The sequence below is a fragment of the Siphateles boraxobius genome, unplaced genomic scaffold (assembly GCF_051911475.1).
Source record: "Siphateles boraxobius isolate OS27281-9 unplaced genomic scaffold, OSU_SipBor_1 8, whole genome shotgun sequence".
Taxonomy (NCBI): Eukaryota; Metazoa; Chordata; class Actinopteri; order Cypriniformes; family Leuciscidae; genus Siphateles; species Siphateles boraxobius.
In genome coordinates this window covers 36,405,914-36,692,264 of record NW_027509208.1, presented here as the reverse complement: position 1 = coordinate 36,692,264, position 286,351 = coordinate 36,405,914, and the positions used below count along the sequence as shown (strand labels likewise).

The 286,351-nt window shown below is 40.7% G+C and overlaps 3 protein-coding genes and 1 long non-coding RNA gene across 9 annotated transcripts; 2 read left to right on the top strand and 2 right to left on the bottom strand.

The window, feature by feature from the left end:
• Positions 1–29,770: 29,770 nt before the first annotated feature.
• Positions 29,771–47,475, bottom strand: opn8b (opsin 8, group member b). Its single transcript, XM_077221228.1, has 4 exons — positions 47,172–47,475; positions 42,971–43,264; positions 33,192–33,517; positions 29,771–30,287 (listed from the first exon to the last, which is right to left on the bottom strand). Exons 1-4 carry the CDS (start codon positions 47,239–47,241, stop codon positions 29,916–29,918), a joined length of 1,062 nt encoding a protein of 353 aa, XP_077077343.1. The 5' UTR covers positions 47,242–47,475; the 3' UTR covers positions 29,771–29,915.
• A 24,551-nt stretch (positions 47,476–72,026) lies between these two features.
• Positions 72,027–91,206, bottom strand: opn8a (opsin 8, group member a). The gene is made up of 4 exons (XM_077220818.1): positions 90,879–91,206; positions 76,398–76,691; positions 73,828–74,159; positions 72,027–72,864 (listed from the first exon to the last, which is right to left on the bottom strand). Exons 1-4 carry the CDS (start codon positions 90,946–90,948, stop codon positions 72,553–72,555), a joined length of 1,008 nt encoding a protein of 335 aa, XP_077076933.1. The 5' UTR covers positions 90,949–91,206; the 3' UTR covers positions 72,027–72,552.
• Positions 91,207–116,175: 24,969 nt separating this feature from the next.
• Positions 116,176–218,658, top strand: LOC143729806 (uncharacterized). Its single transcript, XR_013200077.1, has 5 exons — positions 116,176–116,372; positions 156,286–156,379; positions 156,472–156,662; positions 218,239–218,296; positions 218,398–218,658. It is a non-coding gene; the product is annotated as an uncharacterized LOC143729806 (long non-coding RNA).
• An 860-nt stretch (positions 218,659–219,518) lies between these two features.
• On the top strand, positions 219,519–277,122 carry runx2b (RUNX family transcription factor 2b). Of its 6 annotated transcripts, XM_077221223.1 has the most exons (9): positions 219,520–220,052; positions 220,265–220,382; positions 239,964–240,214; positions 241,761–241,917; positions 244,678–244,782; positions 258,430–258,501; positions 259,271–259,444; positions 263,094–263,255; positions 273,791–277,122. In XM_077221223.1, the coding sequence occupies exons 2-9, from the start codon at positions 220,325–220,327 to the stop codon at positions 274,276–274,278; spliced, it is 1,467 nt and encodes a 488-aa protein (XP_077077338.1). In that variant the 5' UTR covers positions 219,520–220,052; positions 220,265–220,324; the 3' UTR covers positions 274,279–277,122. The 6 variants fall into 6 exon arrangements, with proteins under 6 accessions (XP_077077341.1, XP_077077338.1, XP_077077337.1 ...); XM_077221226.1 differs by having other exon boundaries at positions 219,519–220,382; positions 263,094–263,283; positions 273,791–273,954; XM_077221222.1 differs by having other exon boundaries at positions 219,520–220,382.
• The last annotated feature ends 9,229 nt before the right edge of the window (positions 277,123–286,351 follow it).

Sequence of the window (286,351 nt, the reverse complement as noted above, 5' to 3'; positions counted from 1 at the left end):
ATATTTTTTTTTTCTTCCTAAAGTGAAAGGAATAGAGGGTATGTGTGTGATGTCATTGTCGGCCGGAGTGACTGACGTCATGCCCAAGTGGTCGAAGTGGTAGAAAGACTGAGCGGCATCATTTGTTTTCGGCGTGAATGCCGCGAAAAACACAAATAAAACGGGAAAGAGCTTTGCGGTTGACTGTACATCTAGATTAGACAAGAAGTCTAAGGTATATTTTTACACACTGCCGAAAGCTACAGAACAGACTCAAATGGATAACTGAAATTTATAGAAACAACTGGACTCCCAGGCAGCGAAAGGTGGATTTGCAGTTATCGTTTTGTGTCAATATGCTGAATTTGGTGTAAAATCATACCATATATATTTTATTTTCAACTCCTCAATGAAATTATCATCGTATTCTGCATAATTGGTTGTTTTTAATTAAACACTGTAAAAAAAAAAAAACTACACGTTTTAGGGGCTTGACGATATAGATATAATCTTGATATAAGTGATCACCCTGATTTAGACCTACCTATATTGTATTTATAAAAAGTGTTCACAGGCAAATTTTCTTTATTTCCCCAGCATCGAAATCAGGCACATATAAATGTCAGGAAACACGATTCCTGGCTGCATGTCAATATTCATGGATCACTGGATCTTTGGTAAGTTGTAAGGAACACTATATAGAATCCAATCTTTAGTTTGAACTGATAATACTTAGTTTTACTTGTGTTTTCGCAGTTTTCACCTATTAAATCCAGCCATGCAGCATCTCTTTTGCCACTCAGTCCGGTTGAGGGGGCGTATTCTGGCGGGAAAGTGATGTCAATGCATACCCTCTATTCACTTTATTCCGCCCACTTTTATTACTTTGCTCTTCCGCATTTTGTCATCCGACTTCCGTTAAACTGACACGGCACATCCGGGAGCTAGTTCAGTAGTTAGAAGATTGTATAGCTATCCAAAACTTGACAAATGACAAATAACGTTAATACCGTAAATGTTTTAAATTGGGAGCAGGGAGAAAACTCCGTACGACGATCAGATGGTCTCATATTGTCCCATCCATCATCATTGTTAACGTGGGTTGACGATATGAAGAAGTGGCATGAGGTAACCTATGGGGACATATTTAACTACTTCGTCCTGTCAGAAGGAGTTGATGGAGCAGCAATGAAAAATTATAAAAGTACTGAGGCCTATCAATATTTACATAGTGGGAAAGTGTCAATATCAATATCTGAATGAGAGATGTAGCTAACTGGCCTGCTAGTTAACTTACAGGAATAATGAGCTATTGTAAGACTGTTATGTACCATAATATCTTGTACTATCGTGAATATTCATTCATTCGTTCTTTATTTCAGAACCTTAGGTCCATATCACAAAGTATAAGAAATATGACACATATATAGGTGGGCAATGGTAATCATGCAAGATTTGTTGTATTTTGTTAACGGCTCGTAACTGATCTTAAATGTATTCATAGAACGGATTTCACAAATCTAACATTAGGCTAACAAGCACATAGCTAACAGTTAGGTAAGTTAGCTTACCTGAATCTGACAACCTGTTCAGCACCCGGCGTGACTTCTTTACCGGAACATCGTAGTCGAGTCATTTCTCGGGTAAGGGTGTTCGTCAGTCGGCTACCCGTCCATGAAATGGTACGAACAAACATAAGGCCGCTTGGATGGGCGATTCAAGTTTAGCACCTTCCGCTATTGCCTCAGGTGCTCCTCTTCTTTCGGTTAAATCGTAAAGTGCACCACAACAATCTGGCCGCTTCACATTGTGTTCGTAACACCGTTGGTTCAATTGTTCTCTCCTTTTAATTAGATTGTTATGGTAGCACCTAACTGAGCATATAATACGTGACATTTTTTACAGTAACAGCTATAGAATTACGTTTAGCAACTAGCGTAGGTCCCTCTCAGCCAGAAGTTGAAGTCCCTCTCAGCCGGAAGATGACAAAACGAACGCAATGGCGTCACCCTTGTTGTCATGGATTAATAAGGTCCTCTATACATTCTCAAAACAGTTCGAACCAGTGGCCATTCTCCTCTGAACTCTGGCATCAACGAGATCACTGGATATTTTCTCTTTTTTGCACCATTCTCTGTAAACCCTACACATGGTTGTGCATGAAAATCCCAGTAGATCAGCAGTTTCTGAAATACTCAGACCAGCCTGTCTGGCACCAACAACCATACCACATGTAAAGTCGCTTGAATCACATTTCTTCAACATTCTGATGCTCCGTTTAAACATCAGTAGATCTTCTTGATCATTGGCAAATTCCAATCGGAAGTGAGGCTCCCAATCCCTACTTATGCAAAAGGGCAGAGCCCTTGAAGTGGGGATTTTGGAGGGAGCAGGACACTTGAGCGTAATTATGAAGCCGTTTGGAACACACTTGATGAATGGAGCAATTTGTTATCAAAACAAAGCTAGGCAAATAAATGTGCATTTATAATGAAGCTTTTAAAATATGCTGTGTGTGTTCCCGATCTGCAGTGGGCCTTAAAAGTCAAGTAACCTAGCAGTGGGCCTTAAAAGTCAAGTAACCTAACCTAATGAATCTTTAGAGAGCATTACATAAAAGCTCTGAGTTGATCATTCTGAAGTTTCAGCCTTTTGGCTGACTGGGAAGATGACATAGAGTTCAAAGCACCTGCACTGCTAGTGCAAATTTTTTTTTTCATGTACTTTGAATGTATTTATCTCATAGCATTCCTCTGAGACTCCTGGAATGTTCCTTCATCTCACTGACACCCAGTAGATTTCAGTCTACTATCTTGGAATGGCTCCTTAAGAAATAAATAGAGTATGTACAGTAGACCATGTACATGTTCTCAAGTATATGTACAGTACTTCATATTTGAATATAACAGTGATGCGGCATTGAAAATCAAGTGGCAAGTTTGGTCCCACTAGGTGTTAGGTGTCTAAGTACTATGCACTTGTATCAAAAAAAAAAAATTATTTTGTTTGTTACAATGTACATATTGTGTTCGTGTTGTATTGCAAAACACTTTTGCTTCAATTGAGGTGGAACATGGGTAAGGTTAGGGACAGGTTTGGTGGTATGATTAGATTTAAGGGTGGGTTAAGATATAATTACATGCCGGTTTTTAAGTAAAAAATTATGATTATCTCCACAAAACAAAAGCATGCTTGTGGTGCCCTTGGTCAAATGTTAAATTGTAGTTATACTGCATATTCTACAATGCAAAATGTATAAAAAAATGATAATCACACCATTCAAAGTCATTGCTTGGTATTCTCAGAGGGATATTGAATTGTTAAACCTAAAAGTTGTTAAGCCAGCCCAGTTTTAAAATTCCGCTTCAAAGAAAATCTCTTTTCTAGGAATGGAGCCTTTGAAAAGCTTTCATAGGGGATGTTGAGCGCGGTCAATACTGGCCATTACTCACATCTTAAGTGGTGTGTAATTTTATCTGGTTAAACTGTTATCTGAGGAAAAGTGGTGGCTTGAGGTGAGCAAATGCAAGTGATGTTAATTTTCACTAGCGTAAGCTCTGATTGTAATGGTAATGCAGATGTCACGGGGAGATGGGCTCTGCAGCACAGGTTAAACATTCAAATTATCTGCAGATCTTTGTTGAAATGTTCAACGTGCCGTATAAATGGGATTAATGGGGTATTGATTGGCGACCCCTACATTTCCCTGTATATTTCGTTATCATACATTTTCAATGAACTTCTTGATGTTCAATGGCTTGTTGCTTTATTACCATTTCTGCTTTTGAGCCAAAAAGCTGCATGTGCCATTTTTTGACAGAGTTCCCAGAATCCCTGCACCCATATGATAAACACTGAACCATGTAGATGCTAACCATGAAGAGGTAAGTAGTTTGTTTTAATCTGTTGTTTTAATATATAGTTTTGTTTGACCATATCTTTTTTTCTTCCTTCCTTCTTTTCTGTTAATAGTAGTAGTCATGAACAGCATTTTTACTGCATTTATTAAAGGGGACCTATTATGCAAAATTCACTTTTGCATGGTGTTTGGACATAAATGTGTGAAGGCAGTGTGTGTACACAACCACCCAGCAGTGATAAGAATCCAACCACTCCTTTTTTTTTAAATCCCCATAAATCATTAGCAGTGTCTCCCAACGACCTGTTTTCAGAATGTGGCTTTTGTGACGTCACTAAAGCCCCAGGCCCCACCCACGAGTGTTGACAGACACTGCCATTCTAACATAGAACCGCCCTGATCGACTCCACAGCGAGTTGAGAGTTGTACACATCCGCCATTGCTGCACTGTGGAGAATGTCTCCCGAGCGTTGTCGGTGTTGTGTAGCTGGATGTATTAATCCACTTAGCTCTGTTTATTTACTGGAGCGATAGGCCTAACGTTACTGATCATGGCAGTAATGAAAGTGAGAGCGTGCACTTTATTACAGTTCATAGTTGTTTTACGGATATACAGTTTACCAATTTATTAAGCACCCCCTGAAAAGGTGTGTATAATATTTGTTTACTGTTAGTTGTAACTAGTGTTTTTTGTACTTCGCTGTGTATGTTGATAATAATGCTGTCTGAACAAAATGGCGCCGTCCTATGGCGACATAGTGCTGCTCTGTTTGTCGATATGTCTGTTAGTGTTATGTTTTCGAGTCACATACGAGACAATATGTTAGACTTTCAACTAAAGTTGGACTCTTATGTTGAAGATGTTTTGGTCGGGTCTACAGACACCAGGGTTAGGCGGACGTACGCAACCACAAATCTCAGCAGAAGCCCAGGAAACGGGGCAAAAGAGCTGGCGCTCTGGTCCGGCTCAAACGGTGGAGGCATCGATCTCCACTACCGAGCATTCTACTCTCCAATGTCCTCTCATTAGTTAACAAATGCGATGAGCTTGCCATCCTCATCAATAGAAGACGGGTTATAGCAGACTGCTCCATCTTGTGTCTCACCGAAACCTGGCTTAGCGCTGGCATTCCTGACTCGGCAGTTAACCAGGACGGCTTCATCCTGCACCGCGCCGACCGCACCGAAGCTTCTCAGAAGGCAAAAGGCGGCGGGGTATGTTTTTGTGAACGAGAGGTGGTGCACGGACACAACAGTGATCGCACAGGCCTGCTCCCCAGTTCTCGAGATGCTCACCATAAAATGCAGACCGTTTTACCTACCAAGGGACTTTACCTCTATTATACTGGTCGCTGTGTATATACCTCCTCAAGCTACTGAGTCTGAGGCAGCCCAACAACTTTTTGCTCACATCATAGGCATCGAAAACTCTTATCCGGATTCTACGGTGTTGATTCTAGGGGACTTTAACCACGTCAACTTGAAGCGGTCGCTGCCCAGGTTTAAACAGCAGATTCGGGTGCCTACCAGGTATGATAAAGTATTGGATCAGTGTTATTGTACTATTGCTAATGCCTTTCATGCAGTAGCTTGGGCTCCCTTGGGACAATCAGACCATAACATTGTCTTTCTGATCCCTGGCTATCGTCAGAAATTAAAAACTGTAAAAAAAAAAAATGAAGGTAGTAAAACAATGGTCTTCTCAAACAATTGGCGCACTTAAGGACTGTTTTGATAACACAAAGAGGCTAATGACAATAGAGGGGTATGGGAGGGCCTGAGGCAGATCACCAACTCTACTAATACAGCGCCAGTGGTCAGTGATCTTACACTGCCTGACAGTCTCAATGAGTTTTACTGTCGCTTCGACAGAAACCATGTTGATGACATCACACAATCGATGAACATCAACACCCCCAACCCTCCTTTTGTGATAGAGGAGGATGAGGTTAGGCTTTTACTACGAAAACAGAACTGCAGGAAAGCCGCAGGTCCTGACCTCGTATCCTCTGCTACTATTAAACACTGTGCAGATGAACTGGCTCCAGTTCTCACAGATATATTTAACTGGTCCTTGAGGGAATGCACTGTCCCTCAATGTTTTAAGTCCGCTGTTATAATTCCTGTGGCCAAAAAAAATAATATAAGCTGCCTAAACGACTACCGACCTGTAGCTCTAACATCTGTTATAATGAAAATCTTTGAAAAAATAGTATCTAAATATCTGTCCAGTGTGGTCAGGCTCGACCCCTTTCAATTTGCCTATAGGGCAAACAGGTCTGTTGAGGACGCTGTAGCCCTATGTCTCCATTCCATTCTACAGCACCTGGAGGCCCCAGGGAACTATGCAAAGATTATTTTTATAGACTACAGCTCCGCTTTTAACACAATCCTCCCCAGCAAACTTTTTCTGAAACTTCAACAAATGGGGGTTCATAATTCCATATGTTACTGGATTTGGGACTTTCTGGTGCAGAGAACACAAGTGGTCAAAATAGGGAATAACATCTCCAATGTCAAGCACATTAGTACTGGAGCACCCCAGGGGTGTGTTTTGTCACCTCTTTTATATTCGTTGTATAGCCTACAGATGAGTGTACATCACACACTGATTCTGTTAAATTGTATAAATTTGCAGATGATACAACAGTAGTGGGGCTCATTTCTGGGGATGATGATGTTGCCCATAGAAAGGAGGTCCTCTCACTGACTGAACGGTGTTCCAAATACAATTTAGAGTTAAATGTCTCCAAAACTAAGGAGCTAGTGGTTGACTTCCGTAGAAGGGGGAAGTTGTCCCAGCCCCTGTACATTAATGGGGAGGTGGTGGAGAGGGTGGACAGTTTTAGGTTATTAGGCACTACGATATCATCATCTTTAAAATGGGATGATAACATACTTAACATTACGAAAAAAGCCCATCAGCGGCTTTTTTTTCCTTCGCCAGTTGAGGAAATTTGGGGTGGCCTGTAAGGGTATGCTGCAGTTCTACCAAGCTGCCATCGAGAGTATCCTCACTTTTTCTATTACTGTCTGGTATGGCAACTCTACTGTCCAGCAGAGGTTGCAGCTAGACAGGATAGTCCACACAGCCTCAAAAATCATTGGCTTTAAACTCAACTCCATCTGTGAGAATTACGAAGCCCGTATTCGTAAAAAAGGCATACAAATCTTACAAGATGATACTCACCCGGCCAACTCTCTTTTCTCTATACTCCCATCAAGAAGGTTGAGAGCTATTAAGACAAAAACCTCCCGCTTCCTTAACAGCACATACTGCAGAGCCATTAAATCTTTAAACAGCTCTCAGCTTCTGAACCAGTACCATATGAAAAAAGGTTCTCTTAATAAGTCTGCATAATTTGAACTTTTTTAGAAGTGTTTTATTATTATATCATTTATATATATATATATATATATATATATATATATATATTATACCAATCATATTAGTGTTATATATTTATTCATTGTAAAGTTGAGGAGCTGTGCTCTGTATCTTTATGCAAATTTTTACTTCTACCTGAGATCAGCCACTATAGTCTCCTGGACTGTCATCCAGGTACATGATGAGTGGCGTGTTCTCTTTATCTTTATCTTTTCTCAAGTGTCATCCCATGTGGGATATTGTTTGTGTACAGTTGATTTATGTTTTTTGTTGAACGAGCACACTGAAGCCAGAGGTGTCAAGTAAGGAAGTACAAATACTTCGTTACATTACTTAAGTAGAAATTTTGGGTATCTATACTTTACTTTAGTAATTATTTTTCAGCCGACTTTTTACTTCTACTCCTTACATTTTCACGCAATTATCTGTACTTTCTACTCCTTACATTTTATAAATTGCCTCGTTACTCCTATTTCATTTCGGCTTGTTTTCATTTCGGGTTGTCATCGTTCAAAAAATGGCCAATTACACAAACGTTTAATAGATCTGAGTCCCACCTCCTGAACATCGCTAAACTGATTGGCTCTGTGTTTTCTTTCTAACTTGTGAGAGGCTGTTACATTTGGTTGTGTGAAGCGGCAAAACTCATCCGAAGGAATTAGGAAACCTAGGTGCGGTAAGTGACGGAGAAATCAACAGTTTTCTGCTCAAGAATACGGGGCAAATCGCGTCAAATATTGATTTGGGGACAGACGTTTTTACAATATAGTACTGTAAGACAATCGTGGGATAAGTGGCAAACATAATCGAGAGTGTGTGTGTGAGAGAGAAAGAGAGAGAGAGAGAGAGAGAGAGAGAGAGTCTGTGTGTGTGTGTGTGTGTGTGAGAAGAGAGAGAGAGAGAGAGAGAGAGAGAGAGAGAGAGAGAGAGAGTGTAACCCTACATTATAGGATCAAAATATCCCCATAAAGATAGAAATATCCGAAATCCTTGTCGGGATTTTTATATTATTTTATTTGAAAACGTACTCGGTTACTAACGTAACCTCGGTTCTCTCTAGAGAGGGAACGAGTACTGCGTAATATCTTACGCTATGGGGAAAACGTACTCGGTTACTAACGTAACCTCGGTTCTCTCTAGAGAGGGAACGAGTACTGCGTAATATCTTACGCTATGGGGAAAACCTCTTTTCCATGAGATATTGAAGCCAAAAATTATCCTTTAATTTTGATTAATGTAAAACGCTGTGCGGCAGCGTGCAGACATAGGCAAGACGGCTCGCGCGCCTATTGGCTGCCCTGCGGCCACAGCAGCAAGCCTATCGAGAGAGGCCCTGCGTGACGTGACATCCAATGGGGGCGCTTCGCGCCCATTTCGTCGCGTCCCGCCAGAATAGGCGTGGCCTTGGCCTATAAATACGCTCGACAGGCTGATACAAACTGGTTTTCAACGCTGAAGCGAACCAGCGCTGTTGTATGCACGGCAAGATACGCAGTACTCGTTCCCTCTCTAGAGAGAACCGAGGTTACGTTAGTAACCGAGTACGTTCTCTTACGAGAGTATCTCTCGTACTGCGTAATATCTTACGCTATGGGGAACACAATGTAAGACGCCGTGCGTACTGGGATCCGACACCAAAGTCCCAAGGGCAGTAGCCCGGGGCTCATATAGTGCATAATCACCGTAGACTCACAGAGAGTCGGAGAAGAGAGGCTACCAGCATCATTCCCCACGTAATAGCATCCCATAGGAGCTAGTTATGTCAACAGTATATCCCGCAGTCAGGGTGAACGCGTTCAGCCTGAACTGGGCAAAAATACGGGCTATTCAACACCCATGAGGCTGTTCCATCGATCAGTGAGCGATACTCAATCAAAACTCAGCATCCTGCGCCGGCGCAGCGGGACAGATAGTACTGAATTCTAGACCGACAGCAGCTTGGCCTGTAAGGCGGGAACTTCTAGGTTATAGAACCTTATAAATGTAGACGGCGAGGCCCAGCCTGCCGCCATACAGATATCATGCAAGGAAATCCCACTAGACCACGCCCACGAAGAGGCCACGCCTCTCGTGGAGTGCGCTCTGACACCCAAAGGACACTGCAGGCCCTTAGAAGTGTAAGCCAGCGCTATGGCATCGACTATCCATCTGGATAGGCTCTGTTTTGATGCGGCCAGTCCCTTGGAGCGTCCGCCAAACAAAACAAAGAGCTGCTCGGTCTGCCTGAAGACAGACGAGCGGGACACATAAGCTCTCAGCACCCTGACGGGGCAAAGGAGATTAGCATCCGCTTCCTCATTGTTCACCGGGAGGGCGCACAGGGAAATAACCTGGGCCCTGAACGGTGTGTTGAGGGATTTTGGCACGTACCCGTGCCTTGGTTTGAGTATGACTTTTGAGTCATTAGGCCCAAACTCAATACAGGACGCGCTTACTGACAGCGCTTGCAAGTCCCCCACGCGCTTCATTGAAGCAAGAGCCACAAGAAATACCGTTTTGAAAGACAGGTGCTTCATGTCTGACAAATGGATTGGCTCGAATGGGGCACCTTTCAGGGCTTCCAGAACCGTAGAAAGGTCCCACATAGGGACTGAGGGAGGTCTGGAAGGATTCAGCCTCCGCGCTCCCCTGAGGAATCGCACGACGAGGTCGTTCTTCCCCAGTGACTGGCCAGACGTCGGTTTTGCAAACGCCGCTATGGCCGCCACGTATACTTTGAGCGTGGACGGGGTTCTACCCTTATCCAGCAGCTCCTGAAGGAAGGAGAGCACTTCCGTAACCCCGCAGTCTACGGGTGAAAAGCCCTGAGCTTGACACCAGGTAGAGAACACTGACCATTTCGAGGAGTAGAGCCGTCTAGTAGACGGGGCCCTAGCCTGCGTGATCGTGTTTAACACTCCCTCCGGGAGGTTAGCGGGTACCCGTTGATGGCCCACACATGTAGGGACCATAACTCCGGGCGAGGATGCCAAATCGAGCCCTTTGCCTGAGAGAGGAGGTCTCTCCTCACCGGTATCGGCCACGGGGCAGTGCTGGCCAGCTGCATCAGGACTGGGAACCAGGTTTGGTTCGTCCATAGCGGAGCCACGAGCAGCACTGGGCATCCATTTTCCCTGATTCGTTCCAGCACTTGGGGCAGGAGCGAGACGGGGGGAAAAGCATAGAGGGGGCGTCGGGGCCATACGTGGGCCAGCGCGTCCCTGCTCTTGGAGAAAAAGTTCGGACAGTGAGCGTTTTCCTGGGACGCGAACAGGTCCACCTGCGCTCTGCCGAATGTCTCCCACAGCAGTTGGATCGTCTGCGGGTGCAGCGACCATTCCCCTGCTGGGACATTGTTTCTGGACAGTCTGTCTGGTCCCAGATTCAGGTGACCAGGCACATGCGCTGCTTTCAGTGAAAGCAGGTTGTGCTGAGCCCAGCCCAGGAGGCGTTTCGTCAGCCTGTAAAGGCTTCGGGACCTGGTGCCGCCCTGGTGATTTATGTACGCCACCACTGACATGTTGTCCGACCGGACTAAGACGTGGCGGCCTTTTATCTGGGGACAAAAACGCCTTAGCGCGTTGTCTACTGCCAGCATTTCTAGACAGTTTATGTGTAGGAGCTTCTCCCGTTCTGACCACTGGCCAAAGAACGGTCTGCCCTCGAGCAGCGCTCCCCACCCCGAGGTGGAGGCGTCCGTGGACACCACCATCACACTCGAGGGAGTCCCCAGACTCACGCCTGACTGGTACCAGTCGGCTTTTTTCCAAGGTTTCAGAGCCGAGACGCATTTCCTGTCGACCCTGAGGCGAAACAGACCAGCGGCCCAAGCCCCGGGCGGAACTCGTGCTTTCAGCCATAACTGCAGTGGGCGCATGCGAAGCAGGCCCAGCTGAAGTACTGAAGATGCTGAGGCCATGAGGCCCAGCATTTTCTGAAACCGTTTGAGCTGGACTATAGAGCCGCGACGGAAGGATTTCACGGCGCGCTGAATGTTCAGTCCTCGCTCCGGCGACAGACGTGCTGTCATAGACAGGGAGTCCATCACTGTTCCCAGGAAGGAGATTTCCTGGCTGGGAGACAGCGAACTCTTCGCCCAATTGACTGTGAGACCCAAATTCTCGAGATGCTCGAGTAATGCGGTCTTGTGTTCTATGAGCTCTGATCGTGATCGAGCTAGAATCAACCAGTCGTCCAAGTAGTTCAAAATTCGCATGCCCTGAAGTCTCAGGGGTGCGAGAGCCGCGTCCATGCACTTCGTGAATATACGGGGTGCTGGAGACAGGCCGAACGGTAGGACTGTGTATTGATATGCCTGGCCCTCGAAGGCGAATCTCAAGAATCGCCTGTGACGTGACGCAATCTGTATTTGGAAATAGGCGTCTTTCAGATCTATTGACATGAACCAGTCTCCCTGGCGCACGTGCGCGAGGATTTTGCTGGTTGTCAGCATTTTGAACTTGCGTTTCAGAAGCGCTTTGTTCAATTGTCGCAGATCTAGAATGGGTCTGAGACCCCCGTCTTTTTTCGGTACCAGAAAATATCTGCTGTATACACCCCCTTCGCTCTGAGCCTGAGATAAAGGTTCTATGGCCCCTTTGCTCAGTAGTTTCGCTATTTCGGTTCGAAGTAGATGAGATACTTCGTTGTCCACCGTGGTTTCGACACGCGCCGTGCAACGGCGGGGACGTCGAGCGAACTGTAGCGAATAGCCTCTCTTTATAGTGTTCAACACCCATTCTAATACCCCGGGAAGCATTGCCCATGCATTCGCGTGGATAGCTAGAGGCAGAATGATATCCGGGCTCTGGCCGCGGCACAGCGGCGGCTGCAGAGCTTCGGTGTGCTGAGACATGAACACTGTGTTTAGAGTGCGCGAGGCGGGGGGCGCGCCGATCACGGCGGGCAGGCTGTTCGCACTCGCTTTCTCTATGACACATTGTGGAGAGAGAACGAGCGGGACAAGCCCCGTAGGGTTCAGCGTGTCTGTGAGTGAATGTGGGCGCGGGACAGCGGGCACATTTACTGCACTGAAAACACCGTCGGCTTGCGCTGACTGAATATGTGTTGGTTTTGTTTTTACAGAAACCGTGGGACACGCACTGTGTAGTGTTTGTGGGCACTGTGTCGTGGGCACATTCACTACGTTTGCACAATCGACATGAGTCTATTTTATTTGTGCTGGCCCTGAACTGTGGCGGGCTGTGTCTGTGTGTGGGAATGGGCACTGTGACGTGGGCATTCTTACAACACTCATAACACCATCGGCTATGGCCGGGACACCAGAAAATACACTCTTTATTGGATTTATCTGGGTAGCCGTAAAAACGGCTGTTGTGTGCAGGCAAGCGGGCAAATGAACCGACTTGTTGACTGCTAAATACACTGGAACAGTCACATCGCATGGAACTGGACGAGCGAAATGTTTCGGTGAAAATCCGGCCGCAGCGAGATTTGAACACCGTCGCTTTCCTAGGATGGCTAGGAAGGCTTTGAGACCTTGGGCTTGATCTCAATCCTCGGCCGGGGCCCGCGCTGAGGGGGGCGGCGTCCAGCAGAGCGAGAGCGCGGTCTCTGTTCTCGGGCCTGGCGGCGCTGAGAAGCGGCGGCGGGTGGTGCAGGCTGTGGCTGTGAGCTACGGGCAGACGGCTGTTTCGAGCGACCTGCTGCGGAGCTAGAGCGCTTCGGGAGGAAGTGCTTCATAGCCTGCGATGTCTTCTGAACCTCCTGGAATCTGTCCGCGAAATCTTTGACGGCAGATCCGAAGAGGCCCACTGGCGAAATGGGCGCGTCGAGAAACACAGAGCGCTCCGAATCCGTCATTTCAGACAGCGTTAGCCATAGGTGTCTCTCAGCCACGGTGAGAGAGGCCATGTTCCGGCACACTCAGCAGTGAAAAGGATATGAACGCCGGAAAGCGTAGCAGGTACGGCGGCTGAAGGCGGCGAGGTGCAGGCCAGCGACTTCAGGCTCGAAGGCTCGTCCCGCAGAAGGCTTACAATCAGACGGCGCGGCTTCTCACTCCGGATCCAGCGATGCAGTAGTGCTTCGCTGAAGAGTTGAAAATCAGTTTGTATCAGCCTGTCGAGCGTATTTATAGGCCAAGGCCACGCCTATTCTGGCGGGACGCGACGAAATGGGCGCGAAGCACCCCCATTGGATGTCACGTCACGCAGGGCCTCTCTCGATAGGCTTGCTGCTGTGGCCGCAGGGCAGCCAATAGGCGCGCGAGCCGTCTTGCCTATGTCTGCACGCTGCCGCACAGCGTTTTACATTAATCAAAATAAAAGGATAATTTTTGGCTTCAATATCTCGTGGAAAAGAGGTTTTCCCCATAGCGTAAGATATTACGCAGTACGAGAGATACTCTCGTAAGAGAACGTATTATAAATCAGACTAAGTGATGTTTTTTTTTAAATGCAGAAAGTTATCTGTGATAGGGTTAGTGTAGGGGGGTAGAATACACAGCTTGTACAGTATAAAAATCATTGTCTATGGAAAGTCCCTATAGAACATGAAAAAATAACATTGCTTGGTCTGTTGAAATGAGAGGCCTGTTTGATCAAGTTGAACCCTTGTCATCCCAGTCTCATCAGCTGGACTGAAAGAAGTTTCAGTGCACTTAGGACGCTGAAAACATGTCTCAGAGCAATGGTCAAAATGACACTTGACAGTATTGCTGTGTGTCGTGTCCAACATGACAGTATTGATGCAAAACATATATGCCAACAGTTAATTTCTGTTAAAGGGATAAGTTCACTTATTTAAAAATGAAAATTCTGTCATCATTTACTCACTCCCAAGTTGTTTCAAACCAGATTCTTTCTTCTGCTGAACACAAAAGAAGATATTTTGAAGAATGTCGATAACCAAACAGTTGATGATAGCCATTGACTTCCATAGTATTTTTTTTTTTCTACAATGGAAGTCAATGGATACCATCAACTGTTTGGTTATCGACATTCTTCAAAATATCTTCTTTTGTGTTCAGCAGAGGAAAGAAACTGGTTTGAAACAACTTGAGAGTGAGTAGCCTGAATGATTTTTGTTTTTGGGTAAACTATATCCTTTTAATGAAAGATGCCGACGTGTTTGGCTTCTTTAGAAAGCAAGGAACAAGACAGTATTGCACTATTGCATTGCACTATGAACGGAGTAAAGTTAAGTTTCTGTTAAACTGCCTCCTTGTCTTTATTAGTTACCTTTAACATTACAGAATTAATGAATTAACGTATTTGTTAAGGTCAGTATAGACTAAAAACCTTAATACATTATCCTATTAATTTCCTGATTCCTCCACTTCTGTGGATGTCCCCAGCACTTAAAGAGAAGTATAAACATATACCATTTCGACGATAATATGCCTCTGAAGTTTGACTTTTTGCACCATTACAATACTTATAGGCAACTAGTCATCATATCTTCCTCTCCATGAAACACGTTAATGCTCAGTAGTACACACATATGGTTCTTTAATGTATTTGCATTTTACTAAAATGGAAATTGGACTGAAATTCATTTTCTATGGGCATATATGTGGCTGAAACAGGTAGTGCATCCCAAATTTTTCAACATTAACATTTTTATATACCGTTATAGTCATGGCCTTTAGAAACATGTTGTTTTGAGGAGGTGGTAGTGCCCCTGTGGAGCGGCCTAAGCTTTTGTCCTTAATGGCATTTTTTTCTTTGCATTACTTTTACTTTTATACTTTAAGTAGTTTTGAAACCAGTTACTTTTACACTTTTACTTGAGTTAAAAGGTTGAGTTGATACTTTAACTTCTACAGAACTTCTGAACTACTTGTACAGATTAACAGGAAATATTTTCCCTCAGCAATGAATGTTAAAAGCTCTAGTCGCAGAACAAATAATTAAGTTTGATTTATTGTAATTGTAATTTTGTGGAACATGACTCCCAGAATTACTTTAGTAAATCTTTAGAAGAAAAAAAAAACAATTTTAGGTGGACATTTGTTATATATATATATATATATATATATATATATATATATATATATATATATATATATATATATGAACAAAATGTATGCAGGGTTGAGGAGTGAGTTAACTGTAATGAAATTGTTATTGAATTACAAAATGAATGTAGTTGTATTTAGTTGTATTACTGAGGTAAAATGTGTAATTTAATTAGTTACTAATCAAATTTAAAGGAAATTGATTTACATTGATAAAGTAATCCAAATAAAATAATCCAAACCACATTTATAATTGGTAACTTATAAAAGTAAGCAATTACATTTCCAAAGTAACCTTCCTAACGCTGAATGTATGTGAGATTCAACATTCTTTCTGTTGTGTGAGTAGGGTGAGCAGTGAGCACCCGTCACGCTTTGTGTTGTACCGCACAGCATTTTCACCCCTTGTCCCCCACGTCGCATATTGAGAAAATGTCCCGCATTTTTATCAGTCTGTTTGTTTTTAATTATCATATTAAGAAAATGTGCATGCTTTCTTTTGCCTTTTTAAGAAAGCATTTTATTTATTCTTTTTGCGCCGTAGTTTTTCACCTATATTTAACAGCGTTTTGTCAGAAGTACAAATACAACAGCCGTTTTTTAAATCATATCCAATGGTTGAAAAGAAAGGAGTAAACAAGGTCACTAGTAGGTTGTCAATCAAAATCTTGAGCGGTGATTCATGCATTATGCCTGCTGCCTTGCTCAGTGATGTTGAATTTAAATGGCAAGTAAAATAAAGACATGTTATGTTACATTGTGATGTAATTGTGTTGTCTGGAAGGGACTAAATAACAAAGTATTTTTATCAGCTGAAATGCAGTATACAAATGTTTTTATTAAGTTAAATGGACATTATATAACAGTTTCAGGTTATGTTTTAGTGTTGGTAACGTCCCACACAAACTTAGTAATCGTCCCACATTTGGTTTGTTTGATGGTGGTCACCCTATGTGTGACTGTGTGGAATTTCTTTGAATTGCCATGAATTTAATTCCACTTCCTGTCATTCCAATTCAAATTCAACTTCCTGTGGGGCGGAGTCAATTCAATTCAAATTCCAATTCATGAATTGAATGGAGGCCAATTCTGAAATTCTGAATTTTGCACAAGCCTGGACAGCACAGCACCCCGAATGTACCGAGAAGGCCAAGAGCTTGTGTAGATGCAATTCAAAGCCTGAGAAAGGTCCCACCTCTCAGGGTTAGCTAGGCCAATAAGAAAGGTTGAATTTCCAAGTGGGACAATTTGATTTATGGATCTTTTGATTCAAGCGTGCTCATTTGCATGTGATAGTTGCAAAACTGTAATTGCAAAAATATATAATAGTATTAAAAGTCACTACACAAGACAGTAAATTATCACACACAGTGTCCTAAGATGCATGTTCATTTATAGATCAGTTCGTCTATAAATTAATGCAGGACGTCTTTCCTATGGCTTCCGTCATGACCACACTTTTCACAGCAATAAAGCCAACTTATCTGATTGTAGTCATGGTAACCAAGACCCTTCTTGCCCTTGTTGGGGGGATGGAACCATAGATCCCAGAGTGAGCTTTAGAGATTATTGTCTGATTTGTCTCAGTCGTTACATGTCTGTGTCCGTGTGTTCTTGTATATACAAAAACTAGGCCAAAAATGGAGAAGCCATGTGTGACAATCTAAGTGAACCCTTACTGCTTCCATAGGAATTAAGAGGGTAAGTAGCAGTCAGGCGCTGCTAATCAAATTAATCATCAGCAAGCATGATCACCTCTAAAAGCAGGCAGTGTGCTGGTCTAGAGTATCCATGTGTGTGTTAACACAATGCCAAGTAGGAAAGACATCAGCAATGATCTTAGAGAAGCAATTGTTGCTGCCCATCCATCTATGAATGGTTACAAGGCCATTTCCAAGTCCAACATTTTGAAGTCCATCATTTTACATTGAGAAAGATTAGGCTTTTTCAGTGGAAAAGTGGCTAACATTCTAGACAATTGCCAATCTTACTAGGAGTGGACATCCCAGCATATTCACTCCAAGGTAAGACAGTGTACTGCTCAGAGAAACTGCAAAAAACCCAAGAGCTACATCACCGACTCTACAGGCATCAGCTGGCATGTTAAATGTGAAAGTTCATGACAGTACAATTAGAAAAGACTGAACAAGTATAGGATGTTTGGAAGGGTTGCCCAGAGAAAGCCTCTTCTATCTATAAAGAACATGGCAGCATGGTTTAGGTTTGCAAAGTTGCATCTGAACCAACCTCACTTGACATTAAGACTTCTGGAACAATCTCCTATGGACGGACAAGACCAAAGTGGAGAAGTCTGGCTATAATGCACAGCACCCCATTTGGCGAAAACCAAATACAGCAGATATCAGCACAAACACCTCAACTGTCCTTTCCGGTGGTGGAGGGGTGATGATTTGGGCTTGTTTTGCAGCCACATGATCTGAGCACCTTGCAGTCATTGAGTCGACCATGAACTCCTCTGTATACCAAAGTATTCTAGTGTCCAATGTGAGGCCACCTGTCCGACAGATAAAGCTTGGCCGATACTGGGTCATGTAACAGGATAATGATCCCAAGCACACCAGCAAATCTACAAAAGAATGGCTGAAAAAGAAAATAATTAAGGTGTTGCACTGGGCTAGTCAAAGTTCAGACCTCAACCCCACTGAAATGCTGTGGCAGGACCTTATAGGTGCTCTAAGCGATGTCATACATTTTTTAGGCCAAAACATTTTTTGTCACATACAGCAAACATCTCCTCACTATCTGCTAGCTGCCTGTCCCCTGACCACACTGTAAAAAACGCAGTCTCTGCAGACACCCCAGGCTCCAAAAATGGCAACAAAATAAACTGGGCTATCCCGCACCACGAAACATAACAAACTGTTCCAGCCAATAAACGTCAAGAAGGATTTGGGGGGTTAGATCGCGGATGAGGAGGAGGAAGGGTCTAGCTAGCCTCCGTTTTGTTTGACAATACTTCGAACGTCAACAAAAAGCGACGTCACCCAACATCGCTTAGAGAAACTTTAAGAGAGCTGTGCATAAAAAAATGCCCAAAAACCTAAATGAACTGAAGTTCTAATTTTTTTATGATGTCCTGACAATACACTTCTCCGTTTTAAAAGCACTTGATTGAAATGTAAGTCAGGAAAGGAAATGTCTAGCATATTGGACACGGGACATATTTAAAGCACTGGGTCCCCTCAGAAGAAATGTGGTGGGTGTGTTGGAGCCCAGTGGTTAATATTAAAGAGAGTGCAATCAAAACATCATGCGACGTGAGAAGGGTGAGAATTAGTGGTGTGAAACTCTGTCGGAGAATTGCACAGACAGATCCAGGTCACTATAAAATGAAAAATCTTATCTGCCATGCTATAGCTATGTTTTTTCCTCATATTTCCTCTTACATGCTGTGACTGAAATTACTGAGACCGAAAGACAAACACTAGCTGGACTGGACTCATCCAGACGTGACTGAAGGTTTCTGTATTCCACATAATAGTCTTGCATGTGTTATTTACATGCAGCAGAGGCTCAGTGACACTTAATTGTTTTTTGATAACACTTTACAATAAGGTCTCATTTGATAAAAAGAGTTAATGCATTAACTTCCGATTTATAAGCCACTATATAGGGAGATAACAAGAAGAATATATCAAAGTTCAGTAAACTGTAAAATTGTTTTGCGCTACAAGCCAGCTTGTTAATAATTACGACAATACATTCCAATAATAGGGTAAGAAACTCCAGGTTACAATCTCAAGCAGCATAACAAGTTGTTTTGTACTGCAAAAAATAACTGGAAGCGCATGACATCGGAAGCCAGACACATTATTACAACTGGCCACGCTCACTCTTATGTGAAAAATAAAGTGGATAGGGTGAGCGTGAGAGTACATGTGTCAGGTTTCCACTTTGTCATGTAAACACAAACTGGTCACACAAGATTGAGATCGAAAAAGATCATCAAAGTTTGCCCACCTCTTACTTTGATAAGCTTCAGATCTTGATTTAGATTTCATTTTGATCATAATGCCTAAAAAGTAAAAACAGAGATGCAGATTCGAATCTGACCTGCATTGTGGCCCGTGTACCTTTGGATGATTTGTTTTCTCGTTCTTGTCTTCAAAACTTGCTTGGCATTTCTCCTGTGCTTTTCTTAGCAAAAAGAATCACTCATTATGAAACAAAAGCTTAAAGGTGTGATTGTTTCAGGTACTTTGTCACAAGTCCTTTTTTTGAGTTTCCTGTGTTATTTTGCTACATTTTATTAATTTGCTACATCATCCACCAAAGCATTTTGAGAGCTGGTTCGGAGCCAGTGCCTGCGCGCGAACCAGTTCTTTGTGTTTCGACAGCCAAAGAACCGGTTCTTGGCCAGGAAAACTGGGTCCAAAGCGGTACCAACTCTTTGCTGGACTAGCACCGTTCTTTACCCACGTCATGCTTACGTCAGGGGCTGGGGGCTTAGATGTGTTCTAAACATTTTTCTGTAAAGCCAGGAGAAACATTTGCAGAAACACGATGTAGTCCGCCATTGTATTTGTTATGCTTGAAGTTGGCGCAAGCGTTTCTAGTTTTTTTTAATAAATTTTTTTATTGAAAACATTATGTAAGCAAAGAAGAAAATAGTCACAATATAGCACAAATAAATGGAAAGAAAAAAAAGACACAAGGGTATATAACTAATCAGACAAGATTATCACATATCAAAGGGAAATATTAAAAGGCTTACATTATTTCAATTGTTTTTGAGTTCGAGATAATCCCAAAGTAATGTTGTACTTGCAAGCGTTTCTAGCGAAGACGTATAGACGTACACAGTGACGTAACGACATCGTTCGCTGGGCGCTCTAGTCAGTGGAAAAACAAACAGGTTCGCAAGTGGAACCAACTCCGAACCAACTTTGAACCAGCACCAGTTCCGAACCAGTTCTTTTTTGGTGGAAAAGGGGTAAGAGAGTCAGGACCTTGGTTTAACGCCTCATCTCAGGACGGACGGACGGACAGACATTTCACACTTAAAACATTACTTTGCAAATCCTCTTATTCAATTGTCATATTTTTTGCAAAGAAGAAAGTCTTCTAGCTGAGTCTTCTCCCCTACATTGTTTCATTGTTGTCAGCATTAAGTTTGAGATTGAATGGGCTTTATATCATGGGGCCGGTTTCACAAAGATAGACTTTGACTATCGCTTAGATCAGAGTTTCCGCTAGAAAAAAATGGTGCCGGTCAAAGTGAGGCAGAGGTTTCGTTTTACGGACATTTTGATGATATGCCGGTCAAATATCGCCTCTTAATTAGTCAAGTTGAGGAAAACTGGAGGCAGTCTATGTAACTTAAAAAATGAAATAATAAGGCTGCATAGAATGCAACATGTTATTATTAGCTTAACTTTCAAATAGACGGAAAAAAACATGAACGTCCGATTGGCGTCACACACACGTTTCATAAACATTCACTTTTTGAAACATTGAGGTACGGATGTACCTAATACAATTAAATAGAGCATATCCAGTTAACTAGCAGATCATTCATTTAGTTCGCTATTAAATAAGAGATCTAGCGCTAAAATCGGTTGTTTTTAAATCAAGCTGAGCGCTCGTGTCCGCTGCTATCAGTTGCATGGACGACGCGCTGCGCGAGTTGCGCAATCTTCACTCGGACGCGCGTTTCAATCTATCGCCGTTGCGGAGATCCCAGCTAACAATTTTATGTTCTGGGAACGTTAGTTTTTGGTTCCCAGAACGTTCTGGGAGCGCTCCCAAGAACGTTCCCTGTTGGTTCTCCAGGAAAGTTTTCTTAACGTAAATAGAACGTCCCCTTAGGCCGTGTGTCCACCAAAGCGTTTTTTCATGCAGCTGGCGTAAAATTCCAATTGTTTTCAATGGGAGCGCCGCGTTTTTTAAACGCCATGAGCGTAACGAGGCGCTGAGCGTGTATTTAACGCTCAAGCGCTGAGCGCCCGGCGTTTTTTACTGGTCGCCGAGAGTTGAAAAATGTTCAACTTTGGGTAAAACGCTGCGCTCATCACTGTCACTTTTTACACAGCCGTCCAATCACAGTGGAGGAGGGGCGGGACAAATACCACACGACCAACTGTCACAACAATCTTTCTGTATAACGACGTCAACCAGCAGAGCTAACCGAACAAAATGGATGAAAAATAAATTTTTAGTATGAAACAAAATTATCTGCGAAATCAGTTACAAGTAAACTGTGCTGTGGATATTCTGTATCATAGTAACGAATCGTCTCAACTGAAAAAACGCAGCGCTGCCAAAACGCTCTCAAGCGCCCACAGCTAGGCGTTTTCAGCAGAGCGTCCAGCGTTTTCAGCCGGCTAAAAACGCTTTGGTGGACACACGGCCTTAAGGTTAGGGCAACGTTCCGGGAACCTATTCGGAAAATGAAACCTATAAAAACCTACAGGGAACGTTCTGGGAATGTTCCCTTTAGGTTATAAAAATAGAACCTAAAAAGAACCTACAGGGAACGTTCCTAGAACATTCTCGTTTGGTTCCCAAAAAATAACCAAAAAAAAAAAACCTACAGGGAACGTTCTGAACGGTCCTAAGGTCTATTAGGTCTGTTTAGGTCCTTTAGGTTATAAAAATAGAACCTAAAAAGAAATCACAAAATAAAATGCACACAAAGGTGTCCCTGCTTGATATAGACTGTAACCATGCACTGATGAACATATAGGCTATACAGTTTTGATGAGAGAAAAAGAAACTGTAGGCCTATGAGTGCGCGGATTAGAACCACTGATCTATAGGCTATAATGAGATGTTCCTGATTCACCATCGTCTGGCCTCTGAAAAAAGCTTTTAAGGCTAGTCTGCCTGGGCCTGGCCATATTTGAAACGTCTCACTCAATCGTTCGCTGTTTAGGTCTATATTACAGCCTTTTTAGGCGTGTGCTTTATTTGAAATGCACCATGCGATGTTGTTTCATAACTTTCAAACAGTAGAGCCTGTTCCTTTATATTTATAACATAGCCAAAGGTCGGTGTATTTTTGCTTTATACATTTTAGGCTTATTCTCAAATTCAGATTGTGTTAGGGGGCGGGATTATTAGGCAATTTTAATCTGACAATTTGACTGGAGAGATTTAATTTTGTCGGACATTTAATTTTTTTCCCGGCCAATGTCCGGTAATTACCGGACAACGGAAACCCTGGCTTAGATATAGTAGATAGTCAGACTTCAAATAGACATCTAAATCAGACCGTTGCACAAAGCACTTAACACTCTGACTATCTTAATTAGGACTACACTGCAATACATTCTGGGTAAAATAAGACGCTTTTCAAAACAAAAAAACATGGCGGATCGAGTAAGCGCATTCAACCGCTCAGTGCAGTTTACCCCAGCGGAAAATATGTGTTTGTTGGAGGAGTATAACAGTTAAAAGGACATTTTACTTGGGAAATTTAGCAGAGAAGAAATGTTTAATTTGGATAGAGATTGCTAGGACAGTTAAAGCTGCAGTAGGGAGTTTTGAGAAAAATGTTGATTTAGCCTGAAAATTTAAACAAGCACAACTTACAGGTCCAACCCCCTTGCTCTCTGCTGCGCTACAGCCCTCCCTCCACAGCTCCTCCCCCACAGCGAAGCCTGCCGTGAACGCGCAGGCTAGTAAGCAGGACCACCGATGACGGCGGATTATAAACAGTTATGGAACATTCACTTATAGGGACGAAACATCAACAATATGCTTTACATTGACTATGGCCTGCCCATACTTTGACTACAAACTTGGTCCTCAAATCATTATGTATTTTGCAATACATGTAACTTTATAATGCTGCACTCTTTCTATAAGTTATAAATAGCTAGTAAGATAACGTTCCAGGCTTTTTCTCCATATAATGGACTTCAATAGGACACAAACGTTTCAAGGACCAAATGACAGTTTCAGTGCAGCTTCAAAGGGCTTTAAACGATACCAGACGATGAATAAGGGTCTTATCTAGCGAAACGATCGGTCATTTAAAAAGTAAATAAAAAACTAAGTTTTATAAGCACAAATGCTCGCCTTGCTCTGTTCTGTGATGCAACTCTGGACTCTCCTGTGCGAACTCGTTCATCAAAATGAACAAATCTTTTTTCGAGTCATTTCGTTCGTTGAATGAACGAAATTACTCGAAAAAAGATTTGTTCATTTGGATGAACGAGTTCGAACAGGAGAGTCATGAACGACTGTACGCGCTCGTGCTGTGCAAGAGAGGGATGATCAGCGTACACGAGCGTGATTGACACTGCTAAGACATTCCTCCTGGCTCTGATTGGTTGTTTCTGACTGGGAGCGGTGTATTTCTGCAAATGGCAATAGGACCACTGGGAGGTGCCAGAGGAGCTTGATTTTTTTCACAGATTATCTGTCTCATATTCTACTGTCAGGACATAATGACAGTTTTAACAAATATTTGTTTACAAAAGTTACCTACTGCAGCTTTAACAGCGTTAATCCGACCATTGAGCGGAGCGTTAAAGACGTACGGAAAAGAAAAGTCCTCATTATTATATATTTCCAGTAGGTTACTGCGGTCCCTAAAAACCCTTTCCCTTCTCATAGCTCTCTCCATAACATCGTCAGCAAACCACAAATTATGAGCCATTTTCCCTTTTCTTTTGGCTGTTTGTAATGTAGGATTGTTACTGCTGGTTGCCAAGGTAACAGAGTCTTTGACCTGAGTTAGCCTGGGGGTAAGGTGTCTAATTTCTTTGGTCTAAATTAAGTCAGTCTTTATTTTTGTGAAACAGTCTAACTTGCATTAGACTAGTCTATGAGCAAATTTTAGACTTGTCTAACATTATAGACTGGTCTAAAATAGCTTTGTGAAACCGCCCCATAGTCTATCTGAATACTCAATTCTGAATGGTTGGAAAGTGTGCAATAAAACTGTTTAATGCACAGTTCCAAATCAGTTTAATCACTGTTCTATATTAATATGTGGTTTTCATTGCCGCACACACACACACATCGCAGCATTAATTGATTTTGATGCACTTTGCAGAGACAACCACCCTCCACTTTGCACTTTGCCTCTGTGCATTAAAATAATTTAATACACAGCTAGCGTTGGATTATCCCTTACATCTAACACTTTTAATTGTCGAGAAAAAACTCTTTTTTATATGTTTTGGTTCAACATATCAACTGTTTATCAAAAATTGCCCTTAACTTGCACCAGAATCTTTTTTTATTTTGTAATTTTCAGGAGAGTGCACTAATTTTTGCAACACAACATTTTAGCACTTTGCTGATATAATCCTGAGTATTTTTCCGGAGTAATATTAACATGCTTCTTTGGTAATTGATCAAGCATACATTATGTCTTCTACATAAAGAGTAATTGCTGGATTTGTTAACTTTCAGAGGGGGTATTGTACAATAAAAATGATTATAAAATAATAATAAAAACAAGCATTAGCTTGAAGTATGTTTTTAATGAATTCTTTTTCACACCTGTAATATTTTAAAGGTACATTCACATTCATTTTCTGATGGCATTTTAGCCAAAATACTTCTGAACCATATTTGTTTATTATTCATTTGCCCGTTTATTCTCACCAGAGGAATAAACACATTTTCATGTGCACTATCTGCATTTATTCACACAAACTGCAGTAAGCCACAGAAACACAGTGCTTTCGAACAAACCAAGTTTGTCCTCAGTAAATACAAAAATAAAAAACATTGGCTGTAGTGACATGAACACAAAGAGGTCTTTTTTGGTTTGAATATTGTGATAAAATGGTACGATTCCAAGGGTCATTCCTGTTATGCAGCACATTTTCATTGGCCATGATGTATGGGATAACAATTTATTAAATTTCTTTAATCAATTTACTATTTTGGTTTGAGTGGATGTTGCCATTTTTTGCATCTTTAAATTTGCTCAGCATTTTATTAAAATGTTTCATGTTATTGTTTAATTTGTAACCTGTCAATTTAGGGTTTTTATTACTTTCCATCCTTTAAGTCTTGTGTACAATCCTTCCAAAAAAAAAAAAAAAAGTTAATTTATGATATATTTCTACAGGAAGTGACATCATTTTTGCAGGAGAACAACAGCACATGCCTCAAGGTGTATTAGCAATAGACTTGAAATTTGATGTTTTGTGGTATTCGTTGGTGTGTCACTCTCAAATATTTTATCCTGTTTAATAAAATTACTGAAATTGGTTTGATAATATCAACATTTCAAAAGAGAATCCTGATTCATTGAGCAGTGGCTTATTTGAGGTATTTTGTAATCATTCTGTTTGGCACCCTGTTCACTTTGACATTGTGTAAATAATCAATTTGTAATTACATTTTTGAAATTGCTATACTTAAACTACAGCATAATCATATAATTTCATAATTCAGGTATTTCATAACAGGATTGATTTTTTTCCAAAAAAGTAAAAAAGAAAAGAAAAAAAGATTTACAACAATAAATATGATCCTAAATGGAACAGTGACCTAAACAGCATTCCATCAGTCCATTGATATCACGCATAATACCATCAATAATAAAATAATAATTTCACGGTCACAGTCTTTCTCTTGATCCTGATCCTCTGATGTCTCTTTCTGTCACTCTAAGTAAAGAATAAAGTTTAAAGGCAAGTACAACATCAGAATGAATCCCTGAAAGCGCTTGAAAAGTTTAGACAGAAGTGAAAAAAAGACCAAATGAAAATGGACAGTGACTTTGTTTTTTAGTCTGAAACTACATTTGCAGTCATTGAATTATGTACACCACCATTCAAATGTATCAGGCAAAACTGGAAGTGTCAGATGATCATTCAGAAATCATTCTAATATGCTGATTTTCTGCTCGAGAAACATTTATTATTTTTATCATCAGTGTTGAAAACATTTGTGCGGCTTAATATTTTTGTGGAAACCTTTTTATAAGGATGATTTTTTTGTTTGTTTTGATGATGAATAGAAAGTTCAAAAGAGCTAAATATATTTTAAATAGCATATATTTTTACACTGGTACAAAATATTTCTGACACATTTGGTGAATTTAATAACTTAATGCATCTTCTGAATAAAAGTCTTAATTTGCATTATTGACCCCAAATTATTGAACAGTAGTCTGTATGTAGAGAAACACAAGTTCATTCCCGCTTTGTTCATTTAACAACTCTCCTTCATTATTACTTCCTGAGTATTACAAAGGAAGAAAGGTTTGGTCTTTGTAAGCTTTGCACTTAAAGCACTTCTACTTTCTTGCCCTCCCGATTTTGCTAAATTCAAGCATTGTTATCTCTGTTTTGAGGCAATGAGGAATTTGAAGTTCTTCCCACAATTCCACTAAACACAACTTCTGGTCAATCCATCTGTGCCTGAATCCATTTGAAATAAATAAGATTCAATTGCTTTTCTGGGCGAATTTATTATTGTTTTATCAGGGAGTAACTAATATTCCATCATGTACTGTTTTATTAGGAAAGGATTTGGTGAACATATTTAGTGCAGTGAGTTTACACACAAAGACTTGATGTAACAGAACAAGTGGTGCTCCAACTGGGACGTTTCATTGGATTTTAACACCATTATCAAATATGCATGTTCATCTCAAATCTGAAATCTGAAATAGAAACAGTCTGTGAAACAGCAAGATTAAAAGCATGTGTTGGTTTGTGTCTGACGTAACAAATCAAATATTTATGTTAAGCTCTAGATGCTGATATTAACCCTAAAAGGTACACCATTCAAAATTAACAATTTAAATTACTTAATATCATCAGTCCTTCTTCCAAAACATGTATTTTTTTTTATCTTACCCTGCTTAACTAAGCATATAAGTGTTTTTATTTTAGACCTGTCAGGATGTTTTTTGCTGGAAATTGCGTACATTCGTCACTCGCCCTTGTGTGTCACGTCATATCCGTAAATAGAGAAAAGTTGCTCCGGCTACTCTGATGCGTGTATGGTGTGTAAGTGGAAAACGAGTGGAAAAAGCTCAGGAATCACCCTTTTTAAACAAATGCCGAACAGAGGAGAGTCTGCTGGCAAAAAAAGAACGCAACAGAGCTCGTAATAGAGCAAGAATCAACATTAGCTTGGCTTTTCGGAGATGGCGAGAGGGATTTTAAATGTTGTCAAAGCGACGTGGAGATTTTATTATTTTTATTAGTCAGCTGGTGAGTAATGTTTTTTATTGAACAGGTAAACTGCCATATGTAGCTCTCTAAGAGATCATTGTAAAGAATGATCTAAAAATGTCTATTAATAGGTATAGTAACGTCTTCAGTTTGAGATCCTTTCCATCTAAACTGGTTATGTCTCTTAAGCCTATAGTGAATGTTTTATGAGGTGCAGAATAACCGTATTCATCCGCAGTCACACAGAGCTGAAGTACAACAAAATAATGTTCTTCCACAAAAATCATGCAGTTTTTTTTTGTTTAACTGCTAGAGGTTACATAGTGTACCTTTCAATATTGAAAACGGGGTCCCTGCAACTACTCTGGCATCAACATCCATTTTTTAAGGTTACTATTCATATTTTATTCAAATGTTGAAAACAGTTGTGTTGCTTCATGTGCAAACCATATTTTTTTTCAGGTTTCATTCATTAGTAAAAAGTTTAAAAGAACATGTTTTACCTGAAATAGTCATCTTTACGTTGTAGATGTCCTTATAGTCACTTTTGATCAATTAAGTCCCTCATTGCTGAATATAAGTATTCATTTCTTTAGAAAAAATCTATATACAAGTATATATGCAGGTAGTTTCCCACCATTGATGAGAGTGTCTGTACTGGTTCACACAGCAGGCTAAAGCACATGATATCCTCTTATGAAACAACATTTTTATTACGTGGGGAGAAACATAAAAGTATTTATATATAATATAATATAATACATATTTTTATGTTTCTCCCCAAGTGTTAAACATAATGAAAATGTTGTTTCATAAGAGGATATCATGTGCTTTAGCCTGCTGTGTGAACCAGTACAGACACTCTCATCAATGGTGGGAAACTACCTGCATAACAGCAAAGTGCCTGTTCTTTCCCACTGATGAGATAAGTGACCATAGTCTTTTACAACACCTCAAGATACAAACAACCCGGTTCTGGCCACAGTAGAGTCATTCAAGCACTGTTCATCAAAGCATCCACATGTTCTATGGCTCAATGTTTTTTTTTCTTTTTTTTTTTTCTGAGGACGGTTTAGTTGTGCTGGGTTTCGGCAGCTTTCAAAACTAACCACCAAAATCAATCAAACATTTAACAGTTTTCATTTTACATGAAAATGAGGAGGATGCAGATACACTGAAAATAATTATGGACCACTATATGACTTGGAATTGGATTACCCGAAAATGAAGATTCTGTCATCATTTACTCACCTTCATATTGTTCCAAAACCTGTGACTTGAAACTCTGAAAACTGAATAAGACACTTATGTGATCTTCAAATGGAGAAGGAAATATTGTTCTTAGGAGTTATTTATTTTAATTTTAAATGCTGTATTTCAATCATTTTAAAGGTGTTGTGATGCACAAAACAACTGAGGCCCTGTTTACTCCTGGTATTAAGATGTGTTTTGGTCGATCCGATCACAAGTGGATGACTCTAAATACAGGTATATACGGGTCTAAAATGTTCGACCACTTCCAGAGATAGTTGAAAACACATTAGATCGGATTGTTTTGATTGTTTAAATGCTCATGTGGTCGAGTGTTTGAACAGCCACAAAAGTCCTCCAACCCTCCACCTACTGACCTAATGCGTAAACATTATGAGAAGTGCGCTAGCCAGACGGGATTTAAACTTTGTCGGCTGAAGACCCAAGTTTGGTTTGAAGACAAAGAACATAAAAAGCACAATGTTCTCTTAACATTCCCGATTCTAACACGCACTCGGCGTTCAGTGTTGTCTTGCAGCTGTCAGAGCAGAAACGAAAGTTGATGCTCTCTGTATGTTTTTCCGTCGTCTTCGAGTCCGTTTATATGTAAATTGAAAAAGGCGTGGAATATTGCGCACAAGGTCATATTATGACTAGTTTTATGATACTTTGTGAGTGCTTTTTTTTCCGTTATGGAGTTTGGCGTTTAGATCCACAGAAGAGAGAAAGACATTACAGGTTTGGAACAGAAAAATGGTGAGTAAATAATGACTGGTCTTGAAATCTATTTGTAGTACTTAGAGTACTTAGCATGCTGAAACAATAGACTATATATGATATATATATATATATATATATATATATATATATATATATATATATATATATATGATCACATAACACCTAAACCCCTTGATAATACAGTGTCACACAGCAATGTGCTATGCCATACGTTGTGATATGGATCCATATTACATGTTGATAGTCTTTTTGTCCCTAATGTGACGTATATCTGAGTTAAACGGCTTCTCAAACAAGAAAAATTTAGGGCAGGACTTGATTTTTTTTAACAATGGGAATTGATTGTTGGATCTCATGTGAGTGACAGGTTGTCCCGCCCTCATGCCGACTCACACGTCACCAGAGAAGAGAAGAATTGTTGTTGCAATTGGGAGGGGAAGTTATTTTGATTAAAGATTGTGAGTGCACATGAATTAAAAAATGAATCATTTATAATAAATATTGCAATATTACATAAAAAAAACAAGTACATTTTGATTTCATGGTGACTTTAACCAGGCAAAAGTTCCCGTAAACTAATATTCTGTACATATTCATTCATAAGAGCGCAAGTCACAGATCCTACTGACTCGGAATAAGTTGAGTCTCATTCTCCTTGTTCTTCTCTAATGACTGTTCCCCTGTTCCAGGTTTGGACTTGTTTGGGTCACACACCAGGAAGATGGTATTCTCTGGGTCGATTTTGGCATCGGATGTGCGGCAGATGTTGGCTCTCCCACAGAGGCAGCTCAACTGGTTGACTTCTCGTTTGAAGTTCTTGCTGAAAACATAGTAGATGATCGGGTTGTATGTAGTGGATGTCTTGGCGAACAGACACGGTAGCATGCTGACCTCCGGAGGGATTGAATCATCAGGCCGGTAGATGGACCACAGGCTAATGATGCCATACGGCGCCCAGCAGCCGACAAACCCAATGCTGATCAAAACAGCAATCTGTAAAAGCAAAGAATAACAAGCTGAGATCTGTTTTGATGTTTGTTTGAACAAACATTGAACCCATTGATAAACCAATTTAGGGCCCATACTGGGGCTATTTCAGATAGGGCCATCATAGAACTCATTGACAAATCCATTTAGGGCCTATATTGGGGCTATTTCTGATAGGGCCAACATAGAACCCATTGATAAACCCATTTAGGGCCCATACTGGGGCTATTTCTGATAGGGCCATCATAGAACTCATTGACAAATCCATTTAGGGCCCATATTGGGGCTATTTCTGATAGGGCCAACATAGAACCCATTGATAAACCCATTTAGGGCCCATACTGGGGCTATTTCAGATAGGGCCATCATAAAACTCATTGATAAATCTATTTAGGACCCAAACTGGGGCTATTTCAGATAGGGCCATCATATAACTCATTGGCAAATCCATTTAGGGCCCATATTGGGGCTATTTTAGATAGGGCCAACATAGAACCCATTTAGGGCCCATACTGGGGCTATTTCAGATAGGGCCACCATAGAACTCATTGGCAAATCCATTTAGGGCCCATATTGGGGCTATTGCAGATAGGGCCAACATAGAACCCATTGATAAACCCATTTAGGGCCCATATTGGGGCTATTTCAGATAGGGCCATCATAGAACTCATTGACAAATCCATTTAGGGCCCATATTGGGGCTATTTCAGATAGGGCCCACATAGAACTAATTGACAAACCCATTTAGGGCCCTTACTGGGGCTAATTCAGATAGGGACGAAATAAGAACCATTGACGAACCCATTTAGGACCCATACTTGGGCTATTTCGGATAGGGCCGACATGGAACCCATTGGCCAACAGATCATTATAAATAGCACAGCCTATTTAGTGTCTTGCAATGCTATGTGTAGGGATTGGCACCTCTTTCTAAATACATTCCATGCTATAAAAATATGAATGCTGAATGTGTCTGTAAACAACCTTCAGGTGATGTGAAGCTTCAGCAAACAGCAGCTTTGAAATGGTCTCATGTGGGAAGAACAATCACAGATAAGAACATGGGAAAAGAAAGCTAGTGATAATTTAATCATTTACAGTAGTTTGGAATAACTGTTGAAAACAGTTTAAGCTCAAGGGCGTTAGGGATGAATAGAGCTCAGTTTTGAACGAGTTATGTTTACAAATCCAATTCATACTACAGGGAGACATATCCCTCAGCATCATTACACTAGGAATAAAAATGTCCAGGTTGAGATTGCTGAAAGAATCAGAGTCTGAGTGAGATGTAAGGATTGGTAACTAAAGGTTGAACCCAATGTATTATTTTTTCTTTCGCTTGTCAAGGCTTTCATTTTCCACATACTGACAGCAGACAAGGGAAACAGTCAAACTCTTTAAAGTAGTCTATACAACTGTTTCACTGTTCTAACTCTTCTGAAGCCATACAACAGCATTGAGAGCGGAAACAATCTGAAATTATTTTTCACATTGTTCACAGGAACTCTCATTAGTATGTGCACAACAGTCTTATTTTACTATCATTGATATACTGTACTATTACAGTTTTTGTTAATACAAACCCCATTTCCAGAAAAGTTGGGACATTTTGTAAAATGCAATAAAATCCACAATCTATGATTTGTTAATTCTCTTGAACCTTTTTTTAACTGGCAAAAGTACAATGAAAAGTTTTCCAATGTTTTGACAACATAATTGTATTTTGTAAACATAAACAAATTTTTGATTTTGACGGCTGCAACACACTACAATCATGAGAGAATTGTCAAACAATTCAAAAATAACAATTCTCAATGCAAGATTGCAAAGAATTTATGTATTTCACCATCTTCCATACATTATATTGTGAAAAGATTCAGGGAATCTAGAGAAATCTCAGTCTTTGTATAGGGCAAGACAGGAGACCTCCGCTGAATGTACGTGACCTTTGAGCCCTCAGGTGACACTGCATGAGAAACCATCATGCTACTGTGTTAAATATAGCCACATGTGCTCGGGAGTACTTTGGAAAACCATTGTCACTTAACACAGTCTGACGCTGCATCAAGAAATGCAAGGGAAAAGCTATACATCTGTTCGATTCAGAAATGCTGCCGAGTTCTCTGGGCCTGAGCTCATCTCAGATGGTCTAGAAGACAGTGGAAATGTGTGCTGTGGTCAGATGAGTCCATGTTTCAGGACATCAAGTTCTCAGTCCTATAGATGAAAGGGACCATACAGACATTCATCAGCGACAGCAGCAAAAGCAAACATTTGTCTTGGAATGGGGGTGCATCAGTGCAACCGGCATTGGTGAGTTGCAAACGTGTGAAGGTACCATTAATGTGAAGGCTAATATATGGATTGTGCAGAGACATGTACTGCCATCAAGATGATCTTTTTCCTGGGAAGCAAGACCATCCTGCACATGCTACAACAGAATGGGTTCTAGACACTGCCTTTCTGCAATCCAGATCGGTCTCTTATTGAAAATGTATGGCCCATCATGAAAAGGAGAATCAGACAACGATTACCACAAACGGTTAAAGCAGATGTCTTATATCAGGCGAGATAGGGTAAAAATTCCACTTGCAAAAATGTAACAATTAGGATCCTCAATTCCCAAATAATTGAAAAGTGTAATTAAAAGGAAAGGTGATGTGACACAGTGGTAAACATGCCTCTGTCCCAACTTTTTTTGGAGAGTGTTGCAGCCATCAAAATCAAAATTAGTTTATATATACAATTGATTTCTGGCCATTGTGACTTAAATAACTGGACTAAAGATAAAAGTTAGAAAGCCTGACGTTCTTGGGTTTCATTTCACATTCAGATGAAAGCTTAATGTGCAGATCTTATGTTTCATATTAGCAGTGTAGATGGTACACACTGTAAATCAAACACACTCACCACCATGAGCCGCCGCTGCATCTTTATCATGTTGGGTATGTGGTTGCTGTCGTCCATAGACTTGTAGGTGACGTATAGTTTCAGAGCGATACCAGAGTAGCACGACATGATGATGATGGCTGGGAGGATGAGGTTCATGAGAAAGATGGTAATGACAAAAGACTGGCTTTGTTCCTTCATGTCCCTCCAGGCCAGAGTACAGGACAGGCCGAAGGACTCTGGGCCGTATTTCCCCCATCCAATCAGAGGGAAAAGAGCCCAGAGTAGCGCGTACAGCCATGTCGTTGCCACAAGTATCTTTGCGTTCCTTTTGGTGATTTTCTCTTCTATGGACAGAGACAGACATTTCTAGGTATGAAAAGGGCATTAAAATGAAAAAAGTATGTATCATTAAGTTCTATGACCATTTTTCATGCTATGATTTTTAAGCTGCTTTTTCACTGTCGCCATTGCCTGCCGCCCCTGTAATGAACTTGCAATTAGCTTGTGAAGTGGCAATGATTTTGCATTCATCTAAAGGATTTATTGAATGAACCCATATGGGTTTGTTGTTATGTGAATATACATAGAATAGAATGTAAATAATTAATTAATAATTCTAATTTTATTCAAATCCCTCTATTTTACAAAACTATAAAGTTAGACCAACAAATAATATAATTATAATAATTATGAAATCATTTTTGTGCTCATGCATATATTTTAAATATGTTTCATATATTTAATAATTTATTTGATTTGGTCCACATTGAATTCATTTCATTTTTTGAAAGAACCAAAAAAAAAATCCTGTTTTCTATTTAGTATGTTCCGCTTATCTTATTTTATTGGTAGATACTCAGACATTTATCTTTGTAATGGAATCATTTCAAGACAAGTGGGGCCTGAAGGCCTCAGTCTCTGTAGCACATTTAGCCTACTGTAAGTGGTTGAATACTAATATAAGGGGAATTGTTCAAGCTGACCTGTATAACTGCATTCATATTAAGCTTAGTTCACACTAAATGCCACAAAATTATGGGCAACTGTATCTCTAGTGTAGATGTGCCTGAACTTGGCTGAGAGAGCGGTTTGAAACCACTGCCATGTGTTTGTATGCTTCATTAAGACAGAGACAGAGCTGGAAACATACTGTGCATACTGAGTCTTTTCCTAGAAAACTGGGGAATGTGTGTTTTCCAGATTCCAGATACAAATATATAAGGTTCTGCCAGTAAACTAACACAAACAAGAGTCTAGATCCTTTAATTTACTGGGCACTGGGGAGTGTTGTAACATGGGGTCAGAAAAGAGCTATGGTGATGTCATCAATATCATACACTCCCATGAGCTTTTTGAGCTCACAGGAGAAGGGGCATGTGACTGTGAGCAACATTGTAGGTTTTGTGACCAAAAAAACGATTTTCAGGAATTAAAGATTTTTTTTTTTAAATCAAGACACATACTTTTTTTTGCCTATCAATCATTGTATTTTAGGCCCTGTACCCCTGGTATTAAGATGTGTTTTGGTCGATCGGATCACAAGTAGACGAGGGAGACACATACCCGTTTGCACCCGTTTGTCTCTTTTTGTCCACTTTCAACCACTTCTGTCCTGATTTCTTCGAGGGGAGGGTAAATGTATGTGTTTCAGATCTTTCGATCTAATGGATAAAACAAGCTCGCGCAATTTACACATGAACGTCGTCCGGAGACGGCGGAAAAACATACGGAAAGCAGCAGCTTTAGTTTCTGCTCTCATAGCCGCAAGACCACCCCGAACGCTGTGAGTGTGTGTTAGAATACAGGAATACTAAGAGAACGTTTTTCGTCTTCAAATCAAACTTTGGTCTCCAGACAAAGTTTAAATCCTGTCTTGCTAGCACTTTTGCGACAGTTCAAATGCATTCGACCATATGGATGTTTACACTACGAAAGCAATCCGGTTCGTTCAACTACCTCTGGAAGTGGTCGAAAGTGGACAAGCTCAAAACATTTAAGGCCCTGTTTACACCTGTATTTAGCGTTGTTTACTTGTGATCCAATCAACCAAAACTCATACCTATACGCCAAAAACAACAACAACATAAAACGGCACCATGGAGGGGTTTGCAATAGAGATGTTGTCTTATTTACAGCATGACAATGTGTAGCCGCCGTGCTGGACTACTGCATCTTATGAGGCAGCGCTCGGCATTTTGCAACAACACAACCTTGTTTCTTTAAGCATGTTCCCTATTCATCTGACGTTTACATTTTACGTGGCATGAAAAAGTCACATAAACCACGCAAAATTTGATCAGAGCAGTCAGACTGAAACGGATTTCCAGAAATTATTTTTGAATAGGATTTCAGACCACATGAATGTAGCTCGAAACAGAATTTCATGTGATTTTTTTGCCACTTCATTTAAACTTGCTAAATCTGATCTGATTTCAATTGGATAAATTTGGAATGACAGTCTGAATGTTCCAGGACGGATCACAGCAATATTTCTAGGTCCCAATCCCGGGATTGATGTTAGGGTGATGTTAGTTTCTAGTATGTTCTGGATGGTTGCTAGGGTGGTCTGAGTTGTTACCATAGTGTAGGTGGTTGCTGGGAAGTTCAGGTTGGTTGTTAGGGCATTGCTATAAAATTGTTAGGGTGTTCTGGGTGGTTGCTTAGGAGTTGCCAGGGCATTGCTATATGGTTGCTAGGTTGGGTGGTTTCTTAACTCAACACTGCCTACTGAATGAGCTCTTCTGGTGTCGTATCTCTTTTAGCTCTTTTATCAGGATTTGTCTGGCAACGAGAACAAACAAGAGATCCATTTATTTCTGTACACGGCAGTTTTTCCCATGCCAAGTTTCATTTCAATAATTCAGTGTTTATCTCCCAGGCATGAGACAGCCAAAAACTCTATTAAGTTAGCTTTCTGAACTGTCATGTTGAGTTTGTGTGTAAATGACAACTATGTGCTGTACCAGAGCTCCCCAGCAGCTCTCAGCATGAACACGACCCCTTACAGAGATGAAACCGGATCGCTCCGTCTGTCAAACTATTCCTGGATATCGAAACCTTGTTTTGCTATTATAGTGGAAAAAATCAGAAATGATTGGCTGTTTGCACAATTGGAGGATGTCGGATGTGAGATATTACTTTATGTAAGACTGAAGAAAAAACACTCTTGGTGGTGATCTCATTTGCTTTCTTTGCTGGACTGTTGAATTTGTAGGAGGGAAGTAAATTTTTCAACATTTAAATGACAAGTTATCATCATTTAAATAAATATTTCTTATTTGAATATGTTTGAGACTTATCAAAATGTATATATATTTTAATTTGTATTGGCTTACTAAATATTCCTCCCCGCTCTTTAAAAAAAAAAAAATCCCTTCTTTTTACCCTCAAGACTGATATTGTATTATTTGATGTATAAATTAACTCTCATGTTCTGTTTGAGGTCTTAGAGACCTCAAGGCTAATCTTAATAGCTTGAAAATGATGGTCAAGGGTATATTCCAGGTTTGGTACAAGTTAAGCTCATTCGACAGCATTTGTGGCATAATGTTGATTAGGATACCACAAAAAAAAAAAAAAAGAAAAAAAGATTTGAACTCATGTTCTGTTAAAAATAATAATATTCAGAGGCATTTACAACAAAAGTGAACGGAGTCAATTTCTGGAGGATTTAAAAGCAGAAATTTGAAGCTTCTAACTTTATTGTTCAGTGTCCGAAATCGTCTATGTTCAGTGTGTGTTGCTATCCGTTTACCTTCCTGTTAGATCTTTAGAGAATAAAACTTTTGAATTAAATCGTACACGTCTTCCTCCTCTGTCTGCCAGAAACCATACATGACATTAATTAAAGCACTTGACTTTGTTCTTCTGTGAATTATTTGAGTAGTAAAGTTGTTTAAATCCTTTTTACATTTGTTTTAGGGTTTTAGAGTTTACAGTGTTGCTGTAGTAAAGGTTCAGTGTTGGTGTGATGGAAGAAGACAGGGGTCGGCGTGACTGGGACTCGTACACTTTTATTTAGTTAAGAAGAAATGCGCTGTGCGCGCTCTAACATAAATCAGGTTCACGTTCAAAATATCACTCTTTCCACTATATCCAATATCACTCTTTCCAACATCAAACATCACTCTTCAGCGTCCAGCTCACGTCTCGTGCACGAGTCCCCAGTCCTTCTCTCTCCCGCTCTCTTGCAGCAGCCAGCTTTTATGCGATCTCCCCACGCCAATTACTGCAATCAGAGACAGGTGTTCGTCATTTTGCACTTGACCTACTTACTCACCGCTCGGCTCCGTCGTTGCTCTCGCGCTACAGACTTCGCTGAACCACGCCCCCCTCGCCACATACCCCCACCGCCCGACTCAGGCCGGGGAGCCGTCCGGCCTGCAGCCTCCCCCCTCTCCCCCCTCCTCCTGGAGAGGAAGTCAGCCACAACCATCTGTGCACCCGGCCTGTGGATCACCTTGAACTTAAAAGGCTGTAAGGCCAGATACCAACGGGTGATCCGCGCGTTGGCATCCTTCATGCGGTGGAGCCACTGCAGGGGAGCGTGGTCCGAACAGAGGGTGAACTCTCGACCCAGGAGGTAGTAGCGGAGGGTGAGAACGGCCCACTTGATGGCTAAAGCTTCCTTTTCAATGGTGCTGTACATAGTCTCTCTCTTCGAGAGCTTCCGACTAATGTACAGCACCGGCCTTTCTTCGCCCTCTATCTCCTGGGACAAGACTGCGCCCAGCCCCCTGTCCGACGCGTCAGTCTGTAGGGAAAAAGGGAGAGAAAAGTTAGGAGCCTGTAGGAGCGGTCCGCCACATAGAGCAGCCTTTATCTGGGTAAAGGCCTGCTGACACCGCTCCGTCCACTGGACAGTATCTGGTGCTTCCTTTTTAGTCAGATCAGTCAGCGGGCTAGCCAGGTCCGAATAATTAGGCACAAACCTCCTGTAATATCCAGCTAGCCCCAGGAACTGTCTAACCTCCTTTTTGGTCTTAGGTCTTGGACAGGTCGCAACTGCTGCGGTTTTATCAATTTGGGGACGCACCTGTCCATGACCCAAGTGGAAGCCCAGATACCTAACTTCCACGCGCCCAATTGCACACTTCTTTGGGTTGGCGGTGAGCCCCGCCCCTCGCAGCGTCCTGAGGACAGCTCGCAAATGCTGCATATGCCGCTGCCAGTCGTTACTATAGATGATAATGTCATCCAAGTAAGCAGCAGCATATGCAGTATGCGGCCGGAGAATTCTGTCCATCAGGCGCTGGAAGGTCGCGGGAGCCCCGAACAAGCCGAAAGGAAGAGTAACAAATTGGTGTAATCCAAACGGCGTCGTGAAAGCAGTTTTTTCTTTAGATATTGGAGATAAGGGGATCTGCCAATACCCTTTTGTCAAATCCAGTGTCGAATAAAAACGAGCGGTACCGAGCCGATCAAGCAATTCGTCAACCCGCGGCATTGGATACGCATCGAATTTCGACACAGCATTCACCTTGCGATAATCCACACAGAACCGGACGGAGCCGTCGGTTTTAGGCACTAAAACTATCGGGCTTGCCCAGTCACTGTTGGATTCTTCTATTACCCCCATGTCCAGCATAGCTTCTAATTCATCCTGAACTACTTTCTTTTTATGTTCAGGTAAACGATACGGCCGGCTGCGTACTATTACGCCCGGTTCGGTCTCAACGTGGTGCTGAATGAGATTTGTCCGACCAGGTAGGGGCGAAAACACATCAGCAAACTCTGCTTGTAAATTACGTATGTCAGTGATCTGGGACGGTGAGAGGTGGTCTCCGCCAAATGCCAGAGCGAGAGATTGGGATTTTGAGCTCGCTTCTGGACCGAGATCCTCCTCCCCACTTACCACCGTCGCCAGCATCACTGACTCCGCCTCATTCCATTTTTTAAGGAGGTTAAGGTGGTAAATTTGATGTGCCCCGTCCCTATCTGATCGGACAACCTCATAGTCGAGGTCCCCGACTCGCCGTGTGACCACAAACGGCCCTTGCCACTTCGCGAGTAATTTAGAGCTGGATGTGGGAAGCAATACAAGGACTTTATCTCCCGGTGCAAATTTGCGTAGTCTAGTCCCCCTGTTGTACAGCCGACTTTGCTTGTCCTGAGCCTGTAACAAATTCTCCATAGAGAGCCGCCCCAAAGTGTGGAGTTTTGTTCTCAGGTCCAAGACATACTGAATTTCGTTTTTGCTATTCGAAGGTCCGTCCTCCCAAGCTTCTCTAAGCACGTCCAGCACCCCGCGGGGCTGACGCCCATAGAGAAGCTCGAAGGGGGAAAACCCCGTGGAGGCTTGGGGGACCTCGCGTACAGCGAACAAGAGGGGTTCTAGCCACTTATCCCAATTTTTGGCGTCTTCCCGTACGAACTTACGAATCATGGATTTTAACGTGCGGTTAAAACGTTCCACCAAGCCGTCTGTTTGTGGGTGATAGACGCTGGTGCGAATCGATTTAATGCCCAATAATTCGTACAGTTCGCGAATAGTGCGTGACATAAACGCCGTGCCTTGATCGGTGAGAATCTCTTTCGGGATTCCTACCCGGGAGATTAATTGAAACAGTGCGCTCGCCACGCTTTTAGCGGAAATATTGCGAAGCGGCACTGCTTCTGGGTATCGCGTTGCATAATCCACCAGGACTAATGCAAAGCGATGCCCCCGTGCAGATCGTTCTAATGGCCCGATGAGGTCCATTCCAATTCTTTCGAAGGGGACCTCCATTAAGGGAAGAGGGCACAAAGGTGCTTTTGGGTTGGCCGGTGGATTCACCAACTGACATTCACGACAAGACGCGCACCACTTGCGCACGTTCTCGTGAATGCCCGGCCAGAAAAATCGGGTCATTAAACGATTTAGTGTAGCTGCCTGCCCTAAATGACCAGCCATCGGATTACAGTGAGCCGCCTGGAAAAGCATTTCCCGACGGCTCTTTGGAACTAATAACTGAGTTGTATCTTGCTTTGACTGGGTGTCTTGGGTCACCCGATACAACTTATCTTTTATGATAGCAAAATAAGGATATGAGGGCGGTCGGTCGGGGTGGAGGGGCTGCCCGTCGATCGTACGGACCTGGTCAAACGCATTTTTAAGCGTCTCATCTCGGGACTGTTCCAGAGGAAAGTCATCACGCTCTGAAAGAATCCTTCTTTCAACCGCGTTCCGAACCTCTGGGACAGATACCGAGGGCCCCGGCACAGCCTCTCCAACCTGAGCGACCGCTCCCCTCTTCTGCTTCCTTTTTGTCCCAGAAGCACCCGCACACAAATAACCCAATAGTGTTTTAAACCCCGGCCAATTGGTCCCCAAAATTAACGGGTGCCGGAGGTGTTGGCTAACGGCCACCTCCACACTATGCTTTTGGCCCCGAAATTGGATAATGACTGGCATTAAAGGGTAATCCATCACCTCCCCGTGCACACACCGAACCCTAACCGTGCGGCTCTTATCCAATGCCTCTGGTTGTATCAGATTTTGATGGATGGAGGTTTGGTTACAGCCTGAATCCACCAAAGCCTGATAGGTACCCCCCTTAATACTCACAGGTATTTGGTACAACCCAGCTTGATCGGGGGCAGCCTGCGGTGTGTCAGGGACCCTGACCAGTGTCCCCACCTCCATTACGGGGCACCGATCGATAAAATGTCCAGGGTCCCCGCAACGCCAACAGGCCGGCCCAGTCCTTCCCGCCGCCCCAATGGCGGGAAGTGGGTCAAGCGATTGGCGTGGGGAGAGCGGGGGTGCAGGAGGCGCAGTGGCAGAGGCTGTTCCCCTGGACGGCGTTCTGGGTGCGGGAACAGGCTCAGCCGTAGGTCCGGTCCTCCAGCGGGGCGCTGGCCTGGGCAGGAATCCTCCACGGGACCTGGGTAGAGGGACAGGGCGAGAAGAGAGAGAGAGAGAGAGAGAAGCTGCTGGAAGGGGTTCGCCGACCCCTGGGCACGCCACCATCTGGTCCTCCGCCAACTGGATGGCCTGGTTCAGCGACGTCGGGCGGTGGCACTGGACCCACTGCGCGGTCTTCCGGGGGAGCCGCGCGACGAATTGCTCCAGTACCACGTGGTCTATAATTCCCTCGACGTCGCGTCCGTCGGCCATCAACCACTTGCGGCACGCGTCCCGGAGCTGCTGCGCAAAGGCGAAGGGTCGGCCGGATTCCCCGAGCTCCAGTGACCGGAACCGCTGTCTGCTCTGCTCCGGGGTCCGGCCAACCCGCTGCAGAATGGCGCGCTTGAGGTCTTCATAGACCAGGAGGTTCTGGACTGGCAGCTGTTGTGCGGCGATCTGGGCTTCTCCGGCCAGCAGCGGGATCAGCCGCATCGGCCAGTCCGTGGACGGCCAGCCCCAGGCCTCGGCCGACCTCTCGAACAGCTCGAGGAAGGCTTCGGGATCGTCTCCTGGACCCATTTTGTGGAGGTGCATGGGCTGGGCCGAGGCTGGAGCTGGCGATGATGGTGTGGCCCGAACCTCCTGGTCCATCCAGCTCCGGAACTGCTCACGGTCCTCCTGCTGGGCCCGGAGGAGTGTCTCGAACCGACGCTCCTGGTGCTCCTCCATGGCCAGCAGGGCCCGATGTTGTTGCTGGTGGAGTCCCGCGAGCGCGTGGATGATGTCCGCAAGTGGGGACGGGGGCTGTGTGGCGGCGGCCTCTTCTTCCATCCCGGGTTTCGGCACCAGTGTAGTAAAGGTTCAGTGTTGGTGTGATGGAAGAAGACAGGGGTCGGCGTGACTGGGACTCGTACACTTTTATTTAGTTAAGAAGAAATGCGCTGTGCGCGCTCTAACATAAATCAGGTTCACGTTCAAAATATCACTCTTTCCACTATATCCAATATCACTCTTTCCAACATCAAACATCACTCTTCAGCGTCCAGCTCACGTCTCGTGCACGAGTCCCCAGTCCTTCTCTCTCCCGCTCTCTTGCAGCAGCCAGCTTTTATGCGATCTCCCCACGCCAATTACTGCAATCAGAGACAGGTGTTCGTCATTTTGCACTTGACCTACTTACTCACCGCTCGGCTCCGTCGTTGCTCTCGCGCTACAGACTTCGCTGAACCACGCCCCCCTCGCCACAGTTGCGTTTTCATGGCGACTATATTGTATAGAACTCTTCACAGAAAATTTTAGTATTCGATGATTGATTCATAATAAATTCACATAATGTTTGTCTTGTTGTACTGTTGAAACAGTGATCGTTTTAACATTTACATTTTATTGTAAGCACAGCACTGAAACTCAGAATCTCAAATGCTGTTGATTAACCTTAAATTGTACTGAACTTGGAATATTAATTTAATACCTACAGATATTTACAGGATTTTTTAAAAAACAATCTTATGAGAACAGATTTAAAAAAGAAAAAGCAGATAACTCGCATCAACCATCTTCCATTAAAATTTGGGATATGTATTGGGTCTTATGGAAACCTGCAATAAATTCTAGGATTCTTTGATTTCTTTTATTGTGTTAATCTGCAATGTGCTTTAGCTGGGGTCAAACTGACTCCAAACAGAAATAAGTTACTAAGGATATGGGTTACATTTCTGAAAGTGGCACGTGTGCATGTATAATATCTGTAAACTGAGTGTCATTAGCTCAGATTAATGTATTAGAAAAATGTGAACTACTACCATTCTGAAACATACATCATTGTCTTTCTGAACAGAACATTTAAATGGTAAGAAAAGGCAATTCAACTTTATCTCTGCCAGTAGCCTTGAGGTTGTATCACTCATTAGGAATCCAGGCTGAATTCAGAATAGAAATAGGTCTAAGGATAGACCCCTGAGGAACTCACTGGGTGATTGAAGCGTTAAAGACACGATGAAGCGAACAATAGCCATAATTGTCAGGGTCATCATGCTAGCTGCTCCAAAGAAAAATCCCATCAGGCCGTAGTACACACAGGTGACGTCACCTCCTATCCAATGGTGGTTCCAAGCTGAGGCAACAGCCAGCGGGTACATTGTGACGGCTGCTCCCAGATCTGTCACAGCAAGATTCACGCTAAGAAGCTCTGGGGGCTTCATGTGGTTTGACCGCTTGTACGCCATCACAAGAACCATCAAGTTCCCCACAATGGAAAGAATTGCTGCATATGAAAGAAAACAAGGAGAAATATACATAAAAAGAATTAGGTGTTTAGTGTACATATAGCAACATGTTATTCAATCCGTTTTACTCATTTAAAACAACCTCTTTAATTTACTAAGAATCATATTTATAGTGCTTTGTTGGCAAAATTGGATATGGTAAAACATTTATTTTTCACTTAAAAGAAATATTTCTGCAAGCCTGCATTTATTTTATTAAAAAAATACAGTGTAATCCTGGGAAATATTGTTACAATTTAATATACTTTTTTCCATTTAATATATTGTCATTTGCTACTGTGATGCAAAGCTGAGTTTTCAACATCATAACTCTAGTCTTCAGTGTCACATGATCCTTCAGAAATCATTCTAATATGCTGATTTGCTGCTCAAGAAACATTTTAGTTTTATTATCAATTGTAAACAAATATTTTTGTGAATACTGTTATGCATTTTTTCAGGATACTTTGATGAATAGAAAGTTCAAAAGACAGCATACATTTTACCCCAAACGTTTGAACAGTAGTGTGTGTGTGCATATTATTAATATCATTATTAACGATCCCATTTTGTTTAACACTAATTATACCTGTAATTCTTGATTCTGATTGGTCAATTGCTGAATTCTGTTCTCAAATATTTGTGTATACCATTGTCCGTGGCAAGAATTATCTAACGTACCTGTAGTGGCAGTTGTGTCTTAGAATCACTTCATTCTCTAAAGTGACATGTATTAAATCAATATTTCATGTCCATTTATTTACTATTATTTTGATACAAACTGAATGACATACTGCATCTGGGTTTTTATTTTGAGATAATGACTAGCTGACTGTACATATCCCTCTTTATTACTTACAGGATTTTCCTCCATAAACTTGCTGAGTAAACCGATGCTGTATCTACAAAATATTAGTTCTATCTATGCATTTGGCTTTTATCCAAAGGGACATGCATTGCCTTTAAGTTTCATTTGATCAGTTAGTCCATTTTCCATGTTCTTGGCACTGCTTGGCTCTCCTCTACAGTTTAAACCACAGGGGAGTATTGTATATTGTGTTTTGTTTAATGTTAAGGGCAAATCCCAGACGAATTCTTCTGCAGTCTTATGTAACCCCATCTTCAAACAGTCTTTTGTGTCCTTTTTGTGTCTTCGCCTCTCTTTAATCTCAGCAACCAACAGTATGTCATCTTGACTCTTTGATAACCTTCCTGTTGTGCCCTTCAGCCATGTACAGTTTCACACCGAGATGTCGAGGTGCTTTATCGCCAAATTATACAGGTCTGTTCCATTCATAATCAAACTGGAGCTTCAGACTGCATTATAATATTGTGGGACTTACATTTACTGTGTGCACTTGGCAGATACTTTTATCCAACGCAACTTTTATTGCATTCAAGGCATATATTGTAAAAGCGTCATGCATTCCCTGGGAATCAAACCCATGACCAACTCCACTCCACAACAACACTCTTTTAGTTTGTTGAATGTTACATTTTACAAGCATTATCAGGATTGATCTGTGCTGTGCTGGTGAAATCTTTCATCCAGTAGGTTGACCGCTGAGTATGTGAATTACATTAAATACGAGCCATCTGTAGTCATACTTTTAAAAGAATCGCACGCAAGATTCCAGGATAAACTAATAGATCTCCCTGCGGCGAAAAAAAAACTGAATACCTACATCTGCTCCAGCAAAATTAACAACAGCTTCCTTTGCAAGGAACAAACTTGTTTAGGGAACAGAGGACCTTTATTCTACAGAGCCTTATGGGTAAAGTGTGTATACAGTAAGTTATAAGCCATCAGCTTTACCCCTTTTCCTCAGCTTGTCAATAGGTTCAATGCTCCCAAGGATTTGCCAAACACCTGCAGTTTGATGTGACATGTATTGAGGAGATTAAATGTCCCCAGTTGCAAAGACCTGAAGAATGAAGTGGGGTATAAACTACTGCTTCAACATCCACAGGCATTTCTCAAAGCAGCCGAAGGAGAAGCAACAGCCAAATCAGTTTGAGTTTATATTTATGACGTCTCAATATGTGATTTACCACACAATTTTCTAAAGTGTGTGGACTTTGAGGCATTAAAAACTCAAGACTTGAAATGTCATCTGCTTTGGTGACCTGGAGGTCAAATCTGAAAATCTTGTAATTAAATTAACCTTGAACTAAATTGAGCTGAACAATTGCCCACTGTAGAGCTGCTTTATAGCTGAATTGAGTTAATTTCATAATTGATTCATTTTCTCTCGCCTCTCGGAATTCATGACACGACTCTCAGTTTTTCTATATAAATAGTAAATGAGTGAATTAAATGACTGACTGACGAAGGATGGGAGAGAAGGAGAGGATGCAGGCATTTATCGGTTCACAAATAGGGGGGACTGGGGATAGTTACACTTTTAATAGCAAATCAATTTCTGGGTAAAATCATACTTTAAAGCAATTGAACAACCCTTACAGCTCAGAAAAAAGGCAAGTACAAAAATATATTTTAGTTAATTAAAAATTGCATAAATTTAGATTATTACTTAAATGTGACCGCTTCAATTTGACATTTTTGAAAAAAACACCCAAATAAATCCACCTTTGTCATATTGGCTATAGTCGATTCCATGATTTTTAATTGTTTGTTTACTTCTATAGCCCAAAAAACATAATGCTAATTTCCAGTGTTCTTTAGACACTCATATCATTCCTGAAATGTCTATAATAACTCTTCCAAAGAGACTTCCAAAGTAGGGGCGGAGAAATTACTGTAAGTGATTAATTACCAGCCTGTAAACGTAGCTCCTATTGTTATGAAAACTCTAGAGAAAATTATGGTAAAACAGCTTTTAAAGTCAGAGGGTAAATTAGATTATTATTAGTTTGCATATAAGCAAAATCGCAGTACAGAGGATGCAGTGGTAACACTAATACTGAAGCATCTGGATAAGGCTTAAACTATAGCTCTGGCTCTCTTTGTGGACTTTACCTCTGCATTTAATGAAAGTTAATCCTTACCTGATTGATTGGTAATACTCATTTTTAACAGGTAGAAAACAGATAGTTAGAACCAATCAGAAAAATTAAACTTGTTTCTTATTCAGGATATAGACAACTGTAAAACTGATATCATAAACACATATATATATTGAAGTTTTCAGATGATAATGTGTTTGTGTCTTTATTAGGGATTGAAGATAATTAGTATTCATCAGTGTTGTATGGATAGATTAGAGGAGTGGTGTGAAAGGAATTCACTTATTATAAATGAAAGAAGACAGGAAATGGTTTTTGGTCCTCCAGTGAATATCTATAAAACACAAGTGACTGTACATAACATACAGATTGAACAAGTGTCTTATAAATACTTGGGTATGTGGATGCTGCTTAATCATGCAATGAAAAATATGAGAAGGGTCGAACATAATCCAATCGAGCACATAACCAATGCACATATAGATTGTGCTTGATGTAATGTACAACAACGTAACTATTTTCTTAGGATAAACAGTCATTTGGATACTACAGTCATTTTCAATTGAAAGGGAAAATTTCACAAACATGAAGCTAATTCAATAATTGTTTGTCAACAAAGCCATTACTAGAGAAAAAAGCAATTGTGTAGTTGAGCTAGTTTTGTTGTTGTTTAAAAGCCTTTTAGTTGCTGAGATAGGCTATATTTAGCCATCATGAGAACTTCTCGTGTGTGACAACTAACCCCAGTTTCTCCTAAATGAAAGTAGGCTACCAAAGCATCGATTGATAATCTTCTCTATAAAACTCGTTTTCGGAATAACACATCCCTTTTGAGTCTATGTAAGAAGTGAATTTCAGTAATCCGTCTGGAAACAAGCAGACTCGTTATTACGCACCAGAATCGGTTACCAAAAAAGTTGGAGAACCACTCAATCTTACCAATGAGCAGCAGGAACGCCCCAACTCCATAATCCACAGCGGGTGATAGTTTAGAGGAATAAATATCCATGAGGACAAGTGATGTGTGCTCTTCAGCGGGAAGAGGAGATGATAATTAATTCCCAGAAATGAACGTGCTCGACATGGATCAGTGCAATTGGGACAAAAGTTACAAAAAATATACGCGCCGCGTAATGATCCACAATGCTGTCATGTGTCAGAAACATCTGTTGTCCAAGAGAGATAAAGGACGCGAATAAATGAAGCTCCGACAACACCAACAGACCGAGAGAATGAAACGATGCCGTTGTCTTTGCTCAGTAAGGAGTAAAACAGAAGAACACACCATGAGCAGTAAGTGGTGCGCGTTGGACACACTCACTCCAGTGTGCAGCGACTGTACTGCAGCATCTGATATATATATATATATATATATATATATATATATATATATATATATATATATATATATATATATAACATCTGTACAACAGTCAGCTTCAGTCAAGTCCTTAACAGACAACAGGAGGGGCTTCATAATCACTGGACCACTCTTGCGATAGATAGATAGATAGATAGATAGATAGATAGATAGATAGATAGATAGATAGATAGATAGATAGATAGATAGATCTGCTCCAACAAACTTGTTTAGGGAACAGAGATAGATATATCTTTTTAAATAAATAAACAGACAGTCAGACAAATACACACATATACCTACAGCTGTTATACAGTATATATATATATATATATATATATATATATATATATATATATATATATATATATACTAAAGCTGTAAATTGCAATCATGCAATCCTCACAAAACACACTTGATTACAGAAACACAGTAAACACTGTATGAAAGAAACAAGTGGATTCTTCTTACACATATAGAGGAAATTAAATCAAATCAAATCAACAAGCTTCAGTTGTAATTTTTTTTCAAGAGTTGGATTCCCGAAACAAACTGGGACTTCATCCCATAAAATACGAATAATTTACTATACTGCATTATCAAAACTGGAGCCATTTTAAAGTGCACTAAGACAATTATGTTCTGCTTTCTTTGATGTCTCTGAATGAAAATGAAAACTTAAATCCATCATGAATAGTGAAACTGTGAGATTGAGCACATTAGCAGATAAGGTTTGGGTGCAGAGCAGAAATTAGTCAAATTATGCCATTAAAGCACAATGCCATGAGGAATTTGTTTGGGCACAATTCACAATTAAAGCCATATTTCCATCTGCAATCTCATTTTGATTTCTTCAGCTGGTTGTTTTTCAGCAGAAAACGTCTCAGGTTACGTGTGTAACCCTGGTTCCCTGAGAGGGAACGAGACGCTGCGTTTGAGACGCGGTGGGAACGCTCTGCGTGATTACGTCGTGAAGCACGTGTAAAATCAGTCCAATGGAAGCCCGCTAAGACATAGGTGACATCATAGACCAGGAAACTATAAAGCCACCCTAAAATCAGACCGCGACAGCTTCTGAAAAACCTGAAGCAAGTCGATCAGGGCATGCAGGAAGTATGGCAGGCAAACGCAGCGTCTCGTTCCCTCTCAGGGAACCAGGGTTACATACGTAACCTGAGACGTTCCCTTTCAAGGAAACTCGAGCTGCGTTTGATACGCGGTGGGAACCCCATACCCACTAGTGACAAAAAAATCCATAGTGACAAATGCCCGTTCTGTGTGAAAGTCCTGCGCACACTAAGAAGCAAGCAACATCGCCCCAGGAGTGGAGAGGTCAAGGTCATAAAACCTGACAAATGTATGCGGAGAGGACCATCCTGCCGCATTACACACGTCAAGAAGGGAAACTCCCGAAATTAATATTCTCCGAGTAGAATGGGCCCGCACAGCCATAGGTGAAGGCTGTCCGTCCGCTTCATAAGCCAATTAAATAGCCTCAACTATCCATTTACTCATAACCTGTTTAGATGCAGGGCATCCTCTCTTGAGTGACCCAAAATAAACAAATAGTTGCTAAGATTTACGCCAGAGGGCAGCTCTGTGAACGTAGGCATCTAAAGCCCGGACTGGACATAACAGGTTAAGCTGTTCCTGGTCTGGGGTATTAAAGGGTGGAGGATAAAAGGCCAGCAGCACTATTGGGCCCCCAACATTCAGTGGGACCTTAGGAATATAACCCGACCTGGGGTAGAGAAATGCCTTCACCATACCAGGTGCAAATTCCAGACATGAAGGAACAACCGACAGAGCATGTAAATCACCAATTCTCTTGATAGATGAAATAGCAAGGAGAAATAAAGTTTTTAGGGCGAGGAATTTTTCTGAAACCTCCTCGATGTGCTCGAAGGGAGCTAAAGCCAGACCCTCAAGTACAATGGCCAAGTCCCACGCTGGTGCTCTAGAGTGCAGTGCAGGTCTCCACCTCAATGTACCACGGAGAAAGCGAGTAATTAAAGGGTTTTTCCTGATTGAAGTTCACCCCAGAGGGGTGTGGTAGGCAGATATAGCCGCCACGTAAACCTTTAGGGTAGAAGGAGATAGCCTGGCAGAGAAACGGTCTTGCAGAAAATCAAGAACTGAACCAACAGGGCAGTTAATAGGATCTAACTGACGTTCAACACACCAAGTGGTGAAAAGTTTCCATTTGAGCGCATACAGCCTTCTCGTTGAAGGAGCTCTGGATTGAAGAATGGTTTCTACAACATCGGTCGAGAGACCCGTTTCCCTGAGCCGGGCCCCCTCAGAGGCCAGCCCCACAGTTTCCACAACTCCGTGCCGAGGGTGAAATATCGTGCCCCCGGCCTGGGACAGGAGGTCCACCCTGAGTGGGATCTCCAAGGGAGGGCCGTCTAGCGGAGATACCAAGTCCGAGAACCATACTCGGGTCGGCCAATAAGGGGCTACTAGAAGCAGACGAGCCCCTTCTCGGTGAACCCTCTCCAGAACCCCCAGAAGCATAGAAATAGGGGGAAAGGCGTACAGGTGCAACCTCGGCCACACCTGCACCATCGCATCCAGGCCGAGAGGAGCTGGGTGCGTTAGAGAGAACCACATGGGACAATGGGTTGAGTCTGATGATGCGAAAAGGTCTACCTGAGCACGACCAAACTCTTCCCACAGGAGCTCCACCACTTCGGGGTGAAGTCTCCACTCCCCAGGCCTCAGCCCCTGTCTCAACAGAATATCTGCTCCCACATTCTGACGCCCCGGGATATATACCGCCTTGAGCGACAACAACGTCCCCTGGGCCCATAGGAGGATCTGATGGGCCAATTTGCAAAGATGACGTGACCTCAGACCCCCCTGATGGTTGATATTGGAGACCACCGAAGTGTTGTCTGTGCGGACCAACACATGATGGCCTCTCAGGTCTGGCAGGAAATATTTGAGAACTCGAAATACCGCCATCAACTCCAGACGATTTATGTGCCAGGAACATTAATGGTCCTGCCAAAGACCTTGCGCAGAGCGGCCACTCATGACCGCCCCCTATCCTGTGAGGGAAGCATCCGTCGAAAGCGTGAGGCGTCGACAAGGAGCCCCCAACACTGGGCCCTGGGCAAGGAACCAAGGTTTCTTCCACATGACCAAGGCAAGAAGGCATAGCCGCGTGACCTTGATCTTGCGGAAAGGATTTCCCCTCAGAGAAAACCCCTTGGTCCTGAGCCACCACGGCAGGGGTCTCATGTACAGAAGGCCAAAAGTAATAACGTTGGACGCAGCTGCCATGAGACCCAACAGTCCCTGAAACTGTTTCACAGTGAGTGACTGGCCTAGTTTCACATTCTTTGCGGCTGTGAGAATCGCATAAATACGAGCAGGAGACAGGCGTGCCTGCATTGTGGTCTAATCCCAAATTACACCTAGAAAAGTGGTCCTCTGAGCAGGAAGGAGCACACTCTTTTTGGTGTTGAGCCGCAACCCCAAACTCTTTATATGGGACAGAACAACATCTCGATGCTGAACTGCCAACTGCTCTGACTGAGCTAAAATCAACCAATCGTTGATGTAATTTAATACGCGTATGCCCTGGAGTCTCAACGGAGCCAGAGCTGCATCTACACATTTTGTAAAGGTGCGGGGAGATAAACCTAGGCCAAATGGAAGAACCCGATATTGGTATCTTTCGCCCCCGAAAGCGAACCTCAGAAACCTCCTGTGATGAGGATGGATAGATACATGGAAGTACACGTCCTTCAAGTCTATTGTGACAAACCAGTCCTCGGACTGAATCTGTGATACAATCTGTTTGAGTGTAAGCATTCTGAACTTGAGTTTCTGAACTCTGCTATTTAGCTGGCGCAGATCTAGAATAGGACGCAACCCTCCATCCTTCTTTGGAAGAACGTAGTAACGGCTGTAAAACCCTAACTCTCTGCTGGGAGGCGAAACCCTTTCTATAGCTCCTTTTTGAAGCAGTGTCAGTACTTCCTGCTCCATAACCAGAGCCTGCTGTGAGTCCACTACCGTGGGGAGGACCCCTTGAAATCTGGGCGGACGAGAACCGAACTGAATTCTGTAACCCTTTTCTATTATGTGCAGGACCCATAGAGAAATATTTGGCAGAAGTTTCCACGCTGCCAGAAATTCCGATAAGGGAACCAGTCTCTCGAGACTGGCCTCTGGATTTGATTGAACAATCATTTCGGCGCCCTGAAGCGGCGAACCGGCAGGGAACAACTGAACTCACCCTTTCTACAACCCTCCTCAGAGGATTGCACGGGGACGCTGACACCTCGGCGCACTAAAGCGGCGAACCGGCAGGGAACAACCGAAGTGGCAACGCTGCGGCTCTCCTCGGAGAGTCGCCCCCGGAGGGTGCCAAGGATGGACGGTTCCTCGGAATCGATCCTCCCTGGAGGGGACCACCCTCAGAAGCCTGATAGCCTTGGCGTCAGGACTTCTTCTTAGACCAAGCTCTCCTAGAGATAACAGTCCTCAGATCTTGTCTACCTCTAACAGGCTTGGACTGCGACCGCCACTCAGGAACCTCAGATTGAGGAGGTGCCCGAGCGGCGACGCTCTGTTTTTGCTGGACTCTGTGAGCTTAGCTCGTAGACGGGCGAGGCTGCTCAGACTTTATACCACGAGCAGCCTCGGGGACACTAGACCGGCGAGGAAGAAACCTCTGAAACGTAGCCTTTTGTTTCTTATTTTCTTGAAACCTATCGACAACACAATTTATAGCGTCACCGAACAGACTTGTAGGTGACAGCGGTGCATCCAGAAGAACAGATCTATCTTTATCCTTTATTTCTGATAAATTCAACCACAAATCTATTTTTTAAGAGGAGAAGATGACTCGGGGGAAAGATAACTCGCTAGTGTGTCCTCCGCGCGAGGCATAGATAAATAACCATAGTGCTCAATACCTTGAATTTTACTATAATTACTGGTCTGAGGGTTATGTACTGGTCCGAAAGATGCCGGTTTGATCCATGATCTCGACACCTCAGTGTGGAGATCGGGAAAGAACGGGAGTTCCCGACTAGGAGGTCGTGATCTAGATGGTAGATAACGTTCATCTAACAGACTCTTTCTAAATACCACATCAACATCATCGGCTGGCCACTCAATATCTAATTTAGCTACAGCACGAGATAAAACCTCCATAAGCTCCTCATCAGCAGGGGTATGGGCTGGCGAACACTCAAAATCCCCCATACTCGTGACATCCAGATCCTCAAACCCTGCTACTAGATCCATCTGCGAACCCCAAGATGAAAGTCGACGCTGAGCCTCAGCAGCAGCGGGACCCGCACCCCGGGGAACACAAACCGAACCATCCTCCTCGAAGAACGATCGGTGAGAGCGGAGCGTCTTCATAGATAGACTCATACAATGCTCACAATCAGCCCCCTTGAGGACTGACTCGGCATGCTCCACTCCCAAACAAGCAACACAAAGCTGATTTGTGTCCCCACCCGTAATATAACAAGGGCAGGGAACAACACACCGTCTATAATCTTGCTTGCTCGCCATAATGATATATATATATATATATATATATATATATATATATATATATATATATATATATATATATATTGGGCTTGACAGACAACAATAAATAGACAAGGACAGATATCACAGAGAGCGCTTGCTGAAGGTACAGAAGCTATCGCGGTCTGATTTCAGGGTTGCTTTATAGTTTCCTGGTCTATGACGTCACCTATGTCGTAGCAGGCTTCCATTGGACTGATTTTACACGTGCTTCACAACGTAATCACACAGAGCGTTCCCACCGCGTCTCAAACGCAGCTCGAGTTCCCTTGAAAGGGAACTTTGAGTGTACTGTGGTTAAAGAAGGTTCTGTGCTGTTTCCGAATTGTGCTTATTTGCATGGAAAATATGTGCCTGTACTTTTCGGGGCGTGTTCATGCACATATCAAAAATCCACCAGAATAACATACTTACACCTTTGTCTCATTGTTTTTTAATTTACTTTGATTAAGGACACACTAATTCTGTTCTAATATACTATTTAGGATATTTATAATGGCAAAAAAATCAGGACTGATTCATTTCCTATGGAAAGCATTAACTGATAAAATGTACATTCAATGCACTGTTAGTTGCTTTAGATAAAAACATCTGCACACATGTAATGGATGCTAACAAATAGCTTTCTCCAGCTATAGACCTCCTTGGCTAAGACAAGAAGATGTAGGAAAGACAAAGCATGAATGCTAGTGGGTTGACCATGGCATCTTTGATAGTTCCCTTTCCATGGAACACTTTGTTGTTGTCCTTTCTCATCCGCTCTTTTTACATTCGCTCCTGCAACACTTGTCTCTTGTAGCTCTCTAGTTAATGTTATACCATGACATCTTCCCAGCAAAAGAAAAGTTCTCTGAACTTTGGCCAACTTCTGGCAAGGTTTTCTCAGTGATGAAGAAAGGAAAGGGGAGCCAGCTGAGGTGGCTCGGGCATCTGTTCCGGATGCCTCCAGGACGCCTTCCTGGGGAGGTGTTCCGGGCGCGTCCCACTGGGAGGAGACCCCAGGGAAGACCTAGGACACCTGGAGGGATTATGTGTCCAGGCTGGCCTGGGAAAGCCTCAGTAGAGCTGGAGGAAGTGTCTATGGAGAGGCAAGTCTGGGCGTCTCTGCTTAGACTGCTGCCCCCGCGACCCGGCCCCGGATAAGCGGAAGAAGATGGATGGAATATTACTGTTTTTTCTGTATTTTTGATCAAATAAATGCAGGCTTCAAAACATAGTAAACGTTAAAAATAGTAATGTTTCCAAACCGTATACTGTATAAAGACATCTAGTAATGTATAGTTTTGTTTTGTTTTGGGTTCATGTTTCATGTTACAGTCATGTATCCTGTCTTGTCATGTGATTACCTTGCCCTCATGTGATTCTGCCTTGTGCTTACCTAAAGACTTGTTCGGCTTGAACCAGCGCTGCACATACCGATCGGTGAATGACATCAAAGTACCGTGAGAGCGATTAGAGAGCAGACGGCTGCGTATGCTTTTGAATCGCTCTTGCAGTACTTTGATGTCCTAAACCGATCGGTCTGTGCAGCGCCCGTTCAAGACGAACAAGCCTCTAGTCTCTTGTGTCATGTTGCCATTGGTTTTTTGTCAGGTTGTTGGTTATTGTTCACAGGTGTGTCTTGTTTAGTCACTAGCCCTCATGTATTTAAGCCCTCATGTTTGCCATGCGTCTTTGTCTAGTATTTTCCCTGTAACTGCTGTGTGGTAAATTGTTTCCACGTTTGTAATGGATCATGACAAGTCTTTGTTTTGTATTTTGCTCATGTTTGGATTTAAATAAACTGCGCTTGGGTTTATCTGCAACTCTCCTACATTGGACAACATTACACTATATTGCCAAAAGTTTTGATATATCTGCCTTTACAAGCACATTAACTTTAATCTGCTCTAATTCATCCCAAAGGTGTTCTATTGGGTTGAGGTCAGGACTCTGTGTAGTCCAGTCAAGTTCCTCCACACCAAATTCGCTCATCTATGTCTTTATGGACATTGCTTTGTGCACTGGTGCACCCCAAAGTTGGGAGAATGAAATTGTTCAAAATGTCTTGGTATACTGAAGCATTAGGAGTTCCTTTCACTGGAACTAAGGGGCCAAGCCCAACCTCTGAAAAACAACCCCACAACATAATTCCCCCTCCACAAAACTTTACACTTGGCACAATGCAGTCAGGCAAGTACCGTTCTCTTGGCAACTGCCGAACCCAGACTCCATCGGATTGCCAGTAAGAGAAGCGTGATTCGTACTCCAGAGAACAAGTCTCCACTGCTCTAGAGTCCAGTGGCGGCGTGCTTTACACCACTCCATCCGACGCTTTGCATTGCACTTGGTGATTTAAGGCTTGGATGCAGCTGCTTCGCCTTATAGCACCATTCCATGAAGCTCTCTACGCAATGTTCTTGAGCTAATCTGAAAGCCACACGAAGTTTGGAGGTCTGCATTGACTCGCATGCGCTGACCCCGCACTGTGGTTTTACGTGGCCTACCGCTTTGTGGCTGAGTTGCTGTTGTTCCACTGTTGCCTCCACTAACAGTTGACCGTGGAATATTTAGTAGTGTGGAAATTTCGCGAATGGACTTCATGCACAGGTGGCAACCTATCACGGTACCATACTTGAATTCACTTAGCTCCTGAGAGCGACCCATTCTTTCACAAATGTTTGTAGAAGCAGTCTGCATGCCTGATCCCTTGATTTTATACAACTGTGGCCCTGGAAGTGATTGGAACACCTGAATTCAATGATTTGGGGTTTTCCCAATACTTTTGGCAATATTGTGTATAAATAAAGACATTGCAATTACATAACCGGCAGCACATATTCACTGAACACTCATAAACTCTATTTGCTAGTAATTAACCTGTGATTTATTCTTAATGAAGTGCTCACAGCCTCATTCACTGTAGCACAATGCTTCCCTGTACGTGGCATCGTTTTTCTGATGGCACGAGAGTTTAGCCCTGGGGTTCCAGTGACCTTGACTGATGCGGTCAACAACCATCAGATCTCATGCCTCACTGACCATCTTTACGTAGAAATCAGTCTGTTCAGGTTAGTTTGGCTGTGAACGTTTCAAGCTGCAAAGAATTGAGTCTCAGATATGATTGGCCTTTTAAAAACCATTTGCATATAAGGTAATGCTGAATGTAAATTCAAAAGAGAGCACATCAAGTCACATATTATTTTGTAAACTGAATTCTCATATCTTTTGCTGTTCAAGGTGTTGTAAGATCTCTTGACAAGATCAGCATGTTTAAACCTTTCTGTCATATATGCAGTCACTACCCCCTGAAAGGACACTTAAAAATCACCCTTTGCCTGTGATGTTGTTGTTTTGCCTTTTAATAACACATTTGCATTGCTTATCTCATATGATATTTGATATTATATATATATATATATATATATATATATATATATATATATATATATATATATATGCTGTGTTTTGGAGGATATGAAGTACTTTTTTACCTATTTACTGCAAAATTCCTCAACTACAACATTATCATTCATATGAAATATTAATTTTTTTTGGAAAAAAACACATTAATGATGATCAAATTTAAATTTGAGTTGTTTCTGGATATTGATCTTGGTGTTAGATGCATAATTCTGCCATCTGCTGGTAAGATTTTTTTGTAGATAATATAGTTTTAGCCAGAAAGTGTAATTACCATACACTTCCAGGCCCCATAGAGATCCATTCATTTTTCTGGATGTGACTTACTGCTCCTATAACAGCTTTTGTTATGTTTTAGAATTATTAATTATTTTAGGTCTTTTGAAGTGTCTTGTTATTGCAATAATGCTATATAAATTTGCAGTAATGCCAAATAAATTTGCAATAATGACACAAGTTTCCAATAAAAGAAAAGACTTGATTGCAATTACACATTTCAATAATCAAAACGTATAAAATTATTAATTTTAGAATAAAATAAATAAATTTTAAAAAGTAAATAAAAACAATAAACCAAACAGCTACAGTATAGGTGGATAGAAACAGGAGTGAACGGGAGTAAACGCTGTGTGTGTGTGTGTGTGTGTGTGTGTGTGTGTGTGTGTAATCATGCTCATTCTAAATTGTTTTTTGCTCTAGTATCAGGCCTTCATTTATGTGTGAACATTTTTAGATGTATGCTGGAATTATTGATTTTTTTATTTGCCGATTTCAATAAAATGCTCTTTTGCAGTCACACCTGTTTGTTTGTTTGTTTGTGTGTGTCTCTCTGTGTGTATGTGATCTGTGTGTAGTCATGTTCTTTCCATATTGCATTTGTGCTCTCATACCTATACCTTCTAAAAAATTTCACATAAATGATTTATGCTGGAATTTATCGTTCCCTTTCGTTGTCACTCCGAGTTACGTCGGATGACGACGAATGGGGTTTCGCTTAGAAAGCCTATCAACTTCGAGTATTACAAAACGAGCCAATGGCAAAGAAATGCCATGGGTCTGCGGAATTTGCATGGCGTAACTCCGCCCCACCTCGTGGGTATAAAAGGAGGAAGCCGGCAGCAAGCAGATATGTTTTCGCTTCGGAGCCAAGTGTATTCTTCTCTCCACAAGCCATCTCTGAATTGTCAGCTTTACAAACGAGTACCTCGAGTGTTGGTGTGACGGCGATCTACGGCGAGAGCGTGCTTCCTGCTGATCTGTTGCAGTGGTCTGCCAGTCGGTGCGTTTCTCCCCGGGTGCTTCAACACTTGAGTTTTCTCTCACTAAAAGAGCTTACACGTGGCACGTCTTTTTAAAGATGTCTCGCCCGTGTACTTCTGGTTGCGGCAGATTGGTATCGGACTCTGATGGGCACGAGCGTTGCATAGTATGTTTGGGCATTGATCATGCTAGAGCAGCGCTCGTGGATGACTCATGTTCTCTCTTTGGGAACATGACCATCGCGTCATTACGGTCGAGACTCCGTGAACTCGCAAGAGTGAGAGTCCCCTCATCCACCCCCCGTCCTGCGGCTGGTGGCCAGGGTGATCTGAGGGTTACGGTCTGGAACAAGGCGCCGACTATGTGTCCGCGACCCCAGCCCCCCTCTTCAATGACGGTGCCCACTAGTGAACTGCTGATTCCCGCGGGTCTACCCTCTGGTGGCCCGCGTGCTTCAGTTGAAGCTACAGAGGAAGATGCCATGTCTGTTGCAGCATCACTAGGCGGGTTTGACTCTTCTGGAAGTGAGGGCTCGTCACAGCTGCCACCTTCCGGTGTGCATACGGCTGTGCTCGAGTCTGATCCGGAGATGACGGCCATGCTTTCCCGGGCAGCCGCGAGCATCGGACTTGAGTGGAGGCCTCCACCCTGTCCTGAGCGCTCGCGGCTGGACGATTGGTTTTTGGGTAAGGCCGCCGACCCTCGTCCTCGGCAAACCCCAATACCTTTCTTCCCGGATGTGCATGATGAGATCTCGAAGTCCTGGAAGACCCCCCTGTCTTCTCGGGACCGCTCGCTGGTCTCATCCGCCTTTCCTCCCCTCGATGAGGGGACAAACCCAGGGCTCTTTGATGAGCTGCGCGCCGCGACCGACCTTGCTCTCCGGGCGACGAAGGTTACCGCGCGCTCCCTGGGTTTGGTGATGTCCACAGCTGTGGTCCAGGAGCGACATCTGTGGCTGAACCTGGCTGACATGCGGGACGCTGAGCGGACCCGTCTGCTTAACGCCCCCTTGTCCCAGGCCGGCCTCTTCGGCGGTGCAGTTGAAGACTTTGCCCAACAGTTTTCAACTGCCCAGAAACAGACCGAGGCCATCAGACACATTCTGCCCCGCCGGCCCGCTGCTGCCTCCACCTTGCCGGCCGGGCAGACGCCTCGACCTGTTTCCCGCCGAGGGCGCCCTCCTGCGGCTCCCGCCCCTCCCGCCCGGACCACGCAGCAGCCTCCACCCAGGGCCGGTCGCGGAGGAAGCCGTAAGAAGGCGCCACAGCCCTCTCCTGCCCCGCCCCCCGCTAAACGCCGGGCCAAGCGGCGCTCCTGAGACGGGCTGCTCAGGGATGATGATTGTTTCGCAGGAGGTGGTAGCAGGACCACTCCTTCCCCCGGTGGAGGGCCGGGGGAGAATCTTTTGTTCTCCACTCCCCGCTGCTCACCCACGGGTGGGCAGCACCCTAATGTGGTTAAAGTCAGAAACAATCCCCTCTTCCCTGAGCTCACAGAGTTCTCGGGCGACACAGAGCGCCGCCCACAAGCCGTGCTCTCCTCGCCCCCCTCTGTCCCAGAGGCGGTTGACACGGCGTGCCGTCCACGGACCGCTTCGCCCCTGTCCCCCTCTGTCGCCAGACCCCTGGCAGAGCAGGCCCCCGCGGGACGACCAGCCTGGTCCTCCCCTGGCCCCCTCTGCCAGGGCGCGGTTGCTAACTGTGCCCCCTCTCCGGGCCGCTATGCCGTCCACATCTGGGCCAGTTACTCCGCTTCGCTGCCCCTCCGGGGGGACGCCTGTGGCTCGCATGATCCCGTTGGTTCAGTTCCTGGGAGCCTGGCTAGAGCTTCCCCTTCTGTCCCACTGGATCGCGCGTACCGTCAGGCTCGGCTATGCGATTCAGTTCGCACGGTCTCCTCCCCGCTTCAGGGGAGTCCGCTCCACTTTGGTCGGTGGCAATGCCCCTATCATGAGAGCAGAGATTGCCACCCTGCTGGCGAAGGGTGCAATCGAGACTGTCCCTCCAGCCGAGATGAGGTCCGGCTTCTACAGCCCCTACTTCATTGTCCCCAAGAAAACCGGTGGGTTACGGCCAATCCTGGACTTGCGCGTGCTGAACCGCTCCCTTCACCGGATGCCGTTCAAGATGCTCACCGCCAAACGCGTTTTCGAATGCATACGGCCCCAGGATTGGTTTGCAGCGATCGACCTGAAGGACGCCTACTTTCATGTCTCCATTCTTCCTCGACACAGACAGTTCCTCCGGTTTGCTTTCGAGGGGCAGGCATACCAGTACGCGGTTCTCCCTTTCGGGCTAGCCCTGTCTCCTCGCATCTTCACGAAGGTCGTCGAGGCGGCCCTTGTTCCCCTTCGAGAACAAGGGGTTCGCATCCTGAGTTATATCGACGACTGGCTGATCCTAGCTCACTCTCGAGATCAGGTTTGCGAACACAGGGACCTAGTGCTTCGGCACCTAGCCCGTCTGGGCCTTCGGGTCAACTGGGAGAAGAGCAAACTTTGCCCCATGCAGAGGATCTCTTTTCTCGGTATGGACATCGACTCGGTCGCCATGTCCGCGCAGCTTACGAGCGAGCGCGCGCAGTCACTGCTGACTTGCCTAAGACAATTCGAGGGCAAGAGTGCGGTTCCACTGAAACTTTTTCAGAGGCTCCTGGGGCATATGGCATCTGCAGCCGCGGTCACGCCGCTCGGATTGCTTCATATGAGACCGCTTCAGCTTTGGCTTCGCGACCGAGTCCCGAGGTGGGCATGGCAACACGGCACGTTCCGAGTACCAGTTACTCCGACCTGCCGTCAGTTCTTCACCCCGTGGGCGAACCTCGGTTTTCTCAGGGCCGGTGTCCCCCTGGCACGAGCTTCCCGGCATGTTGTTGTCTCAACAGATGCCTCCACCACGGGCTGGGGCGCCATGTGCAATGGACATGCTGCTGCGGGCTCCTGGACAGGACCCCAGCGGCTGTGGCATGTCAATTGCCTCGAGTTGCTGGCGGTACGCCTTGCCCTGCACCGCTTCCGGGCGTTGCTCAGGGGTCAACACGTACTAGTCCGCTCAGACAATACCGCCACTGTAGCGTACATCAACCATCAAGGTGGTCTACGCTCCCGCCGTATGTCACAACTCGCTCGCCACCTCCTCCTATGGAGTCAGAAGCATCTGAGGTCGCTTCGAGCCATCTTCATTCCCGGAGCGCTGAACTGTGCAGCCGACGAGCTCTCACGGCTTCAGCCCCTCCCTGGAGAATGGCGACTCCATCCCCAGTCGGTTCAGCTGATTTGGGACCAGTTCGGGGACGCGCAGATAGATCTGTTTGCCTCTCACGACTCGACCCATTGCGCCCAGTTCTATTCCCTGACCGAGGGCACGCTCGGCACCGATGCTCTGGCGCACAGCTGGCCGCAGGGCTGCAAGTATGCGTTTCCCCCAGTGAGCCTTCTTGCGCACACTTTGCGCAAGGTCAGGGAGGACGAGGAGCAGGTCATTCTGGTTGCCCCTTACTGGCCCAACCGGACCTGGTTCCCCGAACTAGTACACCTTGCGACAGCACCTCCCTGGCCGATCCCTCTGAGGAAGAACATTCTTTCTCAGGGACGGGGCACCCTATGGCACCCTCGTCCCGATCTTTGGAACCTCCACGTGTGGCTCCTGGATGGGACGAGGCAGGTTTGAGTACCCTACCACCAGCGGTGGTGGCTACCATCACGTCCGCTAGAGCGTCGTCCACGAGACACGTCTATGCGTTGAAGTGGAACCTCTTCGTCAACTGGTGCTCTTCTCACCGAGAATACCCCCGGAGATGCTCGATGAGTGTTTTGCTTTCCTTCCTTCAACAGGGGCTGGAGCGAAGGCTGTCTCCCTCCACCCTGAAGGTCTATGTTGCCGCCATTGCCGCACATCATGACCTCATCGAAGGTAAGTCGGTGGGGAAGCACGACCTGATCATCAGGTTCCTGAGAGGAGTGAGGAGACTAAATCCTCCTCGTCCTCCTCTCGTTCCCTCTTGGGACCTCTCAGTGGTTCTAACTGCCCTGAAGAGTGCTCCCTTTGAGCCCCTGCAATCAGTCGAGCTTAAGTTCCTGTCTATGAAGACAGCGCTCCTGGTTGCACTGGCCTCCATCAAGAGGGTTGGGGACCTGCACGCATTCTCCGTTGACGAAGCGTGCCTGGAATTTGGGCCGGCTTCCTCTCACGTGATCCTGAGACCCCGGCCTGGATATGTGCCCAAGGTTCCTACCACTCCCTTTCGGGACCAGGTGGTGAACCTGCAAGCGCTGCCCTCGGAGGAGGCAGACCCAGCCTTGGCACTGCTCTGTCCAGTACGCGCTCTCCGCGCCTATGTAGACAGAACGCAGTGTTTCAGGACCTCAGACCAGCTCTTTGTCTGTTATGGTGGGAAGCTGAAGGGAAAGGCTCTCTCCAAGCAAAGGTTGTCTCACTGGATAGTGGACACCATTGCTTTGGCTTACCAGCAGCAAGGTCGACCGTGCCCCCTTGGTGTGACTGCCCACTCCACCCGGAGTGTGGCGTCCTCTTGGGCTCTAGCGCGTGGCGCCTCGCTAACAGACATCTGCAGAGCTGCAGGCTGGGCGACACCTAACACATTCGCCAGATTCTATAATCTCCGAGTGGAGCCTGTGTCCTCTCGTGTACTCGCTTCAACCAGCTAGTACCGGACCCGCTCAGGTGTCTTCGCTTGCTCGCCATTCCACTCCACGGACTGGATACGTGCGATATTTTCCTCAGGTGAGCTTCTCCGAAAGCCCTGAGCTCCTCCAGCACTCCTGACGTCGGCGCCAGTGTCTATTGCCTGTGCGTCGGCTAGGTGCCTCCCGTGTGCATGGTCCCTCCTCTGAGTGACCCCCACATGTGTATTTCCACTGTAAGCCTCTCTGAGCGTGTGTCTTTCCCTTGGCAAGCCACCTTGCCACCCCTGGGGTTGAAATATTCCACCTGCGGCTGGACACCCCAGTGTTTTCCATATGCTTCCTTCGGGTCATACGTGTATTCTCTAAGTCCCCCCCCTCCGGGTTGGCATTAATTGCATACTTCCCCTAAGCTTGGGATATGCTTCCCAGTGTACCTTGGTATTCCTGTGTTATATGGAGTCCTTTGTCCAGGCTACAGGGATCTCGATTTACGCAGGGCACTGGAAGACAGCTGAGAAAGTGGCGTGATTAGACTGGTAACCCCATTCGTCGTCATCCGACGTAACTCGGAGTGACAACGAAAGGGAACGTCTACGGTTACGTATGTAACCCTCGTTCCCTGAGTAGGGAACGGAGACTATACGTCTGCCTGCCACTTTCCGCTGTACCGCGGGGATCGCCTGAGCTCAGTCTTGGCTCCTCAGCGAAGAAACATATCTGCTTGCTGCCGGCTTCCTCCTTTTATACCCACGAGGTGGGGCGGAGTTACGCCATGCAAATTCCGCAGACCCATGGCATTTCTTTGCCATTGGCTCGTTTTGTAATACTCGAAGTTGATAGGCTTTCTAAGCGAAACCCCATTCGTCGTCATCCGACGTAACGTCTCCGTTCCCTACTCAGGGAACGAGGGTTACATACGTAACCGTAGACGTTTTTTATTTGTCAATTTCTATAAAAATGCTTTCTATTGGACTCACACCGTGTGTGTGTGTGTGTGTGTGTGTGTGTGTGTGTGTGTGTGTGTGTGTGTGTGTGTGTGTGCGTACGTGTGTGCAAGTGATCATGTTCGTTCCACATTGCATTTGTGCTCTAGGACCAGGACTTCATTATGGTATGGAAATTTTCAGATAATTCTGGATATATTGATTTTTCTTTTTTTGACAAATGAAAAATAAACACTTTCTTTTTTTTATTTTTTTTTTCATTCATTTCAATGTGGGGTCATATTGACCCCAAATATCATGTTACTTTTTTTTTTTTTTTTTTTTTTACATCTAGAAGGACTAGAAGTCAAGTCCAGTTTTTTGTGTGTGTGTGTATATATAGCTAGATGTAGAAAAAGTGCCAATTTTATGCAACTGAGATGAAGGGAACCATGAACCATTTATTTACTACGGAAAAATCGATTGAGGTCATAGACCCCAAAGATAAATGAAGGTTAAAGTTGTCTATACCTTTTGAATTATCTATAACTCTTATCTCTATAATTAATTTTTAATAGTTGAAACAGTTCTAATTAGTAGGATTTTTCTTTCTGCTTGTTTCTTTAAGAAAGTCACTAAACTTAAGTCTTAACATTTTTGAAAATAGGTTTGGACATGCTGCATCTAATGTGCCATTAAAAAGATATTTCGTTTTTGAAACGTAATGGGAATGTTAGCAAACTGTTGGATGGATAATCAATGTTTAATTGTGCATTTGTGATTGTCTGGAGAATGATGGAAAATATAGTTTGGTCCCAAAAGCATGTTTCATCATGGACAAGATCAATGACTATTACTTTCTGTCTAGCTTAATGTTCATTTTTGTCGGTCAGGTTTCAACAAACCGTCATTGATCCAAAGAGCTAATAATAACTGTTCACAGTTTACAGTCTGACTTTAATTAAATACAGAATATTGAAAGCATTGGTGTTATTTAGGCCTACTGTATGATTCATAGCATAGGCCTATTTTTATGTATGAAAATTAATTTTGGGACATTTCACATTGATCAAAATTAGCTGATTTTCAGTAAAGACATCTGTTCACTTGTCTCTGAAATTTGTCTCAGTTACAAAAAAACCCTGAGAGCTCAGGCTTTAACCAGTTAACCAATTGCCATCAAAATCTTAAGATAGGGTATTATAAAAGCATAGATGTTTACTCCCCATTGATCCACATCAGTTCTAGTCTCAATATAGTCTATATTAAGTGATGTCAATTTAGACACCAATGTTGTCAGAATCAACTGTTTTTGCCGTATTCCGCCAAGGAAAATAGTTCCAAAAAGAGCGGAACCATGTCCTGAATGATTCAGCATATTTGAACGAATCTGGTGGGTCAATGATTCAATGTCCCATTCATAAAGACAGCAACTTGCTTCCTTCCTGAATGAATCAGCCGTTTTAAACGAATTGTTTGAATGAATGAATGAATGAATGAATGGATCAATTACTCATTCATTAAGCCAGTGATTTGCCGCCACCTAGTTTCCTAGTTAGTGGTTTTAGTTTCTTAATTAAAAGATGGATTTTACGAGTTCACACTTACATACAATTAGAGGGAGTAAAGTTCTTGCTGTTCGCGGGGAGGGCTCTTTATTGCCCTAGTACTTCAAAAAGCCTTTTAAAAGGCATACATGTAAATCAAACGTGGCACAATGGCCTTCCTCATCACAGAATGCTAATGCATATCTAGTGCAAGGGATTACATCAATATGCTGATAGAGGACTGATGGGATACTCCAGGCACAGGATGGTTCTGTCGGGAGAGACAGAGTCATTTGCACATCAATGACACTTCTGTACCATTTGCTTCACAGGAAATCTGCTTTCAACTACATACTGTTAATTTAGTGTATTCTAAAATGTAACTATGCAATGTTTGGTCTCATCTGACAGCTTATAAACTGAAATGAATGCTGGTGAACTTAATAGAGATATTTAAGTATCCTAATGTACAATCTAGGTACTATTGGTTAAACATGCATTGAGGAGAATATGTTAATGTTCTTCTCCCCCTCTTGATCACTACCCATTTGCCTCATCTTTAGGTTTCCTGCTGGTCGCGGTTTCGGTGTTGGTATTCCACTCATGTTTAACAATGCTTGCATTTACATTTGCTCAGGGTATAAGAAGGAAAGGTAACTGTTGATCTAGGAGAAGCTTTAACCTTATACCCCACCAATCCCGCACACCGCTGTGTAACCTCATACTACAAGAGAGGCTTTTATAGCATCTTCTGCACAACAGTGCATTATTTGTTACAACTCATAATGTCTATATAGTATGTTGTTCCATTCTACAGTCTATATATTTAAACATGTAACTTCATAAATAACTTTGCCTGCTTTAAAGGCTTTGAGAGTCTTTCCTTTTATCACTGATTATGTTGAAAGCTAAAGTGATTATAACTTTCGTTATGTAAACGTTCAGGTTAAATCCTACGTTTTCCTATCAGTTCTTAGAAAGACCTTTACCTTTAAAGAATAGGAGGTTAAAGAATAACAACAACTTTAATGGAGTCAGATTAATTATAATAGAGTCAGAGAAAAATTTGAATTATACATGTCATCCTTCAACTGCTTTTTGTTCCGATTATTGGTTCAAAATAGCAGCGTAAGTTTCCAGCCTTATAATTCCATCTGAATTAATACTTCATCATAATGATGCCCATCCCACTCATCATAGTTTCCAAATTTCTGAAAGTACTTGTCACTTTAGCCTGAAAGCACATAATGGCCAGACGGTCTCTCTTATTCTGATGTAGCTCTCTGAGAAAGTTGTATTTAACCATGAATCTCTCCCTTCCTTCCATAAATGTAATTTACAGCTCTGAAAGTTTCACAAGGCTCAACTTAATGTATTCAGGGACTGTATTGTTTATTTGAGCTGTCCAATGTGTCCAATTCTGGCTCAACTAATGGCATTCGTGGGTTGAGTTTTTTTGTCATTTATTATTCCTACAATTCTGTTTGGTGACACTAGTGTCACAGACATGCCACACTTTGCCTTTAACTTTTAAGTCTCTGATAGATGCAACTTATCATCAATGCTGGGTTCTGAAGGAAGAAGGTCTTTCTATTGTCTTTGAACCATCTATAGAAGATACAGCTCTCTTCTGAATACTGAATATAATGTTCACTTTTCTCCTTTGGTGAGTCACGCATCTGGTTAAGCTACATGGAACACTTTTAGGAGCACACCAGCATACTGATTGCCAGGATTGGAGGAGGTAACGCATTATAAGTAATGTGTCACGGTCACCAGTTGGAGGGCCCAGGATATCCTCCACAGACCATTGTCACTCCAGCATGAACTACATTTCCCAGAATCCTTTACCCGGATTAATTATCCCTGATTAGTTTCAGCTGTTTCTGATTTACCCTTGTTAACTCTATCTATATAAACCTAGACTGCATTCCAGTCCAAAATTGACATGCCCTTCACTCGCTAACTGCCCTCTGTCTCGTTCACTCGGATGTGCATCATTGCTTACGTTGCACAAGTGTCCACTTCTGGCGGAAACTGCAATGGGCTGAACTGGAACGTCCTAAGCCCTTGATCACTTGGAATCAGCTATGGAGTTGATTTATTATTAAATTTTTTTTTCCCTTTAAGAATTTGTTTAATGCAGCATCCAAATATATATAGGCGTGTTTGGGTTGTTTTATATAAAAAAAAATCTAATTAATATATCATAGAGTTGTTTGTGGTGGTGGTGATTAGACGAGATCGGCGGTGACGTCCCAATCGTGTTGCATTGTGGTATATGGAACTGCCTGAAGTGTACATATGAAGTAGACTCCCTCCCTCTGTCAAAATTGCGGGAACGAGTGTCTGTCCATATAAACTTCCCTCGTCCACTTCACGAAGTGGAACGCACTTCAAAATGTCGTCAGGGATTCCCCCGAGAGGAAGTGCTTAGGGAAGTTCGCAAGTGCATGTCTAAAAGTGGACTGGAACGCAGCACTGGTTAACTCAGTCACTCGCGTGATTTTTTTCCCCAAACCACTTCAGCGGAAATCCCGCCCTGCAGCCGATTTCAATTGTTTAGGTTACAGTGACGGGTAGGTTTAGGGATCAGTGTTTGGTGTAGGCAATCAGTACAGTGATCGACATGACCAATGAAGTCTTTTATGTGTTAAACTGCTTTTCTGAGTGCTCTTCTTGTTTCCCGTTCCATGGTTTTACCGTTTGCATGTTTTCTGGATTGCCCTGTTTGCATGAATTTCCTTCCTGATGTTTGTTCTGGATCGTTTTCATGTGTTTATAACCTCTTCCCCGTTTATTGGATAACATCTTTGGAATACTCTTTTAAATGCTGTATTTGGATCCTCAAACTTGTTTCTCAGAGTAGTTATGTAACAATGTGTATTTGTAATGATGGGGCTGAGGCAGTCGGATCCATCTGCAGTACTTTATTGAAGCAGGTAATGAAACAAGGAATCACTGACATGAAACACCAAAGGAACACGTATAGCAACATGCAGTGTGGCAAAACAAGACTTCACAAAGGAACTAAGAACAGAGGAGTCCAGATAAGGGGTTGATAATGATTAACAGGTGGAGGTGATGAAACTGATCACGGAGAAACCAGGCAGGGATGGATCCTAATGATAGCAGAGGGGAGTGATGGGAATTGCAGTTCTAGAACTCAGGTGACAAGGAGCGAGTAACCCCTAAAATCCACTGGATCCGTCTACGGTGCGGAACGTCAGCGACACGTTTTTGATGCGTTCCTAGCTTGGCGTCAAAGTCCACTGGAAGCGTCTCAGAAGCGTTTCAGCAGCGGAGCGTTCGTGAATTCTTCACTTTTCCTCAGAATCGGAGCGTTGTTTATTTGTTGTTCATTTGTCCTCTTTTGGCTCAGGAGTGGACAGTTGTGATACCTTATTAATTTTTTTTTTCAATTTTCCTCTTTTGCTGCTTTTCCACTGCATGGTACGGTACGGCTCGGCTCGGTACGGCTCACTTGTGACGCTTTTCCACTGCATGGTACGGTACGGTACGACTAGCTTTAAATGGTACCACCTCTGTTGAGGTTCCAAGCGTACCGTACCGATACTAAAATGTGACGTGGAAGCACTGTAGATCACTGATTGGTCGGACATACAGAATCTTCACTACCAGCGTCATTGTATTTGGGAGACATCAAACCCGCTAGATTTAAATAGCCAGTAACAGCCACCGCTGTAGCATCTGTTTTAAAACTACTTGCTTGACTTGCTTGAAGAAAAAAAACTTCCAAAAAAGAAATGGCTGAATCGTGGTCAGTGGACGAGAAGCGCAGACGTTCCTCTTGTTGGTTGCCGAGGAGCGGATAAACTATAACGATCAGTCATAATCCCACCCACTTTGAAGCGGTACTAACTGCAGTGGAAAAGCAACCGAGCTAAAGTGAACCGAGCCGTGCCGCGCCGAGCCAAGTCGTACCACGCAGTGGAAAAGCGAAGCGAGCCGAACCGTGCTGCGCCGAGCCGAACCGTACTGAGCCGTACCGAGCCGTACCATGCAGTGGAAAAGCGAAGCAAGCCGAACTGTGCTGCGCCGAGCCGAACCGTACTGAGCCGTAACGAGCCGTACCATGCAGTGGAAAAGCGCCATAAGTGCTTCTACAATGGGTAAGTGGATTACTTAATTAAGTGAATTCTCTCTATTTGTTTTTTCTGTTGTTATTTCCTACTTGGTAGGTATAACCTAAATTTCACACAATTAAAAAGAAAAAAATTACACAATTACACGTTCAGTTCACCACCCACTGCCTCTGATACGCTGCCCAAGCCTAACAGCGAATGCAACGTGTAATATCCAATCAGAGGCATTGTTGTCCAAACTGTAGGGATGCGGAGCCTCCACAGGGTGTTTTATTTTGAAAATCGACCGGATCCTCTATGCTGTTCTGTGTCTGACTTCCTGCCCGGTACGATGTGCTCTGTGCTGCTTGATGCGGCAAGCGGCGAAAATAGACCTGCTACCCATATGCTGCTCTGCGGAGCGGAGAGACGCTCCTGGGACGCTTCTGAGACGCACTGCGTCCGCAGCTGGTAGACTTAAGAGCATTGACTATAATGGCCGCGATTAGCTCCGGCATCCGCGACGCTGACGTTCCGCGCCGTAGACGGATCCAGTGGATTTAGGGGTGAGACCGGAGAGAGGTGAAGCAAGGGGGTAATCCATCAGCCGGAAGTTGAAGCCTCGCGGGAGCCGCCATTGTAGCAGAACTTCACCTGCTGTTAGCATTCCATTGACTCCCATTCATTTTGGCGTCACTTTGACAGTGAATAACTTTACATCTGAGGCGTCCAAAGACTTCATTTGTCCATTATATATTTCTAAATAAACACGACAATGTATAAAAGGCTCCATTACTTTGTATCTAACGTTATGGCCCCGTAGAAGCCGTTTTTGTTAAAAACAGGCTAACGATTGCGTCATAACCACGCGACTTTTTGTCGCACAATAGAGACATTACCGTATAGACAGGAGGAGAAGCTCGCAGGCAATCGGGGGGACGTCCCGTCAAGGGAGAAGCCCATAGATAATGAGTCCATAAAAGCAACGGGACAAAATATTTCAACAACGTTTTTGGGGAATTGGAAATAATTCGGAATGTGGCAAGTGAATACATATGAAGTGATTAACGTTGGCAATTTTCACGCACAGCTACTAGAAGATTTACGTCTGTCAGACAGCTTGCTCACATCATCAAGCTTAGTTTGAGTCGGTTTGAGTCTGCGCGTCAGGAACGGAAGTGCTAAAAAATCGCTAAAAATGGGCTTCAACTGTCTCAACTGAGTTCCAATGAGATGGCTCTGTCCACTTCTTATACTGTCTATGAGGTGAAGGCGCGTGTTCAGTGACAGCCGCGCACTCCGTGACAGTATTATGCAATCAGACTTTTTTTATTTTTTATTTTATTTTTTACTTTTTTGACGTAACGAGTAAAGTAACACATTACTTTATAAATTTACGCATAAATATTTGAGTTACTTTTTAAGTAATGCACGTTACTTATAAGTTAAATTAATTTGCACTGGTGATTTCATGTTTCACTTTGTCTAGTAATTAGAAATTTTGATTTTTATATATATATATATATATATATATATTATAAAACACATACATTTGTGATGATGGTGTTTTAGGAAGGATTAATGTATTGCTTTGACACACCATGCAATCAAAGACTCTGCACAGCATAATTATATGTTCAGACATATAACGAACATTATCCTACATGTAATGTTGACTACTTGTACCCATTTGCACTTCTCTGATATTAGTAAAATAATGATGGGAATGGAAAGCTGCTGGGACATGTGTCCTATGTGTCGTGGTCAGCCCTCTTCACTTTGATCTGCTCCCTGATTCATTAAAACACTGCCGACAAATCAGAAATCCCACATACCCCTTTTCCACCAAAAAAGAACTGGTTCGGAACTGGTGCTGGTTCAAAGTTAGTTCGGAGTTGGTTCAACTTGCGAACCTTCTCAGAACCGGTTTGTTTTCCCACTGACTAGAGCGCCCAGCGAACGACGTCGTTACGTCACTGTGTACGTCGCCATACAGAAACACTAGCAAGTACATTATTTTGGGATTATCTCTAACTTGTGTACCATGAAGGCTTTAAAAACAATTGAAATAAGTAAGTCTTTTAATCTTTTCCTTTGATATGTAATCATTTCTGATTAGTTATGTACCTCTGTCTTGTGTCTTTTTTTCTTTCCGTTTATTTGTTCTATATGTTGACTGTTTTCTTCTTTGCTTACATAATGTTTTCAATAAAAAAATAAAATTTAAAAAAAGCTAGAAACGCTTGCGCCAACTTCAAGCATAATAATTACAATGGTGGACAACATCGTGTTTCTGCAAATGTTTCTCCTGGCTTTGCGGTTATAAAATATGTTTAGGACACATCTAAACCCGCCTCCAGCCCCGCCGTAAGCATGACACGGTGGTAAAAGAACGGTTCTCTGGTTCTAGTCCAGCAAAGAGTTGGTGCCGCTTTGGAACCAGTTTTCCTGGCCGAGAACCGGTTCTTTGGCTGTCGAAACACAAAGAACCGGTTCGCGAGTAGGCACCGGCTCCGAACCGGCTCTCAAAATGCTTTGGTGGAAAAGGGGTAACAGAGAGTTGATCTGCAGTGAAGCTAGTGTCATGAAAAGCCATGGTCGGGGGAGAACCAAAAAGATTTTTTCATAGGGTAAAAAATGTGACCAGCTGAAGAAAGCACCTATTGCAGCTTTTAAAGGAGCTGACACACATCAGATGACTCTGATTGGAAACACGATTCCTGTAAATAATTTTCAATGATTCTATTCAACAGTAAGAGACCATCTGTGCCTTATAGCTTGACATGGTGAGTGTGACTTTTTTTAAAATCAAGTCTCAATGGAGTTTTTGTATTGAAGGAGTCATGCAAACAGCCTTCAACAGGATCCTTCTTTCAATCTTTGTCACCCAATGATCAGCCCCTTTCACTGGTAATTGCAGTTTTGGATGCATTAATCTGGCACTAATAAATAAAAAATCACATTGATTGTTGAAGAACAAAGAACACAGGAGGGAAATACACAGAACCAGAGTGTGACAAAATGGTTTTAATGAAAAACAGGTTCAATGGAAAGCATTTATCATAAAGGACTTCAATAGCTTTTATCTCACAACGATCTGACGAAAGCAAAAAGGTTCGACAGCGATAAAAGATTATATAAAAGGACAAAAGAATAAGACATTGCTCAAACAGATAAACATGGGATTGTCAGTGAACAGAGAACAGTGTGTTGAATTCATGCTGGATCTCAAATCACCAACAGTCTTTGAAAGAGAATATCCTAAGAATATCTGGAATGGAACTATATTTCCAATAGTTTAAAATAAAATTTTCTCAGTCAATTGCTTCATTTTGTGTCCTACATTCATGCAGTGCTCTATTGTGGTCTGTAGACACAGACTTGATACTGTTGAAGATGCATTAGCACACCAAGACCAAGTGTTTCTAGGCTTCAAACCATTCGGCAACCTTTCTTTCCTTTGATTTATTCATTGGAGCTTATCTCCTCACCTCTCCAATATATTATTAGAGGTGACCTCTACCATTGTGCGGTCACTCTTCTCCTGTCTTTTGTGCCCCGCTATTTTCCTCTGAGCGTTCTCCTCCTGTGATTTTGATCACAGCATCCCAACAGCCTTGGTAACAACACATCCGGATTTGTCGTAGCTCTCTGCGGAAAGATTTGCGGAAAATATAGTAGACAAAAGGGTTGTACACCGTTGAGCATTTTGCGAAGAGGCAGGGTAGCAAGCTGACAATGGGCGCCATGCTGTCTTTGCCCTCGGAGTGAAACATGGTCCAGAGACTGATGAACACATAGGGCGTCCAGGACACAATAAAGCCAGCGCTGATCAGGATACCCATCTGAAACACAGGAGGGAAACTTGAATTGACAACAGAAAGCAGTTCTGAGTGATTCATGTTGGACAGGCTGCCGCTCTTGTCTGGAGGAAAGGGCACTCATGCATTAATTCAGAATGATGGTTCCACATGCACCATTTAATAATTAAGGTTTATGAACAACATTGTGCTTAAAGATCATAGCTGGCAGGTACAGGGAAAAGTGTTCAGAAATAGATGATTGCCATTTTGCCCTTACCTCCAGGAGGGACAGCCCTAACAATACACTTACAAAACACTTTAAATGCAAGTTCCTGGCAAGCACACATGGGACTATTTCTTGGAATCTGTTTACTTCCATTAGTGACCTTTAAAGAGGAACTGGATCTTGACCTTTACCCACTTCTATAATTTGGGAAACAAACAGCAAAATATTTCCTCTTAGGTTTTTGATTTTAGATTGGAAACCAGCTGAGCAAAACATTTTTGTTGTGGCAGAAGATGGAGCAGGGGTGTGAATCGGCGTCTGTCACTTACAGCAGGAAAAACTGTTAAGCTTCCAGATGTGTGAACGCTCCAGGGTTTGCACGTACTGTGACCCTGCATGTTGTTAAACACTTAAAAGGACAAAAGTTTGCAGGTTTTTAACAAGCTTTGTGTTGTTACAACGGAGAAAGAGTAGCCTATACATTGTTCATTTATATACAGACACTGTAACAATGCAAGGCAGGTTGAAAAACTGCAAACGTGTCCTTTAAGTGTTTAACAGCATGCAGTGTCACTGTACGTCCAAACCCTGGAGCGTTCACACATCACACATCAGAAATCAAAAAGACAAGCTTTCAAAGTAAATGGCTCTTTAAAGGAAAAAAAAAACCCCTACCCTTAATTAATCTTTTCATAAGGAAATTTGAAAAGTAATAATGGAGCCTTCCAATTTTGAGAAAGCACTTAATATTTTAGTGCGCAATATTGGATGGCCCTTACCAGGGTGACTTTTCTCTCAACGGCCCCTGAGTTGGGCAGGATATCATTGCTCTGGATGGACTGATAAGCCTTGTGGAGCTTCCAGGCGATGCCAGCGTAGGTGAACAGGATGACTCCACATGGGATCAGGGTGCACAGGATGGCCAAAGACATAATGAACGAAGAGCCGTTTAAGGAGTGCTGGTACTCGGCCCAGTCCACAGAACAGGCCAAACCGTAGGGTTCCGGCCCATATCCTCCCCATCCCAGAAGAGGAAACACTGCCCAAAGCAGTGAATAAAGCCAGATGACACCAATCCATATACTTATAGTTTTTCTTCGAAACTTGCTTCCTGTAACAGATTTGAAATAAAAATTTTAGCCATGCCTATGAATAAAATTCAAGACTTCTCAGGTAACAAATACCATTGCCAATAACCTATTTTTCCTTCAGGTTTCTTTGTAAATGCAGAGGAGCTTTGAAGTTAATTAGCAGGTTGGTAAATTTGAAAAGAAAAACAAAAACTGTCTAATTAGGAAATCACAGATTAACCATCAGTCTGTCTATATTACCCAATAACCTTTTGATGCATTGTTCAGGATTTCAAGCATAATTTCTGTGCTTGTGTTTCACGTTGGTACAAAATAATTAAAAAGTACATAAAGTTAAGAGTCTACATATTCAATTCAATTCACATTTATTTGTATAACGCTTACACATCGCTTCTTACAGAAAATGCATGCGTCTAATTTAAATTTAAAGTGATCTAAAGTTGGTTTCCAGAAATTTACATATACAAATCACGCAGTTAGCTAACAATGTACACATAGTACATACAGAACATTTTAAAAGCTCATTTTGGATGATGAATCATATGTCATATATAAAAATGGGTCATACAATTGGCTGAGCGTGTCCACAAAATGACAGAATTAAGTTTACATAGAGTGTTGTTAATATGAATATATTAAACTATCGTCTAAAAATAACAATTTATTACAAGAACATATATTTCTTGGAATTAAAAACAGGGCCAAAAGTGTTAATATAAAGGAAATTTCAGCATTGATTTTTCACAGGTTTTTTTACCCATATTTTGAATTATGGACTGCATTGTGTTTTAGGGTTAAAGGAAATGTCTGTTAATGGATAATGGATCCTGGCAGAAAATAACATTTTTACAGATTTTTTCTTACGGTGTATTTTCAAAATGCATAAATGTCATAACTCAATCTTCCGGTGAAACAATACACTTCAGTCATTAGTCTTAATATTGACTGCAAGCTCAAATTTAGATCTGCATACAATCAACAACCGGTGGAAAGAAGCAAGTCTTTCCACCTACATATTTTCAATTATCTGTTTCACTTAGATATAGATGAAAATATTGTTTCTTGTTTTTTCTAAATCTTTGCCCACATTTCTTTTTTCACCAACCATTGAACACTTTAATTTAACAAAGCACATAATGGAACCCTTTATATCCCGCGACTTCATTCCATTCGTGGTGACAATGTATTATTTGTGGCTTCCTGCTGTTTATAATCTCGTATTCTAAGTGATCTAAAGTTATGTTTCCAGAAATGTAGATATACAAATCACGCAGTTAGCTAACAATGTACACATAGTACATACAGAACATTTTAAAAGCTCATTTTGGATGATGAATCATATGTCATATATAAAAATGGGTCATACAATTGGCTGAGCGTTTCCACAAAATGACAGAATTAAGTTTAGGCCTACATAGAATGTTGTTAAAGGGGTCATATAATGCCATTTTTGTACAAGTTAATTCGAATCTTAGCGTCTAAATGGAAACTTTGTATTATACTTTTATTAAAAATTCTCATTAGTATTTTAAGAAAACACAAATTTTACATGGTCAAAAACAGCTCTGTTTTCAGCACGCCGTTTCAGTGTATATGCCTTTAAATGATAATGAGCTTGCTGACACCGCTCCTCTGTTCTTTGGGGCGTTTTTGACACAACGCACATGGAGTGTTGCCTTGACAACAGTTGATGGTATATCTTGGCGAAAGAATGGCAGCGGGAGTCTCTGAGGACACATCTGTAGTGTTGCATTGAACACTTTAATTTAACAAAGCACATAATGGAACCCTTTATATCCCGCGACTTCATGCCATTTGTGGTGACAATGTATTATTTGTGGCTTCCTGCTGTTTATAATCTCGTTTTATCATCAGACAATAGAAACACAGTGATGTGTCATCTATTTATTCTTATTTTACTGTGATTACATTGTATGTAATTTGCTAGTACAAATGGAGTTTTCAATCTCTGCTGTGTAAAACCATACGTGTTATAGGGGAGACCAGGGCTAGTTGTCACACTTTTTACAGTGAATATTTCTCAGTGTTTAGTTTTGACAAATCTTAAAATTTTTACTATAAAAGCTATTGAACATTTCCACTGTTATTGCCCAGGATATATAAAAACACAGTTCATTAAACACACATTGACCTTTTGTGCTTGGATGCAGCAAAATTAAATGAAATATTGAATCAATAAAGCAATCAATGTTTCTAAATCTCACTTTGGGACCTAATGCGATCAGCACAGTAGCTACCTGATTTCGGAGGGTTTCCTGTCACCAGATATCTCACTAACCCCATGACGGCCAGAGTCATGATGCTGGCCACGCTGAAGATCATACCCATCAGGCCATAGTACAGGCAGGAAGGGTCACCTCCAATCCAGGCGTGATTGAAGGCCGAGGCGATTGAGAGTGGGTACATGCTGAGAGCCATACCAATGTCAGTCACGGCCAGATTGACCGTGAGGAGCTCAGGAGCTTTGAGAACACTGTGACGCCAAGCGGCTGCTACCAGGACGGCTGCGTTGCCCAGGATGGAGAGGAAGGCTGGAGAAATATTTGGGGTAAACAAAGAATAAATCAAATTTCAGATCAATCAACTAACTAAGATTGTGTCTGATTTATGACAGTCACTTTTAAGAAAAGTCTGTTCACTCGGCGACCATATTTGCAACACCTCAGGGCAGCTATTTGGGCATCAGAGACCAAGTCCTATGTGACTGAAACTGAAATCACATTTAACTAACATATTTCAAATCAGCAACAAAAATCTGACATAAACTGTCCCATAAACGTTGTTACTTGCTCAAATATTGTTAAAACATTTTTCAAAGTTGCACTTTCTCCCATTCATGGTAATATGAGTGCATTGTCTTGATATTTTTAAAGTCTTTGTTTATGATACGGGCTTGATTATCTCCACCTGTACTGTATGCTATATAACATTACATTCATCCACCACCAGTGCCAAAGAATTTATTTAAACCCTTTCACGCATAGAGGTCACTGCAGTGGACAGCTATTCAAAAAGCATTATCTTATGCATGATTTTGATGGCATAGTTGCACATCAACCTCTACAGTGGACACTAGTGCTGCATCATCCTATACATTGCCACCAAGTGGCAAGCCGTTGTATTTTTTTTTCTCAAAACCAAGATGGCCAACAGCCAGTCAGAAATGCCAAATTGCTCCAGAATATTAATCCATTCCTTCTATCCTGGGAGACTCTTGCAGGTTAAAAAAAATGTCGTAGCATCAAGTAACATCTAAGAAGTCATATCACTGTTAAATTTTAAAAGTATTGATTTTAGATTAGGAGGAAATTCTGATTTATTATATTGTTACAATAATTGAAGCGGTGACTGTGTGTGTTATATATATATTTTTATGGTTTTCACATGATTTTGTATCATTTAATCATTAGTTTGTTAAATACGCACAGTATAGCTGTGTTATTTCTGTTTTATGTATAACACAGTAGCTCTAAAAAACGCACAATGTCTACTCAAGTGGACATCTGAAAATCTCTTTTAAAAAAATATGTGTAAAAGATCAAATAAAAGTTCATATCTTGTTTTTCATGTCGTAAGAGCAATAAAACGGGGGGAAAAAATCCTGACTGGGGTTGTCAATTCATGCATGAAAGCATTAAGATAAATATAATTGTATCAATAATTATCAAAAAAATTGAATTAGAAATTATTTGAATTAACTTTAAAATGAACAAATTATTATTAATAATAATTATAATAATTAAAATGTTAGCAGAAATCAAAAAAGCTAATTTCATCATGCGGTCACAACGTGCCATCGTGATGACGTTAAGGACGCACGTGCACTCTGTCTGTAGGCCAGAACAGGACATCACAACATGAAAATCATCTCTCAAAAACGATGTTCAAAATGATGTATATAAATTATAAGTGCATAAAAGTATACTCGCATTTATTCTGTTTGTTAATTAAGGGGATTTCACGTGATCTATGAAGAGACTGTCACAGTTATGTAGAAGTAAAAAACCCCAAGAGAATGAAAGGCCCGTTTGTAATGATTATTTTCGTTTAATTCGTTCATTTCATGGTTTTAAAGCAACCTACTCAAAGTTTGACAATGTTTATGCTTATGTTAATTAGACTTCATATATTCGACAGATCGATCGCAGCTTGGATTAGGGTTTTGGATTATTTTTGGATGTATGTTTACATTCCATCAAGAACATTTTAAGGTAAGGTTTGTATTCACTCACATCAGCGTTTTATAATCTGTGCTGGGGTTTTTGACTGAGCTGTAGGTTATGTGAAGCATTTTACTCATTCTCTCATCTGTATCGCGACGCTTTTGTCGTCGACCCTGGAACTTTACAGGTAAGTTCTTGAAGACGTTTTAAATCTAAAATAAATCTGTATTAATAAATTTGATAAATAATTACGGTACGTATGTCTTGTCGATGTACTTTTTAGCCACTTGTCTTGACCACTTTTTTGCAATTCTTATCTAACTGTTGTTTGAAGATGCTGTGAAAGGTGTACTGTATAGTAGGTCTACATGCGAATACATAATTTTAAAAACGTAAAAAAATAATATATAGCCTATTTTACATATTATTTTGCTTTTTTTTGTCGGGGTTCAACCCTTAACTAGGGTCAGACTCTTGAACAATTTTTAAGAAGCAAAGGTTGTAAAGCAATTGGCGATACAATCTCAACTCTGTATGACAAGCTCATCTCTGTTTACAGTAGTCCTATATGCATGTCAATTTTATTTATTTTTTGTTTATAAAAAAAGGAAGACCACTAGCCTATTTGAAAAATATAAATGTCACTAAGCAATCATGGTGACTCTTCAACTGAAAAGATATGTTCTACATCATCTATGCTGGGATGAAAATCCACCCAAAGATCAATTTTTGGGTTGAACAGGGTTGAACAGTAACGCATTTCATGGCAATCTAGCCAACGGCAGTAAAAAAGCAGGGCCAAAATCTGACTGATTTTCTTGTGTGGTCAACAGTGTTCTTAGAAATGGTCTTAAAGGCCCCCTGAAAATTTTTTTTTTTTGGCTTTTAGTATGAATATGTTAGCCGTACTGTTATCTATAGTAGTGTGCTCCAAAACAATGGCAAAATTCACATTTAGAAGATCTAAGCATTTGAAACGTACAGTCTCTTACTTCTGTCAATATGGATCAATGATTTTGATGACATCACTCTGCACTTCAGCTTCTCATCAGGTTTTCTGTCCAATCAAATGCTGTCTAGAATCTACAGCACCAACCCCCCCCCCCCCCCCCCAATTTATAAATATACGCTGACGCTGTGGCTAAAATCGTTCACTTGTTCACAAAGACACACACACACACACACACACACACACACACACACACACACGAACAAACAAACACATGGCACATAGTGCACTATATAGGGGATAGTGAACGATTCAGACAGTGTAGATATGCTTTTCATTGGGGCGAATGAAGTCTGGATTCACTTTAGTGTCACGCGAACTGCAAGCTGATTGATGTTATCCAGAACGCTGATGTTCCATTTGGAGAATTACCGGCCTTGTGTCCTCCCGTCCTTGGAAGTTTGTACTCCTGAATTGAACTTTCCATGTCCGAACTAGCAAGGACACAAGTCCAAACGTTGCCTACTTGGTATTGAGAAATGCCTACAGTAGCCCAGAGCGGCGCCAGATCATATGCGCAAGTCGGCGCAGACCACAAAACTTATCGGACCCATTTGAATTCTGCACAGAATGCTATATTTGAAAGCGATATGGGGAAGATTAGGAGGAGAAACGGTTAGAGATTAGGAGGAAACTGCGGCTTTACCGAGCTCAAGGGCTCTGGCCGAGCTGTGACATAAACGAGACGCTATTGGCTATTTAAAAAAGGGGAGGAGCTGTTCGATATGTCCCGCCCTGTCTTCCTGTTACAGTGGAAATGACGTCAACACATTGAATAATGCTGTGCATTTCAAGGCACTTCAGTGGGCCTTTAAGAAAATGTGTCTTTTGAAAGATGGCATCTGCTCTTGCAGATCAGCAGTATGTAATATTATATTTAATGTTATTTGGTTCCCAGCAGCTCCAGTCATAGTGCCTGAGGCGTAAAAAAAAAAAAGGTAAACGTTGCAGGTCATACCACACTGTAGTATTTTGCAAAGAACTGTGCGAAAATAAGTCAATAATCTGCTAATTGTGAAAATAAGTCAATAATCTGCTAATTGTACAGGTATGCCAGGGGAGTTTTGCATAAATGTAGGCAGAGGCACAATTGATTATGGGTTGCAGCCCATTATGTAATGCAAATTAAAAAATTCTCAATTCGTTGAGCTAGTTACACAGTCAATAGCTTGCCCAATATTAAAATTCTATTGAGGGAAATTTCTAATTAAATTATGACTTATCGTTAACTCATGGCTGATGTGTGACGAAAGCAGGCTTTCGAGATTGTGCTTTGTCTATAGTTTGTTGGAAGCAGGACTTTTCACATTAGCACACTTAATGTCACATCACTGACATTTACCTATGTCAACATCTGTTTATGTCGTGTTCATAAATAGATGTATAAAAACAGGCAGGGACATTAACCTAATGACAGGGTTAAAACAGATTCTCAGAAAAGCCTAACAGGTATTCTTTGAAGCTGTCGCATGACAACAGATGCACTCTGACATGAATATGATTCATTTAAAAGATCTTGCATAAAAAAAACGCAGGCAACTGCTAATTGGAAAAATAATTACAGCATGATTTTTTCTGCAGTCTGATTTCTTTAGACGCTCAGTCTCCATTGAGGTGCCAAAAAGTAATTAAGCAAAAGAACAATATTGTTTCCTATCCTCTGTTTAATCTCACTCTAATCAGACAAAAGCGCTGACATGCTATTGCATCTTTGGCAGAAAAGCATTAAATTAGTATTTAATAGTGTACTGAGCAGTTAAACTGTTTACATAACTAGATTTAATGCTATTTCTAAAGCTCTGCATGTTCTGTTGCACTCCTGCAACTGCATGTCAGACAGAAATGGGAAAAAAATCATAAATCACTGTGAGATATTTCTTGGTGCATTCTTAGGGATTTGCATGGATCTGGTGTAAACGGTAAACAAAGTCAAGTGAGCTGTCTCTGAGAGCATTACAAAGACGTTCATCAACTCTGTGATTTCCTTTGTACAGTTCAGTGGAGCGCTGTCACATTCTCTTGAGCACATCAGGAAACGCTGGTCTGTCCTCCGCTCTGCTCGCAACGGTGTTCGAAAGCTGAAAAATGCTGCCTTCTACATGCTGTTTATATTATATCCTATTAAAATGCCACAATGTTCAGTTTTTAAGTATCTTCTTTACCTAGATGTACACTGTAAAAAAAAGATTTTTCAAAGTTAAATACAACAACAGATTATTCGAGTACATTTTACAAGAAAATGCCAGTTCAGTCTTTCTACTTGCTGTTTCTTTGTAATTATTTGCGAAATTGAACAATTTCTGAGTAAAAATATTCAAAATAAATCTTAGTCCCTTTTTTTTAGTGTACCAACAAATTATTAATATTTTTTTTTTCAGTTTATTTCTAGAAATGTACATTCACTGAAATTGAATTTGCTCTAGATCTTTTCAACCAAAGGTCCATGAAAGTGATATCTATATATAATATTCATTACATTTCGATAAGGATGCATGCTACTGTAATACTTTTAATGTCACTGCTGATAAATGAGTGCACAAGTGTCTAACTAAAACACTAAAAACTAAAATCAAATGTTTTAAATGCTACTACAAGTAAATGTAGGCATCATGCACAGTATGAAAAATGCATTTTGAGATTAGCCACATTTAATAGTGTTCTTAAATTATTAGGGAACTTTCAAAGTGAACTTTCAAAGATGAACTATAAGTGAGCATTATAGGTGATCGCAAAGGTAATCTAAATGTAAAAATGGAGGAAATGAGAATGCATTGCACAATAAATATCATTGACAGATAATGATTTAAAAAACACTAATATCACCAGATAATTGATAAGGTACTGCTATATCATGCATCCCTAACATTAACTAATAATCTAACAAAGATTATGTAATAATGATATAAATTAAATTTTTTAGGTGAACTGTACTTTGAAAAAGTAGGCTACTGTTGAAACTTGTTTGAGACCTGAAGCCGTGCCTGTTTTTACTCAATTACTGCATATTAAGTTGTTGTCTGAATGAGCAGCGATGCAGCTCATAAGTTTCGGACACAGCCGTGTTCTCTCGTTCTTACCACCATCATAAATGCAAAGCCACATGCAGTGATTGCGTGGACTGCTAGAGATCTAATGTAAATGCACTGCAGTGACACTTACCTATACTGTAGATAGAAACAATTGAAGTTGTTACATTTGTCAAACAGGGACATACAGAGAGCACATACTGTAATACTCCTATTGTGTCGACAGAAGACTATTTTGTGTGCATGTGTACTGTACGTCTGACCCTCCCTGAGGGAATAGGAGAAACATGTTCAATGACCTTATTCCTCTGACCTTCAAAAGAGATAGAAAGACCCTTTCTTCAGCTTCACTATATGATCTAATGCATAACACTTTCATTTTACTCTGGTATGGAAATATTAAAAAAAATCCAGAGTTGTACATGTATCTGCAGGTATTACACATGAATTGACTCTCAGAGTAAAAATGTAAGATTTTTTTTTTCATGTTTGTGCAATGCATAACCTGAGACAGTGAAACTGCAGATAAATATCAAAACAGATATCCAGAGTTAGCACTTAACTTCTGGACTTATAGAGGTGTGTAATTCTAATTATTATTTGTAATTCTTTTTCAGCTATTTCTTTTTCAGGTTGCTTGCTGCGGTAAATTACCATGAAATCAGTGCAAATACAAATTGTGTTGCCCAATTCGCTTTGATTGATATTTTTAAGATCTCTTCTGAAGACTTCTGTATACTTTTTCCTCAGAAGAAACATCTTAAAAGAAAGTGTCAGCATTTAAAGGGTTAGTTCACCCAAAAATGAAAATTTTGTCAGTATTTACTCACCCTCATGTTGTTCCAACCCCGTAAGACCTTCTTTCACGTTCGGAACATGAATTAAGATATTTTTGATGAAATCTGAGCGCTGGATCACTCCTCCATAGGCTTCTTGAGGGATTGAACTTGCAGGCCCCGAAAAGTTATTACAGACATCGTTAAAATAGTCCAAGTGACTACAGTGGCAGAATCTTAAGTTTATCAAGCGACGAGAATACTTTTTGTGCGCAAAAACAAACAAAAATAACGACTTTATTTCAACTCTTCATTTCCTTCTCTGTGGGCCTCGAGTCAGTTCACTAGTGTAATAGCGTAAGCTTCTGTTGTTGTACATCACACACATGACCAGCGTCGGGCAATAGTGAGCCTACGTGTGACGTAGCTCTACGCAATCACACTAAGTTAACTGACTAGAGGCCAACAGAGAAGGAAATGAATAGTTGAAATAAAGTCGTTATTTTTGTTTGTTTTTGCGCACAAAAAGTATTCTCGTCGCTTGATAAACTTAATATTGAGCCACTGTAGTCACTTGGACTATTTTAACGATGTCTTTAATAACTTTTCGGGGTCGGCAAGTTCAATCCCTCAAGAAGCCTATGGAGGAGTGATCCAGCTCTCAGATTTAATCAAAAATATCTTAATTCGTGTTCCGAAGATGAAAGAAGGTCTTACGGGGTTGGAACAACATGAGGGTGAGTAAATACTGACAGAATTTTCATTTTTGGGTGAACTATCCCTTTAATGTTATTGCGGTGTAGGAGAAACATTTGAGATTACAGAGATGTTTTGTGATTTTTCTTACAGTTATTAGTATGTTGTGGAGAGGAGAGTATTTTATGTTGTAAAGAGCATTAAACTGGTCCTATTCATATCTGTTATTGAGCTGGTGATCGTGAATGTACTCTTTTGGATGAAACATTTCTCATTATTATCAATGTTGATAACAGTTGTGTACCATTTTTTTAGGATTCTAAAAAACAACTAAGAAACAACAGCATTTATTTGAAATAGAATCTTTTGTAACATTATTAATGTCTTTACTGTCACTTTTGATCAATTTAATTCCTCCTTGATGAATAAAAGTATTGACCCCCCCCCCCCCAAAATAAATAAATAAATAAATTTTTTTACTGACCCCAAAGTTTTGAACGGTAGTGTATAATGTTACAAAAGAAAATATTCTATTTCAGATAAATGCTGTTCTTTTGAACTTTCTATTCATCAAAGAATCCTGAAATAAAAATGTAAATAACTGTTTTCAAAATTGATAATAATGAGAAATGTTTCTTGAGCACCAAATCAGCATATTAGAATGATTTCTGAAGGATCATGTGACACTGAAGACTGGAGTAATGATGCTGAAAATTCAGCTTTGATCACAGGAATAAATTACACTTTACTATATATTCACATAGAAAACAGCTGTTTTACATTGAAATAATATTGCACAATATTACTGGGTTTGTTTTGTATTTTTAATCAAATAAATGCAGCCTTGGTGAGCAGAAGAGACTTCTTTTAAAAACATTACAAATCTTACCGACCCCAAACTTTTGAACGGCAGTGTATGCCGAGGGAAGATTTGAAGATGAGAAGCATGTTGCGAGTGTATTTGGATGCAGTAGTGCTGGTTGCTGTCTGAGTTAATCTCTGATTATTCAAGTGATTGATTAACCCACTTGCATAGTGGTTTCCAACACCTGCTACATATAAATGCCTGGGAATGTATGTGACTTGTCCACAATAAGCCATGGGTCTATAAAAATAGACTTAGGTTTCCATGGCTCTCTGACTTTGACATTTATCTCTGTACATTGTGGCTAAAAATAGTGAATGATTTAATATACCAATTACATATTCTCCATCTAGATATAATGAATAAAAAATTATCTGAATGCGACCTGAAAGGGATTGAACAATGATCATTTCACAGCTCAATGAGTGATCAATCTGTGCTTGAGGCTTATACCGATCTAAGAATGAAATCATGGCTAATCAAATTCAGAATTGAATTTGAATTCTTCATCTAGTTGGTCTGAGATCTAGTTTGAATTCTAATTAATTGCAGCTTGTTAAGCATCAAATCCAGTCACCATATACTCTGTGCCAAATTTACAAGCAATATTGTGTAATAATATCATAAATAACATTTAAATTAGTAAGTTCAGTATGCATGGATGTTTTGGATCAAACTGGTTTTGTTGTTGCATATGATGGTCATTAGCTGGTCCAAGCAGGTAGGGCTGTGCGATTTAAGGAAAATATCTGATTGATATTGCGATTTGATTTGCGATTTAATTTGGTAAAGTCAAACTTCAGCTCAATATTCTCAATAGTGTGGCGCACTCACTCAAAATTAGAGTACAACATGCCTTTAATTTTAGACCCCTCTCCACTACCTTATTTTAGACCCCTCTCCACTACCTTGTTGTCTAGCAGATGCAGTGTCCCTTATTATTAGTGTTCATTTTTTCAGCTATTTTTCTTTTTATCTAGTCTTAGTCCTGTGTCAAATGTACTTTTTAGTTGTTGTTATATTTCGTCAACCATGTCCTGTATTTGTGTCACGGATGGAACAGGAGTCAGACTGGTGCTAAGTGAATAGGTTTATTTCACAGGTTTTGCAGCAGCAGACAGTGATATGGTGAATATGAAGACAGATGATACTTTGTATGGTAACTTAGCTGAGGAATTTACAAGTGTCTCTTTTGCAGATGCAGGCGAAGGGTCCCAGGAACGGATGCAGATGAAAGGCAGAAGACTGATGATGATGGTTGAAGGCAAGGCTTGTATAATGTCCAAAGGAAGGCAGGTAAGTAGCGGGTAAGTATAGCAGGAGAGTCTGTGGGTCGTGTGTAGACGAGACCAGACAATGAGTGTGTGAAAGGGAGCTGAATATAAAGGGAGGTGAGATGATGGTGATCAGTATTCAGGGGATAGTGAACGAGAGGGAGGAGTGAGTGAATGAGTGGGAGGAGTGAGTGAAGATGGTGGAAACCTGACAGTACCCCCCTCCTCCGAGACGGCTCTTGACGACTGAGAAGAGGGATGAGGGCGGTGACGAGGTCTACCCTGGGGCCTGGGAGCTGGACGGTTTTTAACAGGGAAACATGAAAAGGTGATATCTGGTACTGTGGAGGAAGGTTGAGTCTGTATGTGACGTCGTTCAGCTGCCTCTGTATGGTGAATGGACCGATGTATCGAGGACTCAGCTTACAGCAAGGCAGGCTGAGGTGAATGTCTCGAGTTGATAGCCACACCTTCTGTCCTGGCTGATACTGAGGAGTTTCCAATTGCCGACGATCAGCTTGGTCCTTATGCCTCCGCACTGCCTGCTGGAGATGCACGTGAGCCGAGTCCCATACCCTCTGGCTCTGATGGAACCAGAAATCGACAGCTGGAACCTGGGAGGGATCACCCGACCAAGGGAAGAGAGGAGGTTGATAGCCCAGGACACACTGAAAGGGGGTGAGCCCAGTGGTTGACTGCCGAAGGGAGTTCTGGGCGTATTCCGCCCTGGGAAGGAACTGGCTCCAGCTGTCCTGGTACTGGTGGCAGTAGGTCCTGAGGTAACGTCCGATCTCCTGGATCTTCAGCTCAGTCTGGCCGTTAGTCTGAGGGTGGTATCCAGAAGACAAGCTAAGCGTAGCCCCGAGGCGTTTGAAGAATGCCTGCCACACTCTAGAAATGAACTGCGGACCTCTGTCCGAGACGATGTCTTCGGGAATTACGAAGTTCCGAAATACATTATTGAAGAGGGCCTCTGCGGCCTCGAAAGCAGTAGGAAGTCCTGGCAGGGGAATTAGTTTGCAGGCTTTAGAGAAGCGATCCACAACTACGAAAACACATGTGTGGTTGTCGGATCGGGGCAGGTCAGTCATGAAGTCCACTCCAATATGGGACCATGGACGCTGGGGAATAGGCAATGGCACGAGCTTGCCTTCCGGGAGTTTTCTGGGGATGTTGGTAACTCTTTGTTAGGACTCCACAAAGACTGGGCCCATTGGAGCGCTCGACCGGATAACAGGGAGATAATAAAGGCCACACGGGCTGAATCGTTTGAAAACTGGTGAACTTGCATCTGGAAGTAAAGGGAGGTTTGAAGAAGGAAACCGCTGCAGTCCTCCGCCTCTCCGGTGAATGTCGCTGGTCGGGCCATGGTACTCGCAGAGGCAGCTGATGAAGTAGCGGATGTTTGCGGAAGTAAGTGTTGGCGTGCCGAGTGGATGAGATCTTCGGAGACGGCGGGTGGATCGGTAGGTGGTGAAGAAAGGAGCGTTTGGCGAACTGCCTGGACGAGTTCACCAAACGGATCGCGAGATGAGTTCTCCACGGGCTCCGCTGGATTCTGCATGTTTGGTCTGGTCTTCTGTCACGGATGGAACAGGAGTCAGACTGGTGGTAAGTGAATAGGTTTATTTGACGGGTTTTGCAGAAGCAGACAGTGATATGGTGAGTATGAAGACAGATGATACTTTGTATGGTAACTTAGCTGAGGAATTAACAAGTGTCTCTTTTGCAGATGCAGGCGAAGGGTCCCAGGAACGGATTCAGATGAAAGGCAGAAGACTGATGATGATGGCTGAAGGCAAGGCTTGTATAATGTCGAACGGAAGGCAGGTAAGTGGCAGGTAAGTATAGCAGGAGAGTCTGTGGGTCATGTGTAGACGAGACCAGACAATGAGTGTGTGAAAGGGAGCTGAATATAAAGGGAGGTGAGATGATGATGTGCCGGTGATGGTGATCAGTATTCAGGGGATAGTGAACGAGAGGGAGGAGTGAGTGAATGAGTGGGAGGAGTGAGTGAAGCTGGTGGAATCCTGACAATTTGTTTAGTTTAGTTTTCATCAATGAAAAAGTAGTCACATTTTCGTCCTGCTGCATAATGGTTAAAATGATGATCCCAATTATTTTGCTCAAAATTATAATCATAGTGATTTATTGTCATTTGAGGAATAAAGCTCATCAGAATTGTTGCACTTTAACCTATAAGCATAAATCAAGAGAATGTCAACCCATACACATGGTTTATTTGACCTCATCTAGTTTCCTGATATACTATAGGCTATTTATCATAGGGCCTACTGGTAAAACAAGGAAGCTCTCTTAAAAATTAAAAAAGGTGAATTCTTAGTAATCAAATAAATCCAATTTACTTTAATGTTTTTCTATTAAAACAACAGCAAAAAAGACGTATTGTCATACAGAGCTGGATAAGTGCAGTTATTCAGCAATCACAATAGGCTATAGTCGAGATTTATTTGGATTTTTCTTGTTTGGATTTTATTTTTTGTCGCATCAAGCAGCTCGTGACAGAACACAGAACGACCGAATGACACTTTGATTTGAGCAGAATATCTCAAATCTCAAATGGAGATCGCTAAACTGGACTTGACAAGATTCACATTGATTTACATAATAATCATTTTTGTTTAATATGGCCATGAGGTGATCAGTGTTTGTTCCATCTAAGACTAAAATGCTGTAGTAAATTTGTGTTATGATTACTATCAAGTCAGACAGTCAAACAGTAGGTTGTGATTTGCTGGTATGCGCTCTCAATGTTAATGTGAATGTAATGCCAATGCCCTCCTGACTAAATCGTGAACAAGGAAATTACTGGAGTCCAGTGATAACAGTGGCATCACATTGTGGCTCTGGGGTAAACCAAATGAAACGTGATGTGTGAGCCAATCCCTTGCATATAAAAATCAACATACCTGACAGCATTTATGTACATAGTCAAATGTAAGATAAAAAAAGTACATAGTAAATGAAACAACTACAAAAATGGAATAATTGCATATTTTTCGGATCCTTATATAATATAATTTTCCACCAGTGACAATCATTAATATTTTAAAAAGAACTTGGAAGAAGGTTGTGAAACTTTTTTTCACCCACTTTCTTCATACATTAAAGCTACAATATGTCATTTATTTCGCTGCTAGGGGTCGCTAACCTCTTACAATAAGAAAGGCGTAGATTGATGACGCATAAGCGGAATTATGGAACATGTCGTCATACTGATGGATCTAATAATGTTTATGGATGAGTGAATACATTGATGTTTTTAACAGGACTGTGGTATGAAGCAGGGCATGATTGCAAAAGAGAGACAGATGTCACCGCTAGGGGTGCACGATATATCGAATCAAAATATCACGTTGCCTGATATCATTATATAAAGTCTCGCGATAATTATACGTTATTTTTTTATGCGTCCCGTTCGACATGCAAACGGAGTACTGAAGGAAAATGAAAATTGAGCGGAAGTACGTTGGAGGACAGAGCCAGGCTAGCGTGGAGCCTCCGCGGGAACATAAATCAGTGAAGAAATAGACCGAGACAACAAAACGAAGCAAAAGAAAAGAAAGGACCTAAAGAGAGAGCAAAGGGAGCAAAAGAAAGAACACAAAAGTAAGAAAATTACTGTTGCTCAGGGAGAAGATCGAAGAGGAAACTTTATATCCAGACGAAACTGGACAAGTGTAAATGCATCTGGTTGTTGAAACAACATATGTAAATTTAACTTTTCCCAAAAATGCTAAAAAATAAACATGTGAGAGCGTGTTATAGGCTATATGTAATATTTTAGCCAGATATGACGGCACTACTGCAACACGCATTACCGCAGATGAGAAGCTCTATTTATCAAGCCAACGAGCAAATTAAAGTGAAAGTAAGTCGCAGACGCTTAACACACAATTATCTTCATTAAAAGTAAAACGAAATGATCTTACCAGTGCTTTTGCTGCTCTCTCTTATTGTAGTCTTTGATTTCGATTTTAGCTGATGATCAATAAAATGCAGCTCATTTCTGTTGCTTTCGGTGACGTGAACTCCATTAAATCTGCATATAGCGAAGATCGGATTTATATCCGTTTTGCGAAAACACATTATGTGACCAGGTGTTAATTCAATCGTTTTGATAAATCAGTTAGCTATCCGATCTGAGAAGACGCATGCAGTGGCCAGGTGCCGGGGAAAGTTCAAATTGCCTTCTAAAGGTGGTTGCACGGTTGTTGATGGGCTCTGTTTCTCTCGACATTTTCTTTTTACTTGTTTTTTAGATTCATTTTATTGTTTCTAACATTTCCTGTTCTATAGACATGCTCATTTATTTATTTTTATCTATTTTGATGAGTTTTCCCATACCTTTGTAAATTTACATATGTTTAAAAAAATCAAAATTAATACCGATATCGCAGTATTCATTATCGATATCGCAATATCACATTTTTTTCAATATCGTGACGTGTACCTCTAGCGCCACACGGATATAAAGGAATAAGGACATTTTATTCTACCGAACTACCCGCAAGTGCTGAATTACTACTCACACAGGTCAGTTTATTAGACGAATGAAACTCGTGAGGTTAACCAGGTTAACCATCGGAAACCAGGGATGCGGATATTACGTCATTGACAGCCAACAAGTGAACAAGGACGAGCCATTATTTAAAATTGGAATTTCTCTAAAATTAAAAATCTTTGGGAACTTTTGTGATATTGTAGGCTAAATACACAACTGCAGGAAATATATCACACTGTGCAGGTGATTTTTGGATATTTTATTACAAAAATCTTACATATTGCAGCTTTAAACATACCTAGGTATTATTCAGAGAGTTGTCATTAATATTGAAAACATAAAACCTTGGATATTTCAATAGTATTATGAAAAAGCAGCACTTACCAACCACCAGCAAGTAAGTCCCTGCACCATAATCAACAGCAGGTGACAGTTTAGAGGTGTATCGATCCATTCCAGCTTCTCAGTCTGAATTGCCTGCGAACGTCATCCTGGGGTTTTCAATTTCATCTCCATTTCGCCAGGAAAAACACTCCAATTTGACATTCTGTAATCATAATCATTAGCACCGCGCACTTAATTTCTCCCTCACCTTTTCAGAGTAATCCCTCTTCATACATGGACGACCACACAAACTCATTCACTCGTGTGCTACTTGAGCTTGCATAAGAATCATAGACCCATCCTGTTTATTAGGATTGCAACTCACACTGGTATGACAACGTGACAGTCTGTAGCGTCTAAACTGTCCTCCTCATTTCATGCAAATTCTTCAGTATAGCAAGATAATGGCAAGAAAATGTGTCAAGATTGAATTCTCGGATGTGTCAGTATTGCATACTTTTCACAAAGGGGCATCTGTCACACCCTTTTATATATTGCAGAAGATATGAGCATGAAACTCATTGTTATGTAAGTGCATTATAGCTTTACTTGCCTAAAATGCGCAAGTATACTATTTTGTATTAACAAAAAGCTGTTCTTGCAGTCTGTTTGATAATATTTTATATATTCAGTGTGCATGTTTAATATTCAATCACCATTTGCATTTTGCATGATTAAATTCCAATATTTCTCAATTTTGCATCAGGTTGGGGAATTTGTATGTTACTGCTAGATATTATTTCATTCTTAGAAACAAAAATGATCAAAATGAAATAGTCTACAAACCTACAGTAGCATCAGTGGATCACACAACAGTCATGCCATTTTTATTACAAACCCCTGTATGTATGAACTGTTCTTTTGAAGCATATACTTAATTTTTAACGCTATGTTATTGTATGCCAACCGTCTCATTTAGAGCTCTTCTGACATCATTTTGCAGGCTAACCCTAAAGTTAGCATCACCATGGTTCCCTCAACAAAAACCCAATAAGATTTTTTTCATTGGCTTTTGGATTATTGCAGAAAATTAGCTTTTTGACTGACAAGTTTATGATTCTCTTACACATTTTGCTTATCAAAATAAATTTTACAAATGAACCCTACTTGAATTTTGAAGCCTTAATGCTTTTGCCAGAAGTAAAAATGTAAAGTTTGGCCATAACACTTTGCAAGAGTAAGTGTATAAAGGCTATGAAAGTGGAGTAGCAAGTACAGTAGTTTACCTGTTCTGTGTCATGAGGTTTAATGTCCCCGACAAACTCTTTAGTCCCATTTTGCCACTTTTTAGCAAGTGACTTTTTCAAGGCACATAAAAACTTAAAATCCAGAGCGTAATAATGTATAATAATGAGCGTTGTAATGTAACGTACTCGGTTACATACGTAACTTCAGTTCTCTCTAGAAGAGGGAACGAGTATTGCGTAAGTTGCTTACGCTACGGGTAAAGTCATCTTTTCTCAAGATATGAAGCCCAAAATTATCCTTAATTTTGTATTTATTGTCAACGCAGTGCAGCAGCTAGCAGACCTACAGCAGGCTATCTTGTGTGCTCATTGGCTGCCCTGCAGCTACCTACCACTGAGTAGCAGCCTACCACTGAGCCTTGCGCGTGATTTCACGCCTAATGAGGGCGCTCGCACCCTCTATGCGTCACAGCCTGCCAGAATGGGTGTGGCTTAGCGTATAAAAGTACGGCTCGGAGGCTGGTTGCCTGGTTTTCATCGACTGAAGCGAAAGTCGCTCGTGGCGCGAGCACGGTAGGTTACGCAATACTCGTTCCCTCTTCTAGAGAGAACCGAGGTCACGTATGTAACTGAGTACGTTCTCTTACGAGAGGTTCTCTCGTATTGCGTAACGTTACGGGAACCCCTTGCCAACGCCGTGCGAGCCAAGCATCCACTTGATGAATCCCAGGGAATCCCAGGTAACATAGATAAGTGGGAATCATGCGGCCAGTAACGCGGGCCGGCACATATAAGCACCCAAAGAGGTGCGTTGCCGGTCTATATAAAGCATCTCAACCCATATAGTGCAGCTCAACCAGAAGAGCTAAAGTCACGTGATAGTAGTCTGCGCATGATCAGATCTGGGCAGAACATACGCCTCGCTCATACTGACAGAAGTCTAGCCTGCAAGGCGGGAACTTCCAGGTTATAAAACCTAACAAATGTGGACGGGAAGGCCCAGCCCACCGGCTCACAAATGTCATGAATGGAAATCCCGCTGGAAGCCCACGACGAGGCCACGCCTCTAGTGGAATGAGCCCTGACGCCCAAAGGGCTTTGCAGACCTTTAGACGCATAAGCAGTTGCAATAGCGTCCACTATCCATCTGGACAGACTCTGTTTCGAGGCGGCAAGACCCTTGGTGCGCCCACCAAACGAAACAAAGAGCTGCACCGAGCGCCTGAAAGGGGCGGAGCGTGTAATGCAAACCCTCAGCGCCCTGACAGGGCAGAAGAGATTAACATCGCTCTCACTATCGGATGCTGGCAGAGCCGATAGAGAAATGACCTGCGCTCTGGAGTGTTACAAATTTATTAAATGTTTTAATTTAGGTTCCAATACAATAGAATATAGACTGAGAAAGTTTATTAGTGTGAATTTTGTACCTAAGGTAAATTATGTCACAAACCTACCTGTTCCTGTCTGTCCTGATATCTCTTTTGTAAGTTAAATTGATCAGAGCATTGAGACTATCACCTTTTGTCTTTATGCACTTCCTGGCCATTTGTCTCGATGGTAAAGTGAAGGTTTGAGTGATCTAATCAGGCTAATTGGATTAGCATCTCAAAGTTACACTGTTAGGCTGACGAGATCAGGGCTGAGGAATTTCCGGTAAAGTGCTGATTCCTGTACTTCACATTTACATGCTTTGTTCAGATTGCCTCCCCCCTTTTAAGTAAAGACTTAAAAGTTAGACTTGATGACTGCAGCTACCGACAGCTCGTGTTCTCAATAAAGAATCCTGCTGAAGAAACTATCAAGTCTCCTGGTCTTTCACTTCTAAGTCTTCTACACTTAAGAAGGAAAAGGTTTACAACAGCTCTGAAGGGAGTGCCCATCACCTTAGGGACATAGCCATGCCTTGGCTTGAGGATGACTTTAGAGTCATTTGGTCCAAACTCAAGACACGCAGCGCTAAAGGATAGCGCTTGTAAATCCCCCACACGTTTAACTGATGACAGAGCTGTCAGAAAAACGGTTTTGAACGAGATGTACTTTAGATCCACGGAATCTAGCGGTTCAAAGGGGCATGCTTTCAGGGCCTCTAGGACCAAAGAAAGATCCCACATAGGAAACGATGGGGGTCGCGGGGGATTCATCCTCTTGGTTCCTTTAAGGAAGCGGATGACACGTTCGTTCCTTCCTATTAACTGGCCGCGTGTCGACTCAGCAAACGCTGCAACGGCCGCCACATATACTTTAAGCGTGGAGGGGGACCTGCCCTTTTCCAACAGCTCTTGAAGGAAGCCAAGCAACCACGAGACCCCACACGTTCGTGGGTCTAGATTTCTGTCGGCACCAGTGACGTGCGGTGATGTCTTAAAGAGGCTAGGCACTGAGTTATGAAAGCCAGATTACCTGATTTATTGTTTAGGCTAATAATACGTAATAACAGTAAACGTTACGCACAAACGCAGCATAACAAGAAATGTACAAATCAGAATGTATACCGTGTACTCACTCACTCTGTCTCTCTCTCTCTCTCTCTCTCTCTCTCTCTCTCTCTCTCTCTCTCTCTCTCTCTCTCTCTCTCTCGCTCTCTCTCGCACACACACACACGCAAGCGCGGCACAGGCACACACCGGTAGTTAATGTCCACTCCAGCATCAATACAACCATTCTTAATCCTTAATTTTTGCACAGCGGCCAATTATTTCTGTCAGCAAAAGTAAAATCACCAATCGGTAGATTATTTGTAGCCTACATAAAATCCATCCGCCGCTCTTTCCTCGTAAAGACGTCGATCACAACTTTGTAAAACTCGTCTTTACGGCCTTCAGTTGCTGCACTAGTCTATCTAAGGCTGGCGTAGACCTCCCTGTTGCTATTAACTCAGATTTTGAATTAAAATCGAGCTTGAAAAAATTTCTTAACTCTGTGATCACGGCCGGTGCTGTCATTTTGACTTTGAATTTGATTAGGCATAGGCTAGCTGTGGTGTAATGACGTTAGCTACGCAAATGTGTCCTGTAATATCTCGATTTTAATTGGTCCATGTCTGATATGTAACGTAGATGGGTACGGGCATAGCATATTTACGTCCAAAGGCACAGCAGAGTTGTGCTTTTTGCCGTACATGTTAAAGAATACAGGATCGAAGTGCGCATGCGCAACATGGGTTTTTCGCTTGTCGTCTGCAATGAATGGACCGTAAAAGCACTGCTTATTCTACCATTTTGTTATTTGATTATGCGTAACTGCTACATTTGTCATCGTAACGTCTAAACAATTTGAATAACACCCATATTGCATATATAAATCACAAGAATAAACAGTAAAAATACAAATACAAGTTTATTATTTAATAAACATTTTTATTTTTGAATTTTGGCAGGGTAGGCAGTGCCTAGTTTGCCTACCCAGACCGCACGTCACTGGTCGGCACACCATTTGGAGAACACAGACCATTTAGACGCGTAGAGCCATCTCGTAGATGGAGCTCTAGACTGCGTAATCGTATTCACAACCCCTTCTGGCAGGACAACGGGTATCCATTGATTAACCATACGTGTAGAGACCAGCGCTCTGGATAGGGATGCCAGATTGAGCCGCGGGCTTGAGAGAGGAGATCTCTCCTCACCGGAATCGGCCAAGGGGCTGTGCGTGACAGCCGCGACAGCTCCGGGAACCAGATTTGGTTCTCCCATCGCGGGACTATGAGGAGCACCGAGTGGCATGTTTCCCTGATTCCCTTGACCACCTGTGGCAACAGTGAGACCGGAGGGAAGGCATAAAGTGGGTGGCTGGACCAGATTTGGGTCAGCGTGTCCTCGTTCTTCCAAAAGAACATTGGGCAGTGAGCGTTGTCCTTTGATGCAAAAAGGTCGACTTCCGCTTTGCAGAACAGGCGCCATAGCAACTGGACTGTCTGGGGGTGCAGGGACCATTCCCCTGGAGGGACCATTCCGTTCTGTCAGATCGCAGAGATTCCTGGATCTGACACCGCCCTGACGGTTCACGTAGGACACCACAGACATGTTGTTCGAGCGGACTAGAACGTGGCGGTCTCGTATGAACGGGAGGAAGCGCTTGAGCGCGTTCTCGACCGCTATCATCTCCAGACAGTTTACATGAAGGCGTTTCGCTCGGTCTGACCACAGGCCAAAGACCGGTCTGCCCTCGAAGAGAGCGCCCCAGCCTAAGTTGGAGGCGTCCGTCGAGCTGACCTTCTGGTATGAGACAGCTCCCATTGTCACCCCCCGCTGGTACCAGTCGGCCAATAACCAGGGCTGCAGAGCTGAAACACAGCTCTGAGTCACTCTGATTTGTCTGCAGCTGGAAGCCCAAGCCCTGTGAGGCACCCGAGCGTTCAACCAGCCTTGTAGCGAAGCACTGCTGCAGCTGATGCCATACAGCCCAGCATTCTCTGAAATGTTTTCAGAGAAGTAACGCTGCCCTTCTGGAAAGATGCGGCCAGGTGTCGAACACGGCGTGCGCGCTGTGTCGATAAACGAGCCGTCATAGCCACAGAGTCCAGTTCTATTCCCAGAAAGGAAGCTGACTGACTGGGCAGTAATGAGCTCTTGATCCAGTTGACCGTGAGACCCAGGCTTTCCAGATGATAGAGGAGCACTGTTCTGTGAGATAAGAGTTCTATCTCCGACTGTGCCAGAATCAGCCAATCGTCCAAATAGTTCAGAATCCGCATGCCCTGATTTTTCAAGGGGCGAGAGCCGCGTCCATGCACTTCGTAAATGTACGGGGTGCTAAAGACAGGCCGAACGGGAGGACGGTGTATTGATATACCTGACAGTCGAAGGCGAATCTCAAGAATGGCCTGTGACTGGGTATTATCTGAATCTGAAAGTAGGTGTCTTTCAGATCGAGAGAGATAAACCAGTCCCTCGGGCGAATTTGCGCGAGAATTTGTTTGGTCGTGAGCATTTTGAACGGTCATCTCATGAGAGCTTTGTTCAAATATCTCAGATCTAAGATCGGTCTGAGAGCTCCGTCCTTCTTGGGTACGAGAAAATAACAGCTGTAAAAACCTGACTCGCTCAGAGAAGGCGGTATCGGTTCTATGGCCCCTTTGCAAAGCAGTTTCGCTATCTCTGCGTGGAGTAGATGTGCTACTTCCACTTTCACTTTTGTCGCGGCCCATGCTCGAATGCGCGGGGGACGGCGAGCGAACTGTAGCGAATAGCCCTGCCTTATTGAGCTCAGCAACCATTCTGATACCTCCGGAATAGCTTCCCATGCTTTTACATGTACAGCTAGGGGCAGAATGGACTCCGGGTTCCGATCGCTGCACTTCGTGGGCTCGGGAAACTGAACCGGAGGTGTGGGCGTGGCGCGCACACCCTCGGTGTTTGAATACGGCGGCTCGCTGACAGCGATGGCTGGCTGTTTCACGTGTGACTTCCCGATTGCTTTGAACAGGGAACGTTTTGTGATAACATTGTGCTGTGCGAGCAGCGCCTGGGGCGAAGTGTTTGTTAGTAAACGTGAGCACTCGTGAGCGGGCATGTAACTTACGTTCATAACCTGACCAATATGAGGCTGTGTTGGCCATGTGACAGAGCGGGCAGGGAATAGGTGTGGGCACAGAGTTGTGGGCACATTTCCTACATTTCACACTCGAGCGGCATTTGCCAGCTTTATGAGAGTTGGCTTTGTGAGTGTGCGAGACACGGGGGTATCGTGCTTGTGTGTAGGGGTGAACACTGAGATGTGGGCACATTTTCTAAACTTAAAACACCAACGGCAGGAGTCGGATAACCAGACATTATACTCTTTTAGAGAATTCTCTGGGTCGCCGTAAAAACGGCGGCTGTGTGCAGGCGAGCGGGCTGTATTACCGGCTCGTTGGCTGCCAAATACACTGCTGCAGTAGCCTTCTCTAAGGGGACTGACAGGGCGAGACATTTCGACGGTGGTCCGGCCTCGGCGGGACTCAACCGTCTTTTCCTCCTTGCTGCTACTAGGAGGACTTCGCGTGCTCGGGCTTCAGCGCGATCTTAGGCCGAGGTCCCCGCGGGGGAGTCGGCTTTTGATGGCTGGATGAGCGCGATCTAGGACGGCCGCCCTGTCGTCGCTGCGAAGACTGAGGATGAGCTGGACGCTGGTTAGTGCTTCGGCTGAAAACGCGCGGCCAACGAGAGCTGACGTGGTCCTGCAGGCTTTAGACGGGAGGGCAGACTTTGAGCGCCATCTCGCAGAGGGCGGACAAAGGTGTGCTGCTGCTGCCTCCTCCACTGGGGGAATAGCATTGTACCCCTTCTCGGCGGCGCCGTCCACTTGGGAGAGCATCGAGGAGACATGTGAGTGGAGTCTCGCGGAGAATGGTGCATTCCACGATTTAGAAAGCTCCGTGTGGAGCTCTGGCAGAAAAAGTGCAGACCTGGAATCGGGTGCTTGGCGGCGGCGATGAAGAAAACAGCCGTCAAGTCTGTTGGGCACGGGCTCCTTCGGCGGTGACCACTCAAGGCTGAGCTGGTTGACGGCCTTGGACAGGAGGCCCATAAGCTCCGCGTCCACGCCTGCCCGAGTCCTGCCGGATTCCTGGATCGAGGAGGAGGCGGAGTGATGAGAACCCGACCACTCCTCACTGTCCGAGGCCAGGATAAAGCAGCTGTCACCTCCTTTAGCCTCTTCCCTGAAGTGACGGCAGTGAGGGCCGAAGCCCTCTGAGTGTCGCGGCGGCAAACACGCACAGCAAAGCAAGAGCAAAAGGATACTCGTCGCCGGATAGCGTAGCAGGCACGGAAGGCTGAAGGCAGCGAAGACGACCGGCTTCCTCATACGCTTTCCTCTGCTTGCTGGTCGCTGGTTTCAACGGTGGCGGCTTCTCTCAGGATCCAGCAATGTGTAGAGCTTCGCTGAAGAGATGAAAATCAGGGAAGCAGCCTCCGAGCCATACTTTTATACGCTAAGTCACACCCATTCTGGCGGGCTGTGACACATAGAGGGCGCGACATCACGCGCGAGGCTCAGTGGTAGGCTGCTGCAGTAGCCGCAGGGCAGCCAATGAGCACGCTAGATAGCCTGCTCTAGGTGTGCTAGCTGCTGCACTGCGTTGATAATAAATACAAAATTAAAGATAATTTTGGCTTCATATCTCGAGAAAAGATGACTTTACCTGTAGCATAAGCAACTTACGCAATACGAGAGAACCTCTTTAAGAGAACTATATGATCACTCCAGGTTTTGTCCCTTTAGCGTAAGCAACTTACGCAATACGAGAGAACCTCTTTAAGAGAACTATATGATCACTCCAGGTTTTGTCCCTTTTTTAATAAATTTATCTGAAACTGTAAATGCAGAATTAACAATAATGACAATAAGACCGTATAACTCGTAGGGTATTACTGATGTATTTTTGTTGTAGAATAAAACATGGAAATATCAAGCTTTTGTTCACCACAGACCTTATTTCAGACATTTAATCAACAGCCCATTGACTTTGGGATGATGTAACCGTAAGTTATGTAGGATCATTGGATCACGAGTATGTCATGGGTTATCTCTCCCTGCCATAAGAGTCACTCAATTTTATTGCACCTAGATTTTCTTTTCTTTTTTTACCTTACCTTATATCTTTCACACTCTCTATTTCAAGCAATTATCATTGCTTTTCTTCATTATCAGCTGTAATTTCCAGAGGTGTGACTGTAGTATTCAACAATCAATACCACCAACTATAAAAGCATCATGCTATTTAAAGGGTTCTCCTGCTCTCACTGAAGGACTTACAGTTACCTTCATACCTGACCTTTAAGCCAACAGAAATCAAATCTCCCTGATTCATATTTGTGTTTGAGAGTTCTTATTCCACTGAATTCCACTGATGTACACAAAATATGTATTCATTTAAAAGATTTAAAAGAGTGGCTAGCTCAGACATTTTTCATAGAGTTTGTTCACTATCATTCGCCTTCGTTATTCATGTCCATCATTTTCTCTTCATATTTTGAAGGACATTTTGCCCTTTTTGGATGTGGTTCCTGATGGCTTTCAGTGGGTTGAAATCTTTATTTTGTTCATGGGCAATGTCTGATTTTGGCAAAAATATATTAAAATATTTTATATGTATTTTTATCATTCAAACCAATAAACTTTTTTCCTTTGATTTTTTCCTGAGGCGGACAGTCTGTGTTATCTAGCACTGGTATGAATAGATTTTCACCCCTCACTGTTCTTTTTCACTGTCCCTGTTCTTGCAGTTAATTCTTTTAGTGTGACAAAATGGATAGAAGTGCAGCTCTTGTAAAATTGAGTGTTTTGCTTTGATGCTTTGATGGTTGTCTAGAAAACTCTTCTCAAACAAAGTGACAACACAAATTGGGAGCAAGCCTGTGATTCTTCACACCACATAAAGAGTAAAACTTTACTTTCTAGGTCACGCCCTGGTTGGTCAAAACCTGCAGTGTTTATATCAGGCTATATTAAAGGTGCTCTAAGCGATGTCACGTGTTTTTTAGGCCAAAACATTTTTTGTCACATACAGCAAACATCTTCTCACTATCCGCTAGCTGCCTGTCCCCTGAACACACTGTAAAATAACGTGGTCTCTGCAGACTCCCCAGGCTCCACAAACGGCAACAAAAACAAACTGGGCTAACCCGCACCACGATACATAACAAACTGTTCCAGCCAATAACCGATAAGAAGGGTTTGGGGGTGGCGTTTGGGGGTTAGTGCGCGGATGTGGAGGAGGGAGGGTCTAGCTAGCCTCCGTTTTGTTTGACTATACTTCAAACGTCAACAATAAGTGACGTCACCCGACATCACTCAGAGCACCTTTAATCTCTTATATAGCCTATTTATTTAAAGATGTGTGTGTGTGTGTGTGTGTGGATATGCATATGCACACACACAGACATGTTGTGTTTTCATGTTTTGTGGGGACAGATAATGATTTTTTTTTTTAGGGATGCTTGATATATCGGCCACCATATCGGTAGCGGCCGATATATGTTAATTTTTGATGTTATCGTTATATTATCGTTATATTAAAGCTGATAAATAGGCTAATGGATTATTTCCTTCAGCTGAGACATTTCAGATGTGCACTGTTCACCATGATGGTTTTGAATTGCTTGATATATGATTGGAATCACTTCAAAAAACTAAAATTCAGTTAAGTGCAACATGCACAGCACAATTCTGTCAAATAGGCGACATAAATTATAATGAGAACATTATTATTGTTTGCTTGGGACATGGCTTTTAATGGTGAGATTTTTGCTTTTGTGATCAGGCTCTCAAAATTCTATAAAAATTTCGATTTCGATTGCAAATTTGGATTTAGATGCCAGATGAGGCAAGAGAAATGGCAGTGAGGCAGCTCAAAAGATTTTGGTGCAGGTCTCATTTCCCAGAAATATCTAGGTATTGTGAATTTGCTTTGAATGGCTCAGCCAGGGCCCATGAAGAAACTAAATAATTCCTTTGTGATTCCTTTGTGAGTCAGTGTAACAACTCAATGAAAGCACAATTTTATTCTTTTGAGTCAATTGTACTCTCTACTGGACTGTGGCTTTGAATGGCAATTGAATTGCATTTTTTGTCCATGGCTCTCTGCTCTATAACATTGAATAAGAGATACAGGTCTTCAGTGAAATGGTCTTGCAGTTCTCAAGAAACCATTCTCTTGACCAGCGTGCACAGTTGTAAAACACAAACCTCAGTTGATCAAGTATTTACCTTTACTGTTCTTCAGCATAAAGACTTTTCTCAACAGCCCCAGGCAATTGATTGTGGTCTTTAAACCAGTAAACATTTTTACTTGTCCTGTGTTGTGATCAATAGAGCTGATGAGTGCCAGAGCTTTCCAGAGGCTTTTGGGCTTGATTTAGATGCATTAGTGACTTAGTTCAGCATGGTGTTGAAACAGATTAACCGATGCTAAACAGATTCGAGCTATGGCAGCTGTGGACGTTTGGTTCTCGCTGTCACAACCTTCAGTTTCTTTAAGCACCGTTTTATTTTAAAGCTGCCATCTTCAAACCGAGATTCTAAGAGCGTAATAGTAGACTCTTAAAGTGTTTGTTCACTGAGCTAATTTTTTTTTACTGATCATTAGAATGGATAATTATTACTTTGTTTAAATGAATACGTTTTTCGCTAACTGTGATTTTGAATATGTACATTTCTGAAATACATAACTTAGACAATTACCTATGATCAATCTAAATTGTAATGTGGACTCATACATTTTCTGTAAAGCTGTGATTATATTCTGGAAATAATGATTATAAGATAAAGTAGATGGATACCAGTAACATAGTCAAAAGTTTGGAATATTTAAAAATATTTTTGTAAACAGTAATATTTTGAAATATTATTACAATTTAAAAGAACTATTTGATTTCCTTCAGAAATCATTCTAATTTGCTGATTTGGTGCTTAATTATTGAAAATGATTCTTATTTCCAGTGTTTAAAAGTTTTTGCTGCTTAATAATGTTGCGGAAACGATGCAAAGCGATGGATTTTTCTTTCAGCATTGATAATAAGGAGAAACGTTTCTTGAGCAGCAAATCAGCATATTAGAATGATTTCTGAAGGATCATGTGACACTGAAGACTGGAGTAATGATGCTGAAAATAGAGCTTTGCATCACAGGAATGAATTATATTTTAAACTATGTTCAAATAGAAAAATAGTCCTTTTAAATTGTATTAATATTTCACAATATTACTTTTTTTACTGAATTTTTTGACTCCTTTCAAAAACATTTATAAAATCTTAACTATTTCAAACTTTTACATTTATTCATGATTAAATAGAGGAGGCTGAGAAATGCAGTCTCTCTTCCTGTGAGTCCCTCAAAGTTATTTTCTTTAAAGTCCCATAAGCTCCCCAGATGTTTCTTATATGATTTAATTCCTTTCCTTGCAGTCCCATAGACAATTCAGCCAACATTAATTTTAAACTAAAATATCTAATTAATTTAACCCAAAAAGAGCATCTTAGACTCATCATATCCAGCCTGCTGAGAATCATTTACGAACTGCACAGAAGAAGCATTTTTAGTGACATCAAGTTGTTTGGCTATTCTGTGAAACCTGCAAAGCTTTTTTTCTCTCCTATATGCCAGATCTGTCTGTGTTTTAGATGTCTTTCATATTATGTATGAGGTCGGGCAGAGCACAGCTGTAAGAGTCTTATGCTGTCAGTCCAATTTCTGCGCTGTCGAGCACAGGATTTTCAGGCCGTCAGAGGAGACAGGTCTCCTGTTAGCTTCTCGTACACTGAGATGCAGAGGTTAGAAGACATAAGAGAGTCACAAACAAACAGAGTAGCTAGACTACAAGTGTTATAAATACAGTAGTAAACTCCTAGTGACTAAAAAACAGCTGCCATAGTGAGTGAACAAGGTGTCAGAGTTTGGAAGGTTAGAATGGCCCCTGCTGGCGGATGCTGTAACTACACCATCTTTTTCTTTTTTGTCCATAGTACACTAAGATTTCATTATAATATAGTATAAAGTTGACCAGTTTTATAAAGGATGCATCCTGTTCCAATTAGACAGAGCATTCCTTTTGCTGTAGGTTTAATGGGGACTTTGCTTTAATCTGCTTTAAATCTTTTAATTGTGCTCATGTTTAAATCAGGAAATATTAAATGAGAACGTTCTTCATTTAAAAACAAAACAAAAGCAAAGCTGCATGCATTTGCTTTCTTTCTTTCTTTCTTTCTTTCTTTCTTTCTTTCTTTCTTTCTTTCTTTCTTTCTTTCTTTCTTTCTTTCTTTCTTTCTTTGACAATTACAGCTGGAAATGAAGCACTAGACAGATTTAAGCTTTATATTTCAGTTAAATGCTGCTCTTTTAAACTATCTATTCATCAAAGAATCCTGAAACATTCTGAAATATCAGAAATGTTTCTTGAACTTCAAATCATCATATTCAAATGATTTCTGAAGGATCATGTGACACTGAAGAATGGAGTGATGATGCTGAAAACTCAGCTTTGATCACAGGAATAAATTAGATGTATATATTCAAATAGAAAACATTTATTTTAAATTGTAATAACATTTGGTTACACTTTATTTTAAGGTGTCATTGTTACAGTGTAATTAAATGTTTAAGTACAGTGTAATATTAATTAACTACATGTACTTACTGTAGGGTTAGGGTAGGATTAGGATTTGGTTTAGGGTTAATTGCATATAATTAGGCATAATTCACTGTTATTACTATGGTAATTACATGTAACATAACAAAGACACTGTAAAATAAAATTTTACCTAACATTTCACAATATTACTATTTTTTACTGTACTTTGGATGAAATAAATGCAGCCTTGGTGAGCAGAAGAGACTTCTTTAAAAACCTTAAAAAAATCTTATAGATCCCAAACTTTTGAACAGTATATTAAATGTGTACTGGTTAAATGATTTTTACTTTACATGTTTCTTTATTTTTTCAGCTTCAGGCTCAAACTATTTACTTTTGAAGTCTTTACCAAGAGAGAGCAGTATTGCACAACCAAAATGATTCCATGGAAAGATTCCACAATTTACTTTATAAAAACTCTACATTTAAGTTTCTTCAAGGCTACATATAACAAACCAGCAAACCATCTCAGTTCAGAGAGGCTTTTATTGGGTCTGTACATCTATACAATGATTAGTCATTCTGATAAAAACATATCAGAATGAAACATCATAAATTGATTCTCTGTGAGATGAATGGTTTAAAACATCATTCTTTGGCACAGTGGGTTTAGTTTTAGTAATATGTTCCTGAAGACCGTGTCCATGTTTGAAGTGTGTGCCAAAGGCTACTACTCAGTCTAGTGGCAGCTCTGGGCCGCCTGCTTCACTTATGAACCCTATTGCAAAACTGTCCAGTCATGGAAAACTGAAACCTTCAATCAGCATATGCCTGTGAGTTAATGAAGGGGGAACGGTCCTTTGTCAAAGTTTTTAAGAAGAGGCTGAGATTATGCTAAGTGTGTGGCTGAAACCCTTGTTGGTTTTTCCTCCGTGGAGTTTGGGTGGTCCAGCAAAAGTGCTGCTAGGCTCTGTGTCTTGGCACAGGTAGCAAAGGGCTTGGATGACCGAAAACAGTCTCCACGACTATGTAATACAACTTACCCCACTAATTGTGGGTGTTTCAGCAATTAAATTACAGATGATATGTTTTTTATAAGCTCTTGCCAGGGACAATCATGACTGGTAAGAAGTTTAAAGCAGGAGGAAAAATTTAAATCACAAGCTGATGAGGTCTTATTTTTCCAAATGTGTTTAGTGTGTTTAATGTATATATTTCCAGTCATATCATGCTTCATGTCACAGATGATTTAAAATAGGATAAGGAATAATTCACCTCAAAATTCAATCCGGTTCAACTTTCCTTCTGTGGAACACAAAATAAGATGTTTTTAAGAATCCCTGAGCTACTTATTTCTATACAATAAAGGCAAATTGTGTGATATATAAAACTGTAGTGATGTGTTTATGGATTTTTTTCCCCTTTGTTGTGTGACCGGAGCATGGATATCTGCAAAACTTTTTATTTTGTGTCCCATGGAAGAAAGAAAGTAAGCTGAGGTGAGATATTCCTTTTTAGTGGTCAAAATGTGAAAAGAATAACAAAAAAGTAATATAAAGTATATTTATTGGCAGTTGCCAATTTTAAAAGTATTAAATATGATGTTTAAATACTGTAATCCTAAAAATGTGTTTACTAGGATAACAGTATAAAATTTAGGGTGAATGGGACACTTTTTGCCATTGAGATGACTTGGTAAAAGCGTCCCAATCACCCTGAATTCACCCTATTTAAATTTCATGACTTGTTTTTACATTTCGAGTCTTTGCTGCAACAACCTTGTGTGTTTCACTGCAAGGACCCTAGACATGTTGAATTTATGTTGTATGTATAACCAGCTACACACAATCTTTAATTTGCCACCCAGCTAGGTTATGAAAATAATGTATATTTCAGTTCCAGCCTGGACTAATAGGAAACCTTTGGCCCCAAAAATGTCAAATAGTAACTGAATCCTTGTTGGCCGTTTATTAATGGTGGCGTTCCACAAACACAGGCCTCGGCTTGTTCCAGGTCCTCGTATGTGTCCACATTGAGGGTGGACAGTATAAACAGCTTGTAGAAAATTAGGAGTATTGAATTCCAATGAAATGAAACCACAAATGGGTGCTTTACAGTGTGTAAAAGAGATGAAAGTCCTAATTAGGACTACTTACTAGATGGTGTCTTGCAGAAATTGCTGTGAAATTGGGCCTGGTCACAAGACCAAATGAACAGTAATTGCATTACCTGTCAGCCTTTGAATCTTGACACACGTACAAACCAAATACTGTAGATATTTCCTTCTCTCCAGCCCATTCAGAGGAAAGTCCAGTGAAGTTGAGGATCGACAGAAAATTGAGAAAATCTGTCAACCTACACCCAATTTCTAAACATGTTTTCGACAAATACTGGCTCAAAGTCACTCAAGTGGCACCCCAAAATCAACACCTAGAGATCACAGTGGAGACTGTTGTAACATATATTTTCTTTAAATGGCTGAAATTTTTGTAAAAATAGCAAAATAGTAAATTACATAATTTGTACATTTTAATTAAAAGTCAATTTTATGATCATATATATGTTTTTCCGAGCACAATGAATATTAAGATCATTTTTATGTCTTATGTAATTGTTGATTAGGAAAGTTGTAGCTTAAAGTGATAGATATATCTATATATCAGTATTTTCACATTGTGCATTTATATATATATATAATATATATTTAAATTAGTGCTGTCAAATAGATTAATCGCATCTTTGTGTATGTACATCTATACATAAGTCAAAGTCCATAGTTTCCTTTATCATGGTTTATTCTTCCAAGTCAGTAAAGAATCACATTTCTTAAATACAGCATAATCCTCTTATGCAGCAATGTTTTCTCAACAGCTTATTTGCAGAGGTACTATACTTGTATATTATGATAAACGGTGAAAAGTTAGTGTTTTCCCACCGTGCATCTGAACTTATTGCATGTGCATCAAAATGTTCACGTGCGCTTCAAAAATGGCGTCACTGAACATGCGCAGTAAGAACAAGTATAAGCCAAATAAATATAATGTACAATAAATGACCTACAAAATAATTATTATGCCAAATTTACATCATAAAAATGTGAAAATATAAATTCTGAAATCTCACATTTCCGGGCGCCAATTAACAGGCAGGCAGACTGATAATTATCTTTTCAACAAAAACAGTGTCATACTGATATAATATTTACATCATGCATCACTTTAGAGACCTTAAGTGTCCATTATTTATTTTCTGAAATGTCAATATTCTTTGTACGGCAGAGAAACACTCCTTGATATTTGAGGAAAAGTTAAAAGGCACAACCTATCAACAGGCCTTTTCAAGGTATTAACCAACACGCATCTTAGTCTTTTTTTATCTGGAAACACTTTCATGATTCTTCCAAAGACCGATGAATTTCACGGGAAAGAGTCATCTATTATCAGGATGACAATCTCCAACAGAAAGATTTTTCTTTACTTGAGTCAATTTTTGACGTCCCTGGAGCAAAGGGAAATATCCACGCACACATCGCTTCAGAATAGGTCAGCAAGATACTGAATCTGCTTCCATTTGCGACGTGTATATATGTCTTCTTCTTTTAAAAGTCCAGGAGGTAAAGCTGGTTGCCTTTTCATTAATAACAGGAGATTAGGTGTCAAGGGTTCATTATTGCTTCCACTTTACACAACTCTGTATGCAAGCTCTCATCATTAAGTGTTTGTTCTTTCAGCACAGATCTTAGAAATGTTCTAATTTTTCTGCCTCTCCTGCACTCTACTGAAATGAGATCCAAAAGGTGGGCTGAAAATCCACTGTATTCCTTTTCGCATGAGTGCTTTCAATTTTTGATTGGTTCCACTGTTGAATGGCTTTGCGCTGTTCAGTCAGCTCCTCTGAAATTATTGTTGTCACTTCTCATGACTGACACCTGAGCTCTCCTGCACATAAAGCGTTGGATGGCATTTAAACATGAGTCTGTGTCCAGTGCAAGTGCAACTTCCATATCGCACGGCTCTTGTTGTCAGGCAGGTAAACAATACACCATATCTTTTAACATTACTTCTACCTTGTCTGATTTCAAACGGTCCAAAGAAGTCTACCGAGACACTGGTTGATCTGGTTTTATTCTTTCGTGTGGCAGCTCTGACATCTTCTGATCTACAGCCTTTGCTCTGATCTTTCTATATGTCACACATCTAGAGAGAAACTTCCTCACATGGAGTTTGCAGAAGGAATCCAGAATTTTGTTGCAACTTCGAAAGCACATAGTTCCTTCCACAATGTCCTATTCTCTCATGAGTGTCTCTTAAAGGGATAGTTCACCCAAAAATGAAAATTCTGTCAGTATTTACTCACCCTCATGTTGTTCCAACCCCGTAAGACCTTCGTTCATCTTCGGAACACGAATTAAGATATTTTTGATGAAATCTGAGAGCTGGATCACTCCTCCATACTAGTCCATAGGCTTCTTGAGGGATTGAAACTTGCCGGCCTTGAAAAGTCATTAAAGACATCGTTAAAATAGTCCAAGGGACTACAGTGGCTCAATATTAAGTTTATCAAGCGACGAGAATACTTTTTGTGCGCAAAAACAAACATAAAGAACGACTTTATTTCAACTATTCATTTCCTTCTCTTTGGGCCTCTAGTCAGTTAAACTAGTGTAATTGCGTAGAGCTACGTCACACGTAGGCTCACTATTGGCCGACGCTGGTCGTGTGGGTGATGCGTGTGACAACAACAGATCATACGCTGTTAAACTAGTAACCTGACTCGAGGCCCAGAGAGAAGGAAATTAAAATTTGAAATAAAGTCGTTATTTATGTTTTTTTTGCGCACAAAAAGTATTCTCGTCGTTTGATAAACTTAAGATTGAGCCACTGTAGTCACTTGGACTATTTTATCCAAGTGTAGTCACTTGGATGTCTTTAATAAGTTTTCGAGGCCGGCAAGTTTCAATCCCTCAAGAAGCCTATGGACTAGTATGGAGGAGTGATCCAGCTCTCAGATTTCATCAAAAATATCTTAATTTGTGTTCCGAAGATGAACGAAGGTCTTACGGGTTGGGAACAACATGAGGGTGAGTAAATACTGACAGAATTTTGATTTTTGGGTGAACTATCCCTTTGAGATTAAAGTTGTGACGCGTGTCTTTGGGTATAATGATTGGATGCTTTACATGCTCAGACATTGCAGATCTACCAAGACGACCTCCAACTCTCATCAATCCATCCTGAAGTATTGGATCCAGTTTAGAAAAGCAACTTTTTTTGATTGCTGCTCTGTATATCCTTGGAATTAAAGATCCGTGCCATGGCTGTCTTTAATTTGTACCAGTCAGAGTAATAATTGATCAATTTGTTCAATGTTCACAGCATCTGGGCCATCCACTGAGGCTGAGTGTTAAATCCTGACCTATCAACAAAAGTGGATGACAGTAAGTTTGGTCTCAGGCCACTTGATCTCTGGTTCTTTGAGAAAAGAAAGACCATGGATCCAGCTCACGTTTCTCATGAACCTTACACAAGTAGGTCCCCTGGATGCACAATCAGCTGGGTTCATTGAACTAATGGAGTCATTTTCAGTGTAAGTTATGTGTTCTTTTACTCAAGTATGCTTTTCAGGAAGTCTTCACACCTCTGATATATATACATACATACATACATACATACACATAGCAAAAGACAAATAATAGCTGAATTTATAAAAATGACCGCAATCAAAAGTTTACACACCCTTGATTCTTAATAATGTGTGTCATTACCTGGATGATCCACAACTGTTTTTTGTTTTGTTTTGTGATTGTTCTTGAGTCCCTTGTGTGTCCTGAGCAGTTAAACTGCCAAATGTTCTTCAGAAAAATCCTTCAAATGTTCTTCAGAAATCCTTCAGCAATTTATTCCGTTTTTCTGCCTCTTTTGCATATTTGAACCCTTTCCAGCAGTGACTGTGTGATTTTGAGATGCATATTTTCACACTGAGGACAATTGAGGGATTGAATTGACAATTGAATTCATTGATGCTCCAGAAAAGAAAAAAGATGTGTGTGTGTTCGTGTGTGTGTGTATGTGGCATGTTGTGCTCATATTCTGGGCACATCTGTTGACTTGTAAATAATGTAGAATGCATAATATATATATATATATATATATATATATATATATATATGTATATGTATGATGTGTGTATTATTCAATCAATCAGGCTTGCCTCAGAAATCCAGATTAGATCGGCTAAAAGAATCATTACTCTGAAGCATCCGTCGCCAATGATGGCAGCAATTACAGGGAATTATTTCCGTTTAGACATCCCTTAATTTATAAGAGGCCGCCGTGAAAGAGATCTGCCAGGATCAGTTTTGGCATGACGCTGAAAGTTTCTGAGGTTTCAGAGCTCATAAAAAGTTGTCACTTAATTTCAAACAGCAACCACAGTTGAATGGACTTTGTATCCTTCTGGAGAAGACATCAAGAGCTTGAGGTCTGCTGGTTATCGATGGGGGGACGGAAGTGGTTAGAGGAAACTTTTATTCTTCTGTTGTCATTCCAAATCATTAAGATTTTGTTTGACCCACAAGCCAATGGATAATTAAGGGTTTCTTTCGCTCGAATGCTATAGCAAACGCGCCTGTCTGGCGTCACTTATCATTCTTCTGAGTAACGCAAGATTATTTATGACTCCAATGGTGCATACCTGACTAAACTGTGATGGTTGCGAAGTAGCCAAGACATAATCGTAAGGCCTGGAATTACATACCGCGCTGTGATATGCATGAACGGCTAATTCTTTTAAGGTTGGTTTACTTAGGTGGCCACGTAACTGAGAATAGTACTGAAATTAATGTTATTGTAATTGACATTCATAATATTTTTTGATGTAAAATGTTCTGATTCACTATCAGAAACTGTTTGAAATATGCAACGTGGTAGTCGGTTGTTTAATGTGTTGCAGTTTATTGCTCTTACAGGGATGTTTTGGCACATTGGGATCCATTGATCTGATTAGCATGTTGGACTGAAACAGTGGTTCGGGCAGCTGAAGTGTTTTGGAGCTGCCAGCGCAGTGGCGCTACATTGTAAAAGCAAAACAAAACACATGCTCAAGTGAAAACATCTGGTCTCTGTACTGTAGAGCGCTCGTGCTGAGTGCGTTTTTTCATTTATTTTTTTCACGATTGGATGAAATGAGCAGAACTATTACGCCTCTCATTCACAGGTTTAGACTTGGCTTGTCGTGAAATTAAACCAAAACATAATAATGTGTAAACACAAAGTACGGGACATTTGAGCTCCCCCGCCTCGGCTAAGATATCCAAAGCATTGAGGTTTCTTTTGATGAGAGCTGGTCCCAAGTGAAAATGACAATGGAGGGCCTCAGAAAGGAGTCCAAGCATAAAATGTGTTTGTTAAATGTCTGGGTTTCCTTCCGAACAGTAAATTTTAGTTATGGTCATCGCCAACCTCCTGCTCACACACAGCCACAGACCTACATTGTGATCTAGGATAAACTTCGAGCTTGTATTCATTGCCGTATCAGATTCAAATGCAATATCAGGCACATGGGTCATATTTTTGCTTGAGTCCATTATATTATATAGGCCAAATATATGCCTATATTTACACTACTGTTTTTGTAAAGAATTTATTAAAGAAATGTTTTTTCAACCGTGACAGTAAAAACATATTTTATTATTATAATCTTTCTAATTTTACAAAAAGATCTGTTTCAAATAAATCTTCTTTTGAATGTATCCTGTAAGATGTATGATAAATGATAATAAAATAAATGCTTCTTGAGCAGAAAATCAAATCATCATGTGACACTGAAGACTGGTGTATCCATATATACATCTTTAGTTGTTTTAAGTTGATGCATAGAAACAGATCTAAGCTGCACATGTGCCGTGTTTACACTGTGCAAGGGAGGCCTGAATGTATTTACATCGATTCCCAATTGCAGGAAAGACTGTATAATGTTCAGAAGGTGACTGCTTATTGTCATGACTGTGCTGCTGTTGGAGCAGATTTTTCCAGGTCAAACTGCTACCCTCTGATCCAAAGGAAAGATTTTGGAATGGAACATTTAAATCTCGAGTGCTAGACAACATGCTATATCCCATCAGATTTACACTTAATGATGGAAGTGAAGAACGATTATTTAGTAGCATTTATGATACTAGAACATATTTCAGGCTAAATTGCTCAAAAAGTCTGTCTCCATCAGCGATCCGATCTTACCACAGATAAAATTGCTTGTGTGCAACTGTGGACTACCATGTCATTGTTCATTCACCCTGTTTTTTCCCCACTGTAGTTTCATTGAAATCTTGCTCTCAATTCTCGTTTGCACTTCTGATTGATGTGATGTGATTGTGAAGGTTTGTCGACCTGTGGTTTTGCATTTATATATGGCAAAGGAAGGACATTTAAGTGACTCTTGAATGACTCTTGAATCTGGTGAAACTGTTCAGATGCCAGCTACAAATCAGTTTCCATTTGAATTTACAAAATAAATATTTTTTATTAAATAATAGTCATAAAAATGTACACTAAAATGATGTTTAGTTGGTGTAAGTAAAAGGATTATTGGAGTACGTTTTACAAGAAACTACTGTATCAGTCTTTTTACTTCCTAATTTGATTCAATGTGTAATTTGCAGTTTCTTTGTGAAATTGACTAGCAATTCCTGAGTGAAAATTGTTTCTAAGTTGTTCTAATTTGTTTCTAATTGTTTCTTTTTAATTTTTTTTTCATTTTATGCAATTTATGCAATCCATGAAATCTAAAAATAACAACCATTTGGAGAAAAAACCCCTAAATAACTAGGGAATCTCCTCTAACACATTAAATGATTATATGATTGAAGGGTTCACGGTTTTCAGATGGAATTAAGATAAAGCCTTCGATATAAAACACAATATTATGACAGCTTTTCCCAGCATTTGATCTTGTGGTTTGTACTGCCAAGACAATATCTTCAGGCACATTACGAACACACTGGTCTCTAATTGCTGCATCATTGGCATGAAATAAGTATATATACAATATACCTACAAGACTCCTCTGTAACTCCATGCGTGTAATTGAAGAAACTCCTCACACAGTTTTGCTCTTGCAGGAATGAGGTTGATTCTGAGGCAGGACCCCGTCAGTCACATCACTTTCATTTCCAACAGCCCCTTTTGTTTTACTGTTGATCTACAGGCTCTAAACTTTTCAGATTGACATAAGGAATGTGTGCATTTCATCATGTTTTTGACAGCGCAAAAGAGGACGGTTTGTTCTCGCGCGCAGCAAAGGCTGCCGGCCCGTGTTTGCCTTGGACGCCAATGAATAACATTGTATGTGGAGAGGAAATTAAAAATGCAGGGTTGTAATTTACAAGAGAGTGGAACTGATTTAACACACCCAATCCTCTCTTTCTCATTTTTTTCTAGCCGCTGTTCTTCCAAGGCAACCAAATCGGCTGCAGCTGAGAGATGGTAGAACTCTCTTGTGTCGCCAATATCAAGAGCGCTGAGGCTGCCAGTTCCTCTTGTCTACTGAGGTGTGATGGTGTGAGAGCTAAATGAGTTATGAAATCCAAATGCTGTACGTTTCTCAGCTCTCTCTTTCACAGATCTTCTACGTTTTATGCATTTGCAAGGAATGTTTAAAATCTATGGTCAAACTGTTACGGCAAAACACATTTAGTGTGTATCTTGTTATCCTGTCCTACAGAATGTTGTCTTAGTAGAATTTATAAATGCACATTTATGTTTAGATACTAAAGCCCCGTTCACAACGCCAGCGACACGCAGCGACAAAGTGTCATGATCCCATTCATTTTAATAGAGAACTGTCGATATCTGGCGACACCAGCGACAGTCAGGCGTTGAAAAACAGAGATGCAAACCTCCCGTAGACTTTTATATAGAACTCCCATATATAGAAGCTCAACAGTACTTGCTTGACGCATGAGAACTGCATTGGTTCTTGTGGAAGCTCAAACTGCTGCGTAACACGAGAATGAACCTCATTGGCTCTTGAGGAACCTCAAACGTGCTGCGTAACACGAGAATGAACCTCATTGGCTCTTGAGGAAGCTCAAACGTGCTGCGTAACACGAGAATGAACCTCATTGGCTCTTGAGGAAGCTCAAACTTGCTGCGTAACAGGAGAATGAACCTCATTGGTTCTCGCACATCAAGCGAACATGCTTGAGCTTCCATTTATCACAACTAATGTGTGAGTTAATGAATGTTTATATGTGAATAAAAGCCTAAATTCAATCTATTCATCATAAAAAGCGATTGAGCGTCTTCAGACAATTTGGACTAAACCTTTCAATTCATATGGATTAGTTTTATGATTTCTTTATGAACTTTTTGAAGCGACAAAGTGGTAGTTGCATAGCTGTCAATGGAGGGACAGAAAGCTCTCAGATTTCATTGAAAAGATCTTCATTTGTGTTTTGAAAAAAGAACGAATCTTACAGGTTTGGAATGACGTTAGGGTGAGCAATAATGACAACTTTCCTTTTTGGGTGAACTAACCCTTTAAAATTTCAGTCAGGTTAAATGATTTACATAAAGTTAACCGCATTATACATATTTAGTGTGTGCTAGATCTAGACTTTACATATGAATATCTATGGATACATGATAAAATCTGACTGTCGCTGGTGTCGACGGATATCGACAGTTTTATATATATATATATATATATATATATATATATATATATATATACAGGTCCTTCTCAAAAAATTAGCATATTGTGATAAAGTTCATTATTTTCCATAATGTAATGATAAAAATTAAACTTTCATATATTTTAGATTCATTGCACACCAACTGAAATATTTCAGGTCTTTTATTGTTTTAATACTAATGATTTTGGCATACAGCTCATGAAAACCCAAAATTCCTATCTCAAAAAATTAGCATATCATGAAAAGGGTCTCTAAACGAGCTATTAACCTAATCATCTGAATCAACTAATTAACTCTAAACACCTGCAAAAGATTCCTGAGGCTTTTAAAAACTCCCAGCCTGTTTCATTACTCAAAACCGCAATCATGGGTAAGACTGCCGACCTGACTGCTGTCCAGAAGGCCATGATTGACACCCTCAAGCAAGAGGGTAAGACACAGAAAGACATTTCTGAACAAATAGGCTGTTCCCAGAGTGCTGTATCAAGGCACCTCAGTGGGAAGTCTGTGGGAAGGAAAAAGTGTGGCAAAAAACGCTGCACAACGAGAAGAGGTGACCGGACCCTGAGGAAGATTGTGGAGAAGGACCGATTCCAGACCTTGGGGGACCTGCGGAAGCAGTGGACTGAGTCTGGTGTAGAAACATCCAGAGCCACCGTGCACAGGCGTGTGCAGGAAATGGGCTACAGGTGCCGCATTCCCCAGGTCAACCACTTTTGAACCAGAAACAGCGGCAGAAGCGCCTGACCTGGGCTACAGAGAAGCAGCACTGGACTGTTGCTCAGTGGTCCAAAGTACATCCTGGGTCTCCATAACACCTCAGCAGTGCCACAGGCTGATTGCCTCCATGCCACGCCACATTGAAGCAGTCATTTCTGCAAAAGGATTCCCGACCAAGTAGCCTATTGAGTGCATAACTGAACATAATTATTTGAAGGTTGACTTTTTTTGTATTAAAAACACTTCTTTTATTGGTCGGATGAAATATGCAAATTTTTTGAGATAGGAATTTTGGGTTTTCATGAGCTGTATGCCAAAATCATCAGTATTAAAACAATAAAAGACCTGAAATATTTCAGTTGGTGTGCAATGAATCTAAAATATATGAAAGTTTAATTTTTATAATTACATTATGGAAAATAATGAACTTTATCACAATATGCTATTTTTTTGAGAAGGACCTGTATATAATATATATATATATATATATATATAATTCTACATATTTAAAAACTTTAAGTTTGATATTTTACTCAAAGTTAAATTGGAGTAATAAATCATATTCATATATTATAATTAAAGCAGTTCTTGTGGATATGGATGTGTCATGTCCCTTTCCTTTCAACCTTTTTTTGTGTTATAGAACAGACTTGTGCTAAGAGTGTCTGATGTGATGGCTCAGTGAATGGTGTTTTGCATTCTGAATCAGCCGTCATCAACGCTCCATGCCATCTTTTCATCAATAATGAAATCTCAGCGTGGCCCACTGGTGACCAGTTCATTTGACTGCCCTCATCATCATTACTTCTTAACACAGCCTCTGGGAACATCTAGGTGTGAGCAGAATAGTGAGTACATTGTGATGCTTTCTGTGTTATTACGCTCACATTCACGTCTGTCAGATAATCTTATTCATACTTATTTCGAATGCCGGAAAAGGTTGGAAGTTATGCCATGTCTCTGGTGGAGTTTTTTTTATTTTTACCCTTTTACTATCCGAGTTATTTTAATATTGGTTTTGGTTCCAGAACTTTAGTAGACTTGCAACATAACGCTTCACTATAAATCACCAAGAGATGGCGACATTGCACAAACATACACGTGTGTGACCGTCTTACTCAATATTTCCTCTTTTAAATGTCCTGTCTTCACTCTTCCCGCTGTTTCAATAGCATTTGAGATGAATTATGTGACCAGGAAGGATGTCTGCGCGTTTGTGCGGCCGTAGAGGGTACACGGACACGCACCACTGATTTACGGATATGTTTGAAACTCCTTGATAAATATTTGATGCAGTGGCAGCAGTCAGTGGGAGCTAAAGGAGGTGCAGCAGACAGGTCCGAGACCACAGGGAGGAAAACTCATACGATTGTGTCGGAAAAATAGGGGGAAAAAATGTCATTCAGGAGAAGCATGAAGTTTCAGGGCAGGCTAAACGAGATGGATGAAGTGGTAGCTGAGCTGTTTGCATAGGACAAACACAAGACGGGGGTCTGCTTCTAATGATCGCAGGGAAGACGCTGGGCCTATGGGGTCGCGCCAGAGGAATTTTCCTAAAAACACAGACTTCATCCCAGCCCAAGATAGACAGGAAAAGAGCGAACAGTCGAGCGAGGACCCTCCAGAGAGCAGTGAAGTTTTTTTCCAGGAGGGTTTGGCGTGTTCTTGTGGCGCCGGCATGGGTGTTAGCTGACGAGAGGCCGTCATTCTGCGAACCCTCGTGTAGTTACTGAGCGAAGGCTCTCGCCGTGCTGACTCGTATAGGGAGAAGACCCTGTTTGCAAAACCGAACCCTAAGAAAATTAAAAGCTAGTTAGGAGATGACACATTTGTTGGTGCAGATGTTGAGAGGGGAGGGGAGAGCTAATATTTTCTGTCTTAGCACACTATGACATCCTCATAAATGTGAGGAAAAAAATAACTTCTTCCCAAGTGAGATGAGTAATCAACTTTGATACACAAGCGGCATTTTGATATATGTTTATATAAAATTTTGCACATTTATTACTAGAATTTGTATATAATCAATTGTGTGTATATAGACATTTACTTATGTTTACATTATATATATATATATATATTAAAACAATTAAAACAATCACTGTAAGTCAAATATAATAACATTAATGTATGACATCTATCAAATACACACGCACGCACACATATCCGTAAATATATATATATATATATATATATATATATATATATATATATATTTATGTATACAGTATTATACAGTTTAATAAAATCATGTATGTAGTTATAAATTTTATATAAGTTGTGTGTTGCAAATGTACTATTATTAATGTAACTTAAACTAATTAGATTAGATACTAAGTCACATTATATATAATAAAATGAATGTATAACATAAATACATATGTGTCTATTTGAATAAAATATATCCATATATGTATTTATGTGTATATCTAAATATGTATAATGAATGAATCATCATTCAGTGATTTTAAATGTAATTTGCATTTTATCATGTCATGTAATTAGTTTGATTTTCAATCGATTGACAGCACTAATAAAAACATATAATTCCTAACAGTTCTAAGATTAAGTGGAGCGTTCTTGAACTATAAATCAATCATTAGCATTCCTGTAAATGTAATAATCAGAATCTGTGTCTGAGCCTTAGTGCTCTAACACAGTAATTGACATCAAATGTAAATAACATGTTAGCACAGACACGTTCACATCATTTAGCATGATTATAGTGCACCATCCGTTCTAAACTGACAGTGGACAGAATGATATGAAAATTATCACACACCCTCATGGCATTTGAGGTCTACCCAGGATTTTTTCATTCATCATGATGACTGACTGATAACATTTTAATGCACTCAAGTACTCTGTAGCTAGGCCAGATTCAAGAATTGCAGATTCAGGAGTTAAGAAGAGCACAACCTTTTTTTTTAAAATAAACTCCATATATTTCTTTGTTTGTGATTGACATGTCTTAACAGGATTATGGCAGTTGGGTGTACAAAGCTGTACCTGGGATTCATTTAGCTCTTTCCAAACACTCACCACAGCTGTTTGTTTTTACTATTGCATTATGGACACACTGAAAGCTCTGATTTCTCGTTCCAACACAGCATAAAAGATCTAATCTACACCTTGTATAAAACAGAAGAGAAAGAAAAAAACCTCCCATGCCATCTGATTTCTTTAAGCTTGTGAAGACCCTTTTACAAGACTTGTGCCAGGCAACGTTGGATCTTTTTTGTTTAAGTTAAATTAACAAAGCATACTTGATAAACCAGACAACCACCAAAAAATTATCTCTTTATAACATTTTTATTGCCCCTTATTTACCTTATTAGAGAGGCAAAATCATGTGTAAAAACTGCTACTGTAATTAAGGGGTAAATTTGGACTTGAGCAAATTGCCAGACAATCATTGGCTTGAAAGGTCAGCAGCAAATGGGGTCACAGTTGAAATTGTTTTAACTGAGCAATGAATTTCAGTAGCTGTTTCCATCCACCTATTTTTATGAGCATTTTGGGATATTGCATGAAAAAAAAAAACGCTGGATGGAAACGCCAAGATGCGCAAAAATTCTAAAAATGCACATAAAAAATGTATGCGCTCAATTGAGGCGTATACATTTAATTTTTCGATAACAAGTCTTGCATAAACTACGATGGGAACACATTTACTGAATAAATCCCTCGACATGCAAAAAAATTTTGGTTTGATCATAATGAAATGCCATAGTCAGTCATCAAAATGATTTGGTTTAAATTTCCTACCAGAACTATCTCATATGATTGCATTCCCAAACATCAGGCAGCTGAACTCAAGATAACATGACAGTGTTTATTGTGTTTCATCTGCACGCTCTGAGACGCAAGTAATTTATGATGGAGGAAAAAAGAGCCACAGTGGCTTCCCTAAATTGCAGCAACTTCTGCTTTTATCAGATATTTGGCGTCAATTTCCCTGGAAGTGACCATTTTGTTCTCTTTAAAGCATAGGTTGGAAATGGTGCTTTATTTGCAAATGTTTTGTGATATTCCAATTTTTTATGCATAAGTAAAATTCGCAACTTTGGATGGAAACCACTATTGCCAGGGATTACACTGGAGCCGATGCTTTACTCCATAGAGCTCAATCCATTGTTGTATTCAGTTGTAACATCCATAATATAGTATAACAATGTCTAAATAGACAATGTATATTGGTTTATATTTTATGGAGTGGGTCTTATTCAGAACTGTTATACCAGAATCAAATGATTTTAATTGAAAATCTGAATGCACTGTGCAAAATATGCAAAATTACTGCTATGAGCCGGTTCTTATTAGCAAATCAAAAACCTACAATGCAACCTCTTTGTTCCAATATTCGAACGAATGAACCTGTTCTTTTAGTGAATCAGAACTATTCAGCTCTACTATTGTAGTCCGATTTCTTTAGGAATGAATCTTTTGAGCTGGTTCTGTATAGTGAACTAAACATATGGACTCTTAAAAATAATGGTTTTAAAAGGGGGTTTTAATGAAAAGTTCTCAATTAATAATCTAAACAACCGTTTTTTTCCATTATATAAAATATTTTGTGCAATGGAAAGATTCCATGGATGTTAAACGGAAGGTTCTTCAAGGAACCATCAATGCCAATTAAAGAACCTTTATTTTTAAGAGTGCAGAACATATAAATGACTGTTGTGTTGTACTCAAGGCTTGTGAGACTTAGTGTTAAGATCAGTTTCAAGATGTGCATCAGTTAAAAGTAATAAAATTCATTTAAAGTCTTTGGGATGTGCTGGAGGAGACTTTACAGAGTGCTGGACTCTTGCATTGTCAATACAAGATATTAACCAGAAATACATGCACCTCTTGATGGAAATAAAAGTTGTGATGTTATTTCCATCAAGAGGTACATACATTTTTGGTCAAGATCAGGAGTCTAGCACTCTATAAAGTCTACTCCAGCACATTATATTTATGTTATTGAAATGATCTGAACATTTTGCAGTGGAATTCCATTTCTTTATTTCTTACTCAACAGTTCCATTAACAATTATTTTAGTTCTTTTAAGGAACCAGAACTATTCATAGGAATCAGATCTGTAATCGTTAAATTTTGTATGGTTAAAATCCCTAACTTTAAGTGATCATAACGATGCATACCTTCTCTAGAGATTCTACAGCACTGTAGATATGTAGCCTATATACTGTAACGTGGCCTTGAATATCTAAACCAGAATGGGGCGTTAAATATATACTGATGTTTTCCAGAATTTAATAAAATATTCAAATTTTTACGGCGGGATTTCAGACTTCCCTAGAAAAGCCTCACAGAGCATGATGTGACAAAAGTGAAGCTGATAAATTCATCTGTCATCCAGCAAAAACACATCAAACTCCGGATCATGTGAATAAACACTCATGTTTACCTAGGGGCTGTCCCAGCAGCCTGAGTTTTAATTCGTCCTTGTGCATTTTTACAGATCCATAAATATCCAAACGCACACTGCGGCGTAGCATAACAAGGACCAAGAAAAATAATCCCGGGGAAGTTGAGATACAGAGACTGTGTGTTCGTTCTGAGGGGAGAGGAATTCGATTGCTATACATTAATTAAGTCGTGGCTTCTCTAGAATGACAGGTAGGAGTAGTCACCAGAGGGCCGTCTGATGACGTGCCAAGAGTGCACTGGCCGGTGTGTGTATGAGTGATTTATGAAGCCCTCAATATGTGAGGGGGTTGTATTCAAAGGCTTGTATTTTTAAGCTTGGTACACATATGTGAAGTTTTCGGTGGGCGAGCCTCTTAAGACATCATTTATCCTTTATCACAGCCATGTTGATAACAACCTCCGGCGCACACGAGGCAAATATCTATGGGGATTCTGGCAGCTGTCAGCTTCCAACCACTTCCAGGGCAAGACACATAAATAAAAAGGCCAGTGTTTAGATCCCAGCCAGCCTTCCTTTATTCGTTTATAATACAAGGATGTTAAATAGGAAGTAATAGCACAGCATATTGAATCGTTTTCTTCCTGTACAGACAGCGCTCTCATTTGGACTATCCCATGACATAGTCAAAAAAAAAGTTTAAAAGTTTGTTTAATCAGCCATTTACAAGTGCATCATTAATTAAGGAGAAAGAGCAGGGTATTCCAAAAGAATTGGTGTGTTTATTGAGGAGGTATGATGTCATTTTTAGGTCTGACCCCAATAATTAAAGCTTGATCCCACCCAAAGGAAGTCAGAACAAAGGTTAAGACTTAAAAAGTCCATATTATTTAATGTATGCGCATAACAGAAAAGTACATCTGGTTATTTTTTGAATACTGTGAATTTGGATATACCACTTTTGTCAAAATACTATTTTTTGCCTACTATATAGTAGGGAAGTATATGAGTTTCAGCCCCAGTTGTTCCTGACATTCATAAAGTGAGTCCATCAAAAATCACTCTAACAAAATATAAGCCATGAAGTTTTACCTCAGAAAGACCTTGGAAGGATAATATACAAAGAACAAACATTTATGAGCTGTAAAATTGTAAAGTCTGTCTGGGAATAGTGATTTTAGTTTCTAAAGTTGTCAGTAAGACAAGTTTGTTTGAATAATCCCTGGTAGATTTAGATGTACTTCAGTCAATAATGTTCAAGACCACCTCAGAGTGACTGAACCTATTACTACTGAAAACATATTACTACTATTACAGCCTTTTACTAATAACGATAAAACTAATGACAGTTAAATTATGATTACAATTATCATTATTTGTGTTTTTTTCTAATTGATGGTTGGATTCAATGAAGCAGTGGAAATTTCAGCAGCAGCTATCGTTTTCATTTTCCAGGTATAAAAAAACCATAAGATTAGGTCATTTTGTCATTTTAATATACCAACATTTCCATTTCAAAACCAAATGAATGGCTCTTCCTCATCCTAAATTAGCATGAGATGGTTATACGATATAAAATGTCTTCTGCGTTTCCAAATCCACTAAAAAAAAAACGGGGCAAAATTGAACTCTGCCAGGACGTGGCTCTTTTATAAGAAAATGCAGCGACCGCAAATTGCGCTCAACAATTCCAGTGCTCCTGGAGCTGACCACTTTAAAAACGTCCTGCTTCAGGATTATAAATGCTGTTTGATGGCTCCGTCATTACATCCCGAGCAGAGGGGGCGTAGTCGGCAGGCGGGTGTCCGCCATCTTGTGGGGTCAGGAAGGGTCGGCGATCTTTTTGATGTGGGCGGGGACTTTAAGCCCCCATCGCCACAAGCTTCTGAGGTCTACAACAGGAAATACACAAAAGAGCAGGCCTAATAATAAGACAATCACATAACTCAGTGTGCAGAATCTAAAACATACACCATTAAACAGGGCTGGGCAATATTGATTGCTGAAGTGTGAATTGGAATTGGAATTTGAAGTGTGACAGGAAGAGGAATGTACTAATATGCAATTTAATAAAATTCAGCAGTGCCACAAAACAAAAGAATTTCATTAGTCCACCATACACTGGAAGAAAATTACTCAGTAATTGCTAGAAAATGAATTACAAAGAAATGGCAAGTAACCCATTGAATTAATCGAGAAATAATTAGAAACACTGAACTTGTGTTTACTTGTAAAACATACTCCAATAATCTGTTTTATTCACAATTATTTTACTGTGTAATAACATACATTTTCACGATTTATGCATATTTATTCAAATATGTGTTTTTTTTATTATTATGTTTTTGTTGTTTAGAATACATGATCAGTTTTCTGACCTGATTAGACAAATTTGTACTACTTAAACTAGCAATGTTAAAACAAAACTGTTTTTAATTTTGCCGTACAGCACTACAAGGTGTCTTCTTTCAGATCACTGCATGAAAATAATTATTTTAGTTTAATCTATTAATTATTTAACAAATTGGAACATTCTGGGAAACTAAGGCTCCTCCACCCTGATCCATATAATGAAAGTTAATTTATTAAATTATATATGTATAGTAAATATATTTATATGATACCTATATATAAATATATAAAATATATAAACCAGACAGCACACACACACACACACACACACACACACACACACACACACACACGCGCGCGCGCGTATATAACATTTATGGGTAATTCATACTAAACAATGAGATGTGGTTCTAAAAGCTACAAGAGTTCATTGTTTAAACTTGATATCAAATCTGAACTACATTTACTGACGCAATTCAAATTCAGTTCTGAATGGCAGACAACCCTGCTGTAGACATGCTCTCAAGTCACATGTGACTTAAATGGATGAGTATAAAATTACTATTATGTAGTAAGGATTGCTCACAAAACATGTACAAAGTGCCCATTGTCCGCACCTCTCATACGAGTGTAAACACTCTAAACATAGAGATGTGATGCTGTAATCATACTTAATTATCATAATGCTCTGACATGAGCAACGTGTTTGAAAATTGACTGTCACATGATATCAGCAGTGATGATTCGCCAACACGTCACACTCTCCGTGGCATCAGTGGACCAGCTTGTTTCGAGGCTCCGACCCCTGGATCTCAGTCAAACGCTAGGGATCAGTAGGTCAGAGGAGGTCCTGTGGTCATGACGGTTGTCTCTTAGACTTTTATTGTCTGCTGTGAGACATGCTTCCAGTAAACAGGGCCTTTAGTTTGGTAAGTGGGTTATGAGGTCAACATTGGCCAGCTCAGAATAGACGGCATACAGCAAACAGTCAGGTTCAGTTCAGTGCTCTGTGTCACTCCTGCTGTTTGGATTCAGTTGACTAAGCGTTTTCCCTTCACTCTCATGTCTAAATAACAGTTCTCTTGCTCTTCAATCATAGATCGCTGCCATATGTGAGTTCGTTTGCCCATTTTTTCTTTAATGGTTTTTTTAAAAGTAAAAACAAAAAATTATTTCCACATTTCTCTGGGCAGATACATTTGAAATCATTATTTAGCCACTCTCTTTAACAATTGCAAACCAAAATTCTGTATGCAAAAAAGCCGGATGGATGGATGGATGGATGGATAGTCTCTTCCTTTTATTTAAACCTGTCATATAGAGATTCATCATCCAATCATCCCGATGGATAAATGAGGAATTGCTTCTCAGAATGCCTGCAGGAAAATCAGCTCAAGAATACGAGGAGGTGAATAAGCTTTAAATATGATCAAGACCTAGAACTAGAGCTGTCATTTGATTCATAAAATTAATTGCAAGTTCAATTGCAAGGATTTTTGTAGTTATTTCTGTGATTCCGTTCAACTCAATGATTAATTCACACTAACTTCAGCAATACTACTAAGAACACATTAGACTGATAGAAAGTCCTAAATTGTTCAGGAGGAGATGGGGTGGTTCCTCATGAATTATATAATCTTTGTGATTTACTGCAAAGTCTTAGAGAAGTAATTCTGCCATAAATCTGTTCAAATATATGTGGCCTGGATCCTTAATAATAGATGATTATCCACTACATTGCATCAGTGAAAATCCAGCCCCCCTTCCTAAAAAACTCAGGGACAAAGGGACTTTTTTTTCCCTCCCCCCTAAATGTTCCCATGTGAAGCAGCACACAGAGCCAGTGAGTAAATGAAGGGTTTTGCGTGGAGATCTGAGAGCCTACAGCAGTGATTGATGGGCCGCAGGAGGGGTGGGGAGGTTCTGCTCTTGACAGAGAGAGCTCATCCAGGCTCTGCTGGAGATCACAGGGGCCAGAGCGGCTCTCCTTGCCCCACATGGCCACACGTGGTGTGGGAGAGAGAGCGAGCGAGATGTGCATCATATTCAGTCATTTATCCCCACCCAGAGAAACTCAAGGCGCTCCAATTTATAATGAGTATCTGGAGAGCAGACGAGACCACAGAAGAGAACCTCAGCTAGAACAGCAGGAAACACCTTGAGAGGTGAATTCTGGGAAAGATAGTAGAAATAGTGGACAGACTTATAACTTTCTAATTAAATTTTTTTTGAGCATCATTGAAGCTTAGAAACACATTTTACTGCGATTGTATATACTTTTGAATTAGATTTTATTTTATTAAAATTTTAAAGTTTTACTTTTTTTTTTATTTTTTTGTCTTTTTGTTAGTTTTTTTTATATCTCTGAATACAGTAGTTTTAAGTTTTAGTTTTTAGTATTCATTTATTTAGTTTTAGGTATTTTAGGTCTTCAGCTTAAACTAAACGAAAATGAGATGTTGCCTATTTTTTGCTAAAATACAATAAGTTTATATATATATATATATATATATATATATATATATATATATATATATATAAACTTTATTACTTTATATTAATCTCTCTCTCTCTTTCTATATATATATATATATATAATATTACAGTTACTGTTCATTTTATTATCAATAATGAAATATTGTTTTTTTTTATTACTTTTAGTTTTAGCTTTATTTTTATTTAATGATAATAGCCCTGGTTGACATTTACTTAACTGGCTTTTTAACTTTTTTTTTTGCATTACTATAGAATCAGTATTTCTATTTATCACTGTAAAACTTCATAGAACGGCACCCCACACTTATTACAGACATAGCTGGTCTGCTATCAAATGTGTTTGTCAAGGACACAAAAGTAAAACGCCCCCTGTGAACAAGCAACCATCCGATCATTTGCTCTGACCCTTAACCACTATGCCGTGCAATACCGTGAACCATAGAATTAGAACTGTGCGGTTATAGAACTGTGTATTTTGCTATTTGCAGGTCTTGTTTAACATAGAGGGAAGAACTTGGGCAGTCGATTTATTTATTTTAGGTATATTTATGTCTGAGATTGTTGCCTCTGGCCTTTTAATTGCTCTTTCCAGCAAAGGGTCATTGATTCAACTGATCATTTATGTACAGAGAGATTTTATCTAACGCCTCATAAACTCTTGTTCAACACAATTTCAGACAAAAATGGACATGGATGAAACTGTACTTGGGTTGTGACATAAACTCATATTGTGTGTGTGTGTGTGTGTGTGTGTGTGTGTGTGTGTGTGTGTGTGTGTGTGTGTGTGTGTGTGTGTGTGTGTGTGTGTGTGTGTGTGTGTGTGTGTGTGTGTGTGTGTGTGTGTGTGTGTCAGTCATGACAACTCTGGATAGTTTATAAAACATTTTTTAATATTTTTTTTACATTTACATGTACAGTATAGGTTTAATCTTAGGTTTGGTCTTGGTGGACTAGATCTGCTACGCTGCTGCTGGAGCAATGGTTGCTTCCGATAAATGCTCAGAAGATAAAAATGAAGGGAACTTGCTGCCGCTGCTAGAGAGAGGGAGAGTGACCTCTCATAGCAGATCTAGGCCGGTGGTGCTGGGGAGGAAGAAGGTTAGAATATGAATTTGCATAGCGTGCAGAGTTGGCGTATTCGTTTAGATATGTTGTGGCTATAAAGGTAACTAGTAATCGATACGTGAAATCAATTGGCTGTGGAAGTTACATTGAAACAACCAATCAGAAGGCAAAGTTTTGTGACTGTATCATTCATATATATGAAATATTCAAATATAGACTTTGATTAGGCAGGACAAATTTTAAAAAGTTTTATTTTAAAGGTGCAGTGTGTGATTTTTAGCAGCATCTAGTGGTGAGGTTACGAACTGCAACCAACAAAAGTTACGGTGGCCGACAGGAAAATATGTCATCGTCTGAGACAGCAGAGAGTAGCCAGTTCAGCAATGAAGTTTCTTTAAAAGGATAAATTAAGAAATTATGTTTACTTAATTATTCAGTAAGACTGCTTATTCTAAGGTAATACAAATTTAATGGTTCATTAAGTAAGGTCTTTATACACCACCAAAAACTTAATTTTCAAGGTAGTGACGATACGCGCTCTGTAGCGCTGTGTGTTCGCTGTCGGCTACGGCAGAAACATGACGACACAATATGTCGACCTCCATAGAAGTGGGTGTCCGCGGTTATGGAGATATAAATGTCTCATTCTAAGGTAATAAAAACAACGGTTCATTATGCAAGGTCTTTATACACCACTGAAAACATAGTTATGGATCTTATATTGCATTTCTGTCAATAGATCCTCAGAAATATTACACATTGCACCTTTAAAGCAGAAATGTATCACTTTTACTGGACCTTTTTCTTTTGTACAATCTCCAGGATATTGACACCACATTCTATCCATTTCATATATATACATGACTCGTTTTTGTGTAATAATATGTAATATCTATTTTTATATATTTTGTATGGATTTTTTCTTAATATCCCCTATGATGCATTTGAGTTTTTTTAGCCTGAGGACACGACACTGCCCTGAACTTGCTTTTGTTGATTCAGTCATAATTTAAAGCCAAACGTCCAGCTCTTTGAGTGGGCGTCCCTCAGAATTAGACCACCATTTATTACATAAGACAAATGCCTGCTTTGATGTGGGTGAAAGGAACTCCCGTGTCTGGCCTGAGCAGGTCAGACAGAAGGTCAGCTCTCCCTCAGGGTCTCCATGACCCTCACGGCTGCCAAAAGCGCACAGGTAAGCAGAGAGGAAGTCCTTACAGTCATTGGAACGCGTCCATGAACATGTGAGGCCCAGGTGTGTGTGTGTGTGTGTGTGTGTGTGTGTGTGTGTGTGTGTGTGTGTGTGTGTGTGTGTGTGTGTGTGTTTCCACCTGGACAAAGCCTGCACACGCTGTTAAAACTCCCACTCAAACTTCCAGTTCCTGCTTTTAAGGAAATTCCTGGTCTGGTGTTACTTATAACTCTAAAGATTTATTTAATTTTCAGAAAGCAGACCCAATGTGCTTTGAAAGAGTTGGCATCACATTCCGGGGAGATATGAATTTTAAAATGAGCATAAAAATCTTTTGTTGTTCAGGAGTTGTTAAACTGAGATCCTTACTTCAATTTCTTTTAGTAATTATTATTAAAGTAAGCATCACGTACAGTGCCGTCCAGACAATGAAAGCAAAAGTGGACAATATCAGCATAAATCCATATAATTTTATGATGACAGTGCATTAATAAGGGACAGTACCAATAATATAAAATATTTTATTAAACAAAAAATAAATGAATTCAGAACAAAAAAATCATAGAGCTACTAATCATCTATAAACGGTGTTCTAATTTATCTGTTTATGTACTAACTTTAATTATCAGTCAATCAGCAATGCTGTAAAGATTTCTTTTTCTGCAATGCTATAAAGATTTCACATTCTACCGAAGGGGCATATGTGACTGTGATGTGTGTATATAGACATTATTATGGAATAAAAAATTAAATATTTATTCCTGGTCTTTAATGGTAATTGCAAAATACTTTAATGCATTTAAGCCAATAAATTATAAGGATTTATGCTAATATTTTCCAAAACCCCATGTTTCCAAACTTTTGGAGGCCATTGTAGGCTCTTTCGTCTTGGGCCAATAAGTAACCACCTAGCAACCACCCAGAATACCTTAGAAGCTGCATACGTAGCAATGCCCTGGAAACTACCCTGAACTACCCAGAACACCCTGGCACCATGCCAGAGAGTTTTGAATGGGCAACAAACAGCACGTAAAATTTAACACACTCTAAATATAATAGAAATCATTTAAGGATGACATGACCGATTTTTACTCAGTAGTAAATTTGTTAAAGGGCACCTATTATGCCCCTTTTTACAAGATGTAATATTGGTCTCGGAATGGACCAGGACGTCTCGGAATGGTTATTTGATACATGTATGTAGCCTACTTATAGAGTTGTAATCGCGCCCCCTTTGCAATTATGGATGTTCAACACACACACAGACACACACAAACTGTGATAACGTTGGCGCAATTTTTTGAAACTACAAACACAAATACTGTGATAACGTTTGCTACGTACAAACGAAATTACATTTATGCGAGGGACCTGTTGCGTCATGTTTACATTAGGCTACTTGTCGTAAAGGTGCTTATGTGGCAAATGTGAGAAGATGGCTACAGAACAAGAAAATATAAATGCTGCAGGGAGATAGAACAGGTATTAATTTATTTACATTTAAAAAATTTTTGCAAAAAATAATACGTGACATAAAACTGTCTGAGTCTGACGCTATTTGTTGTGTGGAAGGTTACAAGACGGATGAAACAGCAATTTTGATGTCTTGTCTTTACAAAAAACATGCACAGTTTTTAATACAATATCTTTAAAAAATATATTTATAAACTTGTGGTTACACACTATACAAACAAGGTTTAAAGTATTACACAGACATTTGGATGCATTTGTTGTTGACATCGACTGAAATGACTATTTGCTCAAAAATCATAAAATACACTTACTTCTACTGAAGGTGACGTTGGATCGCGAACAGTAGGCAACGATCCACACTTGAGGATTAACTTTGAAGCAAGACCTGCTTTGAATTGACCCTCGTTCACAAAACAGTCTGTCAGAAAATGATTCGCGCAAACATAAATGTATTTTGGAAGTATTCTGTCCTGGCAATGGTGTTTTGGACCGAGCGTTGACAGATAGCTAACAGAAATAAAGCTCCATCACACGTTCTTCTTTGTGCTTATGTGATGCACACTTTACTTTACTGTAAAACTAAAAGAAATACAAAAAAGTACAAATTACAAAGTAATCTACAAAAAGTTATTGATATTGTTCACATGCAAACATCCACTTACACATTTAAACAACTAAATAAACAACCGATATGCCTTTAATATCTTAAAACATGTGCTTGAAGAAAATAAAGGGAAGAACAGCTTCACTTGTATATTAGCCGTTAGATCGCACTAGCTTTCAGTATCAAACATCAATGTCTAAACATTTTAATAATGACTAGCTTTACTTAAATTAACACAACATTATTACAGTTGTTTTCAATATAAATTTATAACTTACGATCGTATCTACTCCAAGGATTAGACCGCAAACAATGACGTGCATCCAAAACACAGATCACAGAACGAGTCTCTTCTTCTATTGCTTTACGCGCTTCCTGTTGCGCTCTGTTGGGCAGTGTAATACCATTTTTCCCCACTAGGTGTCACACACAATCTTCTTACAAAGAAAAACTAACACTGCAAAGAACACTCCCCACCTGGTATAACTTGGGTTATACCACTATGCATTCTGATTACTTGACAAAAGTAAGACTGTGTCACATATAGGTCTTATGTATTCTCTGACAATTCCCTGCTTAGCAGTCTTCACCATAACCTTACGAATTTTTCCATCAGATGAGACTACAGTCTTTGTTATGAAACCAACTGGCCACTCACTGCGCTTAGCTTCCCCATCTTTCAACATGACAATGTCCCCTTCCTGAATACTATTCCTCTCTTCTGTCCATTTCCTTCTGGGTTGTAAGGTCGACAAGTACTCCTGCTTCCATCGCTTCCAGAATGAATCCGCCAACATCTGGACCTGACGCCATTGATTTTTGTGTAGGTGAACTAACTCAAAGTTTCCTGGAGGTGCTGGAGCAACACTAGCCTTCTGAGTTAAGAGCATCGCTGGTGAGAGCACTTGAGGCATGCCTGCATCTGTCGAAATTGAGGTTAAGGGTCGGGAATTCATAATGGCCATGACTTCAGCCATTAACGTTGTTAAGACCTCATGCGTGAGTCTTCATGAGTTTCTGAGTTTTCATCAAGAGAGCTTCCAGAATACGTCTGGCTATCCCGATCATCCTTTCCCACACTCCTCCCATGTGGGAGGAGTGCGGAGCATTAAATGTCCAAGTGCAGCCCTGATTTTGCAAGAAACCTTTCAACTCTGAGTTGCTACTCTCAATTTGTAGTTCCTTCGCTGCTCCTACAAAATTCGTCCCTCTGTCTGAACGAAAATGTTTTACTGGTCCTCTGATAGCCAAGAAGCGTCGCAAAGCACAAATGAAACTTGACGCTGATAGGGACTCTATGACTTCCAAATGAACTGCCCTGGTACTTAAGCAACTGAATATGACAGCCCATCGCTTGTTCTCAGTGCTGTGTCCTCTTGTCTTGCGTATCACCACAGTGAATTGCCCGAAAACATCAAGGCCTGTGTGTGTAAAAGGTGGATCAACAGAAACTCTGTCTGAGGGCAAAGCAGACATCTTTTGACTCTCCATTCTACCTCTCAGCTTCCTGCATAACACACATTTGTGAATGACATTTGAGATAAGTCTTTTGCCACCGACGATCCACAATCCAGCACTGCGTATCGCACCCTCTGTAAAATGACGGCCTTGATGAGCCACTTGATCGTGGTAATGCTGAATTAAAAGATCAACCACGTGATGGTTGAGTGGAACTATCAAAGGATGCTTCTCTGGATCTGAGATGTCAGCACAGTGTATGCGACCCCCAACTCTTAACAGACCTTTCTCGTCCACAAAGGGGTCAAGTCTCTGGAGTTTGCTACGCTCAGAGACTTTATTATACCTTACCAAGCTTTCAAATTCCTCTCTGTACACTTCTCGCTGTATAGTTTTGATTATAGTTGACTTAGCCTGTGATGTCTCGACATCTAAAGTTTCGGTACATTGATGCCATCTTCGGCAAATATTGTTAGATAGAGATTGTGAGAACGATTTTGCGATGTGAGTAAGTGTAGTGACAGCCATCACCAAGGATCTCCAGCTTGAGAAACGTTCAAATCTGCTTGAGCCTAGTGACTGCTCTGTGATGTTAGTTGCCATCGTGTTCACTTGAGAGCGAATTTCAACATCCTCTTCTGCTTTGACAAGCCCATACGACCCTTCTACACTACACGCTATAGGGCCACATTCCTCAATGAATCCTGGACCTGAGAACCAGTTTGTAAGGGATAAGTGGTCTGCTGCCACAAACCTAGTGGCAACATCTGCTGGGTTCTGTTCAGAACAGACGTAATGCCATTGTCTAGGTTCCGTGGTTTTTCTTATGCGTGCAACCCTATTGGCCACATACATGTAGAATCTTCGTGTCACATTGTGAATGTAACCGAGGACTATACAACTGTCTGTATAGAAATGGATGTCGTGAAGCTCTGTGTCAATTTCTCCTTTTATGAGTTCCATCAACTAAACAGCAAGCACCGCTGCACATAGCTCCAGGCGTGGAACAGTGTGAGCAGGAAAAGGGGCCAACTTGGATCTTCCCATTACAAACCCCACATGAGGCCGTCCATTTAAGTCTATTTTTCGTAGGTACGCAACTGCAGCAATAGCTAAAGTAGAAGCATCTGAGAAAATGCACAGCTCTCTACGCTGAGCTCCACATACTGAGGTAGGGACATAAGCTTTTGGTATCTGCAATCGATCAAGTTCAGCTAGAGATGAAGTCCATGCTTTCCATTTGTCTCTTTTGTCTAATGGAAGAATGGTGTCCCAATCCTGTTGTGTTGTTGAAAGTTTTCTCACAAGAGCTTTGCCTTGCATGGTGATTGGACAGACAAACCCGAGAGGATCATACAAACTATTGACAGTGGAAAGGATGCCTCTTCTAGTGAAGGGTTTGTGATCCTGAGAAGCTTTGAATGTAAAGCAGTCTGCCTTGAGGTTCCAACTTATGCCGAGGCTGCGTTGGGGGGGTATCGGGTCTTTTTCAAAGTCTAGGTTTTTGAGATCTTTGGCTCTCTCACAAGATGGAAAAGCTTCCATAACCGTGGCGCTGTTGGAGGCCACTTTATGTAGATTTAAGCTTGACTTCGCTAACATAGTCTGTGTGTGTTTTAAGAGATCAATGGCTTCTCTTTCAGTAGGGACAGATGTGATGCCATCATCAACATAGAAATTACGGAACACAAAATTCTTGGCGTCCGTTCCGCACTCTGATTCACCAAGCTCTGCCGCTCTTTTTAGAGCGTATATTGCGACCGCTGGCGAAGGACTGTTGCCAAAGACATGTACAGTCATTCTGTAATCAATGATCTCCTTTTCTGCACAGTTGTCTTCATGCCAAAGGAAACGGAGATAGTTGCGATGCTGCACTTTTACTTTGAAACAATAAAACATCTGTTCTATGTCCGCCATCACCGCTATCTTCTCCCTACGGAAGTGCAACAGTACACCCAAAAGAGTATTGTTAAGGTCAGGTCCGCTCAGTAAAACATCATTGAGGGAGATCCCTCTACACTGGGCACTCGGATCAAAGACCACCCGAATTTTGTCAGGTTTGTGAGGGTGGTAAACTCCGAAAATTGGCAAATACCAACATTCTTCCCCCGACCGCAGGGGTGGAGCAGGTTCTGCTTGCTCATTTTCAATCACCTTCTGCATGAAATCAAAGAAATGTGTTTTCATATTTGGTTTCTTTAGGAGAGTACGCTGTAATGAGTTCAGCCTCTGCATTGCTTGCTCTTTATTGTTTGGGAGTTGAGTTCTTAGAGAGCGGAATGGAAGTGGCGCTACCCAATGGTTATCCTCACCAAGATACACCTCTTTGTCCATTATGTCTAGAAAAACTTTATCCTCCACAGATAAAGCAGCTTTATCATCCTCCCGAGATCTGAAGAACACATTCTCCTTCAAGCTCTTTGTATAGCTCTCACTGATTTTTGAACATTGAGAACATGGTGGATCGGGCAAATATGACAAAAGAGGTGACTCACCCCGTTCTACGATGTTGATGCCTTTTATGCATGGAGAGAAGAAAGAAGTTCGTCCATTTGAAAGTACATTGGTCTTGTAAGCGTTCACGCTAGACTGCCAATGAGTCCCATCGAGGCAAACTTCTCCCACTATCACCCAGCCTAAGTCCAAGCGTTGTGCATAAGGTGTGTTGTGAGGTCCGTTGTGCTGTTCACGCACTTTGTGCACACTAAGAATGTCTCGTCCCAAAAGGAGAAGGATAGGAGCACTAGGATCTAAAGGTGGGATTTTATCTGACACAGTAGTGAGGTGAGGGAATCGCAAAGCTACCTCGGGCGTAGGAATCTCAGATCTGTCATCCGGTAAGGTATTACACTCTAAAAAGGGCGGAAGAGCAACAACGGTTCTCCCATCAAGCGACTCAATTGAGAATCCACTTATTTTCCTCCCCGCCGTGGAGACTACGCCTGAACACGTTTTCAGTGTATAGGGGGAAGAACCGCTAATGATGTTGAACAGATCAAAGAACTGTGACTTCGCCAATGATCTATTACTCTGTTCGTCCAGAACAGCATAAATGCGTTTGGCCTTTTCGCGTTGATTAGAGGGGTAAACGTTTACAAGACAGATCTTTGAACAGGACTTGGGTTTACTAGCATCCCCGCAAATCTCAGTGCACTTGTTGTTGATCTCAGCAATGTCCTCATCAGTTTTTTTCATAAATTGATCTGGTGTTGATACAGACACTTCAATGAACCTCGGAGCAGGACCCGGATGCATGGCTGTAATGTGTCTGTCACTGTCACATTCTCTGCACTTAATAGATGCTCTGCAGTCTCTTGCAACATGCTTAGTGGAAGCACAACATCTAAAACAGATGGACTTTTCCTTCAGATGAGCTTTTCGTTCGTCCAAGTGAAGTGGATGAGGCTTATTGTGTAAGGTGCAAACCTTATCTGGGTCTACATTCTCATCAGAGTTTCTGTGTTGGCTTGGTCGTGAAGCCATTATTTCAGTCTTTTTTGCGAAGACAGATGTTCTGTTGTTCGTCCTGACAGCTCCGTCGAATTTTGTGTTGTTCAAACGGCCAGTTGAAGCGAGTGCAAAACTAGGATCGTTTCTGGTTCTTGCTTGTCTACAAACAAATTCGACAAAAAAGCTGAATGGTGGAAAATACACATTATGGTCTTCCTTATACCTGGAACCTTGTGAAATCCATTTGTCTTGCAGGCTGAATGGGAGTTTTTCTACGATGGGGTTGACTCCTCTCGCTGTGTCCAAGTAAGTGAGCACAGGTAAACGTCCACTCTCCTTTGCAGACTGCAGTTCAAGCAACAGGTCTCCAAGGTCTCTCAGACGATAGGTGTCCTTGTTTGTGATGTAAGGAAAGACCTCTAGTCTCCTCAACATTGCCTGCTCGATGACCTCTGGACATCCGTAGCAGTCTTCAAGGCGACGCCATATCATTCGTACTCCTATGGCAGGATTGTTGACATGAACTGATTTAATTCGTTTGGCATGCTTAGACGAATCAGGACCAAGCCATCTGATGAGAAGGTCAATCTCCTCTCTGCTTGTTATACTGAGTTCACTGGTTACAGCTTGAAAGGATGTTTTCCACGCACAGTAATTTTCTGGACAGTCGTCAAATCGAAACAGGCCAGAACTCACCATTTTTTTTTTCAACAGATATGTGGCGAAGTCTTTCGCCTGTGGTGGTGTTGGGCTAAAGCACTCAGCAGGGTCTTGAGAGGGCAGGCCTGACTCACGTGGTATTCTTACAGGATAGTTTTGACACCTTACTTCATCAGCTCCATCTAATGGCTCTATTTTTACATTTGTAGGAGAACACTGGAAGTTGTGTTGAATTGTCTGTTCCTGCATCATAGGAATTGTGTCAGCATTCGATTCCTCCTTCACCATTGGAGGTGGTGAACTAAGTGAGCCTGTAAAATAGCTCCGCATTACATAACTTGAGTTCTCACTTGCTTGTTGTGATTTAGGATTCAGATTAGGAGCATTTTGTTGTATCTGTGAGTGTTTCTGCACGTACTCTCTGGTGCGTTCAGCTCTGCTCGAACTGTATGATTCTTCTTCTAGGTCGACACTTGCATCATCTCCATAAACTACAGCTTCGTAAACTTCTGCCTCTGTGGATGCTGCTACAGCTTCTTTCTGCAATTGTAACACATATAAATCAGCCTCAACCTCTGCTTTTCTACGTGCCGTTACAGCCAGTGTTTTCTGTTGATTCTCTTCGATTAGAGCTTTTTTTCTCATCATGATGGCTTCCTTCTCTGCATAAGAAGCTTTTACTTTGCATGCTGCTGCTTTAGCTCTTGCTGTGGTCGCAGCCGCACTAGCTGAAGATCTACTTGAACGATGTGATCTGCTTGACCGTGATTTTGCTTCTAGCGTTTGGTCAGCTTCCTCTGCCTTCTTTTGAGCCTGTGACTCGTCCATCTTGTTATTGTAGTACTGACTGTAAGCTGGATTAAACTGTGTTTGGTTGTCTTCACCCGCCGTGCAGACGATATTTTACTATTCTGTCCTGGCAATGGTGTTTTGGACCGAGCGTTGACAGATAGCTAACAGAAATAAAGCTCCATCACACGTTCTTCTTTGTGCTTATGTGATGCACACTTTACTTTACTGTAAAACTAAAAGAAATACAAAAAAGTACAAATTACAAAGTAATCTACAAAAAGTTATTGATATTGTTCACATGCAAACATCCACTTACACATTTAAACAACTAAATAAACAACCGATATGCCTTTAATATCTTAAAACATGTGCTTGAAGAAAATAAAGGGAAGAACAGCTTCACTTGTATATTAGCAGTTAGATCGCGCTAGCTTTCAGTATCAAACATCAATGTCTAAACATTTTAATAACGACTAGCTTTACTTAAATTAACACAACATTATTACAGTTGTTTTCAATATAAATTTATAACTTACGATCGTATCTACTCCAAGGATTAGACAGCAAACAATGACGTGCATCCAAAACACAGATCACAGAACGAGTCTCTTCTTCTATTGCTTTACGCGCTTCCTGTTGCGCTCTGTTGGGCAGTGTAATACCATTTTTCCCCACTAGGTGTCACACACAATCTTCTTACAAAGAAAAACTAGCACTGCACAGAACATAGCGGAGAACATGAACATGCACAGAACATTGCGGAGACTCTCTATTCATTCCGGTGAAATCACAAAATAAAATGAACACAAAGGTGTCCCTGCTTGATATAGACTGTAACCATGCACTCAGTTTTGATGAGAGAAAAATAAACTGTAGGCCTATGAGTGTGCGGATTAGAACCACTGATCTATAGGCTATAATGAGATGTTCCTGATTCACCATCGTCTGGCCTCTGAAAAAAGCTTTTAAGGCTAGTCTGCCTGGGCCTGGCCATATTTGAAACGTCTCACTCAATCGTTCGCTGTTTAGGTCTATATTACAGCCGTTTTAGGCGTGCGCTTTATTTGAAATGCAGCATGCGATGTTGTTTCATAACTTTCAAACAGTAGAGCCTGCTCCTTTATATTTATAACATAGACAAAGGTCGGTGTATTTTTTCTTTATACATTTTAGGCTTATTCTCAAATTCAGATTGTGTTATGGGGCGGGATTATTAGGCAATTTTAATCGGACAATTTGACCGGAGAGATTTAATTTTGTCGGACATTTCATTTTTTTCCCGACCAATGTCCGGTAATTACCGGACAACGGAAACCCTGCCCACAACAGAACACTTATGTTTCTTAGGAGACATTTACGACAAGGCAGCACAAATCGTCAGAACACCGGCTGTCATTGAAACAATGAAGGATGGTGAACAGATCACCGAGGGCGGGGTCTATGCCAAAACCACAGTGTCAATCAAACCACGTTGGTGGGGCTTGCTCAATTTTACGTCACACTGAGCCGAATCTTAGAGCAGCTCGTTCTGAGACAGTGCTTATGATTTATTGAGATTGAAAAAAAAACACGGGGTGGATTTTTATCATTCCAGGGTGGTTTTGCTCACATACTGCCAACACACATTTATGTTCAAACACCATGTAAAAGTGAATTTTGCATAATAGGTGCCCTTTAAAGGTAGAGTAGGCAATTTTGGAGAGGCTAGCGATTGCAAGCTTGCTTTGAAAGTGCAAAATGTCAAAAAACAAAACAGCGTAAAATTACCTCATGTCTCAAAGCACACAACATTACAATAATAATGACCGCAAACAACTTACAGAGCTGTAGTTGTACCACCTGACTGCTTTAGATTCATTTACCCGTTGATTGTGTTGACATAGAAGAGCACAAATCCTAGTATGAAGATGTTAACAGCTCTGGGTAGAACGTCAACATAAATACGGTTACGACATGGCTTGAGCGCAGCATTAGCTCGTTGTTTTGGTTCAGGAAGAACCGTAAATGGTGGCTGCTGTTTGTTTTTGGACTCTGTGATTGTCTGTGTATAACTTTGGATAGCCTCACAGAATGCGCTGATAACGTGTAATGTCTGTGCGAGAAGGTGCGCGGCGGTATTGAAATACATACGCTGTTTGTCAGCGGACCGAATGCAATGATTGGAGGACATTTTTTTTGGTCCTGTGACTTCCACAATAGATATATGTACATCTTTTAATATTTAGACCACTTGTATTATTAATTACTATCAGGATGTGAAGAGAGTTTCAACCAGAATAACAAAAAATGTTTAGAAAACAAATTGCCTACCCTGCCTTTAAATGCAAAGTTGAGGAAAACCAGACTAGAAAATAAATCTGTATCATGTGTTTTACTTAATTTGGTTGTCAATGTTTTTTTCCATTTGTTACCCACAAAATGTATTTAAATTTCTCAAAATATATGATTTTCTATGTGATGATTTACAGTACAGTTGGCATTGGCTTACATGCACCAACCCAAACATACCAGAGACACTTTTGTAAACATTGTTTTCCAGAAGTTCTAAATTAAATCATTCAAGTACTGTATTTAACAGTCTATTGACAAAAAAAAAAAAAAAAAAATCCAGATGGCGCCAAATGTGTCGCTTTCAGATTTCACACGCAATTTTGGACCACTTGTTTGAGCATGAAACACAATGCCCTATGCGCATGCCAGACACAAGGCAATTAACTTCTTAGGTTACTCTTCTGCTGCTTTTCTTTCAGCCGATGTACTTGGAAACGTTCTGTATAATAAAGTCAAGAAGGTTTATTCTTTTGGGAATTTCATCGGGTTTCAGGGAGTTAATTTTGGCGGCGTGTTGCAGACGTTTGCTGTGAGACTGCTTGCAGCAGGGCATCTAACTTATTTCCGAGGGGCCGAAGCCACTCAGACTCAAAGGCTCCTGGGCATTAGAAGGGCGGTGTGCAATCCTCCGAGCGCCACCGTAATCCAGCTGCCATCATCCATTTTGTCGAGGTTTAAGATGAAACGTCCCAGCTGTCATCGGCTCTTTAAGGTTTCATTATTGTATTTGTTGTTTTTCCCACCTGTTCTCATTTTTTTACCCCTATGCATGCATTGATAATAATTTTACAGCAAAGGATGTTATTTCCAAAAGCATCACTCTGCATCACTGTAACGTTTTGTGGTTACGCCGCTGATTGAAATTGGCACCCAAAATTACCGTAGCCTGGCTGAGGTCATTACGTATGCCGGCATCATTTAGGGGCATGACTGCGCAGCGAAATCTAACTCGCATAGAAAGTATCGTTTTTGTTTCAGCATGGGATGATTAGTAAAATCCTGCAACAAAACCCTGTTCTGCGATTTCAGCAGGGCTCAAAATGCTTCTTTTCTTTTTTGTGAAGAATCAGTCAGAACATTTTTAGTTTTGTACAAGTGTAAAGTAAATGACAAAATGGAAGAACTATTATAACCAAAGAGGAAGAGGATCATTTCATGCAAGTGCATAACTTTAATGAAGATTTAAAAAAGAAAACGAGACATTCAAAATAAAATTTTGCCTATGCAAACAATATCCAAAACTTTGAAACAAGTTATCTTTTTTTGATAGATGTGCTATCTATCAAAAAGCCAGATGTGCTTATTTCATATGGAAATCATTACAGCAAGTGATAAAAGTTCACACATTATGTACTTTAATTGTTGGATACAGGGGTAGTTGATGTGCAACAGGTCTATGAGCTTTTTCTAAATCAACATTAAGATTTAAGGTTAAAATTTGCATGAATGTGTTAGAATTTATATTTTGTATATAAGTACTTGTTTTGTTGTCATAATTTTGGTCACTTTTTTAGTTCCTTTTAAATGACCTGCTTTTGGTGTGACAAATGGGATTTTACAAGTCCAAATACTTTATAGTCTCTCAATTAATGAACTGTTTTTGTTATAACCGTGCAATAGCATTATCCTATTTGATATTAGATGGAGTTTAGTATATCACATCACAGGACATGTAAACTTCATAAAAATTGAGTTCCCAAAAGCCTAAGTAAAAAATGTCTTTGCAAATATTTTGGGAAAAAAGTCGAAATATTTCGAGAATAAAGTCAGAATACTTCGAGAATAAAATCAGAATATTTTGAGGATAAAGTAAAAATTACGAGAATACAGTCTTCCGTAGAAGTTCTTATTTATTAATTTTTTTGTAAAGAAATGCGAATTGCTTCTGGGCTTTCAAACAAGTAAATTCTACAGGTGCTAATCTAAGCTAAGATTAGCTAAGATAAACTTGGCATTACCATTTGTTTTCGAAATATTCAACTTTAATAGAATAAAGATTTAATAAAATCTCGAAATATTTCGACTTTAATCTCGAAATGCTAGAATTCAGGGCTTGCGTTTCAGGGCTTCCGTACATTACCTTGTTTTGACTGTATTTTTTTTTTTCTTTAGTGCATTTATCTTCTCAAGTTTAATGCTGTCTTCCTAATGTATTCATTGATTCATTCATTGAAACTTTCCCCCAAAAAATACACCGCTCTGATTATAATAAATAGGCCTATATGGAAGCTTGTTTCCACCACAGAATAAAAAAAAATTATAATTGCGACTATTTATCTCACAATTCTGACTTTTTTTCCTGCAATTGTGATTTACATCTCACAATTCTGACTTTATAACACACTATTGCGAGTTTATAAGCCTATATAATGTAATATAGGCCTATGGAAGCTTGTTTCCGCCACTGAATAAAACATTTAAAAGGTACTTTTTTCAGATTTTTTTTTCTTTCTTTTTTTTAAAGTACCTTTTTTAATTTTTTGTTCAGTGGCGGAAACAAGCTTCCATAGGCCTATATTACATTATATAGGCTTACAAGATATATCACACTGCTAGTAAGCTGCTGTTTGTTAGTACAGTAGTCAACATTTTAAGTGGATCAAAACCTTTCATCAAAGTTGTACTTGAATTTTAAACAATACCAGTTCTTGTCTTAGGACAACTTTGATTAACTTTTTTCATCCACTTCAAATGTTGACTACTGTAGTTCATAGTGTAGTCTACCTTTTCCAAAGGTTGACTGTAGCTACTTTAAATTTTGGGAAACTTGTAACGGTTTCAAAGTAGCTTTCCAAAGCTGGACATGACCTCAAATGCCACTGGTAATAAAGTGGTTTAATTAAATTACATTTATACCTAATTTAGTTTGAACAAACACTCTTAATTATTTCAGACTTACTGTTTATCACAATTTGTGTACAGGTGGTTTTCAGGAGACACGTTGTGATCTGCAGCCTCCTCTGACCTCACAGAAGTGTCATTTCCATCTCACACAGCTTCACCGCGAGCAAGTAGAGAAGACGGGAGTGCTTGTTCTCTGCTAGTGTTGCGTTAAACCAGTGGAGAAAACTTTTTATGCACTGCTTCTGTTGCTTGAGAGAACTTATAAGCTCTCAGGGACTCGCCGAGACCAAAGGTGATTCAAACTAGTTAAAATAACATCGCCACCCTTAATAAGAACTTTTTGTGCTAATATTTTTACTCGGACGGGGGGAAAAAGCCTCAGTCAGAGTGCTGATATGTTTTGGTCTCCGTTCAATAATTTATCATTTTTCATTGCACATCTAAATTTTCCGTTTCCCAACGACATGGATCCCTGCTGGAAATCAGATGGTCATTTATGGCGTCGCTAATTTGATTTAAAAATATTTTAACACACTCTGAAAATACAAAATGGGTGCAAATTGACACAAATTTATGGGGAATATTTTATGGTAACACACACACACACACTTTCAGTAAGTCTGATCTAAAAATATTTGGGTCCACTTCACTGTTACACCGATAAAATCACAAACCTTTTGGATAAATATCAAACAATATTTTGACTTGCAAATGGAATTTTCCATGTTTTGGTAGTTTCAAACTACAAGGTTTGTTTTTCCACCTAATAAAAACCGAATCGCACTAAAGACACACAAAGGAGCAGCTTTTAAATTACGAGTCCCGACCAGATTCTGCTCGAATTAATGCAGCAATCATATGGAAGCAATCTTTATGAACCCCAGTAAGACAAAAAACAGGAGTTAAACGAGGACCATCTTCTCTCTCAAGACCTCTCATTTGTTTGTATTGCCTATTAACTGAAACGCCTCATTTATCAATGTCAGCATTCGCACAAAATGATAGCTGTCCTCATGTAAATGAGTAAATCTGACGAATGGTTCAGAATTAAGTGGCTGCGTTCTCATGAAATGCGCACTCTGTCGGTGGACTGACCCTGGTAAACCACCCACGACCAGGTTTTTTTTTCTGCCGGCATTTGAGGTGGAAAACTGTCTGAGAACGGTGTGAAACTGGACGTATCTGGCACAGGACGGGCCCCGTTCCGCACCGCGTAATGCAGCACAGAGTGGAGGTGGTTAGAACTGACTCTAAGTGAAACACGTTGGTTTGTGTTGCTATGTAGTCTAATTACTGTCGGCCTGCAACATCTCTGTGTTAAACAGATTAACAGAAAGGCACAGAGAGAGCCAAACCACTGCTCTCCACAGAGAAGTGATGTAATGAGATGACCTGACTATTAAGATAAAGCCCAAAGCAAGCATCAAATCATGCTGAATAAATCAGTGAATTGTTTTGGTTCATTTAAATCAAGCGCTCAAACAAGCTTCCCAAAGCTTGGGGGGTATTTTAGGAGAGCATATTTGTAAAGTAACAAAAGGGATGGTTTTGAAGATGTTTTGAGAATATTGTGTGTTTATAAAAGGAAAGTCAATGGAGTCCAATATTTTGAGCACCCCATTGACTTTAAGAGTATCGTCTTTTGTGGTCCACAGAAGTCACACAGGTTGGGAAAAATATGATGGTGAGTAAATGACGACAGACTTTTCATTTGAGCGAACATAACATTTTTCAGTAGCATAACAGTATCTCAGCTGTTATCAAAAAAGTTTTGAGATATTTTGCCTAGCAGTGAATGTTACTTACATTTCTTCTAAAATTTCCCCACTCATCAGGAGTTTTTTAAATTATTTGCTTGTTCTGGCATTTCATTTAAATGAACTGGTTCTCAGAATCAATTCACTGATTTGTGCAATGAAGCATTTGTGTTATTGTTTGCAGCAATACTCAGTATTGTAATATTTATTAAAATAATTTAATGAAACATAATATTTAGTTACATTCTGCCTCAATTAAAAATGAACCATTTAAATGAACGGTTCTCTGGATAGTTTAATGTAGCATTTTTTGCAACGACACACAAATAATACTATATTTATTTAAATTATTTTACAAAACATATCTAGTTACATTCTGCTGCCCACCTCAAAATTTAAATGGTGTTGTAGTTTTAATTGACTTTTTATTGATATTTTGAAGTAAGAAAATTATTTAATGCAACGTTATTATTATATAAACTATTATCCATGAATTTAGAAAAATTACATTAAGTTTGATCAATAATAAATGTCACAATTCCAGGATCATGCACTTAAAACTCCAGCTTGTGATTTTTAAACGTTTGTTAAAAAAAAGTGCTGCAGATAAGCTGCGGTTAACATTATCATGAAAAATGCAAACCACATATGAATGCTGTTTTGTAGCATGTTTTGATATCTGTCTATGCTTACAGCTGTCACAAAAACACACCACCAAATTTGACCTCTTTTTTTTTTTTTTTTCTAAATTGTGAACAATGCATGATTGTGGTCTCTTCCTCTTCTCTTACAGAAGGTTAAGACTTTTTCTCCCTGTATTTGTTATTCCCACTAAATCTAGCAAGCTGCATAAACGGTTGTAGACTCTCTGAACTGGCCCTACAGGGCCAGGAAAAATCCAAAGGAGCCAGACAAATAAAAAACCAAAGAGCTAAGACGCCGGCGCTCGGCTCTGAATCTGGTTCCTGTCAGGGTACATCAAGGGAACACCCGCAACGCAATCTCCAAATGCTGCCTCCCCGTAACCATACGTGTCTCGCTGACAAGACGACTGAACCATCGCCAGCTCTCCAAAGAGGATGGCTTTTTTCCCTTCTTCTTCCACCCCTTTATTTATTCCTTTTCACCCTCCCTCTTTTCTTGGAACTGACCCACTGAAGATCAATTCTGGATGATCTGATAATTATGCTGTCAGTTCCAATTGCCATGTGATGAAGTGAGAAATCGGACAGAGAGTAAATACTAAAAGGATTTCAAGCTTTTTGTACATGTGTGAGTCCCATATTCACGAGCAAAACTCGGAGCAAGCCATTACTTGTTTAAGACCTGTTTCATAAGCTGATAAATCACCATTTAACAGATGACATCTGCTAGTACATTGATTTCTTTGCCATTTCCATTCAGTAAATGACACATCATTAATAATTCTTTGCTTGATGTAGACTTATAATCAGAGATCCTGATGTGATTTAAACCACTAACCCATTATATGGTTATAGATTCAATCCAAGAAGGTCTGTGATACCCAGAAAAAGCTATCCTTTAGCATTCCCATTCATCTCATTGGCAGTTCCTCAGTTGGTGCAGGACTCTGAGAGTTCGCCATTAGAAATTGATCTGCCAGAGCACTGATGCCAAGTTGTTTGAACCATAAATGAGGTATTTAAGGTTAAAAGTGGATGCAATTTGATAAGTAGATAATAAATTAATTAAAATTCAAAAATGTATGGATAACTGCAACAATTGTAATTTTTAAATAGAAATGGAGGTATTTGACCATTTTAGTTAGAAAATGACACTTATAGGAATTGCAGTTCATTTTATTTTGGACAAACTTTTAATGTTAATGCCTGGTATCAAACTTTTTTTTTTTAAACAGTTTGAAGGTTTTATTGATGGATGGATGGATGAATGATTTACATTTAAGCATTTGTGCAATTGCATTGGTTTAAGAGTGTGAGGTCATTAAGTGCTTGTGGAAGAGGTGCGTCTTCAACTGCTTCTTAAAAGATGTGATGTTCTCAGCAGTTCGGGTGGAGATTGGCAGCACATTCAACCAGAGAGGAACAGAGAGAGTAAAGGTTTTGCATAGTGACTTTTTGCCTCGTTGTGTGACGTCTCTCATTCAATGACCTGAGCTGATGGGAGAGAGCATACATGTAGTAGTGGGTTGAAGTAGGGGGAGCAGTTCCAGTGGTTGTCCTGAAAGCCCGCGTTAGAACTTAAAACTTGATTCTGGCCACAACTGGGAGCCAGTATAGTGAGATCAGAAGGGTTGTGTCGTGGGTTCTCTTAGGCTGATTGAAGACTAGACGAGCTGAGAGGCTTAGTCGTGCGGGTTTATCACCTGCATAGCAGTGGTAGAAGAACCCATGTGCCTTTATGATTGTGCTCAGAGAGGTTGCGTAGATGGTGAAAAGAAGTGGAGCGAGCACTGAACCTTGAGGTACCCCGGTGATTAGCTGATGTGACACCCCTCTTCTCCATGAAACCTTAAAATATCTGCCAGTGAGGTATGACTCAAGCCACTGAAGTACAGTACCTGTAATGCCCAAGTCAGAGAGGGAGGCCAGGAGCATCTGGTGGTTAACGATGCCAAAGGCCGCAGAATAAGAATTAGATGACTTTGTGTTTGCTCTTGCCAGCCGAAGAGTTTCTGCAAGTGTCAGTAAGGCGGTCTCAGTGGAGTTTTACATTTTTGAAGCCAGACTGGTTGTCATCAAGTAGGTTCTGTGAAAGAAAAAGAGAGGGCTGATAAAATCAGAATCAGAATCAGAAAGAGCTTTATTGCCAAGTGTGCTTGCACACACAAGGAATTTTCCTTGGTACTGAAGCCAGTGCACATATACAAATACAGATACAACAAGAAAAATAGAAATACAAATTCTACAAATAAAATTATAAAAAATATGAAAATACTATAAAAATATATGGTCACAGTTGGGTTTTGTCAGAATAAACATTTACAGATTATGAACATATTTACAGTGTTTTGTATAGTATGAATACATATAAATATAAATATCACCTGACTTTTTAAGATATTGCACTAAACAGTGGGAGTATTGCACTTACAGGCATATGCCTTGGGAGATATGTTAACTGTTCAGAAGGGAAATGGCCTGTGGGAAGAAACTGTTCCTGTGCCTAGATGTTCTTGTGGCCAGTGATCTGAGTCTCCGTCTTGACGGTAACAGTTCAAACAGGTGGTGTCCAGGGTGAGTAGAGTCTGTGATGATTTTACCCGCTCTCTTCCTCACTCTGGAAGAGTACAGGTCCTGGAGGGTTGGCAGGGGGGCACCAATAACCCTCTCCGCAGTCCGTACTGTCCGTTGTAGTCTCCTGATGTCTGATTTGGTAGCTGAACCAAACCAGACAGTGATGGAAGTGCATAAAACAGACTCAATAACGGCTGAGTAGAACTGAATCAGGAGCTCCTGTGGCAAGTTGAACTTCCTCAGCTGGCGAAGGAAGTATAGTCTCTGCTGGGCCTTTTTCACAGTGGAGTCAATGTGATTATCCCACTTCAGGTCCTGAGAGATGGTGGTGACCAGGAACCTGAATGACTCCACTGCTTCCACAGTGCTGTTCATGATGGTGAGTGGGGGGAGTGCTGGGCTGTTCCTCCTGAAGTCCACGATCATCTCCACTGTTTTGAGCGTGTTCAGCTCAAGGTTGTTATAACTGCACCAGACAGCCAGCTGTTCAACCTCCAGTCTGTAAGCAGACTCGTCATCGTTTTGGATGAGACCTATGACAGTGGTGTCGTCTGCAAATTTCAGGAGCTTGATAGAGGGGTCTTTAGAAGTGCAGTCATTAGTGTGCAGGGAGAAGAGCAGTGGGGAGAGAACCCACTCTTTCAAGCATTTTAGACAGAAAAGGCAGAAGAGAGACTGGATGGATGGATAGATGTATGGATGAAACGATGGATGGATGAATGGTACTGATAGACAGAGATATAGAGGATGGATGGATGGATAGATGGAGGGTACAGACAGAAATGCAAAAGATTGATAGATGATGGATGGATGGATGGATGGATGGATGGATGGATGATGGATGGTACAGACAGACAGGAATACAAAAGATGGATGGATTGTACAGACAGACAGAAATACAAAAGATGGGTAGATGGATGGAGTTATGGATGGATGGATTGATGGTACAGACAGAAATACAGAAGATGAATGGATGGATAGTACAGATAGAAAGAAATACAAAGGATGGATGGATGGATGGTACAGATAGACAGAAATACAGAAGATGTATGGATGGACAGGTAGATATAGATAGATGGATAGATATAGATTTTTTGGACCAAGGTAGACAACCACTTAATTTGTTAAATTCCAATTGCAGTTTTTCTAATTCTTATTAAATACATTTTTAAGGTAATTTTTTGGGGGCTTTTGCATTTATAATGACAGTCTCCGACAAGTTTAATTTCCTGTGGGATGTGGCCAATTCGATTCAAATTACCACTCATGATCTGAAAGGGAACCAGTTATGAATATGGAATTTTAACAGGTCACATGAGAAACATCAAAAATTGAATATATTGAGATATGTGTGAGTCATATCTTGCTTACATAAATGTATTACTACTCTGGGGGGTAGGAGTTGTAGTTATCGAATCTACTAGCAGGAGCTAAATAGGTCATGCTAACCATCAGAGGTAGAAACTTTAGCTGGAAATTTTTTTTTTCAAGAACCACTATAAAACCAAAACAATCTCTGTTACCTTAAATTATATGTTTATCTCTGTAAAGCTGCTTTGAAACAATCTACATTGTTAAAAGTGCTATATAAATGAGGATGACTTGACTTGACTAGAGATCTCACACACGCTGTCTATTTTATTCAAACTCCTGGTTTGCTGTATAGGAATATGTAAATTAGATAAGACTGGTTTGTTGCTGGTTAGTGAATAAGACGCAGGTTTTAGTGCTGAAATGCTGTGTATAAAACTGACACAACTATACAGAGAATTCACTTCTTCGCCTAAGAGTTTACTTAAGAGACTGTCCTTCCAATTAATGTACTGCATGTTCTCTTGGAAGAATATGCTAGAATGACAAGTAACAAAACAAAATCTGTACTAGAACATGCTGTTCAGTCTGTTGCAGCTGTAGAAAAACAGGCAGAGTGGATGTACACAGTAGCCAGTGTGAGCACATTGGTGTTGGACTGATCTATGGCCTGTACGCTGGCTGGATTTGTTTAACCCTGAATGTCAACCGGTGCTGTCTGGAGCATATGTGCAGGTAATATGTACCAGATGACTAGAGTAGCAGCCCAGGCAAACTGCATACAAAGCGAGTGTGGAGAGGAGAATTTTTTTATTTTTTATTTTTTAAACCTGACAGCAGGTCAAATCTCTATTCAGTGAGCCTGAAGTAATGGACAATGTGAATTGCTGGTTGAGTTTTCAAAGATTTACAAAATATGCTAGGACTTATAAACAACTAATGCAATTAAATAACAAATTCCATGTTTACAGAATAATTGGCTATTTACACTTTTAAAAAAAGTGTCACCTTGGACATGTAACCTGATAATACCATCGACATTGTGAAAAGTACACTGGAGTTATTTGAGAAAAAAAAACCACTGTATATAAACATATATTTATTTGTCAGAGCTAAACTAAGCAAATTTTAGAATTAAAACTTCACAAAGGTTTCAGAGTAACCACAGGTGTATTCCACTTTTTTTATTTTTTTTAAATATGCAATGTTATCAAAATGATTCAACCCCATTGCAAATCAGGTTTTGTGGCAAAATACTTTCAGCTGTTTGCAATGAACAAATCAAACAAAGTTAATTGAAATAGCTAAACTCAACAAATGTTTCAAGTTGTTTCCCAAATTCAACTGTAAATGCAACTTTTAATGACTTCTGTAGTCTAAAAATTATTTAACCCCTTCATGGCAAGCTTCTTTAGTACTTAGTAGAAACTTCTTCCTCTAGATATACCGCTGATCCATAGGGCCAAGAAGTTCCAGTTTGGTTTCATCGCTTTACAGAACAAAATCCCCAAACTTCTCTGGCTTATTTACATGATTTTGAGCACTTTTCTTGTGCTTTTGGGTCAGTAGTGGTGTATGTCTTGGAGTTTTGGCATGGAAACTGCATGCGTTTAGTATGCGTCTTACTGTGCAAGCTGAAACCTCAATGCCTGTTGCCTACAAGTCTTGCTGCAGGTCTTTTGCAATCACTCAAGGGTTTTTCTTGCAAACTATGCCTCCAATGGTTTCTCTAGGAACATTTAGTGGCTTTGCTATCTTTTTGTGTCCTGTTCTATTCTGTCAAACTATCCTGTTTGTGAAGGGCGATGATATCTTCTCAATTTTTTGGACCATTATTTTGACTTAGCCATATTTCTAACACACAGTCAAACGTGACACTCAACAATCCTAGCCAGTTCAGATATTTCATGTGTTCTAGCTCAAGCACACCTGGTGCAACTAATGAAGCCCTTGATTACTTGCATCAGGTGTGCTTGATTCGACATCTGTTTTGCAGATTTGTGCTGTTGTGGGGGATTCTATTCAATGGGTTGAATAATTTTGAGACTGCAGAAGTCATTAAAAGCTGCATTTTCAGTTGAAATTGGGGGAAACCACTTGAAACATTTATGTTGAGCTACATATACAGTTTATATAATAAACTTTATTTATTTATGTACTTACTGTGGCTACTGTATATAAGAATGGCATCAATGTACCATTAATAAAAAAAACACATTTATTTGTCTATTTGTGCGCTGCAAACCTTTTTTTCTGAATATTAAACACTATTGACATTTTCGGCATATTTTTGTGCTGCGCTCAGAAAGGGTGATTATACACTTGGATTGGTGAATAAATGTTTGCCCACTAAACTGAGAGTGGGTGGGGTGTGCCAACGCACCTTGGTCACCCATGTATGCCAGTCAGTGTCTGAGCAGACCAACCACAGTCTGGACGGATGAACGACCTGCTGTTAGCAGGATGTGCTAAAGAGGGTTGCACTTTCCATTTTGCATATTCATCATGAATACAAACAAATAAATCTCCAGAATACAAACATTCAGGGGGCATCTTTGGCAGTCTAGACGACCACCCAGACTGCCACGGGGTTGGGTTTTGAAACCCTCACAAACACCCAAACAAATAACAAACAAGAGTAGATCCTCATGACGCTTTGAGCTAATGAACTGCGATAGAAATAGTAATGAGAGAAGTTTGTCTTTATCATGGGGAACAGTGCCCGTTTTTGGTAGTCTCTCTCTGGCTAAAACTGCTCTATGATGTGTTTTCAAAATTTCATACCTCATATCCTAGAAATGATTGCATACAATGCCATTTCAATGTAATCTTTATTTTATATTACTGACTATTATTGGTTTCTCTTAATTTTATTGCAATAGATACATGTTCTGAATAAATGATAGATGATAATGCTGATTGACATATCATTCATCGTAGTGATGGTGCACATTGATAACATCATCTAAGTTAACAAGCTTTAAATCAACCAAGCTTGCCATGAGTTAATCAGAACAGTCTTGAAGTCATAATTTTCATTTATAATAAATACCGCAATATTCCATAAAAAAACAACAACAACAACAAGAATTGTCAATTTTGATTTCATGGTGACTTTAAGAAATCAGGTCAACTTTTCACTAATATCTGCATTCAATGGCATACATTTGTGAGTGCTAGACTGATAGAGTCTGAGAGTTTCGAGATTGCTCCAAATGGTTCTCTTATTGCTTTAGTCCTCCCAAGTGTGTTGCATTTCAATATTACCATCAATAAATTTGCAGCCAACAAAAAGGAATTAAACTCAGTAAAACGCCTAGCGCTATTAGTTTGAAGAGATAGAATACAGCTCTTCCAAGCAGTCCATACAGAGCACCATCTTCTGTGGGTCAAATAAATCCCTACGCCATCCTTTCCACTCAGTAAAACCATTTAACTTTACAGGCAAATGTTGTATAAGAAAGAATGAAAAAGCAAGTGGAAAATTCAAGATGCAGAACAGTCAAAGTCAAAGAAAAGAGCACGGTTTGCAGAGGCACTTTACAACCGAACTACTTGTAATCAAAAAGAGTCTGAGCAGTGCATGTTTTACGTGAACATTTAAATGCATTAATCATGTGCAAAGGCACGAGGGACCTCTCTCCATCACCCCTCTGTAATTTACAGTGCCGGCCCCCCAAGAAGGAGGAGAAAAAGAAAACACAAACTAGGCCCATGGGTTTGATAAAGATGTTAGGTGATGAAAACTGACTTAAAACGGTCGCATACGAGAAAGAGTCTGGCCAACTTTTGCACCTGGCTCCGAAAAGAACAGCTAAGCAAACTTCCTTTTCCCGTTGTGACGTCTTTTTTCATACCCGTTTCAGCCTGTAAATGGACAGGACAGCTACAAGTGCTCTCGGCTACATTTGGTCAAACCACCACGACTCGATCAACAGAGCCGCTGTTTTTGCTGATCACGACTCTTTGCGTAGTGATTTTTGACATGCACACCTCAGCGAGCACAGAGGCCGTGCACCATCTGTAAAAGCGCAACGAGTTTGCTTGATTTCATTTACACTGTCATTTTTTGTCTCGTAATGTAATTTGATGGAGACACTGCCTTCTCTGATCCTTAAGAGCGTGTCAAGGGAATTCATTTTCCTGTAAAAACAATTTCCTCATTGTGTGTTGGTTCTAATGACTGAAAGACTGTCCATAAAGCAAATTTGACTTCAACATAATGAGCTGAATTTGTTTCCTCCGAGTTGCTCTGCTATAGCAGCAAAGTATCATAATTAGTTTTTCTGATTATTTGTCATGTTGGTAAAACTACTTTATGTGGAGGATGCCTATATGATCTGTACATTATGGCTTAGTTTTTTTCTTTTAAGTCATGTTGTTTTTTGCGTTGCAATGCTGTTTTATTGATTATATTTTCCCTGACAATATGACTTATTTCATTATGCATATACTTCCTACTTAATCCTAATTACAATTTTCAGTTTATGTTTGAGTGATTTTTATCGGAATATAATTTGTTTTAATTTCTCTCTTTCACATACTGACAAAGGCAGGAGCCTTTTTAACAGTAATGCAAATATAAATGTAAATTACGTGTGTAATCAATGTAATTTATCAAATCAAATTCCTGTTTTCAACTTGAAATTACAACTTTATGGTGCAGTTAATGCAGTTTTTTTAATCAGCTCATTTCAGTGAATCATTCTGAATTATTTGAACAGCTCACTCTCACACTAAAATGTTCAAAGCAGTTTCTCACTCCATATAAATGTTTCAAAATACTTAGGGAGACAGAAAACAAAAAAGTGTGTTGGATGAGGTTGATATTTACTTGCAATGAAAATTAAACCAATGCATCATATCATTTGCCAGTGATAAAGAAAGTGTTTATTGAGTTCAACACCTACATGTGAAGCAAAAGCTAAACACATTTTCTGAGAAAAAGAGTTAATATAAGTGGTCGACCGACATATCGCCACGGCCGATATATCGGCCGATATTTTAAAAATATCGGCATCGGCCGATACGTTTTTCTAATTGGCCGATGTGTTGGACGCGGGACTTTTATTTTGACGGCGCTGCAGACTTTTATTTTGACGGGCCCTGATTAGAACACCAGCACCTGAGAAGTAGGGGTGGGCAATACTGCAAAATTCGGTATCGATCCGATACCAAGTAAATACAGGGCAAGTATCGCCGATATCGATACCGATACCAATACTTTTTAATTTTAAAAGCATGCACTTGAACTTACATGCACTTTCCTGTGCTAGAGTAGTGTGTCATGATTTATGAGGTGAATGCATCATTAATATGCTAAATCTGAATACGTTTTCATGACCACTAAATATTTTGTGATTTGTGCTCTCAACTCGCCTGTAATTAGTCAGTGACTTTTACCAAACTACCCTAATTATAGTAATGCACTATTGTACACTAGCCTACTGTTCAAAAGTTTGGGGGCTGTAAGATTTTTAATTCTCTTCTGCATTTATTTGATCAAAAATACAGTAAAAACCTGTAACATTATTACAATTTAACATGGGCTATTCTGTCATTTATTCCTGTGATCAAAGCTGAATTTTCAGCATCATTACTCCAGTCTTCATGATCCTTCATGATGAGAATTCATTTTAATATGCTGATTTGCTGCCCAAGAAACATTTCTTATTATTATCAATGTTGAAAACAGTTTAATTTTTTTGTGGAAACCAAATAATTTTGCATGAAATGTATAATGTGTTAATGCTGTTATGCTGAAAGAAATGCTGTTCTTTCAACTTTGTTCATCATATGAAACAGTTTTTTTTTTTAATAAAAAAACACTGTAAAACCCTTGACTGTCACTTTCGATCAATTTAATAAACGTGTTACGTGACGGTCCGTGCGAAGTGAGTGAATGCGAACAGAAGATCAGCTTCACAGGAGACGCGATCGAAAAACTTTAAATCCTTCATTTTAAAATATGCTGTGCTATATCCAGTTGCCCACTGTGTCATATTCATGTCGTTTTCACTGTGTGCTGTATGTAAAATTAGCGTTACCTTGTCAAAAGTCAAAGTAAAAAAAATATGATTATCATTGCGCATGAAATTACCAGATTACTGAGTTTACTTTTACAGTGTTTACTTCCTTTTTATTCACATATTCATATATTTTTAAACAACTACTTTATTTGTGAGAAATAATGTAATAGGATTGCAGATTCAAGAAGTTGCCATCTAAAGTATAGGGCCTAAGCATATTTATTTTAAATATTTATTAAATTTGTCTAATTTATTAAATATTTATTTTTATAAATATAAAGTGTGTGTGTGTATATATATATATATATATATGTGTGTGTGTGTATATGCTTGATATATAAATATAAATATCGGTTTTATATCGCCCATCGGCCACCCTGCTCTCTAAGATATCGGCATCGGCCATCAAAAAACCCATATCGGTCGACCACTAATTAATATACAACAAAGCATTTAAAGTACCAAAACGTACCATATTTTGACTTTTGCCTTAATAGTATTTTTTTTTTTGAAGGACCTCCTAAAAACCATGGTACAGAATATAGTAATAATTAAGTTAATAATTCAATACCAAAGTAAACACTTTTTTTAACAATGGATAGTTTTTTTCTAAAGAAATTTCATTTTAACTCTTTCCCTGCCAACGCCAGCATTTTTGATAATTTTCACAAAACTTTCAGTGCCCCCAGAATATTTTGTTGTGAATATCTGAACGTGCGTTTTTGTTAAAGACTACGTCTGGATCAGATTCAGAACGATGAAAATTCCACCAATGGCGGGGAAAGAATTAATATATACTATAACTATATTAATAAACATATGTGTTAAAATGGTTTTTAATATTTCATAATTACAAAATTTTTTAAATTATTTGAACTGAATTCTTGTAGAAATTATACAAATATGAACATGCTTAATAGTAGCACAGTACTTTTGCCATGTTGCTTGTAGTGGAACTATTGAAACATCAGCTTACAATTTAACTTGGATAATATTTCTGTAGTGTATTTCTTAACATCTTTAGCTTAGATAACGATTTCTTTTAGTTAGCTTATCTTATGATTCTAGCAACTGTAATGCACTTCACAACCCGTCTCTGATCTTCAATAGCAACAGTGGTAATTGCAGTGTTAGTTCACATTAATCAAAGTGTCAGCTGCAGAGAACTACAGGCTTTGTTTTGAGAAGGGCCTCCACCTAACTTCCACCAGAGTGCATCTATTAAGGGGTTAAATAAACACTATTTGCTAATACGGCCTTTATTTCAGCGTGAGTGGAAGGAAACGCAGTCACAGAGTGTTTGCAGTGCAGGTATGGAAGCAATCTCTTGAAAAAACGCAAACATTGTGGACTGTCCGCAGTGTTTGTGTGAGTGTGTCTGTGAAAAAGACAGATAGAGGGAGAGTTGATCACTGAAAAGCTACTGCAGATGCTGCTGTGCACACTGTCAGGTTGAGAGCTGGGGATGATTGCCACATCTGGAGTGAATTTATCGTATAATTCGCCGTATTACTGGTGCAGTCTCCATATAAGTAGCATGACCACGTTTACAGTCCAGTCCATAAGCCTGCAAGTGCCCTCTGCCCTGCGCTAATTTATACTTGTACAGGGTGGAGAGCACAGAATTTATTATAGTCTTGAAAGCACTTGAGCGAATCATGCAAAAACATGCCATATTTCACCCGCAGAATCGAGAGAAAAACAAAATGTTTTTACATGAAGCAAAATATAGTCATTCTCCTTTATGTAATGACATATTTTAACTTTAATACTTAATACAATATTTTTTTTTATTAAATCTGCATCAGTTAAAGGTAGTACAACAAATACTACAATGTTGTATAAATACTTTTAGTATTAATATATATTACTTTTTGAATTAATGTAACGAAAAATATATTCTTTCACATTACAGTGATGAGAATTTAAGGGGAAAATTGCTTAAAAGTATAAAAAATAATGTCACAATGTGGAGAAAAAAAAACATTAATGGTTGTAAAATAATGTTTATTTTCTTTTAAATTTTGGGATAAAACACTCTCTTGACAGATTTCTCCACAATCATTTAGGTTAAATAAAAAGTATCTGACAGATACTTTTATTGTGAGTAACAGCATCAACAAAACCTACAATGTCTAATTCTGTCACTAATGCCGGCGTATTTTCAGACATATATTGATTGCAATCAAAACTCCAAATGTCTGATTGCTTTTCTTTGGCGCCTCAGTATTTGTTTTGACTGGTGATATTGGTTGTGGTTAAACTCCATGTTCATGATCATCCAATATCTATTTTATCAGTAAATTGTTTTTGATACACATCCTTTTTTTTTTTACATCATGTGGTTACAGGGAGAAAAAAATTGATGATTTCCAAGCCTAGATGGAATCTACACCTGCAGAAAACTCCACCGATTTTAAACGTTCTTCACATCCACCGCAGTTTGTGTGTTTGTTTATGAAATATTTTGGCTTTAATTTAAGCGATGAATACATGTGTGTTACCCACCTTTAACACATTTTAATGCCTTTCTGCAGATTTACCTTCCAAAATCAGTGCAGAAAATTCCCGCAGATTCTGTCTGTGCTTGTATATCTCCAAGTCTGTTTATACTGCTAACCAAAGAGTGCTTATCATCTGATCCATTTCATCCTTATAACAAACAAAAAAGGAGGCCCATCTGCGCCTGGACTTCTTTGATGAGACGCTGTTGTGTCTGGCTTATGAGGTAATAATGAGGGTCTTATAATGTTGATATATTTACACAAGTTCATTCCTGCACGAGGCAGCTTGTTTCTGCCAATATTCAGGGGTTATTCAGTTCTTTGTGAAGCGTGGTGGGGCAGATCTTCCCTGGAGATTGACTATTATTATTATTATTGTTTACTATGAATTATTATATACTATGTCAACTGAACATGCTGCTAATGACCCTTTTTGGCATCTTCCAGCATGTCATTTGTATTCAAATGTAATATCAGGTGATGTTCTGATGCATCAGACATCAGGAATGTTGACAAAGCCCATGGGCTAATTTGACAGACTAATTTGCCAAGGCAAAAATACATACTCAAACATAAAAGGTTGGAAGAGCTTCATTCAGCGGGACAGGCAAAAGTCTCGGCATGCCCAGATGTGATATTGTGAGAGGCAAGGGGAAAACAGTTACCTTGCAAAAAAAAATTTACACACTGTAAAAAAAGAAAGAAGTTCATTATTTTAACGGACTAATGAAAAATACAAAGCTTCCACTTAAGGAGGATGGGAAATCTCTCACTAACTTTATTCAGCCCCAAACAACTGCCCCTAAGTGAAAACTTTCACTTTTCATTACTTTTTTAACCCACACACCTAAAGTTTTGGGACTTTTTGATCCCCGGATAGGTATTTGGCACAGATATTCTTTATATTTTTGTAATTTTAATGAGAAGAAAATATGACATTCCATGTTGGATGTAATGCCTTTGTAAGAAAAAGTAAAGTTAAGGCATAATTCTTAATTTTTTTGTAATTTAATTAGTTACTTCTGATGTAATTACATTATTACTGTATCCACAGTATTCCTGCGCCCCATGACGCTTTGCGCGAATTATGGGTGTAACATCCGTTAAGCTGTAAACAATCAGTGAAAGGCTAGCTCTGGACGCAATTATATATTTTTAAACCGTGTACGATGACATTATATTATTCTTCTTACCCTTCAACCATTGAACATTAAAAGGATATTTAAAAGTGTAAAAGCATAAACAAGGTACTTTCAACAGACCATGAATAATCTATGAAAAAGTATCTTTCCACAGCAAAATCGGTGGTAATCTGTATATTATGTAACATACTTTGCCTTAATAATAAAAAAAAATGTTTTACTTCAGCATTGCGTGATACTCTTTTAAAGTCATTTCAGTAATTTTGACAGATAATAAAATATATTTACCTGTGAAACCAAACCTGGAAAGAGAAGTGAGGATTTGGGGAGTATTCCAGTGAATTGGTATACATCATAAATTAAATCGGGAGAACAGACCACAAATGTGCAGTATATGTTTACCTTTATCATACTATTACAGCGAAATTCAAAAGTAAAAAAGAAAATAATCATGAGGAAAAGAATGAGCTCTGAACTATAGATATTCTTATTAAAACCTGTCACGTTAAAATACCAAGTGTTACGTTATTCTCATGTTATTCTTAGATAAAACATGAAAGAAAACTGATAGCTCATTAAGTCAAACTGACGGATCAGCTTTATTTGTAGGGCAATCTTATGATTTGAAATGATTCGTTTCAGTCTTTTTGAATGGGAGTTCCCCAAACCGGAAGTGCCACCCATAATTCAAAACGCAGTAAGCTCGTCAGGAATAAGGTGGATAGACTATAGAACAATTCTATGTAAAACAATAGTGGATTTAAGATTAACATCTAATTTGATCAAATATGTTATTAATGTAACCTTCTCCCTTGGAATATTGTGGTCAGTTTAAGAATAATATATGCAATTGCATACTTTTTATTTGAAAGAATTAAAAGAGCAGTTCTCTTACGAGAGGTTCTCTCGTATTGCGTAAGTTCAGCTTACGCTATGGGAAAGATTAATCTTCTCGAGATATTGAAGCCAAAAAATTATCCTTAATTTTGCATTCATTGTCAACGCAGTGCAGCAGCTAGCAGACCTAGAGCAGGCCATCTCGCGTGCTCATTGGCTGCCCTGCGGGCAACTGCTGCAGCCTACCAGTGAGCCCGGCGTGACATCACGGCCAATGAAGGGCGCCCGCGCCTTCATAACGTCATAGCCCGCCAGAATGGGCGTGGCTTAGCGTATAAAAGTAGGGGCTGTAGGCTGAATTCCCTGATTTTTCGTCTCTTCAGCAAGCTCTTCGCATCGCTAGATCTGAGAGAAGCCACCGTCGCCGTCGAACAGCGAACAGCCAGCTTAGGACAGTGCTGAGGAAGCCGGCCGTCTTCGCCACCTTCAGCCATCCGTGCGAGCTACGCTATCCGGCGACGTATCCTTTTGCCTTGCTATATATATATTCGAAAAGAGCAGCGAGCGTCTTTTTAAAGATGCCTCGCATTTCCTATGGCTCGTGTAGAGCCCCGCTCAGCGCCGGAGACCGCCACCTGATCTGTGCTCTCTGCCTGGGCCTGGAACACGCAGAGCTCGCCCTCGCATCCGGGGGCTGCGAGTTCTGTGAGGAGCTTCCGCTATAGACCCTGCGGGCTCGACTCGAGGCCTTCAACACCGCAGCAGTCACTCCGCCCTCTGTCGGACCGCGCAGGAAGAAGCGCCGTTCCCTGAGACAACCGGAACCTGTGGCCACAGCGACGTGGTCGCCGGAGAACCTCGCTTTCGCCTTCCGCGCCTCTCCTCACCGACGCGCAACTGCCGCTTACGAGCCTCACTGCCGTCGCTTCGGAGGATGAGGCCGAGGAACACGCCACGAGAGACTGCTGCTCCATCCTGGCGGAGGATGCGAGCACTGCAAGGAACTTCCGATGTCAACCCTGCGGGCTCGAATCGAAGTCTTTAACCACAGCGCCGCGCAGCTAGCTCTCTTTACGACACAAACCTACTTCACGCAGAAATAGCAAAGCTGCTGTGCAAAAGGGCTATAGAAAAGGTACCGCCTTCTCTGAGCAAGTCAGGTTTTTACAGCCGATATTTTCTCGTACCCAAGAAGGACTGAGCTTTCAGACCTATCCTAGATCTGAGACATTTGAACAAAGTGCTTGCGAAAAGACTGTTCAAAATGCTTACGACCAGGAATATCCTCGCGCACGTTCGCCCGAGGGACTGGTTTATTTCTCTAGATCTGAAGAATGCCTATTTTCAGATTCAGATAATACCCCGTCACAGGCAATTTTTGAGATTCACCTTCGACGGTCAGGTATATCAATACACCGTCCTGCCGTTCGGCCTGTCCCTAGCACCCCGTACATTTACGAAGTGCATGGACGCGGCACTCGCCCCCCTGAGAAGTCAGGGGCTGCGAATAATGAACTATCTGGACGATTGGTTGATATTGGCACAGTCAGAGACAGAACTGCTATCTCACAGAGCAGTGCTTCTCAGTCACCTGGAAAGCTTGGGTCTCACGGTCAACTAGACCAAGAGCTCATTACTGCCCAGCCAGTCAATTTCCTGTTTAGGAATAGAACTGGACTCGGTGACCATGACGGCTCGTTTATCGACATAGCGCGCGCGCCGTGTTCGCCACCTAGCCGCATCTTTCCAGAAGGGTAGCTTTCTCCCTTTCAAAACATTTCAAAGGATGTTGGGCTGTATGGCATCAGCTGCAGCGGTGCTTCAGCTGGGCCTACTGCGCATGCGCCCGCTCCAACGCTGATTGAATGCTCGCGCGTCCCGCCGAGCCTGGGTTTCTGGCGGCCAGAAAATCAGAGTGACTCAGACCCGCATAGCGGCTCTGCAGCCCTGGTTAGTAGCCGACTGGTACCAGCAGGGAGTGATGATGGGAACCATCTCTTATCGGAAAGTCATTTCGACAGACACGTCCAACTCGGGTAGGGGCGGGCTGTTCGAGGGCAGACCGGTCTTCGGCCAATGGTCAGACCAAGAGAAGTGTTTTCACATAAACTGTCTGGAAATGATAGCGGTCGAGAACGCGCTGAAGCGCTTCCTCCCGTTCATACAGGACCAACATGTTCTTGTCCGCTCGGACAACATGTCTGTGGTATCCTATGTAAACCTCAGGGCGGTGTCGGATCCAGAAATCTCTGCAATCTGACGGAACGCCTCCTTATTTGGTCTCAGATGCACCTGCGTTCGCTAAGGGCGGCGCATGTGCCTGGCCATTTGAACGACGGCCCAGAGAAACTGTCCAGGGACAATGTTCCCCCAGGGGAATGGTCCGTGCACCCCCAAACGGTCCAGAAGCTGTGGCGCCTATTCGGCAGAGCGGAAGTCGACCTATTTGCGTCAAAAGACAACGCTCAATGCCCGACGTTCTTCTCGAAGGACGAGGACGCGCTGGCCCAGGTTTGGCCCAGCCTCCCGCTATATGCTTTCCCTCCGGTCTCTCTGTTACCACAGGTGATCAAGAGAATCAGGGAAACGCGCCACTCGGTGCTCCTCATAGCCCCGCGTTGGGAGAATCAGAATTGGGTCCCGGAACTAGCACGGCTGTCACTTACAGCTCCGTGGCCGATTCCGGTGAGGGAGGATCTCCTCTCTCAGGCTCGCGGCGCGATCTGGCATTCCCATCCAGAGCACTGGTCTCTGCACGCATGGTTGATCAACGGGTACTCGTTGCCCTGCCAGAAGGAGTGATGAACACGATCACGCAGTCTAGAGCTCCTTCCACGAGAAGGCTCTACGCGTCTAAATGGTCGGTGTTCTCCGGATTGTTCACCGACAGAGGTCTGGACCCACGGACATTCGGGGTGGCGCATCTGCTCACCTTCCTACAAGAGCTGTTGGATAAGGGAAGGTCCCCATCCACGCTCAAAGTATACGTGGCGGCCGTGGCAGCGTTCGCAAAATCGACGCACGGCCAGTCACTGGGAAGACCTGAGTTGGTCATCTGCTTCCTTAGAGGAGCTAGAAGGATGAACCCGCCGCGCCCCCCGTCGGTTCCTATGTGTGATCTTTCATTGGTCCTCGAGGCCCTGAAAGCCTTTCCATTTGGACCACTAGTCTCCGTGGGGTTGAAATATCGATCACTGAAACCGTCTTTCTGACTGCACTGTCATCAGTAAAACGTTTGGGGGACCTGCATGCGCTGTCTGTCAGCGCGTCGTGTCTTGAGTTCGGGCCGAATGACTCTAAAGTCATCCTCAGACCTAGACATGGCTATGTTCCTAAAGTGATGTGCACTCCATTCAGAGCGCAAGTTATTTCGCTGTCAGCTCTGCCAGCATCTGACAACGAAGTTGAGGTGAATCTCCTCTGCCCTGTCAGGGCGCTGAGAATTTACATTACGCGCTCCGCCTCCTTCAGGCGTTCAGAACCGCTTTTGTTTCGTTTGGTGGGCACACCAAGGGTCTCGCCTCCTCGAAACAGAGCCTGTCCAGATGGATAGTGGACGCTATAGCAGCTGCTTACACGTCAAAAGGTCTGCAATGCCCTCTGGGCATCAGGGCTCATTCCACGAGAGGCGTGGCCTCGTCGTGGGAGTGGTCCAGTGGGATTTCTATCCATGACATATGTTAGCGGCGGGCTGGAGCTCTCCGTCTACCTTTGTCAGGTTTTATAACCTAGAAGTTCCTGCCTTGCAGGCTAAACTTTTGTCAGTTTGAAGGAGAGGTGTATTCTGCCCAGATCTTCCTGCTCAGATCACTCTCACGTGACTCAGCTCTCCTGGTTGAGCTGCACTAGTAGGGTATGTGCCATGTGCCTATACAGACCGGCGCGCTGCTCTGTATTCCCTATGTGTGCTGATGTACAAGTGATGGCCCGCGTGGCTGGCCACCTTATTTTTTCCACTTATGGGGTTCCCCTTAAAGTTCGGGGTCTCATGGTGGATGCTTGGCGCGCACGGCGTTGACAAAGTCTTCTCGTAGCGTAAGCTAAACTTACGCAATACGAGAGAACCTCTCGTAAGAGAACGATACTCGGATACTAACCTAACCTCGGTACGAGGGAACGAGTATTGCGTAACCGGCCGTGCTTGCGCCACGAGCGACTTCGCTTCAGTCGACGAAAAACCAGGGAATTCAGCCTACGGCCCCTACTTTTATACGCTAAGCCACGCCCATTCTGGCGGGCTATGACGCTATGAAGGCGCGGGCGCCCTTCATTGGGCGTGACGTCACGCCGGGCTCACTTGTAGGCTTCAGCAGTTGCCCACAGGGCAGCCAATGAGCACGCAAGATGGCCTGCTCTAGGTCTGTTAGCTGCTGCACTGCGTTGACAATGAATACAAAATTAAGGATAATTTTTTGGCTTCAATATCTCGGGAAGATGAATCTTTCCCGTAGCATAAGCTAAACGTAAGCAATACTCGTTCCCTCTCTAGAGAGAACCAAGGTTACGTTAGTAACCGAGTATCGTTTCATGTCTATCCTTGTATTATTCAACTGGCCAAGGTTGATATGGGATTTAGAAAGTAATTAGTAATAAGTAATGCAATACTTTTTTAGATTGTAATTAGTACAGTAAACTGGTTACACCACTGAAGATGTAATTAGTAGCTAGTAATTAATAGGGGTGTAACGATGCATTCGTTTTCTCGATGCATCGATTACAAATCCTGACGATGCATATGTATCGATCTTGAAAAATGTATTTCGAATCGTGAATCGTTTATTTCAGTCAATATTCGATTTAAAATGCTAAGAATCGAATAATTTGCGATTCTATATCGATTCAGTGCTTTAAAACATATAAACATTAAATGACTACATGCGCGAATTGAGGCGTTGTGCGGCGTCATTTCGCGTCCTCACAGCTCTCACATACTCGCTGCACTCTTACCATCTTTCACTGGATTTCGCTCGCGCTCGGTCTCATATAGCTCTCATCTACAGATTTTTGAGCAGTCCATGTTTGAGCTCTCCTCAGGACAGCCATTGGTGTTCACATGAGCAGATGACAGCTCTCTATCGAGAAAGCAAGCCATTGATAAAGCTGCCATATCATTGCCCGGGCACTGCTATGAAACAACGCGCTCGTTGCGTGGAAACGTCACTGTTATTTTCTTTAAGATAAGATACTGAAGTTTTACGGAAATGGGTCATACCCGTCCTGAGCAGTTAAAGTAAAACCCCACTTATTCAAGGGTGCGCATTTATTACATGGAAAGAGAAAACGTATAATAGGTGTCTAAAGTGCACACGGTTCCGATTAATCATGAATGATGAATGAAATGTAACTTAATGTCGTTAAACTGAACTGATGAAATAACTACAACATTAATTACACTGAAATAAAAGCGCGTGGTTTATCCATCAATCAGATGCGCATTAAAGTTGCATTCGTAATCGTTACTATAGCACAAGTAGACACCCGGCGCGTTTTCTTTCAGAACCACATGGAAAATGTTCAGTCGGATAAAGAGAACAAAGAGTAGCTATTCCATGAGGAAACGTTAGTTAAGGTTTAGTTGGGAAAGTTCATGGTATTTTTAGTCTCTCAATGGAAGGATGTTTAATGTACCAGGAACACTTTAAGGTTGTGTTCCTACAAAATAGTTAGCATGATGAACTAACTATACTTTTAAAGCCTTTTTAAATCTTGGTTTACATTTTTACAAATGCTAATTAATAGGCTTTGGAAATATTTTTTATAATAATAGATTCATTAAAAACTAACATGAACTAATGTTAACAATAGACAAAATGTCGTTAATTCTTTTTTTTTTGTTCCCACTCTGACCCCCGAAGGCAGCTGTATAATTCACACCCTGACTAAGACCCATTGGGGGAAACATTTAAATAATCCTATGAATGCATATAAAAAAATAAGAATCGAATGGAATTATTTCGAATCGCATCGAATTTTAATGTGAATCGCATTGAATCGAATCTTTCTGAATTTGTAAAAATCGTTCTTGAATCGAATCGAAAACCTATGAATCGTGAATCGAATCGATTCGCTGCCTACCCAAAGATTCACAGCCCTAGTAATTAATTATTTTTCAGAGTATCTTACCCAACAAGGATGAAAATGTAGAACAAAGAAAAACTGTTAAACTTGGATTTAATTTAGTCCACTTCAAATATGAAGTTGTACTAAGTGACAACTTGGATTTCCCTTTCAAGGGAACTCGAGCTGCGTCAAACGCTGTGGGAACGCCCCTGCGTTGTGCGTCATGAAGCACGTATGGAATCAGCCCAATGGAGAGATGGAACGTCATAGGCGGGTGACGTCATCGACCAGGAAACTATAAAGCACCCCATAAACACAAGCGCAACAGCTTTCTGTGCCTTCAGTCGCGCTATATGTGAATCTGTCCCTGTGTGAATATTGTCTGTCTTTACATACTCTGCACCACACAAACAATTTATATATATATATATATATATATATATATATATATATATATATATATATATATATATATATATTAAGAGAGATATGGTGAACGAACAGCAGTTTAGGAAGTGTGTCCCTCTCTGCTCGCGTTATATTACGAGTGGGGATACACACGTTCTTTGTGTTGTTTGTTTGGGAGTGCAGCATGCCCAGTCAGGTCTCGAGGGAGCTGATTGTGAGCATTGCGAGCGTCTGCCATTAAGGACGCTCCGCTCCCGCCGGGCGCTCTTCGAGGAGAGCGGGTCGGTGCGCGCTCCCCGCGGTTTGGGTCCCGCTCTTGCCAAGGCAGAGCGACGACGCGTATCGCGGGGATCGCAGATGGATCTCTCAGCGGGGTTAGAGACGGGCTCTGCCTTATCTCTCCCTTCACCTGTGAGATCCAGTGCCTCAGTCCCGTGCTCGGAAACACGCACTGCGGTTTCTTCCGCTCGGGCTGAGGCACCAGTTATAAATGAGGGAGATGTGGAGGATTCGCCACCTTACACTCCCGAAAGTGATGAGCTAGTGGAGGTATTAACAAGAGCTGTAGAAAAACTCAGCATTGTATGGCCAGTGACTAGACAGGAGTCTGTTTCTAAATCAAAATTAGATGAGAGATTTTTGCCGTCACGAGTGCAACCTCCACGCCGGTGCTTGCCGTTTTTTCCCGATCTCCACACTGAGGTGTCGAAATCGTGGAAAAAAACGGTGTCATATAGAGTGTTTAGTCCCCAGACTTCAACATATTCTAATATTGTGGGGGCAAAATCATATGGTTATTTGGCTATGCCTCGCGTGGAAGAGACGCTTGCGAGTTTTCTCTCCCTCAAGGCTGCGTCATCTGTTAAGGCACCGGCATTACCCACAAAGCCTCTTAGAAATATTTCGGTTTTTGTGGGTAAAGCGTATTCGGCGGCGGGACAGGCTGCGTCATGTCTGCATACTATGTCTATTATGCAGGCATACCAGGCTGACCTGCTGAGGGACGTGAGTGAGAGTGAGGAGGTCAGTGCTGACGTGGTTCGCGAACTGCGTCAAGCTGCTGATTTATCGCTGCGCGCAACCAGAGAGTCGGCCAAGCTAGTGGGTCGATCTATGGCAGCTCTGGTGGCCGCAGAAAGACATCTGTGGTTAAATCAGACAAATATAAAAGAAAAAGAAAAAGCTTTCCTTTTAGACACTCCTCTCTCCCCCCTGGGTTTATTTGGCGATGCTGTAAATTATGTCATCGATAAATTCCAGGAGAAGGAAAAGCAAACAACAGCTTTTAAGAAATTTCTCCCTTTAAAAATTCATGTCCCTGGGGCTGCTGAGCGGGAGCAGCCCCGGCCGTCTGCGAGCTCATCATATAGGGCGCTAAAGCAGAGTGTCGCGTCTCGTGCTCCCCCTGCTGGACAGTGGGCTCAGCCACGGCACTCTCAGCCGAAATCTCCCAGTAATAGAACTGATCTGAGGACAGTTATATTAGCTAAGAAGGCTTCGGCTAAGAAGAAGTCCTGGCGCCACGGCGCGCAGGACACTGAGGGTGGTCCCCACCGAGGCGGAAAGGTGTTCACCTCTTTCTACGGTGCCCATTCTTCCTCGGTGCCCTCAGGGGCCCGTTCTGCCAACCCCGCCTTCATGCCGGGGCGCAGACGGTCCCAGCGAGCGATTTCCCAAGGGACGCTCGCTCCCTCTGAGGAGGGTTTCAGAGCGGTTAGACCAGTTGTTCCCTGCCGGTGTGCCGTTACAGGGCGCTGCGTTTGCTGCTCAAGTTACACCAGAGGCCAGTCTCGAGAGACTGGTACCCTTAGTAGAATTTCTGGCAGAGTGGAAAAGCCTTCCAAAAATATCTCATTGGGTCCTACAGACAATAGAAAGGGATTATGCTATCCAATTCAGGTGTCGTCCACCAAGATTCAGAGGGGTTCTGCCTACAGTGGTGGGCCCCGAGCAGGCTCTGGTCATGGAACAAGAGGTGAAAGCACTCCTTCAAAAGGAGGCTATAGAACGGTTCCTCCTCCCAGTGTGGAGTCAGGCTATTACAGCCGATATTTCATCGTTCCAAAATAGGATGGGGGGTTGCGTCCAATTTTAGACCTGCGCCTATTGAATCGCTCGGTAGGGAAGCCAAAATTCAAGATGCTCTCTATCAAGTAGATCGTGTCACAAATCAGATCCGAGGACTGGTCTGTCACGATAGATCTAAGGGACGCGTACTTCCACATTTCCATCCTTCCACAACACAGGAAGTTCCTGAGAGTCTTCTTCGGGGACGAGGTGTTCCAGCACAGGGTTCTTCCGTTTGGCCTAGCTTTATCTCCCCGCACTTTCACGAAACGCATGGATGCAGCACTAGTGCCCCTGAGGCTTCAGGGTGTTCGTGTCCTCAATTACATCAACGATTGGTTGATTTTAGCTCAGACAGAGCAGATGGCGGTTCGACATTGAGATGTCGTTCTCGTTCTTGTCAGGAAGTTGGGGTTGAGGCTGAATGCAAAGAAAAGTGTATTATCTCCTCAGAAGACCACTTTTCTGGGTGTCGTTTGGGTTTCGGTTTCGATGCAGGCGCGACTCGCTCCGACCCGCATCGTTTCGATTCTCTCAGCTGTGAAACAAGTAAAGCTAGGCCAGCTACTTACTGTAAAACAGTTTTAGAGACTGTCGGGTCTGATGGCAGCAGCGTCCGACATTATACCTTGCGGCCTGTTGTACATGAGATCGCTACAGTGGTGGCTCAGGACCAAGGGATTCTCCCCGAGGGGAAATCCGCTCCGCACGGTCAAAGTCCCGCGGGGCTGCCTTCGTGCTCTGGTCATGTGGAAAGAAACTTGGTTCCTATTCAAAGGGCCTGTGTTGGGGGCTCTTTGTCGTCGCGTAACGCTAACGACGGATGCTTCCCTCACAGGGTGGGGGGCGGTCACGAGTGGTCGTCCAGCCCAAGGGCTGTCGCAGGACCATCATCTATCACGGCTTATAAATTGTCTAGAGATGTTGGTGGTGTTCCAGGCTCTGAAACACTTCCTAGCAGACCTGAGAGGTCATCATGTGTTAGTTCAGTCAGACAACATGTCGGTGGTCTCTTATTTAAATCATCAGGGGGGCCTGCGGTTTCCCCGGCTTTACAAGTTGGCCTGTCAGATCCTCCTGTGGTCCCAAGGGAGGTTACTATTTCTGAGAGCAATGTATCTTCCTGGGTATTTGAATGTGGTAGCAGACTCCCTGTCGAGACAGGGGCCGAGGCCGGGGGATTGGAGACTCCATCCCGAGGAGGTGGAGCTCCTTTGGTTGAGTTTCGGTCGCGCCGAGGTGGACCTATTCGCTTCCAAGGAGACCACGCATTGTCATCTGTGGTTTTCCATCAGCCATCCAGCCCCTCTGGGGTTGGACGCTATGGTGCAGCCGTGGCCGAGGTCACGTCTGTTCGCCTTTCCCCCGATTACTCTGCTACCTGGAGTATTGGAGAGGGTTCGCCGGGACGGGGTCAGCCTACTATTAGTAGCCCCGTTCTGGCCGGCCCGAGTATGGTTTGCGGACCTGATTTCTCTCCTGGACGGCTCTCCCTTGGAGCTCCCGGTCAGGAGGGATCTACTCTCTCAGGCGGGCAGCATGATATTTCACCCCCGCCCAGTATGGTGGGCTTGGCCTCTGAGGGGGCCCAGCTCATGAACTCTGGTCTCTCAACCGATGTTGTTGAGACCATTCTTCACTCCAGAGCTCCATCCACGAGGAAGCTTTATGCCTTGAACTGGAAACTCTTCACTTCTTGGTGTGGAGAGCACCTGCAGGACCCAGTTAACTGCCCAGTGGGTGCAGTGCTGGAATTCCTGCAGGAGCGCTTCTCCACAGGGCTATCCCCCTCCACACTAAAGGTGTATGTGGCGGCACTGGCTGCTTACCACGTCCCTTTCAGTGGAATTTCTCTTGGGAGACACCCGCTTATAACTCGTTTCCTTCGTGAGACACTGAGGCTGAGGCCAGCAGTTCGTACAAGGGTGCCGGCCTGGGATCTGGCCATCGTATTAGAAGGTCTTTCCCTAGCTCCTCTTGAACCTATCGAAGAAGTTCCTGAGAAGTTTCTCACGTTTAAGACTATCTTTCTTCTAGCTATCTCCTCACTAAAGAGAATCGGAGATTTGCAGGCTCTGTCGGTTTCACCCTCGTGCCTGGAATGTTCGCCTGGCATGGTTAAGGCTTTTCTGCATCCTAGACCAGGTTACGTTCCCAAGGTCCCTACTAATGTTGTTAGACCTACAGTTCTGCAGGCCATTTCTGTCGTCTGACCAGGAGAAACTTAATTTACTCTGCCCTGTTAGGGCGTTAGACGCCTATGTCCACAGAACTGCCCTGTGGAGGAAGTCAGAACAACTATTTGTGTGCTTTGGGCCACCCAAGAAGGGGTGTCCCGCGTCTAAACAGAGAATGAGCAAGTGGGTGGTCGAGGCTATCTCACTTGCCTATGAGTCGGCTGGTCAGCCTTCACCTTTGGCTGTACGAGCCCACTCTACCAGGAGTATGGCGGCTTCTAAAGCCTTACTGTCAGGAGTTTCCCTCAGTGACGTTTGTGATGCGGCTGGATGGTCTTCACCGCATACTTTCATTAAGTTCTACGACCTAGACTTAAGTTCTACCCCTGGGGCACAGGTGCTCTCGTCCTCTGTGCGCTAGTTCTCACATGGCGGTCACTTGGTCCTATGGCGACGTGGGTATTAGCGTTCCCACAGCGTTTGACGCAGCTCGAGTTCCCTTGAAAGGGAACGTCTCGGTTACGTATTTAACCCTAGTTCCCTGATAGGGAACGAGACGCTGCGTCATTCCACCATACTCCCGGCATTCCCGCTAGCGCTTCCTTCAGGCCTATCAGAAGCTGTTGCGCTTGTGTTTATGGGGTGCTTTATAGTTTCCTGGTCGATGACGTCACCCGCCTATGACGTTCCATCTCTGCATTGGGCTGATTCCATACGTGCTTCATGACGCACAACGCAGGGGCGTTCCCACAGCGTTTGACGCAGCGTCTCGTTCCCTATCAGGGAACTAGGGTTACATACGTAACCGAGACGATTTGAGTTGACTAAACGTACAATTCAACGCGTTCTCATCCCAATGCGTCATATACGACGCTTTTGCCATAGCGTACATATCCTACACACATGGCACCCTTTAGCGTAAATATAACACGCACAGAGTATGGGTAGGTTTAGGTCTGGGGTAGGGTTAGGGTTAGACCACTAGGGGGCACCTTCTGCCCCATATATATCTGCGTCTCATATTTACGCTAAAGGGTGCCATGTGCGTAGGATATGTACGCTTTGGCAAAAGCGTCGTATATGACGCATTGGGATGAGGACGGGCTTGGCAGCATGAACACTTAATTTAAGCAAAAAAAAAAAATTACAGTTTATACTTATATTGTATGTTTATTCCAGTGTTCTGCTTTGATAGCTTTTTATTTATTTATTTATTTATTATTTATACATGTTTATAAGTAATTGGTTAAATGAAAAGGGCAAGAAGTACTTTTTCATGCATGTATATGTTCAGTTTTGGTTTCGTTTCTCTTTGTTCTGTTCCTGTTTTGCCTGCCTTAGTTCTCTAGTTAGTTTCGTTGGTAATTAATCAGTTCCCACACCTGTTCTGTTTTATCCTTGATTATGAATGAAATTTATAAAAAGGATAAAATGAATGTAACTACACCCTTGCCTCATTTAGTATACGCGGTTCTATGAATATGCAAATTAGCCCCATCTCCAGTCACTCACACCAGCTCAGAGATCCACTCGTTGACAATGACACATTGACCTGATTGGTTACAAGGTGACGTCAGAAACACCAGGGATTTCAAACCACGTTTTTGAGACATGGTAACGTGGTTAACGTGGTTGTGTTTGTTAGTTCTCCTAAGATATTCTGAGTATTCTGTGTGGATTTAAATGTAGACTGTTTCTCCTTCGTCATGCTCTTCACTACAGCCATATGTGACTGTTCATTCATAATGTATAATTTGAATGAATAGTATGTTGCCCTCTATTTTACCACCCGTATTATTATGGTGGTAATTGTCATATTTTAAGGTACATAGAAGATTTTTTTAGGAATAGGAAATTTTTAGGAATACCTCTTTCACACGAGATATTGAAGCGAAAAATTATCCTTAATTTTGAATTAATGTAAAACGCGTTGCGGCAGCATGCAGACATAGGCAAGGCGTCTCGCGTGCCTATTGGCTGTCCTGCGGCAACTGCAGCAGCCTATCGAGAGAGGCCCTTTGGTGACGGTCCAATGGGGGTGCCTCGCGCCCACTGCGTCACGCTCCCGCCGAAGCGGGCTTGGCCTAGCCCTATAAATATAGCTCGATGGGCTGATATAACTGATTTTTCATCTCTTCAGCGAAGCTCGCGCATCGCTGCATCCGGAGTAGAGGATGACACGGGAGTGGATTTTCACTCCTGTCCCGTCCCACTCCCATAGAAAGAAATCTTGTCCCGTCCCACTCCCAGACCAAAGTTTAAAAAATAATCCCATCCCATCCCGCTCCTGGTAAATTGACTCCCAATCCCATCCCGCTCCTGTTTAAACTGACTCCCGCTCCTGTACCGCTCCCATATACGGCAATTTTCGCTTGATGAACGAAGCGATGCTTGCCTGATTCTTTCCCGAATTTGCCTTGCAAGTGTGCTTCTTCAGACCGCTCGTCCCTGAATCACTTGACTAAGACTAAGCATGTCTTACAAGCAGCGTACATTGTGCTATCACCGTCACATTCTACTCTCATAAACTTAATTAATATTTCAGACTTTCCGACCAGTTCTGTGAACTTAGTAGACATGTCATTACTTCTGACTTTGCGCTGTAAATCATTTTTTGCCACATCGACTTCTCCGCGGCTGTTAGCTCCCTCCATCACTGCTCTTTGAATTTCGGCGATAAGCCGTGACAAAAAGCACTGATGGCTTCTGGGACGGCTGGGTCGTGTAGTTATTTTTTAATTGCGTTACATTGTAGGCGTATTAAAAGGAAACTACAAAATGATGCATTTACTTTTTTCTTTTTTTGTCGTCTTTGCTATTGGTTGATTCCCGCTCCCGTCTGCTCCCGTTAACCATTTATCCTGTACCGTCCAAATCCCGTGATTGATAGCAAAGATGACTCCCATCCTGCAGGAATCCCACGGGAATCCCGTGACCCGTGGGATTCCAGAAAAAATGTCAGCCTCTAATCCGGAGTGAGAAGCCACGCCATTGAAAAAGCCTTTTGCGGGACGAGCCTCTACATCTGAAGTCGCTGGCCTTCATCTCGCCGCTTTCAGTCGCTGTTCCTGCTAGGCTATCCTGCGTCTATATCCTTTTACATTCTACAAAGTGTGTGCTCGCCGTCGCGACTCACACTCTCTCTCTTATCTAAAAGAGCAGATAAAGCTCTTTAAAAAGAGCATTTTAAAGATGCTTTGTTCCTGTGGCTTGTGTCGAGCCGCACTCAGCGACTGGGACCGTCATTTCATCTGCGTTTCCCGCCTGGGTAAGGATCATGCAGCTCTCGCGCTCGCTGACGGCGGCTGCCATCATTGCGAGCTATTGCCATGGTGACTCTTGAGGACTCGACTGGCATTTTTTCTCCGAGTCTGCACTTCCGCCCGCTGTAGTGCCGCGCCATAAAAGCGCCGCACTCAGCGGGTCCCCGAGCCTTCTCCAGCCCGTGAAAGCTCGCCGGTTCGCCCACCAGCTTTACTAAGTTTAACTTGAGTTGATTATTGACGGACAACGGCCACCGCGCGCCGCCGCTTCCGCCATTAATGACGACGAGATAGCTGCATCTGTAGAGAAGGCCAGCTGCTCTATCCTGGCGTCGAAAAGTGAGGATTGGGCGAGCTCTGTGGACCTCCCCCCATCTGCCCGCGAGTCGTCAGGGAAACGGGCCAGCATCAAAACCACGGCTAGCTTTCTTTACGTTATAAGAAAGCTACCCTGCCCCCGCCCACCCCGGGTATGCGTCACCAGGGAAGTGAGAAAAGAGTGTGTTTTAGTCCCACCGAGGCCGGTCCAATCTCCATTTCTCAAATCATTTCTCAGCCCCTCTTAGTTTGAGCGACTGAAAATGTCAATATTTCAGCAAATACCTGTTGTATAACACGCACGCCTGCAAACAAACGCCGACACACACAAAACTGTGATGACGCTCTCTTATCTGCTCGAGCTAATTTAAGCTTATGTCGTTTCCCCCTGTGGCTCAGTGGCGAAACCCAAAGCCTTCGCACAAGAGACCTGTGTTCGATCCAGGCTCTCGCAGCAGATCAAATTTAACCTCGCCACGGCCAGACGTCCACCGAAACCTTTCGCTCGTTCAGTTCCAGAAAATGCGACACTTCCAGTGTATTTTGCAGTAAACAAGCCGGTACCATGGCCCGCTTGCCTGCACACATATGCCGTTTCAACGGCGACCCAGAAAAATCATATAAGCAGTGTATTTTCTGCTATTCCAACCACAGCCGATGGCGTTATGAGTGTAGTAAAATGCCCACAGCCCAGTGTTCTCATTCTACCCCTAGCTATTCATGCAAATGCATGGGCTAAGCTTCCCGGGGTATCAGAATGGGTGCTGAACACTATAAAAGAGGATATTCGCTGCAGTTCGCTCAACGTCCCCGCCGCTACACGGCGCGCACCGAATCTGAGGTAAAAACCGAAGTAGCCCATCTACTTCAAGCCGAAATAGCGACACTATTGAGCAAGAGGGCAATAGAGCCTTAATCTCAAGCTCAGAGCGAAGGGGGCCTGTACAGCAGATATTTTCTGGTACCGTAAAAAGACAGGGGTCTCAGACCCATTCTAGATCTAAGACAGCTGAACAGAGTGCTTATGAAACGCCAGTTCAGCTCTGAAACCTTGGAGAGCGAACGACTGGTACCAGTCAGGTGTAAACCTGGGGACTTCCTCGAGTGTGCAGGTTGTGTCCACGGACGCTTCCACCTCGGGATGGGGAGCGCTGCACGAGGGCAGACCGTTCTTCGGCTAGTGGTCAGAACGAGAGAAGCTCCTACACATAAACTGTCTAGAAATGATGGCAGTCGACAGCGCGCTGAGGCGCCTTTGTCCCCGAATAAAGGGTCACCATGTCTTGGTCCACTCGGACAACATGTCGGTGGTAGCCTACCTAAATCACCAGGGCCTTTACAGACTGACGGAGTGCCTCCTGGTCTGGGCTCAGCACAATCTGCGCTCACTGAGATGAGAACATGTGGCTGGTTGCCTGAATTTGGGGCTGAATTACGGAAGTGACTTCCTTCAAGAGCTGCTGGATAAGGGCAGAACCCCATCCACACTCAAAGTCTATGTGGCGGCCATAGCTGCGTTTACAAAACCCGCGACTGGCCTGTCACTGGGGAAAAACGATCTGGTCATCCGCTTCCTAAAAGGAGCTAAGAGGCTGAATCCTCCCAGACCCCCCTCAATCCCCATGTGAGACCTTTCTGACGGTTCTGAAAGCCATGAAAGGTGCCCCGTTAGAGCCAATCCAGCTGTCGGACATGAAACACCTGTCGTTCAAAACAGTGTTTCTTATGCCTCTCGCTTCAGTAAAGCGCATATGGGATTTGCAAGCATTCTCGGTGAGCATGACGTGTTTGGAATTTGGGTCAAATGACTCGAAAGTCATACTCACACCAAGACACGGATATGTGCCTAAGTCCCTCAACACACCGTTCAGGGCCCAGGTTATTTCTCTGTCCTCCCTGCCGGTTTATAACGAGGAGATGGACGCGAGCTTCCTTTGCCCAGTCAGGGCATTAAGAGCTTATGTGTCTCGCTTGTCTGTTTCCAGACAGACTGAGCAGCTTTTCGTTTCGTTCAGCGGTCGTGCTAAGGGCCTAGCCGCGTCGAAACAGAGCCTATCCAGATGGATAGTTGACGCCATAGCGCTGGCATACACGTCAAAGGGCCTTAAGTGCCCTTTAGGTGTTTAGAGCGCACTCCACAAGAGGCATGGCCTCGTCGTGGGCTTGGTCTAGCGGGATTAGCTTACAGGATATATGGGTATTATTAAAAGTAATACCCATACTGTTACACAGTTCAGGCCGAACGTTTTCACTCTGACTGTGTGTAACACTGTTACAGTAATTAGCTCCTTTGCGATGCTAACTTATTGGGAATGACGCTGCTAGCCTCTCTTCTCAGACTCTCTGTGAGTCCCTGGTGATTGTGCACTATATGAGCCCCGGGCACCTGCCCTTGGGACTTTGGTGTTGGATCCCAGCACGCAGAGCGTTTTACAATGTGTTCCCCTAGCGTAAGATATTACGCTGCACGAGAGAACCTTTCGTAAGAGAATTGGACCGTCATTGGACCCATTGGACCGTCACCAAAGGGCTTCTCTCGATAGGCTGCTGCAGTTGCCGCAGGACAGCCAATAGGCACGCGAGACGCCTTGCCTATGTCTGCATGCTGCCGCAACGTTTTTTACATTAATTCAAAATTAAGGATAATTTTTGGCTTCAATATCTCGTGGAAAAGAGGTTTTCCCCTAGCGTAAGATATTACGCAGTTCTCGTTCCCTCTTCTAGAGAGAACCGAGGTTACGTTAGTAACAGAGTACGTTTTTTCAATGAATTGGTCACAGTTGCCATCTAAGCTGGTATCATACAAGGGGTTTGTGAAAGGACTGTCCAGTTTAATTGTTACTTCTAAAAGTGTTTCCTGACACATGGACATGGATTTGATTGCGTAAGAAAAAAAACCCCTTAAATAGGAAAATAGTCACTTAAAAACAATGGTTTGCCAAACATCTAGCAGGTGATGAATTGTTTCCTGACAAACTGAAGATGCAGAAAAACCACATTTAAGACACTCATATAAGGTTTAATTAGAGAGCTTCAAAAAAAAAAAAAAATGTCATTAAATGGCGGTTTCTTAGTGCGCAACATTTAACAACCATTCTTAAAAAGACAAAAGTAATTTAATGTGAATATATGCACAAATCAGCCAGGATGTGAACCAGCCAACCAAAGCAGAACTTTAAAGTCTTTTTCTTGCTTTGCATGTTTCTTCGCCTCCATCTGACTTAGACTTCACAACATGTACTGTAAAAATGCATTGTTCCGTTTCTTTTTTCTCCATTGTAAAAGCAACATAACACATCCAACAAACTTGTAAAAGCCATTTAACTTGCTGTAAATAAGAGAAAAAGGAAGAGTTAATTGGGAAAGTATTTTGACCTTTAAATGCATGTTAAGATCAAAGACATTCTTTACGCTTCACACACAAAAAAGCAATATGCATTGAAGAAAACAATGCACATCTCTCAGGGAATAATAAAAGACAAAAGAAAGAGCAAATATAGCCAGTTGAATCTATTCTGAGCTGAATTTAAAATCCATGCTGGAATTTGAATTAAGAGTAACAAAATAAGGCAGGCAGCCGGAAAACGCACGTTTGCTGGCGTATGCTTGTTATCCTTACGGATAGCTTTTTTCAAAGTAGCTTCTTGGTTAAGGAAATACTCACACACAGGTGTGGAAATTAACCATGCATGCCACCCACACGCGCTGCCCAGTGGTCGGATACATGCTTTGGTGTGTTATGGCAGCAGTATGGACGTGTTTATCCTCCGTGTCTGGTCTTTTCCAGTGACTTTTCCCTCTCCACTCAAAACGCTCTTAACATTAAAACACTTCAGACCATTTTACAGAGTCAAACATTACGAGATGTGTCTTTCAGGACGCAGGAGAGACCCAATATGTGCCAATTAAGATAAACACAGAAGTGGTGACTATGCAGAATCGCTGGAAAACTGTAGAAACGTTCTGACTCACTTCTCTTCACTGTGAAGTGAAGCGTTTTAGGAAAATGAGCATCAAAATATACATTCCCACCTTTGAAACGAACACTAACCCGTTCTCGGGCTACAGAACTCAGCTGGTGGTCATGTTCAAACCTAAGATGAGTGTGTGTGGGACAACTGAACATGCTGTAAATCTGAGTATGTGTTCCGCGACTCCAAACACCGTCAGCACTCGGTTTACATTTATTTCCATCTAAGAGAGAACCTTCTTGGAAGTAATAGCTGTTCAGTGGTTCTTTACAGAATCTTTGGTTCAGTACAGAAACTTGTTGTTATCAGCAATCAATTTTGGCTCCTTTTTGGGTTTTAAACTATAAGGTTCTTTAGAGATTAACAAATATTTGTGTTAGAGTATAGTTTTTTTTTACACCATCATATTTATGGGTTCTTTAAAGCAACAGAACTTTTTTTTTCTACTAGAGAGAATAAAATGTTTATGTAGAGATTAAGAAGGCTGTAAAACCCTTTTTGATACTAATTGAAACTTTTTTGGAACATTTGTCCCTTAATTTGACACATTTTGTTAATTAATTAATTAATGAATGTGCACATTAATGCACAATCCAATTCACATTACAGCAGAGGTTCTCAAACTTTTTGGCTCAAAGGCCCTCATCATCATTATCCACAACATTCAAAGATACAACCCTCCTGGTTTCTGTAAATTAAATTTTTAGGATTCCAGAAATGTTAATAGCTGAATGCTGAATGGATCCCACTCTATTTAACCAATGAATTTATATGACTTCTCAAGTTGCGTGTGATTTACTGGAAAAAGTATTAAATAATTTTCTACCCAATAAAATGTTTTAGAGCTCGGCATAACAACAACAAAAACAACAACAAAATATATTCATTATAAAAGTGCCAGTGGAGATTTTATTAATTTTCATGACTTTTCCAAGTTTAGAAAATCAGTTTTAATATTAGGTAATCTGATACATCCAGATTTTGACTGTGAAAAACACGGAAAATAATTATAAGTCATCTTGACGCACTCTTTTACTGAGGCCCCCTAGGCAAGGCAAGGCAAGGCAAGTTCATTTATATAGCACATTTCATACACAATGGTAATTTAAAGTGCTTTACACAGAATAAATTAAAATAATCAAAAGAAATAAGAATGATTAAAACAGTTTAGAATAAAGAATAAAATAAAATATTGTTCAAATGGTCGGACGAACAGTGGCACAGTGCTCATTCAGTAAATGCACAGTTAAACAGAAGTGTTTTGAGTCTGGATTTGAATGTGACCAATATAGGAGCACATCTGATCTCTTCTGGAAGCTGGTTTCCCAGTGGGCCCTGGACTCCTGGTTGAGACTCAATTCATTAGAGACTGAAATAATTTTTAAATGGACTATAGGAGACATTTTTTTTCACATTTCGATACAGTTTTAACTTTGCAGTAATAATAACGCTTCCCCGGTATTGACAGAATTTTCCGGCTTTCCACGTTTTCACTGCTATACGGTAGGGGGTGATATTACGCATCTTCGGAAAGAGCTATAAATCTATAAAAAAAGCTAAAGCTATAAATAAAACCTTTTTTTATGCAGAGGCTCTGTTCCCTTTCAGTCGATAACGTCGGACGTAGTCGACGCGACTGAAATGGGATCACGCTAGGGAGCCTGTCTTCTTCGAGTACTATTGAACGAGCCAATGTAATTGGCGTGCGTGATTCGCATCACACACTCCGCCCCCGCGGCGCGGGTATAAATACGGAAGTGGATGCACGCACTAGTTGCCTTTCGCTTCGGAGCCGATCGTTTGATGTCTCTGAGAGTGCTGTTGTCTACAACGAGCGAGTGTGTCGGTGTTCTTCAGGAAGACTCTCCCAGTGCTGGTGTTCTACAGCGCGAGTGCAGCGGTGATCGCGAGCTTTGAGCTCTCAACTGCTGTTTTAACAGCAACAAATTTCTAAATGTTTGTGTGTGTTGATGGCTGGTTAGAGGGCGGAAAAGTGAGTGCTTCACTGTTTCAGTTCTCTGTTCAGTGTTGCCGCGGTCATTCCCCTGTGTGCTCCGGCACTGGTGACGGTCCTATTTTTCTGAAAGAGCAACACGGGTGCGTTTGCGTCTTTTTCAAGATGTCATTCCGCCCGTGCGTTTCTGGGTGCGGTCGTTCCCTGTCTCTCTCTGATGGTCACAACTGTTGTGTCACGTGTTTGGCTTACAGCACGCTGAGACAGCTTTTGTGGACAGCTCATGTTTTCACTGTGGGAACATGACTGTCGCAGTGTTGAGGGCGAGACTCGCCTTCGTTCGCGGAGAGCGAGTCCCCATTACCATGCCCCACCCTCGGGTGCTGTGTGGGATGGGTGACCGGAGGATAGTGTTGGATGTCCCGCCCGGTAACCATTCCCTGTGGGCTCCTCACTCCTCCCTTCCACTGCAACCACTGGAGCCTCCTGTGTTGTCTGCTGGTCCATCTGTAATGGGTGGGCCAGCGGTTTCACTCGGGGCTCCCCTGGAGGACAGGACGCCGATTGCAGCATCGGAGGGTGAGCTGACTTCTAGAGATGATGACTCAGCTGCATTGTCTCCCTCCGGGAGTTCAATGTTGCCCGAGCCGGATCCAGAATTATCAGCTATGCTGAAACGGGCCGCCGAGGCTGCCGGGCTCGAGTGGAACCTCCACCGTGTCCCGTTCAGTCTCGGTTGGAATCTGGAGTTTGGTATCTTGGGGCGGGCCGCGCTGGTTCTCAGCTCGCCGCCCCAGTGCCTTTCTTTCCCGAAATGCATGGAGAGCTTGTCAGGTGGTGAACAGCATCTTTCTCTGCCAGAAACTGCCTGACTAGCTTTTCCCCCTCATTACCCTTGATGGAGGAACGGTGAAGGGTTGCGAGGTGTCCCTCCATTGGAGCGGTCTGTCGACACAGGTGCACCTGTGTCCGGCGGCCGCTGCCTTTTGGGGGGATCCTCGTCTCCCCCCTAAGGCCTGTGAGTTTCGTCTGCTCCGACGGGCAGAGCTTACAAAGCCTATGGGCAAGCCCCTTCCTCTTGCGTGCCATGGCGTTGCTGCAGGCTAGGGCACCCATGGCATGCACGAGGGTAATCCAGACCGTGCGCTCATAGGTGAGCACCGCACTGCATCCGACCTCACCCTCCGGGGTACGGGTGTCGTAGCGTGCGTGATCGGTCTGGCGATGTCCACCTTGGTGGTCCAGTAGCGCCTTCGTTGGCTCAGCCTGGTTGGTATGGCGGATGCGGACAAGGTTCGGTTCCTGGTCTCCCCAATTTCCCAGGTTGGGCTGGTCGGCGACGCGGTGGAGAACTGCATCAAACAGTTCTCTGCCGCTCAAGCGCAGACGGAGGTCATCCGGCACATCCTGCCCCGGTGGCCAGCTGCTGCTTCCAACCGCCGCCGGTGGCAGCTCCTCCGCCTGCTCGTCGCCGTGGGCGTTCTCCGGCCGCCGCTCCTGCTGGCCCTCCGCAGCAGCCTCCACCCAGGCCTCAGCATGGAGCCGGCCGCAGTTGAGACGCCCAGCCCGCTCCAGGCGCTGCCAAGCCAGGTGGCAAGCGACAGCGAAAGCATTCCGGAGCGGGCCGCCCAGGAATGAATGAGATGCTCTTGGAGTGGCAAGATCACTCCCTCCCCCCGGGTGAGGGCCGGGTGGAGCCTTTGTTTGTGTGTGTGACTATTCCGCCGCTGGCTCCCTAAAAAAAAAAAAAAAAAAAAGCGGAGCAAGCGGTACCCACACTTCAAAGAGAGAGCAATTTCATCTGTTCCTGGGTCCCAAGAGGGCCAGTCTGGCGGGTGTGACCCTGTATAGCCTTACACCCCTCAGCTCCCCCTTGGTCGCCAGCAGGCAGCTTGGTGCGTTCGAGGACCCGGTCATCCGCCTTCTCACGCGCCCCCTACCGCTTGTGGAGACAGGTAAGTGTTGCACAGCACACTAACACCACTCTCTCTACTTTGCTGCCCCACCTCAGGCTCGGCTACCCCGCTCAAGTCAGTGATAGTCATCACATTAGGTGTTGAGCAGACGTGCTCCTGAAAATTCAGTGATATTCATCACACCGAGTGTTGAGCAGTGCTCCTGACTTGTGCGTGCTTATCTAATCCTGCTGGCGAAGGATTTGATATAGCCGCTCCTCCAGCCGGTACGAAGGCCAGTGTAAACTCGTTCTTCGTGCTACTAGGGGGTGGGTCGTGACCATCTTGGCCCAAGATTGGTCTGCAGCTTTGACCTGAAAGACAGGTGCTTCAGATCTCTACCTCCCGCACCGCAGGCCATCCTGTGTGTTGCGTCTAAGGGTGGAGTATCATTACAGTGTCCTTCCCCTCGAGTGCTCCAGAGCCCGTTGGGTCTTCAGGTCAACTGGAAGAGAGTAATCTCGCCCACGGGCTGAGTATCTCTTTTCTAGTTTTGGAGAGGTACTCGGTCCAACATGTCTCTCCAATGAGAATGTGTTCAGCTGGTGTTGAAGTGAGAAAGGGTCCCACTGAAAGAACTTTCAGAGGCTCCTGGGGTATATGGTAGTCGCAGCCTTTGGCTCCCTCCATATGTGACCGCTTCAGCGCTAGCTTCACAATCGAGTCCCGAGGTGACCGTGACAGAGCAGCTCACCCTGTGTGACTATAGTTCATCCCGGTCTGCTGCCAAACCCTCTTCAACAGAGGGGCCATGTACAAAGGGCGTGTTTTAACGGGGGCCTGGGCGACCCCCGACTACACGGGCATTCGTGCCTCGAGTTGTTAGACATTGCGACCGTTGCGCAAGCTTCCCCTGCATGTCACAAACTCACCCGTCACCTCCTCCTTGGAGTCAGACGCTTCTGAGGGCGCCTTGTTCCACTCCTCCCGCTTACTCAATCGTGCCGCCATCGAGCCTCACGACAGTTATAGCCAGGGCAAGTGGAGACTCCATCCCCTGGGTCCGGCTGGGTCATGACCATTCCGGGGCCGCTCAGTTGCCCCCCCGGTTTTATTTTTCCGCCAGTGTTTGGGTAAACCGAGCGGACTACCCTTGGACAAACACTGGGACTCAGCTGCCCCAGGGGCCCGCAGAAATGCGTTTAACCCCAGTGAGCCTTCTAAAAGTGACTGCGACTCATGGTCGCCTTGCGCCTGCAAGTCAGTGAAATCATCACTCTTCATGTTGAGCAGAATTGCTCCTGAAACTCAGTGAAGTTCATCGCACTCAGGTGTTGAGCAGCAATGCTCCTGTAGCTCAGTGAGTCCATCACAGGTAGCTCAGTGAATTCATCACACGCAGTGCTGAGCAGAAATGCTCCTGGTGCTCAGTGAAGTTCCTCGCACTCAAGTGTTGAGCAGAAATACTCCTGAAGCTCAGTGAGTTTATCACACTCAGGTGTTGAGCAGTAATGCTCCTGAAGCTCAGTGAACTTGTCACACTCAAGTGCTGAGCAGAAATGCTCCTGTCGTCAGTGAAATTCTTTGCACTCAAGTGTTGAGCAGAAATGCTCCTGAAACTCAGTGAGTTTATCACACTCAGGTGTTGAGCAGGAATGCTCCTGAAGTTCAGTGAACTTGTCACACTCAAGTGCTGAGCAGAAATGCTCCTGTCGCTCAGTGAGGTTCTTCGTACTCAAGTGTTGAGCAGAAATGCTCCTGAAGCTCGGTGAGTTTATCACACTCAGGTGTTGAGCAGGAATGCTCCTGAAGCTCAGTGAACTTGTCACACCCAAGTGCTGAGCAGAAAATGCTCCTGAAGCCCAGTGATCTTCACATGTTGTGTTGAGCAATGCTCCTGTCTTTTGCGCCCGTCACTTGCACCTACGTGCCATGTCAGGAGAGGAACAGGTCATCATAGTTGCCCCTTATTGGCCCAACTAGACCTGGTTCCCTTCAACAGCCTTCCTGACTTCCCCTGGAAACTCTTTCGGGGACGGGGCACGATGGCACACACGTTCTTCCCCCGGAGATTCCGGGCGGTCTTACATCTGAACGCGGGGGTTCAGGTGGCTATCACAAGAACATGTGATAGTTACCATCACTTCTGCGAGCACCCCCTAGAATTAGGTAGCGTGCTTACGCCTTTAGAAGTGGAACCTAGTCGTTGAGTGCGTCTTCTCTCCTGAGGAGATCCTGAAAGCTTTCGATCACTTCAGTGCTCTCTTTCCTGCAAAATGGGTTGCAGTAGGCTGTTTTCCTAAATCACCCTCAAAATGATGTTGCCTCGGTGTTTAAACGACGCTCATCGTGTTGCAGAAGTATGCAGAAGCACGTTCTGGTCGTCAGGTTCCTGAGGAGCAAGGTCTTGTAAATCCTTGTGTCCCTCTTTATCCTCTTGGGCCTTGTCCCTGGTGCGACTGCACTGCAGAGACCGCCCCTGAGCCACTGCAGGTAGTGAGTTAAAAATTCTGTTATATCAGTTCTCCTGCTCGCGTGGTCTCTACTAGAGGGTAGGGACTTGCTCGCTTTCGGTCAACGTATTGTGCCTGGAGTCTGGGCCGGCTAACTCTCACAAGCTGAGACCCCGGCTCGGATTGTGCCCAAGGTTCCTACCTCTCCCGTAATAGGAGCAGGTGGTGAGCCTGCAAGCGCTGCCCTGGAGGAGGCAGATCCAGCCCTGGCTTCTCTGTCCGTTCGCTTGGACGTGTACAGAATGCAAGTCATAAACCTCAGACCAGCTCTTCAAATATCTGTTGGAATTCAGCAGAGAGGGAAGGCTGTTTCCATGCAAAGTTGCACTTAGTGCTTGCCTTCATTTCGGCAAAGATCCGAGATGCAACATGTCCACTTAGGTGTTGAGCTCCTCTATGATGAGTGTAAAGTGCTCCGCCTGGGCGTTGACGATATACTTTGCTAAACAGATTCTAGAGTTGGGGGCTGGACGACACCTGGTTGAACCGCTGCTTCCCGTGGGCTCCCTTCTCATGAAGCCAGTTTCACCGTGAGCCCGGTTCAAGTGTCGGCTTGCTGCGCCATTCCCCTCCTATGGACTGGATACGTGCGCCTTTCTACTCCAGTTGAGTTCCCTTAAAATTGAACCCTGTTGAGTTCCTCCACACCCCTCCGACGTCGGACGTGCGGAACGTCTGGTGTTAGGCCTACCACTCGTAAGCAGTGTGGAACCTGTGTTAGGCTGGGTCCATATGTTGCGGTCCCTTCGGTGACCCCATATGTGTATTCTTCCACGATACGGCTCCCTGCGGTGAGCCCGTGTCTTCCCTCGGCAGAGTCTCTCTGCCGTCACTGTCCGGTGTGTCTCCCCCCGTCTTAGGCTGGAGCCACCCCAGTGACATTCCATATGTTAGACTGCCCGGTTTCCGCCCAGTTCATATGTGTATTCTCCACATTACCTCCCTCTGGGTTGGATGTGGCTTCCGCAGCGTCCCTTCCTTCCAACGTACGGGGAACGCTTTCCCAGTGGTCCTGTAGGAACAGCAGTGACTTCCCTGGCCTAAGCCCTGTCCTTCCCCGCCTTAAGTTTGCGGGGGCATCAGGAGGCTTTGGTTTAGGCACTGGAAGGTGGCAGCGTTAGTGGCGTGTTCAATGGTTGATCCCATTTCAGTCGCGTCGACTACGTCCGACGTTATCGACTGAAAGGGAACGTCCTGGTTGCGTATGCAACCCAACGTTCCCTGAAGGAGGGAACGGAGGACGTAGTCCCCTTGCCACTACCGCTGGACCACCGCTGACCCCGGGTTACTCTCGGCTCCTCAGCGAAAAGCAACTAGTGCGTGCATCCACTTCCGTATTTATACCCGCGCCGCGGGGGCGGAGTGTGTGATGCGAATCACGCACGCCAATTACATTGGCTCGTTCAATAGTACTCGAAGAAGACAGGCTCCCTAGCGTGATCCCATTTCAGTCGCGTCGACTACGTCCTCCGTTCCCTCGTTCAGGGAACGGTGGGTTGCATACGCAACCAGGACGTTCTTTCTTTTGATATATTACATGTTCAAATAATCTGATCCATAACACTGGTGGTGGCTGGCAATAAAAAATAAAATGCTGGCCGGGAAAGAGTTACATTTCGGAGATGCATTAACCAAATTAACTTAAAGGGATAGTTCACAAAAATTTTAATTCTATCATTATGTAATCACCCTCATGGTGTGTTTGTTAGTTTGTACGCTTGCTATTTGTCCATACTATGAAAGGCAATGGGGTCCAGTGTTATTTGGACCCTAGATATCTTATATATTTTTTTGCTGAAGAAAGAAAATTTGGAACGACACAAGGGTGAGTTAATGTTGACAGAATTTTCAATGGGTGAACTATCCCTTTAAGACGAGCAAATCTACACATGTCTATAAAGCTGAGTATACAGAGGATCTCCATATGTTATGGCCTCTGGCTGTTCACACATCACGTTGGGCGTTTGACATTGAGTACATATGGTGTTCTGAGTCTGTTTCTTTTGATGCTGCACATACACAAACCCTCCCACTCTGGTTTATAGATCAAACTGTTAATGTTGGATGTGTCATGCCACACTGCTCAGCAACAGAGATGTTTTGGACATATTTGTTCGCTATTATCTTGAAGGAGTTTATCTGTAGAGGATGCAGTTGTTAGCTTAAAACGCACATTGTAATTTTAATTAAAGGCATTAAGATCAATGTTGTATCTTAACCATAGAGGTCTGAAAGGCGAAGATGCCAGTGAAAAACTCTTGTAAGCGATAATTTATTCATAAAGCATGTTAATCATAGGGCAAGTGTGTTGTAATCCTTGTGCCGTCAATGCATGAAGGACTTTGTATCAATAAATGGTGTTTTTTGGCAGATTTTTGTTGTAGCCAGTGAGTGGTAAGCCTCAGAGAGTTCTGGAGACTTTGTCAGTGTTTTGTCTATGGAGGAAAGCCTCGAAATTCATAACAGTTTTGTGAATTTCTCCGTTTGTTAGTCTGTGTGGCTTTTGATCTGGCACAGCTATGCACAAACAGGCTTTGACTACAATCATTCGTTTGTCTTGCAGTGAAACACAAGAAGCCGAGAACAGCGGTGAAAATGCCCTGTTTATAGTCTGTACTGTATTTATGAGAGCAGGCTGATGACACTGATTTGTTTTAAAAGGCAGACAACCTAAGGAATTATGGGAAATAAAAAAAATACATTTAAGAAACAATCTAATATATTTTTTATTAGATGCACAATAGCACACAAAAAATTTTCTCCTGTCAAATCCTGGTTCAGATAACATAATATTTTGTGTTTCTGTTGATTAAACCTATCTCCTTTATTGTATTGAGTAATTTTTTTCATTACAATGAACTAAAGAATTTAAGCCAACCACTTTTTTTCAAGTTAAACCAACAATAATTGTTTTAAAGTGTATATAGTGTTATTATTGTGTGAATATCAGTTGCACATGTATGTGCTACATGCATTTAATATTTTTTTTTTTACTAATGTATTTTATCAATTTCTTGAATTCGATTACTATAAATATATCATATTAATTTATTATTATATGTTATTTCGCTACTGTTTTTGTCCTTGAACATTAAGAAATATTAAGAAATATATTTTTTCCTATTAAGATTCTGCTCACATAAACTGTTTAATCTAATTTAAACAATTTGTCAATACTTTTGATTATACTGACCTGAAGAAAAAAAGCTATTTTATTTATTTACTATTAGTTTTGAAACCTCTTCACCCAATTAATGCTGTGTCTGCAGTATTAAGACTTTTTGTTCAGTAGAAAAATCACTTATTGCTTTGCTTTTTGCAAAGTGTTCCTCCACCATCATAATCAGACAAAAGCTTGCGGTCTCCAGGGATCTTCATCCAGTGCTCTCTGTAATTATTGTCCGGATTGCATGCAGTCTTGATGGGATGAAAAATCTAAACTGTAACCAACAGGAAAAAATTGCATGCAAATCATCTGAAGCAGAGTATTGTATGCCTGCCCTATATTACTTACAAATCACTGGCTGCCTGCTGCATTGCCGTTCTACATCTTCTGGTGATTTATTGGTTCAAACTTCAGCTATCTATTGAAAACATATGTCTCATATTAAAGTCTTCCCCTCCACTTCAAATAAATCAAGCATACTTGACACTCAAGTTTATTGAAGCCATATTATTTAGAGCCAAGCAGAGACGGCTGCCTCTTAAACATTTACATATTTGGGATGACAGATTTTTTAGAAATACAAAATTATACACATTTAAATTAGTTCCATGAAGCCAGATAGATTCAGTTGCAATTAAAGTGACACTGATCAGGAGTGCAGCCACAGTACGAATAAGACGCCGTGCAGTTGGCTGATGCCGTATTTCCACTGAGTTGACAGAAATGAGCACAACAAACAAAGCGGAACTGCCAAAACGGACCTGCGGTCTCTCCACAATGACAACGGCTGGAGTGAAGCTGCCTCTTTGAACCGCCGTGCTCTCGCTTTGCATTATTATTAATGGGCTAATACGATTATGGGGCTTGCAGCATATGAACGCCTCACCTCATTAAAAAGCTTCCTGTGCAAATCAGTCCAAATCAAAGCATGTTATCACCTTATGTCCATTTGTTATTTTCACCCTGCACCAAATTCAGACAATCCAAAGACATGTATTCAATAAGCTACGTTCACTGCAGGCACAATATATTTTACATTTACTATAACATATAACACAACATGTTTACATATGTACTATTATAATGATACAGTACTGGAGATTAGGGTCCCAGCATGCACCACAGCATGACTACTTTTTAAAAAGTATTTATTTCTTCTTTTTTTCTTCTTTTTTTTCTATTTGCTGGTTTATTTAGCTGTTGCTCCTTTTGTTTGTAGTTTTTTGGGGAGGTTTTATATTCTCGTGTGATGAAAGTAATGGTAACACTTTATTTTGATGGTCTGCTTTAGACATTCTACTAACTATAATTTCTTTCATGACAACTCTCAGAGTGTTTGGCATGGTAGTTGGTATGACAACGTGGATATTTGATGTACAGTATATGATATATATCTGCTGCTGCTGCTGCAGAGCAAGTGCGGGACTTGCTACTGCCAATACATACACCACACGCTTCTGTGACCAAGACATGCTGCTTCTGTACAATATAGTGTACATAAAGCAATAACCCCCCCCAACCAGTTCAGCAGGAATCCCACCCTGCAGCCGATTCTAAATATTATATTGGTCATGTCAATAACTGTACTGATTGCCTACATCAAACACTGATCCCTTAAAGGGGTGGTTTACTGCTTTTTTTCTTTGCATGATTGTGTTTATGGGGTGCAATATAACATGTCTTCGGGTGTTGTTGTTTTTTAATAGCCTTATTTTTCATAAATTTCACCTTTATTGTAAGCCGCTTTCTCCTCTGTCATTTGAACGACCGGTTGACTTCCTGATTCTATGAAACCACTCCCTCAGAAAAAGGCAATGGGCTCAGATTGGTTAGTTGGGCTGGTGTGTTGCAATTGGCTAAACTGCGTAGCAGCAACAACTGTGCTGCAGCAACTGCACATCCAATGGCGCGGGCGCCTCTGACATGCGACCAATGAGACCACTCTACGTCATTGCACGTCAGAGCCCGTCATAGGGGCTAGGCATCAGCCTATATTAGTCCCTGAATTCGCCATTATAGCAGGTTTATACGACTGAAGCGACAACTATCCAGTTAAAACAGTGCGGCCGGCTACGCAATACTTCGTTCCCTAGCTCAGGGAACTGAGGTTACGTGAGTAACCAAGTAGTTCCCGTTCGAACGGTCACTTCGTATTGCGTAGCTATAGTCAGTGGGAACACTATGTAAAACGCTGCACTGAGTAACTGGTTGCCACTGCAACTCAGGATCCCTGAGCATACAGAATCAGCCATAACCCACATAATTATGTATATACCAGACCAGACACCGTCAGGCCTAGGAGAATACATCAGTAATCACAACATATCAAACCCATAGACCCCGACACCGTCTGGGTCATAGAATATGATAACACCACCAGCCTAAGCGGGTTTATAATGTGAAAATAAAACCGGCAAAAAGCAGGTTTTATATATATATATGTGAATGTGGTTGTGCATAGTAACAATTAATGATAAGACCGGACTCTGTCGGGCCCTAATCATACCGAAAGCACCCTCGCCTGCAGGGAAGGTAGTTCCATATTATAGAATTACATAAATGTTGTCGGCGAGGCACCGCCGGCCACATCACAAATGTCTTGAATGAGAAAGCCACATGACCACGCCCACGACGCGGCTATGCCTCTGGTCTAATGGGCTTTGACACCTATAGGGCAAACCTGACCCACTGAGGTATAAGCCATAGAAATGGCCTCCACTATCCATCTAGACAGTCTCTGCTTAGTGACAGGATCCCCCTTGGATCGACCACCAAAGCAGACAAAAAGCTGTTTTGATTGCCTAAACAACGCAGAACGCTCCAGATAGATTCTCAGCGCCCTGACAGGGCAGAGAAGGATAACCTCCCCATCCTGTGTGGAAGGTGGAAGGGCTAACAATGTCACCACCTGTGCTCTGAACGGCGTTGAGAACACTTTGGGTACATAACCATGCCTGGGCTTGAGGGTGACTTTGGAGTCATCAGGACCAAACTCCAGACATTCCGGGCTCACAGAGAGAGCCTGCAGATCTCCCACTCGCTTGATAGATGCCAATGCCAAAGGGAGAGCAGTCTTCAGCGAGAGAGGTTTAAGATCAACCGACTGGAGCGGTTCCAAAAGGTGGACCCCTCAAAGCCCCTAGGACCGTAGAGAGGTCCCATGATGGCACAGGAGGAGGTCTGAAGGGGTTAATCCTCCTAGCACCCTTAAGGAATCTCACAACAAGGTCGTTTCTTCCCAGTGACTGGCCCGCTACCAGAACATGGTGTTATGCAATGGCGGTCACATACACCTTGAGTGTGGACGGGGAGCGACCCGCGTCCATCAGCTCCTGTAGGAATGAGAGAACCACCGATATCTCACATGACTCTGGGTCTAAATGGTTTTTCGAGCACCAGCTGGAAAAAAACGCCCATTTCAAAGCATAAAGGCGCCGAGGCGTGGGGGCCCTAGCTTCCGATATAGTGTTCAACACCTTCACAGGAAGGTCCCCGGATCCCCTTTTAAGGGCCACACATGGAGGGCCCATAGGTTGGGTCGCGGATGCCACAACGTTCCCTTCGCCTGTGTGAGGAGGTCTTTCCTCGTCGGGACAGGCCATGGAGCTGTGTCCGATAACTGAACTAGCTACGGAAACCACGGCTTGGATTTCCAAAGAGGAGCCACCAGAAGGACTGGGCACTCGCTGACCCGTTTGATGACTTGTAGAATCATCGAGACGGGGGCTAAAGCATACAGGGGGCGGTTGGGCCAGACGTGGGCCAACGCCTGTCCTTCGAGAAGAACATTTTGCAGTGGGTGTTGTTTTTCAAGGCGAACAGGTCGATTTCGGCCCTGCGAAACACCTCCCATATTAGACTGATCGTCTGTGGGTTCAGGGACCACTCGCCGAGGAGAGTGTTGCCCCGTGAGAGCATATCTGCGCCCAAATTCTGGACGCCCGGGATATGCACAGCCCTCAAAGAGTTCACATTGGTCTGTGCCCATAAGAGGAGATCTATCGCCATAGCGCGCAGGTCAGGCACCTGACGCCCCCCTGGCGATTTATGTAGGCCACCACTGACATGTTGTCCATGCGGAATAAGACGTGATGACCCCTGAGGTTCGACAGAAATGCCTTCAGGGCCAAACCAACTGCTTTCATTTCCAGACAGTTGATGTGTAAGCTCTGCTCTGCGCTCGGCCAGAGGCCGGATGCAGGCGCGCCCTCGTGTAGTGCCCCCCAACCCAGGTTGGACGCATCTGTAAAGACCACTTTCCTTCTGGAAATTGTCCCCATTGTCCCGGATTGGTGCTTGCTACGCGGAGCTGCGACCGCGAATGCCCAGAGCTCCCACCAGCTAAAACGGCAGTTATGGGGGCATGGACATAAAGAGCGTTTTTGAGCCTCTTAACAGACACAAAATGCAATCAAAATGTCTGTCCAACATGAACAGGGACCCTACATGTGAACAAGATGCATTTAGCAACTTAGCCATTGTTTCAACTCCCCTAAATAGTCTTTTAGACGGCAAGCTGTAGTCTCGAGCTGCAGTCCCGGGCTGTAGCCGGAAAAGGTAAACAATTTCCAGGTGGGAGGAGCGTTGATCATGTGCGACGAGTTAAGATCAGAGTTGCTTACAAGTGAAGAAGAAATGGTTCGTGTTTGTGCCTTTACGAATTGTGGCAACAGAATGCGAAAATATAAGAGCTTAAATTTTCATCGTCTTCCTTTTCATGACCTCGAGTTTCTGCAGTTGTGGCTAGTTGTACTTCAACTTGATGTGCAAACTCCCGTAGAAGTACTACGCTCTAAAGATTACTGCATTTGCAGCGAATACAATTACAATACAATTACAATTCAAGTCGAAGAAGCTAGTGAAATAATTAAAGCTTTGTAAATAAGACTACAAAAACATTTATGCACATCTCTCCTCATGCCGTGTGTGCCCAAATGGAAGGATAAATAAATGTTACATTACCTCCAAAGTGGTTGCACCCGTCTTCGTACATGGAATGGCATTTTTCTTCAAACGGCCCCGCAGTGTTGAGTGTGTGTAGTCATCCTCGTCAAAGTGTTCGCTGCAAATGCGGTAATCTTTATCACGTAGTACTTCTACGGGAGTTTGCACATCAAGTTCAAGTACAACTAGCCATGTCCATGCCCCCTTAACTGCCGTTTTAGCTGGGTGGGAGCTCTGGGCATTCGCGGTGGCAGCTTCGCGTAGCAAGCACCAATCCGGTTCGTTTTTTTTTTTCTATAGTCAGTACTCACAAAGGTCTAACGATCAAGATTAACTTTTAAAATTGCCCGGAGTTCTCCTTTAACCTGTTGACCGTTGCCAGAGCGCCGGCGCACTGAAGCGTTTTTTTTGTTTAAATAGTTCAAAGTTACTATCAGATTTAAAGTTATTACCTTGACAAACTATACATCATTAAAAAGATAAAAGACTCAAGTTTCAGTATTTGACCACTATTGTATTCTAAGAAACTTATAGTGACAGTTGTGTCTTAATTTGTGTCAGGAGTTATGTTATCAAAAAATGAGTCCATACCTTTAATATGAATTATGAGCGTCAGCCGGTCTCATTCAGAAAAAAACTCCTGTGAGTTCGTCATGACAGCGCTTGACAAAACAAGGTCTCTCAGGGCTTTTAGCTCAAAAATGTGCAGATTTGGAGAAATATTGATAGATTCTCATAGGTTTACTTCAGATTTATATAGACAGGAATAATATTTATTGAATTTATACTCAAATGGGCCGTTGTAATCATTATGAGCGCTGGATACTCTGATGTACTGTGTTTTCAATCCATACTGGCAGCTTGAGGGCGCCGTGTGCGCATACAGTCCATATATGGAACAAATGAAGAAGTGCCATAACCATGTGACATTCAGGAAGTCCCGAAACAAACAAAGCTTCCAGAGATCGCTGTAACATGCAGATAAAGACGTTTTGAAGACATTAAACATGATCGCAATGATATTTGATTTACCTGTGTTCTTCGAGCCATGTCAGGTATTTTCATAATAATAGATTATATTTATAATGTAATGCTAATCTATATAGACTTTATTATTGTGCAGAATACTATAAAATAATATATATTTTCTGTCCGATTTTTTTATCTGAAGCCAAATCAGATCACAGAAGGTTATTTAAAACACTTGACTTGCGTTATAAAGTAAGTTTGGAGAACAAACATGGTTTTAATCTCATAAATTGTTGTGTATTGATGGTGTGCTAAGCTAACATGCTAGCTAGCCCTAGGTGCACCTGCCACCTAGCTGTTCTTTTTATGATTTTTTCTAAATAGGAATGCTTACTGAAATGTTTCTTTTTTCAAGAAGGACATTAGATACAGTTTCAAATGTGAAGTGAGAACTTTGAAAAAAGAAATTAGGTGTGAATAGCCAGTCATTAGTAATTATAATGAAGACAAAAGAAAAACATATTTAGTGCCATAAACAGGCCGGAGAGGTGTGAATGTGTGCAGGGGAGACTGTGACTGAATAGGGCTCGTTTGCACCACAAAACAATACAGACAACAGCTTTAGCTGCAATGCATTCATAGATTGATACAATGCCAACTTCAATATTATTTGTGTGATGATATTTCATAAAAAATACATTTATAATAACTCTACAAAACTTTGAAGCTATTTATAACCATTTTTTCATTTTGAGAATAATTAATTCTACATTTACAATAAACTGCCAGGTGTCAGCTTTCAAATGAGATCATACTTCTGCTTTTAGTACAAAGGGTTCATGAACTGTATCTGTTTTAGTTTGGGTATGCCATTTCTGGGGATTTTTCAAAAGTGGTGTTGCAGCTTAAAGTGTAACTGAACACTAAAACAACTTTTTTGTTAATGATCTGTAAGAATGGAGCTTCATAAATGCTGTTCATTGATTCCAGTAAATGTTTTGACATTTGGGTTTAAAGTGTTTTAATTCTACAATATATGGTTTAAAAACGTCTGAGTGCTGCCCTCTTCATGTTGAACGGTGGCTACTGCAGTTGAATTTTCCTATTGGTGGTTGCGGTGGTTCGTGACGCAGCGGTTGTTGGTGACGTAGGCAGGTTCCATACAAAGAGATGCGTCTCAGGTACACGCACCCCTCCGCTGAGCTCTGCCCACTTTTCCAGCATTTTTCAAATATTTCCAGTGGGTGGAGTCAGGCTCTGACCAGGGGTTTAGTTACCCTTTAACAGGTTAAACAACCGTGATTCACTCTGATGCGCAGGCTGCCTGACTGCCATGCATGTGTTGGCACCCTGCGTTTCAGCCATTGCTGCAGCGGGCGCATGTGCAGTAATCACATACGGAGTACTGGTGATGCTGCTGCCATTTGACCAAGCAGTTTCTGAAATTTCTTTAGCGGCGCGCTCTCGCACGCTCTGAACGAGCCTGCAAGCACTCACACTGAGAGAGCGCTCTGGTGTGAGTCGCGCTGTCATTGTCATCAAGTCTAAAACTATGCCCAGAAAGACCACGCTCTGGCTGGGGGTTAGTTTGATCTTTGAAACATTAATTGGGAAACCAAGGCATTATAGATGGCTGAGAATCAAATCCCTTTGAGCTAGTAGCTCGACTCTCAACTGTGCCGGCACCAGCCAGTCCTCGAGATAATTTAACATTCGCACTCCCTGATGTCTCAGAGGAGAGAGCGCTGCATCCACACACTTCGTGAATGTACGGGGTGCCAAAGATAGACCGAACGGCAGAACGGTGTATTGATAAGCATGACCCTAGAAGGCGAATCTCAAGAATGGCCTGTGACGAGGGTTCATTTGAATGTGAAAGTAAGCATCTTTCAGATCCATTGTTACAAACCAATCCCCCGAGCGAATTTGCACGAGGATATGTTTGATAGTTAACATTTTGATCGGCCGTCACATGAGAGCTTTGTTCAAATGCCTGAAATCTAAAATGGGTCTGAGGCCGCCGTTATTTTTCGGAATTAGAAAATAGTGGCTGTAAAAACCTGTATGTTTTAGCGCAGGGGGGACTAATTCTATCGCCCCTTTTGCTAACAAACTCTGTAATTCGGTGCGAAGCACGTGACCCACGTTGCTTCTCACCGAAGTCTCGAGAACCGAATGAAACTTTGGGGGTCTGCGAGCAAATCGGAGGGAGTAGCCTCGCTTTATAGTGTTTATGACCCAACTCGACACATCGGGGATAGCTTGCCAGGCTATAACCCGTGTGGCTAGGGCTTGACACACTGATTGGGATGGGCCGCCTAACATAGGGGGACCTGATACCCTTATATTGTGATTTTTGCACACATTGAGTATTGGACTGACTGTACAAGCATTTGCGTGTACACATTGAGTGTTGGACTGACTGTACAAGCGTGTGGGGAAGTCAGTTTTACAACAGAGGAGGGGCCGTCTAGTGAAGGGGACCTTGAACCCATGTGTTGTGCTTGGTCTGAGAGCGAATTGGAGCGAGTAGCCTCGCTTTATAGTGTTTATGACCCAACTCGACACCTCTGGGATAGCTTACAAGGCTAGACCCCGTGGGGCTAGGGCTCGACACACTGATTAGGACGGGCCGCCTAACATAGGGGGACCTGATACCTTTATATTGTGATTTGTGCACACATTGAGTGTTGGACTGACTGCACAAGGACCGGAGATGACTGAGTTGGAGATAGTGAAGCACGCGGAGAAGAGGCCGCCATACGTTCACAAACGTCCATGCTCTCTGGATGGCGCAAGTCTTAAGATGAGGCATATGGAACAACGCTCGTACAGATATAAACACATAATAAACAGATATTGAAAAGGATATCGCCGGATAGCCACAGGAGAGACGGCGTCAGGAGAAACACGGCTGAGAAGGCGTAATCTGCTGTGCTTGTAGCTCGCTCTGGCTGAAGGGCTTGTTCGACGGCGAAGGCTCAATAAACGGTCAGAGACGTGAAGTTGTCGCTGAAGGAGTAAAATCTGCTATAATGGCGAATTCAGAGACTAGTATAGACTGCTGCCTCGCCCCTATGACAGGTTCTGACGTGCAATGACGTAGACTGGTCTCATTGGTCGCATGTCAGAGGCGCTCACACAATTGGATGTGCAGTTGCTGCAGCACAGCCTATGAGCGAGCTAGATGCTCAATGGGCGAGCTGTGCAGCTGCAAATGCGTTTTATATATAGGTTTCAGTAAATCGAGGAAAAGGAGTTTTCCCACTGCATATAGCTACGCAATACGAAGTGACCGTTCGAAAGGGAACAACCGTTTATCTATTCACAAAACTTAGTTTACTCGGTGTATCGTTTTCTTTAGGTGTACACGTTTGTCTTATACACACAAAATAGCATCAAACTAACTGGCTACTATAAACAAACAGCGTTGACATTGGTTTACGTTCTTGATCAAATTGAAAAAATTACGTCATAAAGTATTCATGGAAATACATTTACAAGATTAGTACATAATTACAAATTCAGGTCCAAAATGTTTGTACGCGTTTGTCATAGACACACGAAATAGCATAACTAAGTGGCTACTAAAGCCAGCGCTGGCATTTGTTTATGTCCTTGATAAAAACTAAAACATTATGTCTGAAATTATACATGCAAATACATTTAAAATTATTAAGTCTTACTTACAGGTTGTGGCCCAACAACTGCTGCCTCTGGTTTTAAAGTTGGAACTGCTCCATGCTTTAGTAACAGTTTGTTGTTGAATCCGGCATTGAATTTGTGGAGATTCTGGAAGCTGTCTTCCGTAAAATGCGCAGCACAGAGGGCTAAATTACGATTATAATTTTCTGGAACATAATCAAACATAAATTGTAGCCATTGTTGACAAACTACAGCGGCCGTAGGAAGCCCGAACACAGAAGACGCGACAGGTGGGTGAAAATAACACACTTTCGACGGCATGGCTACAGCTCTCCACTATAACTCTTCCTCTTCGACAAAGCCGCAGAAATATGGCCATGCCCCCTTTTTTGCATATTCCGGAGGGAGGGTTGATTATGGATTAGTTACGTATAAAACCCGGGAAGTATCTCGTTGTAGTCCCATTTGAGTCGTTTTTGTAGGCATTAAACTTCCTGATTTTTAAAAGACGATATCTCTGCTTACGTTGAACTTTCAGCGCAGCAACTTTGCAGATACTGTTCATGCATCAACAGCAACATTACACACTATTTAAAATGAAAAAATGGAAATCGCAATCAACCACCCCTTTAACCTACCCGTCACTGTAACCATCATCACGTGTACATAAATTACCCATAGCAGATCTATACATGTGGAGCTGGGGAAGATGGAGGGTTTCTGAAAGTGTGCTGCACTGCTAAGGCAAATGCTAGCCAAGTATTTGAAGGTTGAGCAGCGAGCTCATTGGCTACTGATACAGCAGGAACCAATCAGCTGTGTCCTATAGAGAATGATGTGATTACAATCTATTAGCCTGCACCATCTAGAGCAGTGGTCTCAAACTCACGGCACGCAGGGTGATATGTTTCCCTTATGGGCTACCATAGATAGTCTCGTGACAGCTTACGGTGGGTTTGTTGTCAATAGTTGTCATAGACAACCGCGAAGTACAAACATACTGCCCCTGGAAAAACTGAGCGCTTCGCTTCAATTATGAGCGCGCTTGCCCCGCGCCTACATTTTAAATAACGAACTTGAGCGCGCAAAATATGTGAGCACGATATGTATGACACCAATCAGGCCACGAGCTACTGGTAGCTCGCGAGCGACGTGTTGGAGACCCCTGCTCTAAAACAATGTGAGAATAATCATTTTGAGCTTGTAATATGTGTCCAACAGGCTGATAGGAAGGTTTGCTTTGATTTGTGCAAAGTCAGTAATTTGCCTGAGACACTATACATGTGTAGAAAGAATTCAATAAGACGGGCAGACATGACTGCAAATATTTGTCTGATGAAGGGCTTGGGCCCGAAACGTTACACGTGGTGAGCAACTGTTAAAATCGCTTAGGAGCATTTTCTGGTGTGCTGACTCATTGTTTACTTTTGCAAATATTTGTGTTTCAAAAGCAATAATTGTTTTTCTAAGTATAGTAAAAGGAAATGTGCCTTCCAAAAAAACATTCAACATCATTAATGTGTTGTATAAAGAAAATAAAAAGGACATGAGCAAATATAAGTATCACAAAGATGTGTTATAAGGAAAAGACAAAGAAAGTTTGTAAAATGAACTTCAACTGTCAGAAGGACAGCTCATGAAGAACCAATAATGTACAGAAAGGAATGTTCAAATTCAAAGGAACAGTTCAGAAGAAACGTAATAATAAAACTTTAGAAGATTGGATCAGTTGTGTCCCTTTTTTGGAATACTTGAATACTATTTTTTGTGGAATACTTGATTCCCAGCCTGACCCAGACTCTACCTCCAGCGGCCCCCAGTTAAGTTGAGTTTGAGACCCCTGATCTAGAGTTATTATTGGTGAGTAGTAACTGATTATATGTAATCTGGATTATGTAATCAGATGTAATATGTAATACATATACATTACAATACATAAAAAAATTTAATACTTATAATTAGTAGGGGTGGGAATCACGTCCGCATCTGGATGCATCTAAGAATCGATTTTTTCCCCCACCCCTAGTAATTAGATTATATTACTAATAAATACTCATAATCCGAATACAGTTACCTTTTTATTGATTACATGTTTATTTAATATTCACAAAATGGCAGTAAATTATTCAAATTAGTTGATTCATTAACCCTAATTATTATTTTTTTAGGGCCGAGCACCGATGGTGTGAGGACACTCTTGGAATTGCTCTGTTTATTTTCTGTTGAATTTTCCTTTTTCAAAGGTTTTATGGAATTGCACACACAGACCGGTCATTAGTAGGGCAGGTGCCTAATAACATGGAAAATTGAGAGGCCACACAGCATAAACAAATAAATTATTTTTGTAATAAATTAATTGATTAATGCAATTTTTATTGCACTTCATGTTGTTGATAACAAAAAAAGAATAATTTTTTCAAACAAAAAATAAACATGTAGTTCAAAAGTAATCTAAAAGTAGTTAGATTATATTGCTTAAAATGTATAATAGATTACTTTACTAACTTTTTTTTTTAAATTTGTATTCAGTAATGGACTACAATTTGTAAGTAATCTACCCATCGTTGACTATAAGTAACTTTGCAACTACGTCAATTTATGCTACTAACCCGAACCCTAACTTAACAGTCTAATAGAGTCAACTAGTACTCTACTGAGAGTTAGTAATTTAATTTAATGTTATTTTACATATTTTATGTTTATGTTGACTTGAGGTAAAACATTTTGCTCTATATACAGTGCAGTTTGTGTTATTTTTATTTTATTGTGTAGTTTAATTTGCTGTCATGCATGCAGTATTTTATTATTTTTATCCTAGAATTCTTTAATTTAATATGAGTAATATTAGCTAACAGCCTGACAATGATAATCTTGGTTCGTTTTAGTGACGATGGAGGCCTTTTTGAAGTTTCTCCTGTTTGGTGCCATTCCATTAAATATTATGAAGGCTGTCAGTTAACGCTGAAATACCATAGATATGCTCTGTACAGATAAATAAACACAGATAGCTCCTAGTGGCGGACGTGAAGGGGTTATTTTGTTCACTTCACCGGCCGGCTTCAGTTATATAGTAATACTGCTTATTTTGGTATGTTTCAGAATATCAAACTCATGTCTGTTAATATTAAAAACAGACATCAGCGCTGCACGCCATACTGTTTTTCTTTGGCACTGCTTGCGTTTGTGGAGAAAACAAGGGCAAAAGATGTATTTAAAGTTCCTTTAGAAAATGTAAACTGCTTGATTTTATATTTTACACTGGACTTGTTGAAGTTCAAGAGGCCTTGGATGTGAGCTGCAGAGATAAGTAGTTGAAAACCCAACTCTTGAGTAAGCCCACCCAAAAATAGAATGGTACATTCCAAACCAATATAACAGTGGCAATACACCATCACAAGACCACAGTAAATGGTAAAATTGTTGTGCCTCCATTCTTAGGCATGCCTAAAAAAGACCACTGTGTCCACACGCTCTACCGCAAGCATCAGATAGCACTTTAAAAAATCCCTTTTCCTAATGTATGACTAAACATGCAGGCCAGTTCCAACAGGACAGTGCTGCATACCGTATGAGTTTACTCTGTCACAATGCAGCAACGCTGCCATCCCTTCAATAACAGGATATGGTCACAGTTTACAATGCTTGAAATGCACTTAAATGGCATTTTAATGTTTTTCTGCCCACTTCCAATGGCATTTTGGAATTTGAACTTCATTTACTGTTTAGCCAAGAATGCTATGCCGATCCATTCAGCAGAGCTGAAATGTGATTAAAAAAGGAAGAGGTTCTTATTACAGGCGAAGAGGAAACTCAATTAATTCCGCCATTAGATTACTTCCAAGCAAGAGGAAAAGGACCGACCTCAATAGGTCATGGTTTAATGCTGTTAATCGTCTGCTCTATAGCACGGCCTTGATCTGCATACTTCTGGTGAGGTTCTTGGGAGTGTCTAACCCACAGCAAAACCAGAAATATATCTGCACCATAGTTGGTCTTCAAACCACCCACTTAAAACTTCCTTTAAGGACAAAGAGAACCAAAATGACATTCGCACACCAAGCAGAAATGCACACACATTTTGTGCCAGTGTTTTGATTTAGTTCTGTTTTGTTTGTATTGTTTTTGCCTTTTATCTAGCATTGGATAACTGTCTCAGAATTCTATTTTAAAAATTGGGTCATGTCTTTGTAAATATAAATATAAATGCTTGCATGCAAAGTTATGATTTATGGGGGTTTATTTTAATTTTATTTTCTTCTAATTATTGGTGAGTATTGGTGTTTTCATAAAATAAAACAAAAAATGTATATAATGTATATATAATAATCTTATTAATTTTTTATTATTTAAAAACATATTTTTCCCTTATAGCTTTGTGTACTACGTGTACTTTGTGTACTACGTGTACTTTTTCCCTTATTGGTAATGGGTAAATGGATAAACAAAATGTTTTTCAATTGAATATTCCTTTTCACTCAAAAATATGTCATATTAAAATTTAAATGTGTTGTGAATTCTGTTTTATGTTGTTTTCAAAACCTAATTTAAACAACTGTCAAAGTCTTTTAATGTCATTAAATCTGGTTTAGGCTTTTGGCACATGGAGATGGCACTGCATTAAGGCTGCCAGTGGCCAACACTCACAAAACAAACAAGAACGGCAGACTGTTTTAGTTACAGCTACTCCTGATCTGGCTGACATAGTAGAATCTTACAAAACGGTAGAATAAAAAATACTTCGTAAATGTAACTTAAAGCTGTCATGTCATGAGAATTCCAATTTGCCTTGATCTTTTGACATATAAGAGATCTTTATACCATTAAAGCGTTTATACCAATTTGCATAGCTTAAAACCTTCTCCTCATTATAGACAAAGCATTTATGGCTCTTTTTCACAGAGCAATACAATACAATACAGTACAGTACTATTCGGGATGGTAAACCCTGATCCGGCTTGCGTTTCCACCGCCAACAGTACCCTTACTTGATAGACGTGGTGTATGCCGGAAAGTACCGGTCGACTTCATTACATACAACAGATCTTGTTTTTGCTTCTCTGCATGTGGCTATTTGTCACAAGACAAAAAAAAATTGTCTTGCAATCATTTCAACTTTATACAAAATTAGCCCCTCTTGTGTTGTCATCCCCCTTGTAGCACGCGCAAGTAACGATTCTCTGTCAACCAATCAACGTTTGCAGTCTAGCTTCACCCTTTAGGTACCCCAACGGAAGGGTCCCAAAAAAGTGGTACTGTACCGTACCGATCGGTGGAAACAAAGCATTATTTAATCAAGGCATCTGTGACGGCACACTGGCAAATACATTTGCATATGCCTGCTTCCAGAGCAAGACGCAACGAATAATTAAAAATTATGCCATCATAGGCCCCGCCCACTGATGTTCAGTCGCTTAACGGCTGACACCTAACCTATATGTGAACATTGCGTTGCGTCAAAAGAAAAGCGAAAGCATTATAATGACTGACGCTGTCACGCTGGATACAGTATACAGATGCACATTCAGCTTTTGTCATTCTCCACGCACTTCAGTCTGTCGGCAACAGGACAAATGAAAGAGGGAAATCAGTCACTTTGACTCGTCCAGTTTAAACAGCTCATTTGCATCTCTGTACAGACTTCAGAAGGATCCCAGCGTCAGAAACAAATGGAATGGTTTATTTTAATGAGGATTAAAATGAGGATTATATGTTTGTTCGGAGCATTTTGTTTTGCAAACGAGGCACAGTGTTATGCAAAAGAAACTTTTTTTTTTGTAAGATGAAGCAGTCAGCTGTATTGAATCTGACAGCAGCTACATCACAAACCGTCAGTAAATGGTTTCATAATGTTTTGTCTGTAAATGATGGTTTTATATAGATAATATTTTCAAAACACTTACGCACGTGCAATAGCAAGGGGATGCTGATATTGCTTTCTTTGCAGTGACGTCAGCCAATCATAACAGTCGCCGTTTACTGACAAGCCTTGAAGGAGCCGCCACTTAAAAACTGATCATTTCAGACAGAGGGTAAGAATGGTTGAAAAGAATAATTTTTCTGCAAATAAATTTGTTTTGTTTTGAGCAAAAACCCTATTGATCATGTGTACAGTCCGTGTTAATAGTCCAGCTTATTTCTGATTGAAGTAATTGAATGTTTTAATTGCTCCCAGTCCCCCCTGCACCCATTACAGAGTCAAAACGAGCGGTAAGCCAGCAGTCCATGTACTCATAAAACAAAGCTGACGGTGGATTTATTTCACAGACGTGATTAACTGCACAGGAAAACTGCACATTCAGTGACTAAATGTTGAAATGGGCATTTTCGAGACTCTAAAGTGAAGGATTGGACCGTCGAGTATTATCCTCACTGTATTTCATAGTGGTACAAACGTGTTCCATTCAGCAATACTTCATTAGTCTCACGCCAACATTAATTACACCGTCTGCATTTAACTTGAGTAATATATAGTTAGTCTGCGCCATTAAACACACATCTGTAAATCACGACCGATGATGCCGAGTGAGGACCTGGCGAGACGATCTTTCAGATACCGTGTGGATGTATGATGGACCATGAATCGCTTCCTGCATTGCCTGCTCCTGATTACTCAGATTTGCCAACGACTTTGTGGGTTTACTGAGATACCGGGGTCTCTCATCAGCTCTCAGTTCACTTCTGACTACATCATTCAAACCATATGTGAGGTGAAGACATAGAGGAGGTGTATTTGACTGAGGAATCACCTTGAATCATAGCACTGTATGTGTTACTGGAGCATTAGAGCTTACTAGATTACTATCAAAAAGCTATGTTTCTGGTTCTGATATGGATGGTTACATGAAGTGGGCTGTTGTTTCAGAGCTGGGAGTTTGGGGTCTGTAAGATTCTTTTGTAAGACGTCTATATGCTCACCAAGGCTGCATTTATTTGATAAAAAAAATATAGTAAAACAGTAATATTGTGTAATATTATAAAAATGTTCAAAAACTGTTTTCTATTTTAGAATGTTTTAAAATTTAATTTATTCCTGTGATGGCAAAGCTGAATTTTCAGCATCGTTCCTCCAGTCTTCAGTGTCACATGATCCTTCAGAAATCATTCTAACATGCTGATTTGAGGCTCAAGATTTTTTTTTTTTTATTATCAGTGTTGAAATGCTGATTCCTTGCTGAATGAAAGTATTAATTTCTTCCAAAAAAAAATCTTACTGACCTCAAACCTTCAAATGGTAGTGTCCACTTGGTAGAACAGGGGCCATATTTAATTTCAAATAAACATAAGGCTGTGGGGGATAGAAGTGCAGTCTGTTAAATGTAATTTATTTATGTATCTGGGTGTTGATCGTTCAACCAGCGAAACATTTTAGAGTGGACAAAAGTTTCATTTTTAATGTTTTGACGGTTTAATACTCAGTTATATATCAGTGCAGCATATCAAATCGACTGTACTTCCATCACATACTTCATGTATGTCAAATAAATTGCACCGTCTTCCCTGACTAAAGTCTAGTCCTCTTTGCTTGTTTGTTTGTATAAAGTATCAGGTTGTGTAATCCTTTTGAGTTGAGTAACAGGACAGAAACGTGAGGAAAGAGAGCATCATAATCCATCAGAGACAGAAACAAGCTTCCTTCTTCGTTTCCTTTCAATCTCTCCATCTCTCTTAATTCAGTCTTAGCGGCCACATTACCACAGAGTGTTTACTGATCAATTCAAGATTTGATTTACCACAAAACCAACAAATCTGTAGATTCACGTAAATGTTATTAGTGCCACTCAAGTTTGCAGTTAGTCTCATTCGCTTTTATTCGTCCTCGATTAGATTTGAGAATGCGCTAGCTGCGCTAGTCCATTAGCACTGCGTAAACAAAGCAAGTGCTTCATTGTGAGTGCAGCTCTTTCCCAGAAAATAATACGGAGTTATACAAAAGACTTTTTGTAGAAAAAGTTTTATTTTGTGATATGGATATTGAGGGGGGAATGGATTGTGAAAATAAATGGGTGTTTCTTCAACTTTGGCCACTTTTAGTGTATGTCCTGGGGTTGATAATTAGCATTTTTCTTGTTATGCTATGAAGTTCACATTACATGTATTAGATTTTAATTATTTGTATCGTTTTTTTTTTTTATATATAATATGATAAAATATGAAAAATATATATTTTTTAAATTGTCTTTAAACTATGAATGATATGTATAATAATCTAATAATATTAATAAACCCTTTCCATATCTTCTGTATTCTATGATATTTTATATTCCCATACTTGTGGCCTTATTTCCTTACTACCAAATAATCTGACCTTTAATGAAAATATGTATCACTTTTATTGATGCAGCAGAATATTTTTATTGTACTGTACATCTTTTCCATGGTATTATTTAGTCAAATTATGAAAAGTGTGAACATATTGTTTAATTTTGTGTATTTAAAACATATATCATGCTAACTATTACAAGAGAAAACAATTACCAATTTTATTCCATAAATGTTTAAAAATTTAATTTACACCACGGAATAGTTAACACATAACATAATTTAAGACATGATTGTTCATGAAGTTTATGATGTTTCAAAAAAATGACAGAATTTTCTTGAAATGTATGTATAGAAACTATTGGACATTGTTAATTAACATGTGTGAAAGGGCCAAAATCACCCAAAGTTCAATAAACACCAAATCTGGCATAATATCTGATGTTAAACAGATTAAACGGACTAATAGAGCTGTCGAGACATTACCAAGCACAAATCTAATGAAGTGCATGAAGATTTTAGTGCAGAACAGTGCAAGTCTTACTACAGCTCCATTACATTATTTCAAATGTCTGTTGAGTTTGACCAAATGACTGAGACCTGTAATAAAATCATGGAGGGAAATTAGTATTCTCCTGACTACTGAAAGAGAAATTAAAGCAAAAAGGAAAACCTAAAGTAATAAATTGTCATACAAACAGACTGTTTTAAAAGTCAAATGGCCCTCATTATGACCACCACAGAACTGGGTGTCATTTCGTCTTACTATGGACCTTACTGAAGATTTTCACAGAAAAATATATGAGTTCTGACTTATTGACCACACATGCAAGTGTAATCGTTAAACAGGGAAGATATTAAAAGGAATAAAATAACATATTTCCTTGAAAGGTTAGCAATAATGGAAGGCTCTTTTGAAATGAACACTGTATCCGGAGCCTGCAGCCCTCCAAGGTTTGCCCTCATACTTCCAAAGCAAGCAATCCAAGAATATCAGATCCGTGCTCAAATCTCTCCCAACAAAGAAAGATCCATTTCAGCAACATTAAATGTGACATGCAGACAAACTGTAGAAAGAAAAAGAAAGGTGCTCGGGTTCAGGAGTGTTGTCGTAGTCTTTTGTTTGTCGGGTCTTAAGTTGATTTCTGTGTTTTCTAAGATCCTTCAGAGGAAACTCATTTGCATTGTGAAAACGTTGTGTAAAAGGTGTGAAGAATGTTGTTGGACTTAATGCAGATGATGTCAGGTTTTTCTAAATTAAATACATTTTTGTAAGGGATAATCCACGGCTAGCTGATTTAACAGACTTGGAACTACCTGTGCATTAAACATTTATTGAACACCTTCCAGCCAATCAGAATCGAATATTCAGACAGACCATGGTATAAAATACAATATTCAACAATTTCTAGTGAAATGTTTGCTAGTTGTTGTAATTTTCTGTTGCAATAGTCTATCTATATATCCATCCGACCATCCATCCGTCTATCTGTCTATCCATCCATCCATCTTCTGTATTTCTGTCCATCCATCTTCTTTATTTCTGTCTATCCATCCATCCATTTTTTGTATTTCTGTCTATCTATAAGGTCCATCTGTCTGTCCGTCCGTCCATCCATTCATCCGTCCATCCATCCATCCATCCATCTTCTGTATTTCTATCTGTCTGTACCGTCCGTCCATCCATCCATTGTTTTACCTAGTTGTGTTTTTTTTTTTTGTGTGTGTGTGTTTTTTTTACCGTCTCTTTCCAGATATACAGATACATTTAAAAGAAAAACTTTAATACCCCTCAAACATTGCAGTTTGGTCTGGTTTCGTCTTTGTAGTTAAAACACGTCATATTTATGTTTTTACATACATTTACTTACACTGTTTGTCAAAGGTTTTGGTTACATTATACCTTGAATTCAATGTAAGTCTCTTTGGATTAGTGTCTGCCAAATAAATAAATGTAAATGTTATTTTTTTATTTATTTTTTTGTTAGTAGAATATTTTTAAAACGTTGTGCTGTGATGGTATAGCTGATTGAAACAACCAAAATGAAGATCTTGAAATAAGGCATGTTATGTGAAAAAACAAGGAGAAATCAAAGTAAATATCACTCTTTTATCATAATATAAAATGTAAACGTGTTATAATTGTACAGTAGGTGTAGAAACATTAAAACATTGTGCATGTGACGGTACACGATTTAAACCAAAACACAGTGTTGTGAAAGCGTTTGTGCTTGCTGGGGAAACTACTGTCTAAATTTGGAAAATGTCCTTCACCCATTGTTTCCCTACCAATGAAGCCTAGTAATACCAACAGAAAGGTGTAAATTATGCGTGAAACTGTGAACTCTAAAAAAGCTGGGTTTTATTACAGGAACTATAATATTTTGTGAGACATGAGCTGGTCAGATTCAGCATCTTACTTGAGGTAGCAGTTAACCAAACCAAGAAAATCCCCTAAGCTTATTTTTAGTGGAGCTTGGTACATTTTGCATGCCTAAATAAAAACACTAGCTGTTTTCCTCGTCATGCTTTTCTAAATGTCAAGATGAGGAAAAATACTTTTATTTGTAGTTCAAATTAAAGTCTGGGTTGAAAGAAGACGTTTGAGGGGAAGGAGAAAAACTTGCATATGGTCATTTGCACAGGGTCAGTAATTTGAGGAATGGTCAGCAAACAGTCAAGCAAATATATATGTTGGATCCAGCCTTAAAGCTCTTTGCTTCTTACCCAAATGTCATTAAAGCAGTGGCAGGTTCATAACAAAATTGCCATAATCATGAATCAATTTTCTCTAAATTACATGTTAATATAATAAACCATAATAGCCTTCAAACTAATTAAAGTTCCAATGAATTTTAGTATTGAAATCCCAAATCCAGTCATCTGTGATTATCATCAGGCTTTACTCCACAGGCTGCCTTCCTTACCCACAATCCAACACTAGCTGAACGGGGTGTCAGGGTTACTGTTGAATCATGATCTCTTAGGGCGATAAAACCGTCCGTTAGTATCTGAACTCTGTGGATTGAACAGACCACCAGAATGGAGGATTGTTGGCACCGAGGCAGACTCTTTGGTGAGGCCATTAAATCATCTTTGCCTGGTTCCATCTCAATATAGCAGCAGAGTAAATATTTGAGTAATACTTACTGAAGGTACAGCTCTGGGCCTGGGCCAAAATCACCACTACAGGCAAAATGACTGAATAGGGAGCATTCAGTGTAGCCACCGATCATCACAGAATTCAACATCTCTGTGTCCCTGGAGTAAACCGGGAATATAATGATGCTGGTAACAAACTAATCAGAGGAAGGCCATAAGCTATTCTTTGATGAAGAATGGGTAAGAGGTGAAGTTCGGTGGTGTTCCTCTCATGTTAGATCAGTTGTGCTTTCATTTACACATAAGCTAATAAATATTATTTAAAACGCTTGATGAAAACTGGAAAATGTATATGATCTGTAAGTGTTGTCAGCATTTGGGACTGCTGTTTCCTTAGTTTTACCACTAGATGTCATGCCACTCACCTGTGGCCTCTCATTTGTGTAATCATCTTCACCTGCACCTCGTTTCCCCCTGTGTATTTTAGCTCTGTCTTGGTTCTCTCTTGTTACTTGGTCTTTGTATGAGGTGTCTGCCTGGTGTCCTGAGTTTCTTTGGATTTTTTTTGAGACCCTGTGAGTAAGCAAGGTTTTTGTTGTTTAAATTATTTGTAGAAGTTCTCTTGCATCTGTTTGTTTTTCTCCCCTCGTGGAGTTTTATTTTGTGTTTTTGTTATACCTCCATTGTGAGAAGATTCTTTGTTGTAATTTTTAGAAATTCTCTTGCATCTGTTTGTTTTTCTCCCCTCGTGGAGTTTTATTTTGTGTTTTTGTTATACCTCCATTGTGAGAAGATTCTTTGTTGTAATTTTTTTGACACCATCTTTTGTTTATTAAACTATCTTACCTGAGACCTCGTATCCTGTGTTTCGATTGCTTTCTGGTGGCTCAGTGGTATTACCGCCTAGCTCTGACACCAGGGACCCGAGTTCTAGGCCGGGTCGTGACAGAAAGACCAAGTCACTCATGGATCCAGAAACACTCACCTATAAAGACCTGGTGGCAGTGATGGCTCAGCATGAGGTGGCGTACCAACGCCATGAAGCGGTTCTCACCCGTCAGGAGGAACTGATGGCCAAGCACTCTGACCTTCTCGCTGATGTGATGAGATCCATTGGCCAGCTTTTTCAACGGATCCCAGAGAGTTCACCTCCTCCAGTACCACATCCGCCTCCCATTGGTGGACCCCAAGTAGTCGCTGAGCCTCGGCTTCCACCTCCTAAGCCCTTTTCAGGGAATGCCAATTCATGTGGAGGATTCCTGACTCAGTGTTCTCTGACGTTTGAACTCCAGCCCTCAAGCTTCCCTACTGACCGCTCTAAGATTGCCTACATCATCACTCTCCTTGCAGATAAGGCACTTTCCTGGGCCTCTGCAGTGTGGGAATCTCAGGATGTCTGTTGTGGCACATATGCTCTCTTTGTGGAGGAGTTCAAGCGGGTGTTCGACCATCCAGGGAGTGGTCGGGAGTCTTCCAGGCAACTACTCACCCTTAAGCAGGGATCACGTAGCGCTGCAGAGTTCGCTATAGAATTCCGGACCATTGCTTCCGGTAGTGGATGGAACAACGAAGCCCTAATGGCCTGCTTCCAGGGAGGGTTGTCCGGACCCATTCTGGACGAGCTAGTTACTCGCGAACCCGCAACTGATCTCGAGTCCTTGATCACCATGGCTATCCATCTGGACAATCGGCTAAGAGAGAGAGAGTCCACCCGTCGCAAGACGTCTCCGCCCCAATTGTCTGGAAACAGAAAACCCTATCCTGCACGCTTCTCCTCACCCAGTTCTGAGAAACTCGAGCCCCCGGAGGAGATGCAATTGGGGCGTTCCAGACTCTCACCTGCCGAGAGGGAACGCCGCATGAGGGAGAATCGCTGCCTAAACTGTGGTGCATCTGGGCATTTCCGTCTCCTCTGTCCAGAGCTTCCGGGAAACGATCGTCCCCGCCCAGTTACAGGAGGGCTGTGATGGGGAAGATTAGTGCTCCTCCTCCCATTGCAGTGCTTTCTGTTCCTGTTACTCTTTCTTGGGAGGGCCATCAACATCAGGTCCGAGCCATGATCGACTCTGGGGCGGCTGGCGACTTCCCGGACCGGTCTCTGGTCAGGAGACTTGGTGTACCTACCCAATTACTTCCTCGACCCCAAACCGTTACTGCCATTGATGGCAGACCCTTGGAACCGGGCTGCATTACGGAGATCACTTACCCTCTTCGTCTCACTGTTCTCCAACATCAACAAATGGAACAGTTTTATCTAATTGACTCTCCAGAGTTCCCTGTGATCTTGGGTTATCCCTGGCTGCACCAACACAACCCTTGCATCGACTGGCTAGCTGGAACCATCCTGAGTTGGGGTACTGCATGGCAGGTTACCTGTCCCCTCTCGAGTCCCCCAGACCCGAGTCTCGAGTCTCAAGAACCTATCAACCTGTCTCGAGTCCCTAGTGTCTACCACTGCTTCCAGGCTGTTTTTAGTAAGTCCCGAGCCACTTCCTCACCACCACACCGCTCCTATGATTGCACCATCGAACTTCTCCCTGGCACCTGTCCCACTAGAGGTCGGATCTTTTCCCTGTCTCCGCCGAGCGCATCGCTATGGACACGTAAATCAAGGAGTCCCTAGCGGCTGGCATCATCCGTGCTTCCACTTCCACGGCAGGAGCGGGCTTCTTCTTTGTGGGGAAAAAGGATGGAGGACTCAGGCCGTGTATCGATTACAGGGCACTTAATAAAATCACGGTTCGAAATCGCTATCCCCTTCCTCTGATGGCCTCCGCCTTTGAGCTGCTTCAAGGGGCTTCCATTTTCTCCAAACTGGATCTACGCAACGCCTACCATCTTGTGCGGATTCAGCAAGGGGATGAATGGAAGACGGCCTTCAACACTCCCACGGGTCACTATGAGTACCTGGTGATGCCGTTCGGGCTCACCAACGCTCCAGCGGTCTTCCAGGCCCTAATAAATGACATACTCCGGGACATGCTAAACAAGTTTGTTTTTGTCTACTTGGACGACATTTTAATCTTTTTGAGATCTCTCAGGGAGCATGAAGGGCATGTCAGTGCTGTTCTCCAACGCCTCCTGAATAACCATCTCTATGTGAAACCTGAGAAATGTGAGTTCCCCGTCACCCATGCTCAGTTTCTCGGTTTTATTATCACCCCAGGTCATGTTGAGATGGATCCCAAGAAGGTCGAGGCAGTCCTGAAATGGCCTACCCCTACGACAGTCAAGGAGGTTCAGCGCTTTATTGGCTTTGCTAACTTCTATAGGAAGTTTATCAAGAACTTCAGCTCAGTGGCTGCACCCTTAACTGCACTGACTAAGGGAGGTGTCACCAAGATCCGCTGGTCCTCAGAGGCAGAGGGAGCCTTCCGTGACCTCAAGCGTCGCTTCACATCGGCACCTATACTCTCAGTTCCCGATCCTGAAAGACCTTTTGTGGTAGAGGTGGATGCATCGGACGCAGGAGTTGGGGCCATCCTTTCTCAGAGAGGGGAGGACGGTAGGATGCACCCTTGCGCCTTCATGTCCCGTCGCCTGTCAGAAGCAGAACGCAATTACCACGTTGGGGATCGGGAACTTCTTGCGGTGAAGCTCGCCTTGGAGGAGTGGCGCCACTGGCTTGAGGGGGCTCAACACCCCTTTCAGGTTCTCACAGACCACAAGAACCTTGAGTACCTGCAGCAGGCTAAGCGACTCAATCCTCGCCAAGCTAGATGGTCTTTATTTTTTAATCGTTTTCAGTTCCTTCTGTCCTACAGGCCCGGCACCAAGAACGTCAAGCCCGATGCTTTGTCCCGAGCTTACTCTCCTGAGTCACATGAGAAGTCTCTAGAACTTGTCATCCCTAAGGCTAGGATCGTTGCGCCGCTGCGCTGGGAACTGGAAAGGGAGATACGTGAGGCCCAAGCCCAAGAACCAGACCCAGGAGGTGGTTCCCCAGGTCGCCTTTACGTTCCTCGAACCGTCCGAGCCCAGGTTCTTAAGTGGGGTCATGACTCTCCCCTGACTTGCCACCCTGGTATTGCACGTACGCTGGACTTCCTCCAGCGGCGGTTCTGGTGGCCTTCCATCAAGGAGGATGTAAGGAGCTTTGTGGAGGCCTGTCCAGTGTGCTGCCAAGGGAAGTCAAGGCGCCAGCGGCCTTAAGGACTCCTGCACCCTTTGCCTGTTCCCCATAGACCGTGGTCGCACATATCTCTGGATTTCATCACAGGCCTTCCTCCATCCCAGGGCAACTCTGTCATCCTGCTTATTGTGGACGGGTTCTCGAAGGCCGCCCGATTCATCCCCTTACCCAAACTGCCTTCAGCCAAGGAGACTGCCGCGCTCCTGATGAATCACGTCTTCAGAGTCTTTGGAATTCCTCAGGATGTCGTCTCCGATCGAGGTCCCCAGTTTTCATCTTGATTCTGGGGGGCCTTTTGTAAATTGGTCGGGTCGTCTGCCAGCTTGTCATCTGGGTTCCATCCTGAGTCTAACGGCCAGACAGAACGGGTCAACCAGGACCTCGAGACCACCCTACGCTGCATGGTGGCCAACAACCCCACCTCATGGTCTACCTTCATCATGTGGGCAGAATATTCCCACAACACCCTCCGATCATCTGCCACGGGACTGTCCCCCTTCGAGTGTCAGTTTGGCTATCTCCCTCCTCTGTTTCCTGAGGATGAGGCACAGGTCGGTGTCCCATCTGCCCAACACTTCGTCCGACGCTGCCAGTCGACCTGGAAGAAGGCTAGACGTGCTCTTCTGCAGACCTCCAGGAGGTACCAGCATCAGGCCAACCGTCATCGACAAAGGGCTCCCAGCTTCCCGGCTGGCCAACGGGTCTGGCTGGCTACCAAGAACTTACCTCTTCGGGTTGAGTCTAAGAAACTTGCCCAGAAGTTCATTGGCCCTTTCCGTATTGCCAGGAAAGTAAACCCTGTGTCTTACCAGTTGTACCTTCCTCGTTCCCTTAGAATTAACCCTACCTTTCATGTGTCTTTGTTAAAACCTGTTTTGTCTTTTTTTTTTGTCCCCCCCATGCAGACCCCCTCCGCCCCCCAGGATCATTGACGGCCAGCCAGCCTTCACGGTCCACCGGATATTGGACTCACGAAGGGTCCAGAACTCCTTGCAGTATCTGGTGGACTGGGGGGGTTACGGGCCTGAGGAACGCTCCTGGGTTCCGACCAAGGACATCCTGGACCGCAGCTTGATTCGGTAATTTCGTGCCCGGAGACCGGGGTGTTCTGGAAGGAACGTCAGGAGCCGTCCCTAGGGGAGGGGGTCCTGTCAGCATTTGGGACTGCTGTTTCCTTAGTTTTACCACTAGATGTCATGCCACTCACCTGTGGCCTCTCATTTGTGTAATCATCTTCACCTGCACCTCGTTTCCCCCTGTGTATTTTAGCTCTGACTTGGTTCTCTCTTGTTACTTGGTCTTTGTATGAGGTGTCTGCCTGGTGTCCTGAGTTTCTTTGGATTTTTTTTGAGACCCTGTGAGTAAGCAAGGTTTTTGTTGTTTAAATTATTTGAAGAAGTTCTCTTGGATCTGTTTGTTTTTCTCCCCTCGTGGAGTTTTATTTTGTGTTTTTGTTATACCTCCATTGTGAGAAGATTCTTTGTTGTAATTTTTTTGACACCATCTTTTGTTTATTAAACTATCTTACCTGAGACCTTGTATCCTGTGTTTCGATTGGATCCAACCCCTGCTTTCTGGTGGCTCAGTGGTATTACCGCCTAGCTCTGACACCAGAGACCCGATTTCTAGGCCGGGTCGTGACAAGTGTGGCTTTTAGTTTTAGCTCATGTTCAGTGATGGGAGTAACTAACTCCTTTTCAGTAGTGTGGTAGTTGCCCTCTTTTTTTGAAGTGCCCATATGATGCTATTTTAAAGGATCTAGATTTTGATTTTCTTCTACAATAGTTTTACATGCATCCAAGGTAAAAAAAAACACTTTAATTTTCACAGCATCGCCTCTTCGCCTCCCTCCACTCACAATGTCTGAAACGGTTAGATAAAGGATTCAGTCTCTCTAAACCTCTCCTTTCCATGAGATTTCTCTGTTCTGATTGGTCAGATGACCCAGTCTGTTGTTGACCGCTTACACCGCATGTCGGAAACAAAATGTCCATTACCATATCTGGATTTCTGCTCCGGACACTTCCTCAGCAATTGATACATAGAGATACAAACAGTAATGATAGCATCACTTGTACCGTATCAATTTGAGTCCGAGGTTCTCATCTTTTGTAGTTCATTTGCAAGCACTAAAACAGCGTCTTCTCGACATATCGACAACACGAACCAAACTCTTCCAGTCTCAGCTACAACTACAGTGTTTGAGGGTCAAAGTAGACGCTGTTCGCGGGCAGCAAATGAATTACGCGAGTTTGTTACAAACCTACGTAGGTTCTTGCAGGAAGTGAGACTGGAATTACTAACGACTCATTTCAGGCAGTTCAGAATCAGTTATTCCTTTTGGGAGACAATAACTCTGTGTATCATCCACTTTTCAGACCTTTTACATTCACAAACAGCTATATTACACACTACATGAACTATACTGTAATAACCGAGAGAGAAATAAGATGATATCAGCACTTTAAGTTTTTCAAAATTACCACAAACAAACAAAGTCTGATTAATTTCAGTGAATCGGTCACTGAATCATATGAATCATCACTCAATGGTGTTTACCGCAATCACTGCATTTTCATTGTTCGTTTTATGTAGCACAATAAATATATATAGTTAAATGCTCCAGTTCATTACTACAATTTCAGTAGGAATTTCACTTTTTAATTTAATGATGATACCTCCGCTGAGATGATCGTTTTTTTAATTTTTAATTATATGTCTATCTAAAATACATGTTGCCCACTTAAATAGCATGTATTTGGCTGTGTTTTGTTTGTAGCTTTTTGGTGAGATAACTTTGTGATAACTCCTTATTGAAAGAGTTGTGCAAACTTGTATGTTCAGCAAACTCTTTACTCTTGTACACAATGTTGAAAAAGCACATTTTGACCCAGACCACCTCAAACTATCCATTTCATCAGCATGTTTCATGACAAATGTGTCTGAACTTCAACCTCAAATCAGCTATTTTTAGGTGCAAAGTGTTCATAGCTTTGCAATTCCTTCACACATTGCAGCTCAGTGCATAAGTAACTATTATGGCTGGAATTTCTATACATTTCTATATCAATGTTTAGGTTCTTTTCTTGAACTGAGACAATGGTTTAGCTTTCTTTTAATAATCTTTTTTTTTGTTTTGTTTTTTGTGGACATTCAGAATATGAAAATTGTCCTGATTTCTATCCATGATATAGAATTGGCCAAGAGTAAAGGGAATATTCAACTAAATTCAAAGATCAACTCAAAACAGATCAGAAAGGTGACTGGCACTAAAGAGTCAGATAGGACTTCTACTCTAAAAAAAGTTAGAGTTCCATGAGGATGGGGATCTTCTGTCACATTATGGCATCGTCATCCAGTCTCTGTTAAAAGGCTCTTTGAGCAGACAGAGATGTTTTTGTTCGCATTATTGTTTACTGCACAGTGTAGATCACAGTGACATAAGGCTTGTTTCTCTGTCGAAATGAGCTCTTTCAATGAAATACTGTGTGTGGCCCTGCTCACATCACAAGGTCTGTCCGTCTATCTATCCATGTGTCCCTTTAAATGCAAATGAGCTGCTGCTCCCAGCTACTCCAACAACAACAAAACTTTGAACCGGAGTCAGACACTGATGGAGAGACTCGCAAAGAAGTTACAACTTTTAAAAATTCACCTGGACTATTCTGAATGGTTAGTGGATAATGTATGTAGTTGTTGTGTAGCATGTAGCATCATGTTAATCTAAAAATCTTTATGAAACAACTTTTGTGCAAATCCAGCGTTGAACTTTATTTATCACTTTTCCTTTCCATAAATGAAGTTCAACCACGCTGTCCTCAGTCTATGGAGACTCTTATGTGCATTGGTACATCCAATAACAGAACATTTGTAATGTTTTTGGCACAGACATTGTATATCTCCAGCTGCTACAGTGAGGAAACAGAAATGGCAGACTGCCGCGGCTCACTCCTGGCGGGATCTATGCTAATCAGCATGGGCAGGGCTTCTCCCTACTCTTACGTAAATGTAGGGGGAAATCTGGAACCGGTCGTTTGGAGAGGCTGTTTATGATTTATGGCGATTTTTACCATTTATATGCTGGCTGTTTACACACAGTGTGGACAAACATCTATGTTCAAACCCCTTATAAAATTTGATTTTGCATAAAAGGTCCCCTTTAAAGCTGAAATGTCTGCTAAAAATAACTGTTTTCAAACAGGTTTCCCCAAACAAACCTTAGACCTTTTCATATGTTTTCATTCATTTCTTTCTGTATCATAACATTTTGTTGTCTTTTGTTATTGCTTTCTTAGCGAGTTCTGTAAAAGTCTCCAGTTGACATGTAAAGATATGTATATGGAATATGGATGGATGTACATACGTAGGTAGCCTCTAATGCCAACAAGTAATTAGACTTGTGAAGGAAACTTTGGAAATCATCGCTGAAGTTCCCCAGAGACTCTGGCGTTTTGAACTGCTGTGTAGGTAGACTTGTATTTATCCTGGATAGGATTCTTGATTAAAATGGCAGAGAGTAAGAAATTGGCTGAGTTTGCAGTGGTTAGGCCACCAGACTAAAATATCTTCTTTAGCAAAATAATGTTGTTTCGATGTTTCTTGGCCCTTTTTTTTTTCGTTCAAAAATTTTGATTTAATTTCAGTTCTAGGAGTTATTTTTAATGCATGTTGTACTTGTAAGAGATCCATTCGATATTAAACATCCCCCCACCCCCATCCTACGCTGAGGGCGATTTTTATTTTCCTTCCAAGCTGCAACTCCAAAAACAGTCGAGCAGACACCACAAGAAAGGCCCTCTAGGTCACTGGAAGATGTAGACTCACCATTGGACGGCAAAAGAAAAATATCTACTTTCATTCAAATTATACCTTACAGACCATACTGAACAATTCACATCAAATATAAACATCCTTTTGGAAATATTACTTCACATATTGAGTTTCTCTCTCCTTAGATGCGCCATGGACTTTCTACAGTATTTTATGAGTCTCTCTCCTCTGTAATGGTGGATCGCCTTAATATAGTAGATCCCCACCTTCAACGATGCCCAATATTTGTATTTGTAGCTCCTGCCAACAGGAACTGCTTGCAAGTGGTGTTTGTTTCCTATAAAAGCATGTTAATTCAGAGGCGGTCACAGTGTAAACTAGCCTGGCGTTTTACAGATGTAGCCTGTTAAACTAAATCACTGTACCTGCCTGTTCGTTTCATATGGCTAAGGCAGGATATCGAGCCAAGTCTTAACGTGTGTATATATATATGTTCTCTGTTATTGCAAATGTATTTTTAACATTTTGAAAACATTCTGCCTGCCAAATTGGTCCTTCATTATGTGGTGTTCATTGGAGATTCTTAAATATTACATCTAAAATTGAACGTAACTGTCTTGAATGACTTGGTTGGGTGGGGGCTTGGAAAAAATTGAATCAAATTACAAGTTCAGTGTTAATTCAGGCATTGCATAAAATAGAGTAAGCGGTGCAGTTAATTATTTTAAAAAAGTATTATTTGTAAATATATTAATATTTAATTTTGTTAATTTTATGAAATCAGATTTTTTTTGTCATTTTACTTCAGTCATTGATCAGGATGTACACTACCATTCAAAAGTTTGAGATCAGTATTTTTATTTTGAAAGAATTAATGCTCTTATTCATCAAGGATGCATTAAATTGATCAAAAGTGGCAGTAAAGGCGTTTCAAAATATTTCTATTTATTAGTAAATGCTGTTCTTTTAAACTTTATATTCTTTAAGAATCCTGTTTTCAACACTGATAATAAGGAGAAATATTTCTTGCAGCAAATTAGCATATTACAATGATTTCTAAAGGATCATGTGACACTGAAGACTGAAGTAATGATGCTGAAAATTCAGTTTTGCATCATAGGGATACATTACATTTTAAAATATATTGAAATAGAATTTTTTTTTTTACTGTATTATTGATCATGCAGCCTTGGTGAGCATAAAGAGCTTTTTTTCTTCCCTCAAAAACAAAAATCTTACTGACCTCAGACTTTTGAATGGTAATGTGTGTTACTGTCCTTAAATGTATTCAAGATCATTTATTTACATCAGATGATATTATCGGGGGCTTTGTACTACCAAAGTAGCACATTGTCATATTTAGATGCCTTGAGTTATAAGATACATTTGTGTGATGCATTTGTGATGTGGGTGTGTGAACATAGAAAAAATATTTACACTAGAATTGATAATTAGCTTTGGGCCGCAGGGTATGCCAGGATAATGTTTATTGCTTTTCATAATTAACATAGAGAGCAAAAACAAGCCATAAATTAAACATGTTATTCAAACTGTAGGATGTGTTTCACTTTCTGAAGCATTTAAATGTTCAGTTAAAGGTCCTTTAAGTTTTTTTTCCCATATGTCACATTATTTTGTGCATATAATACAATGGCATTGTTAAGCAACGTTACCAAATTATATTCAGAGATATAACTACAGTTAAACTGCAGTTAAAACAGTGCACGGCGTTACATCGAAGGCATTTAAGAACTTACAACTATTATATGACATTTTTTGTTCCATTTATCTAGAACAAAATCAGCAAGTAGCTCAATTGAGGTGACAACATTAAACTTGAACAGATAAATGTTCACGATGAACAGCAAAAATTGCCTAATAATTTTGTTTCAAAAGTAGACACACAATGTCGCACAGGAAATCTGTGAATCTTTTTGAAACTATAGTTCAGTGAGGATCAGTTCACTCGTCTCTAAAGCTGCATGCACAAAACATTATGACGACAGGGTCTCATTTCATCACGTAACTTGTTAGGGGAAAAAAGGTTGTTAGTGGATAGTCTATATGTTTAACTAGTTACTCCCCTCACTGTGTGTTCAACTAGGTTAAACTTGAAATAAAATATCTAAAACATATTATGCATTCCAGACTTTCAATACATTCTAACGACAGCATTCTTTATCTGTTTAAACAAATACCCACAAGCAGGATCCCAAACCAGCCCAGAGCCTCTGCCAGGCAAACGTCTGCGTGCCGTGTGAAACCGGTGAGTCACCGAGCGTGATAATGGTTTGTCACATGTTTGGGAGGCATCTCTTCATCACACACCCGGCTGTCAGGTACAGAATAATGAATTGCCTCTTACAGGAATTGCTCATTTGGAGAACAGAGAGGCCGACTCGTTCACACACGCATACTGAGATAGATGCAGCGTACCAGGCATATGTTGTGCCTTTATGAGTAAGAAACTGAAAGAAGAGAAGACTCCACATTATTTATCTTTATTTTATTGGTAAGGTCTTGCATAGTTAATGTATTAACTATCATGAACTAGCAATACATTTGTTACTATAATTATTCATCTAAATGTTCAGTTAATTTTAATTAATTCATTTTTGCCTGATTCATCAGTGTACACTACATTTTATGGAGTCAGTTTGGAGGGTTTTTTTAACGTGGAATTAATACTTTTATTTAGCAGTGATGCATTCAAATTGATCCAAAGTGACAGTAAAGACATTTATTATGTTAGAAAAGATTTCTATTTCAAGTGAATGCTGTTCTGAACTTTCTATTCATCAGAGAATCACATTTTTCACAAAAATATGAACCAGCACAACTGTTTTCAACATTGGTAATAAGAAATGGTAACACTTTACAGTAAGGTCTCGTTTGTTAACATTAGTTAATGTATTAACTAACATGAACTAACTAGCAATATAATATTTGTTACTGTATTTATTCATCTTTCTTAACTTTAGTTAATAAAAATATAACTTTGTTGTTTGTTCGTTAGTTCACAGTGCATTAACTAAAGTTAACAAATACAACTTTTGATTTTAATAATAAATTAGTGAATGTTGTTTTTAACTAATATTAATGCATGTTGTAGATGTATTGTTCTTTTTTTAGTTCATGTTAACACATTAGTTAATGTTAATAAATAAAACAATTTTGCAAAGTGTTACCAAAGGACATTGAACATCAAATCTTCATATTAGAATGATTTTTGAAGGATCATGTGACACTGAAGACTGGAGTGATTCAGCTTTGCCATCACAGAAATAAATCATATTTTAAAATATTCAAACAGAGAAAAACTATTTTGAATAGTAATAATATTTCAATGATTGAAACATGTTACTCTTTTTAAAGCATGTTTCGTCAAAGCCTTGGTGAGCATAAGACACTCCTCTCAAAATCAAAAATCCTACAGACCCCAAACTTTTGAATGGTTGTGTATGTTACTGTAGTTAAATGACATGTACCACCAAAAAAGTGTCACATTGTCATATTCAGATGCATTCAGTTCTTCTAATAGACAATCCCTCCACATTATAAGCAGCTATCCTCACATCAGCAGAGACAGCTAAGAAGGATGGAGAGGTAGAAAGAGAGCGGGAGGGAAAAGAGTACGCACACATGTGTAGGGAGAGGGCTGAGCGTTCACGAAGCCTCATGACTCATGAGTAGCAGCATCACACCCACCCCTTCCCTCTCCGGAGAACCACGCGTCTTCAGAAGGAAAACAGAGGAAGGGAGCAAAGAAAGTTGGCCCGCACGACTCCAGTGATGTCACGAGCATGTGACCCTGCTTCTCCAGTGACAGTGTTCTGAGGGAAAGAAAAAAGATTTTTTAAAGGCTCGTGCCTCTTTGGGTTTGTGTGAAGGCTCCGCTCACATCCCGAGCAACCACAGAACCGCAGAAACGTTCGGCTCTGGATTTTTGCATGGGGCTGCCGGTGGCGCGTAAATGGTTAATTGTCACCGGTCAACTTCAGGTTTGAGGACCGCACCAACCAGTAAGTACTCTTCAACCAACCGCACTATCCTCTGCAGCAAGCTTGGCTCCGTCCTGTCCAATAGGGCGACAGATTTTTGCATTTTTTCCTAAACCAGACCTGGTTATTACTTGTGGTCATGAAAATAGTTGATACAAAAATGCATTTCTTGTGGATGTTTTTTTTTTCTTTTTTGCATCTTCCCCTGGCACGCTGCACGCTTCTAACGTAAGAGGCGTCAAGGGTCACCAAAAACCACAGAGAAGCGAAACTTGGGACCGACGGTGGCGACCATGGCATCCAACAGCCTCTTTAGTTCTATGACCCCATGTCAGCAGAACTTCTTCTGGGGTAAGTGCCCAAGGATTTCACCCTGTTCTTGACCATTCCATGTGCTAGACTGTATAATAAGGAACTGCGTTTTGAGAAGCAATAATCATGTGTTGATGTTTACAAACATTCGGCTGGGCCAGCCATCGTGAAGTCTGACTGCGTGCAGGAACTGTTGCAGGGAAGATCGTGTGCTGAAGTGTCATTGTAAACGCAATGCAGGCTTTTTGGGATATGCATCAAAAAGCAGGAGTTTGAAATCGAGTATTATAGCAAAAAAGTGAATGTTAGACATTGACTGTTAGGTTAGTGGGTGTGTACAAGCTGAAAGTCCAAAAGGGTTACAGATGAGAAAGTCACCGTAAAGTCTTCAAAAGTTAAGAAATGTACTAGATATTCTTTGCAAAAGGTATTTAATTAAGTAAGCATCTTTCTCAGACTGTCTGTGGGTATATGTGTGTATGTATATATATATATATAGAGAGAGAGAAATTATTTGAGTCGGAATAAATTCTAGTATCTTTTAAGTGACGTTCACTGAAATTCCTTCTCATTTTATAATTTATTACGTCTGTTGACACCTGGATGCTGAGACGGAATATACAAAAATAGTGTCTGAAATTGTAGAAAATATAAAAACATAATTAAATACACAAGAATAACAGGCAAGCACAAATCCATATTGTGCATAAAGAAATATGACTTTCCCATGTCACAGAGAAGTAAGAGAGCCCATTCATTCTGATCTATGGGTTTTGCCGGTTCCTCCAAGAGAAATGTTGTAAAGCCGTTTTGGAGTGTGAATGTCTGCTTTCCAAACACAGCTGTGCGAGGCCTGCTCCTTCAGCACGCGTGCTGTTCTCTGGTGTGTGTGAGCGGGGAACCCAGAGACACTTGCAGCAATCAGAGCCCCATTAGCATGTTAACCTCTGACCCGGGCTCTCAGGGGGAGAGGAGACCAGGATGAGAACGGGACGGGGGGGAAGTTTGTCTTCATTGTGGCTAGTGCAGATATGTACATGTACAGTAAAAGAGCACATGAGACTCTCACTCTAATCAGTTAATGTGTGGTTTTAATTTATGCACAGAGAGTTTTTGAATAGCTATATTTTGCATTAAGGCAACATTTTATATTTAACGGACAGTATCATTATGATTCAAAAACTGTTTATCTTAACATGCTTGAAATTGCCTTCATGGAAGAAGTTACTTCTGTTTGAGTTGTTAGAGACCTCATTATCAACGTTATTCTATAGTACTTTTTCTGCAATGTTTTTGATGAGGGCTATTTTTTGCTGTCTTACATAAAGTATAAGTCGACTTTGTGACAAATTTAGTTCTCTTTTGTATGTTATCTGCTTAATAGATTTTGATCAGTAGAGGAACATATTATTTAAATAATATGACGGGGGGGGGGGTGGTAATTTATGAATTAATAAAAGATTACTATTATTGTTTTACACATACAGCATTGAGGTGTCTGTAAAGTTTAAACTCTTTGTGTGTGGTAGACAAGGGGGCTGAATTTTAATCAATTGACTTGCATTCCACATTTTATATAATTTGCTAAATTCTTAACTCACTGTAAAAAAATATGATCAGTAAGTTATGAAAATATATGTTTTTACATTGCTTTAAGTCATCAAAATAAGTTAAGCAATTTTCAACTTTTTTAATGTCATACAAGATTCTACTAGATTTTTTAAATTAGTTTCATGCCATTTAAGTTGAAATGACTTATACATCCAAGTTGATTGTACTTAAGAATTTAAGGCAGCCGCTTCTTTTTTTCTTTTCTTACAGTGCTAAGAGTTTTTAATTTTTCATAATAGTGTGCACTGATAGATGTCATGACCAGTGAAGAAAAAAAGGAAAAAAAGAAACCAGACCCTAACAGACACATTATATTTCATTCAGGCTCCACTATTGAGAGATTTGGATTTAATTAAGTAGAAAACATTCTCTGTAACGCTGCCTAATGGCAGATGGGTGTGGAATAATTGTCTACATGTGTGGCATGAGACAGACTCGCTAGGTTTCTCCAGGGCATATTTTGTTGCTCGTTATCAAAATCGAGCTACGGTATTGACAATTATCCCATGGTAGCAATTATCATAGCGAGAATGCAAGACATTTTCAAAATAAAAAAACTAAGATTGATGAAAGAAAAGAAGACGGTTTAGTGACTCAAAGTCTACAAGCGTTCCAGAGAATCCCAAATAATTTGAGACGAGTATTAAAAGGCAGCTTCTGTTGCATGCATCGTCTGCTCAGATCCCACCGCCCGCCGTCATTCCTGAGACATCTTAAAAGCAAACCAGACTTGCTTTTTCCGAAGCAGTGCCAGAGCAGGGAAGCCCTCTCATCAATAGGTAATTGAAGCGAGGGGAAAATCTCTGACCCTGAGCTGCAGCTTCTGTGAAAGGGAGAGGATCTTCTAAAAATATCATCAAAGCCATATTCATTTAGTGCTGTTTAATTGTAGCTGGCGAGCAAACATGTAATTTCGACGGCAATTTTTAGATATTGAATGGTCCTTGGGGTGTATTCATTCACTAATAGTCAGGTAGAGTTTTGTGGACACACTACGCCTTTTGTGAAAGGACTTTGAGGTTATAGTCTCGTCCTTCACTGTTTCCCCATTCTATAACTAAAATAACATAAATTATACAGTGAAATTTAGTGACAAATATCATTACAATTATGAAAGTGAGGCTGATTTGCATTTGAGATGTCATATGACAGCCAGTGGGAAGATTTGAGCAGTTGACTTTTAATATTAAATGAATTAATACTTTAAATAAATATTTATTTATTGCTCTTTCTGTCTCACTTACATTCTCAATAAATCATCATTTAAACTAATATTTAGTTATCCTATTTATCTATATTTTTGTGTCACTTACATTCTCACTAAATGATAACTGCTACTATAAAATAATTGTACATATGAAATTATTCACAAGCACAGCCAGACGCACAGTATGTAAATGCAAGGCCACTATCTATGATCTCTTTTTTTATTGTATCACTATTTATTATTATCTCACCGTCCATAATACCTTAGCAACCGCTTACATGTTTATGGGTCATATCCGATATGCCTGATTACCATGTCAATATGATAATGTCCTATTCATCATTATGATACGCTCATTACCTTGTACATTTTTGACTTTAATGTTTTTGAAGCAACGTAAAAAAAATAAAGTAAAAACGTAGTCTTTAATGTGACTTAATTTTTATAAAAAGACTGTTAAAGGGACCAAAAATGAATCATTTCGTGATCATTTACTCACCCTCATGTCGTTCCAAAAAAATTATTTTGAAAAATTCTGTTTTTGTCCATACAATAAGCATCAATAGGATCCAGTCTTGTTTAGACCTCAACGTTCTTAAAAGTTTGTACTTTTGCGTTTTGAAGAAAGGAGGTCATACAGGTTTTAAATGATGATAGGATTTTCACAAAAATATAGGAATGTTTTTTTTTTTTTTTTTTTTTTTTTTTTTTTTTTTGCTTGTTCATATTGTATAGTAAATAGTCCATGAAAACATCAACCGGAAATGTAACATGAATTTCCTTGCAGAAGTCCACAACATCACTAAAATTAGTCCAAGGTCAAATTATTCGCAATGTTTAGAAGTGTCCCAATAGTAGGTTTTTATGAAATAAATAATGAATTAGATAGATAAATAATAAATAAAGTCTTTTAAATTTTGATTAAAGAGTTACTCTACACGTTGGATGGGATGTGTTATATTGTCCGTCACCGGCCTTTGATCAATCTGATGAGGCTGGTGGGAACTGACGAATGAGAAAAGGAAGAGGTAATTTGATTAACGCACTTAGTCATACAGTTGAAGAGCATGAAACCGATCCCTTTTGTCATGGTCAGGGCATATGCACAGACTGAGCGCCGGAAATGAAAGAGGTTGGACACATATCGTCACGATGCAACAGGTACCATCTCTTAATTTGGTTCTATTACCAGCCCACACACCCCCTTAAGGATAGAGGTGTTTAATGGATCAGTTGCACACCTGAAGAGTAGTTTGTTGGCAGTGGGACTCGAGTTCTGGCTGCGGACTCCCACACAAGCCTAATGCTGTAATCTGAGCGGGCCAATGACACGTACAGGAAGAAGTAAAAAAGACAGGGATCACCTTGCGCCTCTGAGCTGGTGCAGTGGTATATCACAAGAGACAAACGGCTAGATCAGACACCATCCATCTGCTTCGGTGGTGTCTTCATCACCCTCGTCTTGTTTCCTCCCACACGTTTAAACGCGATAGCTCAATCACACTCGGCACAAAAGGCCCTATCTGTTGTAAAACCCCCTCGAATCACTGACATGCCACCTGCGCTGCGTCCCGCACCGGACACAAAGGTTTTTCTGGGAGGCGTTCCCGCCCACAGCAGCCCACACACACTTTCACAAAGGCTGAAATGAAATATGTGTACGGCACAAAGCCCAGAGAGGGAGAGCGCACACCTTGGCCCTGTGTTCGGTAATTGACTTTGATGTCTCACTGACAGTGTTTGAGGTGTCTTGAGGGATGCTGGGAAATCCATGCATGGGGAACGAAGGGGCAGGGATCTTCTTTTATTCACTTTTACTCAACACGTATTCAGACGGGATTGAGAGAGAGAAAGCCTCCAAAACAAGACTTTGAACTTCTGTCGCTCATGAGAAACATTTGTGTTTGACTAAATAGGTCTTTTACACTTCAACAAATCCTGTGTATGTTCTCCTGGGTTTTATTTTAGATGCTTTTTAATGTTCTTTGAATAGTAGGGGTAAATGTGCCCGAGCAGCAAATACTAGACTCTTCAAAGCGGTAACATATAATTACAGCACATTAGTTGATTTGTTGGTGGCGTGCATGTCTCTGTGTTGTTTTGATGTGCTTGTGGGAAATGGAAGGTCTGTTCTCTTAGGCGAGAGAACGGCAAAACACTGATTTAACAAGAAAGTTCCCAGAGAATTTAAAGCATATTGTGACTATATTTCACATCACGTCTCTCTTCATAAAATGAGTGAGCTGCCTCACTGCATACTGGCTACATAGATGGCATTCTAACCATCAAACTTCATAAGTGGATTTTTATAACGTTCTGCATAGCTAGAAACTCAAAAGTTTGGGGTCGGAAAGATTTTTTAAAAATGTTTTTGAAAGAAGTCTCTAATGGTTAACAATACTGCACTTATTTGATCAAAATACTGTAATATGTACTATTATAAAATAGTATTGCAATATAAAAGAATTGTTTTCTATTTGAATATTTTTTAAATGTAATATATTCCTGTGTTGGCAAAGCTGGATTTTTAGCATCATTACGCCATTCTTTAGTGTCACATGATCCTTCAGAAATCATTATAATATGCTGATTCGATGCTCAAGAAACATTTCTTATTATTGTCAGTGTTGAAAACAGTTATGCTGCTTCATATTTTTGTGGAAACCGTGATACATTTTGTTTCGCAAGATTTTTTGATGAATAGAAAGTTCAAAAGAACAGTGTTTATTTGAAATATATATATTTTTGTAACATTATAAATGGTTTACTGTCACGTTTGATGAATTTAAAGGTGCACTAAGCAACTTTATTGTTTGTTAAAAAGGTATCAAATGTATATAATAAGCGGGTACATCATGAATCCACCTTCCAACCCAGTGTTTTTGCCTTATTCTGAATCACTACAGTTCACCTATAATAAGTGTTTATATTGGGACTATTTTCGACTGGTTCCACTGCGGAGTAGTTCAGTACTTGCGTGACTCGTCATAGACATAAACAGAGAGAAGTAGTTCCGGCTACGATGTTTTTCCACAAGAGGCATGTATAAATACTATGTATATCTTTAAATAATTTGATGGGTTTTTTTTCATAATTTCCCTCACTTCATCCACCATCTTTGCTATAGTGCTTTTTGGATTTATTTCGCTGTGATGGCTTCGATCACCACAATATTCATTTCAAATTTGATCTGAGGAGGCTGCCAACCTTTTGGAAAAGCCTTTAAATAATGAGCATAGACGATGATACCTTGAAATGCTGCCTTTATAGGAGTCATTAGCTACAGTATGTTGCCAAGTGTAATTTTGGTGAAAACCGTATCACAAAACCATTTGTGAATAGAGCAGCGTTTAGTCACGTGATCTTTTTAAATTTGCACCTCAACTAAAAGTAGTTTCCATAGTTTACATCTTCAAGGGCGCATATACATTTTTGTTTTAAATTTTATTCATGTCTTGTTTTTTATCCAGCATTTCTTTGTGAAATATATCCCAAAATTTGCTTAAAATATGTGAACAGAAACCCTGCAAACTCTTTGTGAAGACAGATCCTCTCTGTGAAAAAATGCGTGTCATGTATTTTTCTTCTTAATGTATTTTTTTTTCTTTAGAAGAAAGACAATATCGTCTTGGGAGGATTATTCTTGACATACATAAATGTTCTTTCTCCAGTCATATTTTGGTCTCTTAATTGTTGCGTGCCACAGTTCAAATTAATCACAACTTAAAAACCAATAATCAGTGGGAACAGTGTATGAAAAGTGATAATTGTTAGTAGTACAAGATTTTAAAAAAAGAGTGTGAAGACATAAATTTCTCACCAAATATTGTCCCTCCTAAAGATGCTCATTACTTTATGTTTGATCTCACTGAGATCATGTTGCTTTGCAATTTCACAAGTTCAGAAATTTCTTTTAATCACAAGTGATTTGTGGAACAACCGGAAGACCCTCTGTGCAAACAAAGCAGCTTGTTCTCATCTAAATTTAAATAGTCCTTAAAACAATCCCACATATATGTGAACTAGCCACATGTTCATACCAACCTACACTTGACCACCGGTATACACACTCAGCCCACGCGCTGCCCATGACCTTCCCCTTCAGGCACAGTGGAATTTATCTTTCTGGTAAACAGCGAGCAAATTTCTGCTGGGACACAGGATTACAGTACGGTTAACCCAAGTCCTTTTTACTGCTATTTGTCTTCACCTCAACCCTGTGGCGACGTTTCGTCATGCTAAGTGTGTGTAGTTTTTTGTGTGTTTGGGTCTACACAATGGAGCTATTGATTATTGATCAATTAATTAGGTTTAAACATTATTTATAGTTGTGGTCCTCAACTGGTTTTGTTTCAGCTTAGTATGGCAAGCCGTTTTTACTTTTATTTCATTCCCAGGCTATGAATTCTTTATATCAACAATTCAATTTTCACCAGTTAAAATTCTAGTTCTTGATATCAGGAATTAGATTTCTACTTATACAAATGGCAATTTTTCATATCAGGAATTACATTTCAACTAGTAAAAATTTTAATTCTTGATATCAACAATGACGTCATTACTTGTAGAAATATGCCATTAACATAAATGCCATTCAAATTAAATTGTTGATATCAAGAATTGATTTCCACTAGTAAAAACTATCATTCTTAATATCTGTAATTGTATTTTCACTTAGTTACTGTCAACATAGGCTGCCATTCAAATTCAATTGTTGATATCAATAATTTATTTCTTACTAGTGGAAATTCTAATTTGACTTCAGAAATAAAATTATTACTAGTAACAACCACCGTTTTTGATATCAATAATTATGTGGTTACTAGTGCAAATGTCTGTTGTATATAAACAATTGAACTTCTACTATTAAAAAAATTCATTTTTGAAATCAATAATTCGGTTGTCAATGTTAAGGCGAGACACTACAGGTGAATAGGGTAAATTTTTTAACTTACAGATATCACCATGAAACTTTACCAGTTGATTACTCACATGAATTGGAGAAAAAAATGTATTGCAAGTTTTTTGTATTTTTTTGTTTAAATATGCTAATCAGGCTATATCTAATTAAATATGCGCTAATTTGCCTATATTTTGAAGTGACGTTTTTTGAAGATGAAAAAACAAGGTTCAAAATTATTGTTGCATTACATTTTCAGAGGGGATTAAGAATATCTCCTTTTGTTACCCTGTAAATCAGAAAATACTGCCAATAGTCTTAAAAAATTGATTTCCGCCCTATTTTTAGGCATAAAATGTCATATAAATCAGGCCAAAAATGATATATCAACAAATCCCTCTGAAAAAACCTTCACAATATAGTTAGGAATAGGACTGTAAAGTTTGGTGTATGTAGGTGCTACTGAAGTGGAAAATCGTCACTAGGAGTGTGAGAAAAAACTCATTATGAGAAAACGGCCTTTAAAGATTTGTATGGCAAAATTCCACTAATTTCTATTGAAAGCCATGAATTACAGACAAAATATGCTTTAGGTCCAATTAAAATCAATGTATCACACTGTTTAACATCCAAAACTTATCACTGCTTCATCCATTACTGATCATAACATCCAAAACAACACTCAAAACATCAAAACAACACATCAACAGTCCATCACACAGGTGAATATGTTTCTGCCTGAGGAACTCACAACCACTTTAGGATCCCACAATTACAGATTTGTTAAGTATTATATATAGTAATTATATTATACAAAAACTGAAATGTGTTGTGTAATGTAATTGTTTTATATATATAGCGTGTAAAGTATAGTATAATGTGATGCATGTATATAATGTCAGAGCGCGTCACGTGATGATTCTGAACGAATCACGTTGTCAGAAATTGGCATCAGCCAATGAGATGCGCATTTCGAGTTAAATCGCCGGTTTTACTTTCAAGATTGGTTGTTGATAAACAGGAAATGACCATATTTGGATCAGATAGCGTTGCAAAGGTGAGAGAGAGCTTTCTAACGGTGTGTGTGATGACAGGGTGCACACAGCGATCGCGGAGCAGCAGGATGATTTAGAACGCCAACTTTTGATGAATTTATGTGAAATCTACACACGCAAACAGACAAGGTGTAGTAAAATAAAGACCTAAATGTGTATTTTGGACTTTTTTTCAGCACAAGTCTGAAAGAAGACATGTTATTGAAGACAAATAGCCCAAAATCTCAAAATTGACCAATGAAAAAAAAACGATGTTTTTGCCTGCCGTGTCTCGCCTTAATTTCTGATATCTTGAATATGACTGCTGCTAGTAAGAAAGCCATTTTAGATATCTGTTATTACTCTCCTAATTATTGATATCAGAAATACATTTTCAGATCTCAGAAATAACAAACTTAACATTTTGAAATACATTTACAGATATTAAGAATAAACATTTCAACTAGTGAAGATTTAGTGCTTGATATCAGGATTTTTACTACTATTACTACAGTAACAAAGTAAATATTGATTTAAAAATTTTTACTATAAGAATTTCTGATATGTGAAATATTTCTGATATGTGAAATTTTAATTTCAACTAAGAAGAAATCAATTATTGATATCAACAATTGAATGTTAATGGCACCTGTGGTGACATTTAAATACAAATATCAAAATTGGCATGGTCACAAGAATTATTGAATAATTAATATCCTGGGAATGAATAAAAGTCAAAATGGCTTGCCATACACATAGTGTAGAAGCAAACTTGTTTTCTTTTGCACAAAATGTCAAAAATGTACATGAGAGAGTGTTTTATTTTCGCTGTCATCTGCAAACCAATCAGAACAAACCTAAACTTGTGTCGTGACACACCAGTTGCATGAGAACCACTGATTTATAGATCCTCGAGGGGAAGATCATAGGAGGCTACTGTTTAGATACAGAAATGGATCACCATATTCTGTTTTGTTGTGTGATTTATTTTTAGTTAATTGGTGAAAATGATGTTTTATAAAGATCAGACAGTCTTGCCCTAGAGCTAGTTACATAATAGCATGTATAATTAGTGTAATTGGATGGCCTCCTGGGCTTTTAATCAGCAAAGTAACTGATTTAATTAGACTTAGATGTGTTGCGCATCTAGATGAAGATCTTAATGTCTAGAGGAGATCTTCAAGAGGATAATTATTATTTTCCAGTCACAACATATCCTGTTTTTTTTAAAATGCTCATGTTTTTAACAAATTAAATGTATTTCATCCTTTCATGTTAATAATGTTATTAAATTATCATGATTTAATCAGTTTAGCAGTTAAATAAAATGAGCAATACAACACAGTGAATTTGAGACATCTGAGATCCCTGCAGTTTAGTGCCAAAAAGTAATTTTGTTCAATTCTGAAAATGTCTAGATTGCACTGGTATGTCGCAGTCAAACCACAGGCGTATCACTCCTAAAGTGCTGCGATTACCAATAATATAAATTCTCCCAATGGGATTCGGGAAGACAGTCAAATGTTCCTTCACGAGTTAAGATTCTTCTGAGTTCGGTTCAACACCCTAAATTAGATATCATTTGGATTTCAAAATGAGGCGCACATTTTGGCTGCTACAGAAAAATCGCTCCAACTTTTGTATGAAGCAAAGACGTTTGCATTTACTGTAGTTTCAGCATAGCTGCAAAAAAAAAAACAGCTGCAAAAGTAATTAATCATTTCAATCTTTTGGAACCTGTCATCTTCAGGGGTGCTTGAAGTATTTCTGCATGTCATTTTTGCGTGGACAGAAAATGGGCAACCGAAACATTTTATCACAGAAAGATGTCTGCGTGATGAGAACTAATTTCTTTTTTGGGCCATTTAAACTCATACAATCAACTTCCAGTGCTATAGCAGGGCGAGAGAGTTCAAAGAGGTTGAATATAATCTGTTCAGACTGGAGTCGGTTCCGAAAGAAAATATTCCCAAACCCTAAAGTCATTGTGGCAGTATCATTACCCTTTACTCGCGGTAGCATTTTCTCTCAATTACCTCCGTGCTATCACATTTAGCCTGTTGCAACAACCATCACGAGAGTCGGAGACTGAGAAGACTCTTTTTTTTCTTCGATTTTTGGGTTGTATTACCATTTTCCCTCAAGCACTGGGAACGACGAACTCTAGTTGAAATGTCTTGAAAGAATAGAGAGCTGGACAGGTTTGCACCCCATGAGAATGATTCGATTTCGAGCAAACAATGGCAGCCTTATTTTTATGCAAAAGAAATATCAGACTAGTAGCCAAGCAAATCACCTGGTTCCACAGATTTTTGACGTCCTGGAATAATTCATTTAATCCACTGCTGTGCACATATGGCCAGGTTATATTTTACCAGCTTCCTAAGTTTTACGTTCAACTCTTTGCAGCTGCGTTAATATCCCAACTTTCCCTTTTTTTTCCCCCTTTCACCCAGACTTTTTTCTTTTTTAAACACCTGAGCACAAGCCCTCCTGCATCCAAACAGGGAAATAAAGCCAGAGCTGTACAGCAGCGAGGTGATAGGTGATAGCTCCCTTGCGAGTTTTCTGCTTTCTGGATACCTGCCTGTTTGGGTTGTTCTCTGGTTACTCAATCCATCAGTAGTTCAAATTATGCAGCCAATAAATCATCCTCAATCTACTGCGGGATAAGGTGAAATCCCCCCACATAAATCTCCTATTAGTTTTACCTTGCACACAAAGTAGAACTAACTGACTGTGGATACATGAGAACGGTGTAATAACTATAAATATTTTTCAACTAACCAGGCCGTTTCAGAGAGGAAGTAGAGCCGTGCAATCCACAGCGGAAGGCGAAAGTGTGAGGTGGAATTCTGAAGGTTAATCTGGTCCAAAATAAGCAGGCTCTTGTACAGAAGTGATACCCGACCCTCGTCCAGGAGTGCCTCGTGTGAGGGTCTGCTTTAGACTGATCCCTTGATTATTCCTCTGACTCAGCTGAATAAATCACTAATCCACACTCGCTCAATTACACAGCAGATACCAGTTGGAAAATCAACTTAACCTATGAATGTAAAAGGAAGACCCTTTTTGTGGGCTGAATGTTTATACAAAATAATATGTAGTTCCCACCGAAAGTGTTTGGACAAAAATATCAAAACACACTTTTCAAGCAAGTATTACACACACACACACACACACACACACACACACACACACACACACCAAAAAAAAAAACTTAGGTTGGGTTTTAAATTATGATAAAACAATATATAGTGCTCAAAAATATAAAGTATTGTGGCACTTAAGTTTAGTAAGTTTAACTTATTTGGAGTACTTCTTTATTTCACAATGCACATTTCTTAATATTAATCCTAAAATGTGTTTTAATATCACTATTAGTAAGGAATCAGGATAGTATGATGACTGTATAAAATCAGTCTTTAAATGCTAGTCAATTTACTGATATTTGCGCCATTATTTACTGCCCAAAAAAAGCATGTCCTAAACTAGACTCCAATTTGCGCTGCTCTTGGTTGAGTGCGATGGTCATAATGGAAATGATCCGGCTGCGTCTGTGTTCTTTAATTTGTCAGTAGATCACGAACAGAAATTTCCACTCCCATCTGTGCTTTTTTAGAATTGTGCTGTCACGCTAATTTGCCCTGATTAGTAAATCTGACCCAAAAAGTACAATTGTAGGGTATATACAGGTCCTTCTCAAAAAATTAGCATATTGTGATAAAGTTAATTATTTTCCATAATGTAATGATAAAAATTAAACTTTCAGATAATTTAGATTCATTGCACACCAACTGAAATATTTCAGGTCTTTTATTGTTTTAATACTGATGATTTTGGCATACAGCTCATGAAAACCCATAATCAACTAATTAACTCTAATGCGGCACCTGTAGCCCATTTCCTGCACACGCCTGTGCACGGTGGCTCTGGATGTTTCTACTCCAGACTCAGTCCACTGCTTCCGCAGGTCCCCCAAGGTCTGGAATCGGTCCTTCTCCACAATCTTCCTCAGGGTCCGGTCATCTCTTCTCGTTGTGCAGCGTTTTTTGCCACACTTTTTCCTTCACAAAGACTTCCCACTGAGGTGCCTTGATACAGCACTCTGGGAACAGCCTATTTGTTCAGAAATTTCTTTCTGTGTCTTACCCTCTTGCTTGAGGGTGTCAATGATGGCCTTCTGGACAGCAGTCAGGTCGAAGTCTTACCCATGATTGCGGTTTTGAGTAATGAAACAGGCTGGGAGTTTTTAAAAAGCCTCAGGAATCTTTTGCAGGTGTTTAGAGTTAATTAGTTGATTCAGATGATTAGGTTAATAGCTCGTTTAGAGACCCTTTTCATGATATGCTAATTTTTTGAGATAGGAATTTTGGGTTTTCATGTGCTGTATGCCAAAATCAATCAGTATTAAAACAATAAAAGACCTGAAATTTTTCAGTTGGTGTGCAATGAATCTAAAATATATGAAAGTTTAATTTTATCATTACATTATGGAAAATAATGAACTTTATCACAATATGCTAACTTTTTGAGAAAGACCTGTATATATATATTAAGTACATAAATATAAATGTATTTGTAGTATACTTAGCATAAAATAAATGTATTTCAAATACATTTTGGTATTTATTTTTCACTAGGGAATATAAGGCAATTAAGCAACGTTGCTTTAATACAACAGTTCACTAAACAAGAAATCAGTATTGAGTAACTTACAAGTTACTTTATTTTGATGGTCCCTTTAACACATTCTGTTGACTAAGTAACGTTGCACCTGAATGTCTACTAACTCTTATTTGAGTTTTAGAAGAGTATGGTAGGGTTAGAATAAGTTGACATGTAGTTGCAAAGTCAGTAGAATGTCTTTTGGGGGACCATCAGAATAAAGAATCAGCAGATATTAAGCAGACAGTCTACTAATAATCTAAGGAGAGTCAGTTGACATGTAGTGTAGTCACCAGAATGTTCAAAAGGGACCATCAAAATAAAACGTTACCCTTACAGTGATGTGAATAAGTTAGGAAAACCATGCTAAAGTTGCTAAAGTAACTGAAATAAAACCATGCCAATCTCTAGGTGTGGTGAAGGGTGTGTGATGATTGTGGGGCTTTTTTAATTCCAAAGGCCAAGGGAACTTTATCAGGATGCATAGTATCCTGGATCCATGAAATAACTGGCCTTTAAAAATAAAAATCTGACTGTCTCTATGGGAATTTAACATAGGGGTGTCCTGACTTATGCAACCTGTATTTTAAGCAAGAACATTTATTTATTTATGATACATTATTCATTCACAAAGAAAATTGGTGTCCTTAAAGGTTGGATTTTTCCTCATTTTTCCGATTAAGGCATTAAGATCAATTTCCAAAAGATGATTTTTTATTCCTCTTTTTAGGCAACTTTAGCATGGGTGTCCTAACTTATTCACATCACTGTATATATATTGCTGTTGTACTGCACCAAATAGTTAGAAACAAAGCCACATCATAATTAAGTGTTGTGCGTCCCGAGCAACACAGTAATGGCATTTAATGAATTGGTTGATTGAATAATTCAATGATCACATGTTCGTTCACTAGTTTGGATTCGGTCACTAGTTTTGTTTCTGAATAAATCTGTGTTTTAAACAAATTGTTTGAGTGACTTGAGTCATAAAGTGATATAAAGAATTGGGCTGTGTCTGAAATCGCATACTCTCTTGAGTAGATAATTACTCTGAATAAGTAACCACTTTACGACAGCTAAAAAATTATGTTGTATAGAATGAGTATGTGTAGTATAAATGTTATCCGGACAAACTACATTCGCCATGTTGTCACTGTCATGTGACGTACCAGCGTCAGGTGCGTCACTGCCATTCATAAATCTTCTCCCGTGGCCTCATAGGATAGTAAAGCGTCCATCGTACGCACACTTCAGGATCTCTCCGGAAGTACTAGGTCATATGGGTACTTTTTGCCTACTCTTTTATGAGTTCTGTGAATTCAGCGTTTTCATGGTGTAAATATGTAACCTGCAAAAATAATCAGTGAAAATCCACACCGCTAGCATCTCTAGACCAGTAAGCTAAATATCTTAAAGTTTTTCATTTTTATAAATCTTTAATGCATGTTTTGTATTGCATTTACGATACATTTGTGACAGAAAATGATCAAACAGCCTGTTGCTCTGATTACCTGGTCATGCAAAGACGTTTGCAAGCAGCAGGAAAACATACATCTCAAGCTCAGTATATATATATATATTGCAGTTATAAGGTAGGCCTCATCGGAATATCAGTGTGACATGTTTCTCAACACACAATTCACTGACGCGGGGAAACTAGTCGCACGCTTACTTGAAGTCAGAGAGTATTTAAAAAAAATCTCTGAGCTGTCGCCATGGCAACAGCCTTCAATCTCTTATACTTGACTTTAGCGTTACGGGTATTTTAATGGGAGCCTTTGTCACATATTACCAGCCTTTTTATTCCCCTTTTCCCCCTCACAAGCCGCAAAAGTTCCTTTTCTGTTCCTATTTTTATGTACAAGTGATCTCAATTAAGGACCTCCATGAAGGCTAGAGGCGGCAGACAGTCATGCCAATGAGAGCAAAAAGGAAATTGTCTTTGTAGCCTGCCACCAAAACCAGCCCCCACTTCTCCATCACCACCACCACAGCCCCCCCCCCCCCCCCCCCCACTCCACTTTCCATAATGAACACAGCACACATCCCAAAAAACCATCGTGTTCCTGAAATTTGCGACCGTAGCACGGGTCCAATTTGCTCTCTGAGCCAGTTCTTGTGCCTCACTGGCAACTCAAAGTACTGAAGATCTCGTCTGCACTGATGATGTCACTGACCAGTCAATGACAAAACGCTAATTATAGGCTCAGATTAAATCTGGGGGTTGTAAGGACGTTGAGAAGGTCTTCCTGATGAGGTAAGGCCACGAATTCTACATACGACTCATCACCATCCCGCTCTGTGCGCTATGTTCTCGTGAAGCGTGCCAAGGATGGAAAGTAACTATTTAAAATTGGAAGCCTCCGTAGCCCCATCAAATTGCTCCCCGCATAAAGCCATAATTAAGTGTCTCAAAAAATGCACCACTGTGAAATAGAGCCCTGATCTAGGGACTTAAGTGGCTGTACTTTTCCTCTCGACTGCCGAAAGAATGCAGGACGAGACAGAAGCGGAGAAAAACTCTCATGTAGCACGTTACATAATCCCAGGGCCGTATGAATCTGAATTGGAGTCATTTGGATATCATTAAAGCCCTGGAGCTCAGTGTCTCTTCGTGTTTACATTACCAGTCAACAATGGTTTCTTTGTCCCGTGTCATCACTTATAATTCGGGGGGGGGGGTGTTGCTGGCAGATTTTTTTGCATGACTACTTGTCTGGTTGCGTTGAAACCGGCCTCTTTCAGCCGTTTCTGATGAGGTACCCGCGCTGGATTACGCTGTCAGCTCTGCGTATCACGGCATCAGCAGATAAGGATTCGGTTACGTTCGGCTTATCACATCATCAGCGTTTGAGCTGGTTCCAATCCAGCACGAGTGTCTAGTGACAAACAGCTCGGAATAGCGCGCAGTAATCCCGGGTTCTTGCTCGGTGGATGCCTTCTAACCCCTCATCTTTGTAGCACATCATAGCCAGCTGTGTGGGCTCCGTTTGGCTCATTAGGAGATCAAACGAGACGCCCCGAAAAGAAGTGGGCAGAGCTCTCGAGGCACAGCGAGCCACTCCAATCACGTGCCTTCGCTCAACGCTGATATTGCTGGCAGATGGCGGCCATACTGTACCGGCAAAGTGGATTCAGATGTGATAAATGCTCTTTGATATCCCGCTGTGTATATGATTTAACACGCCTCTCTGTTTGGACATGTCGACAGTTGCTTTATTCCTCTTATTAAGTTTTATTTGCATCATTGTTTTATTGATAGCCACGAATCTCGAATGCAAGGACTGTTTGGCATCCATCTGCGAGGCATTATTAACATAAATAATTTTTTCATCAACATTGATTTTATTTCCCAAACAAATCATTGATTGAGACTTGAGAAAATTCAGGCAAGCTGTTGGAATAATAGACAGGGTGTTTGTCAATTCAATAGTGTCTACTTTGATTTACCTTTTTTTAATGAATTGAAAATTGATCTTTAATAACGTTGGCCAATCTTGAACACATTTTTGGTGCCCGGGGCAAACGGAGAGGCGGTGTAATTCAATCGCAACTTGTATAACTCAAACAATTTTTTCTCTCTCTTAACGACGTGCCAGATGCATGTCAGTGCTTCCTGAAACTTTTTCTATCCCTCCCACATACAAGAGACTCACAACTTACCCAAGAAACCATCGCCACCCCCACTCATGCCACCCTGCAAGACATTCCTGAACAAGCAATCAGTAGATCATCACTTTTTATTTTTTTAGTTTCGCAGTTGTTTTTGGTTGGTTTGTTGTTTTTTCATGACAAAATGGCAATATCTGAAGGTCTCATGTTAGCTGGAGGATACCATATTGTAAATGTCTTGCTTGTTCTTCATGTTCTTTCACATTTTTTCTTCTCTGCTCTTCAGGAACATGTTTAAGGCATATGCTTTTCCCTACTGAAATATTAGGTACCAAGACAAACATTTGGGAAAAGTTTGATTGACTGCTGTCACTGATTGAGCCAGATTGATTTCTCTTGCACATTTCTGCCAAGATTAATTAGACGCTTTGTTTATATCCTATTTTGTTTATTGGCTGAGTCTGTGTTCCCATCAAAATTATGGACCCATTATTCCAATGAATTTTTAAACGTGTGAAACATATTGCAACACTTATGACTTGGGTTAATCACAATCCGTGAGCCTGTTGAGGTAGAGGGAGAGATTGCCATCTACAGTATCACTGTGAGAGTTAGAGTTATTAGATGACATATTTTACATGGAAGGCTGTCTATGGATCCTCTGTTCAGAGAGTCAAAAGAAGGTTTGCTCAAAGGGTGTTAAAACTGTAGCCTGTTTAGTCTGTGCTTTATGGGGTAGCAGTGCATGTGGAAAGTGTATAATATGATTGTGAAAATGTTCTGTCATTATGGCTCACTCAAATTATCCCAGCATTTTGCTCTGTGTGTCACACTTTCTTAGAAAAAGATATGAGAAGCGTTCAGGTAACTCCAATTAAATTGTCTTTGGTAACACTTTTACAGTATGTTACAGGTAGTTTTTATTGTAATTATAAATTACTCATAATTACATGCAACTAACCCTAAATGAAACCTAATCCTAACCTTATAGTAAGTGCATGTAGTTAATTAATATTACTCAGTACTTAAATGTATAATAACACCAAGGACACCTTAAAATAAAGTGTAACTTTTTCTTTGATTAAACTCTTTTTTTTTTTTTTGATTGGAGGGTATTTCTTCACTTGGAGGGTCACATGTATTTTTAAATGTTAATATTATAGTATTTGTCAGCCAAAACAATAATTAAATATTTTACGTTCATTTTTATTGTTAAATGAATTGTATTACTGTTAAATTTTGCTAGAATATTAATGTGGCAGGTTCTGTTGTGACAACATAGTTATTGGGGCACGTTGTCACAAAAGGTCAATTTGTTTTTCCTGGTCTATAATAGGGAAAGGTTTTTTTTTTTTTTTTTATTGCAGTCAATACATTAAATGATGTGCCTGTACAATAATCAACTCTATGTAGAAATGTTCACTTTATTAAGACATGAGACAGCAGATAATGATACTATAGATACGGTATAAAGAGAAAATCAGTAATTCTAACCCTAATTTAAAAATTTGCAATTGCCCTTTTTTCAGTCTCTAAAAAAACAACATAGTCAATGTAAGTCCATTTTGTGAAGTTATTCTTGTAATTACCATGTGTGGTTTAATTAATGTATGCATGCAAATTACATTGCCATTTTGCATATAGAAAAGGGACCTAGCCTAATTTAATTAATGTCCTTTCTGCGACTGGTTTCAAGGAAAACATAAAAATTATATGATATTTTCACAATGCAGTAATTGAATCTATACAGGAAATACAATTTCCATTCCGATATACATGATAATAGCAATGCAGTTTTAAACTCTCACAGGCAGAGTTATAGACTAAATATCTACGTGATCAGTGTAGAGTTGAGTTGACTTCAGTTTAAATTTTATGTGATCGTGACATCACGTGTTTGATTGACATCACTTTAATGATTGCATGATGCTGGAACTATATGAACCACAAAAAAGAGAAATCCCTGTCTTCAAAGACCACATTGGAAGCAACAAACATTTCGCCTCCTGAGCTCTTTCATCCTTAAAGCCTAATTTGATCCTGCGCTCTCCCGGGAGCGCTATTAGAGAGAACTTGACTGATCCTACACCACAGAGACAAAACATCGCCTTATATTTATTATTATCTAACAGATATTGTTTATATGCAATGAAATCCGACTGTCTCTACTGTACGCCTTTATCCGGACTGAAAGCGACTGCGTGCCAGCGCGCTCTAGTGCCGCTGCTAACGCTTACGTTTCTGATTAGTTTTTTTTTTGTTTCGTTTTTTTGACAATTTGTCTAATCTGCTATGATAAGATTCATACGATCTTAAAACTTTTTCAGAGACCTGACCAAACCGTGCACGTTCACCTTGTGGCGATGAATTAAGCGCCTTTTAATACAGGAAACGTAGTTAATGACGACTGAGCGCAAAGCGCCAATTGAAGTCTGGTTGAGTGTGTGTGTAACCCGCAGCACTTCCCAAACTCATCAGACTGCAGCGCTGAGCGCACGGAGAGGGACTGACGGCGCTCCTCACACGCAACCAGAGGACATACGTTCGTTTTCGGCTAATTTCGACTGTTGTGATGCGCATTCCCGTAGATCCCAGCGTCGGCCGGAGGTTCAGTCCGCCGGTGTCGGTGAAGATGAATGATGTGAACCCGAGCGCAGGACAGCAGCAGCACCAGGACAGCGCGGTGGTGCCGAGACTCCGCGCGCAAGAGAACCGCTCCATGGCCGAGATCATCGCCGACCACCCCGCTGAGCTGGTCCGGACCGACAGTCCAAACTTTCTCTGCTCTGTCTTGCCTTCTCATTGGAGGTGTAATAAAACCCTACCGGTTGCGTTTAAGGTAAGAACTTGTTTTTAAATATGCATCTTGGAAAATGCGTTAGTTTTTATGACTACTAAAAAGTAATTTAATAGAGTGACATGTTATAAATGTGTAACACTGGATGTTATGTAAAGTGTTTGGACGATTGTTGTGTTAGTTTTTAGGTCTGCTTAACTTTTAAAGTGAAAATTGAAGCTTGTGCATGTCAAATTTTCTATACAGTTTTAACACTTCTGACCGCACTGAGAAATAAGAACATAATTACAGTAATATGATGTCTTAATTTAATCAAACATATTTAAACAGCGTTATTAATAGGCCTAATACATAATATACCCAAAATATTTTGCGAAGTTCCTTTTAGATTTTAAGTGTAGCATGTGCTAGAGATCGAGATTACTTGTATATTTTTATTTTAATTGTTAATGTTAACTGTCCCTAAGGACCCATCAGCTTAAATTTATACAAAAAAAAATACTTCATATAATTGTATATTAATTTAGTCAGTTTTGCTGAATGTGTCTATTTTGTCAATTTGTCATGGATAGTTACTGTGTCAGTAGTCTGAATTGTGCCTTTGTACTATTTATACTCTAGTAAGAGTGTGTGAACAGCAATTTTCCCCCTTAATAACAAAATAGACTTTACTGGAACAAAGCTTCATTTAATAAGAAATAATGACATTGCTCTGGCATTATTCACTGTTTGATGTTCTGCCTGTGGCAGAATCATTGCTCTTGGCTCGTGTTTATAGTCAGGCCTGTGCAGGTGTGGTTAGCTATTAGGTAATTGCCAGATTAGTAGCTAGATTAGTAATGATGAAATAGAATTCCAAGATCGTATGCAAATGTATCGCTTTAGGTGCAATATGATGACCCGTGTACTCACTGAACTAATAAATGCAGTCTGATGTAAACTAAATTTTAAAATGTTTAATAACAATAATGATAGATTGTCACACAAGCACAGCATAGACATGCAACAAATTATTTAATAAATCATATTCATTATTTTATGCCAGCTGCTTTTTAGACAGCTTCAATCATGCATGAAAAGACAAATGCATTAAAAGTTCCCCCAAAAATTTAAATTCGGTTATTACTTACTCCAAACCTGTATGAGTTTCTTTCGTCTGTTGAACACACAAGAAGATATTTCAAAGAATGTTGGTAGCCAAACAGTTGACGGCTGCCTTCTAGAGTAGGAAGAAAATACTATGGAAGTCAATGGGGAGCAAAAACTGTACGGTTACCAACTTTCTTTAAAATATCTTCTTTAGTGTTCCACAGTCAAAAAGAAACTCAGGTTTAGAAGAACATGAGGGTGAATTCTCATTTTTGGGTGAACTATCCCTTTAAAACTTGAATTCATCCATTTTTTTAAACAATAATGATTATTTTCTTTCATCTTAAATCTGCATAAATACGCACATATGTGCAATTGTTTGCATGAAATCCTGCTATTAAATAATAATCAGAAGTCACAGGAGCTGTCTGAAGAACAGAACATCTTGCGTCTGCGCACATGCACTGTTTGAACCGTTGCATCATGGTTCTGTCCGCAGGTGGTGGCCCTGGGAGAGGTGGCTGATGGGACGGTGGTCACAGTGATGGCTGGGAATGATGAGAATTATTCAGCTGAGCTCAGGAATGCCTCAGGAGTTATGAAAAACCAGGTGGCCCGCTTCAACGACCTGCGCTTTGTGGGCCGAAGCGGAAGAGGTCAGTCCACTTTTTGAGAAATGTTGAAATGATTTAAATCCCTTATCGTGCAGGTTTACATTGGGAATGTATTTATACCCAGGGTGTTTTGCATTTGTGCAGAAAATCAAAAATGAGCTTAACTGTCACTCAAAAGTTTGGCCACACCTTTTTTATTATTACTGCTTTCGTGTTAGAGTATTACGGACATGGTGATGGAAAAAAATAAAAGTTGGAAAAATAATAAGACTCTCGCAAAATGTTTGTGTTCCCCCAAGAAACTTTTGTTCTTTGCGAGTGAACACAAACATTTTGCGAGCGAACGCAAAGGTTTCTCGGGGGAGCACAAAACATTTGCAAGGGAACGCAAAAGCATTGCCAAATCATTTTTCCTCCCATCTCAAATTGTATATTTTTTTCTTCACCATGTCCCTTTTGGGGGTCTGTAGAATATTGGTAGCTATCAAATCATGAACTAACCAAACATGCTACATTCCTGTATGTTAAACAAATCGGGCTGTTAAACCGTATTAAAGGTGTTCACATGGATATTGGACACTTGAGGTTTTCCTTCACTATTTCGCCCAACTCATTCAATTTGTAATTAATTTATTTTAATTAAAATGCAGTCAAAGCCCTCACCGCGTTCTCCTAGCTAGCTAGACCTATATACAGTATCAGTAAAATAATGCAAAAAAAGTTCTACACTCTAAAAAATACTGTGAGTATCAAGCAGGAGATACATTTAAAGATTAGTTAAAATGCACAATTACAGTACAAAATTGATATGTAGGACCAATTTATATTTAACTACAAAATGAATTGAAAGTATTATACAATAACTTTTACATCATACGGTTTTGAACATCATGAGAAACTTAATGTCCAAACAATGCACTTTACTCCTGTTTACACAGGCTTACCATATTCCAGATTATATTATCACACCATGCGTTTTTCTATTAAGCTTAATCACTTTGTGTTTATCTACACTTGCACAATGTCATGTGGAGAAATCCTCCAGGGAGGTTTGGTAACAGAGGCACGCGGTCAAACAGGGACACATGACATTCTTAGAATAATTATAGTCAGTCTGTGTACTGAGCTATCAGTTACGAGCCAACACCGTTGTGAAACCACATCACCCCGGTGGCGGTAAGAATGCACTCATTAAATTACAGGTCTGTCTGCGTTCTGCACTAAGATTTCTCATACCATCGACGGCAACTTAGGCGCCTGCGTAGCGGTCTTCGGTGTGTTGGTTAATTTTGTATATTGCTCAGATTATTTTTTAAGGGTAAAGCGTTAAATTCTTTGCTTTTAGAATCACTGCATGAAATTGTAAAAATAATCATTCTTGAAAAAGCCTATTATTTTCTCCATTGGGAAATACCGATAATTTATTAAACTTTAAAGATAGCATTACCGTGAGCTATGAGGTTGTTAATCAATAGTATTTGTTTCTGTTCAAGCCATCAGCATGACTTATTTCAGTTTTTTTTTAATCGTGTTTAACAATCATGGTGGAAAACTACATTAGCCATGATCCTGTACAGAAAATTCCACCAATCAAAGAGTCGCCACAAACAAAACTCGCCAAAAGAGCTCTTTAGCTCCTCCAACTCCCATGAGGCACTATGAATGACATCATTTAATCTTGAGTCTGCATACTGCATATACGTAAATGGAAACTGTGCATTAAACTTCAAATATATTGTTTTTATATATATAATCAATATTTTTAAATGAGTATGTTTTAGTAGTTTTTAATTTGATTATGCTGTTCACAATGCTTCATGGGTTTGTAGTTTTAAGTAAAAAAAAAAATTCAAATATAGTTTTGCTTCAAAATCGAAGTTTGCAATATTATGATTCACCTCATAGCTGGTTGGCTTGTTTCTTGGCTAAAACGCTTTAACGAAGACTATTTTGAAATCCATATGGGAGAAATAAATGAAAAAGGTAGCCACACCCCCAAACTTACACCATTGGTTTAGTCTATATAGTTCTATATTTAGACAGACTAACCTGCAAATAACTTATTTATTGTTGTCTCTGCATGGGGGGAAGTGAAGAATTGCACTCTACACAACATTTAGTTAAAAAAAATTGTTTAAAACTTGTACACTCCATAAAAAGTTTGAATAGAAATATTTTGGTTCCTTGATTCTTAAAGCTTCATGATTTTTGACACTTGGGCATTTATTTAATTTAATTTTTGATTTATTAGATTCCAGGGCAAGATGACATATTGTATTACCAATATGTTCAAATTATTTTTACATAATGAGAGCCATTTGGTTGTATTTAATTCTATTTTATGATCACAAATCTTATGAATTCACTGTCAGCAGATCTGTGCTGCTGTGTTGTGCTGAGATTCCACGCGTCTTGCCAGCTGTTTCCCATCGTTGCCAAAGTATTCCACCCACTACTTCCTGTCTCCCCAGCAAACCAGGGGCATTCATGAGTAGGAACCATTGGAGCGTCATGTTAATCCCTTGTTCCCCTGTATTAAACCACCAGAGAGCACAAATTGTCTGGAAACAGTGTTTAGGGAAGTGAGCTGTCTAGATTGCCGATGCCACAGTTTAGCGTCACACAATTTTCCAGCAGCCCACTGTCATGTTCATGTTCTGAGAGCAACAAACAGTAGTACAAAATGATGCTGAAGTCATTATTGCTAAAATCTTTAAATATCCCCCGGATTATATAAACTCAAGGAGCTCAGTCTTGCTTTGACACTGAGTAAAGCCCTTCAATGTTTCTGTGTTTGCACAGGGAAGAGCTTCACCCTGACGATTACAGTATTCACAAACCCACCGCAAGTGGCCACTTACCACAGAGCCATTAAGGTCACGGTGGACGGACCGCGGGAGCCCAGGAGTGAGTACACCTTATATTACATACGGCTGTGACTAACCACATCCACGAGGCCTGTCATCACGTCCACCTCTCTGTTGGGCCGCAATCGCACCTCATCAAAGGCTTGCGGTCATTCGTGCATGAGCTAGTGATTGATTTATTTATTTTCTGATTTCTGCCTCAATCGGTTTGTCGTGAAATGATTGCCCAAGAAATTCTCTCAGGGTAGACAGATTGATGGCTTAAATTTTGCTTTGAACAGACTGGAGACTTGGTTTCAGGATTGCTATTACTATTGGGAAATACAGTATATATATATATATCCAATGAAGTCAGCATTAGTCATGGAAGGGATTGTGGTACTTTTTCATATTTTCTGTTTAACATACAAATAGAGTTATGATTTTTTCAGTTTTATGTTTAAAAATAAGTACCACAAACCCTTCCATGACTAATGCTGAATTCATTGGATATATATATATATATATATATATATATATATATATATATATATATATATATATATATATATATATATATATATATATACTATAATTTCTGAGAGAAATGGGATATTCAGTGGAATAACTGAATGCTTTTGCAAAGTTGTGAAACATCTTGTATGTGACGAGAGAGGAAAAACTTCACGTAGCATGTGCCCTCCAATTCATGAACGAATCACCAGATATGGTTCTTTTCAATGAATCAGTTGAGCCAATTGGTGAATCATTTTTAATCAAACACTGTCATTGGATTGAATCAGTCAGACAACTCACTTCCTCATTGAATCGTTAGTCTAACTTACTGAACTGCAGATTATTGTGTCTTTATTTTAAGGGGGCATAGTTACACGTTACTTACTATTAATAACAGTAAATTATGCGTAATTACAAGCAACTAACCCAAAACCAAATTGTAACCTTAACCTTAACTCTATAGTAAGTACATGTAGTTACTCCATACAGTGTACCTTAAATATCCCCTTAAAATCAAGTGTCACCCTGTGTCCTATTTAAAATGAGTCAAGAGCCATTACTGTGATACTTTTAGAAAGCTAGAAAAGTTTGTAAGGTTAGAGAAACTGAGATGAGTCCATTCTGGCTAGTTGTTTATATGACGTTACATATAGATAAAGATATATATTTTATATATATATATATATATTAAAATTAAATTAATTGTAAGACAGATATTAATATTCTTATAGTGAAAAAATTCATCAGTGCATGTTTTTCCATTGATTATTTTTTTTGGTCTTTGTAATCGTCAAATATTAAAAAAATAAAATAATAATTATATATATAATATTTAAACATTTTATTTAGTTATGAATGTTTAAATTCCCTTTAAATATTATTTTAATAATATGTATATTATAAAATAATATTTATTATGATGAATGATTAATAAATATTTGCTATAATTAATACATATTTTTTTGGTAATAAGTATTTTTGGATGTTTTATTTTGATTATATAATTCTTTTTTCTCTCTCCAACATAAACGCCTGTGGGAAACACTGCAACGAATTGTGCACCAACAAAATAAACAGCTAATTTCGACTATAGAGACTTGACACTTTTGCGAGTTGTTTCTGGTAGCGGCTGGTCAGTCAGTGTTCTCTTAATCAGCTGTCTGTCTGAGCATTAGGTTAGTGTCTGCACAGAGGTTCTACCGCGGTAACATTGTGCTTGCATCAGCTTGTTTTAATGGCACTTATAAAACAGTGAAAAAAAATCTACTACATCTGTCAGTGCCAACTGGTCTGGCAAGCAGCTGTTTTACTTTATTATGAAAAATATATACTTTCGTCTTGGCTTAGAAATCAAGCCTATCACATCCCTAACAACATTTCTGCCTCTCTTTTTCTCTCTGACTTTCAGACTATTCTCAATGAACACATATGGTACTAGTATTTAGAGACTGTATATGGTCTTGATTCTTCATTGTATTACAATGGCCTCTAGCAACTACAGGCCTCGTCTTTGATGTTGAAGACTTCCTCTATTTCTGCCTTATCTATAAGTGAAGTTTTTGAAAGGCTTGCAGGCCGTGTTATTGTGCGTAGGAACAGATGACAGGGTTTTTTTAACGGGTGGCTTTTTGTGTAGCGCTGATCTGATATTGGAAAGCTTCTGTCTCGGCTTACAATATGCTGTCAGATTGCAATTAAGAATACCACGTCTCTGATAGACCGAAAGATTTCACATTTCACAGTTTTAAAGTTTAGTGCATATATTGCACAGTATTGTCGGTATACTGCTTATTATTTTTTAAAAGAAGTATGTGAAACAGTATGCAGCGTTAAAGGGACAGTTCATCCAAAAATTAAAATTTTGTCATCATTTACTCACCCTCATTTTGTTTCAAACCTGTATGACTTTCTTTTTCTGTTAAACACAAAAGAAGATATTTTGAAGAATGTTGGTAACCAGACAGTGGATGGTAACCATTGACTTCCATAGTATTTTAATTTTAATTTTATTTTTTGGACATCCTTGATTTCACCAGTTCGTTCATCACACTGGAAATGAAAGTTAAAGTGCAATGCATTGTTGGATTCCGTATTAAATGCAGTGAGTTATTGTTGTATACTGAAATAGCATACTAACATACTACTACTGCAGTATATAGTATGTATACTGTGAATAATATGCCAATTTTCTTTATGCATATATAATATTTACCATGGTAAATACTGTGTGCAATACTGTGTCCCATAATAGAATGCAATGGACTTGACCTTTCCTTTCTAGTCACAATTGTTAAAATAAAGTTTTTTTATTATTATTATTATCAATGTTGAAACAGTTGTGTTACTTAATATTTTTGTGGAAACCATTATACATTCCGTTCAGAATTCTTTGAAATAGAAAGTTCAAAAGAAAAGCATTTATTTTAAATATATATATTTTTAGTAACAATAAAGACTCAACTGATCTTTTGATCAATTTAATGTATCCTTGATGAAAAAAAATATTCATTTTTTTTTCTGCCCCTAAACTTTTGAACAGAAGTGTGTATATTATATATATATATATATATATATATATATATATATATATATATATATATATATATATTAATATTTTAGGGCCTACATAACAATAAAGTATTAATTTGTCCTGTAATTTAAGCTGTCTATTTAATAAACTGATATAATTATGCATTTTTAACTATTATTGAAAGTGTCCCATAATTCTATGCACTGGACTTGACCTTTCCTTTCCAACCACAATTGTTACAGTAACTGGTAACTCGACACCACTTGCCTGAATTGAACATGCAATGTGATGAGGTCATGTGACTAACATAGAGAGCTACATGTAGCTGTGACCTTTCGGGTAAAAAAAGGGGTAATATGCCATATTTTTCTAAAAAGACAGTAAGGCAACAAGACAATTCTGAATCCAATGATCGTGTCACATCCTGTCTACTGAGAATCTTCCATCTGATGGATTTTTGAAGGCAGCATAGATGTATCCTCCATTGCCTTTGATTTCCCACAATCCTGTATTTTTTATGGAAAATACCTACTTTTAATGTAATTTATTGCAAGAAACTGCTATAATTTCGTTAGGTGCCTTCACATTCAAACACTACGGCTGTGTTCGAAATCGCCCCCTATACCCTCTTTCACTATTTCCTACAGTACTCCACTAATATAGTCCACTTGACGGAGTGAATTAAAATGAGTGAGTGAATCCGGACACTGAGTGCGGCTATTTATCTTGATATCTGTCATGGAAACTAGCATGCATAAACTTTAATTAAATAACATAATAATCAATTAAAAAGGAAATTATACCTGTGATATTACGCTATAGCCACATTGGACAAGCGCTTTGGAAAATGGATGGATGGATGATTTAGCTGCGACGCCATCTTCTGGTGAGACGTGGGAATTCATTCGGCATGACCTTCACAGTGCATTTTGGGTATTCACTTGCTGTTGAGCATACATTGGTTGTACACTCGTTGCCTTGGTGCATTACGGGATTGATTGAGTGCACTCGATAACAACAAGTCGGCTGCCTAAGCTTTCAGACACGGTTTAAATACCAGAGTATTGAAACATCTACTATACAAGAACTTTGCTGGTGTTTGGAAATATTCTAAATACTTACTGCAATTAAAAGAGAGAGCAGTCATGCAACACATACAGCTACGACATCAATTAAGCAGAGACAAGGAAACCAATGAACCCAGAAATAAATGCGCAGAGTATTGGTCAAACATCACCTGCGCTCTGAGCATGTGCAGATGTCAATGCGTTCGCTATGGGACTAGTCACATATGCCCTCTTAATAATTTCACATTTCGCACTGATTTTATCGAAGAACGCCTCATTTACAATTCTGCCTCATTAAACCTCAAATTGGCATTAATGAGCAGGTAATTTGGGAAGAGGCCCGTCTCGAACGTTTGGACAATGCCTACAGTGTGCCGTCAGAATGTCCTGATGGAACATCTCTATGTGTTTATATTTTTTGAGAATCATAGAAATAACTGTTACATGTTTTTGTACATCAAATTATTATTATTTCAGTCAAAATATCCTCATTATGTCCAGTACAGGTGGCTGTAATGCTCGTTTGGGTCGTGTTTTTCCTCGTCCACAACACAGGCCTCATTCTGAGGCTGATATCCAGTACAGGAAGCGTATTAATTTGTTTGTGTGTTTAATAGATCTTGATGGGTGCCATATGAACTGTGAATCAATAGGGCCAGGAAAGCGCTAGACAACGAGAGCGTTGAGTATTTCTCTGTGACAGACGTCTCTCAGTGAGTTTGCTTCTTGATTGGCTCACACATGGGTTTTTTTTTTTTGCCAGAAGTGCTCAGCTCAAGTCCATACACCTGTTTTTTATTGCAGTTGTATCATAACAGTGCATGCTGTCCTAACATTTGAATTGAATTATGGAGAGAGTGTTTTTTGTTATTTTAAAGGTTATTGCTGGAATGAGAGTCATGGATATGTCATAGCTACTTGTTGCTAAATGGCTGCCATTCGATCGTTTTTAAGTTGCAAGGTCAATATTTCTAGATGTATCCATTTGAGGGACACCTTTGCACTTTATTTCTTCCAATAAAAATGTTTAAACATAAAATAACTGTTCAAAAGTTTGGGGTTGGTAACTTTCGGTAATTTTTTTTTCATTGGTAAATTTTTTTCATGATTTTGATTCTCACCAAGGCTGCATTTGCTGGATCAAAAATACAGTAAAAACAGTTATATTTTACAGTAGTGATAATATTAAAGAATTTAAATAACTGTTTTCTATTTTAAAATATTTTAAAATGTAATTTATTAATGTGATGGTAAAGCTGAATTTTCAGCATCATTACTCCAGTCTTCAGTGTCACATGATCCTTCAGAAATCATTCTGATAATATGATGATTTGATGCTCAAGAAACATTTCTGATTATTATCAGTTGAAAACAGTTGAATTTCTGATGAATAGAGAGTTCATTTATTTGAAAAATATTTTCTAAAAGTCTTTCACTTTTGATTAATTTAATGTGTCCTTGCTGAATAAAAGTATTAATTTCTATGATTTTTAAAATACTTGTATGATATATTATATGTTGTTTGAAAAACATTTAATTAAAAAAGTGATACCAATAAATAAGAAATGTACAGATATGGTGTGATTTCAGAAACACTTAAGCATGTATGTTCCTCGTATAGTTGACTCGGGGGAAAAAGTGGTATAAAATTAAAACAGATTTTATTGGTTACTTCAAACTATGCCTTAATAATTCCAGCAATGCAATATAATGTGTATCTTTGCAATACATTGTGCTTTTCTATCTTTCACTATATGAAATGTCTGTTCCTTCGGAATCATACCCATGGCTTTAGAAGAAAACTCCTTGTCCTTTTTTTTCTTTTTCTTTTTTTTTTTGAAAAGGCAAAAGTGCAGAAAGTTTTCTATGTTAGGGTTAGAGTAAGGATAGAGTATATAGTTTGTACAGTATAAAAATCATTATGTCTATGGAAAGTCCCCGTTAAACATGGACACCCAAAATGTGTGGTTTTGTGTTTTTCCTGGTAAACCCTACATTATGGGGACAAAATGTCGGCAATATCCGAAATCCTTGTCCTTGTGGGGACATTTTTTGATCCCCATGAGGAAAACGGCTTATAAATCATACTAAGTGATGTTTTTTTTTTAAATGTAAAAATGCAGAAAGTTTTTTGTGTACCCATCGTTTAGGGGTAGGGTTAGTGTAAGGGGATAAAATATATAGTTTGTACAGTATAAAAATCATTATGTCTATGGAAAGTCCCCATAAAAAATGAAAACATTTTTTATTAAATGTAAAAAATGCAGAAAGGTTTCTGTGAGAGTTGTGATTAGGGGTAGAGGATAGAATACACAGTTTGTACATGATAAATATATATGGAAAGTCTCCATACAACATGGAAACCCAACTTCTGTGTGAGTGTGTGTGTGTGTGTGGGGGGGGGGGGGGTTGTGTGTCTAATAGCACTCATTAAGTGTCATTTGATCTAATAGTCGGGGTGGAGTTGGTTAAACTAACATACCTGCGTAATTATGGATTCAGTGTTAGACTGTCACTCTGTGTAACACCTCTAGGAAGTGCTCTATGCATCTTTGTCTTTCCACAGCTCAATCACAGCAGTCAAACAGCGCAACTGTTAGAAGTCACAGAGACCGCAAGTAAATCTGCTCAAAATCCCCTTTCAAGCGAATTTGCTTGAAGCTAAAATCCCAAATCTGACACGGGTCTCATTGTTTTGACAATCTCACACATCAACAAGTTGAAAGGGGATAATCATTTATCCTTAGCAATAACAGCAGCTGATATTACAGCAAAAAAAAAAAAAAAAATAGAGATCTCGTGGCACTCCTTTCAAAACAGACCACACAAGACTGATAGACATTATTTAACCTTACGATGAATGTAAAAAGAAGTCGGTTTCACTTAGCAGAGGCGTCACTTTGGGGCAAGTTAAGTTTACAATGGGAACTGCTCACATAAACCCAACCAAAACAAGAGAGGAGAAGAAGAGAAAACCAGAACCGCAGGCTCGATCCGTTCAGACTGTGTGTGAAGGTGCCAACCGCCGAGGTTGTGTGTGTTTGCGTCTGGTTTGGATAGTTGCTGCGTATATCAGTGCTGCATCATTAGAAGTCGAGAAATACTGATGGCGCCCTGTTCCGAGTCACACTGCTTTCATATCCGCATGGAGGTGATGAAGAAGTGTGCCTGCGGTTTGAAAAGGGCTGAGGGCCCTGTGTGTGTGTGTGTGTGTGTGTGTCTGTACCCCTTCCCTGCTTGGCTTTCCTCCTAAATGCTGAAATGTAAAGACCACACAGACACCTGGCAACACTCCACAACAGCCTGGCTTTTTCCTCCCACTTTCCTTTTTCTCCTTCCCCTCTCTGATTTTCTTTTCCAGTTTATTCCGTTCTTCCGCTGACTTTCTCAAAAACCCTGTTGATGACGGCCGGTGATGAATTTCCATAATATCCGGGCAGCCCCAACTAGCATATGTGCGTCGTCCGGACGTCTATTCGATGTGAGATCTGTAAGATGTCTAAAACATTCCCTGTCGAACGTTTCAATGACGTTCGGCAGATGATTTTGTGAAATTTGCTGTGGCCTCGTCCACAGGTAGTGATGTCATATATGAATATTTGTTATGGGAGAAAAACGGCTTCACTGACGGAGACAGATGGTGAAGATGGCCTTCTCTCAAATACAAATTTTCTTTATTTTTTACTTTTTTCATGCTGAAATATTTAACACACAACACGAGAGAGAATCGATTACACGGAAGAGAATTTATGAAAATCTGTTTTAAAATCTAAAATCCAATATTAGTTTTAAATAATTTTTATTTTTTTCTTATCGTATATACACTAACAGTCAAAAGTTTTTTAATGTTTTTAAAAGAAGTCACTTATGGTCACCAAGGCTGCATTTATTTGATTAAAAAAACACAGTAAAACAGTAATATTGTGAAATGTTATTAAAAATAACTGTTTTTTAATACATTTTAAAATGTCATTTTTTTTCCCCTGTGATGGCAAAGCTGAATTTTCGAGAAGGGTCTGTCTGCGTCCCACAGTACTACAAAACATGTCCTTGCCAGTTTACTACAATTTACACCACATGTGAAGAAACAAGCGTGGATGTCATTAACTGAAACTATTTTTGAAGTAAATTATTTTATGTTTTCTGTAAGGTTTGTAAGGCTAAGTTATATTGCTTCGGAATCTACAAAGTGAGGAAAGTTTAGTAGAAGAAGAGCGGTACTAGTAATGATAGTTACGTCTGAAATTGCATACTATCTTAGGTACTTATTTTAAATAAGAAATGACTTAACGTATTTTCTAAAAACAGTATTTTCTATAGTATGAATGTGTGTAGTATGAATGTAATTCGGTCCTACCATGTGACCTACCAGCGTCAGTTGTGTTACTTCACTGCCATTCACAAATCCTCTCCCATGGTCTCATATGGTCTCGTATGCACACATCAGAATCTCACGGAAAGTAGGCCGTCCGGGTACTTTTAGCCTATACTCTTTTAGTAATGTGAATTCAGACATACCTCTTTTGTCACATACTGTTTTTCACCTGTATAGTAGGGAAGTTTGGGATTTCGGATGCGCCGATTCCAGAGGGAGGTGCTCGGATGACATTGAAGGTTTCATTGTAGGGGGTGTGGTTTGTGGTACTGCTCAATTATTATCAGTTATTATTGGTGCTTAATTATTAATAATGGTTCTTATTATTATCAATGTGGAAAACAGTTTTTGCTGCTTAATATTTTTGTGGGAAATTATAAATTTTTTTCAGGATTCTTTGATGAATAGAAAGTTCAATGAACAGCATTTAGAAATCTTGTTAATTTTAACATTGTAAGGTCTTTACTCTGTCCTTACTAAATAAAAATATGGTATTTAAAAAAAAAAATCTTATTTACCCCAGACTGTCTCTTTTGAATGGTAGTGTATCACGGTTTCCAATAAAAAAGTATATATATATATATATATATATATATATATATATATATATATATATATATATTTAAATGTTTTATTTTAATCAATTAAAATAATGTTATATATATTATATATTTATATATTGTATATTATATATTTATATTATTATTTAGTTTTTTTATTGTTACATTTTATTTATTAAGTAGACATTTGGCATTTGATTGCATCTCCCTGCAAGTCACAGTTTAATTGGCGTGTCCTACATTCATCAGTCCCTGTGTCCATTGCTCATTACCATCAGAATTCATTATCGGTTCATCAGTGTTTGTTTAGGTTTCCTTGTCCAAACAGCCTTTCATGCTGTTCTTCGAATAGTCCAAAAACCCTTGGATCATATATTTCACACTCATTTCATTTTTTTTCATCAATTGTTCTTGGATCAGTTGAAGTGGCCATACAGACTCCCCTGTCATCAAAGGAAGCCTGAAAACAGGAATTACTCCATTATAATTCTCTTTGCTCTGTGATACTCAACCTGAGATAAGATCTGTGTCAGCTGGAGACTGGGCCACATCCCACAGGGCCATTTAAACATCTGGAATGAATGTGTTAGCGCTTCCGCTCTGTGATTGGACAGGGAAGTGCTAGCTATCGAAAATCTCACTCCTCTGGCTGGGGGATGACAGGAATTTTTGGGACTTTCCCTCCAGCAGTGATTTCATCTGGTTTCCTGGTTCTCTTAAATACATCTCCTCATACAGATGATGTCCTTGTGCTCATTCCTTTACTGAATGTCACTAAGTTATTTTCGGGATCCTGAAAGTGTCATGAAGCCCCAATTTCAGCAGGGGCACAATTACAATACGATACAGGTGTACGATACAATTTTGAAAAATGCTTCCAAAAAATAGGCATGGAAATCTGTGTTCCAGCCACTAATTATCAAATTAAAACAGCAAAAAAAACAAAAGAATACATGCATATCAATAAATATCTGTAAGTTTGTATTTTGCATTTGTATTCTTCATTGCTTTCCTGGATTATTTTGACATTATTATACCATTGTTTTAATTTACACTCACAAGTTATGTTGTCAAGGTACCAAAATTTCAATACCAATACAAGTCATTTTTTGAATTAAGAACTTATTTTTGTCCCTTTTTGTCTCATCCCTTGGTTATCACTGTCAATCACCTCAGTTTCCAATTCAACCGCGCATTTAAATACGGCTGTCACTTTGCAGTGTACTTAGCAGCATGAATAACGAAACTTGTATTCAGATTGCAAGAGAACAAGCCTCCGTTTATCATCACTAAGACTGTCAATCTCTAAACCACAAACTCACTGAATTCTGATATCTTGTGAAAACCCCTGTTATAATAAAAAAGCTGTTTTAATTGTACAATGAATCTCTTGTTTACATTGTTTACACTGCTCACGTTGAACAAAAGTCTTGAAAAATTCTAACTAATCACTACTGACTAGCCCCTCTGATATGCCATTGCGTTCATGCACTCAACAGAAATGATGGCTACAATGCTCAACGCTTGTAAAAACATGCTGTAAATAGAAACCTTTGACGCTTAGAGAGCGTCTAAGCGAGAGTGTTTGAAAACAGTGTCTATTAGCGGGTACTGAATATACCCGGTACTACTGGTACTGCAAAAGTGCTGATACTTTTTTTAAATACCGGAACATCTGACAACCCTCCTCACAAGTCATTTGTAATGTCGATACTACCGCCGTAGCGGTAGAAGCAAATTGTCTTCCATCATGCATGACTATTAATGTCTCAAAATTATGTTTTAGTGCTTAATTTTGGTCATTTTAAGCCATTATTTTTTATATAGAGAGAGGACAGAATAGAGAGAGGACAGAAATTGATGGGAAGAAGAGGAAGAAACAAAAGCAGGAAATGCACTACCCACTAGGCCAAAGCTCAAAAAAAAAATGTATTTTAATGATACATTGTCATAGCTTTTCACATAACTGTGAGGGAGAGACCATTATTTAGTTATTAACTATATTTTATCAGATGTTCTTCATTCAAAGCTGACTTCCAGTGTCAGCTACCCTGAGGCAACCTGTTCAAAAGTACAGTACAAAAGTACTTGTGATCTCTTTAACACTCGTTCCTGGTTTTGTATTTTATCCACACCATTGGGATTGAACCTAAAACCTTTGTGTTAGCAGCCCAGATTGTTAACCACTTGGCTGCCCCCACCCCCAAGAGATGCTTCTTGGGCGAGCAAATGTAACCAGATACATTATCCAAACTAAGGTGGCTACATATTCTCAATGGACAGAATCAAAAACAAGCCACTTAACATTCCAAAACTCTTGCTGAAAATTCCCATTGTTTGCAAATCCAAATCCATCTCTGGTGTACCCATTACCTGTATGTGGTCTTATTGTAACTTCTGCTCTGGTGATTCTCAAAAATCTAAATATCACCCCTCGCAAATCTGTCTTCAGGGAGGCTTTAGCAGTACGGATGCACATCGAACACTCGAAATTTACTGGTGATCAGAGTCCGTCGTCTCTCAGAGCGCAGAACATTGTGTTTTATATCAGTCTCTTTGAAATACAGCCGCACAAAGCACATCTTTGTCCATTTTATTTCCCCAGCAAGATTTATGTCAGGACCACTGTCTGGATTCAGCTTGTCACAAAAAATTATAGCATACAAATTGGCTTTGTGTGAAAAGGTATGGTTTGCTCAAACGCTGCACTTCCTGGGAGGTTGAGTTATGCTAGCTTTTAGCTATTACATGTGTTACGTTGCTTGCAAGTTCAAAGGCAGGAGTGCAATGCAACAATGTCCTGAAGTTACACTCAGAGTCAAGGTAATGATTTTTCCATTAGCTGTAATGTTTTCATTGAGGTGAAATACTTTATTATTGTCTCTATAGTTTTGTATGCTTCTATAGAAGACATGCGTGAAATTAAAGATGAAGTGTGTAATTTCTGCACCATTTGGGGAACCAAATGGAAATAATGGACGAATGTTTTCAAACTGGTTTTTCAAACACTTCTTGAGCATTAGTCTGTAAAACACACTGCAAAAAAGGATGTGCTTACTCTATTTTTGTGTTGGTTATAGTACAAATATCTATACTGCAAAAATGTGATTTTTCTCCCTCAGTATTTGTCTTGTTTTCTATTACAAATATCTAAATAATCTTAAAATAAGATACATTTAACTGAGAAAGACTTTGAAAAATGAATGACTTCGTATCCTGAAAATGTATCAAAATTAAGTAAATTTATGCTTAAAACAATTGGGGGAAAACTGTTAATAAGGTGAGACAAATAATCTTGTTTTCCCTTTGAATTAAATGTATTTTTCTTACTCCACTGACAGATGGTTTTACTTGTTGTTATGCATGAACTCACTTAGTCATTTTGCTCCTCAAGCAAATGTATCTTGATTCAAGAATGTTTACACTGTAAAAAAAAAAGTTGCTGCCTTAAATTTGTAAGTACAATCAACTTGGATATTTAAGTAATTTCAACTTAAATTATCTTAAACTGACTTGAATCTTGTATAACTTGAAAATTGCTTAACTTATTTTGATGAGTTAAAGCAATGTTAAAACATGTTGTCATAACTTATTGATCACATCATTTTTACAGTGTATGACTTACAGTTGTCTTTGTGTATTAAGATAGAAGAAAGGATTTTAAGGTTTAAACTGAACACACTTCATAGTTTATATTCTAGACATACTAAAGCACTTTAATGATTTGATTATGAAACTGTTCTGAGTGTGTTTGCTGCTTCTCTTTGTTCTCCTGGCACAGGTCGGTTAGTCGAGATATAGAGGTAGATCGCTCTTTCGGTGCCAACTGGAGCCCTGCCAACTCCAGCAGGAGTTTTTCTCTTTCTCCTGTTTGATATTTACTTTACGGCCTTCTCAGAAAAAAAACGGCTGAAGTCTGAGGGAGACACTGGACCATTTTAATGTGGAAAAAGGGGCTAGTTGTGTATTGGGCCGCGCTGCTGTCTTATCCCTCTTCTAATTTGCCGAGAATAGACTTGAGGCTATATGGACTCTTAAACGCTCCTGTTATAGCTTTCCAGAAAGGTGCTGGCCAGTGTCATCAGGCATCCTATACAGAGGAAGCACATGCGGTCTTGTATTATAAGCGTTTCGTCTTGTCTGGGAAGGTTGAATGTTTAATGTGCGCCAACAGAATGTTATTATTTGCCAAGCATAGCACTTCATTGTCAAAGCCAAATCCCCGCCCTGATGGGGCAGATTAATAGATGATATTTTAAGAACATGGAATATGTAATATTTGATTTTTTTATGGAAATTAAATTAGATTCGGTTTAAATCCATATGGCAGAGTCACGGTAAATTGTGGCTTGAAAGTCTCAAATGCCATGGGGCATAATGAAAGCTCTTATAAAGAGGGGAAATGGAACACCTGTCTCATAGTCAAACGTACGCCATACATATACATCATAGATTGGCTAACGTTTTCATGCTAGGAGATATAATCAGGAAGAACCACTTAAAAAATGTTTAAGTGCAGGCTGAGAGGTCCTTTGCATGCAATCACATTATTAGCGCAAGGAACAAGCTGATTGGCCTCTGCTGATCATGTAGCCATTGAGATTGCTTACTCAACATTTAAATAGTCTGCTTCATTGTTTTCTGTATGCTATTCCTGCAGGGCGCTTTCAGAGTTCCCCTGAAACCCTCCACCTCCCCCAGCTCCACCTGCCTAGATCTGCTATGGATTTATGTATGTCTATTTATGCAGCAGCATATCTTACATGCTCACATCAGCACGTCTGTGTATCTTTTAGCTGTAGCAAGTCCATACTTACTCTGCAGAAACATTAATCAACAGCAGCAGCGTAGGAGAACTAGTCAGCTAAGACAAATACATTAACACTGCACGTTCCGACACGTAGAGACAACCCTTTTAGACTATGCGCTGGGTGTGCCGACCATTTTTTCCCGTCGTTAAACTAGCAAAAGTGGTTTCGGCCACGCCCTAAGTACACTTGCGCCGTGCACTTTAGACCATGCACTTAGATCGCTAAAATAGGGCCCTTTGTGTGTATGGTGGTTACGGCCCTGGTGCATAATTAAACAAATTGGACTTGTTATGATAATAATAATAATAATAATGAAAACCAGATCATTGAACATCGTTACATTGCTATTTTCATAACTGAAATTTTTACTTTTAACTTAAGTAATTACATTAAAGATTTTTGTTACATTTAGGGTAAGTGCAAATGTGTTTAATTAATTTCTTAAATTATCTTTATCCATAGTATGTGAGTCTTGAATCATATTCAGAAGAACCAGTTCATAAGAATTATTTGTTCGTAAATCGGACTACATGTTGTAGATTTGTTTTTACATGCAGCCCCTGAGGAGCAGAATAACTGCGAGTAACTGCTGTAATATGCAAAACACTTGTGGTGTATCTTGTCAGAAATATATAAATACAAGTTATTATGTGGTGGTCAGTTTTATTGATGGCAGTATATTGATTGCAGGGCACAGGCCGAAGCTGGATGACTCTCCGAAGGCCGGACTGTTCTCCGACCGTCTCAGTGAACTAGAGCGTATCCGGCAGACCACCATGAGGGTTACCGTGCCAACACAAACACCACGGCCCTCGCTTAGCAGCCCCAACTCCTTCACACCTCAGGGCCAGACGCAGATCACAGGTATGAGATAGAAACACACTGCGTATTCTATTCTTATCTATTCTATTCTATTCAGAAAGGTGCAGCTGACTCCACATTTAAAGAAGTGACAGCAAAAACAATTACAGTATATCACTCTTATTAGATGTTTAATATATATATATATATATATATTAGGGCTGCCAAATCGATTAATCGCGATTTATCGCATGTAAAATAAAAGTTTGTGTTTATATAATATATGTGTGTGTATATGTATATATATACTCACACACACAAGTGTGTGTGTGTGTGTGTGTGTGTGTGTGTGTGTGTGTGTGTGTGTGTGTGTGTGTGTGTGTGTGTGTGTGTGTGTGTGTGTGTGTGTGTGTGTGTGTGTGTGTGTGTGTCATCCCCACAGCCACAGGACAATCCGTTTAGAGAATGGATGAATGGATATTATATTTAATTGTTTACATTTATGCATTTGGCAGATGCTTTTATCCAAGTCAACTTACATTGCATTCAAGGTATATGCGTGCATGCTCTATTGTGTGAACTATAGGTACAGTATACAGGACATATATATTTGTTTTATATGTCCTTGTAATTCATCAAAAACCCAAGTAATGTTAATTTACAGATGTGCACATATTTCTTACGTTCCTGTTTTATTGTTATGATCTGCACACAAAACCAAAACCATGAAGTTCATCGCTAACCTGTCAGTCACAATTGTTGTTTGATTTATTATATTTTCTCATCCACCCAAGCAATTCAGCATATATGGTGTGTGTGTGTCACTGTTAGTGTCTATTCGTCTAAGCTGAAATTGCACACTGCAACATGATGGACAAGTGGAAACCGAGTGTGGACAGCCTAGGGCAGAAGTTGTGTCACTGTGAGAGAACAGGATATCACCTGTCCTTAATTACTGCTCGGAGAGCGCATGTCCTGTACTCTGGGTCCTGTTACTGCACTGCTCCAAAGCCAGGGGACTGAATCTGAGAAGAAATGCACTGCACCTTGTTGACTTTAGCAATTATATGCCTGCTTTTAAACTGATATTTGGCATGACAGAGAGCTTGAATGAGGCATGAAATATGTCAGCTCAGACAAACATTTGTGAATGCTTTCATTTAAATAATTTACCCAAGGGATTATATTTGCACAAGGCTTCATATAAGTACACAAGGCTTCTATGACAGACAGACAAATATAAATAGATGAAGAATTGCAATTTATGTTCAGTTTAATTAAATTACAGTAATGAAAAGATTTACTGATTAATTAAAGGGTTAGTTGACTAAAAATGAAAACTTTGTAATTATTTACTCGCCCTCATGTCGCTATTTGTGAATAAAAGCTTAACCCTTTTGTATCCTTATGGACATTTTTGTCTGTTTCAGTTTAGTTTTTTTGACCACTTTGCCTGTGTTAATGCTAACTGCATAAAATTTGGCACAGGTGTTCATTTTTATTGGAATTTTACTATTTCACCGCCATTTCCTTTAAAAAATTTATTTTGCTCTAGGTACAAAAAATACTTCCTCTCAGCGCCTTTTGATCAAAAATATCCCCATTGAAACCCTTTAAAACGGCAATTTTTAATCCCAGGGCCATTTAACTATAAAATTATGTAATCTTTGTTAAAGGGATAGTTCACCCAAAAATGAAAATTCTGTCAGTATTTACTCACCCTCATGTTGTTCCAACCCCGTAAGACCTTCTTTCACGTTCGGAACACGAATTAAGATATTTTTGATGAAATCTGAGAGTTGGATCACTCCTCCATAGGCTTCTTCAGGGATTGAAACTTGCCGACCCCGAAAAGTTATTAAAGACATCGTTAAAATAGTCCAAGTGACTCCAGTGGCTCAATCTTAAGTTTATCAAGCGACGAAAATACTTTTTGTGCGCAAAAACAAACAAAAATAACGACTTTATTTCAACTATTCATTTCCTTCTCTGTTGGCCTCTAGTCAGTTAACGTAGTGTAATTGCGTAGAGCTACGTCACACGTAGGCTCACTATTGGCCGACACTGGTCATGTGTGTGATGCGTGTGACGTACAACAACAGAAGCTTACGCTATTACACTAGTGAACTGACTCGAGGCCCACAGAGAAGGACATGAATAGTTGAAATAACTATTATAATAACTATTCTGTCGTTATTTTTGTTTGTTTTTTGCGCACAAAAAGTATTCTTGTCATTTAATAAACTTAGGATTGAGCCACTGTAGTCACTTGGACTATTTTAACAATGTCTTTAATAACTTTTGGGGAAACAAGTGTCAATCCCTGAAGAAGCCTATGGAGGAATGATCCAGCTCACAGATTTAATCAAAAATATCTTAATTCGTGTTCCAAAGATGAACGAAGGTCTTACGGGGTTTGAACAACATGAGGGCAAGTAATTACTGACAGAATTTTCATTTTTGGGTGAACTGTCCCTTTAAGAGGCTTTCATTCTTGTTGGCCAGGCTTCAAAATTAAAACATTTACTATTTTTTACCAGATGCTGCCATGTTTGGCCTATAGAGCAATAACTCAATGTATTTATGTTTTATGCTTCTGCATATTATAGAGCCAATTGGGTCAATTATGCAACGATAATTGTGTGGGTGTGTTTGTATGGATGTCAGAGTGTGGTTGGTATGTGTGTTATAACAAAAAATATGTATGTGTGTGTGTACATGTGTGTGTTTGTAATATTGAGAGAGAAAAACTAAACTGCAAATAACAAATCCAATCAATGTGTGCACCAGTGGAGTTTTGCTGGCACCCAATGGGGAAAATCTGTTACTGCGCCCAAACAAAATCTTACCGAAAGCTCATTTCTTGAGATATCAACCTCAAATTTGGAACACAACTTATTTAGATTTATGGCTTTGATTTTCTAGCCATTTTAGTGTTAAACTTGTTTCATAAAATATATATTTTATATAAAATAATGTTCATAAATCATTTTCATGAACTTAAACCTATATAACTTTTTTGGGGATTTACTTTTTTTTTTTTCTTTTGCTTCAGCAATAATCTGCCAAGGTTCTTCTTTAAAATGAGACCACACTTGTGCCGACAACTGACAACTCTGTGCTCCCAAGCTTCAAATTTTTATGACAGTTTTTTGACACAGGCATTTTTGTCCTCTATGGACCTATGCGTAACTTTTTTTTAATTGATGCACAAGGGTTAAATTAAATCTGTTTATCATGTAAGAAAATTTGGACTAAACGACTGAAATCATATGGATTAGTTTTACGATTTTGAGTAAATGGTGACGGAAAATTTCATTTTTGTATGAACTATCCCTTAAATTGCATATATTCGTGTTTGGTGAGAACCCTCCCCAGATGAAGATAATTCAAATATATTAGTATGGCAGATGAATAAATCATTGAATAGACATTACAAAATTAGCTTTAGAAGTCAACATATTGTTTATTTCCGTATCACTGAACATAAGCCTGTCAAAAAAATTACATAGACTTTGTCCTCACAATGGAAGTCAATGGGAACCGAAACCTTTAAGTTACCAACTTTCTTTAAAATATCTTATTTTGTGTTCCACAGAAGTCATACAGGTTTGGAATGACATGAGGAGTAAATGACGACAGAATTTTCATTTTTGGGTGAGCCTTTTAACTGTGGTCTTGTCTTTGACCTGTTCTCTGTTTGTACCTTTAGATCCACGCCAGGCTCAATCTTCCCCACCTTGGTCATACGACCAGACGTACCCGTCGTACCTGAGTCCCATGGCCTCCCCGTCTGTGCACTCCACCACTCCGCTGTCGTCCAGCCGGGCCACAGGACTGCCCTCCATCAGCGATGTGCCCAGACGCCTTCCAGGTAACCTCCAGCCTCAGACCTACAGCAGGTGCGCCCCCTACCCCTCGCGTCCAACACTGCAGTGGGCAGGGGGGTGGGCACGTGTGTTATGGTGATTTGCACATTTCGAAGATTTGGGGTTTGTGTGAATTAAGCACCTTTAAAAGATATTTAGAAATTAAGATTTCAGATTTCATTTACTTAAAAGTAAAGAGATATTATTGACAATTTTTTTAAATCTTAAATGTCACTTTTATAATAACTTTAAGCCGTATTTGCATACGAAATAAGCATGTTTGTGCTGAAAACAATTAGAGTAACTCATGGGCAGCACTATTTCAATGAATTTTGAAATGAGTATGCACCACCAAGCAGAATTGCCAAAATAGTAACTGTTTTCATATAGGTTTCCAGAAAACTGCCATTCATTTTGAGGGAAATCAGTCTACCAATGTCTTACTTATTGTCTCCAAATGAGATTTAAGTATTTTATCATTAAGAAAAATACACACTTTACCTTTAACTTTACCTACACCACTTTTTTTTACTGAAATAGAAAACTATTTGCAAATTATAACAGATTATAACGTCTATTGCAGCCCTTGACGCAACGCCAAAAAAAACTTGTATTCAGTGTTATTTTAATATAATTTATATGTGCTATAATAGTTTTTATTAATATTTTGAACTAACTTTTGTTTTTATATTTTAATTTTAATTTTATGTAATTTTGTTAACACGGTTAGTGAAAAAGATTCTGGTTTTTGCACTGAAATTTACACAAAAGTGTTGCAAATGTTTTGTAAATTCGCTCCTAGATTTGTTGGATGAAAGTTTAATCAGATTAATGAGAAACACACATGAACCTAAAAAAAACACACAAAAAAACAATTGGGGCTTCGTTTTGGTAGGGCTATTTTCTGAAATTATCATTTTTCTGTAATGGTCTGTCAATCATATTAAACAAATTATAGCTTTAAATTTCAAAGTCATAATTCGTAAGAAACATAATCTCAAATTCACTCGATTTTTATTAGGTAATGGTCCTGTAGATTTGTAAACGGAGCCATTTTGAAAATTGGACGGCGCCATGAGTGTATTTTTAAAACTCGGGGGAAGGGGGGAAAAAAGGTTTCCTTAGCTCCTCTTTCCATGACTTTGATCCTGCGTAGTATATCGTTAATAACAGACCAAGACATAATAACAGGCCAGTGGTGGGCAAATAAAGCCGCTTTATAGCGTTACGCTTCCCAGAGAACCTTTGGGGAATGGAAGGCCACTCGGTGCCCGAGTTGCACCCCATAAGATCATTTGTCCTTGTGTGCCCTACAACACACCCAGATACCCTTGAAAGAATAAATGTAGACAGACAAGTTTCCATTTCCAAACACCTGTTTGAATCAGTGCCAGGTGAGTGTTTTTATTCTCTGTAATTTACCTCTATACTACACCCTCACCCATTCCTGAGAACCTGGATAGGCTTAAAGTGATTAAAGAAGAATCTCCCTCACCTGAGCGCTGGCTGGCAGGTTCTGGATGCCTGCCACCCGTCTGTCATGTTTAATTCATCTAGGTATATCATGCTTTCATGTGTGGCTGGCGAATTTGAGCTTTTGTTAATAATAGCTTTGATGTCAGATAAGGAAAGGGCTCTTTAATGTTTCCCACAACTTAACTGTAAGAGTAACAGTGCAGATATTCGTTGCGAGATATAAAACACTTCAGGTGTATTAGTCTTTTAACACTGCAAGTGTGTGTTTGTGTTGGTGGTGATATACTTCCGCACTCAAGGGGGCGATAGAGTTACCTTCATGTTTGTGCCATTAAAGGATTTTTGGATTTAAATACCAAAAAGACACTAGAACAGTGTTATATATTTTGTTGACTTACGTACTTGCATAATCCCAAATGTTTCCAACAATGTTTAAATCCAGAGAAATCTTCTATTTTAACCAGTGTGACAGCCCGTGTCATTGTGTCACCTGTCAATGACGTCATATCCACGTTACCCTCAAATTCCGTCAAAACCATGGAAACACCAAAGACTCTTTAATATATTATGTGTTTTATTAGATAGGTGAGCAACTGTTTGGTTACCTTTTAAAAAAAATGAATCATTATTAAATTGCTCAACACTGTTAGTGTTATTGTTTGAATCTCTTGTTTTCTTGATTTACCCGCTGCAATGTCTGTACTATGCATCAGAGACAACACTTTTTTGTTAACATAGCAAAATCAGTAATACAGCATTTTCTCTAATGTACAATATATTTTTAAATGAATTGCATGCCATTTAGCAACACAAGTCATCCGGCTTTTATTAATATGGTATTCTAATATCGATCTAACTTACTGCAATGTGCAACAAGTAGTGTAATAACATAACTTTCAACGCACTCAAAAAATTATTTTTAGTATGCTGCATTGCCCGACAGTTCCCCTTCAGGGACTACCGCTGCGTGAAATCGCAGTGGGAACGCCCTCAGCGTGACGCGTCTGAAGCATGAATGAAATCAGTCAATGGAGAGAATGAGCGTACGGCGAGTGACGTCATCGACCAGGAAGCTATAAATATCCCCTGAGTACACAACACGCCAGCTTTTAGTTACTTCAGCAGCTCTGTGTGTGTCTGAATCTGTCGATTGTGTTTGTCTGTTTTGTCAGGAGTTTTCACTATATATATTTTATATAAAAAAACCAATATGAGCGAGCAGTATAAGAAGTGTGTTCCCCCCTGTACTCGAAAAAAAGAAAACACATCACGGGTGGGGATTCACACGAGCTAAGTGTGGCTTGTTTGGGAGTGCAGCAATGCCCAGTCGGCTCTCGAGGGAGTCGATTGTCAGCATTGCGAGCGTTTTCCCTTTGGAACTCTGCGCTCGCGGCGATCGCTCTTCGAGGAGAGTGATTTGCTGCGAGCTCCCCGAGGCTCGGGTCCCGCTTCTGTTGAGGCAGAGCGGCGGCGCTTGTCTTGGGGCTCGCAGATGGATCTCGCTGGCGACGTTGAGACGGGCTCCGCCCTATCTCAGCTATCTCCGACGAGATCTAGTGCCTCTCACCCGGCTCTGGAAGCACGCGCTGCGGCGGTTACTTCTGCCCGGGTGGAGGCACATGATGATGTTGAATTGAGATTTTCCAGTTCTGAGGAGCTGGATGTCGAAAGTTTATTATCAGAGAAAACTAGTTTATCACATTATACTGCAAATGAAGAAGGTTTGATGGATGTATTATCTCGGGCTGTTGAAAAGCTAAAAAAAAAAAAAAATAACAGTATCGAGTGGCCAGCTGATAGACAGGTTTCTAGAATTAAAAGCAATCTAGATGATAGATTTCTGTCTGCACGACCTCAACCTTCTAGCCGGTGCTTACCGTTCTTCCCAGATCTTCATGCTGAGGTTTCAAAGACCTGGGTTAGACCGGTTTCAAGCAGAATTTACACAAATCAGTCCAATGCTTATGGTAACATTGTTGGTGCTAAATCTGCTGGTTATGTGACGATACTGTAGGCGGAGGAGACGCTTGCGAGCTATCTCTCTCCTGCTTCATCGTCTTCACTTAAAGCACCGGCTCTTCCACCAAAAAATAAATAAATAAATAAATATATATACCTCTGTGCTGGTGGGGAAGGCTTACTCGGTGGCTCAGCAGGCGGCTGCATGTTTGCATACGATGACTTTTATGCAGGCTTTTCAGGCCGACCTGCTCAAAGGAAATCTGAGGGGGGTCCCCGCCGAGAGAGACTTGCGTTCACCTCCCTTAAGGGTGCCCTGTCTCTCCCGGCGCCCTCAGGGGCCCGTCCTACTAACCCTGCCGAAACAGGGCGTAGAAGGGTCTGGCGAGTGCTTTCCCGAGGGACGCTCGCCGCCTCTAAGGAGGGTTCTAGTGTGTTCAGACCAGTCGTTCCCTGCCGGTGCGCCGTTACAGGGCACTGTGTCTGTCACGCAGAATGTTCAACCAGAGCAAAGTCTTTCGTCGAGTTCGTCTTCAAAAAGAGCACAGCAGAAGCGGAGTGTCACGTCTCGTGCCCCCCTGCAGAGAAACTGGAGGGACGAGGCGGGGTGCTCTCCGGCGCGGCCTTCTCGGGGCAGGACTGATCTGAGGACAGTCATTGTCGCCAGAAAGGCCGCGTCGAAAAAGTCCTGACGGGCTGAACGTCAGGACTCTGAGGGTGGTCCCCATCGGGAAAAACTTGAGTTCACCGCACAAAAACACGGTGCCCTGTCTTTCTCGATGCCCTCAGGGGTCTGTTCTACTAACCCTGCCTATACAGGGCGTAGAGAGACTCGGCGAGCGATTTCCCGAGGGACGCTTGCCCCCTCCAAGGAGGGTTGTGGAGTGCTCAGACCAGCTGTTTCCTGCCAATATGTTACAGGGCGCTGTGTCTGTCACTCGGGATGTTCATCCGGAGGCCAGCCTCGAGAGGCTGGTTCCCTTAGTAGAGTTCCTGGCGGAATGGGTCCCCCACCCAGCAGGGAGTTAGGATACTACTTCATCGAAAAAAAGAAAAAAAAATCCTGACGTGCTGAACGTCAGGGTTCTGAGGGTGGTCCCTATCGTGAAAGACCTGAGTTCACTGCACAAGAACACGGTGCCCTGTCTTTTCCGATGCCCTCAGTGGTCTGCTCTACTAACCCTGCCTTCACAGGGCGTAGAGAGACTCGGCGAGCGATTTCCCGAGGGACGCTCGCCCCCTCCGAGGAGGGTTGTGGAGTGCCCAGACCAGCTGTTCCCTGCCAGTACGTTACAGGGCGCTGTGTCTGTCACTGGGGATGTTCAAATCAGATCCGAGGACTGGTTTGTCATGATAGATCTAAAGGACGTTTACTTCCATGTATCTATCCTCCCTCAACACAGGAAGTTCCTGAGGTTCGCTTTCGGGGGCGAAGCGTACCAATATCGGGTTCTTCCGTTCGGCCTAGCACTGTCACCCCGAACATTCACGAAGTGTACGGATGCTGCTATAGCCCCGCTGAGGTTACAGGGCATCCGCTTTCTGTACTATATAGACGATTGCTTGATTCTAGCTCAATCGGAACAACAGGCGGTTCGGCACCGAGATGTCGTTCTTGCTAATATCAAGTGACTGGGGCTGAGGCTCAACGCCAAAAAGAGTGTTCTTTCTCCATTACAGGGAACCACTTTTCTAGGTGTAGTGTGGGATTCAACGACGATGCAGGCACGATTGTCACCTGCTCGTATTGCTTTGATTCTCGCTGCAGTAGATCAGGTCAAGCTAGGCCAGTCATCCACTGTAAAACAGTTCCAGAGACTGCTAGGTCTCATGGCAGCTGCGTCCAACGTGATACCTCTTGGCCTCTTGCACATGAGACTGTTAGAGTGGTGGCTCAGGACCAAGGGATTCTCCCCGAGGGGAAATCCGCTTCGCATGATCGTGAGTTTGCGACGGTGTCATCACGCCCTGATCATGTGGAAAGATCCTTGGTTTCTGTCCCAAGGCCCTGTGTTAGGAGCTCCTTGTCGTCGCGTTATGCTAATGACAGATGCCTCTCTCACGGGTGGGCTCAGGGTCTGTGGGAGGACCATCATCGTCTGTGGCACTTAAACTGCCTAGAGATGTTGGCGGTGTTTCAGGCTCTGAAACACTTCCCCCCAGACCTAAGGGGCCACCATGTTCTTGTCCAGACAGACAACACATCGGTGGTTTCTTATATCAACCATCAGGGGGGTTTGCGTTCTTGCCCGCTTTACAAACTGGCACGTCAGATCCTTCTATGGTCCCAGGGGAAAATTCTTTCTCTGAGAGCTTTTATCTCCCGGGGTATTTAAACCAGGGGGCAGACATCCTGTTAAGACAGGGGCCGAGGCCCGGGGAATGGAGTCTTCACCCCGAGGTGGTGGAACTCCTATGGAAACATTTCGGTCTTGCCGAGGTAGACCTATTTGCTTCTCGAGAAACATCACACTGCCCGCTGTGGTTCTCTCTCAGCCATCCAGCCCCGCTGGGGTTGGATGCGATGGTACATCCGTGGCCGAGGTCACGCTTGTACGCTTTTCCCCCGATCGCTCTGCTCCCAGGAGTTCTGGAGAGGGTTCGCCGGGACGGGCTCAGTCTCCTGCTAATAGCCCCGTTCTGGTCGGCCCGGGTATGGTTTGCGGACCTAGTGTCTCTCCTCAACGGCTCTCCCCTAGAGATACCGATCAGGAGAGATCTGCTCTCTCAGGCGAGTGGGTCGATCCTTCACCCCCGTCTAGAGCTATGGAGGCTGTGGGCTTGGCCTCTGAGGGGGCCCAGCTCATAGATTCTGGTCTCTCGGCTGAGGTCGTTGAGACCATCCTCCGATCCAGAGCTCCCTCCACGAGGAAGTTATATGCCGCGAGGTGGAAACTTTTCACCTCTTGGTGTGGAGAGCGCCAGCAGGACCCAGTTAACTGCCCGGTTGGTACAGTCCTGGATTTCCTGCAGGACCGTCTCTCCACAGGGTTATCCCACTCCACACTGAAGGTGTATGTGGCGGCCTTAGCTGCTTACCACACCCCTTCAAGTGGAGGTTCCCTCGGGAAACACCCGGTGTCACCTTGAGGCTGAGGCCTGCAGTTCGCACAAGGGTACCAGCTTGGGATCTGGCCGTCATCTTAGAAGGTCTCTCCCTTGCTCCTTTCGAGCCCATCCAGGAAGTTTCGGAAAAGTTTCTTACTCTAAAGACTATCCTTCTTCTCGCTATCTCATCTCTAAAAAGAATTGGAGATATTCAAGCACTTTCGGTGGCTCCCTCGTGCCTGGAATTTGCTCCTGGTTGGTTAAGGCCTTTCTCTTTCCGAGACCAGGTTATGTTCCTAAGGTTCCAACTGTTTCAGTTAGACCTATAGTTCTGCAGGTTTTCTGTCCTCCGCCTTTTCTGACGTCAGACCAGGAGAAAATTAATTTGCTGTGCCCAGTTTGGGTTTTGATGCTTACGTCCACAGAGCTGCCCTGTGGAGGAGATCGGAACAAATGTTCGTCTGTTTGGGTCACCTAAGAAAGGGTGTCCTGCATCTAGAAAAAGGATGAGCAAGTGGGTGGTCGAGGCCATCCCACTTGCTTATGGTTCGGCCCATCAGCCTTCACTTTGGCTGTAAGGGCTCATTCCACCCGGAGTATGGCTGCTTCTACAGCTCTTCTTTCAGGAGCTTCTCTTCAGGACGTTTGTGATGCGGCAGGCTGGTCCTCACCGCACACTTTCGTTAGATTTTATTCCCTCGATCTTAGCTCCACTCCCGGGGCTCAGGTTCTCTCGTCGGTTTGTGTCTCCTAATGACACACGACGGGGATTTGGTCGTATGGGGATGTGGGTATTGCGTTCCCACTGCGATTTCACGCAGCGGTAGTCCCTGAAGGGGAACGTCCCGGGTTACGTATGTAACCCTAGTTCCCCGAAGGGACGGACGCTGCGTGTCCTGCCATACTCTCGGCATCCCCTTGGGTCGCTGCTTCAGTAACTTTTAAGCTGGCGTGTTGTGTACTCAGGGGATATTTATAGCTTCCTGGTCGATGACGTCACTCGCCGTACGCTCATTCTCTCCATTGACTGATTTCATTCATGCTTCAGACGCGTCAAGCTGAGGGCGTTCCCACTGCGATTTCACGCAGCGTCCGTCCCTTCGGGGAACTAGGGTTACATACGTAACCCGGGACGTTTTAATTTGTCAGATAAACTGAGCCGTACGAGTTGTAGTTCAGCACTTGCGGCTGCTTCATTAGAATGAAATATAATAATGTGGTTATAAGTGATCAAATGTAACTGTAACAAAGTTCAAGTTCAGAGAAGGCGGGAACCAGCAAACGTTAAAACTAACTTTAATCGTAAAATAAACATAAACAACTAGGGAAAGGAGCGGCAGTTGTTGACTTCAGCATGTAAGCATAATAAAAGCTCCTTTGTTGGACTCGAGACCGTTCCGATCCGACGGCTCTCAGCTTTGCCCTGCTTCATAACTCACTAATATTAATAAAACTTTAATACATTAGCTCATCCATGAACATGATTTCTGCCCGAGTCCCTTCGGATTGCTTTCCATCGGCTGTGAAGGTGAAGACAACAACTCCCATGATTCCACACTCATTTCACGGCGTCATTCAGCTACGTCTTTGTTATCGTTTTGAATAAGCGACCAAGCAGCGAAACTTACATACTGTGCCTTTAAACTTGGGTTATTGTGGTGTTATTCAGATCGTTAGTTATCAACATATCGGTTTCAGAGGTTTCTAGAATACTGCCATTAGTGACTTATCTGACTTTAACATTTCCCTTTTACTAACTTTTTTTTTAACTGCTGCATGATAGTAAACCAAAAAGCTGTAAATGATTACAGATTATGCTAACATCTGCAATGTAAAAATGCAAAAAAGTTATTTTAGTATTATTTATTTATATACTTTTATAGTTGATATAGTTTTTATTAATATTTTAAATCAGTGTTTGTTTATATTTGATTCGATTTTTAAATTTTGTTATTTTATTATTATTTTTTTTTTATATTTTTAAAACGGTTTTAATTTTAATTCTATTTCAGTTAGTAATTGTACTACTTCAACTTAAACTTATTTCAGTATTTCTAATGTCCATTTAGTTTTTTTTTCATCTAATATTTAGATTTTATTTTATTATTAACCAAATGTCTTAATAGTTTTAGTTAATGAGAGGAACACTAGTTGCATTATGAATTGAGGTCTGATTCATTTTCAAAAAATAATACATGAAATCGATCTCAAAGCATTTGTGTTCACATACTTGCCTGTCAAATTTAGAACGTTAGAGGCTTAGATTTTGTATTATATCAAATAAAAGGGTAAAAACTACTGCACTGTGTTGCATGGTGACATCATACCTCATGTAGACATGACTTATACATAATAACCCATAATTGTTTGGTTCACCTGAAACTAATCACTCTTGCCAAATAAATCGTTAGTTTTACAGACATAGCATCTGTTTTCAAGACCAGCGCCATCTCGTCTATGGATTTTTGGTGACTAGCACCAGAGATTGTATGTAAATAACTTTTTCGCTTTTATCATATGGCCTTTTATTCAGAACACAGGCTGTCTGTACAGCCCGGGGCGAGAGAACCATGATCGTCAGCCACTCAAACCAAAGATTTTGAATATAAAAGAAAAAGGGGTTGGGTGTAGAGGGGAAAGGAGACACTGCTAGCATTAGCGACAAGCCGTGCCTCCGCAAATCGCCCACATTTTACCATGCCACCCAGTCGGCCCACAGGCGCAGACATGGTGACAAGAAAGACGCCGTGTGATTTATGAAAACAGCCCCGCGCCAGGGAGGCGAGGCCGTTTCTTTTTGTTCCTTTACCCCTTGGCACTAGCGCTATAGCTACAGACCATTAGTGGTTTCTGATTTTTGGAGAGAAATAAAGAATATGTTAAGGACAGAAGGGCAGATGGACAGTTTTTGCCTGGGTTTATAATGCTGAAGATACCAGAAGCCCACAACAGTGCAGACGTCTGTCTCTCTCGCTACGATGCTGCTTCGCGCCCCTCTAAATGTTTCCAAATGTGTGACCGATTATGCATCCTGGTTGTGTTTTATGTGCGGCAGCCAAGTGATGCAGATACACACACACACACACACACACATGTTTGAATGCACAGAAACAATTTAAACATGCACACAGAATACAGAGGCATATAAATAGCCTGGAGACACAAACGAACTGAGACATATAACCGCACACATGAATACACATACACATGAACTTGTCTGTGACAAAGAGGAAAAACCACAATGAAGTTAAACCAACTAATCGATAAACTGTTCTCGTATGTGCGTCTGTAAATTAAAGTTAACGGTTGGTTTTTAAAAGCTGCATTCCGTCATTTAAATGTAGTTTTAATTTTTATTTAAATACAGGGCTTTTTTATGGTTTCAATAGATTTATATATATATATATACATATATATATATATATATATATATATATATATATATATATATATATATATATATATATATATATAGACACATACACACACATAGACAGACAGATGGACGGACACATCAGTTTTTGCTGCTTAATATTTTTGTGGAAACACTGATATCTTTTCAGGACTATTTGATTTGAAGGAAAGATATTTCTTTGAAATATAAACCTTTGGTAACATTATACATGTCTTTACTGTAACTTTTGATCAATTTAATCCTTGCTGAATAAAAGTATTAAAGTATTTTCACTATTAGTAATACAAATTGTTTTTGAGCAACAAATCGCATATAAAAATTAATTTATTATAATAAATTTCATTATTACTTACTGTATTTTTCAAATAAATGGAGCCTTGGTGAGCAGAAGATATGTCTTTTCAAAAACATTTAAATATATATATATAAATATATATACACAGTTTGTGTGTGTAAATTTGTATAGATGGGGCTTAATTCACAATGAACTCCTTTAGCACTTGCTTAAACTGGATTGTAGTTCAATGAAGAAAAATTCAATTCACACAATTATTGTGTTGTCATGTTATTTAACACTGTCACTTCTGTCTTCAATAGTATTTCATCCTGCTCTGAAAGTAACCCCAACATTTGTTTCTGAAGGTTCGACAGATTTGAGTCCTTTTCCTGGCCAGTTTGAACGTCAGTTTCCCGGTTTCTCCTCGCTCACCGAGAGCCGATTCTCCAGTCCCAGAATGCACTACCCGACGACCTTCACGTACACGCCCACGCCGGTCACCACGGGAATGTCTCTCGGCAGCGCTCATTACCACACTTACCTTCCGCCACCGTACCCCGGCTCCACACAGAGCCAAAGCGGACCCTTCCAGAGCAGCAGCACTCCTTATCTCTACTACGGGGCCTCCTCTGGTTCCTACCAGTTCTCCATGGTTCCAGGAGGGGACCGATCGCCCACCCGCATGATGCCGCCTTGTACTAGCGCATCCACGGGAACCAGCCTGGTCAATCCCAACCTCCCGGTCCAGGCTGATGGAGGCGGGGGGGTGGAGGGAGACGGTAGTCATAGCAACTCCCCCACTCTGCTTAATCCTGCTGGTAGAATGGACGAAGGCGTGTGGCGGCCATATTGACGTGAGCGTTGAACCTCCAGACGAACGGCATGGTTTTAAAGCACAAACCTTACTAGGATCTCGCTGAGCTACTTTCCCTGGCTGACACGAGTATTTATGAGCCTGTTGAAAGGGAAGTATTTTTGACACTACATTGAACTTTGTTGTTGTAATACATTGTTCTGGACTTTTTGACCTCTGGGAATCATTGTCATAGGCAGGAGAATTTCGAATTGAAGGAATAGAGATGGGTCGAGTATTTCATTAGCATCATGTTATCATTTACTTGTCTTGGCATGTTTTTAATATATCATTTTAAAGCACTGAACAACATCTGTATGACAGTTTGTGATCAAAATCTCTTTCTTGTGCTTTTTTAACTTAAGCTTGTAAGTTATACGTATTTGATAAAAGGATTTAAAGTAACTTATGAAGCCATAGATTAATTAATGTATTTGGAACATAGGGGGAATATTTTTGTAAAGCGTCTATGTTTAATTAATGCAACTAATTTAGGGTAATTTAAATTCATGTGCCTTAATTGATCACACAGAGTTGTATGTTTAAGTCTAATGCGTTTAAAACGAAATAGGGTCTCTGTGTCTAAGTACACTACATTTGTATGCAGTTAATATTGCTTGGTACCAAATGATCTTTCGCTGTTTGAAAGCTATAAACCAAAGAAACAGCCATGGATGCTCAAAAGTGTTTGCCAATGTGCTAGATCAAGCTTTCTTTCAGTAACGTGCATGTGCTGGGATAATTTATTTAGCTTTTATGTTGCTTCGTCAAAAGTCTGGGAAAGGTTTCCAGTGAGGGCAATATTGAAGGTTATATTCTTTTCCTGATAACTGGAGTGGTTCATATGCCCAAAAAAGAGGGGTAATACACTTATGGCACTATATTACCCATTGCAGAAAATGCAGCTGGAGTAAATCCCAGTATTTGTTTTTATTATTATTATTTGCTATGAAATTTAATGCAGGCTAAATTTACACTACCATTCAAAGCTTGGGTTCAGTAAGAGTTTTTTCTTAGATATTATTACTTTTATTCAGCAAGGAGGCATTAAATTGATCAAAAGTGACAGTAAAGACTTTAATAATGCTACAAAAGATTTTGATTTCAAATAAATGCTGTTCTTTTAAACTTTCTATTCTTTAAAAAAATAAAAGAATATTCTTATTCTTATTCTTAAAATATTCTTATATTCTATTCTTTGAAAAGAAATTTAAAAGAAATGGTTTCCACAAAAATATTACGCAGCACAACTGTTTTCAACATTGATATTAATAAGAACTATTTCTTGAGTAACAAATCAGCACATTAGAACAAAGACTTTAGGGCCTGGTTTCACAGACAGGGTTTAGATTAAACCAGGATTAGGTCTTGGTTCAAATAGGACAGTTAAGTAGCTTTTTATGAACGTGCCTTAGAAAAAAACATTATTGGTGTGCATCTTAAGACAAAACAATGGTACTAACATATTTTAAGATATGTCAGTGCAAGTTGCTTTCAGTTAAAACAGCTCAAATATGTATTTTAGTCTGAGACTAGACTTAAGCCTTGTCTGTGAAACCGGGGGTAAATATAGAAAAGAAGATGCACTCATATTACTATGAATGGGAGAAAGTGCAAAGCACAATATGGTGGAATAAGAATAAATCTTTAATATGGTGGAATAAGATAAATCTTTGTTTTATCCTTCTGAAAAAAACAGCCAATCGGCAATTGCTAAAGTCATTGCGTCACTGCCCGTTAGAAGCTCCGCTTAGCTCTGCTAAAACAGTTGTTGAGACAGTTGATGTCAGATTTCATTAGTGATTTAAAATATGATATTTAATCGTAAGCTCTGTTGAACAGCTTTGGAGAATTTGATGTTTCCCCATTCAAAGAGATGCACTTGCATGACTGAAATAGCTGCATGAGAGGCATTTCAAAGATGGCCACCGAGTGAAATGACTGGCCTGAAGGTGACTTTGATTAGAAATTTTTCAGATTTTCTTAACCGACCCCAATCTTTTGAATGGTAATGTTGCTAAATTTTATTCCATGGACGGTACATTGTCAATTTAGCTAATGAAAATGTTCATTATCAGGTTATACGTGTGCAAATTAACTTTATAATATAGTATTAGTATTCCCTTAGTCCGTCCATCATCGACGGATTGACTTACCCAACTGCAATAGTGTACCAGAGTTATATTTATCTTGTGCCTTACAGTTGGAACTATACAGACCTCAACACACAACTGAAAGCTTTCCTCAAAGCAGTGCTTTAAATAAACTATGGCTTGTAAAGCCCATATTTAAGCAATTAAAAAACCAAAAGCTCTTAACTTGGGCAGGATGTGTTTCTGTCCTTATTTACCTGAACATTGGTCCAGTATTGCATCTCTGGAAGGACTGGTCACGGTTTATTTTCAAGGCCCGGTTCAGCATTTCTGGTCCCTCCGTCATCCTGACGGAGACACTGCTTCAAATCAGGCCGTCTGCCTATAAATTTAAATAGCTGTGAGTGTGTACGAAATGTTTACATCGTTCAGAGACCATGTTGTATATTACAGGAGGTAAATACACCACCCGAGTTTTGTTGAATTATTATCTCATTCCTTCTTTTGTAAATTAGTATTTATCTGACAGGTTAACTGAGGGCAATTTGTAGCAAATTTGTCTCTGGTTCTTGCATGCTTTGTTTCCTTTGCACATCTGTGTTTTCTTCCCTGTGAAGCCTGTTCTCTTTTATCCACGGATAGAGAAAGGGTTTATCATGACAACAGTGAAAGAAATTGGCTTTGTTTGATTGTTGTATGTTGATTATAATAGTTTTCTTTGTAAGAGAAATAAAAAGACATTTTGCAATGATTTCGTCGGTCTCAAACGTAGTATTCTATCATAGTTTCCTGGCATTACTGTGTTCCTCTTTAAATATATCATCTCAGTCATTAAACTTTCTCCTCCGTCTCTTTTCCCCAGTTTGACATTGATTAAAAGTCACTTTGGGGCTTTAGGGAAGACTAATGGCCAGAAGTCCATGCGCCGGGTTGTTCCATTTACATACAGTTTCATTGCCTTATCAATGAACCTTGAAGATACCTGGCCGGAGATGAAAGCTGGGAAGCAGCTCAGGGTTTGTGCACTACTGTAGAATGCACTGACTTGGACAAAAGTCTGGATCAACATTTGCTTTGGATGGTCCTGGAAGCACACGGCTGGCCTCAGTCCTGCGTTCGTCTCTCTCTGGTATTGATGTCTTTTAAACTGGGGCTGTTACACATTGCTTGAAGACATAACAGGCATAATCAGAGAGTGATCCATCTCCATTTAAACCAGGAGCCTTCCTGGGATTTCCATGAATATGAACTGAGTGGGAAAAGCACGCTTCAGGTTCACACTTTAGATGTTCAGATACATCCAGTAAATATTGAGCCAGAGAACACAGGGTCCTTAATTTGAGTGGGCAACAAAGAAATTGTTCTGAATGTTTTAAATGGACCCAAATTAGATTTAATTTAATTTAATTAAATCCCAGATTTTCTATGTGCTCCAGACTTTTGGACCGCTGTATGTTATTAAATGCAGTGGAGTGAAATCTAAAGTAACGTTGGGTGTGTTGAGTATTTGGGAATGTACTGTACCTGATACAGTTATATTGTTCTTGGTCAAGCAAAATTCTCCCAGATTTCCCATTTGATATCAATCTTTCAATTATTGTCTTACTAAGTGAGAAGCACAGAGTGAGAGAGAGAGAGAGAGAGAGAGAGAGAGAGAGAGAGAGAGAGAGAGAGAGAGAGAGAGAGAGAGAGAGAGAGAGAGAGAGAGAGAGAGAGAGAGAGAGAGAGAGAGAGAGAGAGACATTCCACCCACAAACCAGTCAGCACCTCTGTGTTATACTACTGAACGTCTGTAAATGGTTTGGGTTTGAAAGGGCCCACTAAATGCATTCTACTAATATGGCCACTAATACTGCAAAAATGTATTATCTTAATCAGTACTTCTGTCTTTCCATTAGAAATGTCTAAACATCTTCAAATAACTTTAAACAAATAGGCAATACACTACCAGTCAAAAGTTTGGAAAAATTACAATTTTTATGTTTTGAAAGAAGTTAGGACCTATAAGCCCCATTTATTTGATCAAAAATACAGTAAAAACAGTATTATTGTTCAGTATTAGTGCATTGTTATTATATTTGAACATATTTAAAACATAATTTATTTCATGATGCAAAGCTGAATTGTCAGCATCATTACTCCAGTCTTCAGTGTCACATGATCCTTCAGGAATCTAATATGCTGATTTGCTGCTCACGAAACATGATTATTATTAATGCAGAACCTTTGTGCTGTCTAATGTTTTTGTGATACACTATACCATTCAAAACTTTGAGGGTAAGATTTTTAAGAAAATAAATCAATACTTTTAATAATGTTACAAATGAATTCTATTTCAAATAAATGTTGTTCATTTGAACTTTTTCATCAAAGAATCTAGAAAAAGGCGATCACTACTTAAAATATTAGGCCTATGCAATGAAAACTTCAACATTGAAGTCCATCAATACAACATGGATAATAATAAGAACCATTATTAATAACCAAGCACCAAATCAGCATATCATGTGACACTGAAGACTGGAGTAATGATGCTGAAAATTCAGTTTTGCCATCACATGAATTGCATATTAAAATATATATTTAATCAAACATCTGCCTTGATGTATATAAGAGGCTTCTTTCAGTTAATGACTTTTTAATTATTCTAAAACTTTTTTATTCCAAAATTTACCTGGAAAGCAAAATAAGATATTAAGTAAATATATTATGTTCCTTTTTCCTATTTCCTATTACCACCACAGAGTAGTTTTTAAAAACTTTTTGTCACAATTTATTGACATTTATGCTTAAAACCAGATTTAAAATCTAGATAAATATTATTTTAATAATCCCTCTACCTGTAGTGATTCAGTGATGTCAAATAATTGCTGACTTATACCAAAGTGTAGGAATAGAAGAAAAAGAGGCGAAACTCAATAGAACATTCCATTGCAACACCAGCGCCCAGCAGCAGCGCTACGCTTCCGCCATTTTGGGGTGAAAGTGACTCGGCAGTCCACTAGTGTTGATGTGTCGTTCGCGAACGAGCCGCTCTAAAAGCCGATTCTTTGAAAAGAGCCGGACTTCCCATCACTATCCACTAGCTTTTTGCTGTAGCTATGGCAATATCAGCTGCTTTGTAAATTTTTTTTAAGTACATTAAAGATCAAAACCGAACTGAATGATGACAACACAGAATAACGTAGGCTACAATCACTAGACTAGTGATCATCAAATCCCTTTTAACAGTTTATTTCACAGACTTAGACAAGTTTTCTACTTTTTTCCCACAAAACCTTTAGTATTAGCATTACAAACACTGAATTAATACCAACATATAAAAGTAAGTTTTTTTTTGCAGTAGGGCTAACTATCTTATATTAATGACCGTTAAAGCAAGAATATGTAAACAAAAAAACACAGCCATCATGTTCTATAACATCATCATGTTTGTAGCATGATCCAGGGGATTACCCATACAGAAATGTAATGTATGTCAATATAGGTAAATTACATATACAGCCTAAAGTCAGTGCCCATGTATGTCTGCTGCCTATATGAGAATATATGCAAAATTAATATAAAACACATAGATATATATGAAACAATATAGCAAAAATATCCGTTTTCATGTAAGTGCCATATATTTTCCTGTATATGCACAAAAATGTTAAATGTATGTAGCCTAAGACGCATATATATGTATATATGCATATATGTACTTATTTCAATGCATCAGTATATCACATGCATGTATGTTTACATACATTTATTAAATATGTGGGAAACAAATGTCACATATTTATACTAAATGCCATATATGCGAGAAACCAATACTATACTGTAATATATGCAGATATATGGTATGATATATAGATGAACTTAATATTTTCTTCACATGTTTGGACACATAAATGTTCATATATGTTGCAGGCATAGGCTATTTTGTGTTCTCAGATAAGTCAAATATATGAATAGATATATGTCATGCTATTTAAAATATAAGTACATATATGGCCATATATTACATTTTTGTATGGGTAAAACGTACAAAATATATGTCAGGCCTAGCGGAGTTGGTAAATAATAATAGTAATAAATGTGTAAAGTTGCATAAAATTGAAATACTCAATAAAGCAAGAAAAAAATACCTCAAATGTGTATTTAATGATTGGATTTCTGTTATCTGTGCTGTTGTCCAGTAACTCCAGTTGGAATTTTCACCCCAAAATGGCAACCGCGCTACCGAAGCGCCACCTAGTGGCTGTTACCAAAAAAGCATCAGAGTTTCGCCTCTTGTTCTTCTATACTCTTTGCTTATACTGCCGAAATTAGAAAGTGATTCTCAAATGGGGGTAGGCTACTCGTAGCCCTAGGGGTACGTTGCGGTACTGCTCTTATCATCCGTACGTTTTGCTCTTATCATCCGATCGTGGTTGTATCTCTCTATTAGTGTTACTTGACCTTAGTGCTGCATTTGACACCATTGACCACAACATTCTCTTAAATAGACTAGAAAACAATGTTGGCATTAGTGGAATTGCATTAGCATGGTTTAAATCATATTAATCTGACCGCTATCAGTTTGTAGCAGTAAATGAAGAGATGTCTTATCGATCACAAGTTCAGTATGGCGTACCACAAGGCTCAGTACTAGGACCGCTGCTGTTTACTCTGTACATGCTACCTTTAGGAGATATCATTAGGAAACATGGAATTAGCTTTCACTGTTATGCTGATGATTCTCAGCTCTATATTTCTTCCAAACCTAACGAAACTCACCAATTCACAAAATTATCGGAATGCATAGTTAATATCAAAAATTGGATGACTAGTAATTTCCTACTACTAAATTCTGAAAAAACAGAGATTCTAATTATTGGACAAAAAACTTCCATACGTAATAACCTAGAATACCGTCTAACACTTGATGGCTGCTCTGTTAAGTCTTCGTCGTCAGTTAGGAACCTGGGTGTGCTCTTTGATACCAATCTTTCATTTGAAAGTCACGTGTCTAGTGTCTGTAAAACCGCATTTTTCCATCTTAAAAATATATCTAAATTACGTCATATGCTCTCATTGACAAATGCGGAACAACTAGTTCATGCGTTCATGACATCAAGGCTAGATTATTGTAATGCTCTTATGGGTGGTTGCCCTGCACGCTTAATAAACAAACTACAGCTAGTTCAAAACGCAGCCGCTAGAGTTCTTACCAGAACCAGGAAGTACGACCATATTAGCCCGGTTCTGTCAACACTGCATTGGCTCCCTATTAAACATCGTATAAATTTTAAAATATTGCTGATTACTTACAAAGCACTAAATGGTTTAGCTCCCCAGTACTTGAGCGAGCTCTTAACGCATTATAGTCCTTCACGTCTATTGCGATCTCAAAACTCCGGCCAGTTGATAATACCTAGAATATATAAATCGACTGCTGGCGGTAGATCCTTTTCCTATTTAGCACCAAAACTTTGGAACAATCTTCCTAACATTGTCTGGGAAGCAGACACAGTCTGTCAGTTCAAAGCTAGACTAAAAACACATCTCTTTGACCTAGCATACACATAACACTCTATAGCCTTCTATAATTCAATATTAGGCTGCTTAGATTAGGTCAGCCGGAACTGGGAACACTTCCCTCATATCCTGATGTACTCGTTACATCATAAGAAGAATGGCATCTACGCTAATTTTAGTGTCTTTGTTTATCCCGAGGTTTTCCCGCAGCCTGCCGGATCCAGGCCGTTTCCAGATCTGACGAAGGACTTTCGCCTGGACCCGATGACAATGCAGTGCTGAAGTGCCAACTAGCCTCTCCCTATGGAGGATCCCTATACCACTCTACAGATAAAGCGTTGTGGAATTTTTTGGTTTGCGTACCTACCCAAAGTAATAAGATAAAATAAAAATTCTGCATCAAAATTTATAGACAAGTAGTTTGTTTAGGCATGGTTTGTAAGGAATTACAAACCTGCGCACATATATTCAAACGCACATAACTATAGAATCAATTCTTAATGCGCATGTGAACGCCATCAGCGTCTATCACAGGTTCACTTTTAAAGTCTGTTTAGAGAGAACGGTGTCGTCTTAGCGGCCCCTAATTTAATTACAAATGATCATTTAGACGGAAGTGAATCAATCAAAACTAACTTTAGCTGGAAAAAACATTTTTCAAGAGCCACTATAAAACCAAACCAATCTCTGTTACCTTAAATTATATGTTTATCTCTGTAAAGCTGCTTTGAAACAATCTATATTGTTAAAAGCGCTATATAAATCAGGATGACTTGATTTGACTTGACTACTGTAGGGCGTCATGAGATTTAAAAAATTTTTTTTTTTAAATGATTAATTAATTTAAAAGATATACAAACTCAGCCATGATTACTAAAAATATCCTTTTACAAGCTTCAATAAATCTGAGGAAAGGAGTTTCCCCCAATTTATTATTGTAAATGTTTATTATTGCAAATGTTTATTATTGCAAATGTTTTTCATTTAGGCCTACAAGGCTTAATAAATCTCATAATGACGGATTATCACTATATCGCAGTCATGGCTTTCATTTCTATCTCAAATGATTGGGGCCGGTCAGGGGGTACTTGGCTGAGAAAAAATTTGATAGGGGGTACGTTATTGAAAAAAGACTGAGAAGCACTGAGCTAGACAATATTGTAATATCATCTGTAAGATGATTCTTAATCAATAGGCTACGTGTGTGAAACAAGCAGAATCATGTTGTTTTTAATAATCAGATAGGGAGGTCCAGATACAGTCAGTTGCGCCATCTAGTGCTTTAATCTCACTGCTGTATTTCAATTTTGTCTTTTGGAGAAACTGAGCCATTGCTCAGCATGAGCTCTGTGCTGTTATCCAGCAATTAGTAATTCATATAATCTTATATGAGAGTGTAAAGGCTCCTAAATAATCCAAATAGGAATCATAATCATTGCATAAAAGATAAAGTAAATTTCGAGCATGACCTCTATAAAGTTGTCCTCAGACAGTTCCAAGGTCAAAGTGCTTTTAAATGTGGCATATTTAAGAAACTTCCTAGCAGTTTTGGTAACATTACGCTCAAACCCACCATACGATAATCAAGGTAGTTGTGGACCAGTCGGCTCTGATATCAGTACCATGGACAGCTACCAGAAGAACAATAGATCTCATTGTTAAATCTATATGTTTGTGCCAGGAGGCTCAAGTTAGCTTCTATCTAACTTGTCAAAGGCCGCTCAATTCAAGTGAGCGTCTCAGTGAAGATCGACTTGCATATGATGGACAGAGTTCAGCAGCATGCCAAATATTCATGCAAAACTGCCTTTTTCCATAAGGTTGAGCCAAACACTAAAATGTAAAATATTTGGAAAAGAAACTCCATCTTGAGTCTCAGCCAGTCACAGAGGAGCAAAGACATGTTTCTCCTCAAAGAAACGGCCCTATAAACCTTTTGAGGTGACTGAGTGTTAATTGAGAACTAATGAACTGGTAATGCAAACCGGTCAAATCACGTTTCCAGAGATCTCGCATGACGAGTGACATATAGTCCCGGTGACATTATACCTATTATTTCTGATACTGTATTTTGGAAAACTGATGTTGCAAGCCAGACCGTTTTATCGATGCCCACGTCTGGTACTCATTTAGCCCTGTCTCCAAATATCCCAATGCATGTTATTATATTAATGACAGATTTTATGGTTTATGACTGGAAAGTCAAACTTTCTCGATTTCCTGTGGAGCTTGTGATGATTTATATGGCTGAATGATAAAACGAATTTTCTTGACAGCCGAGGACTTGCGAGAGCTTCTGTGGGTAAAGCCGGGCTCAGGAACAGATTGTGCTCGTATGTGGAGAGATATATCGCATGATGGAGCACCGAGAAGGAAACTCGGCTGTCCTGGTTTCGTATGCAGGCACCAAGTCATGTCTAAAATGAATTAGGGTCCTCTCAGGCGCAACTGTCTCCGCACACGCCGCCACATCCTGCCACTACAGGAAGAGCAACATTTCCATACTTAAATGAAAAACTGAAATGAAAATCTGTTTTTACTGAGGCTGTAGTCACCCTTTCTGTTCACCATATGATTCACTGTTAAAAGCTAATGAAGAAAATCTCTTTTACAGCTCTGGCTTTGATCAATCAGTTTTGAGGAAAATAATAATACAGCTGACTCCATTATTCAACATGAAATATACCTGAGTAATAAATGTCTCATCTGGAAATTGAAAAAAAAAAAAAAAAAAAAAGGACAATACAATACTCAGTACTGACAAAAATGGTCATTCTGGGAAACAGGTGCCTTTTTCAGTTTGATAAAGTGAATTTAAAAGTACGATTCTGTAGGATTTTCAACATATACAAGATAGATAATGTGTTTATATGTGTTGATGAAATGCATTGTGCCATCTTAAGATAAATACATAGACACTTAGAAAAAAGATTCAATGGGGTTCAATTTAGAACCCTAGAACCTTTAGTACAATTCTTTAATTATTCAAGTTATTTCATTTTTTTTCTACTGATAAAGTATATTTACGAGCTCTTTAATTAAAACGAAAAAATTGTTTAAAACAAAATGAATTAAAGCTAAATCAATAAAATGATCCCATGATGGGAACCACAAAATGTTTTATATGAAGCGCCTTACAGAACCCTTTAAGGTTCTACAGTAGAACCCTTTCTTCTAAAAGTGTACAATTATGTTGGGATATACACAGTATGGTTTTAGAAATGTCACCAGATTGACAGATTACTGTTAAATCCTACATCTTGTGGGAATTTAATACATTTTAAAAAGAAAATAATGCTGAAATGTCCACTTTTCAAATATCTTTCTTACTATACAAAACCCTTGCTATTAGTGACACCGGTGGCCGTTAAGTGAACTGCAGTTAGCAAAGTATTGCTCGTGCACCCAGTCAGAGACTATTTATATAGCCTATGTGTAATTCAATGTAGGCTAGCTACTCACGGAGAAGTGCTTTTTCGTTCTTCCCTTAAAAGTAAAAAGAAGTTGGAAATACATTTGCAGCGATAACAAACGTCAAGAAGCCGTTCACGCTGCTGAGAGCAACGTTACGTCGTAGAAGCCTATCGATGAGAAAGCGCTGCAGCAGTTAAGAAAGCATCTGATCATATACAGTAAGTTAGCGATGTTATGTTTGCACGATCTCTGCAATTCACCGGCATCATGTCGACAGATGAGGTAATTAAAATAACACTGCTATCCCAGCAAACAAATTTAGGTTCTGGGAACGTTAGTTTTTGGGTCCAGAACGTTCCTAGAACTTTCCCTTAACGTTAGGGGAACGTTCCCGGAACGTTTTCCTTACGTTATAAAAAATGGAACCTAAAAATAACCTACATGGAACGTTCCTATAACGTTCTTGTTTGGTTCCCAAAAAAATAACCTCATGGGACCATTCGGGAACGTTAGGGGAACGTTCTGTGTTTGCTGGGATGATGGTTTGATTATAAATATATTTGAGACTATAGACTTTATGGATCTAGCTATGTGAGACTGTATTTTGAATCAATCCCTTTTTTGCTTTAAAATCATTTGTTTCATGTGTAATAGAACGAGAAAGAGGGTTCTGATAAGCGCGTAACCGTCACATCCCTTTGATTTTCCCGGCAAAAACCTTCCAAGTCCTTCACATAAAAATCAGTCCACAGGCTTTCATAGACAACTTTGGAAGTTGGGGAAGGTCTCGTTATTAAGTTAAGCTACAAACTGTTCACATATTGGCAGTAAAAAAAGTGACTAATACATTAAAATTTTTACATATTGACCCTTTAAAAAAGGGGACATACTGTATATGATAAACTCAGGGGTACAAATTGTTTTAATTGCAAATATAGGCTAATACAAATTAAATACTTAAAATTAAACACATTATAAAACAATAATGCAGCAGACTCCATTATTCAAAATGAAAAATATTGAATGTCTCATCTGGAAATTGTACAAATAAAGGACAATAA

Excerpts from the sequence above, each read along its gene's own strand:
- opn8a (XM_077220818.1), bottom strand. The coding sequence starts at position 90,948 with ATGGATCGATACACCTCTAAACTGTCACCTGCTGTTGATTATGGTGCA. Across the intron at positions 74,160-76,397 it reads AGGAAACCCTCCGAAATCAG|GAAGCAAGTTTCGAAGAAAA; the intron begins GTAGCTACTGTG and ends AATCTGTTACAG. Across the intron at positions 72,865-73,827 it reads TTGAGAGAAAAGTCACCCTG|ATGGGTATCCTGATCAGCGC; the intron begins GTAAGGGCCATC and ends CCTGTGTTTCAG.
- runx2b (XM_077221223.1), top strand. The coding sequence starts at position 220,325 with ATGGCATCCAACAGCCTCTTTAGTTCTATGACCCCATGTCAGCAGAAC. Across the intron at positions 240,215-241,760 it reads CCCTACCGGTTGCGTTTAAG|GTGGTGGCCCTGGGAGAGGT; the intron begins GTAAGAACTTGT and ends TTCTGTCCGCAG. Across the intron at positions 244,783-258,429 it reads CGGACCGCGGGAGCCCAGGA|GGCGCTTTCAGAGTTCCCCT; the intron begins GTGAGTACACCT and ends CTATTCCTGCAG.
- opn8b (XM_077221228.1), bottom strand. The coding sequence starts at position 47,241 with ATGGATATTTATTCCTCTAAACTATCACCCGCTGTGGATTATGGAGTT. Across the intron at positions 33,518-42,970 it reads TTTAACGCTTCAATCACCCA|AAGAGAAAATCACCAAAAGG; the intron begins GTGAGTTCCTCA and ends CTCTGTCCATAG. Across the intron at positions 30,288-33,191 it reads TGCAGCGGCGGCTCATGGTG|ATTGCTGTTTTGATCAGCAT; the intron begins GTGAGTGTGTTT and ends TTGCTTTTACAG.